The 288,358-nt window shown below is 36.2% G+C and overlaps 3 protein-coding genes, 1 long non-coding RNA gene and 1 other non-coding gene across 6 annotated transcripts; 3 read left to right on the forward strand and 2 right to left on the reverse strand.

Annotated features, from left to right (window-relative positions):
• The first annotated feature begins 58,742 nt into the window (after window positions 1-58,742).
• Window positions 58,743-78,574, forward strand: Tmem106b (transmembrane protein 106B). 2 transcript variants are annotated; one of them, XM_042695926.1, is made up of 8 exons: window positions 58,743-58,913; window positions 61,571-61,792; window positions 64,764-64,827; window positions 70,797-70,956; window positions 73,524-73,664; window positions 74,507-74,556; window positions 76,546-76,599; window positions 77,257-78,574. In XM_042695926.1, the coding sequence occupies exons 2-8, from the start codon at window positions 61,573-61,575 to the stop codon at window positions 77,393-77,395; spliced, it is 828 nt and encodes a 275-aa protein (XP_042551860.1). In that variant the 5' UTR covers window positions 58,743-58,913; window positions 61,571-61,572; the 3' UTR covers window positions 77,396-78,574. The 2 variants fall into 2 exon arrangements, with proteins under 2 accessions (XP_042551860.1, XP_042551861.1); XM_042695927.1 differs by lacking the exon at window positions 58,743-58,913 and adding an exon at window positions 59,468-59,556.
• Window positions 65,825-83,729, reverse strand: LOC122121782. The gene is made up of 4 exons (XR_006150039.1): window positions 83,423-83,729; window positions 81,517-81,522; window positions 73,380-73,383; window positions 65,825-65,835 (listed from the first exon to the last, which is right to left on the reverse strand). It is a non-coding gene; the product is annotated as an uncharacterized LOC122121782 (long non-coding RNA).
• Window positions 83,730-94,749: 11,020 nt separating this feature from the next.
• Window positions 94,750-171,383, reverse strand: Vwde (von Willebrand factor D and EGF domains). Its single transcript, XM_042695893.1, has 34 exons — window positions 171,252-171,383; window positions 170,561-170,759; window positions 167,696-167,880; window positions 166,581-166,806; window positions 163,735-163,800; window positions 160,566-160,813; window positions 159,946-160,035; window positions 158,040-158,184; window positions 154,276-154,493; window positions 153,716-153,789; window positions 152,019-152,289; window positions 149,448-149,647; window positions 148,349-149,313; window positions 147,320-147,450; window positions 144,865-145,020; window positions 144,634-144,738; window positions 142,084-142,198; window positions 140,397-140,647; window positions 139,026-139,245; window positions 138,789-138,926; window positions 135,769-136,323; window positions 134,755-134,850; window positions 134,576-134,671; window positions 132,749-132,844; window positions 131,593-131,688; window positions 129,893-129,988; window positions 125,095-125,190; window positions 124,905-125,000; window positions 123,622-123,717; window positions 120,925-121,028; window positions 108,180-108,264; window positions 105,344-105,397; window positions 104,482-104,648; window positions 94,750-94,893 (listed from the first exon to the last, which is right to left on the reverse strand). Exons 1-34 carry the CDS (start codon window positions 171,381-171,383, stop codon window positions 94,750-94,752), a joined length of 6,012 nt encoding a protein of 2,003 aa, XP_042551827.1.
• Window positions 171,384-202,361: 30,978 nt separating this feature from the next.
• On the forward strand, window positions 202,362-203,273 carry LOC122121883 (taste receptor type 2 member 1-like). The gene has a single exon (XM_042696097.1). The coding sequence runs from the start codon at window positions 202,362-202,364 to the stop codon at window positions 203,271-203,273; it is 912 nt and encodes a 303-aa protein (XP_042552031.1).
• A 65,843-nt stretch (window positions 203,274-269,116) lies between these two features.
• LOC122121906 lies at window positions 269,117-269,250 on the forward strand. Its single transcript, XR_006150058.1, has one exon. It is a non-coding gene; the product is annotated as a small nucleolar RNA SNORA48 (small nucleolar RNA).
• Window positions 269,251-288,358: the final 19,108 nt, after the last annotated feature.

Raw genomic sequence — 288,358 nt, forward strand, 5'->3', positions numbered from 1 at the left:
TATATTTATCTAATTTGGGGAGGAGAAGGGGAATAACAAAATGCTGAAACAAGGACATAGGATAACCCATGGCAACAATGAGATTCACAAGATACTAAGTTGGAAATGAACTTTACAACTTCGGTGTGGGGGCGGGAGGAGGAAGGGGAGAATGGGGGAGGTAGTGGAGGGAAGGGATAATAGGAGAAAAACAAAGGAGGGGGTAGCAATGCTCAAGAAATGTACTCATGTAACTGTAACCCTTCTGTACAGTATCTTTAAAATAAAATAATTTTTAAAAAGGATACATGATATCTATAGAGAAATCTCCCACCCTGAAACAAATGTGATGGTAATTTTCTTCTTGAAGAGAAAACAATGATCCATCACGCTCACATTGATACTTAATAAATTCTGGACCACAGAAAGAATTCCGTTTCATTGCAGTTTTGCGACTAGCTTTCTATAAAGCTTTGTTCACATTTCAGGCTTCCTGTATCCCTTGTTCTAAATAAAACTGCAAAAGTATGTCATTGAAGGTTAATACAAATTGTAAGCCCTTTTCTAAAAGAACATGTATCAAAATATTAGAAGCATGTGCAAAAAGAATTATGTCATTAAAGCACATCACTAAATTTTATGAAATATTAAAATGAAATACTTTCAATATTTGTTTGACTCAATACCATTTGAAATTTGTAGCTTGATTGCAATTAAATAATCTTGAGTCATTGCTGTATTGCAATGCTTTATATATCAGAAGTTCTAGTAAAAAAAAAAAAAAGCTTTGTATGGCTGTCATCAAGAGATTATAAAGTAACAGGTTTTTCAAAGAGGAGATAAATACTCAGTTACCCTGAGTATTCTATTATGTGTATCATACACTGTATTTTCCTATGTGGCATTACAGATTCAGCCTGTAAGTGCTATGAGAAAAAAATACTATGGCTTTATATAGGAGTGATCAAAGTTTTGCTACATGCAGTACTAAACATGTGGATTACACTGAACAGTAATTTTAACTATCTGGTTTTATTCTTCTGCAAGAAAGAAAAGGTTGATTCTACAATAAGTGTTCTTAATTTACAGTTAGCTGACTGAGTGCATGCAAATTGAAATAAAACTGCAGCCTTGGGACATTCTAAAACATGACACCAGAGGTTGCCAAGGTAACCCACCAGGAGGCTGTCTTGGCATCTTCTGGAATACAATGGAAAGAAAACATTATAATGAACAGATGGGGGCTGGGGATTTTCTGGGCAGGGTAATATAATCAAACCCTTACAAAACAACTACAGTTGCATGAAATTGCTTCCGAACAACAACAACAACAAAGAACAAAATATCTCTCACACTTCCACTTTATTTAAAGCAGGCGGGGATTTATGGTCCACGGAAGTAGAATTTTAAAAATAGTTGCAATAGATTAAAGCCTCTATAATGATATTTATCAAATTTCATCCTTCCCAAAAATATTTAACTAAGATGTACAACTTAAACTCAGGCTGTAGAAATGATGTGTAGAAATGATGTTCAATTTGTGCTTATTATTTTGGTAAGTCTTTAAAAGAATTTGTCTAAGAAAAAAAAATCTCAAGACATTAACATCCCAGAACAACAATGAAGGAAAAGAATAGAGGACGCTAAGGAATCATTTCAGCTTACTGCATAATTAATTTTGTGTTTATTCCTGACACTCCTCTTTTAGAATTACAAGTTATTTCTTTGATTTAGGAGTTGTTGCTTTATATTTCACATCACTGCTACTTCTGTTTAACACACACTAGAAGCTTTAGTTCCTTCTTTCTGAAGAGCTGATGTTCTTGAACACAAGGTTATTCTATAAATAGCCAGTCAATCTCCTTGGCCTCTCCTTCCTTTGTTTGGTTTTTATTCCCCCCCCCCCTTTCTCCTGTGTCCCTGAAAATGGAAAAAAGAACTTTCAGAGCTAATGAAGGACAGGTATTGAGATAGGCCATTTTGGTGATACATGCATGGGAAATTCCATAGGCCATGTGCCTGTCACAGACAAATTGTATTTCAAAATTCTCCTGTTAAATAAAAGTTCTACCAGGAAAATGAGAACTAAAAATATATTGTTTTTATTTCATCTGTTTATAAATTAATATTTTTTTATTTTGTGTAAAAATACAGATGAGTTATTTATAACATTCCCCCCGCTAGCAAGATAACTAGAATCTTCAATTATATATGTCTCAGAGGGCACTAAGCTGCTTAATTTAAAGCTTAAAATCAAAGGTGATTATTTTACATTGTATATTAATTCAAAATAACCTATATTATTTTGATGCAATTGAAATAAACTTACTGTTGTCTCCTTTTAAGGGGACTCCTTTTAAGACATTATTTTACTTTAAATGATTTAAGCATCTACACTCAGCCGTCTGCTTATATTAAAGTATCCCAGCTTCCCTGGGCCAGTGGGACTCGAAACCATGATCAGCAAAAGGAGTCACCAGCACTCAGTCAAACTGGCTGGAAGCTTTTTATTAGCCACATGGTGACTGTCTCCAGCTCCCAGAGCTTCAGAGAACATCCCCATTTGCTTTTCATGGGGGATTTTTACGGGAAGCGGTTACACGTAGGTGATATTTGCCAAAGCAAGCAAGCAAGGGTACAGAAGCAAAACAGAGCCTTGAGTTGCAAACAGCATAGGCAGAACATAATTTTGACTTGGTCAGCATGACCGATATTATCAATGCTATTGATACTACTGATACTTGATTACAAAAAGTCAAAATATATCCTTGGATCACAAAAGGCAAAACATAATCTTGGGTAGGAGTAGTCTATTTTACACAAATGATTTTTCTTATGAGCTCCTGACTAATACAGCAACTCATTACAGTCGGTGATCAGCCTCAAGGTTGTCAGTGGCCTTCAGCAAAGTTTGTGGTAAGCTGCAAAGCTGCCAGCTTGGTAAACTTGAGTGAGAAAAAGATGTGATTTTGCTTTTTTAGCAAGACTGGAAAAAGCTTAGGCTGACTATTTGCCATTTGACCTGGAATTTCTCTATAGAGAGGCTCTGCCTTTAATATTTGGCCCTATTTTATATAACCAAAATTTTTGTTCTGTTTCTGATTTCACACATTACAATATCACTATTTTCCTTAGAATACTTCAGTTTCTATTATCGTCTACAGACTAGTAGAGGCTCCTTACTGTAATACACAAAACTCCTCTCAACAAGGCCATACTAAAGCTACCAGAACAACCATGTTTATCGCGTTATTATTCGCCATAGTTAAGATATGGAACCAATCCATATGCCCCTCAGTAGATGAATGGATCAAGAAAATGTGATTATATATATATATATATATATATATATATATATATATATATATATATATATATATATGATGGAATTCTATGCCTCCATCAGAAAGACTGACACCACCCCATTTGTTAGGAAATAGAATGACTTGGAAAAAATTACAGTGAGTAAGCCAGGCCCAGAGAAACAAGATCCCATGTTTCCCTTATTTGCAATAGCTAGTATATGTCTAGGACAAGCAGAAGAGGTCAAAAGCTATGTATAACCTGATTTAAGAGAAATGAACCCCAAGATAGGGACACAAGAGGTTTTATCTTTGTTGCTGTTGTTTTTAATGTACTTATAATGTACTGTGTGATTTTTTTTTTGTTTCTTTTGTATGTTCTTCCCCCATGGTATAACCCTGTTTTCACTGCATTTGATTCCGGTGCCCTGTATCTTGTATATACATTTTTCTAACTTGGGGAGAGGAAGAGAAATAAAAAATGCTGAAATAAGGATACAGGTTGACCCATTGTAACAATGAAAAGAAATTTTACAACTTTGGGGAGTTGGGGAGGTGGGGAGGAAAGAGATCGTAGGGGAAAATCAAAGGAGGGGGTAACAATGCTTGACAGGAAATGGACTCATTACCTTGCACATGTAACTGTAACCCTCTGTAGAGTATCTTTATAATAATATATATAAACATCTAGATTTCTGCTACTGTATAACATTTTACAATCATCAGAATTCCTCATCCTCTCTGAAGATACAAGGTTACTTTTTATTCTCTTGGGAGGAAATGGAAATGACTTCCTTATCCACCTCACATGTCATATCAAATATTAAACAATGACTTCCACTAATGGAAGTCATTGCTTTTCATTGTATTTTCAATGTATTGTATTTTCATGGTATTTTGCATGTGTCTATTATAGCATGTATGGCATTTTGATATGTCTGAAAAATCTCCCTCATTTGCATTTAATACTTCATGAAGAGAGAGTTGTTTCTTATTTTTAGTCAGTGATATGTATGAGTTCCCAGCATACAATAGGGTAATCAAATTTAAATTTGTCTGCATGAACTACTTAGTCATGGACTATACAAGATCCAAGGGTGAGAAATCGTCTGAGGGGCAAGAACTCCATTCTTAGCCTGAGAGCCTTAGATCTTGACTCATAAGATTTGTCACTAGATCACACTAATCCAGTTATTCAGAATCAAGTCTACACTTGGACAAGTCATCTAACTTTTTTTTGTAGGTCATGGGGCCTGAACTCTGGGCTTGGGCTCTGTCCCTCAGCTCTTCAGCTCAAGACTACCACTCTACCACTTGAGCCACAATGTCACTTAAATTTTTTTCTGCTTATATGGTGCTGATGAATTGAACCAGGCCCTCATGCATGCAAGGCAAGCATTCTACCACTGAGCTACCTTCCCAGCCCCAAATCATCTAATTTCAAAGTAAGTATTCCCAGTGATATGACATCCAAGTTTATATATTGAGATATAAACTACTGAAGGGCATATATATATCTCCCACAAAAGATTTTCTAACATAACTGGATATGTTGCCTAAATATTAAAATACTTTCCATTAAATGTAGAGTACACTTCTTTTTTTTAAGGAAATATAGTGTGAGTCATGCTTATTAGGCACAAAATGTAATCAGCCTCCAATTTTGGTTTTTAAAAGTCATATCTCTACATTTTGGAAGAACAAGTTTTAAGGTCATAACTTCTTTGTCCTCACTACCAAGCATATTCTATCACCTCCGGGTGAAAAGAGCATCAATAATATGATCTCTTTGTAACATTAAACATGCCAGACAAAGAACACCAACAGTTTCTGCAGTGAGAATCTTAGCATTCTTTGTATTTGAGAAAATGGAGACAGGAAACTACAGAAGGAATGTCAGGAATAATAAGTTACAGCAGTGCTCTTTTCAGTGTATTGAAATCCACAGCTTGCAAATAAGTACTGGGCACCAATGAATTGAGTACATACCAAATTGTTAAATAACTAAGTAAACTAAATTTGTTTAGATGTTATAAAATTGGTACTGATATATTTCTGCTGATCTTGTCCTAAAATTACACTTTTGCTAATGCCACCCATGTATTCCTTAGGTGCAATTAGATGTAAAGGTAAGAATGAGCAGTGTGCACATGATGCTGAGGGGCCTTATGTCCAATCTCCTCTATCATAATAGTGATATAATGATTATAGTGATAGCTAGTCTCATAGCTTCACACATGGAGTATGGTTTCAAGCCCTGTGTAGTCATAATGTACAGAAAATTCTCTGTAGGATTGAGTTAATGGATATAGTGGGTGATGCTAACGCTATCTCACATTACAGTACCCTTTCCCCAATTGAGAACAAGCATCTCTCCAAATTGCACGTTCTTTATTAGGTCCTATCTTTCCTTGGCCCTTGTTATCAGTTTTACAGCACTGAATATACTTCTACTCCTGTCCTAGTCCCTATCACTGGCCAGAATTTTCTTCTGGTGGGTGACTTGCCTTAATCAGGATTTCATTGAATCTCACCTGTGTCATCTAATGATGCCAGGGAAGCATGGAACTCTTTCTTTTAGCTACAATTGCCTGGCGATGACTTTTCTCTTGAAGTCTTTCAGATAATATGCAGATCATTATTCACTGAAAGTTCCAACTCTGTACCTGTGCTCCTGTTACAGCCCATTAAGCCAGATCTTTCCTTCCTCCCTGTGTTCATCACTCTAAGCAGCAAGGCCCTTCAGCAAGGATGATGATTAAGCTTGCATGAGATTGGATGAATCAGAGCCTGATTAAGGCAAGAATCCACTGGGCAAGTAATGTCTTACCTGTTGACAAGAGTCTAACTGTTCAAACCCTTGTTGGAAGAGCAACAGTCCCATAATTTAAGCTCAAAATCAGAGAAGCATATCATGTACATATACAAAATGAAACAAAAACTCACTGTGCTGGAGGCTGAGATCGAGAGTAGAGAGGTTAGTCAGGTCAAAAAGCTCATGAGATCCTATTATAACCAATAAAAGGCTGAGCACAATGGCATAACACCTGCTAATGCAGCCACATGGCAAGTGTAAATAGGAAGATGGCAATCCAGGCTGTTCCCAGGAAAAACTAGGACCCTTCCTGAAACATAGCAAAAGTAAAAGGCTATGGCATTAACCAGCAATTGCAAGGGCTCTAGTTCAAAATTCCAGTACTGCCCCTCACCATACACACACAATTATTTTAAAAGGGACACAGGGAGATAAGAAAGACTAATAAGGAGGTAAATTTGGTCAAATTATACTATATAAATATGACAATAGAACCCCTTTGTAAGATTCATATTTTTCTATACCCCAAAACAAAAGTAAGATAGTTAAGAAACACTCCCTATGAGGAAAGAAACATCCTTTCTAAGTGAGAAAACCTCAAAAAGAAACCCTCAAAAGTTTTTTTAAAAAGGAAAAATTACCTAAATGATGGATTATTATCACCAATATTTTCAAAGCCTTTGATTACACCTTCCTCATTGACTTTTTAATGAGATTAGTCAAGTAAATTGTAATATTCTCAGACTGAGTTGGAAACAAGAACCGAAGATAAAAGTGGAATGACAGAAACGGAAGAGACAAGAAAAACGCCAAGACTAAAAGTAAATGTCTTTTCTAAGAACATTGCCCCAAATGCTTTAAAAATAGAGAAATAATAGATTGTATGGGTCTATAGGACCTCAGAATCTAAATGATGTGACATTTTTCTACTTTATGGATTTTAGGAAATCATGGGAGTTTAGCAGCCCTGAAAAACAGCAGATAAGGCAATTTTGTTTTCCTACCTTGCTCTTCTTCCATTGTCCTCTGAAGACTAATAATGCAAAGTGCTATAAACTCTGATTCTAGGGGCATAATACTGAATAATAAGTGTGTATATAAATTAAAGCTATGGAATATCCATTTGTGTTTATAAATTTTACTACAGTTTGACAATTATGACGGTAATTTGTTGAAGATAGGAAAAAGATCTTTAGCAAAGTTGCCTAAGTAGACTTGAAATTAAATCTATTAATAAAGCAAATACTGTTTTGCCAGGTGCTGGTGGCTTACCCTTATATCCTACCTACTCAGGAGGATGAGATCTGAGGTTTATGGTTCAAAGCCAGCCAGGACAAGAAAGTCTGTGAGACTCATATCTCCAGCTAACTACCAGAAATTCAGAAGAAGTGATGTGGCAGAAAGAGCTCAAGGACTGTGGCCATGCCCCTAGTTCAAGCCCCACAACTGATAAAATAAAAACAAAATAAAATTTGGTGTCATAACCAAATTACTTCTCCATTCTGTTAGATAGATATTTGTTTAGGGATTGGTAGTTCAGTAGTAGATCAGAATACATAGCATGACATTTGCCTACAATAAATAGGACCTGGGTTTAATCACCAGCATACACATGTGTGCATGTGTGCACATGCATGTGCATACACACATGTGCGCACACATACACATAGTAATGTTTCTGTAATGATCTAATATAGTCAAGGTAAATTAATTATCTTTAGTTCTTTTGTAGAAAGCAATGTGAAAATTGTTTCTAAACGTATTGTACAGAAAAGTATAGAGCTGTATATATTCAATAGTGTTCATCAACCAGAAACTGGAGTTACAGATATTATCACCTAAATGGAATATAGCTTTATAAAAATCTATGGGGAAAAACAAGTTGTTTAAGGATACAGGTGAACCTGTTGCAACAATGAGAAGTACAAGGTCATGTCGAAAATGAGCTTTACAATGTTGGTGCGGGGGGGTGGGGGGGGATAGGGGGGAGGTAGGGAAGGGATGTGAAGGGTAAACAAAGGAGGAGGCTGCAATGCTTGGTAAGAAATATACGCATTATCCTGCCCATGTAATTGTAACCCCTCTGTACAGTATGTTCACAAAAATATTAAATTAAAAAAAATCTAAAAATAATATATTATTATTAAATGTTGAACCTTATGAATAATTATCATTGTTGATGTTTGCTATGCACCATCTGGCATTTACTGCAGCAGGCATTCTCATTACGTTATTTCATTAATTTCTCACTAAGTCTTTCTTAACTTCTCACCAGAGGTAGATCCTGGAAGGAAGAATTAACAATTCCATCTGGCCTTTCCACTAGTTTTAGGGATATCTCAGGCCTCAATCCTTGAAGTACTTGGAACAGATTATTTCACACAATAGAGAATTAGGCCATCAGAAGGTAAGTGAGAATCCCAAGAAGGACTGTGTAATGGGCAAAAATCTAGCTTTTCGTCTAGAGCAAATATTGAAAAGCCTGTACTGAAAAGGAGTAAATTTTTTAAAGATTGGAGCTCTGAAGAATTATAAATCCCTGTGACGTCTGTGTTCCTTAATAAAGAAGGCTATAGGGATTGCAGAGCCAATCATTCCCCTAAGCCAGGCTGTCTAGCATCACCTTCTGATCCCATTCCTGAGCATAAAATAACAGGGCCATGGAAAGTGGGCCTCTTGATCATGCAGAATACGTGGCTTCTGCTGTGCTGTGTGTGTACTTCTTGATTTCCTTCTTATCTTTTCTTAAACCTAAACACACTGGGTGTTGGTCATAAAAGTTTGCTTCTAACCAGCCAGATGATCAAGCCAAGTCTTGGACCATTACTGTTGACTATCAGAGCAGGTTTGAGAGAATTAATTGCTATCTCTATTTCGCAGACCAAAATTTTTTTTTAAATGTAGATGGAGTAAACCGTGGTAAATGGTCAGCGAGTACTGGAATTGTCTGTCTGACATCAAAGAACAGGTTATCAACTCATATCAGGATTTTGTCCATCTGGTTTCCTACTGGCTTGTTTATTAATGATGACTCCATGAAACTCCATTTGTACAGTTGAAATATTATAATCAGTTTCTCAATAGAGGAAAGTCATTACTACATGGCAGGAGACAAATTTGATACCTAGAGAATCTCCCTCTTGTGTTTCTCTCTTTTTCTCCTTCAACCACTCAAACTATCACCAAAGTTCCATGTTTTCTCTAAATTTCTCCCTAATAACATAGAAAAAATAACATTTTAATGAATTTATATATGTATGCCTTTACAATCTGTTTTTCTGATCTCTTCCCAAACCTCAGCTTATTATGTTTCTTATTTAATGTCAGTATTATTCATTTTCTTGAGCATTCTTTGTGTGACTCCTCTGGTTTGTGTTAACAAGTACAGACAGCAATTACCCTAAGGGTGAGGACTATGCCTGCCAATGTCTTCTGTGTTCTCAGAGAGCACAGTGGCTCAAGATAATAAATATTGCAATAAGAAATCATGAATGCATATGTAAGATGCAGACTTTTTAAATAAATAAATAGGTATTTACTAAATTTAACTAAGATTGCCATTTTTATAGAACATCCAAATAAGAAAATGAAATTTATGAACCTAGATTTATATTAAATGGTGCATGAGGGAATTTTCATCTGAGTTGCAATTTTCTTTTAGCCTTTGGTGGAAAAAACTTTATTTCCTTTTGCTTTTACCTTTAAGGCAAGGATAAATTTTACTATAAAACCTATATAAACTTGATCATGAAAAGAAAAGGAGTTAATTTATCACTCAACCTAGCCTCAATAATTTGGCCCTATTTTGTTTTGTAAAGTTAGTTAGGAAAACCTCCATTTTCATTTCTGTAAACCCAATTTACTACTCAACTTTGTATTTTACTGTTTTAATATTTCAGAGTTCGAGTCTCTATATTCCAGAAGCATAATTTTTAGTAGATTTAACTCTAGAACACAAGCATATTGTCAGTTATGAGAGGATAAATTTTATGGAACATAAAAATAGAAAAAAACCTAAATGATATATGTAGTATATGATAAAATTTTTAACAAAATACTTGTAATATTTAAGAAAATATGCTCTTATTAACATATATATGTATATATATGCATATATATATATATACATATATATATACATATATATCCAGTAGTTTTACTATTTTGTTCCTATTTCATTGAGCCATTGATCTTTATGGTATTTGAGGGGACTTGCACATTTTTTAAACCTGGGACAAATTATTTTAAGTACAATTGTTTCATACAGTGTTAGGAGTTTTAATACTAATCTATACAGAGATGCTTTTGTGAACCACTTTTCACGGAAATTAAAGTGTAACTGAAAAGTGAAATTAGTAAACAATAGATTTGAACCCAATCTCTCTTATTTTATTTATGTCTTATCATATTTTATTTACAAGGCTTAATTCTAAAATTAAAATTATAAAAGTGATATATACATATGGTAAAATACATTAGTGGCGATTAAATATTCACACACATATAACATTTGTTTGTATTTCAGCATATTCTTCCATTTGCAGGCGATTACATATAGTAATATACCATGCAAAATATGTAATAGATATCTGACACTGACCTTTTTCCCTTTTTTATATAGGGTGGATAAATATATTAAAGTTACATGTGTATTTTTAGAACATTTTTTGCATTTTAAATTATATCATAAGCTTTTAAATATGTGAGTTAGTAAGCAGTTTTTTACATCATTCTTCTTTGATATCATTTTCAATAGTGAGAGAATAGTTCTTTGTTATGCTTTACAATGTAGTAATTTACAATGTTAGCAACACATAATTTAGAAGTATTTAGATAGTTTTACAAAATAAAATTGGCAAAATCAACTATTTTCACAATATTCCTGGCTGCCACTGTTTACTGCTACCTCCCCACGGAATTCTATACTCTACACACAACTGTAACTGCTCCTGCCAAAGTACTTTATAAGTTTTCTGATGCCATTAAGTGAAATATGTCATGTCCCTTTTCTTGCTGATCTGCAAGGAGTTAACACTATATACAACTCCCTTCTTTCCTTCCCTTATATAAGACTGCATTTACTTATTTCAAGTCAGTGATATCTCCCACTAATCTTTCAAATCCTAAAAGCCACTTCCCTAAAAGGTCTTGTTCATCCAGTTCCTAAAATAAAAGACTGTCTAGGTAATTTTTCCATTGCTTTATATCATGACATTCTACAATAGCATGTTTTATCCTAAGAAACAAAAAACATTATTAATTCAATAGATGAAAAAGACAAAGTACAAGAAATATGTCTATTTTATTTATTAATACAAATCTATCATATATCACAATGTCTGGTCCTTTAACCTGTGCTGAATAGTGAATGAAAATTTCCTTCCTTCCCCTCAGGGACCAAGACTTTTTGTTTGAAACTTTATCACTGAAGGGCATACAAGTAATGCTGTAAGCTTTATATAATTCACAAAAAGGTATTTGAAGGTGGTATCATGACAAAGAGAAAATATCTGTGCTTTATAGGAAAAGAAGCTATGCCTCTTTATACTCATAAAATCTTAGGGCTGAAACACATTACAACTCTTTGTTATTCATTGTAAGATTATTGATCAATAATTGTAGAAATCTCACCATGATGTATAGTTTTGAGAGTCTTCATTAAAAAGTAAAAATGATTCAAAAATGTAAAAATGATGCTAAGGAAATGTTATAAAACACAGTCACTCTTTGGTTGCACCTTTAAAAGTAAACGACTCTAGGATTCTTGAAAACTCAGTGATGTATCTCAGGTATAAAAAAAAAAAAAAAAAACAATTGCCATTAGAATTCCTATACTTCTTTACTACAACTTTCCTCCATTATTTATGAGTTTAAAATTTCCTGGAGTAAATATGTACTAGAGGTTCCTTGTCAGCAATTTTCAGCATTCATTCTAATTGTGTGTGTGTGTGTGTGTGTGTGTGTGTGTGTGTATTGTGGCATTCTTCATTTCAAATTATTGGGTTATTAAACGAATATATTTATGGGTGCATCTATAAATTCAAGTTTCAGTCTTACCTCTTGACATTTCATTCTTTATCCTATAGGATTGAAAAGGCCAAATTAATTTTACCAACACATTTTAAATTATGTATATATGTTTTCATATGTAAATATGATGAAAAGTTCATCATGAAAAAAGATGAAAAGTTCAAACTGTGCAATCTGTCATCTTATCCTGTCGATTTCTCTAATTTACATTGTCATTGCCATCAGTATAGACCACATAGCAAACCGAAACCAACCTCTTTTTGAAACTATCATCTGAGAGTATTACAAACTAGAAGTGGTTTTAGACTATGTTTATATAACCAAGTTTTTTTTTGAGTCAGTATTTTAAAGATTTAATTAACATTTACAGCCAGTTGAATTTAGGTGGAGATTATCCTTGAAAATATGGGTATGCATCATCAAATCACTTGTAGATCTTCATAGAAAAGTAAATTTTGGAGGGAGAAGTCTGCCACATCCCGCTTTTCTGAGTTTCTTTTTTTTAATTTTTTTTATTGTGAAAATACTGTACAGAGGGGTTACAATTACATGGGCAACATAATGAGTACATTTCTTATCAAGCATTGTAGCATCCTCCTTTGTTTCCCCTTCCCATCCCTTCCCATCCTCCCCTGCTCCCCCTACCCAATCCTCCCCACTTACACCCCCCCCACCCACCCCCCCCCACCCACCCCCCCCACCCCCCCCCACCCCTCCCCACCCCCCCACCCCCCCCCACCCCCCCCACCCCCCCCCACCCCTCCCCACCCCCCCACCCCCCCCACCCCCCCCCCCTCCCGCGCACCAAAGTTGTAAAGTTCATTTTTCGACATAACAACTTGTACATCTCATTGTTGCAATGGGTCCACCTGTATCCCCATTTAAATGATTTTTTCCCCTTCCCCTCCACAAATTATACCGATATCAAATACAGTGAAAGCAGGGGTTATACTGTGGGGGAGGGACATACAAAGCTTTGTATAACCAAGTTTTTAAAAATAAGTCTGTCACGTCTTTCTCAAAGATAATGGAATAATCATCAAATCACTAAAACTGTTGAGATAATTATAATAAACCAGATACTGATAACCTGCATCTTAAAAATAGTATTGTCATATATGTGTCTTTAAGAAGAATGCATTGTGATAGGGTTTCTCCAGTATTTCTTTTAGGAATATAGAATCATTTGCATCACCCACAAGATATTTCAGAGAGTCATATAACATGTAGATCAATAAGTGAGTGCAAGTAGCTCAATGATAGTGAGGCTCAGGGAGCAGTCATTTATGTTCAGTAAGCATCTGGCATATACTTGAAGAAGAACATGAGGATCTGTGGCGATTACTGAAGAATTACAAGTAATGCACTTGTCAAACTGTCTAGGGAGTTGAACCAAAGACATAGGATATAAACTGATCTTTTTTGTTTGTTTGTTTGTTTTTGGCAGTCTTGGGGCTTGAACTCTGGGCCTGGGCGCTCTCCCTCAGCTCTACACCTCAAGGCTAGTCTAGCTCTACCTCTTGAGCCACAGCACCACTTCTGGATTTCTGAGTGGTTTATTGGAGATAAGAGTCTCACAGACTTTTCTTGCCCGGGCTGGCTTTGAACCTCGATCTTCAGATCTCAGCCTCCTGAGTAGCTAGGATTACAGGCGTGAGCCACTGGCACCTGCCAAACTGATCATTTTTTAAAGGGCAAATGTGATTTCTATGGTAATAGTAAAAGTAGCTTCCATGGAGATTTATGTGGGGTAGTCACTCATTCAACACATATTTGTTGAGCATCTTCTTTTTTTTTTTTAAATATTTTTATTATGTTTAAGTGGTTGTACAAAGGAGTTGCCATTTGGTGAAGCAATTCATGAATACAGTGTATCTTGTTCAATGTGTTGAGCATCTTCTGACCATACAAACCTATCTAGGTACTCGGAATAATATGTACTAGTTAGGCTAAGTACTTCTATCTTACAAATGATTAAAATCAAGTTTTGTTGTTTATAGCAATCTATTTTGTAATAATTATTATGCAGCAATGAAAATCCAATATTTTATATAAATAATTTTTGTAAGACCATTTGGAGAGTTAGACAAGATGGTCAGTGGCTCTTCGTTCATGTCTGAACAGAGTCAAAGAGTTCAGAAGAAGAATGCAACAATAGAAAAGATAATACAAGTCAAATGTAAATTTTTCTTTTTGGTTTTAGTTTTATTTACATATTGTAACTTTTTTGCTAATATCTGATTCTAGGGCATTCTGGTATTCTTAAAGTTGTCTGTTAAATATGGTTGGATTTCAATTTTAGAAAATATACCCTTAAATACTTAAGTATAGTACCTAAAGATAAAAGAGAACTAGTAAATGAAGAATTGAATACAGAAGCTTAGATCAGAGTTGAGAACAAGATTCCTCCTAGGAGATGGCACTACCGGTATTGATGGGTAAAAGTAAAAAAATAAATGTTTTACTATATATAGGAGAGTTCTTGCCCATTACAAGGAAGAATTTCTCAGCCTCAATGTCAATTGGAGAGATAGAAGAGCTCTAATTACATATCTTATTGAATAATTTTGAATATTTGGAAGTTAGTTATTGAAAACCACTTGGCCTGTTTGCTATTCTGTTACGAAAAATAGTGATTTCAGGATTATGCCCCTAAGTCAGTGCATTGGTAAAACACTGAATCTCCAATTCTGAGAGCACCAAACATTATCGTAGATGCTAGAGAAATTGCAAAAAAAGGGGAAACACATTCCTCACCCAGCAAAGATTTAAACTGTAGTTGTAGCAAAGATGTGCATCCATGAAATCTAAGACAGAATAGGGTTAAGTTGAAAACAATAAAATGTGACAGAAGTTCACAGAAGAGATAAACTGAAATGGAATGCAACACCCTGGTAAAATTCCAAGACACTATGGACATAGAAGCACTGGAGTCTTTCCCTTGCTCCCATAACAAATATTCTTATGTTTAATATTGCTTTTTCTTCCTGAAAACATATCCACTTGCCCATAGAATGTACCTTTCAACACCAAACGCTGATTATTACCAATATCTGCATTAACAGTACATAACAATCTCCACCATACATAGAGTAAGTCCATTAGATATTTATGAATCTGCATCAATAGAAGGACAGGATGTTATATTAATATGATTGGAGCTAAGCATCATGTTAAGAGGGACAGAAAAATGACTGTATTTCATTTATAAGGAGACAGTGTTGACAAAGAAGTACATCTTAGGGTATCAATATCACTGCACCCTTCTTTAACTTCAGAAAAGAATAATAATATCCTAGAATGTCTTTTAGAGGTAGATAATTAAATAACCAGTCATTCACCATATCATACTTTGAAAGACCCAAACTATAATTATGATCTCCCTTGGTGCCTCTTCTGGTCTTCTCTAAATATTGAGTCACTTAATCCTTGATGAAGGATTGTTTGTTAGATTAATCTAGCTGGGAAGGAGTCACCATTGCACTGGGCTCAACTTTCTATCCTTGCCACCAGAATAGAGTTTTCAATCTGACCTGTACTAAAAATGCTCAGCAATCGTTTCAGGCTCCACTTAGTTGAACTATGCCCTTTCCAGAGCCTGCCTCAGTGGTGAAGTAGCTGATAGAAGCAAGGTGATATGAATTTTTCAATTTTACGGTTAATTACTAAATTATTACTGGAGTCTTTTGAAAATACTTTTGTTAGCATTAGTTGTAAAAAGGGGTGTCATTTTTACACGTTTTTATGAGCACACGGTGTACCTTCACACCCATTCCCTCCAAGATATTCCTTCATCCCTCCCTTTCCCAAATAAGCCTAATTTCCCAGCAAGCCTAATTTCACACATGCACACAGAATACTCTAATCACACTCACCCTTTCCACTAACCTTCTCACTGTCCTACCAGCCAAGAGCTGTTTCACATTCTTGCCATTTGTATTTTTTTAATGTGTGCTGTTTAAAGGGTTTTAACCATGGTATTTCACACATACATAAACAGTACTTTAATCAAATTGACCCCCGCCCTTACTGTCACTTTACCCATTCCCCTGCCTTCTATGATTTCACAGTTGCCACTGAGTTTCCTTTTGCCATTTCATATACTCATGCATGACTGCATTGTTCACCCTCTAAAATTCTCCCCTCTCCCAATCCCCTGAAAGAGTCCTATAGAGACAAAGGTATTTACAAACATGTTAAGTCTAGTAAATGAACTATTAGTGATAGACTTTTTTCTGCCATTCAGCAAAGCAGTTTATGAATACAATGTATTAGTGGCCTTAAAGTTTGTCAGGAAGTCATTACAAGTTTTGAAACATAATTATGCATGTATATATATATATATATATATATATGTGTATGAATGTTTTAGAACTATCATGATGAAATAGCTGGAAGAGGAAATGAAAGTCTTAAGTCTGTTACAATGAGATAACTGACAATGCCACTTGCCTGGTAACATTTGCAGTTTCATTTTACACATTTCTTCACTCCATCATCCTTTTGCAACCAGAGAGCCTTTCTCAACTTTTTCCATTACCTTTTCACATTCAATGGCTTACTTGGAGATGAGCAATAAATGTCTAACCCTTCGTCTTGGTACGTAAATTCCTACATAATATACTCATACTCATAGTTTTACTTTACTCCACATAATTCACTTGCACTTTGCCATACTTAACCATGTTTAATATTTAGCAATGGTAACAGTCTTTTCTACCTGTAAGTCTTTGCACAAACTGATTGCTCTTGCCTGGTCTAACCTGGCAACTCTTAAGTACAGGTAAAAGTTAAAAAGTGTAAATTGTAGCAGGTTACTATTGGATCATGCCTGTAAACCAAGCTACTCAGGAGGCTGAGATCTGAAGGAAAGTCCATGAGACTATATATCCAATTAACCATACCTCCCCCACAAAAAAGCCAGAGGTGGAGCTGTGGCCCAAATGGTAGAGCACTAGCCTGGGTATAATAATTGCTTTGAATCTTTTATTTGCATAGGCATTCATTTCTTTCAGACACCCCAACTGAGTATTAGTACATTTGCTTGGCCACAAATCTCAATCAAGTTCAAAACACTCAATTCTGCATTATAATGGACAATACAAATGATAGAAAAAAGCTCTCTTCGTGTTCATTCACCTAATATTTTAATTTCTGCATTCTTCACTAGACAGAACCATAGCACAGAGAGGTAAAAAGGAATAAGGATGGCAACAATTAATTTGTCATGTTTACCAACACAGATAAAATGTTTAGTTGGTGGATAACAGGAATTTTAATTCACCATAAAGTAATGATGTTTTAAACTTCAATACTTTCATCCTATCATTTAGAAAACAGCTTTAAATAGTCTCTATTTATTACCCCATATAATAAAGACCAACAAAAAAGATTAGAAAGATTTGGTACCATAACTAATTTACTGTAGCATGCATTTTTATTCACCTTTCTAATAGGTAGATTTTTATTCTATCTTTAAGTAGGTTTTCCATAAAAAGTTAATAAAGGTAATTTTAATGGCTATAATTTAAAACCTTAAGTTATTAATATACATGGAATACCAAACTGACTATTAGTGCCATATTATTCCTTTTATAGTAGTTTGTGATTTCATATGCTCTAACTCCAACTGTGCTTAATCACTACATTGCAAAAAAAATGAACACCATAATCATTTCAGTGAAAGAGACCCTAAAATTGAATATTAATGTAAAAATAATCTTTCTTGGCCATTTAAGAGTCAATTTCTTCTATTATCTTCCTTTGTGAACATGTCATAGCCATTGTCTTTCATTTTTATGTAGCTCTATCATCTTATTTTTATTTTTTATTTATTTATTTTGCCAGTCCTGGAGATTGAACTCTGGGTCTAGGTGCTATCCCTGAACTTTTGTGTTCAAGGCTTTTGCTCTACCATTTGAGCCACAGCTTCATTTCCAGCTTTTTTTTTTTTTTTGTAGTTTAGGAGAGATAAAGAGTCTCATGGAAAAGTCAGATAATGTGATGTTAGGAAAACGAACCCTCAAATATGTATTTTAATGTTTTTGTTTCTTTCCTGCATGTGTTTCTAACGCATTTATAAGATTATTTCTTTGTTGCTTTGTATGTCCCTCCCCCACAATGTAACCCCCGCTTTCACTATATTTGATGTCAGTATAACATGTGGAGGAGATGGGGACAAACAAGTCGTTTAAGGATTCAGGTGAACCTGTTGCAACAATGAGAAGTACAAAATGTCATGTCAAAACCAGCTTTACAATGTCGGTGTGGGGGGGGTATGATTGAGTGGGGGGGAGGGGGGAGGCTGGGAAGGGAGGTGAAGGGTAAACAAAGGAGGAGGCTGCAATGCTTGGTAAGAAATGTATGCATTATCCTGCCCATGTAATTGTAACCCCTCTGTACAGTATGTTCTTAAATAAAATAAAATTAAATTAAAAAAAAAAAAGAGTCTCATTGACTTTCCTTCTCCTTATGGCTTTGAATAGTGATCCTCAGATATTAGTCTCCTGAGTAGCTATGGGTACAGGTGTGAGATACCTGGTCCTGGCCCTAAATCATTTTAAAGCATTAGATATTGTCTATTTTTTTTATAAATCAAATGTGTTCAATAACATCACACATGAAATTGTCTTTAATATAGAGACAAATAGCATAAGGAATAGGATTTGCAGAGCATTTAGTCTCTGTCTACTTCTTTCTAGATCACTTGACTTTTATTACATTGATTTAGTTATTCTCTTTCTTGGTGTTATGTCATATATTTGTTTGATTTAGCTTCGTTGAAGTTCTCCATGCTCAGTAGTATCATCCTATATTTACTGTCCTCCCTATGTAACTCATATGCCCTTAGACAGTACCTCAAATACTCCCATATGTATCCTTCTCAGCTATTTTCCTACTCAGCCTTCCTCCCACTCAGATGTTCATGGTCAAAATGCCTTCCATTTCTGAGCTTGCTTCTAGGCTGTCCTTCAGGATAATTGCACAGTCTATTCTTCAGCAAGAACATTCAGCCAAAATAATACTATTCTGTCATGCCACTCAGTTTCTTTCGGTAAAGGAACTAACTTTATGAGAGCCTTATGGCAAAGAAGGCAGAACCAACCCAGATGCCCCTCAGTGGATGAATGGATCAAGAAAATGTCACACACACACACACACACACACACACACACACACACACACACACAGTGGAATTCTATACTTCCCCATTCATAAGGAAATGGAAAGTCTTGGAAAAAAATTGTATTAAGTGAAGTAGGCCAGACCCGAAGAAACATAGGCTGATTGGTTCCCTCATTTGTGATAACTAGACTATGTCTATAAATCTACAAGCTAATACAATGGATAGTAAAAGACAAATAATTACACTTGGACATGATTAATTAAACAGCACTCTAAGTATTTGCATAGTGAGAACAAAGGAGGATATTTGTAGCAGAGGATCACAATGTCTCAATAGCTAGGTGTATATGACCATATTAAATGATGCTTATCGCATGAACTCCAACAAAAGCAAGAAGTTTTTCAATTGTACTGTTTGCAGGTATTCCTTTTGTGTTTTTTTTCCCTTTGGTTTATTCTCTATTGCCACTGTTTTTGATTTCTGTTCCCTTTGTCTTGTATATAATAAGTTTATCTGACTTGGGGAAGGGAAGGAAGGAGAATCACAAAAACAATGGGACAAAGGGTGAACCAATTCAACAGTGATACTCAGTAGACATTGTGTTGGAAATGAACTTTACAACTTAGGAAGAGGGTTGGGAGGAGGGGAAATGGGAGAAAATGAGGGAGGGGTAACACTGTTCAAAAACAAATATACTCATTACTTATGTAAATATAAACTCTCTGTATATCACCTTTACAATACAATTTAAATTTAAACAAATAAAATAAAATTTATCCCTTCATAGTCAATACATTCAACAAATGTGTCTAAATCTCTTTTCTTGTTGTTGTTGGTTATAGGGCTTGAACTCTGGGCTTCAGAGCTATCCCTGTGCTCTTCAGCTCAATGCCAGCACTCTACCACTTGAGCCACAGTGCCCTTTCTGGTTTTCTGAGTGGTTCATTGGAGATAAGAGTCTCACGGACTTTCCTGCCGGGCTGGCTTTGAACTGTGATCCTCAGATCTCAGCCTCCTGAGTAGCTGATTACAGGCATGAGCCACCAGTGCCCCGCTAAATCTAAATTTTTAAGTGCACATATCTATCATTTATAATAATAATAATCTATAATAATATTTATTATATAATATAATATCTATAGTAATCATCTGTCATTTATAATAAAACCTAACTTCAATCTATATTTTACAAATTATTTAATGCTTAGACCACCAAAATAAAGGTAAATATTTTTATTAGCAAAAAGCAAATGAATAGGACTAAAATTAGTCTTCTACCTGTCATGTCTGTTGAAAACTTATAAAATATATATTAAGAACATGAATTAATTACTGGCTTTTTTTGGAGCACTTCAACACAATTTATGTAGAAATTCAGCACTTGCTGGTAATTTGTCATAATCACGGTATTAAAATCTTAAAGTTACCTTCTACTGTTCATCTTCTTTATTTTCTTGTCTTTTAATTCAAGTTATGTTTTTGATATTCACTTCCTTCTCCTACCCTGAAATTCAATCAACTTCTACAACATCTGTTCAGCCACAAGAACATCTCTACATCAGTCATTTCCTCTCCATGTGACTGACACAAACATACTTGAGTATCCAGTAACTCTTGAGTGGCAAGTGTAATAACTTCCAACTCATTTCTTCCTCCAATCTCATTTTTGGACTTCAGAGAGTTTCAAACTCCTTTGGAAATCTGATACTAGCTTGAGACCCTCTTTCTAGAACCCCCTAGCTCCAGTCTCACATGCTCAAGTTTAGTCATACAGTTTCTGGTGTTTAGAAAAAAATCAGAACAGGTCATATTCTGGAAATTGATTTGGAAATGTGCACACCTCCCCCATTTGCAGTCTACTCTTAATTCACTGCTACTTGAGCCCTCCAAATGTATTGATTAATCACATTTTTCTCCAGAAGACTGTGTTAGTCCCATTCTCTGTTTATTTTTTTTCTTTTTTTTTTTAATTTTATTTTATTTTATTTGAGAACATACTGTACAGAGGGGTTACAATTACATGGGCAGGATAATGCATACATTTCTTACCAAGCATTGCAGCCTCCTCCTTTGTTTACCCTTCACCTCCCTTCCCAGCCTCCCCCCTCCCTCCCCACCCAATCCTTCCTCTGTTTAAATGAATATGTTAACTCAAGACTTAACCTCTCTCTGTGGAACCTGTATTCTATAGTGCATTGCTGTTCACCTAACTTGCACTTCGTCCTTACCTGTGCAAATGCTCATATACCAATTAAAATATATTAATGCCTAGGTCTCAAGCCAATAGATTCCAAACTAATTGGTTTTAGGGTTCATCAGGGGAATCACAACGTGAAAGCTCTCCATATGTCTCTAATGTGTGGCCAAGTTTGAAAACCACTGATGCAGATCATTCTACCAGTGCCCTAATCACTCAACTATGCCTCTATTCTGTTTATCTTTTTCCTTAGCTCAGTGTCAAAATATAGCACATGAAAGTATTTTATAAGCAAAGAAGACACAGTTAACAGTTTTTAAAAGACACTCACTTTCAAGGAAAAAATTGTTTAATTTGACTTCATTAAGAGGAAAAAGTTTTGTTTCTTAACATATGCCAGAGTAGAAGTGTAACTATACCAGACATAGTATTCATAAACATAATGCATTTCATATTCCTGCAAGTTAATGATAAAATTAGAATGTGCAACATTGCATAGGCATTTCACGAAGGTTTTCAGTGGCCAACAAATACATAAAAGCCATGAATCACAAATAACACAGTAGGATACAGTAAGGAACTGTACAAATCCAGCAGATGAAATATATATGTATATTTGATTTGCTAGTAATTCTACCTTTAAAAATCACCCTAAAATATTTTAATGTGTTTGTATATATCTATGTATATACAATAGAATTTTGTGTATATTTTCATATACAAAGAAATGTTCATGCACATAGAAGACAAGTAAATTCAGGATTATCTAAACAATCAAAAAATGATAAACACTCTTTTTCTTTTTCTTTTCTTTTTTTTCTGGTCGTGGGGCTTGAACTCTGGGCCTGGGTGCTGTTCCTGTGCTCTTCAGGCGTTCTACCACTTGAGCCACAGTGCCACGGTTTTCTAGTGGTTTATTGGAGATAAGAGTGTCTCGGACTTTCCTGCCCTGGCTGGCTTTGAACCGTGATCCTCAGATCTCAGCCTCCTGAGTAGCTAGGTTTACAAGCATGAGCCACCGGCGCCCAGTTGATAAAGACTCTTAAATTATCTCATAACATAATTAACAAGTAAATCATCATGCATTTCTGCAAGGGCAATACTATGCAGCTATTTAAAAACACAAATTATTACTATGTCAAACAACCTCAGTAGATCTCCAAGAAAATGAGGTTGCAAGGCAATCAGTGAGAAGACCAAAGATTTATTTACCAGCTGGATTAGACCTAGGGTCACAGAAGTCAGCATAATAGTGAGTTTCAGATGAAAGAAAGACTGAGAGAGGTGTGTATAAAACATTCTGATGTTGCATGATGTCTTGACCTGAGTGAAGATTCATAAGCATAGTCACTTTGGAACATTTTCTTTGAGTTTTATAATTAATTAATTTGCTTAATTAAATGCATGTTATGAAACACTTCAATAAAATATCTAAAGAAAAGATATGTAATCTATATATCAAATGGATAGAACATTAGTATGTACTGCTAAATGTACACTGTACTTAAAAGTCACATCTGCTATATATGGGCTATGTACCAATGTGGTAGACATTGAGAACTACTTTTTTTATATTCACTAGTAGTATTTTATGTTATAAAGAGCTCATATTCCCACACCATCTTTGATAATGATGACACCAATACCACATTGATCCAGGCATATTTATCAATGATAACCAAGGAAATAAGTGCACAAATATGAATGCATTATTATTCAGAGGGAAAAAAATCTCCTCTCTTAAATTTACAATTTATTCACTGTTTATTCAAATAGCTTTAGGTTGCCAAGTCTCTCTGTCTCTCCCCTCTCTCTCTTCTTTCTTCTCTCTCTCTTCTCTCTCTCTTGTGTGAATGATAGACTTGGAGCTTAAAGGTCTAGGTACTACTCCTGAGCATTTTTTGCTCAAAGCTAGCACTCTTACCACTTGAACCAAAGTATATTTCCAGTTTTTGTGGTTAATTAGAGATAAGAGTCTCACAAGCTTTCCTGCCTGGGCTGACTTTAAACTACAATGTTTAGATCTTAGCCTCCTAAGTAGAATTACAGGCATGAGCTACCAGCATCCAACTCAGCTTTTTATTAAAAAAAAAAAAAGTAAATAAAATAAGAACCTTAATTGGTTAGAGAGCAAATATTGTGATTATTCTAAGCTAAAATGATTAATACTCAGTTCTATATAATGTTACCAAAACAGAATAAAGTTTATTGCTAATTAAAGTTTACTGTTACATATTTAAAGACTAGACTTTCAACCACCACAAAGCTGCATCTCTATCACTTTCAGGTAGATATTGTACTTGAAATTACGATTTTAAAGTAAAGATATATTTTTCTTATTTAAGGAATGTGTTTACTTTTGACTAGGACTTTTAGAATGTATTTTCTCCATTTTTGTAATAGATATTAGGAAAATAGAATATGTGATTGCTGATTTATTTACTGACATTTAGATTATCAATACCAATAAAAATCTGCAGAAAGCAATGATAATATAAAATTGTATTAAACTAACCTTTTTGTATTATTGACAAAGAAAATGGTTTATATTTTCTCCCATTCTATATATTTATATGCTGAAAAAAAACAAGTTTACATCAGCTCAATATTCAATCAAAGCTGCTTGACTCAGTGTGAATGTAATCAAGTAGCAATTTTAAGTAGTAATAAACCTTAATAAGTATTACTTTTAATGTGATAAAATCTTAATATTATAAAAATAAAATAATTTTTGGATAAAATAAGGACAGGATGAAAAGGGAAATGGAAATGTGTCATGACAGCGCAATTTAGTTTTGAAATAAATATAAAATATAAAAGGCACTCTGGAAAATCTGATTTGTTTTGGAGTTAATGTTATTCAAGGCATCAAAACACCTCTGTGACAACTTTTCAATGTTTGATTCTTCTCTAAGATAACCATTATTTAATAAAATAGATGATGCCTAGCTCTGGCTCAATTTTTATCATTTTCTCTTAAAATACTCCCAACTTTTTATTTGAATAAATGAAATGCAAATAGTTTCACAAATACTCTTTGTAAAAGGTCTGTTCAAGGTACTATTTACAGACCAATAATTTTGGAACCCTTGAATGTTTGTTTTTTAACGTCTTTATATTGCCAATAATTTGACTAACATTGTATGTGCTTTATTATCAGATTAACAAATTTTAATAGGTTAGGAAGGAGGAAGTAGACCCATATTTTCAATGTAACCAATAACATCTATCTCTACATAGTTCCATATATGAAACTCTTTAAATTATATTGCAACCCATCCCTCTGGAGTCTTGACCTGCAGTTTAAGAAATACTGGCATTGATATATGAAATACATAGATAATGCAAAAACCTCATTTTACCAAATAGTTTCACCTTCTGCCCCCATCAATCACATTACAAAATCTGTCAACAGGAAGTAAATGGCCTGGTTTACATTTCGACTCCACTCCCTTCACATGAGAAATCTATAGCAAGTGTTAATGGCCAGTATGAATGCACAAAGTAAACAGGAATAAATATAATGGAGATACTGGCTTAATTAACTGGCCTTTAAAAAGTAGTATTAAATAAACTATATTCACCAATTAACTAACATTAAACTCTATTGCAATGTTTTGAAAGATAAAACTAGAGGTACCTTCTGGATAATGGCTCTACTGTCTTAAAAAAATGTAATGTTATTCTCTCATCTCAGCAATTTAGAATATTTCATTTTCAAGGAGGCCAGAAGGGGAAAAACAGGAAAGAAATGAGGGTAACACTGTTCAAAAATACATTTACTAATTACCTGACTTATGTAGCTGCAACCCCTTTGCATACCACCTTTACAATAAAATTTAAACTTTAAAAAAGAGAAAAATTTCATATTTAGCATGTTTGAACATTTACCTCTTTTCCTACTGCAGCTCTTCAACAAATCCTTATCTCTGACTTACTCCTCAACTAGCATCTTGACAAAACATCATGGACAAGTAAAGCAAATAAACTTGAAATATTTATTTTATTTATTTTTTATTTTTTATTTTTTTGTCAATTGTGGGGCTTGAACTCTGGGCTTGGACACTATCCCTCAGCTCTTCAGCTCAAGGCTAGTGTACTACCGCTTGAGCCACAGCTCCACTTTTCTAGTGATTTATTGGAGATCAGAGTCTCACGGAAAGGCTGGCTTTGAACCATGATCCCCAGATCTCAGCCTCCTGCGTAGCTAGGATTACAGGCATGAGCCACTGGCGCCTGGCTAACTTGGAATATTTAATAATATGAGTTCATATAGGAATTTCTAAACTACTCGAATTGTCAAGTATTATTGAATATTTATTGTCTACCTATATATCAACAATGTTATATATTCTGATGATGGCCATTACTAACACAATAGTTACTTTCTTCATGGAGCTGACACTCAACAACTAACAAAGAAGGAAAATACTGTACCAGCATTTCCCAGTTATGGAAAAGATTTTGAGTAATATTTTTGGAAGACTGTTCTCATACTGGGGAATATCAAGGTGCTTACTTAACTGCATTAGGGAATACTCATCTGTATTAAAAGAAGTGACATTGATCACGATTATATTGTGCTCATAAACTGCTTTGTTAAATGGCATCTCCTTTGCATGGTTACTTAAAAACAATAATAAAAATAAATAAAAATAAAATAAAAATCTCTCTTGAAAGGGGATTAGAGAAATATTCAGACAAAGTAGAACTAAGAGAATTTATTGCCAAAAATCACCACAAGCAAAATTCTCTTGAATTTGTAAAACCATATTCAATGATGCAAAATTTCTAAAAGTGTCTGGTGACACTTTTAAAATACATCATGAGGAAATATTTAAGAAAAATATAAATGGGTTAGAATGAAGGGATATTTAATAAAGGTGAATTTAAGGTTTTTACCCTTTCCTGAAATGGCTAAAATAATGACAATAGAATGTGATTATGTATATGTGTACACATGTGTGCACAAACATATACAACATAGTATGGATACTGCTCTATAGATAGAGTGAAAACATGTAGATGTCACACAGCGTCTTAGAAAAGGGCACATGAAAAAGGCATACTCTCAAAAACAGTATAGAGAGCTGGGTGCTGTAGTCCCAGCTACTCAGGAGGCTGAGATCTGAAGATTGCAGTTTAAAGCCAGCCTGGACAGAACAGACCCTGAGAGACTAGCTCTAGAAGTAGAGCTGTGGTAGATCACTAGCCTTGAGCAAAAAGGCTCAAGGACAGCACCCAGGCCCTGAGTTTTAAGCCCCATGAAAAAAAATAAAATAAAATAAAAATAAAAAATCTGGAGCCAGGCACTGGTGGCTATAACTGTAATCCTAGCTACTCAGGAAAGTTGAGAGCTGAGGATCACAGTTTGAAGCCAGCCCAGGCAGGAAAGTCCACATAAGATTGTTATCTCTAATAAATGATTGAGAAAGAGCCAGTAGTGATACTGTGGCTTAAGTGCTAGAGTTTTAGCTTTGAGAAAAAGAATCTCAAGAAAAGAGCCCAGACCCTGAATTCAAGCCCCAGAACCAGCACACACACACACACACACACACACACACACACACACACACACACACACGAAATAGATCCAAATGGTACACTAAAATGGAAATAAACATATCACTATTTGTCAGTAAATGAAGCAGTGCTGTGAAGAATATTTGTGACATTTAACATAACATTAGTAAAAATCAAACAAAAAAATCTGATACATTCAGTTCTGCAGACTGCAGTGTATGTGGTATAAATAGATACTCTTGCCATTATTCATTGGTGAATGTTTAGGATACACTATATAATTCTTCAGTAATGCAATAATAGAAAATTAGTGGAGATTGCACACATACATTTTATTTACCAAAAGCAACTTAACCAAACCTCTTTCTCTGTCCTTTTGATACCACAATCTTCCCTATCACCATTAAGGTCATTGATGTCCATGGTTCCCATCAAGAAAACTGATTCAATAAATTAGAAACAGAAGCCACTAAGCTTACAAAGTTCAAATTATCATACCATTGACTCAGGCAGCATGAGCATGAGAATATCCTCAGGATCACCAAGCATGTATAACTAGAATATAATAGAAAAATGGGTAGAAAGCCATTCCAAGTATACTTGATTTATTTGATATGCCATTTTAGTACAAGTTGATATATGATACTCATAAATATATACCTTCATTGCAATGTTACAGCTGAGCTGTTTAGTAAATATTTACAGCTTACTATTTATAGCTTCTCTTTTGTAGATTATTGTATCTTTGATTTTTTTTTATTTTTCTGAACTTCAAAGGGTTGAATAAGTGGGTTACAATTTAATATGTCTATCTAAATGTCCAGTACTTCTTGATCAGACTCCCCTAGATTATTGTTATAATAATACTATTGACTTCTTTTGGGGTCCACAGTGTCTTATCTTGCAGATAAAATAAAAATAATTGTATTTCATCAATGAATAGCAATAGTATAGAGGTTTAATTCAAATTAAATACCAATATAATATACCTATATGAAGTTGAAAATATTAATTACTGAACTAAATTCTAAAATCAGCACAACTTTAAATGGTGATTGTGTGTGTGTGTGTGTGTGTGTGTGTGTGTGTGTGTGTGTGTGTGTGTGCTCATACTGAGGCTTGAACTCAGGACCCCATAATCTCAATTACTATATTTTAATCGTGACATGGCTAGCACCAGTTTACTAGTTAAGCCACGCCTTATTTTCCAGCTTTTTGTTGGTTAATGTTAATGTTGGAGATGAGTCTATCTTATGATTGATATTTTTATAAAAGAGGGAAATTTGAATGTAGAAACTGAAGTGAACTGAGAGAAGCTGATGTAAAGACACTCAGGGAAAATGTCATGTGAAGACAGAGGATTGGAATGAATTGTCTATAAGCCAAAAATTGTCTGAGGTGGGAGAAGAGAGCCTCATGAGCAGAAAACACGGGCAGTTCCTTCCTGTCACCTTTAGAGGGAAAGAGGCTTTGCTGAGAATGTCACTAGACTAGGACTTGAGATAATAATCTTCTGTTATGAATCTATCAGGGTGTGGTACCTAGCTACAGAGGCTCTGAGAAGTAAAACAGTATACTGAATTTTTATATAAGAGAGAGACGATAGGGAAAAAACAAAAACAAAAAAATACTGCTTCTAAAATCAAAACTATATGTAGTCTTTGCAATTTCTAGAGATGCACCCACTTTTTGATTGTTTAGCTGTGGCACAATCTTAATTCTTATTCATTCAAACTGAAATGGTTATATAGGGATGCCACAGCTCTCTAGAAATAATACTAAATCTGAAGGTGTGAAACTGCAGTCATGAAAAATATTTTCATCACTGTGTTTCATTGTGTTCTCATACACCCTAAAAAATGTATAAATTTTTATGCAGAAAAATCAAATTGAGGCTCTCTGTAGGAAAAGCTCATATAAATTCCAGAAGACTTTTAGTTTTTTTGCCAGTCCTAGGGCTTGAACTCAGGGCCTGGGCATGGTCCCTGAGCTTCTTTTTGCTCAAGAGTAGCATTCTACCATTTGAGCCACACCATCTCTTTCAGCTTTTCCTGTTTATGTGGATCTGAGGAATTGAACCCAGGGCTTCATGCATGCTAGGCAAGCACTCTACCACTAAGCCACATTCCCACTGCCCCAGAAGACTTTTTTAAACAAGAATAGTTTTGTCTTAACCTTTTCAAGAAGACAATTTTATCTGTGTTCTTGTATACTTTAAATTCTTAAAATATCTTACTTTCAATATTTTTCACTCTAAATATTGTCAAAGATAACAATATTCACAGTAAAAAATGAAATATGATTTTTAGAACTCAGGCTTAAAGTCTACAAGTTCCACATCAGATCCAACAGCTCCACACACCCCCTCCCTCCCATGAGCCAAATAAGGAGATATGGTGGAGGCAGGAATGAAGAATTATCCCATGACAGTCAAAAAAACAGCAGTTCAGTATAGGCATGAGGCACTGATGCCTGGTTTAATTGATTTTAAAGTCTTCAAATATCTTAATCCTTAGTGAAAACACAAGGTCTGTAAAAAGAGTTTATGATGGTTAAGTTGATAAGAACTGGGAATGTGGCTTAGTAGTATAGTGCTTGCCTAGAATGCATAAAGCCCTGGGTTCGATTCCTCAGTACCACATAAACAGAAAAAGCTGGAAGTGGAGCTGTTGCTCAAGTGAATAAATGAGATTAAGAAAAATTTTTAATGGAAAAAGTTGCATTTAATTTATTGAAAGTATTTGTTGGTAGAGTGCACAGGACCTGAGTTCAAGCCCCAGAACTGGCAAAAGAAAGAAAGAAAGAGGGAGAGAGAGAGAAGTTGATAAGATCTGGATAGAGGACAAGAAAAAAGACAAACTAACATTGGCAAAATTATAGGGACATAAATAATATCAGTCAATGAACAAAAGTGGAAAATAAGAATGCAGAGTTCAAAATAAACTGACCACAAATGGAGGCAGTATAAAGAATATGGTTAAGTGCATTTATTAGTGCTATCGTGTAGTCATTGTATGTTCTTTGGCATCCCACCAGTTAAGAAGAAACAGTTTGATCATCTATGTTATTAGTTTTCACAAGAATAAAGAAAGATGACCACTCTAAAACCCTTAACACAACATTGTTGTGATGTATACTGTATCTGTAAAGAGCTAGTAATTTACAGAGTGATTGCTATAGTAAGGCCACAAGAACTGAACTAATTAAGTGACTGAATTAATCCTAAAATTATTCTTTGCATCCCTTTGTCTATGAAATTTGTATATGTACATTGGTACATTGGATATTTGCATATGTACATTGGAACAAAAATCCACCATCTGCATATCTTTGACTGTATTTTCACCCAGATCTAAAGCTTTAAAAACAAAACTGCTATGTTCAGTCTCGCTATTTCTTCCAGAAAGAAATTCCATTACCTGTTCAGTTTGTCTACTTGGGCATTTACAGACTATGTTGTCTTCATCATCCTTACATCCTTGATTTTTTGTGTGTGTTCTTGGAAAGTCATCTCAGTCTAAAGGTGGCCAAGACCCGTGACATTATAGGAGAACCTGCCTTGCTAACTGTCTTGGACAAGAGTCTCATTCTCCTTACAAGTTTTAAAGAAAAAGTTTTCATTAAATCATAAAGCTGCAAAGAAAGAAGACTGTCAATACTGAGTAAGCTAGAAGCCAGACTGTGCCCCATCAAGCCTCCAGATGAAAACCCATCTGGCTGATGTTCTTTTTTGTTTATTTGTTTGTTTGCAGAGAACCAAGGTATGCAATGCCGAAAGTTCAGCTGTTCAGAAAACACAAGTTAATAAGTTAGTGCTGTTTTAAATCCTCAAGCTTATAGTTATTTGTTATGCAGCATAGAAGACACTAGGATCTGATCTTAGGATCTGATCTTAGAATCTAAGATCTTCTAACAGTTTATTGCATCAAAATAGGAGTGATATTCTTCATGCCATTCAATTACGAATCTCTTCTAGTGCTCCCTAAATTAAAATCTGTACCATTCAGGTAGAACATCTTAGAAAATATCAAATCTTAGAGGTCTGAAACATCTTGCCATGATGCATTCTTTTACCTCATTTCCTACGTCTTTTCTCTTTGTTCATTTTTCTTCTAGTCACACTGATCTCCTTGGCGTTTATTGCACAGGAAATGAAAATTCTGGACCATGATCTTATGATTTGGAGCTCTTTCTGTCTGAAATGACTATCTCTTAAGTATTTCATGATTTGCTTTATTTTTGTAACCAAATTTCCACTGACTTGGCCTGTCATGAATGACTTACTTAAGTAGAAGCTGTGTGACTCTTAACTCACTTACCTTAGAAAACTTGTTTTATATGATTTAGTCCTAATTAAAACTGTCACCATTAGCATTTATTTTTACCTACTTCTGTTTTGATACTCACTGGAATACAATCTATGTGATGCTAAGTAAGTTATCAGTTTTATTCTCATATTCCATAACAAAATAAGCATTTGATCAATTTGGCATAAAGATTCAACTTATACCACTGTATGATTTTTCTAGAAAAGACCATAGGTCACAGTACTTTTGGAAATTCAATAAAAGCATATGTATATGGACACTTTAAACTTTGGAAACTTAATGCTAACTTGTCATGAGCCTATTCGTCTTCCTCATTCTATTCTTTTCTGAGAAAAAACTTAAATGAATTTTTTATTATTAATTCTAATTATTATATAGCTGTACAAAGAGGTTACAATTCCCTAAGTCAGGTTATAAAAATAATGCTTCTTGGTCAATGCTAATCTTTCATATTAAACAATGAATATCCCAAACTGGAGTTCTTGAACTTCTCTGCTAGTCACATCGTAGCCATCATTTTGTTTACTCTCTGTTGCATATTTAATGAAATAAAAAAATAGTGTGGTCAAAAACTAAATAACTTATTCCTTAAGTATGCTGCAAGGAGTAGGCAAGTCAGGTCAGCAATGTTATTCAACAGAGGCCAGCGACTGTGTTCACACGGGATCTGCTTGGAGTGACTCGATCTATCATCCTGTCATTATTTGACAGTCACAGACAAGAAAAAATACCATGGAACTGCAGATGAATTCTCTTACTAACAATTCACAGCAACTTGCAGAATGTCGTGTTTGGCCCATTTTCCTCACACCATTCCGTACGTTATAATAAAACAAAGCTACTTTTAATGATGCTCACATTTTGTTCAGTATGACATTTTGCTAACAGAGGAGAATAATGAGTTAATGAATTGAATTATAATTCTCCCCTCTCTTCATGACTGAGTTGCAGGGGGAGTGAGTAGCTCAGATGATTGATAACAAAACCCACAACCTTTCACCTCCAAGTCACCAGTTTGAACACGAGCTAGTTGAGCAATGGGAGACATTTGTTTCCATCAGCAGCCAAGCAGAGGCTTGCATAAAATGATTGACTAGTTTCTATTTGCTTACTGGACCTGAAATGATAGCCATTTGCAATGAGAAATATATTGTGTGGTGAATAAAGTCTTCATTATTATTATCTTAATATTGTTTTTCCAAGACCTTAAAATTAAAGTGTGAGGTTGGATAGTATTCAAGTTCTGACTAAAATTTTATTATCTGAGACAAAGTGATATCATTATTTAGATGCTTAATAATCAATCTACAAAGATTAATCAACAAACCAAAGATGCATGTAGTAAATACGGTTTTGGCATAAATTTGACTTTATTTCTGAGAAGATGGGATGTCACATTTAGGAAATTTCAAATATATTTTATAACATTTTAAGTTAATTGAATAATTAGTAAATCTCAAAGTAAACTCACAAAAGAACACTCTTAAGATACTTCAAGATAAGGGAAAGCATATTTTCCTCTATTCAGTTGACCTGGGCTCTAGTAGATGAGTTATTCAGAAGTCACCTTAATTGGGACCCTTACATTTCCTAAAAGCTGTCAAAACGTACATAATGAAAACAAGAAATATCTTCATGAATAAGTGTTTTTTTTTTTTTAATTGCTGTTTTGCCTGGAGCAGGTGGCTCACGCCAGTAATGCTAGCTACTCAAAAGGCTGAGATCTGAGGGTCGAGGTTCAAAGCCAGCCTGAGCAGCAAAGTCCGTGAGACTCTTTTATCTCCAATAAACCACCAGAAACCCGGAAGTAGTGCTGGGCTCACAGTAGTAGAGTGCTACCCTGGAGCTGAAGAGCGCAGGGACAGTGCCCAAGCCCAGAGTTCAAGCCCCATGGCTGACAAAACAAAAGGCTGTTTATATAAGTCTCCTTTGTTCTCAATATGAGGAACGTCAATAATCACAAGACAGTTGAAGTCAGCATTAAGTCATGAAAACCTCAGGCGTCATGCAGCCCCACCCATGGCAGGTGTCTCTGTCACTGCCTACACAGGCCTTGGTTCTGATCTGTGTGAATCCTAACTTAGTAAAACAGGTTCTTACTATGGCCTTGATCCAGATGACAGGGGCCCTGGCAGGGACTCAGCCCCTACCTGCTGTTCCAAGGTAGCAGAAAAGGAGGACTTCTGGCCTACTGAAACTTCTGCAGGCTGTACAGCTTCCTGGCCTGAGGTGAAGACATTCTCTAACTCCTGCTAGATTGTAGGTATAAATTGTGTGTGTGTGTGTGTGTGGGGGGGGGTCTCTACTACCATTTCAGAAACCCATTTCACATAAGACGTCAGCGAATGCAATAGAAACTGTTCTGCCCAAATTTGAAAAGTACCCTGCGACGTGTGTCTACGGATGCCATGGAACTTGAAAGGCTTATTTCTGTATTGTGGTTTATCTCTTAGTTACATCCGATGAATTTTCACTCAAGCAGTGAACTTTACATATGAACTTATGGAATGGGTTTTTCGTCTCAACTAAAAATCATGTTTGATCATTTTTTTAATCAATTCTCAGAGGGAAAAATATTACTTTGATTGTAGAGTAAACATTAGTGGAGCTGGGGCTGAAACCATGGTTCTTGTTTATGGTAGGCAAGTGTTCTACCAGTAAGCTGTACACTCAGCTCTCTTAATATCGTTTAGGTCTATTAGAATCTGCAGACTTGTTTAAATTATAGCAAAATGATGAGGCCTGAACTTGATGTCTATGAAAACCACAGTATTGAAGCATTATTCCTATCTCTCTTGCATTTCCTGCTTTGCTTTGCTTCATTGAATGAAACAACAAAACCCTTTATTCTATTTTTACTTATTCATTCTATTTTATTTATTTATTTATTTACCATGCCGGAGATCAAGTCTAGAGCCTTGCTTGGCAAATTTTCTTCCACTGAGATCCACATACTCTCAGCTGTCCATTATGTTTTCAATAAAATTAATGCTGCATTTTAAAAAGGAAGGAAGGGGCTGCCAGCATAACTCAGTGGTGTGTTGCTTGCTTAGCATATGCAGGACCCTCAACTCAATCCCCAGTACTGAGGGGAAAAATAGTACAACTTAAAAAATGCATCACGTATACAAGGTATTATGAATGATTTATGGATGTTGTTATCTGTATTTCCCCAAAGCAGTAAATAAATATTGAATAGCTTTGCTCTCAAATATAGAAGTCAGGCACCAGTGGTTCAAGCCAGTAGTCCTAACTATTCAGGAGGCTGAGATCTGGAAGATTGCTTTTTATGGCTAGCCTGAGTCAGGAAAATAATCACTAGATTCCATTTCTAAAATCATCAAAATAATGATTGGTTTTATTTTCAAAACATACATTAAAAATTATCATGTATCTTTTCAAGACACATAATATGTGTGTAGTTAGAAATATAGTTGTTTCTCAAACTATTTTGTATATTTTTATTTCTGATCTACATCATAACTAACTTTTCATTACACTGTAACATGATTTAAATGTAAGTAGTAACTATTTTCATGTTATTATAGAAAACAAATTGCTAATATTTTAGGAGTAAAAATGTGCATTCTGTATTTACTATAAAGTCTTTAAAATATTAAAAATTAAAATTTAACTTTAAAATTTTCAACTTATTCTTCATGGCACAAGTTAATGTAATTATTACACCTCCTGTCCTATTGAAGTTAGATATCTATGTTTACTTGCTTTTTTAGTCAAATATAAATAGAAATGACTTATTTTTCTTCCTGTTGTTGCCATGATCACAGAAGTATGAATCAACCTTGTATAGTTCTTCTAATAGGATGCATGCATCATGAACAACATCTCCTTTTCCTTTCTCTAGTAGGCACTTGAGAATTAGATGCTATTCATTACCAGAGAATAATCTACCTGATCTGGTTACAGAAATTGTATAAACTCAAAAAATTGTCTCTGAGAGTGCAAAAGTATAGATAGTAGAATAAGAAAGGACAAGTCTAAGGCCAAATGTGGGAGAATCAGAGGAAGATCTTTGCAGGAAGAAAGCAGCTAAAGATGTTTGCTTTTGGTGTTAGCTTTCAGGCAACTGAGAAAAGAGACTTGGAAAATGGTTTCTCTCAGAAATTTAAGGGATTTTAAAATACTGTGTCACATGGCCCATGAAACCTGGAAGCATCCTGTCCTAAAGAGCAAAACCTAGAGACATGGGTGAGGGTGGAGGTGGAGGAGCAAATAGAGAAGATAAAGAACATTTTTGTACATGTGTGTGGAAATTGCAACAATGAAGCTTGTTGAGATTGGTTTGGGAGGGTGAGGCTATTATGTATGTACTATATATATATAGAGAGAGAGATCGATCTATCTATCTGTCTATCTATCTATCTATCTATCTATCTATCTATCTATCTATCTATCTATCTACCTACCTACCTACCTACCTACCTACCTATGGGAATGTCAAAATAAACCTTCTTGTGCAAGTAATTAGGTGCAAAAATGTACAATTAATGTTTTTCAAACATTAAATGTATAAGTCAAATTAAAGACAGAAAAAATAGTCATACTTTCTAATTTGTATCTCTAAATATCTTATATGTACAAAAATGTGAAAAGTATATTACTATGATTATAAAAGAAAGTAGGTAGCTGAGTGTTGGTGGCTCACACCTGCAATCCCAGCTATTCAGGAGACTGAGATCACAGTTCAAAGCCAGACCAGGCAGGAAAGTCAGTGAAACTCTTTTCTCCAATAAATTATGCAGAAAAGTCTAGAAGTAGAACTGTGGCTCAAGTAATAGAGTACCAGCCTTAACCTAAAAAAGCTCAAAGACAGAGCCCAGACCCTGAACTCAAACCCCAGGACTGACACAAAAGAGGAGCAGGAGGAGAGGGAGGAAGAGGAGGAATAGGAGGAGGAGGGAAAAAAAAGGTAGGAAGGAAGGAAGGAAAGAAGGAAGGAAGGAAGGAAGAAAGGAAGGAAGGAAGAAAGGAAGGAAGGAAAAGGAAAGTAGGTGTCTATTTTATAATAAAGAAAATTGTTTTTCACCTTAGCCACATGTTGAGTGTTCTATCTCACACAGTAAATGATGGCTTCAAGTTGATTAAGAAAACACTCAACTAGACCTATCTGGATTTTACTTGAATACTGAAACAATATCTCATCTCAGGATCTATAAAGCATACAAAAATGTCAGCTCAATAAGTAACTGTACATTGAATTTTTTTCTATTGAATGTGTGACTCAATGTAGAATATCAGCTCTCAGAGAAATACAAAATATTCAGGAAAGACTTGAAATGATTGTGAAAATCATTACTTGTGAGGATTTATACACTTACATTATTGTGAGAAATGAAAGATTCTTAATGAATCTATTTTATTGAGCGCTTTTGGATCAATGCAAAGAAACAATAAAAGAAGAAAATAGGTAATGGATATGTTTTACCTTATTTCTCCTCCCTCATTTCCTTTATCCCTTTGTTCCTTCCTTTTTCCTTCCCCCCTCCCTCTTTCCTTCCTTTCTTCTTTCCTCCTTTATTCTTCTGTTCTTTTTTTCTTTTTCTTTTTCTTTTTTTTTTTTTGGCCATGGGGCCTGAACTCAGCGCTTGGGCACTATCCCTCAGCTCTTCAGTTCAAGGCTAGCACTCTACCCCCAGAGCCACATCACCACTTCTGGCTTTTTCTGTTTGTGCAGTACTGAGGAATTGAACCCAGGGCCTCATGCATGCAAGGCAAGCACTCTACCACTGAGCCACCTTCTCAGCCTTCCTTTATTCTTTTTCTGTAAAAAGCAAGTGAACAGGGCTGGGAAGGTAGCTCAAGTGGTAGAGTGCTAGCCTTGAGCTGAAGAGCTGAGGGACAGTGCCCAGGCCCAGAGTTCAGGCCCCACCACCGGACCTAAAAAAACAAAAAACAAAAAACAAGTGACCAAAAAGTAATTCTGAGAAATTAAAATGGCTTCTCTTCTAAAGAGAGTAGTTTCAGTTTCTGCAACTGACATGAATCAATCTTAGACAAGCAGCAGGGGGATGGAAACAAGATTTACCAGCCAGCTTGTCCGTGACCGTGACCCCCAGGGCTTACCATTTTTGTGTTTTGGTTTTTTTTTACTTGTAGTTCTTTAATGTTTCTCACTAAATTGTCTATTGCCTTTAGAAGTAATTTCATGGCTTTTAGAGTGCTATAGCTTCATCTTTCTAACCTTCATGGTCCTGTGAAAGATTGGTCTCATTTCTTGTTAATTCTGATCCTTCTTTGAGGTTATTCTCTCACTCTCTGAGGGAATCATCAGGTATAGTTTTTATTAGTCTTGCACATCATGCCACCTCTAGAGAGTTTATACTGACTAATTCATCTTTCCTGACAATTTTCAAAATAATGGTTGCCTCAGCAGTGGTTTTTGTTTCTGTGAACTTATTTTATTTCATAGCAGAGAATTATAAAAATGTAATAGTCAAGGATTCCCTAATTCTAATATTATGCCTGATAGTTTTAAATCATTTTAGTTACAAACTTTTTAAAGAAGAATTTAACCCTGTATTTTTTTACCTAACATACTCATTTTTGCTTGTGGCAGAAAAGGATATAAGAAGACACAATTTACTAATATTTAAGCATAGTATCCAGTCCTAGATATGGATATGACCTTACTTAAGTCTTAAGTTCTTCAAGATCTATCTTGTCTTCTGTAAAATATATAAAATGACCTTTAAATTTGACCTTTAAGCTTTATGAGATCTTGTAGGAAACAATACCTCTTCAAAGTCAAATCTTCAAAGACCAACAAATTTACTGTAGCATATACTTTCAATTTATTAAAACACTCAGAAGGTAATGCAGAATTATCTCTAAGTTATTTTAAGCTATCTCTTGTGACATGTCTTTTTGCATATAAATACTTAAGAATTGTCTTATCTCAGAGATGTCAAAATCAAAAATGTTTGAGACAAGAACTGAGGACAAATCAAAGTAATAGTACTTTGTGCCTTTAAAGTGCAGTTTTCAGAACCTGAAATTCTTTTTACTTGACTTATACTTTAAAAAAATCAAATCCTGAAAATTAAATAAACAAAAGAGAAAGGACAGCTCCCTTACATAGAATGCCAAATATTAACTACAGAAGTAATTAGAATAGGAAGGCCCTACTAGAACCCAATACGAGCAATTGCTGCACAGAGGCCATCTGAATGAGTGTGTTACTATTAGTCATTTATACTTCATGGGGAAATTAGATACCTGTCTCAAAGGATCACCTTCATATGTACTAATGTTAAATAAGTGATCAAAATTTAATCTGGCCACTGACAATCATGGTGGTATGATTAACCTGTGACACAATGAAAGACACCTCAGCTGGGTAATATTCTTCTACAGTATCCATTGGAAACGATAATCACTAGAGATGTTCGAATTAATCCAAATTGAAATACACCTGACTAGTAATTGTTAAAATTTTCAAAGTCATCAAGAAAATGCCTAGAAACTGCCATAAACAATGAAATTAAATTTATGTGATGCCTAGACATAGTATGATATTTTGGATTGTACCCTGAATGAATTTCAAAATGAAAGAAATCAATAATATCCTGAAAAACACTTAGAGAAAAATCTAAGTGCATGTTAGTAGCTAGGTTTAATGGATTGGGGGCACTAGAAACTATTTGGTATATGGGTATATTGTTCCAAATATAGTGCTGTTGAACAAAAACTACAAATGTTCAATGTACATAGAGCTCTGTACTGTACTTCGGGTGCTTGGTTCATCTTTTTCTATAATCTTATCCAACTTCCAATAAAGTCATGTCAACTTTCAACAAATTTAATTTTTTTTCACTTTAAGTTGTAATTTATATTTACCAATTAATTTAACACACTTCCTTTACCTTGATTTTGGGAAATCATTTTTTTTGGGGGGAGGCATAGTTTCACAAAATTATGGGCAGGTAAAGAGCAAACCACACAATGATTTAAACACACATGGTGATAACGCTTTTCCACATCAACTGAGCCTGCATAATTCACATGCAGGAATTTAAACTATGTGTTTTTAAATTTTCTTCTGTTACATATTCATTATTTACCATCCTTCACAAATTCCTAAATAAATGGGCTTCACCATACCTTCAAATTTCATCAATTGGTGTACTCACTGGTGAATTTTGTCATATGTGACTTCTGTTTTATGTTACTAATTAGAGTTATAAAAGAGAACCCAGCTGGAGATAGATCTTGGACACATCCTAAATATGTGACAGTTTATAGAGATATCCTTCGATTTCCTCCCTAATTTACTAGAACCATTCACACATGGTTTCTATAAAGTAACCGCAATATACCTTAGACATTTCTGGACATTTTACTGCTTGTGAAAATGTAAGAATCTATTCTATAGCTGAAGTGCATGGACACCAGATGACAACTGCATAATATTATAAAATTGTGGAGGGTTCAGGTTAATATTTAATAAGCAACAGGTATATCAGAGACCACAGTGTCATTGTGTTGAAAACAACACTCCATATCCAGGTCCTGATGAAAGTGAAATAATCTGTTCAATTATTATACAGAACTAAGTAAAACCCTGTTTTTCCTGTTCCCACACCTCTTGCTCTAGTATTTTTTGTATAGGAAGACTTATAACAATATGGATCCTAGAATATAAGCATGATTTCTTTTATTACTACATATACTGATGTATTTATGTTGATACTTTAAAATACCTGTGGATGATTACTCCCTTTTAAATATTACAAGTGAGCATTTTTAGTTTTATGGAGGTACAATTAATAAGGTTGCTCAAACATAAAATGTGAAGATTTGATATATTGAATAATGATTAACATAATCAAGCTAATTTGCACATGATTGCCTCATATAGTTACTTTTTTTTTTTTTTTGGTGAGACTGCTTAAAATCTCCCCTAACAAATTCATTGTGTCGAAGTTTATACTAGATCATTAGAACATACCCTTATTATAACTAATACTTCAAATTCCGACCAAAATCCCTCCACTTCCCTTACTCACCAGTGCTTGGAAAAAGCCTTTATAGTTTTTTCCTTGAGCCCTGAATAAAAAACAGGAAAATAATAGCTCTGCAAAAGAGAGTAAGTTATAAAGATTGCAACATTATTTCTAATTATAGTGATTTTTTATTTGAACTATAAGGAACTGAAAAACAATATATGGATGAAAAGTTATATAATAATCTGTTCTTATATAATAACTCTTGTGCCTGATGCCAAAAATTTTGTGAAATTAAAAAAATAAGTTTTAGGAAAAACACATTTATGTTCCATTATAATTGCATCTATTAGCAAAATAATTTTCTATAACTGCAGAATCTGTCTATTTCCTCTTATAGTTCTTTCTTACAGCAAAAGAGTAGCTATTAATTCTACTAAACCACATCCTGATTTGCATTAATTTTTTACTGAAATTGAATTATACAAAAACAAAGGATCCTGTATGCTCCAGACAGAAAACCCAAGTGTGAATTGTGCAATGACACTTAAATAAATAAAAGAAGCCTCTGTTTACTAAGGCAATCTATCACTTTTTAAGAAGTTTAGCTCCAAAGTCCTTACTCAAAAGCCTAAGGTTGTCTGACTGAACTGACCCAAGCATGAGCTGCTTTGCCTGATAAATCACATGCTTGTTGAAGAATAATGTTGAAATGCAGCCAGAAACCTCAGTCCCAGACTAATCTGATTTCTATGATTACTCAGCTTCTGTCAAACTCCATCAGTCAGTCCTTCCACACTTCAATCTCCCTGAGAATGCATGCATTCAGGATTCCTTTACAACAGGTGTCTAGTGTGATATCTGGCTTGTTTCAGTATGTAGTAAATAGCTTACAAAATACATTTGTACAGTGAGCTTTTTCAACTGTTATAACAGTGTCCTATAAATCCTATGGGTACTTCCTTCACTATCCAATTCTACCAAAACTAAGTCTGCATGCTATGTTATTGGAACTGAAGCTCTTAGCAGCTTACACAAATCAAATCACAATCTCTTGTTCCTTCACCCAACCAAAAAAAAAATTCTAGAAAAGATATGTAAACTCTGTTGGCAAGAGGAGGATAGAACAGATGAAAGGGGTGACAGAAAACAGCATAAATCAGAGATGCAAAAAAATGGCAGAGTAGGGATGACCCCATCCATATATTCTTGACAATCCTGTTAAAACACATGGTTCTCCAAGCACCTTATTTTGAAGCACAAAACCAAAAACTATGTGCCTGCAATAAAACAAAGTATAAATAAACAGCCTATGAGAGTCTTCTCTTGCTAGCATGGTATAGAGATCTCAGTCAATGGAATATACTAGAAGAATCAGAAACAGACCAAATGCAAATCATATTTAGCATAAAAGACAGAAACTACTTCAAATTAGGGAAAAAGTTCTTAATGGTGTTCAAATGACCAAATAACCATTAAAACAACAAAATACAATTAAGAATTTAAAACAACAAAACAAATTCCTGGGCTGGGAAGGTGGCTTAGTGGTAGAGCTCTTGCCTTGCATGCATGAGGCCCTGTGTTCGATTCCTCAGCACCACATAAGCAAAAAGAAAAAAAGCTGGAAGTGGCGCTGTGGCTCAAGTGGTAGAGCGCTCGCCTTGAGCTGAAGAGCTGAGGGACAGCGCCCAGGCCCAGAGTTCAGGCCCCACGACTGGACCCCCCCCCCAAAAAAAGAAAGAAATGGAATGAGTTTTGCAAATATAAATCCCAGGAACTCTTTTAAAATGTTGGCTATAAAAAATTCTAATATCTTTATTAGAGAAAGAAACCACATAAACAGACCAAAAGGAAATATATATATATATATATATATATATATATATATATATATATAAAATTGTCACACAAAAAGTATTGTCCATATACAATGAGTTTCTAAAAATATATAATAAAACAACTAAAAAGCAGACACTTTAACAAAGCATTGAGCAGTCAGGATTGTATTCTCTGCAGGAATGCAGAGATTATTAGTTTGGTTTACACGAATCAATGATTGGAGATTGTATAGTTCCAACCATGCCTACCCACACATAGTAGAACTCAATAGCTTAGCCCAACCAGCTGAAAATCTCAGAACAAGGACCACCTAAGCAACCGTATTGCAGAGCTAGAAACTCCCTGAAGAGTAGACGCACGAGTAAATGAGCCTTGAAAAGCTGAGATCGGAGTGCAATATGCACGTGCAACATCGGGAGCAACAGATGCATTTGCTCAGGAAGGATGGTGTTTGCTAGCTTCCTCTTTTTCATTTTTATTCTTCCTCAGTCTCAGCCCACAGGATGGCACTGCCTACACTCATGGCAGATCCTTTCTGTTCAGTTGCTGACCCAAGCTGTCAACTGGAAACACCCTCATAGGCACACCAGGTGTGTGATTTACTAATCTAGGCATTTCTCAATCCAATCAAATTATAGAAGTGATGCATCACAAAGCTAACCATGGTGCTGTGAAGCTGAGAGAGGAGGATTATGAATTTGAGGACACAGTGAAACTCTGCCTGCCTGCTCCCTCTGGGGGGAAAATAAAAGTTAACCATCACAGGGACATAAAGGATATTGAGGCACTCTTCTACACTGCTATAATTGGGCTATTGTATTTATTGCTATTGTATATTGTATTTATTGCTAAATATAATCACCTCAAAATGTCAAAGTTTACACACTAATAAGCATTTATATTTTTTCCAATACTTTGTGTCAATAATTTGGAAACAGATCAGATTGGGCAATTCTAGTTTATTGGCACTTGTGAAGTATCCAGGATGGTAGCCAGGGATATAGTGATAGGCTTTCTTAAATTTGAATGGTTTGATTTTTTTTGAATGTCCACAAGTGATGATAAATTGGTGCTAGATATGGGTAGGAATCTTCAGTTCCTCTCCTTGTAAACCTCTCCCAGGGCTGCATAGGAATTCTCATAAGGCAGGCCCTAAGCCAGAGATCCAAAGCAACCAACATGGAAGCTGACATGTATTTTATGCTCGTCTTCTATACTGTAATGTATAAGAGTGGTCTAAAGGGGGTAGATGTTTCGAAGGAAAGAATTGTTGGGGTTCACTTAAAGCTGGCTAACATAGGAGATAATTTGGCAAATATTGAATCAAACTGAAAATTCCATGTAAATGCTAAAACAGAAGTTCCTTTATTGTTTTGATACATTCTCATATGTATAAAGGAATATTTTCTAAATGAGATAATTACCCATTTAGCCCACAGGGATCTGATTGAATGAATTAAATATGATCCTATAATGTGGTATGTGTGTATTTTTTATAAACAAAATGGATCCTTCTGCTATAGTAGAATTGATAAAGAAGTAAAAAAATAATAATACAGCCTTTGGGACAAGAAACTGGTAACCAGGGTGATGAGAGTAGAGATGAAAAGAATGCTTTTTACCGAATACTCTACTGTGCTATTTGTATTTTATAACTCTGTGCATTAGTCAATTGACTTAGGTAAAAGAAACAATATGTCAATTTAATCTTTGCAAAACCTCTTCTTATTTCCCAAATAAATCTGAATTGGGCTCTATCACTCAACCCTCTATGGCATTTTTGTTTTGTCTTTTTGAGATGTATTAATCAGTTTAAAATTATCATTCATATCAAAGTGATTTTATTTTCATAATTTGTGCTCAAATTCATCTCTGAGATTTGAACTCCTAGAATGTGCTAACTTCCAGGGTCATTTTGTATCCCCAAATATACTTAGCACAACATTAGGCATATTGGAAATGCTCAGTGAATATGCTTATGTCAGGGTTTCTCAGTCTCAGCTAATACTTTGGTTCAGATATTTGTCGTAGGTAGCTGCCCTGTGCTTTGATGGCTATTCAGCAGTTCCAACCTCAACAGTAGCACAGCTTAAGTCATAGTAAACAAGTATAGCTCCTGAAGTTGAGCAATGGATCAGAGGGAATGGTCATCTCCGCTCAACCCAGTTGAGAACCATTGGTTTAAAGTTTATGTCATATTCAATATAAAATAACAACTATAAAATTTAAATGCAGGTTTTGTTCAGCAATAGTATACACTTTATAAGACAATATAGTAATTTGCTATGTACTATTGGTGAAAGTGAGTGAAGATCTTGGATATTCATTATGTTGTTTAACTAAACAATATATTATTATTGCTGTTGTTTAAACAATATTATTAAGTAAACTATTATTTCTGTACCATTTTCATTTTTCTTCATTGTTCCTTTCTTAATCTAGATATAAATTCACAAAGGAAGATGGAAAATTCAGATTTTTTCCTTGGGTAAAATTATGATTTGCAGCATGATAAATGAAAGACAGTATGTGAGATACATCATTTTCTTCTAGCTGACTTTAATGATAGTAAAAATTGATTATTGGAACACTAAGGATATAATTTTGGAGTAAATATTCCATCCTTGGATGCAGATCGGTTCATCAGATAGGGATTAGACTACATAAAGATTAATTATACTAGCCAAGAGTTAGTTCTGGATGATTTCTTTTAATTGATAACCAATGGTTTACAAACCAGAAATTATCATCTGTGAAATTGGATAAAGAGCTTTACAGTAAGAGCAAATGGACAGAGCAGCACTAAGGAGAGCTAAGATAGATCGTTGCCATCTCACAGATAGCAGTGTAAGGAGAAAGGACCTTAATAATACATGGATGAAGGAATCAACAAATCTATCCCTGACTTTTAAGATTGTCATTTTAATCATTAAAAATTTTCACAATATTAACGGCATTTCTCATCTCTCTTATGTAAACCATTCCCCTTGTTCATTCTATTAAATGAAGAATGAGAGAAAGAAGAAAGGAAGGAGAGGAGGGAAACAGGAAGAGAAGGGAAGGTGGAACCATAGATAGAAGGAAGGACATTTTTCTGTGAAACAACAAAATTGACATAATCCTCAGTTTGTAAGGCAGTTTGCAAAAGAGGTAAAAAAATGTTTGCAAAAAAAAAAATCAACATATTTTGGCCATCAGGGAAATACAAATCAGAATGACAATGACATTTCACCTCACCTCAAGACAGAATGACTATCATCCAGAAAACAAAAGACATGCAAAAGGAGCCCTTACACACTATCAGTGGGAGTGCAAATAAATTAGTCCAGATACTGTGGAACTCAGTATGGCATTCTTCCCTATACTGATAAAGAACTATGAGTAGATAAAACTACTGAATAATCCAACCATACTAGTCCTAGGTGTGAATACAAAGGAAGCCAAGTCAGCATATAATAGGACCCTATGTTTATAGTGGCACTATTCAAGTTGTTAAGTTATGGAATCAGCCAAATTCCCTATCAATGGGTGAATGGCTCAAGAAAATGAGGTATCTATACACAATTATCCCAAGCCATAAGAAAGGCCAAGATCCTGTCAGTTTCAGGTAAGTGATAGAATTGAAGATTATCATGTCAATTGAAATAAACTCTGAAAGACAAATATGACATGTTTTCTGATATTGACAGAGAGCAGCAAAAAAAAAAAGGAAGCAGAAATGTCAGAGGGACTATTTGTCAAAAGGAAGGAGCAAAAGAAATAGCAATTGGATAGGGAGGAATATAATCAAAGCACACATATGTATGAAAATGTTTTGTACAAATAAAATATGCTTATAAAATTTTTGAAATATTTTCCCCATCCATCTAACTGGAGTATAAGACAGGAAGAAAGACATAGCTTTCAATATGACTCCCATTTATTTATCCCATAGCTCTATTACATTCCATTTAGTTTAAAATCAAAAAGAAGGAAGTGATGAAGCACTGGAGATCAATTTAATTATTATTTATACTAACACAGAACATAATTTCAAGCTTACTGTGAAAATATTATTACATGTAATTTATTATTCTACATTTCTTATTTATTTTAAAGGCTGTTAATCCTTCAGCCAGATTGTTTGGAAAGCTAGAAGATACTATCCAATCAGTGCACCAAGATAGGCTACTTGCACAATAAGTATGAATTTACATGAAATTCACAATTCTGTAGTCTGGTGACTGGTCATTCATCAACAGGGTGAACAAGGAAGACTAATCAAGAAGAAATGATTTCATGTGCTTTCATGAAGAAATATTGCACCACATTTATAAGACAAATGTTATTCACAGTAAATAAGAGTATCTATAACATGGTTAACTTCAGATGAATTGCTCATGGAATCTTGATGAAGCTAAATATAATGTTTGTATTGACGAAACTATAGCAAAGATTTGCCCAGTAATTCCAATTCATCTTTTATCCAATGGAAAAAAAATCGACATGTATTATTTAGTGGTTCTTCAAAGGCATGATCTTCACATCATAAACACTTATCCAGTCCTATTGTCATTTCTCTTACGTTAATTGGAGCCAACTGAAAGAAACTGCAGAAATTTCAATTACATATGGTTCATCCTAATTGTATGGTCCGGAATACTAAGGAGCAAAAATAAGAGAAAAAGAAACAATAGCTATTAAGAATGCTAACTTCGTAAGGACAGACAAGCCTCTGTAATTGTGCTATGTACAAATTATTTTTTAAACAATTCAGAAAATGCACCCAAAATTATTAACATCCAAATTACTCTTTACCACATAACTAAAAGTAATCACAGGAGTGACTACCTTATCACCTATTCATGTAATTATCAGAACCCAGTCATAGGTTGTGTGATGACATTCCAGAGCTTTACCAAAAGCATGACTCCACATGAAGTTATGACCTTCACAGAAACCCAGTGAATATATCTTGCCTTAATTTCTCCCTTGGACTGAAAAGGCCCTCCAATTTCTCTGCTTTATTCTAAATAAATATGTCAAAATGAGTCTCTTCCAAAGGAAAAAATAAAGAATTGTTTTATCCCCACTCATTCTAGCCAAATTTGTTTTTCCATTTCAACTAACAATACTAAGTGTATACTTTTTTTAGGGTAGAAAACTTACAGGAATCTATGATTTAGTTTCCACTGAATTTACTTAATCCAATGGTGAGTCTGCATAGCTCTGCCTTCAATATTCCCCATCTACCCACTTATCATGAGTACTGATCACTGTCTTAGTCATGAAACCCTTCTTACATGCTTCCCAAATCTGGTACTTCTGACCCCAAAAAACATGAACAAGAGCATGGCACAAGTGGCTCATGCCTATAATCCAAGATAATCAGGATGTTGTCACTTGGAAGACAATAGTTCAAAGCCAGCACAGGCAGAAAGTTCCACACTGTTGCTAGATTAATTTCACAATGTGTCCAGTCCTGCTGAGCACATTTATCACAGTTTTTAGCCTTAGCATCTGGCCTTGGGCACATGTTTGCTAGGATGATATTAAGGCCCTCTGCATGGGAAATATACAGTCTCTCAGATATAATGCTTGTCCTAGCTTTCCTGGCTTGATTTTGCCATTGAAGTTCATTCCTGTTGAGCTTACTACTTAGACATGCTCATTACCTTCCTATTAATGTTTTGTGTGATTTACTATTTAATCATTTTTCCCCCAGCTATTATCCTCATTATTAAGAATTAAGGTTCTACATGGAAGTACATTTCTTTTCCTCACTTGCTTGTAGGTTTACTTGAATTGTGATATGAGCTAGCTTATTGCCATTGAGATGTATTGGTGAGTTCATTTAATTCTTGGCAGCATGATACTGAGTCTCAAATTCAAAAGTAAACAAGACACAGGGAACATCTGACAGCATAGTACAAGCCAAGTTAACCAATCAAAGACACAATCTACTGTTGGAATGTACTTACTGATGACTAATGGAAAATTACTCAACCTTACCTCTAACCTTGACATTCTAGGCATATCTTTCACAAGAGGTCTTTTTCCTTACATTCTTGGCACCGGAAATATGCCTGAATTAATTATACATGGATAATGGCTGTGACTAAGGCCTGAAAAATTATTTTGTGTCAATCCAATGAGGATTTTATGTTTACCTGTGAGCCATTGCAGTCATAAGTGGAATAAAAAGTGCCATATAAACTTTCCTGTGCAATCAACTCGGAACACAATTATGCGTAACAGTGTGTTTCCACATCCCCTTTTCACTAAGAAGTTGCAATAAGGTTTATCTTTGTGTATATAAATAGGTTATCTTCCTTTTGGCCAATTCCCTATGATTCCCAAGAAACATGAAATTTACCACATGGGTTTTTTTTTTTGTATTGACTTGCTCCAAATAACATCTGTGATATTAACCATAAACTAATTTATGTTGCAAGGTAGTCAACTAATTCTGAATATATTTAAGTGTTTTGAGCCTTACCATTGGTGGCTACAATATCTAAAAATGGGTGGTTTAAAACAAAGGAGGGAGTAACAATTCTCTGTAGGAAATGGACTCATTACATTGCTTATGTAACTGTAACCCCTTTGTAGAGTATCTTTACAATAAAAATATATATTAAAAAAAATAGTCAAATAGCATCTACCACCACCACCACCACCCCAAAAAAACAAATAGAATTTGGCTCATTCCAATTTTTATTTATTTTTTTTTGCCAGTCCTAGGACTTGAACTCAGGGCATGGACACTGTCCCTGAGCTTCTTTTGCTCAAGGCTAGGGCTCTACCACTTGAGTCACAGTGCCACTTGTGGCTTTTTCTGTGTATGTGGTACTAAGGAATCGAATCCAGGGCTTCATGCATGCAAGGCAAGCCCTCTACCACTAAGCCACATTCCTAGTCTTATTCCAAAATTTTATTGATTTCTTTTCATTGTGCTAAAGAAGTTTAGATATATACAAATAAAACTTTAAACAAATACTAGTAGGGATGTGGCCAAAAGAGAAAGCTACCATGCTGTTGGTAAGAATGTAACTTGTTCAACAACTCTGGAAAGCAGTATGGAGGTTCCTCAAAAGACTAAACATAGAGCTTCCCTATGACCCAGCAATTCCACTCCTGGGCATTTATTTAATTGACCACAAACAAGGCAACAGTAAAGCCATCAGCACAACCATAATTATTGCAGTATTTTTTACCATAGCCAAGATATGGAATCAACCCAGATGTACTCATTATTTGACCTTTGTAACTGTAACCCCTCTGTGCATCACCTTTACAATAAAAAAAAAAAGAACTTGAGACACAGCATCACTTCCGGCTTTTTCTGAGTAGTTTTTATTGGAGATAAGAGTCTCATGGACTTTCCTATTACCCAAGTTGGCCTCAGCCACCTGAATAGCTAGGATTACAAGTGTAAGCTAAAAGCATCTGACCAAAACAAAACAAAACAAAAAACTTTAAAGAATAGTTCTATAGAATCTATTTCTGTTATTATATTCAAACACTTGATTTAAATTAGGAATTAACATTGTATCTATTTAACATTTTATTTTATTTTTAATAAGTTTTTATTGTGAAAATACTGTACAGAGGGATTACAGTTACAAGGAAATGAGTACATTTCTTATCAAGCATTGTTGCCTCCTCCTTTGTTTTTCCCCTACATCCCTTCCCTCTCACCTCCACAATTGAACTTCCCTCTCCCACCTGCCCTGACCCTGCCCCCCCAACCCCCTCTCACCCCCACCGCCTAAATTGTAAAGTTCGATTTTCAACATAGTGTCTTGTACATCTCATTGTTACAATGGGTCAAACTGTATACCTAATTAAACATTCTGGTTTTTTTTTTTTTCCCTTCCCCTCCCCAAATTATACTGACATCAAATACAGTGAAAACAAGAGTTATACTGTGGGGGAGGAACATACAAAGCAACAAAAAAATATCACATGGTACCTTATAAATATGTTACAAACAATAGTAAGAAAGAAAAAACTACTTGTGTCCCTATCTAGGAGTTCATTTTGCTTAACTTCACAATATATGCCACTTAAGGAATGATCAGAAATTCTAATATACAAAAATATCCTAATTTTACCCACAAATGAGAGTATTTTCAGTTTTGACATTTTTTAGTACAAAAATAAGTCAAATATAGATAGTATAAGGAAACAAATAAATTTTTGTAAAAAATATTTTAGAATAGAGCATACTAGATGTCTTAGAATCATATAAGATTCCCCTGCAGAGGGCCTTAATATCATCCTAGCAAACATGTGCCCAAGGCCAGATCCTAGGGCTAAAAACTATAATAAACGTGCTCAGCAGGACTGGATGCATTGTGGACTTAATCTAGCAACTGTGTGGAATATATTTGTTCTCCCTTATATCTGACTGCATCTTCTAACTCATGTCTTAGATTAGGGAACAAATGGCAGGTGCAAATATCATCTGATATTGGCTCTTTAAAATTGCTGTTAACTTTATTTCATATTTGATAGGCAGCAATTTGCATTTTCTGTTTCAAAATTCTATATATCACATATACCTATTTCTTGTCTTCTTAGTCTTTATGTCCCAGTTGTTCCTAAAAATATGTCAAAAAAACAACAACAGTAGTTAGGTTAATTAGTAACTAGAAGATTCCAGATAGCACTTATTTTCATGGCACTTACTATAAGTACTAAATTTGAAAGCTTTTTCAAAAATATTTATGATTAGGGCAGGCCAGATGTTCAAGAGAAAATGCATCTATTTAAATATGAAGTGCCAAATCTCACTTAATATCTCGCTCTTTATTTATAAAGTTACTTTTCATAACTACTTTCTTTCAACTTTATAGTATGCAATGTTAACATTTATTTTAAAATGAACATATCACCAGATGTAGTGGCACATGTGCAATCCTAGCAATTGGAAGGCTGAAACAGAAGGATTGTAAGTGTAAGTCCTAGAAAGCATAATATGACCTTCTCTCACAACAAAAACCAAAATGATACCTTCCCCAACATATCATTCCTCTGATTCATAGAAAAGCACTATGGATAAAAAATATAATGAATGATAAAGATAGGCCCAGAAGGTGACTTTACAGTTCACCTAGGTGAAGAGGTGATAAATAATAGGACAAAAAAGATTAGAAAACAAGCCAGGCACCCAAGGCTCATGCCTGTAATCCTCCCTACTCAAGAGGCTGAGATATGCAGATCATGGTAGTTCTTTTTTATTGTTGAGTGGTATTCTGTTAATGAATACACAAATGTAAACCACATTGACTATTCAGTTGATAAATATTTGGTGATTTTCCCCCTTTAAAGTTAAGGCCCAATCAACGTAAGACTACTAAATATATATAATCCTTTTGTAGTCATATGGTGTTTTTCTATTTTTTAATTTTATTGATTCATGTTTATAAATATTTATGGGATATGATAATGCTATCATTTGTGATGGGAACATACAAATCTATTCTTTCAGCTATTTTGAAATACAGTATTTCTGTTAATTATAATTGCCATGGGGTGCAATCGTGGAACTTGTTCCTGTAAACCAACAACATTGTACCAAGAGGCTGTGATCTGAGGATCATGATCCCAAGCCAGCTGGGCAGAAAAGTCCCCATGAGATGCTTATCTTCAAAAAACTAGAAGTGGAACTGTGGCTCAAAGTGGTAAAGCACTAGCCTAGAGCAAAAAAGCTCAGAGACAGCATCCAGTCCCTGAGTTGAAGTCTCATGACAAAAAAAAAAAATTAAAAAACAAGACAAAAATATAGGATGACACAGGCCAGATGAAAGTGAACTTTATGAACTTTACAGAAATACAGAGGCCAAATCTAAATATTAATGGGGATTAGAGGATATAAACACCAAATAAGCCCAGAAATAGTGAATTTGAGTTACAAATCTGTGTAATTCCTTATAGTTTGAGGATAAAGGGTGCAAAGAATTAAGCTTCAGAATTGAAGAACAAATCAGGATAATACCTCTACTTTTTATAAGAATATAATTTTAATGTTTACTGAATCATAGTTTTTATGGATTTCTTTTTTGTTTGTTTGTTTTTGGGGTTTGTTTTTTTTGGGGGGGGGGTCCGGTCGTGGGGCCTGAACTCTGTGCCTGGGCACTGTCCCTCAGCTCTTCAGCTCTAGGCTAGCGCTCTACCACTTGAGCCACAGTGCCACTTCTGGCTTTTTTCTTTTTGCTTATGTGGTGCTGCGGAATCGAACCCAGGGCTTCAGGCATGCAAGGCAAGCGCTCTACCACTGAGCCAACTTCCCAGCCCTGAATCATAGTTTTTATATAATAGATTGAAGACCTTTAGTTTAAGCAGTGATACACAACCTCATAACTATCATCTCAAACAAGGCAAATATTTACTGAATTCTGGAAAGATCCAATTTGCCCCATTTATTGCTAATTTCTTCTTCTAACTGATGTAGCCAGTATCTAATTTTTATAACTATTTGTTTATTTTGTCTTTTCTTAGAATCCAGGTAAGTGGAATCACACTGTGTATTTTCTTGGCATTTAGAAACTTTTACACAACAGAATGTTCTCAGTTGCTTTTGTCAGTAATTTTTTTTTTTTTCTGAACGGTATTCTGTTAATGAATACACAAATATAAACCACATTGTTTATTCAGTTGATGAATATTTGGTGATTTTCCCTCCTCTAAACTTAAGGCCCAATCAGTGTAATTCTACTTAGTGTTATATAATCCTTTTGTAGTCATATGGTGTTTTCCTATTTTTTAATTTTTTATTGATTCATAACAATTATATGGAATTTATGGAATGTGATGCAATGTTATCATTTGTAATGAGAATCTACTCTTCCGGCTGTTCTGAAATACAACGTACTTTTGTTAATTATAATTGCCATGGGTACAATAGTAGAACTTGTTCCTGCAATCCAACACCATTGTACCCTTAACTAACCTCTCCACATTGTTCCTTTCACTCTTACTTCCCAGTAGATTAATCACCACTTTACTCTCAGTCTACTGTTTTAAATTTCTCGTGTGAGTGGCCATGAAATATCTGCCTTTCTGGGCCTCACTTACATCACTTCATCCATGTTGTAGCAAGTGGCAGGATTTTATTTGACACCATTTTTCTGTTAATATTGTGAATTACTTACTAATCCAAACAAGTGAAATTTTCATGTTTAATTTTCTAACTTTTCTAATTGCTCATGTGTGTGAGTATATATGTACACACACATGCATGAATGTGCTGCTAAAATATCAAGCGAGAGCTTGGAGCATCCTAAGCAAGCCCACTACCACTAATGCATGGTTGTGGTACTCCCATTTATTTTTCATAATTCTTAGTAAGGCCTGGAGGTGGGAAAGAGCCAAAGAAATGCTCAAGAGGACAATGGCACCCTAACCTAAGTTTCACAAAACAAACAAAAACTCCACAAAAGCCTATTTTCTAAAATACTCTCTCTAATCATTCATGTTTTCTATTTTTCTACAGTTCCAGCAAGATATGGGAGGGAGAAGGAATAGGGGAATATTTACCAGATTGAATTTAATGTCTACTTGACAATTCAAAATCCAGGCCATTTCTATGATTTTTCACGTTAATTGTTCTTTGATGTGACCATGGACCACATTTTGTTGCTCCTGACTAAATCTTGTATATTGATGGGGAAAGATGAGGCGGCAACACTGGAAGAGGTAACATTGATCAAGACGCATTGTAATTGTAACTTGACTTGTGAAACTGAACCCCCCTCTATACAATTCCTTAATAAAAAGTAATATTAATAAATCTTATAATTCTTTTAAAAAATTCTGCTGTAACTGGGGCTTGAAATTCTGGTCCCACGATTTCCAGTGGCTTTTGTTCACAGTTGGTGCTCTATTTGAGCTGCATCTCTACTCCTAGCATTTTGTTGGTTAATCTGAGATGAGAGTCTTACAGATTTGTCTGTCTAGGCTGGCACCAAACTGAGATTCTCAGATCCCAGCCTTCTGAATAGATAGGATTATAGGTATGAGTCACCAGTGCCTAGCTAGTCTTATAGTTCTTAATGCTATTGTATACTAGGTACAGTATATAATATGTATCTTTAAAAGTATCTTCTCACTTCTATTAGGCTTCTTGTCTTGAAGGCCTAATCAATCAAATCTTTAGTTTTGCCAAGTCTTAATTTTGTTAAAACTTTAATTAGATTCAGTTCACCATTTCCTTCAAATAGGCTTGGATTTTCAGCACTGACAAAACTCTGGAGATCACTTTTTTACTTTAAAAGTCAAGCTTCCAGCATGCCCATAGGGTTATCGTTATTTTCCAGACCTGCCTCAGGAGAATTTTCTCCACCTATTGCCCTGTTTTCAGCCCTTAGAGAGTTGCCACAGTACCTCAGAAGAGTCTGGGCTCTGTAAAGTGATTAATCTCAGTCATGCTGCTCTACCCTCTATATTCAACTACTACAATTGAGCATTTCCTGAAAACCTCCATAAAGAGCTAAATGGTGGCTGCAGACTCACCCTGTGACTGGAGCTCCATGAGACTATAACCTGTCATTCCAGCCCACACATCGCCAATAAATCTTTGGCTAGTCTTTCTTTCATTATGGTCCACTCCTCCTTGTCAATTGTTTTATATGAAATAAAAGCAGCCATAATTCTCTCCACTCTCAGAAAGTTTGCATTGCTTGTTGGATTTAAGTTTATTTACTTGTGTCCTTACCTTTCTAAATCTAAAACAAACTTCTCTAGTTTGTGTTGTTCATGAGTAGAGTGAGTCTCTTGTAACTTAAATTAATAGGACTTTGGATTTCTGGACCTTGTTTTCCTCTTTTCTACAATGGTGATGATCACATAGACAATAAAAAGACTTGAAATACTTCTTTTTCTTTCCTCTAAACATTTTACTTTATGATTGGCATTTGTATCCATGTAGTGAAAAGCAACTTTTATCTCCTTATGGCTGCCATTTATTCCTATTGCCTAATATTTTCACTGTACCTTTTCTATGTTTAGATATGTTTACATATCTAAACAATGCTAACAAATGGTTAGCATTGTAGTACAGTTGCCCACTTCATTCAAGATAGCAACATGCCTTGCAGGGCTGTAGCCTAGGAGAAATAGACAACACAACATAACCCAAGTACAGTATGTTATACCTCCTAGGTTTGTATAACTACAATGTATAACTACATGTATAACTACATGTTCATACAATGACAAAACCAACCAACAATGGTTTCCAGAACTAATCCATCAGGAACAATGGGGCTGTAACCAGGTAGGTCACTTCCTAGGTCAGTAATCTCATCAAAGATTGTTCTACTTACCTGATTTAAATGCATTTATGATTTGAATACAGAATTTCCCCAATAGTTTATGTGTTGAGTCTTGGTCTCCAGTTGCTGTCCCTTTTTGGGAGGCAGCAGAGACTTGGGTATGTTGGATGTAGATGGAGAAAATAAGTCATTAGAGACTATCCTTTTAGGTTATATCTGGTTTCTTGCTCCTTCCCCCATTATCTTTCTTAATTCTAACTACCACAAGGGAGCAGCTCTGGCCCACCATAGCCTTCCAACCATGTAGCTTGGGCCTCATCTCAAACCCAAAAGTGACCACAGACAGAACATGAGAAAAAATAAATCTTTCCTCATTGAAGTTGTTTCTGATTTTTCAGATACTTGGTTGCATTGACAAAAGATCAATTGAGTGCATATTTTTTAGGATATTAATAAAGAGGATATAAGATGATAACCTGAAAGACTCTTGTAATGTCCTAGAAGGAGTACTTTAAAAAAGATTAAATCATCAATTTGAATATAGTGAGCTTTCTCCATTCCTTATATATTACTGGCTATTACTAATATAGATATTGCCAAAGTCCGTAATCCTTCCCATTGATCGTACCTCACTTGTTTGTCTGGGAATGAAGTGCATACAAATAATGAAACGTCTACTATGCACTTCTCTTCATACGAATCACTGATTCTTCTTGAGCTGTGACTTTTTCTGCAAGTTCCACTCGAAATTCCTATTTGTAACTCTTTCAGAAAATATTAAATGACAATCAAATCTCACTGGTTCTGGTTTCTAGTTGTTTCTCTTAATTAGTTTTCAGCCTGATTTTATTTTTTATTGTGTCCTCACTCACAAACAGACAAACATTCATAGTTAAATATACTAATTTGTTTCACAACATGGGCTTTGCACTTGGTGCTCCATTGCCTGCCCTTGCCTTCTGGGATTATCCAGCTCCTAAAGTATCTGTTCCTCAAAAAAGTACTTTTTAATCACTAATTCTGAACCATGCCATTTCTCCATAACCATTTACCTTAGCATCTTTTACTTAGCTCTCTTCCTCATTTGACTTTTCTATGTTGATAAATTCAATTTTTTCAAACTTTAACAAGTTTTTCAGGTATGGTGAAACATTCTTGTAATCCCAGTGCTTGGAAGGGTTTAGAAAGGGTTCAAAGCTAGAGTAGAATATACAGTCAGATCCTGTCACAAAAGCAAAACCAGAAAATAAAAATTAAGAAACTTTGCTTTTTGTAAGATTCATGTTTTCAGTGGATCTTCATCATTTGCTTAATCCTAGTTATTTTAAGACTCTTCTATACATACTTTTGACATTCACTTTCTTGTTATATTAAATTGACTTGTCAATCTACCTGACTTCTCACCTCTCTCAATTTTATTAATATAAAAGAGGAAATAAAATAGTAAAAATGTTAGGAATATCTTTTGTATTTATATATTGGAATTACAACCTCATTATTGTTTGGGGTTCTAGTTAGTTTCACTTACCTCTTTCATTTTTTCTTTTTCCTGGTACTCAGGCTTAAACTCTGGGCCTAGGTGCTATCCCTGAGCTTCTTTTGCTCAAGCCTAGAGTGCCACCAGTTGACCCACAGCACCACTTCCAGCTTTTTTTAAGTAATTTACTGGAGTTGAGTCTGGCTTTGAACTGCGATCCTCAGACTCAACCTCCTGAGTAGTTAGGATTATGGGCATGAGCCACCAGCACTTGGCCAGTTTTTCTTAAGTGGCTGCTAGAAAAATTAAAATTATATCTCTGGATTGTATTTGTTGATAAGTTATATTTTTGTTGGGTGGCTCTGGAGATTCATTGGAAGATAATGTTAAAAACGAATATCTTGAGCCGGAAGGTGGCTCAGTGGTAGAGTGATTGCCTTGTATGCATGAGGCCCTGGGTTCGATTCCTCAGTATCACATAAGCAGAAAAAGCTGGAAGAGGTGCTGTGGCTCAAATGGTAGAGTGCTAAACTTAGCTGAAGAGCTCAGGGACAGTGCCCAGGCCCAGAGTTCAGGCCCCATGACTGGCAAAAAAAAAAATCTTCAAAAAAGAATTATCTGTGAGCATGTTTTCTCCAAAGTGCTTTAAGAAATTACTCTTGCTACTTTTGTTATGCTCTTCCATAAAATTCTATAGTAATTATATTCCCTTTATAGTCTTCATTATAAAATTCTAAGAATTAATCACTGATAGATATCTAGTTTCAAGCTTGATTAGATTTTATATTTTCTTTCCATTTAAAGATAATACATAATATATAATTTTGTATTCTAAATGCGAACAACCACTACATTGTATTATAGTAGCTTATATCTTATATGCACATAATGATTTTGACTGCTAAATTATTTATTAATACTTCCTATGTAATAAAACAACTCCTTTTTTAAAAATCAGTTTTAAAATAACTCATTGCCTGGAAAGATTATAGCTTAGTAGCCCAGTAATACCAAGGATAGGTCTTAGGGAGAATGATAGAATCAGTTCAAGAATTGTCCCTCTTCCTTCACCATTCCAATTTATTGCAACCTACCTACTTATTTTTAAATTTCAAAATACAGAAAATAGAGGCTTAGTAAGAGTTTGGCAAAGTACTATATTAATTCAGTGTCACTATTGTCAGCTAGTTTCTTTGAACGGACACATTGTTCAGTGAATCTTTTTAGAGTCCTCATTGGATGTAGAATACATTCCAAACGATGGAATTGCTGGGCCAAAGAATGTCAACATTTATTCTTATTTTCAAAATGAGATCGCCTAGGCCAAAATTCAAGACCAAGAGCAGAAGTTCTGCCAGGAGCCGGGTGTGATCCTGAACTTTTCCTGACTTACCCAGCGGGGTTAAAGTGGCTGGAAGGACTCCTGACAGCCGCAGAGAAGACCAATAAAATAACATAGGAAGAAAACAAGAAAAGCGCAGGCCTGTGCGCCTGAGTGTCCGCGGGGCGGAAAGGCGTCTGCAAAGGCGCATCGTGCCCGGTGCGGCCTCGAATGAGCACAGCCAGCACTCTCCCCGGTGAGAGGGCCCGGGAGCCACACAGCCAGAAGCGCATGTATTTCTCCAGTGACTAAACAAACACCTGATGGGGGGTGGGGTGGGAAGGGGAGTCCATTCTTAAGCCTGCAAAGGTACTGGACGCCAAAGTGTAGGGACCTGAACTCGAGGCCTTCCCGTCCTCACCCAGACTGCGCTCCAAGGCTCAGCGCCGACGGAGGAGAGGCGCGCGTGCGCGGTGCACATTCCCTGGGAATTTCCTCCCTCCCTTCGCCCCCCCCCACCTCCGGCGAGGCTCTACGCATGCGCAGCACAGCTAGCCGCAGCGCCCCGGCTCAGGTGACTCCGTCGTCGCGCTGCCCCTCCCCCGTCCTGCTCTGCCGCTGACGCGCGCTCCGAACCCCCACAGCTGGGACTGCGCCCCAAACCTGGGACTGCGGACGGCGTGACCCCGCGTCCGGGCCTGCCCGCGCCGGAGCAGCCCCGGGACTGCGCAGCGAGCCAGCTCCCCACGTGCCGGTGAGCGATCCCGGGCGCGCATTCCCGAGGCCCCCTGCCCGCGGGGGCTGCGCGGCGGCGGCCCTGGGCCCCAGCCGGGCCTGGCGGGCCGGGCGGAGCTGGCGGCGGAGGCGAGGCCGGCGGCGAGCGGGGCTCCCGTGCCTGGGAGCCGAGCCGGGCCGCGACGGGGGTGTCTGGGCACCTCACCCCACCCCCACCCCCCACCTGCCTCCTGCCGCGGCTCCCGCCGGGCCCGCGCTCAGCCCGGGTCGGTGCCAGGCCCTGGCTCCCCACCAGGAGCGGCCAAGTGTCCCTGGAGCGTACTGTGCTTCATAGATACATACGTTAACATTAGCTCTGTGTGTGTGTGTGTAAATAATCTGGCATGGTGGCCTCGATCCTAATTCTAAGGAAGCCGTGGAGCTGGGTTGTGTGTGTAAATCTGCATTGCCAGGCCTCGTTTGCCTTCATTCCCAAACCCTGTCCGAGTTGAACACGGGAAGATTGCGACCCATTTAAATGGACGGAATTTTGTTACCCTCCCTCCCCCTCCCGACAGGGTCCCGGGAAGGTGTGGCCTTTTCGTTAAATGACTGTACTGATGTAAACATTCAGCAGCACCGGTTGGAACAGAAAGGAGAGGCTAGCGCTCCTTGGGAAACCAGTTAAGTTCTCCACAAATAAAAGTCTTTAAATGTGTCAGTGTTCCTAGGAAAATCTAGCAAGACACGCAGAGATTCACAGTGTCTGGTTGCTGTGGATTAAACTAAAAACAAGGCCTGGGCCGACCCACACTGGGCTTTGCTTCTGAGTCTTTTCTCCTTCCTAGACTTTTGCCAGGATGCACCTTCCACTCCTGCTGTGTCCTCCTAGATCCCTAGGAAGTGTTCTTCAAGCCTTTCTTCTAAAGCCCACCAAGCCAGCCAGCCCTTCCTCCTGAACTACAAGGTCACTGTAGGATACTGATAATTAACATTCAACCCCTGAACCACCTGTGGCTGACGAATGTTGGTTTGACTCAGCTTTAATGCCACTGAGCCACATTAAGATCCTGCAATTTTAGAAAGCACAACTCATTTCTGTTTTTTAACTTAATATGGACAATGTGTAACATAAGTTATTTTTTAAATGGGAAAAGAATGGAACATTATTCTACTTTCTGCAGTTTTCCCTTTGCTACTTGTGTCTTATTTTTAATCTTGTTATTCATACTGTGTTTGAGTAACTCTTAACAAGTGCAAAGCCTGCTGATTTTAAAAAGAGAATGTTTTCTTACAAATTGATATGCGCTCGAGTTTTGGATGAATGAGATTACCTTGTTTTTAAGATTTCCTTTCCTTGATTTGTTTTGAGAAAATATCAGCACATTGGATTTTAAGTTCTTTTCAGCCTTGAACTAATATGATCTTAATTGCAGGGGTTATTTTTGTATTGGTACTGGCATTAATTATTTTTCCTTCCTTGGTTTTCACATTTATATTTCAGTTCCCTTAAGTAACTCTGATACTATTATCCTAAAAGTTTCTGGTTAATGTTCTAAATTTTGCTACCTTCCCTTAAGTAATTTTGGTACTATTATCCTAAAAAACTGAGGTTAGTGTTCTAAATTTTGCTGTTATTGGAAAATAATACTTAATATTTTGAAGTATTACCTGCAAACCCATGGAACAAAGAAAATGATTCGGAGTTTCTAAAAGTTTTTTTTTTCTTTCCCAATGAGATTTGATGCAAATGTTTAAATACTTGAAAGAACAATAAGAATGGGAGTGAATTTAAAATGACTAAAGTGGATTTTAAATGATTAAAAAGTAATACTTAAGAAAATTATGTGGTAAGGGGCTGGTAGAGCACTTGCCTTGCATGCATGAGGCCCTGGGTTCAATTCCTCAGCACCACATAAGCAAAAAGAAAAAGGCCGGAAGTGCTGCTGTGGCTCAAGTGGTAGAGATCCAGCCTTGAGCTGAAGAGCTGAGGGACAGCGCCCAGGCCCAGAGTTCAGGCCCCACTACCGGACCCCCCCCCCCAAAGAAAAAGAAAATTACGTGGTGATATACATAACATTTAGAAATCTTTGCAAAGCAGCTTTCCCCTTTATTACCAAGGAGTTTCAAGATAGAATATGTCTATGTTTAATAATAAGAAAATGAAATGTGTGTTTCAGAGAACCTTAGAAGGAGCAGACTTTGGTTAGAGGTTAGCACTTGAAAGCTTATTATGATAATGATGATGATAGGGTTTTGAACTCTGGGCCTGGTGCTGTCCCTGATCTGCTTTTTCTCATGGCAAGTGCTCCACTACTTGAGCCCCAACACCACTTCTAGCGTTTTTGAATAGTTTATTGAGGATGAGAGTCTCATGGAGTTTCCTACTGTGGCTGGCTTAGACTGCAAACAATGATCCTCAGATCTCAGCCTCCTATATAGATAGCAAGGATTACAGGCTTGAGCCACCAGTGCTGGCAAAGCTCATTCTTATCACAAGTCCCAAAGGTTATCATTTTGTAATGTTAGAGCATTTATGAAACCTAGTAAAAGGCCCCCTTGTTTCAGAAAACATTTTGATTCTAATCCCCAAAGTCGTTTGAACACTCTTGAGCTTGTTCTGAATTAGTTATATCCCACAGAATTTGAGAATACTTTTTTCTGCTGGTTTACTGTAAGAGTTCTCTTTTTCATTAGACATGGGAAAGTCTTTTTCTCACTTGCCTTTGCATTCAAATAAAGAAGATGGTTATGACGGAGTCGTATCAAATGAAAATATGAAGAGTGGATTAGTTAATAATGAAGTCCATAATGAAGATGGAAGAAATGGAGATGTCTCTCAGTTTCCCTATGTGGAATTCACAGGAAGAGACAGTGTCACTTGTCCCACTTGTCAAGGAACAGGAAGAATTCCTAGGGGTAAGTGTTATGATTCCATTCATTTGCTCAAATAATATAAAACCTGCGGCTTATAGCAGCTCTATTTTTAATAGAGCTCTACTTTTTAGTAGCTCTACTTTTATGTTACAAACTTCCTGTCAATTATCTTCAGTCAAAAAGAATGAAATAAATAGTAGTTTAGGTTCCTAAAGTAGTAATGAAAATGATTTCACTTTATTTAGTGTACATATTTTTTTCTTTCCTATATATTATAGCTATTATACACCAAAGTTTAACTGATCTAGCACTTGTAACTCAATATGTAAATTATTACAAGTTGTTTATGTCCTAGTGGGTTACTTCTAAAAGGAACTCTGTGGTACTTGAAGATAACCCAAGTAGGACCAAAAGTTTAATTTGTGGTCAATCACAGGGGAAGTCAAAAGGAAATAATTGCTATGTGTTGTTTGTAAAAGTAGTAAGTCAAAATAGGGAAGATACCTTGGACTGGTCTCATTTTCTCCTTGGTAAATGTTGATGTAAGACCCTAACGGAAGAATGAACAAAGATGAGCTAGATCAGAGGCTCAGAGAAAGCCTTGAATTAGACATGGGAAGTTTACATTTGCATTGGCTGTGGAATATGGTGGTTTTAACTTTTTAGGGAAAATAGCTGTTGAAAACAAAAGAATTACTGTTCTCCAAGAAATTATTGGGGCGTGGTTACCATTTTTGGCAGTCTAGTTATGTTTTTGAAGTATGAACAATAGGCTTTCTTTTGCAGCTTGGATAAAAACCATAGAGAGTAGGTAACCTAAGAATGACTCCATAATTTGTTTGTTTCTTAGCAATTTGGGATAACGAAATAGCAGTTTGTTAAAATAGAGAAAAGAGGAGTTTGTGTGTGTGTGTGTGTGTGTGTGTGTGTGTGTGTGTGTGTGTGTATATATAATGTCAGGAGCAAGATTCGGAGCTCAACTTTAGGTACGTGTATTTTGAATTGTCTGTTTGATGTTGAGGTAGATGATTTCAGTCTGTAGTTATTATAGAGATCAGGAATTTCAAGTGCTATACTTAGCCTGAATGAAGACATCCTCACTGTATAGGTGACCTCCCAAACTAGATGAGAACAAAATGAGACCACTAAGCTTGTTAGTTTGTATAGAAAAGAAGAGATCTTTGCACTGGAAACTGGAACACTACAGCATTTCAAGGTCAGTGGCATGAGAATTTGCAGCTTGAGTGGGGGAAAGAAATTCCTATGCCTGTGATGTCCTACAAGATAAGTGAACAGAGTGTCCTGATGAGCAGTCAGCACACAGGAGCAGTCAGCTATTAATGCTACTGGGAGGGCTGAGAACTGATCATCTGATTTAATGATACGGAACTAGAGATCTCAAAAAGAACAGCCTGGGTAGATTGCAAAATCATGTGTTGAAAATGCTATGATCAAACACATTATTTTGATTTATTAATGTGTGCTAATAAAAAAGGACAAGCATGTAACCATATATAATAGGGGGACAAGAGCATTTAGGAAAACTTGTTTGGAGAAAAATAGTTTTTTGTGTTTTTGGTTTTTTTGAGGTGTTTGGCTTTATGGAAAGAGGAGAAAGCAGGTGATTGGAGGGGGTTGGGAGGTCAGGAAAGGGATTTTTTTTTTTTTTTTTTTTTTGGTCAGTTGTGGGGCTTGAACTTAGGGCCTAGGCGCTGTCCCTGAGCTCTTTTTGCTCAAGGCTAGTGCTTTACCACTTTGAGCCCCATTGCTACTTCAGTTTTTGTTTTTGTTTTTTCTGGTGGTTAATTGAGATATGAGTCTCACAGACTTTTCTGCCCAGGATGGCTTTGAACTAAGATCCTCAGATCTCAATCTCCTGAGTAGCTCAGGTTACAGGTGTGAGCTACCAGCACCTGGCAGGATTTGTTTTAAAATGGTGTGAATAATAAGATGTACTGATGAAAGTAGTCTGTGGGGGGAAATTAGTATGCAAGTGATGGGACAAGTATTGGAACAGTGTTTTTAAGTAGGAAGATGAGGATGAAATCTAGTATATAAAAGAGTGCTGTTTTTTTTTTTTTTTTTGGGTCCAGTCATGGGGCCTGAACTCTGGGCCTGGGCACTGTCCCTCAGCTCTTCAGCTCAAGGCTAGCGCTCTACCACTTGAGCCACAGCGCCACTTCTGGCTTTTTTCTTTTTGCTTATGTGGTGCTGAGGAATTGAACCCAGGGCCTCTGGCATGCAAGGCATGCGCTCTACCACTGAGCCACCTTCCCAGCCCCTGCTGTTCTTATCTAGGTAATGAGTGCATTTCTTATCAAGCATTGTTGCCTCCTCCTTTGTTTTCTTTTTATTCCATTCCATGTTCTGTAATTTAACTGAGGAGGACATGTAAGAATTCTTTTCTTGTCAATATGATGGTAGGAGTTTGTAGACTTCACTTCTCCCCTCTCCTCGCCTCACCTTCTTTCCCCATCATGAATCAGGAATGAAGATTAAGGAGAATGTCCAAGATGAATAGTTGAAAAAGAGTTGATATTTTGAATTGTCTTTCTGGAGAGTTGTATTGAAAGTATGAACTAGGAATATACAGTATGATTGTTGATGTCATTGTGAGTCACTTAAAATTAGTAATCTCAGAAGGACCAATGAACTTTGGTATTCAGGGAGGGGTAGTGTAAGACCTCCTGTGGTAATGGAAGTTTCTGGAAAGAGAGGCAACTCTGTATATTCTGTTGTCAACCAAATCAAAGTCTTGATGGAAAACAGTTAGTGAAGGCATGGTACATTTAGATCTTCTAAAGCTAAGAAATCTTTAGATATCTTTCAGTGGATCAAAGAGTACTACAGCCATTATTCTGAACACTGTTTTCACTAGCTACACATCTATATGGAAAGAGAAGGAATGAGATGAGAACCAAAAGATACCTTGTTCCTCCCAAACCAGATTCTGATTAACTATTCTTAATTCATTGTGTTAATGAATATCTAACCCTGCTTCTTTCACTTTTAGGACAAGAAAACCAGCTGGTGGCATTGATTCCGTATAGTGATCAAAGATTAAGGCCAAGAAGAACGTAAGTGATTATAAAAAGATGGCAGTGTTTTTGTATCATTTTCCTTTTAAATGTATGCATAAATACTTAGGTAATTAAGAAAATTAAAGGGAAAAATGTATCAAAATTTTCAATTATGGCATTAAATGCTTTGTTTCATTAAGCAAAAAAGACTCCTAGCCAGGTGCTGGTGGCTCACACCTGTAATCCCAGCTACTCAGGAGGTTGAGATCTGAGGATCACAGTTCAAAGTTGGCTAGGGCAAGAAAGTCTATAAGACTCTTCAGTTAACTACACTAGATTCAGAGTGGAGCTGTGGCTCAAGTGTTACAGTGGTAGCCTTAAGTGAGAAAGCTCAAGGACACAGCTCAGGCCCTGAGTTCAAGCCGCAGGACTGGCAAGTACACACATACACACACAAACACACACATGTGCACACAAACATGCACACACACTTGTGGACACATGGCACATACACTGTTAGAGTGAGATTTCCTTTTTAAAGTTTAACTTTAAGTATACTTCTTTATCATCAGTGCACAGTGAGATTTGGAAGCAGCATAATATCTATATCTTCTGAATTTATTAACACAGATTTAAAATAGTAGTAGGAAACAAACATGCATACATGTCATTTTCATCAAAAAATAGATGATAAACTATTGTCACCAGCCCCAGAATAAAAATGAGTATTAAACTGTAATGATTGTAGGGACCCACACATGGCTCAACAGGCCACATGGAAATTGTGATAAAAGCAAAAGGGATTTTCCAGTGGTTTAAGAGCCCTGAGGCACAAAGCAAATGCTCTGCCCCAGTGTTCTGAGACAGTCTCAGAACTAGAGAGGTCGGTGCTCATAAAAGCCATCCTTTTTAATGGAGCCTTTAAACTGAAATCCTGATCCATCTTCACAACCCAAAATAGAATTTTCTTTTTTATATTTGCAAGTATAGGAGTTTGAACTCAGGGCTTCCTCACACTTGTTTGCTTAGTTGAATCAGACTTCCAGCTAACTTTTTGCTGATTATCTTGGAGGTGGAGTCTCATGGACTTTTCTGCCTGTGCTGACCTCAAACAGCAATCCTTCAGGTCTTAGTCTCCTAACAACTAGGATTATAGGTGTAATCTACCTGTTCTGCCTCAAATCTTTTTTGAATATACAAAAACTCTATATTTAACATGAACAACAGAAATAAGTTATACTCTAGCATCATGATTTATGTTTTAATTTGAAAAACGTCCAATGCTGAAAGGTGATAAAAGCATATGAAAAGCTGATGAAAACTTATCTTGAAATATAGTAAATGCACAAAATATACTTAACATGAGATATAATCAAGGAATTCCAAACCTGCAGAACCATGATAAAATGTCATAAGTCAAAAGTTGGAAAGTTCAGAAATGAGATAACTATAAACAGTGGAAGAATGTGAAAATAGAGTCTACAGGCTCCTTAAAAGAAGTAAGAAAACACTGTTTAGTCATAAAACAGGAAGAAGGCAAGTGCAAATAAATAGCCAAGAAAGCACAAGAAGGGAGATAGAGAATTAAGACAAATGATTAAAAAAGATTTGAGAAAAAAGACAAGGAAAGTTCAACAAATATGTAAATGGAGCCCCTGAACAAGAAAATCAGTGATCTAAACTAGAACTAATAGTAACCATTTAAATGGACAACACAACCATGATGTAAATGAAGACACAGCTTTGTATTTTAAAAATAAACACCAACCATCCTGAAAACATTCCAGTGAAATTGATGAACTTTGAAAATTACAAAATAAATCTTGCTGGGAATATAGTTCAAAGGCTGTAGGATTTGCAAGTCCCAGACTCTGGGCTCATTCAGTACACGTATCATTTTTAAGAAAGTCTTTGAGCTGAGTACTGGTGGTTCGTGTAATCCTAATTACCCAGGAGGCTGAGACCTCAGGGTCACAGTTCAAAAGTAGGAAGAAAGTTCATGAGACTTACCTCCAATCAACCACTAGGAAAATGGAGGTAGAACTATGGCTCAAAGTGGTAGAATGCTAGCCTTGAGCAGTAGGGCTCAGGGACAGCACCCAGGCCCTGAGTTCAAGCCCCACGACTGACAAAAACAAAAAACAAGTCTTTCAACATTGAGGCAAAAGGATTGTATACTTGATAAGAGAGGGGTAGAAAATCAGGTTGACATGCTTGACTACTGGCCACAGTACAATAATTCATAAAATCACATATTTAGTAATCATAGAGATAAAACAAGGATATTATAAAGTGTCAAACTGACCATTATATTAAAATGAATGAAGAGATAACGAGAGAAAGTTTAGGACTAAAATCTTTATAGCCTCAGTGTGGGAAAACTTTTCAACCATGATTTAGAATCCAAGACTTATGAAAAAATAAATATGTCATAATTCAGATACAATTTTACAGGTTGAAAACAAAAAGTTAATTGATATTGAAATACAAATGGCAAACAAATAATATCTACAAATCAATCAAATGCAGGGGTCCAATACTCTTTCTATACAAAGCTTCAATAATTTTTGGGTAGGAGTTGGGGGTAAGCCAGCTATCAAAGGAAAACAGAATAGAAACTATGACCACCTCGTTCCCAAAATGACCTTTAAATTTATAAAAATGTTTTCATCTTGCTCATAAAAAATGCAAATTAAAGTTACATGGAGATTAACAAAAATCCAAAATCTTATATAAACAAACCCACACCTTGCTTGCCAGTGACCAGAGGTTTGGTATTATCCTGCAAAATTGCATATGTGTTCACTCCAGGGCTCAGAAATTCTACTTAAGAAAATTATTGTCAGTATAGTTGTCAAGTATAATAAATGGTATTTACACAATGTATTCATTTTTCCAGTATTTATAACAGTAAACAGAAACAATAGCCGGTGATAGAAGATTCTACTGTACACAGTACTCAGATAGAATGAGAAAGAACTATATTTTCCCACAATGTGATACTTAGAACATTTATTTATATGAAACATATGTACACAATAGAATACTAATCTAAAAATTATAAAATTGGTTTTTCTCAGAGTTTGAGAAGGAACTTCAAAATGAAGGAACAGCTAAGTAACATCTTTGATCTTATTTTTTTCCACAAAAGATTACATCAATACAGTAACACCTAAAATTGAAATGAGAGGAAATGAATTATCCTAACTGTATATCAAGTTGGTCAGTAAATACAGATTAAATAATCGACTTGAAAGCCTATTTGGATTGTCTAATAAGATCTCTAAGTGGCCAAGAGAATGACAACAAATTTTAACCTGCTCTAAACAGTTTCACTGTTAGAAGTATTGCCAGTGTAATTTTGAAATTGTTGTGAAAAAATAAAATATGTAATTATGTATGTGCCATTAGAGAACAAGATTGTCAGCATAAAAGCAAAGAGATACCATATCAAATAAACTGGATTTTCTAGTTCTGACAAAAGGTGGTACAACAAATTCTGTAAAAAGATAAACTTTGTAGCCAGCAAAAAGACAGTAGAGGTCAGGTGTTAGAAGCAAGGCTGAACCAGATGATGTAGAGGATTTTTAGGAAAGTGAAGCTATACTATATGGTTCTCATGGACACATGACATGATGCATTTTTCAAAATCCACTGAATGCAGATGATTATAATACTTTTCCATTTTGTGAGGGATTTGGTGGTAAAGGAGAGGCTGAATGATCCTGTGCTTTCCACTAATTTTGCTGTGACTCTTAGTAGGGCTCTAAATAATAAAGGCAATTAAAATATTTTTTTAATTTTAAAATAAGGGAAGAAATAATGGAATAACAAAGACTTGATTTACTTTCCCTCCCAGAGTAACTAGAACATGCACAAATACATGGACCAGTATATTCAATGGATGTCAGGCAGGACAGGCTAGTCATCTTTGAAAAGGGGGAAAACAAATGAGATTGTACCAGCTTATTATCCAAGTTCCGGACTGCATCACAAGGAAAGGAATCTGTGGAGTTTAGGAGTCTTTCCTAAGTGAGGAACTGGGCCTGGGGGGTCAAGTAGCAGAGGCCAAGAACTGCAGGGAGAGCTGTTAACCTGCAGCTCAGTAAGATGCAAGTACTGAGATCAGGGAAGACTAACCAGCAGGAACAGAAGGAATAATCTGCAGAGCTCACATAAGGCCTTTAAGAATTTGTGAATTTGTAAAAAGATGGCATTATTTTAGGATTATTTCTGGGTCTTTATAAGTTGGAGAGAGTTGTGTTAATATAATCCAGAAATTATAGTACTAAATATTTTCTCTACAAAATTTAGTTATACTACTTAATCCTTAAAACCTGTAAATTTTAAAGTGAAAGGAGGGAATAAGTTACTATAGATAGTGGAGGTAGGAAACATCACACAGAGGTCTATCTTGTAATTCACACATACCACAGACCATTGTAACTTTATCAGTACTACAAAACTCTGAGGGTTTGACTGTTGCCACTGTGATCGTAAGAACATTTATCACTGGTGAAATTCTAATAAATATCAAGATATTTTATCAGTAAATTAGCCATTTTTTCCTATATGGAATGAAATACTACATGGACTGTCATTTTATTGTCCCACTAGACTTAATAATATTTTCTATAACTGTAAACTCAGCATCAAGCTCACTCAGAACACAGTGGATACATACATATAGTCACTGGAGCAAATTTAGAGGACCTAAGCACTAAATCATGGAGGACTCACTTGCCAGTACATCATTTAAATATAAAAATATAAGAAAGTACAGATATTTTGTCATGTTAATTTTTAAATGTTTTTATAACAAACATTTAGGTGTCTGGGTATATTGTAGTTAACTATAAACCTATGTTTAAACTACTTCTTAGAAACCCAGTAGTTAATTACCCTGAAAATTTTAGAATATGTCTTTAAGAAGCTTTTCAGTAACTGTTAGAAGGTTACAAAATTTTCTGGGAGAAGATGGTGGAAGAAAGGAAAAAATGAATACTCTTGTCTAAATTATAATTCCTTATAATTTAGTGAGTGGTATATAATGAAGTGAGTGGTAAGTAAGTCTTTAAAAGAGAAGAGCTGGAAGTGGTGCTGTGGCTCAAGCGGTAGAGTGCTCGCCTCGAGCTGAAGAGCACAAGGACAGTGCCCAAGCCCAGAGTTCAAGCCCCACCACCGACCAAAAAAAAAAAAAAAACTAAAAGAGAAGAGTTTTTAACTAGAAAGCTATAAACTGGAGTGATCGGGAAATTTGAAAGTCTAATTTTGAGAGTAACTTTGGGACATTTTCCTATATGCAGTTGGAAAGAAGCTTGCAAGGAATAGAAGAGTACATTTTAGGGGCATTATAAAGATAGCATAAAGCTGTGTCAGTTATTTTTCTTGTCTTATACCAGTGTAATATTATCTGTTTTCTTGATAGAAGCTATAACATCTTCCAAATCAAGTTGATCAGTGTAAATGATTTTTATTTTCCTGTGGTTCTGGGAATGGAACCCAGTTATGTGCTAATAAGCAAGTACTCTACTACTTAGTTACGTTCACAGCCCTATAATAATTTTTTAAAATAAATACACAAGTTTTTGGAGGTAAAAAAAAAAACCTAGAAAGACCTGATCATAACCAGTGAGATTGATGAGGTATCTTTTATGTCATTATTATTTGAAGAGCTTTATAGGAGGTTTCATTGCTGGAACTCAGGTCCTCACTCACACTCCACTTTTTTATTCATTATTGCTATTCTACCAACTTGAGCCAGACCCCACTCCCCACATGTGGTTTGGATAAGCAGTCATATTTTTTAAGGATCATAGCTGGTGAAACTCATGCTCCTGTGAATTCAGAAGGAAGCCTTGAATTTTGTGTTTCTGAGCATGCTTCTACTTTGAAGAGTGGATTGGGGGCCAGTTCTGTAAATGTTCTAAGCCTAGAAATTCATATTGAAAATGTCTTCTCTGAATATTGGTTATGTAATTTTTAATATACATATTTAACTAATTATACTCTGTTTTCCTTTTCAGAAAGTTGTATGTGATGGCATCGGTGTTTGTCTGTCTGCTCCTTTCTGGACTGGCTGTTTTTTTCCTTTTCCCTCGTTCTATCGATGTGAAATATATTGGAGTAAAGTCAGCATATGTTAGTTATGATGTGGAAAAGCGAATAATATATTTGAATATCACAGTAAGTACAGCTTTACAACTTTACATTGAAAAAGTTTTACATCATTACTGTTCTGTTGAGCAGCATTTGATTCCTATTGAGAGGATGCCCTTCAAATGTGCCCTGACTAGTTGCCTTCCCTGCTACGTTGACCCTACCATCCCTGTTCTGCTGACAGTAGCCAAGGTCACAAACCAGCAGTTCTGTGTATACAGAATCATTTAAAATTTGATGTCTTTAAGGGGACAAAATATGCTAAACAATTTCTAACAAAAGAGTATTACAAGGCTGGGAAGGTGGCTCAGTGGTAGAGTGCTTGCCTTGCATGCATAAGGCCTTGGGTTCAATTCCTCACCACCACATAAGCAGAAAAAGCCAGAAGTGGTGCTGTGGCTCAAATGGTAGAGCACTTAAAGAGCTGAAGAGCTGAGAGACAGCACCCAGGCACAGAGTTCAGGTCCCACGACCTACTAAAAGAAAAAAAAAAAGTGCTACAGTCAATTTACTTTTCAATATTCAAGTCTCAAAGCTCTTAGCAAGGAGTTAACAGTTGATTCAGTAGATGTCATAAAGGTAACACTTTTGCTTCTTTGAATTTTGTGAAGTCTAGTTCTGCCATCTTTACCAGATCTTTTCTTTATCGTGTTTAAAGATGAAGTACAAATGACAGTTTGTTTTCTTGGTTGTAAATTGGTACATATGAAAGTGCCTTCTGTGTTTCTTGGGAAGGATTGTGCCCTCAGCTCTTCAGCTCAAGGCTATCGCTCTACCACTTGAGCCATAGCACTACTTCCAGCTTTTTCTGCTTATGTGGTACTGAGTAATCGAACTCATGGCCTCATGCATGCAAGGCAAGCACTCTATCTACCACTAAGCCATCTTCCCAGCCCCTTCCATCTGCTTTTTGCATGTTAAAATTTGCTTAACAATATGGTTTGTTGGGCTGGGAAGGTGGTTCAGTGGTAAAGCACTTGCCTTGCATGCCTGAGGCCCTGGGTTCGATTCCTCAGCACCACATAAGCAAAAAGCCGGAAGTGGCGCTGTGGCTCAGTGGTAGAGCACTGGCCTTGAGCTGAAGAGCTGAGGGACAGCGCCCAGGCCCAGAGTTCAGGCCCCACGACCGGACCAAAAAAAAAAAAAAATGTATATATATGGTTTGTTAATCTCATCTTTAGGAAAAAGGGACGGACTCTGTGTGTGTGTGTGTGTGTGTGTGTGTGTGTGTGTGTGTGTGTGTGTGTGTGTGTGTGTGTGTGTGTGTGTGTGTGTGTGTGTGTGCACGCCCGCACGTGCGTGCGCGTGCATACATGCTCACATTTCAGATGAAATAATACTGTTATCCCAAATTAGATCATTTTATGATATTTCACATGACTGCTTTATAACTCATGGTTTTTTTAATAGGTGGTCTTATTTTATTATTGGAAATTTAGTTAGAAAACATTGTTATGTTTAAATTTGTTTTTATTTAAGGCTATTTCTTTAACATACCTCATGGCCTTTTTTGTGGTGGTTATTTCTGAGATAGGGTCTGCCTTCTTTGCCCAGTAAATTTTCTGAAAGTAAAATTGCCAATTCACGATCATAGATAGTTTAAGGCCTTGGTAATAGAGCATATTATATATATGCAACTGATTATCATGGTTCTTTTTTAAATTTTAAGTTAAATAGATTCTCCTTGCTCCCAGTGACAAAAATTTGTCCTTTATTACTAAATTTCTATTCAGACTATCTTAGTTTATTTTTTATAAGTTTAATCTGTTTTGTTTTGGGGGATTTTTGAGAGGTCCTGCTGTTTGAATTCAGTCAGGGCCTTGCACATGCTAGACAGATACTCTACCTCTGAGCCATACCTCATGGCCTTTTTTGTGGTGGGATTTCTGAGATCGGGTCTGCCTTCTTTGCCCAGGTTTGCAGTTGAACCACAATCTGTCTATTTTAAGCTCTCTGCTGTATCTGGTATGACAGGTACATGCCACCAAACCCAGCTTCTTTCCACAGAGAAGCGACTTTTGGACTTTTTTTCCGAGTTGACCTAGATCTGCCATCCTATTAATTTTAGACTCACACCAAGCTATGATGACAAATGTATATACCACCACACCCAGGTATGAGTTAAGAAGGGATCTCAGTGAACTTTTCTGCCTTGGCTGGCCTCAAACTGCATTCCATCCATTCTCAGACTTTTAAGTAGCTACGATTATAAGCTTGAGCCACTGATGCTTGGTCTTTGTTTTTATAAATATAATATTAGCCGGGCGCTAGTGGCTCACGCCTGTAATTCTAGCTACTCAGGAGGCTGAGATCTGAGGATCAAGGGTCAAAGCCAGTCCAGGCAGGAAAGTCCGTGAAACTCTTTATCTCCAATAAACCATGAGAAAACCGGAAATGGCGCTGTAGCTCAAGTAGTAGAGTGCTAGCTTTGAGCTGAAGAGCTGAAGGACAGCACTCAGGCCCAGAGTTCAAGCCTCCTACCTACAAAAAAAAAAAATATATATATATATATATATATATATGTATATATATATATATAGGTATAAATATGTTAGTTTCAGATAATCTGTATTTTTTCTGCCTTTCTTTTTCAGAATACTCTAAATATAACAAACAATAATTACTATTCAGTTGAAGTTGAAAATATCACTGCACAAGTTCAGTTTTCAAAAACAGTTATTGGAAAGGCACGCTTAAACAACATTACCAATATTGGCCCTCTAGATATGAAACAGGTAAGTCTCTGTCCTGAGATAGGTTGTCATTCAGCCATGTGTGTTATCTCTCTTGAAAGAGGAGGGATGCTTTCTCAAACACTTGATTTTCAAATATGTCCCATACATGTATAAGATTAAATTTTAATGGGGCTGGGAAGGTGGCTCAGTGATATAGTGCTCTCCTAGCATGCATGAAGCCCAGGGTTCTATTCCTTAGTACCACATAAACAGAAAAAGCCAGAAGTGGTGCTGTGGCTCAAGTGGTAGAGCACCCGCCTTGAACACAGAGAGGCTCAGGGACAGTGCCCTGGCCCTGAGTTCAAGCCCCAGGCCTGGCAAATAAACAAAAATATTAAATTTCAGAATCAATCTCCTAAAAGAAGAGATTTCTAGCCAGGCGCCGGTGGCTCACGCCTGTAATCCTAGCTACTCAGGAGGCTGAGATCTGAGTATCTCGGTTCAAAGCCAGCCCAGTCAGGAAAGTCCATGAGACTCTTATCTCTAATAAAAACCACTAGAAAACCAGAAGTGACACTATGGCTCAAGCAGTAGAGTGCTCACCTTGAGCTGAAGAGTGCAGGGACAGCGCCCAAGACCAGAGTTCAAGCCCCATGACCGACCAAAAACAAAAAAGAGATTTCTAGTTCTTTATATGACAGATAATTACGATATTTGGTATTTTGGTCTTATTTGCCATTGATTTTTTTTAGTAGCATTGATTAGCTGTACAAGGAAGGATTTCATTATAGAAATTGTATTACAATTCTATTCTAATCAGTGGCCAACCATTCTCTCTCCTCCCTCCCCTGCCTAATACAATTTTAAGATATTTCATTGTTTCTTTTTCTTTTGCCTTTCAGATTGATTATACAGTACCTACAGTGATAGCAGAGGAAATGAGTTATATGTAGTAAGTGTGGATTTTTGCTGATTTTATTATCTAATAACAAAGTATAAGGAATATTTTCCCTTTCTTAATTTTCATAATTTCAATTAAAAAAAATAACCACATTGTCATATTTTTCCTTCTGGCTGCCAGTCATCTGTTTTTCTCTTTATGCCACTATCTTAACATAGATAACCTTTATGTACAGTAGACATCTGATATCTGTGGGTCTCTGGGTCCTACGAGACCACTATTGAGAAAACCCACAGATGCTCAAGATACAGAATTCAGCGATGACCTCCAGATGCTTGATATATTTTCCCCATAATACTTCTACTAAAGACACAATACTTTTCAATTAATAAAACATTTAACTTTAACATTTAAATTAAGTATCATAAAGTTGTTCTTGCTTTTTGGACATCGTTACTCTATGGGAGGTAGATAAGGACAGTAGAGCACACAATGTTTTAAACGCAACTGATAGTAATATGAGACCAAGCGACTGCTTCGCCACATCATCTAAGCTGTGTGGTACACCTATGAGAATTTGAATTTTTAGTTTGAAATTTCTTTTTGATATTTATTTATGACCATATTTGGTCAAAACCATGTGTAGTAAAATATTAATAAGTCAGGCTTATTATATATAATATCTATAGACAAATTTACTTTATATAAATATATCCCTCTTTATTATTATTTGTTATACTAAGAAGCATATCTTAAAATATTCTTGTTCTTTTAATGTAAGAAGATAAAAGTACACTATAAAATATACACATATATTGTGTATATATATATACATATATCCTACATATATAGTATGTACTATGCTTATACATATATACTATATAGTGTATGTATATACTATGTATGTATAACTTATATGTATGTAATACATATTTTATATATACATATAGAATATGCAGTATAATATGTATAGTATATACCTATATAGATAGGTATACATATACTATATAAATAGTATATAACATGCTATATATCATTTATTATTACTATACTATATACATACTAGTATATAGATATATACATATACTAGTGTATATATGTATATATGTGTTTATGTGTATATATAGTATATATTCATATACTATAATATATACATACTTCATATAGCATACACTATTTCATATACAAGAATATTTCATATAGAATATCATAGTATTTATATGGTATATCATATATACTATGATATAGTATATAATATGCCTTGAGCATAAAGGCAAAAGGCCTTGAGTTCATTCGTGCTCCAGCACCAACACACACACACAATGGTGATGAAATGTGTAACATTTTTTGTATTGCCATTTGCACTCAGGGCCTTGTGTTTGCTAACAGGCCTTTACCACTTGAGACACACTTCCAGCCCTTTTTTGCTCAAGGTTACTGTTTTAGATTGGGTCTTATGGTTTTTCCCAGGGCAGGCCTGTACCACCATCCTTCTACCTAAGGCCTCTTGCATTCCTATGTCCACAGTCTCATGCCACCATGTCTGGCTTATTTTTGAGCTATGTCGACTCTTGTTAACTATTTACCCTGATAAAACACTCCTGTGTCTATATTCCAAGTAGTTGGGATTGCAAGCCACGATGCCCAACTAAATGTGTAAGTATTATATAGTGTATATTAAAACAACTCTACAACTCTGCAACTCCAGTGGTATGAATGCATATATCTTTATGGAAGTCATGAAAAATCTGTTATTATTTGAAGTCTACCAAATGCTTGAACAGTGAATATGATATATATATACACATATGTTGTGTGTACTATATCTGTGTGTGTGTGTGTGTGTGTGTGTGTCTTGCCAGTCATATGCTTGCACTCCTAGATGTCTGGGGTAGGATTACTTGAGCCTACAAGCAATGTATGGAAATCGCTAAAAAAAAAAGAAAAAGCGTACAAATAGTCTCTATTACCCTTAATATAGAAGAGTTTTAATTTTATAATTAATTACATGTATTTATTCACTTTTTAATATTTTAACAGTGACTTCTGCACATTGATATCCATCAAAGTGCATAACATAGTACTCATGATGCAGTAAGTATGAATTTTTTTGAAAATACATTTCTTTTTAAAGATTTATATTTGCACAGTTGTCTTGTGGCCTACACAGCATCTTTACAAATGATATCTTAAGCCTTACTGGTATTCCCTTTATGATTAGAGTAGGTATTTGGAAAACAGTTGCTCAGATAGTAAAGGATCATCTGCTGGATGCTGAGGAGCTCAGAAAATGCAGAAGCTGGAGAAAGTCTAACTCCTAGTTTCATTCTTTACTGTTGTTGTAAATCCTAAAAGAAATGAAGCCGGGGGTCGGGAAGAGGTATTTAAGCCAATAAAACCTGGTTGGTTAAAGCTTGAGTCTTTTAACCAGAGCATTTGACTATCATTTTACCTATGAGGAGGGAGCTGTATAATTATTTTTAAGCATGCAATGAACTACTCCACTTTTAAACTAAAGGTGACTATTTTTATGTTTATTGTGCTTCATAATTTGGGTTTATTCCACCAGAATTTTTGTGTCTAGTAGAAAAATACTTTCTAAAAGACTTGTATCCATAATATCATGAATACCAAATAATTGATCATTAATCATAATGAATAATTCTATTTCATAAAAAATATAATGACTTGTGTTGTATTAACTAGGATTAAGTTGGACTTACAACAGATAATCTATAATCTCTTTTTTAGAGTTACCGTGACCACAGCGTACTTTGGCCATTCTGAGCAGATATCCCAGGAGAGGTACCAGTATGTGGACTGTGGAAGGAACACGACCTACCAGCTGGGGCAGTCTGAGTATCTGAATGTCCTTCAGCCTGAACAGTGATAGCGGAAAGAGGTGCAGTGAAATAAGATGGTACTTTCTGACCTCTCTAGGAGGAGGTACTTCCTAATAGCCGTCTTAAATTGAAAAACCTAAAGTTTACGCCTCTTTTAAGAGTTCAGCTAAGAGAAAGTGGACTTGGAGCTCTCCAGTCTGTGTTGTACCATGATATTTTACTTGAACATAAATTACTGATTGGCTTGTACCCTCTGACCCTAAAAGAGAAAAAACATATTTTCCCTGTAACATAATAACTTTAAAAGTCATAAAGAGAATCCCTAACTCTAAGCCAGGTAATTTTGGTGACAAAAATAATTTGAGAAACTTAATTTCTAGATGTTTTTTATAGAAAATTACCAAGAACCTATTATTCGTGGAGGACTTTGTTTTTTTTGTAAAGATAACCTTTTCTTCTCATTTTATATATGGCATTGTTTTACAGGGTAACATTTCAACCACATAACACTTTAGCTTTTAGCTAAACATTTTTAGTTTTAATTTGTTGAAATTCTATTCATTTGCATGTCTTTCACTTATTTCAATCTGGTGACTGCATCACTTACCAACCAGAATGATCTTTGTAAAATATTTTACCTAAAACTTTCAAAACTTCTATGTTTCACATGTTTTTTCATGTTACATAGCTTTGTGAGTTGTTGTCTGACAAAGCCCTTTAATGTACAATATTGTAAATAAACTGCATGCCTTTATACAGCTTTGATAAATGTCCAATAAAGTGATAAACATTCAAAATTTAAAGTAAGTTGTTCAGAAAAATAAAATAGGAAAATGAAATTCAGAAGTCTAAAAAGTATGAAAAGATTCTAATTATATGTTGGATCTGGCATAAAGTAGATTTGAAATAAAACATTTTGATGCTTCACTTTTTTATGTTGCTTTTCATACTAAGAAATGGTACATATACTGTTTATTCAGATAGAATAGGTGCCTAGTCATCATTTTTGTGAGAGTCTTAGAAGATAGGATTATATTTTTATTGAAACTATTCAAGAAATCCTGTCATCAAATGATGAAACCTAAATTGTGGTTTTTAAAATGTAATCACTTTGTATATTATATGACAGGATCCCTCTGGCTGTAACATTTGTAAGGTTTTCTACTTTTGTTTTTAATTTTACTTAAAATTGTTTTCGGCCATAAATTTTGACTTACTCACTTGATTGTTTTATGTTTTCAATATCATTGTCTACCATGCCTTTTTCCTTTCTCACTTACCAAGTTCTAAGGCTCTTTTAAACACTAAGTATAGGAGCTATGATAACAAAAACAAAACAAACACCAACCAACAAATAGGTCAAGTTAGCACATCACTTTCCCTTTTGGTTCTCTAGTAGCAAGAGTCAGGTTTTTCTTCCCATCCCAAGTGCCTAACTCAGTTCTAGAAATTGCCTATAGCAGTCTGATTCTTGCAACAATGAACATAAACTTTGTTATTCTGCCTTTAAATGCATGTCTTCCCTTAGCTTTCATATCGATTGCTCCATGGATTCCAGAATGAGCAGTTTAAATAAATGGAATATTTTGTTTTTGTTTAACTTTTGTTTTTGGTTTTGTTTAGCCTTTCCTGCATCCACTGACAAGTTCACTCTCCTCACTATTAAACTCAGATCACTCTTTCAATTCACTAAGACCTTCCGCTCAAACACAAACTTTATTTTGATTTTTCTCCTACCATCTTTTCTGGCCACTCCTAATTTCTTTGAAAACATACACTTCTCCAATGTATTGATTTTACTAACATTTTTCTGCCTTCCTTTTTTATTCCTCTCCTCTCCTTTCCTCTCTTCTCCTCTCCTCTCCTTTTCTTTCTTTCCATGCATTCTTCCTTTAATATTTCCTTCTGTACTTTCTTCCTTCTATATTTCCTTCCTTCCATTTTTTACTTAGAATTGAACTGAAGCCTTGTGCATGCTAAGCAAGCACTCTACCACTTGTGCCAGTGCTTTTTTTGTTGATGTTCCATTTCTGAGGTAAAGCTTTACTAACTTTGCCTGGATGGTTTTGAACTCATAAGCCTTCTTCCTTCCCTTTCCGATAGGCACTTGTCACCACATAGCCTTTTCAAGTCAATTAAATTTCATTTTTCCTCTTTCTCTTATTTTGACATGATTTTTGTCTATGAATGAACTAGACCTTTTTGCATCAAAATTTCTACTTCTATTACTTTGAAAATCATGGTATAATGTTGAATTTTGAAATTTGGCACATATATAGGTTCATATTTATCTAGTGAACTAGATTATTTCAGTGACTCTCTGCCGTGTGGCAACAAAAAAAAATGTTAGAGAAATCCGTGTTTTTGTTTTTGTGCCAGTACTGGGACTTGAACTCTGAGCCTAGGTACTGTCCCTGAGCACCTTTTGCTCAAGGCTAGTGCTCTATCATTTGAGACACAGTGCCACTTCCAGCTGTTTCTAAGTAGTTTATTGGAGATAAGAGTCTTATGGAAGACTTTCCTGCCCAGGTTGGCTTTGAACCACAATCCTGAGATCTTAGCTTCCTGAGTAGCTAAGGTTATAGGTGTCAATCACAGCAGCTGGCAGACAAATCTTTCTATAATTGATTTTTTTTGTCACCATATCTTTATGCTACAATTATATCTAAGTCAACATTCCTTTCTTCATAGATATCCTTTAGATATACATTATCTGATAATAAGTTCTCATTTTCTTGCTCTGTATATTTTAACCCTGGTAGATTATACACCATAAATTAAACAAATTTGTCTGATGCTCTGTGACTCATACATCCTCTTGGAATACAGGCATCATATCTCTTGCAGAGGCAGGAAATGGAGGCATATTTGCACTTAGTCACTTAGTTTTTTATCTCTTCTTTTTATTCTTTAAATTGAAAACTCAGTTTCATTTAGTTTTAGTGAAATTTGAATCGCAATAATATTAAAGCAAGTAAAAGGACAATAGAAGAGATCTCAAGATTGTCTGGGACTACTTTCAGAGAAGTAAAAATATCAGAAAAAGTCTGGATCAAAACAGGCTAGAAATAGATAGACTGGAGAAATGTATTTTGGAGACACAAAAGTATAGCCATTAAAAAAAATCTGGAAAGAATATTGAAGGTTTTAATTTTTCTTAGATGCCAGTATAGCTTCTTATATGGAAATAGGATAAGTCAATATATTTTTATAATTACTCGCACATGTTACGCAGGGACATGGCAAAGATAAACTTTTCCTAATGCTTTCAAGAATAACTTTCCTTTAAGTTATACCTTAAAAGCCTCATAATTTTGATTAAATGGAAAACATTTTTTTCATGGTAGAGTGTGTCTAACACATTGGCTGTTGTAAGAGTTCTTGAGACCTTCTCTCATGACTTCTCAAAGGAGGATGAAAGGATCCTCTTCTAGAAGTGGAAGGGAAGATATAGAGACATTGAAGACTTGCTTTAAGAGTGCATATTTTGTAAATAGTTTAGCCGAGAACAGACATTGTTTCTCTGTCTCCCACATCTGTGGGAAATCATTGAAAATAGTCATTGGAAAGCCTTGCTAATATGATAAATATTAGAGGAAGAATTCACATAATAGTGATGATCCAAATGATGTAGATAGCATAAGATTATGCTGTTGGAAATATTTTAAATGAGAATGAACATTTGAGGAATATTTTTAAGTATAATCTACAGCTATATATTTTTGTTAAGATTTAGAGCTTTTTAAGAATGATTCCCCAAGTTCTATCTCCAGTACTACAAAAAAAAAGGAAAAGAAAAAAGATTTAGTGCTTCTTGATCATTTGAATAATGTGTTATCAGAGCTAGTATTTATAAACACTACAGATGATTACATTTGAGATTTGGAATTCAGGATGAAAATATTAGCTATTAGGTACTAGATAAATGTAATTGTTAATCATTTTTACTGTGTAAATGTTTAAATGAATTTTATTTATGTGCAGTTTTTAGTACCCTTTTTGTTTGCTTATGCTTATGAGGTAATTATTATCTCTAAAGGTTAACAAGAAAACATAACTCACTTCCAATCTCCCGGTTGGTAGTTTGTAAATGATACAGCACAGTATAGAAATGGAGGAGGCTGATGTCAAAACACAGTGAAGTGGCATGAATTAGGAGACTGACAACTTTAGTCTAATGAATCCTTTGTGGTTCTGCGCCCTATTACTGAAGGTTAGTTCTGGATGTTGAAATTTTAATTTTTTTTCACTACTTAGAGAAAACAGTTCTTCATGGAATGATTCTTTCTTATGAAAATAATTTCATCTAAACCCAGAACATGAATCTAAATAAGCGACTACTTAGAAAGGAACAGCAAAGTGAGAAGGGAAAAAGAGTAATAGAGAGTCAGTAATTTTGGAAAGGATGCATACAGTTGAAATTTGTGTTTGTTTCTATGAAAACTGAGCAAGGAAACCTGTTGAAATTGTTTTGAGAATGGGGAAGGAAAAGTAATAGAAGGGGTAAGGGTGAGATTGATTGCAACATATTGTAATCATGTATGGAAATATCTCAGTGAAATTTCCCTCTATGTAACTAGTGTGAACTGATAAAAAAATAGCAGACAAACAAATAAATGATTATTTCAGCTAGATACTTTTTAAATGAAAGACATTTTTACATTTTAAGATGCATAGCAGAGTTTGCTAGGCAGTGTAATCTCCCAGTCCTATGACTGGTTTATTTGCTGTGTAACAAGTAAAGATTTTTAGTTCACAGTATCTAGAAGCAGCAGCTACTGCCTCAAACTCATCCCAAGAATAATTAGTTTTATTTCTCTAATTTTTATGTGAAGTTCTTAAATGATATGCATACCTTAAATGATTTTATTTTAAGGAAAAAATATATTTGAGATAGGGAAGTAAAAAAGACCATGGAGCATTATTTCTTTAATTTTTTACATTAAAACAAAATATATTCGTGTTGTTCTTGTATCAAAAACTTTTATAACCCCTATCTATTTCTATTGAAATACAAATTTTCACTTGTCAGTGTATTTCTTATTAGAACTAGCATTTGAATATCACTGCTTATTTAGGAAACAGATTCCCATGAGAGAGCAAGGAAAGGGGTGATATTGTCCAAAAAAAAAAAAAAAGTACTCATTACCTGACTTATATAACTGTAACCGCTTTGTACATCACCTTTATAATAACAATAAAAAATAAATTCAAAAAAAATTAAAAGAAAATAAATTTCCCAGTGAAGTTTTGAGATTTATCCTTGGAGAAAAGCAAAATGGATATAAAATCAAATGATTATTATAAAGATAAAGTGAAATTTTAATTTAATTTTTTTATTTTTTTTGTCAATCATGGGGCCTGAATTTAGCCTGGCACTGTCTCTCAGCTCTTTAGCTCAAGGCTAGCACTCTACCACTTGAGCCACAGAGCCACTTCTGGCTTTTTCTGCTTATGTAGTACTGAGGAATAGAACTCAGGGCCTTATGCATGCAAGCCAAGCACTCTGAGACACCTTCCCAGCCCGAATTTTAATTTTTAAACTAATGTGATTATATTTGTAGTTTATATGTGTGTTTAACATCAATTCTGAAGTTAAGAGTATGTACAGTATGGTCTATTTTTTACTCTTAAAAGTATTGCATACATTAACAAATATATGATAAGTTTTTCATTCATAGTTTAAGTAAGGAAATTGTTGCCTCTGTTTAATTACATTAATTAAAATGTACTAAGAGAAATATTTTCAGGATATTTTGCATACTAAAAAAAGAGTATATTACTACCATGGAGATTATTACAGTTCAAATTGTTCTACTTCCCCAGAATTTTAGAAGTTACAAGCCTAGGAGACACAATATGCTGTAGTGGGTACACTTAAGTGCTTAGACATACGTGTTTTAGTTACATTGGCTGAGGTGGAGCAAATAGCAAGTTTCAAAAGATGCCAAATTTCATTATGTAATGGTTGACCTTAATCATAAAATAACAGCAAGCCATGTCTGTGTATTTGAGTATCTTCTTTTAGAACTAAACTTAAAATAAGATTTTGGAAAGACATTTGGCATGCTCACTGGTCAGATATTTGAATGACGATATTACTATATTCTAAACCTCAACTCTAATTATGGAGTACATATGTAAAAATACATTTGACACTCTTTATACACTGATCACTATCATGGCACATTTGTTAAATATACTAACTCAGCATTTCTGTAATTATAACAATTGATTGCTGTTTATGTGATAGTAGTAAATGGACCTAAATACTCCAAAATGTTATTTTTTTAATTCAGTTATAACTGTTACTCTTATAATTGTCTATGACCAAATAAAATTTGTAAAAATTTTAGCATGAAAAATAAAATTTGTGTCAGTCACATATTTTTGTTGTTTTTGAAATTCCTTTTTATATGTCAGTGTAGATATAGATTTCCCTTTAGCTTAGCAATTAAGCCCTTATAGTCTAGTTGAACCCCACTTCAGCCTCAAATATGATTTATCCTTCATCCATTGTGATTTCCAGTCATTGGCTCTAACAATTGTACCTAAGTAGTGTCTCTTGACATGTCATTCCTGACATCTCTGTTGCTACTGCACTCTCACAAGAAAAGCCTAGGTCTACACTTGTAATCTCACATTACCTGGACACAATGTAACTTTACAATCTCATTTTGTTTTGTTTTGTTTTTTCTCACTGTCCCTCACTTGTTTATCAGCCATAACTCCTGCAGATATATCATTATATATGAAAACATGCCTCTCCCCTAACTTAGATAGTTAATTTCTCTGCTTGGCAATTGTTAGAAATTCATTCTCACATTTGGAATAAATCTAGTGAAGCTATTACAGATATGTGGCAACATCTGTAAAGTTCAAAGTAAGGTTCAGGTCAGATTCTTTTACCATTGAATGTTTATCAAAATGCAAACCCCCAGCCCCTTTCCAGCTTTTTTCTTTTTGCTTATGTGGTGCTGAGGAATTGAAGCCAGGGCCTCAGGCATGCATTCTACCACTGAGCCACCTTCCCAGCCCTGCAGTGAGCATTTTTATTTAGTTTATTTAGAGCCATAGACAAAATACTGTCAGCAAGCTGACACTCCCTATTGTTTTACAAACTACCTATTTACAGTTTAGAACAGATTATCTAATAGGATTCCAATTGAGCTGCAAAGATATTTAGCCAGGCCTGTTGTCTGTGTCCAGAATTGATTGGAACTCAGGCTAGTGCAAATAGTAGACATATTCATCTGTATTTATTTTGCAAAGCAAAATTACTAAAAAGTTAAAATATGAAGACAACCTAGTAACCATGTCTGCTTTTAGAAGATGAGATCAACACAACCCTGGCCTTTTGTAGTTCAAATCCAGTTATTTCACATACCAATTATTATTTAAGGGGCTACTGAGCTAGATAAGAACAACAGTACTGTGCTATACCTCCACCACTTTTTTTTTTTTGGGGGGGGGGGCATCCAGTTGTGGGCCTGAACTCTGGGCCTGGGCGCTGTCCCTCTCAGCTCTTCAGCTCAAGGCTAGCGCTCTACCACTTGAGCCACAGAACCACTTCTGGCTTTTTTTTTGCTTATTTGGTGCTGAGGAATCAAACCTAAGGCCTCATGCATGCAAGGCAAGTGCTCTACCACCTTCCCAGCCCAACCTCCACCACTTTTTATACTTTAGTTTGAGATAAGGTCTTACTAAGTTGTTTATCTGGTCCTTAAACTAATGATCCTCCTGCCTCAGGACCCTGAGTAGCGGAGATTTCCTGTGTGCTTTTTGTGCCTGACTCAATGAAAGTATCTCATAATTTACATTTGAAACTATAAATAAAGAATGCAAATTAAATATGATCTTGCCTCATGCATAAGGAATGACTTGCAAAAAATTATATTAAGTGAAGCAAGCCAGAGAAACACAAGCTGCATGGTTTCCCTCATTTGTAACAACTAGAATATGTCTAGGATATTCTTAACAGAGGATCAGAATAGCTCAATAGCTATGTACATATGACTAAACAAAATGATGCTGATTAAAATGAACTACAAGAAATGGAAACAAGAGGGTTTTTTTTTTCCTTTTTTGTATATTGTTTACAAGTTATTTCTTTTTTCCTTCTTTCTTTTTTTTGTTCCTTTGGTTTATTCCCTGTTGTCACTGTTTTTCATTTCTGTACCCTTTATCTTGTATATAAGTTTATCTGATTTGGGGAAGGGAAGAGGAGTCACAGAAATGGTGGACAAAGGGTGTACCAAGGCAACAGTGATACCAGGCACTAAGTTGGAAATGAATGTTATAACTTGGGGGTGAGTTGTGCATGTGGGGGGTCTGAGGGAGGGGAAACGGGTGAAAATGAGATGCAGGACAAGATAACACTGCTCGAAAAGAAATAGACTCATGACCTTACCTGTGTAACTGTAACCCCTCTGTACATCACCTTTACAATAAAATTTAAAAGCAAATGAATAAATACAATCTTATGAGAGTTTTTAAGGTTTAATTCCTAGACTACCATGTAGTGTTTCCTCCCACATTCCACCAGGTCTTCCATCCAGAGCACTGTCCACAAAGCTGAGAACGTCATGGTTAATATAGATGCAAGAACTTCACTTCCTGTGCTGACGTGGCAAACCACTGTCAGCAGCACCATGGGCAGCACTCCAAGCTTTCCTGAGAAGAGCGTACAAAGGCTCTGGATGGTTTTCCCTTGTAGTTTGCTATCCTAAAATTCAAATACTGTGATAAAGCAGACAGTCATTGAGGAAAGACATGAACAATAAATCCGCCAAGCTTATTTTCTTAAAAACTGAAAAATCAGCTGGGCACATTGGCTCATGCCTGTCATGTTAACTGCTCAGGAGATTGAGATCTGAGGATTGCAGCTCGAAGGCAGCCCCGACTGGGAAATGGGCTAAAACTTTTATCTCCAATTAACTACCAATAGGAAAGTACATAAAACAACCACCAATATTCTGGACGTATAACTGTCGCTCAAGTGGTAGAGTACTAGCCTTGAGCAAAAGAAAATAGGCTGGGAAGGTGGCTCAGTGGTAGAGCGCTTGCCTTGCATGCCTGAGGCCCTGGGTTCGATTCCTCAGCACCACATTAGCAAAAGAAAAAAGCTGGAAGTGGAGCTGTGGCTCAAGTGGTAGAGCACTAGCCTTGAGCTGAAGAGCTGAGAGACAGCTCCCAGGCCCAGAGTTCAGGCCCCATGACCGGACCACCCCCCCCCCCCCAAAAAAAAAAAGAAAATCTCAGAAAGCACTCAGGCCTGGGGAGGAGGGGAAAACAATTGAAAAAAAAAATCACAAAGAAATATAAGTGCTTTCAGTATTTCTTACATTTAAAACTTGTCTCATTCTGACATTAGGGGGGAATATCTGTCCATTCACATGCTTGATTTTCCCTTGCTATTGTCATTACTCTCTGGTACTTGCTAATCATGACTACACCTTCTTTTGCTGCTTCTGGGAACACTCATTTCTACAGTATCACAGCATGTTAGGAAACATATATATATATATATATATATATATATATATATATAATTACTTTTAATTTGCAGAGAAATACAGTTATTAAAATAAAATTTTGTATAGAAAATAAGTCCTGTGATAATGGTAACAAGTATATGATATTTTGAAAACTTAAGAGATTACAGATAAAGCCCTGAGCCAGAACACCAAAGATCTGGTACTAGCTCTACCATAGTAGGGAGCTGGCTCGTTGCAAAGTATGTAACTTTTCAGCATCAGTTTCCTTGTTTCATGAATGTGTTTTGGATATATATACACACATACACACATATATGTTTACACACACACACACACAGTGCTGGGGATCAAACCTAGGACCTTGCACATCCTATTCAAACTTTCTACCACTGAGCTCTATGCTAGCCCCAGGGTGTATTTTTCAATAAGTAATAGCCAATCCAGCAATAGTTTACATTTTGCCCAAGTGTTCCGCCTGTTTTCTTTAGCTCTGGAAGGAGACAAGATTGCTTTTCAACTCAAAGTTCCCTGAGAGCACTATTTGAAGCCCGGTAACTCACAAGGGACAATGCTAGGAAAAAACGAGTTAATTTTATTAACCTTAAATTGTGGTTCTCAGATACAGAATATTAAAGAGCCAACACTTTCTGCAAGATCCATTCTGGACTCCAGGGTAATCTTGATCTGTGTGAATAATAATAAACTATAATGATAATAGCCCAGGATACCTCACAGGGATACTAAGCTTTAATGACTCAATATTCATGGAACCCTTTGAGCACCTCAGAAGTTACATAAGCATAAATGAGTAAGTAGGGACATAATATAACATTGTTATTTCTGTGTTAAATCTCTCTTGATGATTTCTCATAATGTAGGCACTGTGTGAGGCTAATATATGAACAAAGATATGAAACAAAGAAAATGTGAAATAATATATAGTAGTGCTTTCAAATGAAATTATTGTACTCTCATATTAATGAAAGAGATTGAGGTCATTAATTGCCCTCTCTAAGTCATTTCTAGGTTGCAAAGAAGGAAAATGAGAATCTGGATTAAGCTTTTAAGATTAAATTAATGTCTACAAGGAGTTTGCAAAAACATTTGCTTCTTGGATTGTTTTTCTTATGGAGAAGACAGCTATGTTGTTCTTCACAAGCCTGCTTGTTTCACATAGAGAGCCCAGTTTCCAGCCCCATGGGGCTTATTCTTTCAGCCATTCTGCTTTATTTAAGGGTATCTACATCTGCAAATAAAAGAGGTGGTTAAGAAGCTATAAACAGAGTCCATGGATGTTGTCCCTGGGATGCCACGGTGGCTGTTGGCAGACACTGGAGGCTGGGCCAGTGCAAAAAGATACAGCAGAAGAGTAGTGAATGATGGAGTGAGGAGGCTGACCATCATCAAGTCTAGTTGTAGAACTCTGAAAAATCATAAATAAGAAACTGGCCTGACAAGAAACATGCTTCCAAGATGTTTAAAAGTGAACCAAAGTAGTGAGGTCTAGCATTACCCAGTAGGCAAAGAATTCCAAGAATAGACTGAAAGGGGTCCAGAGAAATCACAAAGTAATGAAGAAATGATTTCCCTCCCTATACATGCTGCTTTGCCCCATAATGCTTTTGGCAGATAGGTGAAATTCACTTGGAATTCATGCTATTCCTATGACAATTGTTTTATCAATAGTTTGATTTTGTGTGGGGGGAGGGGTGTGGGGGTGTGGGAGTGTGGGGGGGTGTGTATGTACTCACATTAGAACTCAGGGTCTCATGTTCTTGCTTAGCTTTTTTCTCAACCCTGGCACTCTACCACTTGACTGGAGATAAATCTCTTGCATTTGTCTTCCTAGGCGGGCTTTAAACCAAAAACTGCAGTTCTCAGATCCCAGCCCCCTGAGTAGCTGATGTGACTTACTGGTACCTGATGACGTATTTATTCTTAATTTGTTTTTTAATATACATAAACACTATATTGTTTAACACATTGTTGGCTTATTTATTCTTCTATATTCTGATAGGCTAAACTTGATTATGTAACAGGCACTCATACTTCTTGGATACAAAGTTAGGTAGATGAGCCAGAAGAAATTACTGACTCAACTAAATATTTTAATAATACTTTCACATAGCCATGCAAAAAAGGAGAGAGGTGGAGGGATATTATGCATACTGTGAACTTTTTCTTAAACTCATCCTTTAAGAAACATATATTAAAGTAGCTCTCTTTTTCCCATTGTAAGCAGAGTACTAATCTATATATAAAATGGGAAAATGATTAAATTCCTAATAAGAAGTCTGCATAGATTAGTGCCTATTATGCAGAAACTCATAAAACAGTACATTAAAAATTATCGTGGAACTTTATTTTAGGCAATAGAAGAACTTTAGAAGTAACCATTTCAAAATGTTTTATATATATAGAAGTTAAATCTCAGAGCTTTCTTATAGGTTAGTACTAGATTCCTAATTGAAGAAGTTTGGGGTCATAGTATCTAAGAAGCAGCTAAACCATTAAGCTATCAATAAGACAAAATTCCCTCAAAGCTTCCTTAACATTATCTATGCCTCTCTAACCAAAAAAGAAAAAGAAAGAAAAAAAAAGAACAAAAGTGGCTATGTTTCCATTAAGCTAGTGTAAACATTTCTCTGACCCACATTTCTGGATTTCTTGTTACCTAATAATTGCTAACTGCCCTCAAAAATGGTTCCTCAAGGACTAACTTGAGCTAGATAGGGTTTATTTTGTTTTACTTTTGCTCACTGTCTCTTCTGCTATGTGAGGATACAGAATTAAAGTGGTATTGGCATTTTGGAAGCTTGCAGGAAACATGGCACTGACTATTGACTAAACTTGGACTTTGGAACATTTTCCACTTCTCCATTTCTAGTTAATAAATGAAGTTACATCCCTTATAAATTAGCCAGTCATAAATATTTTGTTATATCAGCACCGACTTAGACAATAATATTATATAGTTAAAATTTTGTTGAAATAGCGCAATTCCCACATTTGACCTATAGCTTAGGACTTTTTGGTCCATAAAAAACAAATGGACAAAAAACATAAAAGAAAACTTTTTTGCCAGGCACTATTGATTCACAACTGTAACCCTAGCTACTCAGGAGGTTAATATCTGGTGATTTTGGTTTGAAGCCAGCATAGACAGAAAAGACTTATCTCCAGATGGCTACCAAAAATCCAGAAATAGAGCTGTGACTCAAATGGTATAGCTCTAGCCTTGAGCACAAAAGCTCAGTGACAGTGTCCAAACTCTGAGTTCAAGCCCCAGAGCTGGCCCAATTTTTTTTTTAAGTTTGACAGGTAATATCTTAACTAATTTACTGTTTATTCCAAATAACAAAATATAAATTCCTTTATAGTTACATTTATATTTAAAAGGTCTTAAAACAATAAACTTGTTTACCAAGATAAATCACTGCATATTTATTATTTCTAAGCCACAAAAATTAACAGGCTATTGGCTACAAAATTTCTTTTCATTTCATATACTCATATAATGGTATAAAAACTCACCACGTGAGAAATGCTGATTCTATTTTTAATTAGGTATCAAACCATGTTTAAGTCATAAAAAAAATGCCTTTAAATGTCATTAAAGAGCAATGAATTTTCTTTGCTTCATATGCGTTTGATAAGCTAATTAAAAGACTAAAAATAAAAACACAACAAATGACAAAATGCAGACACCATGGAAAGGTGGTAAAAGCGCTTCTCAAAGGTGACTGTAGCAAATTGGCCAGAATGTGTTCTGCCTGCAAAGAGCTTCAGTCACAGGATTTGAGTTTATAAGAGGAGAGTATGTTTAAAGAAATTAAATGTAGTAGCAACGTACTGGTCTTCAAGACTTTTCTAGTATGTTAGAGTAGAGAAGAGAAATCTTAGCTGTTCAAGAGGCTGAGATCTGAGGATCACAGTTTGAAGCCTTCCGGGAAAGGAAAGTGCCACTTACCACCAGAAAACCAGAAGTGGTGCTATGGCTCAAAGTGATAGAATGCTAGCCTTGAGCTGAAAAAGCTCAAGGACAGTCCCCAGGCCCTGGAGATCATGCCCCACAACTGACCAAAAAAAAAAAAAAAAAAGATTAGCTATGGCAAAGAGTTTAGAAAAATAACTGTTTACCATGCTAAGAGCAAGTTTAGAAAAAGTGTGAAGAGACGAAGTATCACCCCTTGGCAGACAGCAGAATACCTATCCTTACTTGTGGGGGATGGGGACAAGGAAGGACAGGAGTGGTAATAACCAGATCTAGGAAGAAAAAACTGAATATGGAAAGCTTCCTGACAAAAACCCACCACAAACAAGACATAATATAACTTGGAAAAATAGGAGTGAATGCTTCTTCTCTCTCTCTAATCTCCTCTTACTTATTTTTTTTAACATCCTTGTTCTTTTGTAGCTTCCCTGTCTTCATTGTGTTGTCAGGCAGGCTTTTGTTTATCATCTTATTCTGCCATCTGCATGCTAGATAGGCCACAATTCCCTGCCAGCCTTTCTTCTAACCCTGTATCAATAATACATGCATATAATTCAGCACTCAATATAGGGAGGCAGGAGGATCTTGAGTGTGAGATCTTGAGTGTGAGATTGTCTTTAAAAAAATATCCTCTCTCTGGGCGTCAGTGGCTCATGCCTGTAATCCAAGCCATTCAGTAGGCTAAGATTCTAGGATGGCCATTCAAAGCCAGCCCTGGGCAGAAAAGTCTATGAGACTCCTATCTCCAGTTAAATCACAGAAAAAGCCTGGAATGATGCTATGGTAGAGAGTTAGCCTTGAGCAAAAGGAGCTTAGGGAAGAGCCCAGGCCCAGAGTTCATGCCCCCAAGCAGGCAAAAAAACAAATGAAATAACAAACAAACAACAAAACCCACCTCTCAAAAAAGCAAATTCATTAAATATATTAAAATAAAATATAGCATAGTGATTGAATGAAGGTTTAACCGAGGCATGATTTAGGTCATCAGACTTATCTGTTGAGTCCCACACTTTTTAAATAAATCTGAAAGATTTAATCAGAAATATGAAAATTACTTTAGATAACAGTCGGTCTTCTTAATGATTGTATATTAAACCAATGGACTGAAATGCTTCTGCATGAGAACCGGCTTACCGTCATGATTTCCCAAGCCCTCTGGGGTTCAGTTTGAGTTCTGTGAAATGGAATGAAAGGAGATGGGAAGAGAACTTCTTGTATGATTTTAATAATCTTTGAAATTAGAAATAGATATTCTCTGACAAATAGCTTAACCTCAATTTTCAGTTGAAGTCATATTGCCGTGTAGGATTTCAAACAAAATAAGATATTACAGGAAAAAGAGATTTTTGTATATGCAATATTATCCCATTATCCTTACGCAGTACCCATAACTTGTTTCTAATTTAAAAACTTACATTCCAGAACGATAATGGATACTGAAAAATAATGAGGATAAAAATTAAGTTTCTTAAGATTTCTATTGCATTTAAGAACTTTCCCCCCCTAAACTGTCTTAAAAGTCTTTAAGTCTATCCAGCATCAAATGCTAAGATTTTTTGTCAACCAACATAACTGGTTGTTCATAGTTTATTATTAGAAAAAAAATCAGAAAAAAAGTTTGTACCTATTAATAGGTAGCAGCTAGTCATGAACAATGGGGAAATGGAAAGAGAACTTAAAATGGGAAAAGGATCACAAACTCTCTAAGAGATGATAGTAAGTAAACTTTCCAACCAGCCTAGAAAGCCCACTAAGGCCAGGAAATATCACAAGATGTTTTTTCTTTGAGTATTCTACCCACCTGAGGAGTAATGAAAGGCTTCATTCCAGCCTAAGGAGGGTTAGTCCGCAGTTCCTGCAACAATCAATTGTACCTTACCCACTTAGGTCAGTAAACCATGCCCTAAAGGTTAAATGTAATAGAGTACAACCTCCCCTACACCGGACAGTAGTTCTGTCCGGAGGGCTGGTGCTACAGAGGAACTTACGCCAAGACTTTCATACTTCAGCAAGGCAAGAAGCATTACCATTCTCAACCTAGAGATGATCTGCTTTTTGTCTATTGAAAGTATGTTCCTTTCTGGTAAACTTTTCTCTCACATTTACTGTGCTTTATATCTTGTCTGAAGTTTCTCACCTAGGTTAACTTTCCAGTAGTTTAACATGATGAATTGAAGAGGTCATTAATTTTTATTATAGTATTTGTATCATTATATTGCAAAGTTACATAGATACCATTCTATTATTATTAATGCTTGTGGTTTCAGATATTCAAATAAATGATAAATGAAATGATTTATGCTAAAAATATGTCTATCCATCTGAATATATTTCTGCCAACACTACTGTTAGTGTCCTTCACAAATTCTATTCTTGTTTCCTTTTTACTAGCTTTTTTCGATCAAGGCTGGCAATATGTCACTTGAGCCACACCTCCACTTCCTTTTTTTAAAAAAAAATTATTGTAAAGATACTTTACAGAGGGGTTACAGTTACATGAGCAAGGTAATGAATCCATTTCCTACTGGAACATTGTTATACCCTCCTTTATTTTTCCCCTATCATCCTTTTCCTCCCCACCTTCCCAACTCCTCTCTCCCCTCTTCCACCACCCTACCTTGCCCTGCCCTGCCCACAAATTTGTAAAATTCATTTTCAACATCCTGTCTTGTACATCTCATCATTACAATGGGTCATCCTGTATCCTTATTTCAGCATGTTGGTATTTCCCTTCCCCTCCCCAAATTAGAAAAATATATATACAAGATGCAGGACACTGGAATCAAATACAGTGACAACAGGGGTTGTACCATGGGGGAAGAACATACAAAGAAACAAAAATAAATCACACAAAAAAATCACATAGTACATTATAAGTACATTAAAAAGAACAGCAAAAAAGACAAAACTTCTTGGGTCCCTATCTTGGGGTTCATTTCGCTTAGAATCAGATTAAATGGTCATATGTACATAGCTTTTGGCCTTACTAATTTGTAAAAGCTCAGTTTTGTTTGTGCAACACTATTCCAGAGGCTTTTCTTTTTTTATTCTTTCAGTTTACAAAGTTCTCTCCTGAGTGATTAAGGCTGAACTTTTCTTGAAATACTTTTGCTTTCCTCTATTTTTCTTCCTGCTCTCAGCATGAATATTCGGCTAGAAATAACCAACTCTCTTATGTTTGTGAGTCACTATCAAAAAACAAATCGTTTAAATAGGGATGCAGGTAAACCCATTGCAACAATGAGATGTACAAGTCATTATGTCGAAAAACGAACTTTACAACTTTGGTGGAAGGGGCGAGGTTGGAAGGGGAAACAAAGGAGGAGGCAACAATGTTTGATAAGAAATGTACTCATTACCTTGTAATTGTAACCCCTCTGTATGGTATTTTCACAATAAAAAAAGAAAGAAAGAAAAAAGAGACTGGCCACCAAATGCTTAGCTGTCCCAGTTGAAAGAGGAACCAAAGAAGAGTCATATCCACTCTCTTAACCCACGGAAATTTTATGTAGGAAAATATATCCCTATTTATATTTACTATGCTACATGGGTATTTTGTTATTATCAGCTGAGTATAATTTTAACATTACTACTTTAAACATATATGTATATCTTATGTAATATCTAACATTATATATATATTAGATAAAGGTAAAAAACTAATTAAGTGTAAATTATCAAGTAGGCTGTCTCTATGGACAATTGGAACTCAGTCTTGCTAGGAAATTAGACTGAGTTGTCCTACTTTTGATGCAGAACCACAGCAAATAGGTGTTAATTCCAGGTTCTTTCGTTTTCCGTTTACGTAAGGGTGGATTCTACCTATGAAGGGAAAACTTGGGTATAAAAACAAACAAAAATCAAACCAAGCTTACTGGCATACCTGTAGTCTCAGTTACTCTGGAGGCAGTCACTCTCCTTTGTATGGAACAGTAGCTTTTAGATTGGGTTTTGCCTGAGTGGATTCACTTTCTGAAACAACATTTCGTCCATTTTGAGTGTGAATGCTGAGGCAAAATGATTCCACATCCTGTTGGTAAGATAGGATAAACAGCTGAGGACACAAAAAATTATATTGCTTTTAACACATACTAAAATGACTAAACTCAGAAGTTAAAACCAGAAAGTACCATGATCTGAAAAAGCAAACAAATTCCCCTCATGTGCCTCTTTTTTAATGTTAAGTCATAAGATCAGGAGGTATTGTAAAGCTGCTTCCTTCTTTAAAATGGTAAAAATCTGGCAACTCTTCATGAATGGGTAGAGACAAAAAGAATAAAAGGCACACTGGGGAAGGGTGGGAAGTACCATGGTTGCTTAGGTTTTAGATAGGTCTCATTTAGCTTACTCACCCAAAACTATTGTCTAAAGATTAGAAGTTTCTAGATGACATGCTCATGTGTACATATTCTCTCAGCTCAGAAAGTATTAAGAGTTACACATACAATCTCCATCTTGATAGTTTAACTTCTATTTCCTTCATGAGGAGCAACACGTTTTTCTATGCCATTTCTCTCTACTCTAACCTTGTGCTAAAATAAATCGTTGCTGAAACTGTCTACCTTATGAGACTTTTTTGTCAGGCATCCTAAAATGTTTTTCATAAGTGGATCTCAAGGACCTGTGGATTTTTGTTTCATAGACCTTAAAAAGAGAAGGAAGCTTTTTAATCATTTTCCAGTGACTTTTGTATCCAATCCAGACTGACACGTCACTTCTTAGGTAAATAAGAGTATCACCTAATCACACTAAATCAGGAAAACATAGACTTGTTAGTGTAACAAGCACTTTAAAGAAAAAGAAACAGGCCTAAGAACCTATTAAACACATCAGACACAGAACAGTACAACCCCTCATCTAGAGGGATGTTTAACATTTTACATTTACATTATACCAAAAAGTTTCAATTCAGCAAATCAGTTAATAAGTACAATGCATCTTGATTAATTTCACCTCTTTCATTATTCTCTGCCATCTTTCCCAGCCCCATCCATACCCTCAAGTTAACTGGCTCCATCTTCACAGCAGTATATCAAATATAATGACTGTATTTGGCACTGGTAGTGGTGTTTGACGTCAGTACTGAAGCTGTCTGGCTCAGCTCACTTGACTTTGTGATTCATAGCTGGAGCTCTCCTACTTGAGTCATACCTCCAGACTGCTTTTCTATAGCCTGCTTTTTGCTGGTAATTAGAGTCTTTAAGGACTTTGCTGGCCACGCTGGCATTGAACCTTCTGCAATCCTCCATCACTTACTTTCAGATGTTAAGGATAGGGAGACATAAAGGGGTCATCTATATTTGTGCTCTCCATTGACATATTAAGAAGATGTAAGATATTCATGAAAGGGTAGAGAGACAGAAAATTAAAAGGTGGGTTTGACAAAGAGAAATCCTAAAACGTACTTACTGTCCCTGTGTTTTGAGTAGGTGTAGATAAGATTTCAATATTTTAAAATAATATATTGCACCCATCTTAGTCATCATGGAAAATTAGCTTCAGTCAATAGGGGAGCTAGCCAACTTTAGCCCAGACTCAGAAATTATAAAAACCCTAGGAAAGAACAGATCTCATGAGTAATTTCTCTCATTTCCTATGTGAGAAACAGAATTTCTCTCTCTCTCTCCTTCTCTGCCCCCCTCCTCTCCTCTCCCTCTGTCTTTCCAACTTCTCCTTTCTTTATCCTGTTAAACAAAAATAAATATTGCTAAAAACTTCCAGCTTAAGAATCTTCTGTTTTGTGAGACCTCTTAATGCTTTTTAGGTATGGCTCTCAAGTTCCTGGGTTTGTGCATGAAAACTGGAAAGCTTAAAGGAGCCCTGCACCCTTCAACTATGACAATTAAGAGACAATACTAAAATGTCCTCTCTTCACTTCTTTTCAGTCAGAACATTTACCTTAGAAAACTTGTAAGTGTAAATATTGCGTCTATCTTTTTGGAGTATATATGAATTTTTCCAGGCATTTGTCCACTTTAAGATTGAGGCATGTCTTTCTGTAGATCTTAGGGGATATGTCTTTGAAATATAATTGAGTTTGTTCCTTGTAGTGCATCAAGCTCCCAGTTCTTGGAGTCAATAGAAATGTAACAGTAGTGTACTCCTAGCTCAAGATGTGAACTACTTCATTACAAAGATGAAAGAGGTTTGACTTTTCTCTGAATATTGCCAATAAGCATATATAGGCACTCAAGGAACTTACCAGTTAAAGAGAGGATGAGCTATTGATGACATATGATGCTGTTAAAACATCTTTGGAAGACACAAAATAGCTTTTCCTTTGCAAATAGAGCTCAACTTTTTGTTTGTTTTGTTTTGCTGTCTCACTACATAGCCCAGGATGACCGGGAATTCTTGGTTCTCCTGCCTCAATTCATAAGTACTTACTGACTAGGATTACATGAATCTATCACTATGCTTAGCTATAAGATCATCTTTCTTTTTTCTTTCTTCTTTTCTTTCTTTCTTTCTTTCTTCTTTTCTTCCTTTCTTTCTTTCTTTCTTCCTTTCTTCCTTGTCAGTTGTGGGGCTTGAACTCAGGGCCTGGGCACTATCCCTAAGCCTCTTTGTGCTCAAGGCTAGTGCTCTTACCACTTGAGCCACTTTGGATTTTGAGTGGTTAATTGGAGAAAAGAGACTCCCAGGAACTTTTCTGACTGAGCTGGCCTCAAACCATGATCCTCAGATCTCAGCCTTCTGAATAGTTAGTATTACAGGTGTGCATTACTGGCACTGGCTTATAAGATCATCTTGAAAGTCTGTGAATATTTCCTTTGCAATTTCTACTTCCGGGTAACTTAAAAATGAAAAATTCAGTTATCTCTTATTGACAATGAACACATTATACAGAACAACTGCTGGAATTTAAACTATGTCCCATAAGGAATTTTCAAGTCACAATGAGAACATGATTCTTATGTAAAGTTAAATAATTTGGTCTTAGAATTTCCTTATGGCAAAAAATATGATACTCTAGTCAATTCTGTCAATGATGTCTTGACAGTTAACCCTCATTAAGCAACGGAGAATGCTACCTTTTATGGTAGTCTTTGGATCAGTAAAAGCTAATAGTGGAATCACTATTAAAGCTAGTTTTTAAATGAATATTAATAATTTTATAGGAAAGTATTAAAATTGCATGAAGAAGATGATCCCCTTGCATTACTAAAATCTAGATATTAAATTTTATTGTTTTAAATATCTTGCATCACTCTATGGTTTAAATAGAACTAAAGAACCTTTCTTGAATACGTCAAACATTTCTCATGTTGCTAGTGGTGTATGATGGTTACATGACAAGAAGGATAGATAAAATATAAGGTTTGGGGAAGGTAGCTATTTATGGTGCTTGAAGGATCAGAAGACTTAGCTGAAGGAAATATACTTGAGCTAGGACTGAAAGGGTAAATAGGAATTGGTCTGTGGTATTTCAAGCACTTCAGATAATTCAGTCTAGGAGAATTGTGGTGGACTTCCCAGGGGCGAAACAGGGTGGTGGATAATTCTGGTGATGAAAGACAGCCTAGAGATATGAGGATATAATCCTGGAGAAGACAGATTATGATAGGGTGGTTATACTACTGCAGAATCATGTTTTTCTTGTTTGTGTTATGCTCCCTGGGGGAGCCATGACAGCTGTCTGAATGTCAGCCTCCCATTGATTTCTAGGACTTACTGGAAAGTGTTTCTCTGTGTTTGGATATTAAACCCTAGAGGGAATGACATCTATAAATTCTTGACTTTGATCTCACTAATATTTCTACCATAGCTGATGTAAGAAATGCTTTTCTAAGGTTTTCTGAATTATAGGCCATTAATGGATAATCCCTGGTTTCTCTTTTACTCAGTTCATGATTTTAACATTATTTTTCCACAGAGGAAATGGTAGATTTATAAGCAATTATGTATTCTGTAATTATTGAATTATTTACCAAGAGGAAATAATTTACACTCGTATTGCCATAAAGGGGAGCTGCAACTAATGATAAGATGTAGTTAAGTTATTTGAGGTAAAAAAAAATTGTCCTGCAGAGGGTATAAAAAAGTAAAAGAGGAATCTCAGCCACTTTCAGAAGAGAAAAGATAAAAGAGGGTATTTTCTCCCCTTTTATAAGCAAAGAAAAGGATGGAAAGAATAGAGAGAGCAAAAGTAAAGAGAGGCAATGAGTTAATGGCAAGGCAAATTTTATATAGGGTAAAGGATGAACTATAGACCATATATGAGATTACTGTCTTAAGAAATAACATACACACTTAATCAAAGTTATTTTTCATTTTTTATTGTAAAGTTGATGTTCAAAAGGATTACAATTATGTAAACTAGGTAGTGAGTACATTTCTTTTTGAACAGTGTCACTTCTCTCATTTTCTTTCATTTTTTCTACTCCTGACCCCTGCCTCCACAACTTGTATGGTCATTAACTTAACCATTTCTGTGCTTCCCCTTACCCTCCCTAAATCACATAAACTTACATATAAGACAAAGGTACAGAAATAGAAAAAACAATGACAACTGGGAGAAAACAAAATAAAACACAAAACGTAAAAAAAAAAAAAAAAAAAAAAACCCTCTTGTTTCCATTTCTTGGCATTCATTTCAATAAGTATCATTTTATATGATCACATACACATCACTATTGAGCTCTGGTGATCCTCTCCTAAGAATATCTTCCTTTGGTCTCATTGTGTGAATGTTTATAGTCCTGTTTATCATGTCCAAGTGCAATTTTGTTTGTCTTTCCATTTCCTTAAAAATGGAACAATGTTATTCTTTCTGATGGAAACATAGAATTCCACTGTGTATATATACTATATTGTTTTGGTCTGTTCATCCATTGAGAGGCATCTGGGTTAATTCCATAACTTGGTTATGGAAAACAATTCTGCAATGAACATGATTGTGCTGGTGGTTTTAGTGTGGCCTAGTGTGGGTGGCTTTAGTGTGGGCTAAATGCCGATGTGTGGGATTGCTGAGTCACAGGGAAACTCTATGTTTAGTCTTTTGAGGAACCTCCACTGCTTTACAGAGTATTTGAACAGGTTCCCACCAGCAGTGTAGTAGCATTGCCTTTTGGCCATATCCCTACCAGCACCTGTAATTGTTAGTTTTCTTGATAATGGCCATTCTATCTGGGGTAAGATGAAATCTCAGTGTTGTTTTGATTTGTATTTCTTTTATGGCCAGAGATGTTGCACGTTTCTTCATGTGTCTATTGGTCATTCTTACTTCTTCTTCTGAGAAGTCTCTTTTTAAGTCTTTAGCCCATTTATTAATTGGGTTGTTGTTTGAGGGTTTATTTTTTTTTTTAGCTATAAGTATATTTTAGATCTGAGGCCCTTTTAATTGAAGTTATTGCTTACTAAATGCAATGTAATCAGTCACCAAAATTTATGCCCTTTGCAAATATTTTATGATTGGTGTATTTGTAGAAAGAGAGATGAAGTAATGTAAAGCTCAGGTTATTGTCATGTGCACATGAAGGAATGACAAAGAAAACCTTGTAACAAGAATTTGCACCAGGTAACTATTATTGGTTTGAATTCAGCTTGTGTAAATCCAATGGGATTTAGTGACACTAATTGGCCTAACAGCCATACAGCATTATATCACAGTTTGAAAATATTGCAAGGGTGATTACCATGCAAAAAAGATGCTACTTGCATGTAAAATTTAACTGATCTATGAAGGAAAATATTCAAAGCATAATAAAGGAAAAAAGTCAACAGAAGTTTTGTTCGTATTAGGAAGTATAGATTCAAACACAAAACTCTAAGTTTCCAAAAGTTTGATGAGGGTTTTGAAACCTACTCCTGCAGATGGGGCTGATACATACAGAACTCTTTCTGTGAAGTAGAAATTTATCTAGTAAATCAAGAGAACATCTGGGCAGACCCAGATGAAACAGAATGCCACAATCAGCTTATAATACAAGCCAATTCAAATGGAAAGAGGCAATTCTCAAAAAAGAAAACCCATTTTGAGAATAAAGAAACATACTCAAAACCTACAATTTATTCTTAATGATTCTTCATTTTTCATTTGCTTTGTAGCAGACTTTCACTCAGGGGCATGGATTGACAGACTATTTGTTAGTTCTTTAATTTTAGCTATGACTTTGGGGTTGTAATACTCAAACAGCACAATAAATCAGCAGGAACAAAGAACCTTTACAACTACAACATAGAATAGGAAAGAAAAGTAAGCTGAAAAATTCCCCATACAAGTATTCTTCATAATTGACAAAAAATATTTAGTTTGCCAAGTTCAGTAACGTTTGATTGTTGTTGTTTCGTTTTGTTTTGATTTGTTTTGCTGGTCCTGGGGCTTGAACTCAAGACCTGGGGTGCTGTCTTGGAGCTTTCTAATCAAGATTCCTGCTCTACCACTTGAATCACAGCTCCACTTCTGGCTTTTTTGGTAGTTAATTGGAGATAAGTGTCTCACAGGCTTTTCTGATCAGGCTGGCTTCGAACAGCAATGCTCAGGTCTCAGCCTTCCAAGTAGCTAGGATTTATAGGCCATGGACAGCCAGAGATTATGTTATTTATTTAGTTTTATTTATTTTTTAGAGAGAGACATTTGTTTATAATCTTCCCTGTTTTTCAAAAGTACTATTTCATACTTTCTGGATGAAGTGATACTCTAGACAACTTATGTACAATTAGAACAAATTGGGATTTGGTTTTGGAAATATTCATAGTTGCTATGCCCTCTGTATTAAAGAACAACATATCACTTTATTGATTTGGCATAAACCATTTAAATACCACATTGTGGCAATAGCCAATAATAATTTGAATTGGGGCTTCTTACAAAGTCTATAATTTTTGAGACACACTCAAGTCTATCAACCCCAAAACATGAATGTCAGTACTTGGTAGCCTCTTGGATTGCTGCTTTCCAATGTCAAAAGGAAAAAATTTACTTTTCAAGTTCTTAGCTGAGCACTGGTGATGCACTCTGATTCAGAGGATCAAAGATCAAACCCAGGGTAGGCAGAAAAATCTACAAAATTCTATCTCAAAAATAACTCTCAGTAACCATAACCCCTCTGTACAGTATCTTTACAATAAAAAATATTTAAAAATGACTCTCAAAGAGTTGAGTTGTAGACATGGTATAAGTAGTAGGGTACTCGTTAAGCAAGTAAGCCAAGCAAGCAAGATCCAGAGTCAAATCTGGATACCTGTAAAATAAATAAATAAACTTAATTGGTTTGTATTCAGAATTCTAGAATTGGGCAGCCCTTATCATCAAGTCAAGTCCAAAAAAACACTGAGAATGCAATGTGCTCAAATCACATTTTTGGAGAGAAATCAGAAGTTACAGTCAGACAGTGTAACTGCATACAGGTAGCATTTTGCTTTGAGCTAGCAGTCTAGGATTGACTGAAGCTCAGCTACTGTGATGAAAACTCAGCTATTTGCACTATAAGAGGTTGTATTTTGTTACCTAAAACTTAGTACACATGCAATCTGAGTCTTAAAACTTTATTTAATACCTCACATAAATGTTTTATAACTTGACCATTGATCTATGATTTTTGTATGCTGAAATAATGTAAATACTTTTTTGTAGTTAATAAGAAACCTGTAATTTCAACAACTAGAAGTGTGTGTCTGTGTCTGTGTGTATAATTTATATTATTTATAAAGTAATACATATAAAATAAATAAATAAATAATTGTCACAAAACATTTATTACTCTTTTGGGGGGTTCTTTATTTAAAAGCACAGTTAGATCTGAAAGAAGGTTCAAAGATTGGGGACTGGCTAAAGGGATTTGTGTTGCACAAATCACGTCTGGAGATTTCTTTTTTTTTTTTTTCTTTTTTTCTTGGGTCCGGTCGTGGGGCCTGAACTCTGGGCCTGGGTGCTGTCCCTCAGCTCTTCAGCTCAAAGCTAGCGCTCTACCACTTGAGCCACAGCGCCACTTCTGGCTTTTTTCTTTTTACTTATGTGGTGCTGAGGAATAGAACCCAGAGCCTCATGCATGCAAGGCAAGCGCTCTACCACTGAGCCACCTTCCCAGCACGTCCGGAGATTTCTTATCTCAGTGATTGCTGGCATTTATAGGAAGACATTAGTTTACATTAACTTTCTGTATCATGGACTTAATGTTACAGCTCAGCTAATCAATCTCAGTTCCTACATCCCACATAAGAATTCAAGCTAGACATGAATGTATTAAAAGTGAGATGAGAGTTCATAATGAAAGAAATACAGCAGAGAAAAGAGATTATGTGGCATGTTGCCCTCCGAAGATGCCATCTTCTCTGGTATAAATATTATCCTTAGGTTAAATACAGAGAAATAAAGGCAGGGAGTGAGAAGATAGGCATAATTAAAATTATCTCAAGTCACAGGCAGGTTCAGAGTTGACTTCAGGTAGTTTGATAGTTCATTGGTCAGGTAAGGCCTTCGTACAAAAATAGTCATTGATGTGTGTCAGGTAGTCCAGTGGTTCAAGATGGCTGCAAAGTGACTACTGGAGAAAATAGCTCAGGAGAATTAAGTCCCTTCCCAGGACTAGACAATGAGACAGAGTCAATATTCCAAATGTGGGAAAGGTTTCCTGTACTACATTTGACCTGTAGGGCATAGCTTACTGGCAAGTTAAACATCTGTTTTACAACTATTTTTTGACCTACCTTATGCTAGAATGAAGCCTATCATTCCTTAAGTGGATATATTAAAAAACTCATCTTGTGACAGTTTATGACTTTGGTGGTCACTTAAATTAGTCACCTGTAAATTACACTTTTACTCATTGATCCTGTGATCTTATCCTCAATTTTATGTTTCTTTTGGTTTTCCCATTACTCATGGCCTATGGCTACTACCTATCACCCACAGACCAAACCAAAATGGCTGCCATTCTGAAGTTTCACACCACCAAGGTCAAACCAAGATTTTTATCTGACCTTCCAATAAATCAACTTAGAGAGGAAGGAAGAAAGAAGGGAGGGAAAGAAAGAAGAAATCCTTCATGGGCCAGTATTAGTAGGCATAACTGATCCACTGTTTCTTCTTTTTGCTTTCTTCATCCCTTTCTGTCTACAAAGTCAGCCTCCTCTGCTGAGTCCATCAAAACTACTATTTCTGTCATTACAAAAAAAAAGCCAAATAAGACCTTTAAACTCCATTTGCTATAATTTGATCTTTTGAAGGGACCTTAGAGAAACAAACAATAATATGTTTTGCTTAATCAGATGGTCATTGGTCAGGCATGAGGTGTCAGTTAAGCTTTCCTGCTACTAACTGAAAGTAGAAATGCTGAGGAAAAAAAAACAGCTCTGAAACCATGTGCACTTGCCCAAATGATTTACTAAAACTACAAATAATCCAGGTCTAATCCTTGCCCACTCTCACAATATAAGTGGTCAGGGAAAGGTTGTGGAATGTGGAAGGGATAAAGACATTTTGCAATAATATCGCAGTTTCCTCATAATCTGTAATTAGTATATTGGTTATTGTTTAAACCTTTTTGTAGCTGTAACCAAAATACCTGACAGAACTAACTCAAAGGAGGAAAGGTTTATTTTAGCTTGTGGTTTCAGATGGTTAAGTCTACAGTTGCGTTATCTCATGGCCTTGAACAATGAAGAAGGATGAAGCAGAGGAGCTTCTTCAACTGTTTACCTTATGGTAGACAGGAAGCAGAGAAAGTGAGGAAAAATCTGGGGACCAGGTACAACCTTCAAAAGCACTCCCTCCCTTTTCTCCTTTCAGCCAAGTGTCATCTCCTAAAGTTTCCACCATCTCCAAGACAATGATACCAGCTGGAGAAGAAGTGTTCAAAACAAGAGCTAGTGGGGACATTTCATATTCAAACGCTAAGAATTAGTTTCTTCAGTTTTTCTTAGTTCTGTTTTTCTTTTTGGTATTTACAAGACAATTCAGATGCTTTTCAGCCTTGTGGATACTCTTATTAATAGTACTTGCACATGAATAAATTATAAAACTATATAGAGAAGAACCAGTGCATCTTTATGATCATCATTCATATTTTATTTTAGCAAGGAGAAAAATTCTAGCTCTTATGTGACTGTATTATTTTCTTTTCTGAAAGCTTTTGATCACATTTTGCTAGTCTCTAACCATGTTTGATGTTTCCTTTTGATAATCAGTTTCCCCATCATTATTCAACAATACCCATTCTGTTACCAGATGTGCTATATCTAAAGAGAATTGCTCTGCCTTTCATTAAAAGTGGGAAAGGATTTTTGTCTTTATCTTTAACACTTTTGAAGCAATATCACATTAAATATCAGGTGATGATAGGCATAATAGTATTCAAGGGAACCAAAATTGATTTCTGAGTTCTTATTTATTTGGAAATTGGTTATGATTCTACAGAATTCACCTCAATCTCTGGGGTAAAATACCTTTGTGTGGTATGTTAAAGAATAAATCCAGCTTCACAAGTAAAATGTGAACTCTCAAATGCAAAAGGTACATTCATATGAAAAGGACTGGGTAACTAGGGACTTGGCACCATTACCTCCCGTCTCCTGAATTGGGGTCTTCTGCTGCTGATTTATGTTATCTTGGGCCCCTGAAGGAGTACAAGCAAAGCTGGCATTCTTTAAAGATCACTCTGCAGGACCCAGAACCAAGCACCAAGTAGGCAGTGTGTTCAAATGCCTAATACCAGTCTAGGTGGCTTAAACATCTGAATATGCCTTCCTACAAGATAGTAAGTGATTTAGGAAACAGATCCAAAGGAATTACCCAGTAGGGCAGAAAGACAGGACTCAGGAAATAAAAATAGATAAATGAGTTGACATAAAGACTATAATGGGAAAATGTTTTATATTGCTAATTTAATTTCTAAACTCTTCCCAAAGGAATAAATACAAATAAAATCAGTGGTGACAATATTGAAATAAAGGATAATAAAAATAATTATTATCCAATAATAATAGTACATAGTTTGCATATAAAAATACATAGTTGGCACTCATTATGTGCCCATTTTTTTTAATATTTGATATTCCTTAATTTAATTTTGTAAACAATCTGATGTCTGATTAGTAGGTATGACATGGATCCATAGACACAAAGAACACAATAACTATTGCACACTATAAATGAGAAATAGACATCAAACATCTTGAGTTAAACTATAAAACACCAAATAAAAATAAAACAAAAAAGGGGCTGGGAAGGTGGCTCAGTGGTAGAGTGCTTGCCTTGTATGCATGAGGCCCTAGGTTCCATTCCTCAGCACCACATAAGCAAAAGGAAAAATAAAGCCGGAAGTGGCGCTGTGGCTCAAGTGGTAGAGCGCTACCCTTGAGTTGAAGAGCTGAGGAACAACGCCCAGGCCCAGAGTTCAAGCCCCATGATCAGACCCCCCAAAAAAACAAACAAAAAATAGCCACAATAAAAGACTGAAATTGCAATTAGATTGAAAACAGAATTTTTTTGAATAGACAATGGAATAATGGTGTGGATATGCAGAAAAAAAATACAAATTAAAATTAGATGGTCAGAATAAATATTTCCAAGTATGATGGAACTATATTCCTAATTCAGATGAAACCAGAATGGTTAACATCTATAGTTTCACTACAGGGACCTCAGAAAGAATGTTCTTGGGAGGAAGGAAAGTGATTCCCCAAAGAAATCTGTGGAGCAAGAAGAAAGATTGATAAATTGGTAAATGTAACCAAATATGGTCAGAATAAAGTAATGTTGTATCGCAAAAAAAACGGAGAAGCCATGCTGGAGGGTCTGTGGACAGAAGGGAACCTTACTTTATTGTTGGTGGGAGTGTAAACTTGTTCAACCACTTTGGAAAGCAGTATGGAGGTTCCTGAAAAGACTTCACATAGAGCTGCCCTATGACCCAGCAATCCCACTTTGGGCCATTTACCCAAATGTTTACAAACAAGACCACACTAAAGCTACTAGCACAACTATGTTTATTGCAGCATTATTTACCATAGCTAAAATATGGAACCAACACAGATGCCCCTCAGTAGATGAATGGATCAAGAAATTGTGGTATATATACACAATGGAATTCTATGCCTCCATCAGAAAGAATGACACTGCCCCATTTGTTAGGAAATGGAAAAACTTGGAAAAAATTATATTAAGTGAAGTAAGCCAGGCCCAAAGAAACATAGGTCCCATGGTTTCCCTTATTTGCAATATCTAGTATATGTATGAGTCAAGCGGAAAAGGTCAGATAATGTGATGTTAGGAAAATGAACCCTTAGATATGTATTTTAATGTTTTTTTTATTTCATGCATTTGTTTCTAATGCATTTATAAGATTATCTCTTTGTTGCTTTGTATGTCCCTCCCCCACAGTATAACCCCTGCTTTCACTATATTTGATGTCAGTATAACTTGTGGAGGAGATGGGGAAAAACAAGGCGTTTAAGGATACAGGTGGACCTGTTGCAACAATGAGAAGTACAAGTTGTCATGTCCATAACGGGGGGGGGGGGGGGGGGGGGGGGGGGGGGGGGGAGGAAGGAGAAGGATTGGGATTGGGGGGGAGGGGGGAGGCTGGGAAGGGATGTGAAGGGTAAACAAAGGAGGAGGCTGCAATGCTTGATAAGAAATGTACACATTATCCTGCCCATGTAATTGTAACCCCTCTGTACAGTATGTTCACAAAAAAAATAAAATTAAATTAAAAAAAAAATAGAGAAGCCACATTTTGAGAGGGTGAATCAGGAGTTTTTACTGGAAAGCTGGCAACTGTAGTAGACTCATATCACAAAGACCTGCAGCCCCTTGAATACACTTAAGACTGTTAGAAAACTGATCTATGCAAAAGATATCCACATATGGCCATATAAGATGATGCTAAGTGAAACAAACCCCACGATATGGACACAAGGCAGTTCTTCTTCCTTGTTGTTTTTAATGTACTATGAGATTGTTTGTTTCCTTTGTATGCTCTTCCCCTTATGGTATATCTCCTGTTGTCACTGTACATGATATTGGTACCCTGTATCTTGTATACACATTTGTCCAATTTGGGGAGGAATAACAAAATGCTGAAACAAGGACACAGGATGACCCATTGTAACAATGTACCCACAAGTCAGTATATTGTAAATAAACTTTACAAGTCAGTATATTGTAAATGAACTTTACAACTTCGGGGTAGGGAGGAGAAGGAGGGAGGTAGAGGAGGAAAGGGATAGTGTGAGAACAAAGGAGGGAGTAACAATTCCTGACAAGAAATGTACTCATTACCTTACTCATGTAACTGTAACCCCTCTGTAAAGCATCTTTACAATAAAATTATTTTTTAAAAAAAGAAAACTGAGCTATGAGAGTGAGAGAGGAAAGAAAGAGCAGAAAAATAATACCAACACACCAGATCAGCTCCATGGAGAGCTGAAGTTGGACTCCATGGTGACCAGAGGAGCGCCAGGAGACATGAGCGATGGAGCCCTGCATACAGTCAGAGTCAGGGGGGAAGGGTCACAGGAATGTGGAGAGTCTCACAAGTTCATGGCACAAGTCCAGTACCAAGTCCCCACTCCTGCCTCTAGGAATTCAGTGGAACAAAATGGTACCAGTGAGACTCAATTCCCTATCATCCATCACATGGCCAAGATACCTCTGGTTAGACCCAGTATCCTTATTTCAGTAATAGTAGTAGCTTTTAATTTAGAGTTAAAAGAGGCTAGAATAATAGAATGTAATTTAGAATTGACAGCTCAAACTCTACAAGGGATCTTATATATTTTAGCTGAGAATAACAAGTGATATATTTTACCAAATAGTAGACTATCAAAGGTAATAATCAAAAGATTAAACTGATATATAAACTGGTATATATTACTATATAGCCAATCAAAAGGAAAACATGAAGAATAAAATAAATAAACCATTTCCATGGATCCTAAAGAAATCAAGAAGGGAAAATAAAATAGTAAAAGTGAGAAAGTAATGCTAAACACAATGGAAGAAATAAGTCACAGTATACTTATAACCACAGTGCTTTTAGTTATTTCCACGGGAAAGAATGCTTAGGGCTGGGCTGGGAAGGTGGCTCAGTGGTAGAGCGCTTGCCTTGCATGCCTGAGGCCCTGGGTTCGATTGCTCAGCACCACATAAGCAGAAAGAAAAAAGCTGGCAGTGGTGCTGTGGCTCAAGTGGTAGAGAGCTAGCCTTGAGCTGAAGAGCTGAGGCACAGCGCCCAGGCCCAGAGTTCAGGCCCCACGACCGGACCCCCCCCCCCAAAAAAAAAAAAAGAATGTGTAGGACATAATATCCCAACCTATGACTTTTGGCATGTTGGGTAATTTGACCAGAAGGAGATTGGAAGGATCCCCGAAGTAAGGATATTTTGATCTCTACTTGTCTTTCTATAGTTACTTTCAAATATAAATATCTACTACTTCTGTTCATTCCTGTCTGGAAGAAGTGAATCACTAAGTCCAGTCTACTGTCAAGGGAAAGAGGCCACATAAAAGTATTAAAAATAGAAGGTAAGGATCATTGAGAATATGCTTTGAGGTTGCCCACACAGGTAATAATCACAAAACAGAAAGTTTGGGTTGCAGAGAAGCAAAATTACATGAAATTAACAGGAGTTTTATTCACATTTCTTATATCGCCAGGAATGTTGAGGATTTCTATATGTATTGTTTTTCCTTTTTACCATTTGTATTTCTTTTGAGAATTGTCTGTGTACCTCGTCTGTCCATTTATTAATTGGGTTGTTGATTCTTTGGGAGTTTAGTTTTGAGGCTCCTTGTATGTACCAGTTATTTGTCCCTTATCAGATGTACCATGAATTTTCCCCCATTCTTTAGGTTGTGTCTTCTTCTAGCTAATCACTAATAGTCACTAATATGCTCTGCTGAAGCTTTTTAGCTTGACAGTCCCTTTTGTCAATCCCTTCTCTTATTTGCTGAGCTATTCAGAAGTTTTTGCCTATGCCTATATGTTCCAGGGAATGCCCTTTCTCTCCTCACCCACCTTTTGTATTGTTTCACTTATCACCTGTCTGTCCAGGTATGTGCATCCTCACTCTTCTTCACCCAAGTCCCTGGTGTGCAGTTACACTTGCTTTCACGCACAAGTCTGGATCAAGTGGGAGGCACAGTTGTTCACTACCATAGAGGTTTTTGCCCTAGGCAAAGGGATACAGACAATTTGTTCCTGTTATTCCCTTGGCCTCACCTGGCCCTTCTGCCTTGGTGAGGTTGTTTTGTTCACCTGGTGGCACACATGGGTAGCTCTTGCCAGAAACAGATCAACTCCAACCTTTTAGTTTTTGCCAGGCAGTTTCAGACCATGGAAGAAGGCAACATTTTCTTTTTTTTTAATAAGTTTTTTATTGTGAGAATATTGTACACAGGAGGGGTTACAGTTACATGAGCAAGGTAATGAGTACATTTCTTATCAAGCATTGTTGTCTCTTCCTTTGCTTTTCCCCTACCATCCCTTCCCTCCCATCTCTACAAATATACTCCTCCCTCCCAGCGCCCCACCTAAATTGTAAATGCCTCCATCAGAAAGAATAACATTACCCCATTTGTTAGAAAATGGAAAGACTTGGAAAAAATTATATTAAGTGAAGTAAGCCAGGCCCAAAGAAACATGGGTCCCATAGTTTCCTTTATTTGCAATAACTAGTATATGTCTGAGACAGGCAGAAAAGGTCAGATAAGATGATGTTAGGTGAAATGAATCCCAAGATAAGGACACGTGTTTTTTTTCTTGCTTGCTATTATTTCTAACATATTTATAAGGTGATTTTTGTTGTTGTTGCTTTGTATGTCCCTCCCCCACAGTATAACCCCTGTTTTCACTGTATTTGATGTTGATATAATTTGGGAAGGGGAAGGAAAACGACAAATTGTTTAAACAGGGATACAGGTTGACCCATTGCAACAATGAGATGTACACAACGCTATGTCGAAAAACATTTTCTATAATGTTGCTCACCTCTGAAGTTCTAGCTACTCAGGAGGCTAAGATCTGAGGGTTAAGGTTCTTTCTAAGCAAGTCCAGGCAGAAAAGTTCACAAGGCTGTTAAATCCAATAAGCCAAAAGAATTGCTGGAAGTGTGGCTCAAGTGATAGAATGCTAGTCAGGAGAATCAGCCAAATAAGAAAACTCAGCACACAAGGCCTTGAGTTCAAGCACCAATTAAGCTGCGTACTAAGGCTATGAGTTCAAACAGAGTTTTGATTTGTCACCTGGCACCACTCTTTTTCTTAGCTTCTCAATCATCCTCTGGAAAGAAAGCATTCTCGAGTAACATCATTAAAATAGTTGTGATAAAGCACAGTTAGTATTATGCATTATAAAGCTGATGCATCACAGAGATATGATACAGTATGGAACTACAGCTATAATATTTGACTTCAATAAAGACAAACCTTGATTTTGTTTTCATTTGTTAATTCAATCAATGGTCAGTATATCTTTAGATATTCTTAATAGAGCGTCATTTTCATCAGTCAGCATGCATTGAACTAATAAACTGACATGTTGAATTGAAGTCCTTTCATACAACTACTTAGAGACAACACTAAGAAAACATTATATCAATTTCAACTCAAATAAGAGCTTTGTGGAACTTAAACTATTTTATTTCTACTTAAAACTCTGACACTTTAAATTTTCTTTTCTGACAGCCTTATAAGTATAATAAAGAATTCACATTATAAAATAATGGATAGCAATCATTTTAATTAATCTCAGTGTGGCCCTTCAAAAGAACACAGGGCCTAATTAGCTGCAATCTCCTAGGCATATTTTTAGAAGGAGTGCTTTGTGGGACCTTATACACTGGTTATCAGCTTTGTTTTAAGCATGCTTGTCATACTGTTCCCTGAGGGTGGGCAGCAGCCTACCAACTTCCTCCAGGTCATCTGGGTGGTGCTCAGTAAAAAGGAGTGAGTGGTCAAGCCTGTAATCTGCCGGCCCTCTCAGGTTCTAAATGTGGTGTGCATTTTAGTGGGACCTAAATATTTGTTCACATGGAAAATAATAACTGTTTAAAATAAGTAAAAGTAGGACTTTGCCATTTACTGCTTAACTGCTTAGAAGATTTGTTCATCCAAGTTGTGCTGATGGGTATTGTTCTTGAATCTTAGAATGCTTAGAATCATTCTTTTCTAATACACATTTAAGAAAGGAAGCTTTGGAAATATACTGTGTGCCCCAGGATTTTATCATTAGCTATAAACTTCCTTTTGTCTTTTCTGGTCCTTTGCTCTTCTTGATTCCATCACATAGCTCTAGGAAAATCCCATTGTTGCTCAACAAGATGACTTACAACCCTCAAAATGAGTGATTTAGAGTTTACACTCTGGTGCTATGAATTTCCATTTCCTATAGTTACTTTTGCTTTGATTTGGAGAAGAAAAAGTGCCTGAAGCAAATGAGCAATTTTTCTCTCTGAAAGATTTCTTATCAAGTTCTGGATCTGCCTTGAGGTTGTTTTTTCCCCCATTTGGATAAAATCAGCCACCCTCAAGTCTTCTAGGTAGACCACTCACTACTGGAAATGAAATGGTTAGACTTGAGATACTGTTTAATTTGGTTCATCTGCAATGGTGCAGTAGGGCTATGTTATTTTGCCATTTTATTAATTCTGCAATATGGGAGATAGGTTTCAGATCAAATCCAATGAAAAATTTGATTATTAACACCAGAATGGATTCTACAATATATTCTGCCCAGTCCTACAGCACACAAATATGTCAATCAGAAGAGAGAGTGCATAGTAGTGAAGATGTGCCCAAGGGCAGTCAGGTAAAGGGTGAAGTAGCTCTCACTAACTTTTACTATTTAACCCTATTAGCAGAGGATGTAAGGTCAAAGTCTTCCATAGAAATGATTGGTTCTTCAAACTAAGGACACAACTTTGGGTCATGGAAAAGGCAGAACCTAAACATTTCCTTTGATTAATCAAAGCCTTGGACCAAGACATTAGGCAATGGTAATCAAAATAATCAGTTTATACCATGAAACTTATTTTTTTATTAATAAGGTTTTTTTATTGTGAAAATACCATACAGAGGGGTTACAATTACATGAGCAAGGTAATGAGTACATTTCTTATAAAGCATTGTTGCCTCCTCCTTTGTTTCCCCTTTGTTTCTCCTCCTTTGTTGCCCTCCCATCATTCCCCCCACCCCAAAAACCATACTAAAGCTACTAGCACAACTATGTTTATTGCAGCATTATTTACCATAGCTAAAATATGGAACCAACCCAGATGCCCCTCAGTAGATGAATGGATCAAGAAAATGTGGTATATATACACAATGGAATTCTATGCCTCCATCAGAAAGAATGACATTGCCCCATTTGTTAGGAAATGGAAAGACTTGGAAAAAATTATATTAAGTGAAATAAGCCAGGCCTAAAGAAACATAGGTCCCATGGTTTCCCTTATTTGCAATTAACTAGTATATGTCTAAGACAAGCAGAAACAGTCAGATAAGTTGATGTTAAGCGAAATGAACCCCAAGATAAGGACTCAAATGTTTTTTTTCTTGCTTGCTATTGTTTCTAACATATTTATAAGATGATTTCTTTGTTGTTTTGTATGTCCCTCCCCCACGGTATAACCACTGTTTTCGCTGTATTTGATGTTGGTATAGTTTGTGGAGGGGAAGGAAAAAAAACAAATTGTTTAAATAGGGATACAGGTGGACCCACTGCAACAATGAGATGTGCAAGATATTATGTCAAAAAATGAAACTTTTTTACTTATGACTTTGTAAGCAAAATCTAGTTTCTACATATAAGAGAAAGCATGGATCTTTTGTCTCTCTGGACCTGACTTACTTAACATGACTTTTTCAAGTCTTTCCATTTATTTACAAATGGTACAATGTTATTCTTTTTAATGGATGAGTAAAATTTCACTGTGTATAAATACCATATTTTCTTGATTCATTTGTCCATGTAATGGCATTTGTTTCCATATCTTAGCTATAGTGAATATGTGCTGCAATGACCATGGTTGTACAGGTGGCTTTACTGTACCCTGGCTGGTAATCTTTTGGGTAAATGCCCCAAAGTGGAATTTCTGGATCATAGAGTAGTTCTATGTTAAGGTATTTGAGGAATCTCCATACTGCTTTCCAGGGTGGTTGAACAAATTTACATTCCTACCAACAGTGTGTTAGGATTCCCTTATCTTCATCAGCATCTGTTACTGTTCATTTTCTTCATAGTGATCATTTTAACTAAGGTGATATGGAATCACAATGCTGTTTTGGTTTGCATTTCCATTATGGCCAGAACTGTTGAGCATTTCATGTATCTATCAGACACTTTTACCTCTTATTCTGAGAAGACTCTCTTTACTTAACAGCCCAGTCAGTTATTAATTGGGCTGTTGGGTTTTCTGAGGGTTTAAGTTTGTTGTATATTCTGGATATTAGCCCATTATCTGATGGATAGCTGGCAAAAATCTTCTCTTATTCTATAGGTTGTTTTTGTTTTTGTTTTTTTTTACTTGTTGCCTATGTCCTTTGTCATGCAGAAACTTTTTAGTTTGATGCACTCCCACATTAGGTGGTATGCAAGTGTATACAAATGTATTAATTGAAAAAGAGTAGATTCAAGGAGGTCTCAAATAGTGTAATTATTGGAAAGCCAAAACCAAACATCAAGAAGCAAGTGCTCAAAGCTGAAGTAGTAGATTCAAGGGGAAAGAGATAGGCAAATGAAGAGGGAGAAATGCAGACAAGAATCCAATGTATACTCTACAAAACTAAGAAGCAAGAGTATGGAAATATATCACTGATTATTTGGGGAGGAAGACTGAAAGCTGATATCAGAATCTATTCTCTATATTTTTTCAATGTTTACCATCTATCTATTGAATTGAGAAATAAGGCTGGAGGTATAGCTCAGTGTTAGAGCATTATTCTAGTCTCTGGATTTGATCCCAGCAAATATGCAAAATATATTGGGATAATTCTCACTGTGATGTATAGTCCATAAGTATTACTATTTCTTAACCTGTCATTGTCTCAAGTCAAAGACTCAATTTATTGCCATATGCAGATAGCTGTGTAAACTCTACTCATTTTAAACAAAATTAATGGCACCAAGAAGAAGCACATTCAATTCTTTCCTGTCAGAGTGACTGCATTCACAAATATTTCTTAATGATATAAAATGTATAAACATGAGTTTGGTTTTGGAGGCATGGCTCAGTTGATAGAGCACTAGACAATGTGCAAAAGTGTCAGGTTTGAGCCCCAGTTAAGGACTTAAAAAATCATATACTCAAATACCTGAAAGAACTGACCACTTTTACTTTCTCCACTTTCTAGGTTTAATAATATAACAAGCAATGTTTTCCATTTAACCTAATACCCCTCAGAAAATTTTTAGTAAATCACAAAATTGTCACATGAAAGTAATGTCCCTTACTGTGACAATGAGAATTGTTTACTGCATGGAGGCAATGGCTAAAATTATTAGGTAATCACTGGATGTACCAGACTCACAGGAAAGACAACTGTCAGGCTAATGAATTTACTTATTGAAAAGTGTCATGTTTGCATTACATATTTAATATACTCATTTTGCATTTAGTGGTATGTTATCTTGGAAATGGGGATCTAGCACCATCTGCAGGCAAGGTCTTTACCAGCCAGTAGAAATAATTTTATAAAAGTTAAAATAGAGCATGCAAATTATTTCTGGACTCACAGAGATAGCTGTTGTTGCCACACAAAAAAGGAAAGAATAATGGGGGAGGGGGAGGGGGGGAGGAGGGGGAGGAGGGGGAGGAGGAGGAGGCGGCGGAGGCGGAGGCGGAGGCGGCGGCCACCAAAGGGCAATATAGTTTCCCCTCCTTTAAAAAAAAATATTCTCCCAAAACATTTTCAGTGCTCATTTAACAAGTACATCAGGGTAATTCTGAACTACATAAGAAGACATTGTTCCTAAAAAGCATTATAGTTTGTGATATCATATACTTAAATCTACTATAATCTTGCAGGCAGAATCTATTCTGAGCAACCAGAAAGGCCCAGCAACCTTAATCCAAAATACTTTAAAAGGCCTATGGACAGAAGAAAAAAAGTATTCTTAGAATGAAATATTTTAGAGTAATATTAATATGGTCATCTTTATGTTAACCCAGTTATATGCTTGCTGCTTTTATTCTCTGCAGTCTAGTTCTTCTTCTTATTTTCTTTTTTCTTTGTTTTTTTTCTGTCTATTTTGTGGCTTGAACTCAGGGCCTGGGCACTGTCCCTGAGCTTTTTTTGCCCAATACTACCTCTCTACCATTTTGAGCCACAGTGCTATTTCCAGTTTTGTGGTGGTTAATTTTAGATAATAATCTTACAGCGTTTCCTGCCCAAGCTGACTGTACCATAGTTCTCAGATCTCAGCCTCCTGAATATCTAGGATTACAATGTGTGAGCCATTGGTGTCCAGTTTCAGTCTAGTTCTTAATAAATGTGAATTAGAGTTGACTTAAAATTTCTATTCACTTGGGTCTGGGAAGGTGGCTCAGTGTAGAGCGCTTGCCTTACATGCCTGAGGCCCTGGGTTTGATTCCTCAGTAACACATAAGCAAAAAGTAAAAAGCCGGACGTGGTGCTGTGGCTCAAATGGTAGAGCACTAGCCTTGAGCTGAAGAGCTGAAGGACAGCACCCAGGCCCAGAGTTCAGGCCCCACGACCGGACCCCCCCCCCCCCAAAAAAAAATTTCTGTTCACTTATTTTAAGTTGTTTCACTTTACACACTGCTTAGTGCTTGTTAAAAGTAAATTCTTTAATTTTATCACAAAACATGCCAATAAATTATAGTAATGGTAAAATCTGAAAATCAGATATATGTGTACCTGTCAGCATTTCATAAGGTGGTCTACTCATTTAAGCATTAATAATTATAATGATTATTACTAATGATAAGATCCATATGTTGGCAAGTGTTAGGTGATACTCATTTGTGGAAACTGATTATAATAATCTCATTTTAAATTTAAAATTACACAGTAATCTTATGAAATAAATATTATGTATCCCGTGTGTGTGTGTGTGTGTGTGTGTGTGTGTGTGTGTGTGTGTGTGTAAGATGCTAAACTCAGGGCCTCATGCTCTTAGGTTTTTTTTGTTGTTGTTGTTATAACTGGCTATTTTACCATTTTAGCCACACTTCCAGATCACCATTGTTATGTTAATGACAAATGGAATCTTCTGGACTTCCTTATGGGCTAGCTTCAAACCTCAATCCACCAGGTGTCAGCCTCCTGAATATCTAGGATTTACAAGCGTGATTCAGAGCCACAGAGCTATTCATTTTTATGTTACAAATGAATGCATTCAAGCGTACAGGTAGGTGGAGCTCAGTGGACAAGTCACATACATGAGAGGGGGCTGGGTTAAAACCCAGGTGTACCTGAGTTGAGCATCCCGTGGGGTGTGCCCTAGTGCTCGCCTCTCTGCTATTTCTGCTCTGTGCTCTTACTGACACTTCCAAGTACACAGGCATACTTCATAGCTAAAAAAATTAATAATAAACCCAGGATACTCATTCAGGAACACTTGCTGAAATATGTTCCTTTAAAAATAATTCTTCCAATAAATTAATCAATGGAAACCTCTTATTTGCTATCAAAACTATAGAGTATAAAGATATATGGAAAGAGATACTTAAAGGAGATGCTTTGACAAAATATCAGGTGGTCTTCAGCCATTAAAAATCAGTAAAATTTACTTTTTTAATAGCTTTTGGAAAAAAGTACAAATCCTTGTGTTTAGTCAGACATGCTTTCAAATATAGTCACTGCAATGTGGTAGGATGATAGTGAAATTTCTTACTGGGGAATAAATATCTTCTGTCAAAAGTTCTGTGATGTCCATTTGACTCATGTCATAATCAGTATATTTAGTTAACTTTCCATTAATTAGCCTAATTTAATTTCTTCCTTCTAATGAACCATTGCATAACTGACCTACTTGCAATGAAGGAGTTATTACTTTTTATTCTCACACTGTGTCCCCCACCCCCACCCCCTGCTACTACCTTCAAAATGCTAGTGATCACATTCAGGGCCAGGTAAAGTGTTAGTTTTTTGCTTTGTTGTGTGTTTTTGGTGATTTAGGCTGGATATCTCAGTATCACCTCTTCAACCTTCAGCAGCTACTTTCCCAACCTCTCTGTCTCCATTCTCAACTCAGGCCTTCCAACAGCTCACGAGCCTCTAATTCTACATTCTCATTCTGCATTGAACACTGCATATCTTGGAGACATCTAGTGGCTTATATTATGATGACTGAACCCAGGTGATACAGTCGCAGGACTGAGAAAATATTCCATTTATTAAATATTACACATGGCTGGAATATAAGATACATATCTCAATATGTAAACAGCAGCACACACTTCAAACTAGGATACCCGGATTTTTTTCTTTTTCTTTTTTTTTTTTTTTTGGTTTCCTCCAACAAGGACAATATCGATCCATACATTTTTTAGTTTCTTTGTTCTTTACAAGATCTGTAAAATGATCCTTAAATAAACATCAGGAGTTATCTTTCATTTTTGTTTGAACAAAATTTGAGTTCTTATGATACAGGTTTGTAATTCATAACACTTGATGCTCACTCAATGATGTTTTATCTGTAATAAGATAAGGGAAATCAAGTATCAATAAAGAACAAGAAACTCATTTTCTCCGTCCCTCTTTCTGACCATACACATAAAGCTTTTTTGCTTCTTTCAGCCACTATGTTCAGGATTGCTTTCATATAATACGGATCTAATTAGGATCATATTTAAAGGTCAAAGAAACCAGGACCACATGGAGCTTGCATGAAATGTAATACCACATTGCAAAGCATTAGTTCAAGAAACATTCCTGCCCAATAACACCAGTTGTTTTCAAACCCTTTTTTACAAAGAGTCTAGACAATCCCACCTTACCATTTTCTAGTCTCATTCCCTAAAACTTCCCTTCTCTACCTCTCTCTACTCGTCTGTTTAATGCAATACATAGTAACAAACGCTCATCTAGTATTTCCTTTGAACCAGGCATTGTTCTAAGTACTCTTTATTTATTCAGTGGTGCCTCATTCTGCAGATAGGGAAACTAAGGCTCAACAACAAGTAGCAAGGTCAATGGTATGGGCACCTTGCAGCTAGCTTCAGGCTGTCATGCTTCTCAAAGCTTTTTATCACCTACCCTCTTGATCAGTTTCCTTTTGCTTTGTGTCTTTTGATACTGGCCCGTTAATTCTCTATGTAATTGCAATTCTAGCCAGCTAATTAGTATCCTGTTTCTTTTTTTGTTATTGTTTATCTACTAGCTCCAGGTGCTGGAAGAAAAGCCATAGGCTGATTAGTCAGACTGAATTCTCTTTTGGAAAGCTAAAAGAGACAGGGGAGCATGCAGGGAGGGTGTTATGAATACTCATGAAGTAGGTTTTTTTTTATTTTTTTTATTTTTCCTGCTAAGAAGAAAAAAATTACACTGCATTTAAGGCCAAAAATGTTAAGAGCAAACAGAAATAATATCAATTAGCGAAAGAAGAATGACAAATGGAGAATGGAAGGTATAAATTTCAGAGGGCAGATTATAGTACAGCAGGCCATGCTTCCCTCTCACTAGATTTTCTTTCCCTTTTCCTTCCCCATAATCTACTCCTGTCCCTTGTATGGTTCCAGGGGCAGCCTCAGAAGTGACTAATGTGGATGGAGATGATCTGCTATTGATCACAAGAGGAAGGATTCAGCTGGTAAATAAATATAGAAGAGAAAGAATATAAACTAGACATTGGTAGCTCACTTCTGTAATCCTAGGTACTCAGGAGGCTGAGATTTCAAGATCGTGGTCTGAAGCCAGCCTAGGCAGGAAAGTCCATGAGACACTTAATCTCCAATAAACCACCAGAATTCCAAAACCAGAAATGGCACCGTGACTCAAAGTGGTAGAGTGCTAGCTAGCCTTGAGCAGAAAAAACTCAAGGACAGCTCCCAAGCCCTGAGTTAAATCCCCATGACCAACACCACCACCACCATCACCACCATCAACAACAACAACAAAAAGTCTATAAGACTTCATCTCCAATTAACAAGCAAAAATGCTGGAATCGGGGCATGGCTTAAGTGGCAGAGCACCAGATCTGAGCAAGAAAGTATAAGAGTGTGAGGCACTGAGTTAAAGCCCTAGTAATGACATAAAACAAAGAACAACAAAGACAAAAATAGAATATAGAGAAACCTAGTTTTATACTGTCAAAGTGTTGTTAAAAAGCTTTTAAGGAGGCTGGGAAGGTGGCTCACTGGTAGAGTGTTTATCTTGCATGCATGAGGCACTGGGTTCAATTCCTCAACAACACATAAGCAGAAAAAGCCAGAAGTGGCGCTGTGGCTCAAGTGGTAGAGTGCTATCATAGAGCTGAGGGACAGTGCCCAGGCCCAGAGTTCAGGCCCATGACCAACAAAAATAAAATTAAAAAAAAATCTTTTAAGGGCAATGGGGCTTCAGATGTCACAGAAAGCTCAAAGAAAATTAAGTGAAATTTATTTAGACTGCCAGAGAAAATAATGAGAATAAACAAATCAAACTGCAGTGGAATATTACACACTGGTAAAGTATGGCCTTCCCCCAAATCAATTAAGTAATGACTCACTAATGAGAATACTTTTAGTTAGTTATAGTTCTAGGGATCAAATAGCCCTTCTACCAAAAGAGCCCAAGCCCCAGCCTCTGTTTAGCATTTGGCAGAAGCATGAAGTAGTGGTCTTTCATGCGCACACCATATATTATTTGCTACTTTAGCTCTGTATTATACTTGGTAGTTGCATTTACATATTGAAATTGCTTAAGTGCACATTAAATTTTTGTGTAATAAGTTTGGGGTTGGGTGTCAACATTGGTCTCACGTATGTGAGGACCTGCCTTTAGTCCCCAGCAAGGAAAATAAAAAAGATAAGTCTAAGATAACATCAGAAAGGTATTATTGTTAACAATTAGGCACATTTTGAATCATTGTGTATTTTCTATTTTGGAATTAAAACATTAACAGCAGTTAGTAACTGATTAGAAGATATATGCAGATGTCAGGGCCTATTATTTATTTTCTACTTAAGATTTAAAGTACCTGTATTTTCTTTTCACATTTGACCCCAGAATATCCAGAGCGGCAAGAGCACACATTGGGAAATGCACATCGGCCTCCATAAAGACACTTTAGATTACAAATTGCTGTAATGTGAAAGTTTAATGATGATCATTTTTTAAAAAACTGAATGCATAGGACTTATTCCAATGGCCTAAAGCTAGTTTGTAACTGGAACACAAGGGTAGCTCTTAGAAGCTTTTGTATTACTCAATTATAGATGCATCAAAACATCACATAGTATTCTGTGAATAGGTACAATTTCTATCTTAAAAATATTTGAATTTAAAAATAAATGATCAGTGACCAAAAGAGAAAAAAGTTATTGTGAACGACATTAAATTTTCTAGCAGTTGCAACACAGTTGAGAAGAAGCAAGTGGGAATAATTTATTAATAACCACATATTAGTGGATCCAATCTATGCATTCTCATTGTTCAGAACACACACACACACACACACACACACACACACACACACACACAGACATACACACACACACCTGCACACCTATCACATAAAACAAAACACCTAAAACTCAAACAACAATTTTACAGTTACATAAACGTGATTAGAGGTAACCAAAATTTCTTTGGTGGTACTTTAAAGTATTTGAAATATATCATTCTTTGAGAAGAATTTAAGTCCATAACAGAAGAGAGTGTTCATAACTTTTCTTTCAACCATGTAGCAAAACTTTTAGAGATGCCAGGCAAGTGTTGTAATGCCTACCTACAATGCTATCACTTAGGAGACGGAGGCAAGAGAATCTCCAGTTCTGAGTGGTTTAAATTGACCTTTTAGGATGATGGTAAACATTTTTAGGTAACATTGAGGTTTTTTCATCCAAATGATACAAAGTCAATGTCTTCTGTTTAGAGGTGGCACACTTCTATATAAGGTGCAACACCAAAGGGTTATATTTTCAGCAAGGCTGCTACATATAGCTGGGCAGGACTGTAATAGCTAGGGTAGCTTCATCCACATCACAGACATCATAATTTGAATAATATTATAACAAGATTCCAGCAGATGGCAATAACACATCTGTTTAGATGATGATACCAATTATATTCGGATGGTTTAGCAGAACGCAGTAAGCATTCTGAGGAAGGGAGCTTTCTCTCTCCCTTTCCCCTCTCTCTCTGTCTCTGTCTATTTACATCTATCTATCTACCTGTTGTCTGTCTGTGTGTCTGTCTGTCTGTCTCTCTCTCTCTCTCTTCCTGGGGCTTGACCTCAACCAAAGCACTGTCCCTGAGGTTTTCTTTGCTCAGGGTTTTCATTCTACAACTTGAGCCACAGTTCCATTTCCAGCTTTTCAATGTTTAATTGGAGATAAGAGTCTCATGGACTTTCCAGCCCAGGTAGGCTTTGAACCATAGTACTCAGATCTCAGCCTTCTAAGATGTGAGGACTACAGGTGTGAGCCATTGGAACCTGGCTTTTCATGGAGAGATTTTTTTCTTTACTTGTATAAAGGTACTACAGAGCACAGAAGTACAGTGTCAATCTTTAGGCTGTGCTCAGAGATCATTGTATAGTTCTCAGTAAGTGGCTCATGCTGCCCTCAAACTCAAAATCATCATACCTCAGACTCCCAAAGGCTGAGATTACATGTGTATATTACCTGGCCCAGCTTCTTTTAGCATCTTCGAATTTTTATGACCCACATAGATCTCTCTCTGTCTAGAATGAATAGTCTAAGTTGAGGCCAATAGTACTTGAATTCTAGTATTTTATAACTTTTAACTTGCAATCAGAATCATCCATTTTTGAGTACACATTTTTATGTAAAAGCTGACAGTTACTTTTATATTTTCAAAGGTAAGAAATATACAAATTGTAATAGCAATTCTAACAATAGTATCAAGTGTCATGAAAATTTTATGCACATTTTTGACGTTTCAAAAGAGATTGAAAAAATACTTCTAGTGCAAAGACACAATCATGTTGCAGCTGTTGATTTCAATTTATTGTTCACTTACCACCAGTGTGAAATTATGTAATGCGTTATTATTCAGTGGTAATTTTGAAGATTTATAATATTCCCCACTAGGTTCCTCTTTCTTAACTTTTCAACATATTATTTCAAGTTTTTTTATATTTCAATATTCCATGTTTTTTTTCTCTATACACTGAGCTTTATCTGTATAAAAAACTTACATCTAAGTCTAAATGAAAATATATAAAACACAAAAGAAAAGTAATGGAAATTAACTTTGGTTGGTGGTATTTGGAGTAAATTTTTTCATTATTTTCTAAGCTATCTAATGATAAATATGTATATTGTAACATGAACTACTTAAACTTCTGCATATTGAAATACTTCGCTTCCTTTAAGGAAATGTTACTGGGAATCTAGTTATCATTATTTGAATCTATAAAAAACTTTAATACATTATAAAATATGTTTGCATTTTATTGTTTTATTTATTTGGCACAGTGAAGGAGACTTCTATTCTTAGCCAAGAAAAATGTAAGAGCTAGTCACAAATTAACTCCTCAGTTTCTCATGTTAAATAAATACAAAAGTGGCTAAGATTTAATTTTATTTCTGACAATATTTTCTGACAAGATTAGCATACCTGAACTTTTTCCACTATCTTGTTAAACCATAATAATTACAACAGGTTCAGCTTCAGAATATAGTAGAAAACAACCCCGCAGGCCACTTACGTATTTGACACTGCCCCCCTTCCCATGCCGAAGGGCAGTGGCACACCCCAGGAGCAATGCAGTCACCTCCATTTTTACATTTCTGAAAGCAGGTTGCTGCAAATACAAATGCAAACACATCAGAGTTTTAAATGACTAGTCAAACCACTAAAGAGAAGAATGACACATAGTTACAAGTCAAGGATGAAAAGATTTTTTTCCCCCCTTTACATTTTAGCAAGAACATCATCCATCTTTTACATATTCTGGAAAACAATGGGATTTTAGTGGATATACAGTGCTCCAAGTGAGTCATGATTCAACTTTTCTCCAATTGTTAAGCTGTTTACATTCCTTCTCATTTTTTTTCCACTTTGGTCAGTATGGTATGATAGCTGATAATTTAATATAATAATTTTCTATCATGAAACACTGGAATGAAGAGAGCCACAATCATCTCAGAAACTAACCAGAATCAAAGGCAATGGGACTGATTGAAGCAGAATCTAAGAATCATTGATATATTCCAACTTTCCTCTCTCCTCTCCTTCTGATTAGGAGACCAGAATTTAAAGATTTGTTAATTATTCTGCAAACATAATTGAAAATGTGTATTCTTCTTTTCTTTCTTTCTCTCTTTTCCCTCCCTCCTTTCCTCCCTCCCTCCTTCTCTTCCTTCCTTCCTTCTTCCCTCCCTCCCTCTCTCTCTTTCTCTTTCTCTCTTACTCTTTCTTTCTCTTTCTCTCTCTCTCTTTCTTTCTTTCTTTTCTTTCTTTCTCTCTCTCTCTTTCTTTCTTTCTTTCTCTCCTTCTCTCTTTCTGCCTGCCTGCCTGCCTACCTGCCTTTCCTTCTTTTTTTCTGTCTGTCTGTACTGTAATGGGACTAGAACTCGCGGCTTCCTGCTTTCCCATGGCTTTTTAGCTTGAGCATAGCTGGAGCCATGCCTCTGCTTCCCAACATTCCCCCCTCCCCTCTGGTTAATGAAAGCCAAGAGGCTCACAGACTGTTCTGCCAGGGCTGTTTATGAACTTATGAACTGTTTATCAGCTTCCTGAGTAGCTTGAATTACAGACCTGCGCCCAGTGCCCAGCTTGTCAGGTTTCCTTTTTCTTTTCTTTGTTGTTGTTTTGTTTATTTGTTTTTGTTTTTACTGTTTGGGAAAATGGGGTAAGAGGATTTTGCCTTTTACTCTATTTCAAAACGATATAGTCTAAAGCAGGAATAAATAAGCAATGAAAACAGGCAAAAGAAACAAGGAACGAGGTAGATTTTAGCATTGTAAGAGTATTCTTGAATCTTCTTACGTCTGCTGCATCGTTTCCCACTCCAACCAGAAGGGCACGAGCAAATGTTTGGTCCCACACATCTGCCTCCATTCATACACATAGGGTCACAGATACCTTAAGGTAAAAGGGTGAAACGTCAGCCCTAAAGCAGCGGTCGTTTTCAGTTTGCTTTTCTTATACTTTGTGAGTATGTTCTGCGCTAGCTTACTTTTCTGGCATCTCTTTCCAGTGTATCCTTTACGACAGACGCACACGTTGTCTCTCAGGCAGAGGCCACCGTTCTTGCAGGGAGGGTGACAGATGGCTGGAAGGACACAAGGCCCCAGGGCGGGAGCAGTACATATTCAGTTACTACATATTGCTTATTGCATTTTACACTTGTTATCTATGGAGCCATAAGTCAGAAGAATACGTTATTAAAATAAAAGATTATGGCTGCAAGTCATTAAACTGCCCCTTGTAAATAAAAAAATGAAATGCTGAAAGCCATAAGCCATGAGTAGTTTAACACTATTCAAAATGCATGGCTAAGTATTTGTAACAAATAGAGTCTTCTTTGGTATTATACAACATATATTATGATCCTTAATTTAGGTTTTTCCATACTGCTGAGATGAAGTAGAGAATAATCCGGACAAAACCAAGATGAAAAAGCAAAGTAATTTGTTTGTTCTTAAGGAAATTAGAACAACTTCAACGATTTTTCACATGGCATAACAAAAGTGTAAGAAAACACTTTAAAAGATCTTTTAAATAACTAGTAAGGTTATGAGGCAGAGTTTTACATGAATGGCTCCTGCAAACTTCAGAGTAATACTCTTAATAACAGTGAATCATTTGCTGGGAATATTCCCTCCATATTTCAAATACACTTTGTATTTTCTGTGTACATATTTATCATTCTGCGTGTGTGTGTGTGTGTGTGTGTGTGTGTGTTGGTAGAGGAGCTTGAACTCAGAGCCTTGGCCTATTACTTGGCCATTTTGCGCAAGGCTTGAACTCTACTACTTGAGTCACAGATCCATTTCCAGCTTCATGCTGGCTAATTGAGACAAGAGTCTGATGGACTTTTCTGCCTAGGCTGGTCTTGAAACAAGCATGAGCTACCACTGTCCTAGTTGTTTACAATTTTTAAAAATGCTTATATTATTTATATAGGAAAAAATTCATAATTGTCATTTTTAATGAGAGATGACTTATTGCTTCTTCTGGTTTTTAGTCTTTTTAAAAGTTTTTTTTTTTTTTTTAAATTTTCTTCCCTTTCCAAGACAGCATCTTTCTAATATGCCTTGAAGTCCAAATTCTTATCTTTCAGCATCTGGAGTTTAAAGTAAGAGTTAGGATTACTGGCATGGGCCACTAACGGACAGCTAAAAGTCAGTGCTTTTTCATATGTTGCTTTTGTTGTTGCTTTTGTTTTATTTTATTTCTTTATTACATGTTGACAAACCTTTCAAAACTTTTTGATAGAATAATACTTAAATATATTTTAGTTTCTATTTCAAGTTGACAGATTTTGGTAATGGAGCTATGCTAGACTGTCAGTTTGAGTTGGGTCTCTCTGTAATAGTTGTATTCTTTATTTTCAAGCCTTGTAAGGAAAACACTGATTTCAAATGGATTTATAAATGAAAATGAAGCACTTCGAGTACAAACACTACAATTGGATCCTTTTAGTGAGTAGTTTCTACTATTTTAGGCTAAAACTTTTCTGATTAATGAGCCTACTTTATCTGACATTTTTTGGTACTTATAAAAACATTTATCCAATAAACTTTTTAAGCATCAAAACAAAAACTGTTGCAATAATTTGAGTTTAGTTTTTAAATGGAGCTATTTTGCATTACTGGTTTTTGTGGCCAATTACTTCCTTTATTCTTTCTTACTCATCCTCTTTGCCATGTGACTTTGCCTTTAGTCTCCCCTAAGACCAGAGGGGGCTTATGTTCTTGTCCAGTTAGTACAGTGCTTTGCTGTGTGACAGAACTGATCAATGGCCAGTGAGCAAACACGATGCAAACAGAAGTTTCAAAATGTGTGGTAAACTTATTCTTGGCTTCGCTCTCTTTCTTCTATTTAATTGACCAGGTCAATTTTAGTCTGTGGAGTGTCTCCTAGTCAGGTTAAAAAGTCTAGAGTCCATTCCAGCCAAACTGTAGGACCTATGCATGGGGAAAAATGAATGATTATGCCAGACTACTGAAATATTGGGGTTTGTTACACAGAAAATGCTCCTATGATTATAAACAGAGGTATACCTCATATTTTATTACTGAAATGTGCTTATATTTTCCGCTCTTTTTCCTTTATACAACTTAAAATTAACTTACAGTTATTTCTGTTCATTAGGCAAAACAAGTATTCCTTCTACCTCAAAAACAACATAGGGGATATCTATAATTAGAAATCTCAAAAACAACATCAGGGATATCTATAATTGGAAATCTAAAATTAAAAAAGCAAAACTCACATTATTTAAAGTAATTTGCCATATAATCAGTATTCTTGAAAACATAAGTACAAAGATAAATACATTTACTCAAAACACCCTTATAATTAAAACAATGTATAAATGAAATAAAATAAAATGAAATAAATTTTGGATTTATCCATCTACTCATAATACACAGCAGGAAAGGAGGTTTAGGAGAAAAACTGACCCTCTACAAACCTCAGATGGCCCTCCTAACAAACCCCATGTAATTCAGTTAATTGGGGATTTAAGGAGAAGGAGGGGCCCCAAGTTATGAATAACTATTGAGAAAATCAGGAAAATTCTATAAAAACACATGAAGTGAAAATAGTTCTTGAACCAAATGCTGTGTTACACAGATGATTGCTTGAAATCCATATAAAACTGGAGAATAAAGAGTATTACATTTGTTACATTGCTAGATAATTTTTTTTTTGGGTCCGGTCGTGGGGCCTGAACTCTGGGCCTGGGCACTGTCTCTCAGCTCTTCAGCTCAAGGCTAGCACTCTACCACTTGAGCCATAGCGCCACTTCTGGCTTTTTTTCTTTTTGCTTATGTGGTGCTGAGGAATCGAACCCAGGGCCTCAGGCATGCAAGGCAAACGCTCTACCACTGAACCACCTTCCCAGCCCCACATTGCTAGATAATTTTTAACTACATTTTGTTTTCCTCCCAACTTTGTGTGTGTGTGTGTGTGTGTGTGTGAGAGAGAGAGAGAGAGAGAGAGAGCGAGAGAGAGAGAAAGAGAGTGTGTATGTGGCACAGATGTTCAACAAGGAACACTTTTTAAAAGATGTCTTACACCTACTGTAATTATCATGGCACAATCAAGCTTTAAAATTCCTTAGTTTCTCTACTCAAAACTATACCTAATATGGGTCTAGAAATGTTAAACTTAAGGGCTTTTTTTTCTATTTTTACAGGCGGATAACACTCTGTATTAAATATGTAAGGTCTTATTTACATGGGTTTGATTACAGAAACTACTGAAGAATTCTTTAAATTAGAAAAGCAAAAAACAAAAAACTAGCCTGGTGCTGGTAGCTCACCTGTAATCCTAGCTACTCAGTATGCTGAGATCTGAGGATCGCAATTCAAAGACAGCCTGGGCAGAAAAGCCTGTGAGACTCTTATCTCCAGTAAACCACTAGAAAACCAGAAGTGGTGCTGTGGCTCAAGTGGTAGAGCTCTAGCCTTGAGCTGAAGAGCTGAGGGACAGCTCACAAACCCAGAGTTCAAACCCGATGGCCGACAAAAGAAACACACACACACACACACACACACACACACACATCACAAAACTGTACCTATAATCTTTAGCATGGATTTAGTCAAAACCCATCATTTTCTAAGGTTTGTCGTAATTTAATATTTTTACTTCTTTGCATTTCTCAAACTAGTTCCTCAGAGGAAATGTGAGCTAGTAGAACTCATTCCCTAACCTCAATATCCTGTGTCTGGACGATGTTTTCTTTTTCTTAGCTTCAGTTTTATCCTAATCAACTTCCAAGCAACAAAAACCTAGTTATACGTTCAAGTACATCACAGACAGGAAAAGTACAAATCTTAACATTTAAATTATGAAGATGTTCTAATAAGTTCTTTACTAAAAATACATTCTATCCATAGTGTAATACATTCTATTCATAGTGTAACTCAAAAACAGACGATATTGAAAATACATTTTAAATAAGTCATTGACATCAATTCCCACATATATATTCACTTTTTTTTTTTTTTTGGTCAGTCGTGGGGCTTGAACTCTGAGCCTGGGCACTGTCTCTGTGCTTTTCACCTCAAGGAGAGTGCTTTACCACTTGAGCCACAGTGCCACTTCCTATTTTCTAGTGGTTTATTGGAGATAAGAGTCTCACCGCCCTTCCTGCCCACGCTGGCTTTGAACAGTGATTCTCAGCCCTCAGCCTCCTGAGTAGCTAGGATTACAGGCCTGAGCCACCGGTGCCCGGCATATATTCTCTTTTGAGACATTTCTATTCTAATAAAAACCTGTAGCAGCATGTGGGGAGAGGCATTAAATGATGGGCCATAATGGGCCAAGAAGGAGAAAATCATGCACTTTTTTTAATCTCCCATCACTTTTCATAGTGATGTGCATATATGCCTCTTCATAAGTGTTTAATGAACCTAAAGTCATGAGATATCTGGATATAACAAGTTATGGTAGGGTTTAACATAAATCAAAGTTTATCTTTTTTTAGAGAAGGCAGCAAGGAAGATACTGTTTCATTATCAACTCAAGATAATGTTGACTATTTCTTTCACACCTTTGTTCCACAAAACAGCAAAGACAAGTGCCAAGACTACAACATATATTGAAGAAATACAACCATTTTGCATAACAACTCTAATGCATTTGCACAAACTTGGCCATGGGTAGATAGCCACTCATGAACCATTATAAGGAACAGAGGAAAACAGTAAGATTTTCCCCTCTAGAAGTTGTCTGGTATGAATGTAAACCTGTTGATACCTAAATAATCTTCTTTTTCTTAATAAAGAAAGAATAATTACCATTCTGACACTGTGCTCCGAAGAATCCATTTGGGCAGAGGCAAGTGTTTGGCTTGTAACAGGAACCACCATTGAGGCAAATGGGCTCACACAGAGCTAATGAACAGCAGAAGGAAGACAACCACAAAAGCCTTACTATTTTAAAAATGAAAGCTGTATAAAAGTACAAAATGGAACGAAATAAAATACTTAAATTTTTACTGTAAGTAAGCCCCATAATCCACTATTGATTAGACTTTAGTAAACAGAGAGGAATAAAATAACTTCATAATTGCTTGGAAAGAATGTTCATTAAGTACACAAATATTATTCAGCTACAAATGTAGAGTATGTGGTTAGCCTTCAAAATGCCCCTTGAGAACTGGGGGTGGGGGTGGAGGGAAGGAGTGTAAGAGAAGGTAGTTTCACTTCAGCCTCTCTAACAGGACAAGGATGGCATGCAATCTGTTCAATTCCATATGGCTCTGTGGACCCTTTGTTTCTTTCCCAACAAAAGGAGACCTACACTCAGGCCCTAACATGGTCAGAAACATCCTTTGGTCTCCCCTTTTTACCTTCATTTTGCTTTGAAAGATATTCTCCAAACTATTCTTCAACCCATCTACCAATGCCCATGTCAAATACTATTTTCCTCCAAACTCAACTCGCCAGGGTTGATTTATGACTTTTGCTTCAGAACAACTATGCTTTCATTATATTCCTTATAAGTTCTTGTCTCAGTCTTTTTTATAAATATCTCTACCTCCTTTACTTATGATACACCTTTTCCACTAAAAGCAAAAGTCAATTTGATGTTTTGTGTCCTTTAGTTCACATAAACTTGCCAAGCTATATCTTAAATTTTCATTGTGTTCAGTTAGGATAAACACAAATACTCATATGCATTGTTGCTATAGAAACCTGTCTGAGGAAGTGGTGCTGTAGCTCAAGTGGTAGAGTGCTCGCCTTGAGCTGAAGAGCTGAGGGACAGCGCCCAGGCCCAGAGTTCAAGCCCCACGACCGACAAAAGAAAAAAAAAAAAGAAACCTGTCTGATGTTTTGATAAATGAATGGAATAACATGATGTGTGTGAGTCAGAATAACTTAGAGAAAAAAAAAGTTTTTGGTTGTGGGGCTTGAACTCTGGGCCTGGGCACTGTCCCTGAGCTCTTCAGCTTGAGGCTAGCACTCTACCACTTGAGTCATAGTGCCACTTCTATTTTTCTAGTGGTTAATTGGAGATAAGAGTCTCATGGACTTTCCTGCTTTGGCTGGTTTCGAACCAGGATCCTTAGATCTCAGGCTCCTGAGTAGCTAGGATTATAGTCATAAGACACTGGCAGCTGGCTTGAGAAATTTTAATGAGATAGAAAATCTGTGTTGTGATTAAACACAAATAAAATCTTAAACCTAGAAAATAAAACATTGAATAGATGTTCTATGTTCATGCCAAGTAAGTGGAGGAGGGGAACAAAAAAAATCTAATATTGATGAGATAAAGTAATGATACAATAATGTTGTAAGATGCCATCTACATTCCAATAAAAAATAAGAAGGAAAAGAGAGCATTTAAAAAAATATGTCTGACAGATCAATCTCATTACTGTCGCGCTAGATCTGTGTGTGTGTGTGTGTGTGTATGTTAGGTGTAAGCCTTCAAGACATTGTAATATTTTATATTTCTTTTAATTCATGTGTCATTGAACATAATTGTGATTTACCTGTATTGCAGGTGGGTCCATACCAGCCTGGCTTGCACTGGCAAACATCTGGTTCAAGACATTCACCTGCATTTTCACAGTGCCTGTTACAAACCTCTGAAGTCATGGAATAAAAGAAGAAAAAGACAAATAAGAGAAACACAGATTGTTGGCCATTGCATAACTAGCTCATAACTGCCACACATATCTGCTAATCAATAGATGGGACATAATATAAAGTTTGGCCTTCAATGCTCTCTAAGACCATTGAGCCTAATGATAAGAATTGGCTAGTTGAGTAAACAGACATAATAAATGAGACTTGAAAAAGTGGGAAAAGGGAGGGGAGGAATAGGAATAAGACTATGTTGGAGTGGATGAATTTGTTCGAACTAAGTTGAGAACATGTCTAAAATAGCACATTAATACCCCGGCATATCATAAATGCTAACTCAAAAACAAAAACACTGAAAAAAATTAAAAACAATAAAGACAAAAGGAAAATTCATATGCAAATTAACATATTTGACTTCCTTCTATTTCAAAGAAGGATCAAAGGTAGGATTCAGAGAATTACTTCAGAGACTAAAAAAAAAATTTTTTTCTGTCAGTTGTGGAGCTTGAACTCTGTCCCTGAGCTCTTCAGCTCAAGGCCGGCACTCTATCACTTGAACCACAGAGCCACTTCCTCAAAATGATGGTTTTTGTTGTTTATTTAGTTACTGGGTTTGAAGTTGAGGCCTTGCTTTTGCTAGATAGATCCTGTACCACTAGAACAATACCCCCAATCTTTTTCTCCTTTAATTTCTTTTCAAATGTAATCTTACATTTATGGTCAGGCTGGCTTGGACTCTAATCCCCTCATTTACACTTGCTGTGTATCTGGAAGGTGCTCACTAACCCATCCAGGTTATATTGATTGAGTTGAGGTCCCACAAACCCAAGCTAGCCTCAAACCTTAATCTTCCTAATCTTAGTTTCCCAAGTAGCTAAGATTACAGTTTGAGCTTCTATGCCCAGAAAAAATAAGTCTTTGCCTTCAGATTGGTCATCTACAGTTGTTCCCAATGCTATTCAGCATCAGAAATCATGAGTGGGTGTTTTTAGTTAGGGTGTGGGTTTATTTCATCAAAGAAACAAGTTCATTATATCATGACCACACAGGATCTTTGCTTACTTGTTTCACACCTGGGTCCCACAAAACCGTAAGCACAAGTGCAGAGGTTGCCAGACAAGCATGTACCACCATGTTGACAAGGAGGGTTGCAATGTTCTGTGGATACAGATTGCATTAGTAAATCAGGTCTTTGTCATGATAATTAAAATTGATATCACAAACACAAGAAAGCTTTATAAGAGCAGTTAATAGTGGCCTCAGTGCTCTTCCCATGCAGTTCCCTTCTGCAGTACAGACTACGTGGATATCTTTCTCTGAAACATTCACCAGCATTCATGACATGTTTTGGTTTATAAAAGAAACCTAATGAATGCAATACAGACAGGAATATAAGAGGTTTATGAAAAACTCTTCTAAAAATTGGGTAGAAACATATAATTTTATACTTGTCCTGAAAAGTGAATCTTAGGGTGCATTATAAATATATTCTCATACCTTATTAGTGTTGTAAGCTTTTGTTAGTTTACCCTATATTTATATTCCCTTGTTAATTTATACTTTGCCATGTCACTAAAGCATATAACAAATCCTTATTTGTAACTGCCTGTGCCATCTACTACAAAATATTCTTAATTTTAAAATATTTTATATTAAATTTATTTTTACTATCTTTAAACAATTGTGACCAGAATTCTCAAATCAACATGTCATTCCATGAATATAATGTATCTGGATCAATGTCACCCCTTCCAGCATTCTCTGCATCTACCCCAACCTCAGCCATCCCCCCACCTCCATTTTCATACAAGTACATTGGATCTCATGACTATATTTACCCCCTTCCCCTTGAGCTCCTCATCCACACAGGATATTCATTTTGTCAAAATGTCCAAAAATTGTTCAAATAAGTTACATCATGGAGATTCTCCCCTAAATAGAGTATATGCTTTTAAAGAAACTTTTTCAAAACAATGATAAATATATTTCTTTAAAGTATCATCTACCATCTGCACTTAACATTTTAGCTTAAATAGTGCAACTAATAAGATTATAGATGTCTTTTTTATTTATTGTTTAAAAACTTTTTGTTTGTCTTTTTATGTGGTACCAAAGAATTGAACTCTGGGCCTCAAGCATGCTAGGCAAACATTCTACTACTAAGCCACTTTGTTAGCCCAATGTACTTATACAATTGCTGTTTAAATTTCTCTTTGAACTCACTATTTTGCACTATGGGAAATGAACTATACAACTTTGGGGGTTGCGAGGGGAAAAGTGGGAGAAAATTAGGGAGGACATGATGCTGTTCAAGAAGAAATGTATTCATTACCTGACTATGTACCTGCAACTGCTCTGTACATCATTTTACAATAATTTATTAAGAATACTTTCTCATTGCTATCTTATATCTTTTAATTACTTTACATGTAATGTTTCTTTTGAGTTATCTTTGGTAAGTCAATTAATAATCATTTTTGCCAATAACATAGCTAAATCCCAAAAATCATTTTGGAAGATAATTTTACCAAAGATAAGCTATTCATTTTTTTCTTAGATCTCTGATTGTTGACATTCCGTATTCTTTAAACTTCAATGAATTATTTTAATATATATTTGGGAAAAAACTATAGAATCATGCACTAACATTAGTAAAATATATCAATACATGCCAAGCAAAGTGAATTATCTCTCACAACTATTTTAAAGAAAGTAAGGGGAGTAAGAGGGTGACATTGGTCAAGATGCAGTGTATTCGTGAACTGCTTTGCCAAATGTCAACTTCTTTGTACGTTACTTAATGATAATAAAATACAAATAAGTAAAATAATTTTTAAAAAGTAACACCTAGTTTTAGCTCCATTATTGATTTTTAGTTAGATTTATCACCTTCAGTGCAGGTAGCTCCGCCATATCCTGGAGGACATTCACAAATGTGAGGCTTTACACATTTTCCATGGTTTTTGCAAGCAGGGTGACATATCGCTGTATAAAATAGAGCCAAGGGTTTAGAGGTCTCAATTACCAATGCTCTATTTATTATGCAAACTAGGCAATGCTGTACCTACCGGTTTGGCAGTTAGAACCAACGTAGCCTGCTTTACACCTGCACGTGTTGGGGGCCACACATTCTCTGTCTTTCCCACAAGGGTGTCTACAAATAGCTGCATGAATCAAGCAAAAAATTGCTGTGTAGATGGTTTAATATACATATACTCCTCATGTTTAGTTATGATACAATTCAACTTTTCTCAAATGCTATTATTTTGATACTGTATTAGAACAGAAACTACAGCAATCTATGATTTCATTTTTGTTTATACTTCTTTTATTATTAAAATGATTGAAGAAATGGCTAGCAGAGTAAGAAATAAGTATTGTACATAGAAATTACCCCTCAGGGCAGTACCTAAGGTTGGCAGTGGTGGTCAATCATACATGGCAGATTACAATTTTTAAAAGGCAATGAAGGGGTGGGGGAAGATGGGAAGGGATAGGAAGGGGAAACAAAGGAGGAGGCAACAATGCTTGATAAGAAATGTACTCATATGGGCTGGGAAGGTGGCTCAGTGGTAGAGCGCTTGCCTTGCATGCATGAGATACTGGGTTCAATTCCTCAGCACCATGTAAGCAAAAAGAAAAAAGCCAGAAGTGGCACTGTAGCTCAAGTGGTAGAGCGCTAGCCTTGAGCTGAAGAGCTGAGGGACAGTGCCCAGGCCCAGAGTTCAGGCCCCTTGACCGGACCTCAAAAAAAAAAATGTACTCATTATCTTGCCCATGTAATTGTAACTCCTCTATACCGTATTTTCACAATAAAAAAAAGGCAATGACGTTTCAGAACTTAGAAGAATAGTATTTGAAACTTCATTGTATGCGTTGTCAGTTTTATGACATAATTGATACCAAAGTTTTCTACTAGAATATACCTATTACGTATACTTAAAAGTAACTCAGGAGAAACCCCTTTCTATCAAAAATACCATAAATATTGGATGAAATAAATAGAAAGTAGTAAATAGAAAACCTATCTTCTTAGTTATGGGAACTTCCTAGTTCACATTTATGAAGAATTTTCACACTACCTTTGCAAGTGATGCCATCTCCATAGTACCCCAGAGGGCAGCGTCCACATTTGAAATGGCCATCTCTGGTTGGTACACAAGAAACTCCAAGAAAACAGGATGACTTAGTGCAAGTTGATGTTTTGGTTGATCCAGACTTTCCTGACAAAACTGTCACTGCTTTAGTCACTGGTAATGCAGATGCAAACTGGCTGTATGTTTGGAGGGACGTGTTAATCTGAGAATGATGTCTTCCCATCTCTCTTTGGATCACGCTCTGGAAAATGTCCTTTTCATCACCAAAGGAGCTGTTTGAATTAATGCTTGAAAGACTAGTGTTATTTGCAGGAACTTGTAGCTCATCCAGATTTGCACTGAGAACCTTGTCCACATATTCATAACCCGACATCTGATGAGAAATAGCTTTCTTCAAATTACCCATGAGAGCCATAGTTGAGTTTAATGGCAATTGGGAGATGCTCTCTGTGCTCAAAAGGTTTTGAGTAGTAGTGGGACTGTGGGCAAAGCTTGTAGCAGTTACTGAATACTCCTTTTGAGGTGATTGAAAATCCAAACCTAAACAACCAAAAGGAAATAGAAATGTCATCCAGTTTCATTTATTAATGTTGAACTCTAGCGCAATATTATTGAGTTATTCATTTTTTATTTAGGTTCTTCAATAAGCATAGCATCATAGTCGGAACCATAAAGTTGTGATACTGCAAAGCTATTGGGTGACCCAAGATAGCAGAGAAGTTTAGCTACTATAGAAGTTAAAAAATAAACTGGGTGCTGGTGGCTCACACCTGTAATCCTAGCTACTCAGGAGGCTGAGATCTGAGGATCACAGTTCAAAGCCAGCCCAGGTAGGAAAGTCTATTAGGCTCTTATCTCCAATTAACCACCAGAAAACCCAGAAGTGGCGCTGTGGCTCAAGTGGTAGAGTGCTAGCCTTGAGCTGAAGAGTTCAGGGACAGTACCCAGGCCCAGAGTTCAAGCGTCATGACCGACAAACAAAAAAGTTTTAAAAAATAATAATAAGCTCCCAGGAAATAATTTTAATTGATTCTATCTTTTGTTCATTATACAATATGAACATACTTTTCTAGACTATAAAACAGAAGAATTAATAGATAAGGAAAGAAAAAAAACATTTCTAGTTGCATGTAGCTATAGTGGTTTTCTAAAAACAAAACTACCTAAGGAATAAATATATTCGAGTTATAGAAAACACATACCAATTATGACTTGTCATTAAAGTTGATATAACACCATTACTTACTAGAGCGATATCCGTTTGTTGGCTCAACATAGCTTTCTCTCTGTTTGGAGATTTCACTATCCTTTTCCTTAATTAAGCTTTTGTCAGACCTTGTGACAACCATAGTTTGTGTAGTAATTTCATTTAAAAGATGTGTTTCAACTGTAAATTTGTACGCAGAAATCAGATCAGAGCTCAGCTATCATAAAACCAAAGAACAGTGCACAGAAGCATAAAATATTCATGTCACTTGGATTGCAACCTTCTCAAAATAAGGAATCAGTTGACATACTGTCTTTTAGGCAAACCTTCTGCTACAGAATCAGTCCTATGCATTGAATTAATATATTTAAAACTTAATCTTAATCCACCTAAAACGTAAAACATAATCCACACTCTGGAAAATGTCCTATACATTACCACGGGAGCTTTTTGCATGAATGCTTAAAAGACTACTGTTATTTGCAGGAACTTGTAGCTTATCCAGACTCAGATTTGCACTGAGAACCTTGTCCACATATTCATAACCTGAAGAAACAGCTTTCTCCAAATTTCCCATGAGATTCATAATTGAGTTTAATGGCAAGTGGGAGATTCTCTCTTTGCCCAAGAGGATTTTAGTAGTAGTGGGACTGTGGGTAGAGCATGTACCAGTTACTGAATGCTCCTTTAGGGTGATTGAAAATTCAAACCTAAACAGCCAAAAGGGATAAAGTTACATGAGTAAGAGGAGAGAGGCCATGATATAAAGGACTTTTATCCTACAATGCAAAAGAGGAACTAGAAAAGCACACACAGAGGAAAGACGGAAGAAGATAGCTCTCTGAAATCCAAGAAGCTCTCCCTGAAACCAATTAAACCAGCACCTTCATCTTGAGCTTCTACCTAGAATTGTGAGGGGGAAAAATACAGTTGAGTGAGCAGCATTCAGTGTCTGGTTGTCTGTCACGGTAGCTCATGCTGACTAACAGAACTGTCCTTAGTACCACTCACACACCTCCAGTCAATTCTGCCCTCAGAATTAAGTCTTTCCATGCTGCTGACATCCCTTTCTCCTTACTGGTAGGGAATAACCTTGAGAATAAGAATCTCAATGAGAATGAACATTGTTATGACCTTTCTTACCTTTAGACTGGTGTCATTCTTTATTCATAAATGATCCATTCTTCTGTATTAGTTAAAAATAATTTTCTCAAATGCAAACCTTACCAAACTTCTCCTTTCAAAACTTTACATGATTCCCCTATGTCTGTCTGCTGACTGTCTCCAGCTTCAACTCTCTTAGGAGCTCTCCTTGATTCGTTTTCCTAGTGAATTATTTACAAGGTCCCAGGCATCCTGTGGTGCTCCAGGCCCCTGTGCCTTTTCCCGTGCTGCTCCATCTTTCCAGAATGCTTTTTCTCTTCGTTACCCTGCAGATCCTATAGTTCTAGCATAGACTAGATATTTCCTTTTTCAAGTGTCTTCTTATCCTTCCAGGAAGCCATGATGCCCTATATACCATTCCTTCTATTCATGCTGTACTTCTATTCAAAAACAAAGAATCCCTTACTGCGATTTGTGATCACTAGTCATATTCCTTGATACTCCATTCTTGCCTATTCAATCAGAGTACATGTCTCCTACATTTCTGTATCCTCTTCATTTATTTCAGTTTACAAGATGATGCATATGCACCAAGGTAACACAGGAGTGAATGAGAGAATGGAGTCAACTCACTCAAATAAATTAAATGCATCAGAAATCATCCCATAGCAGAAAAGAAAATAGGAACTCTTACTGTGACATGTTTTCCCATCACTATAAAATCCTTTTGGACATGAGCTACAATAATAGGAGCCAAAGGTATTGAAGCATTCTGCTCCTGGAAAGCAAGGCCCAGATTTACACTCATCAACATCTTCTTCACAGTTTTTTCCTATAGGAAATGAATCAAGAATTCATATAGTTTCTTCATTGCTGTTCCATTTCAAATTGATTCATATTCTGACTTAGTTCATGATGAACCAAAAGTTACCTTTGAACTCAGGTGGACACTCACAAGAATAACTGTCAAAACCTCTATGACATCTGCCAAGGCCACAAGGGTTTGATTGGCACTCACTGACATCCTCTTCACAACGACCACCCTGGAAGCCAGGCAAGCAGACACACAAGTATGCGCCACTCCCTGGAGGAAAGCTCCTGTCGGACTCACACAATCCACCATTCAAGCAGTCGCAAGATTTTACAGCCACCTACAAAAGAAAAAATAAATATTTGAAATAAAATTAACTTCAGTCAATGCCCTAATAGGCATGTATATTTTTTGTGTATGATCCAATCAGGTATTTTTTGCAATATATATTACATATAAGATATTAAAATAATTTAATAAGGCAGCTTATGCCCAGGGTCAAGAGCACAACCAAAACATACATACTGATGACAATATTTCAAGAAATTTTCCACGATGATCAAGTTCATCCTTTCTTCCTTTCTTTTGTTCATGTGTTCTTCTTTCTTTTCTTTCTTTCCTCTTTTTCTTCTTTCCTTCCTTTCTTCTTTCTTTCCTGCCTTCTTGTCTTCTTATCTTCATTCCTCCCATCTTTCCTTCTTTCTTGTACCAGGGATTGAACTCAAGAGCTCGTTTGCTACACAAGCGATCTTCTGCTTGAGTCTTGACTCCACCCACAAATTCTCTTTATACCCTTATTATTTTTGAGATATATTCTCTCTATGCATCTAAGCTGGTGTCACATTATGTAGCCTGAGAAGATATTTGATTTGTGCTCTTCTGGCCTCAGTCTCCTTAGTTTGGGGATTATGGGTACATACCACCACACCCAGTAAGAAAGATGATCAATTGTTATAAAGTAAATTAAATAATTAGAGGGGAAATCACCCACCAGGGAACCAATTAATTACTCTGATTATTCTCAAATCTAGAGAGAAAATGATGACTTTAATTCCTACATTATCATGGTATGGAATACATATCCTTTCTAATGTCAAGAAAACACTATATCCCAAGCCCCAAGACAATTATGGCTTATAAACAGTGTACAAATTTTTAAAGTTTATGATAGTCACATTGATGAGTGAGCAAAAGTAACTAGAATATGAAAGTCTTTAATCTGAAGAAAAGGGTATAATTATTGTTCTCATTTTACTAAGAGGCCATTAGTGGAGGTGGAAATGAATGAGTTCTGCTTCCTTATCATAGTTAAGTACAGAATAAAATGGTGGAGATTGTTCACTTAGATCCAGGCTCTGGGCCTCACTGTCTCTAAGGTTTCAAGGAACTATCAAGCATACAATGGTAAAGAACTTTATTGCTGTTTGAAATTAAGACAATATGTTTCCTTAGCAGAGGACCCAGTGATAATAATGTAATTACAAGTATGACCTGAATTTTGACATTTGCCTCAGCACCACAGTCATCCTGAAGGCGTATGGAGAATGGTGGGGGAATCTGTGCCTCTGCTTTCCATGTAAGAAGTCCTGCAGAAGAAATACTTGCTCCTTCAGGACCAGAATCCAATGTAAAATGGATCTCAGAACCTTCTAGATCCAGGGCCATGATCTGGTACTCAAAATTTTCTCCATAAAAGGTCTGTATTTTGTCTTGCAAGGATTGAATCATAGGAGGTTGGTTTCCTGTAACAGAGAGAGCATTTAATTTTGTGCCTGTGTAAAAAAGAAAAAAAAAAAAAAAACATGATTCAGAGTCCAGTAGAGAGGCTGTTGAAGCTAAACTCTGATTAAAAAGCTCTATTAGCTCCTTTCAGTCTTTTAAGCAGAGCAACTTGAGTTCCATTCTAAGAAAATGTAAAAGTAACTGTCACGTGCAAACCACAAGTTTGGCTATGGAAGCATCAAAACACTTTAGATACAGCATGAAATGCCTAAGTACATTGCTACTGCCGTGATGGATAGACTTCCCATACTGATGCACTTCCTTTTTGCTTCCTCCTCTGTGTTCACAATCTCTCTGCTGATGAGCACTTGTGTGTTCTCTCTCACACATTCTCTTCATGAACGTTCTCCTTCCACTCCTTCACTGTCTAGGCTATATTTCTTTTTTCTTTTTTATTTTTTTGTCGCTCATGGGTCTTGAACTCTGGGCCTGGGTGTTGTCCCTCAGCTCTTCAGCTCAAGGCTAGTGCTCTACCACTTGAGCCACAGCACCACTTCCAGTTTTCTGTTGGTTAATTGGAGATAAAAGTCTCACAGACTTTTTTGCCCAAGCTGGCTTTGAACTGTGATCCTCAGATCTCAGCCTCCTGAGTAGCTAGGATTACAGGTGTGAGCCACCAACGCCTGGCTTAGACTATCTTTCTTATTTGACTCCCTCAGTTTTCATCACTGAACCTGCTTTCCCAATTAATGAGAGCCATTAATTATATAACTCCCTTGCTCCTTCAGAGCCTTCCCTGTGGCCAGCCACACACACTAATAAAGTGACTGTATCTGGGGGCTCCCCTTACGCTTACAAAATAATTTAACACCGTTTTTATGTAGGCAGAATTAAGTGACTCTACTAAGCAGCACTGTGTTTGCTACATCAATGAAGCACTAAGGCCACGGCTCTGCCCCCATTCTGCCAAGGGTATGTTTTAATAAGCAGCATGGTTTGTTTTCAAAATTTCCTCATCCTCAAAACATTATGGATCTTCATAAATTGGTCATAACACAGCCATTTTAAAAAAGGCACCCACTTATAACTAACGGTGGGGGTGAAGTTCTGAGAAATGGATTTTTAGATAATTTTGTTATTTTGTCACTATCATAAAGTTCAGTTCCCAAAGTCAGGCAGCTATGATGTCACTAGGTGATATAATTTTATGGGCTCTCCATCGTATCTGTGACCTGTCATTGACCCAAATGTTAATACCCAATGCATGACAGTTTACAAAATAAACTCATATTTCTGACAGCAAATTAAAATACAGTGTTAGGAAAAATGCTAATTAGATAAAGTGTTCATCTATCTAAAACACATTTCTGTGACTTCTGGTCCAAATACACTCTAAAACTGATCCATATATATGAGTTAATACATGAAATATATGCATTAATAAACAATAACTTACTTTCTAAATAGGACCAAGTAAATTTTGAGGTTTGTGGTTTACAAATCAAACATGACATAGTTGGATTTTTGTCGCCTTCAGCGTAGCAGAGCCCATCTATAACACAAACAGTTTCCTAGTGGAAAAATTTTTAAAAAGGAAAATAACAATAAAGACAAGTTATAGCTAGTACATAAAAATTGTGGATAGATTATAGCAACATATAGAAGGATGATTCCAATAAAGTGTAGTATAGCTCTGATTTGATTACAATTTTTTTATCTTGTAATTATAAGTGTGTGCTAGAAGATAAATTATTTCCTGTAATAGGTATAAATGCCTATGGAATTGATCTACCTGGAAGAATACATGGGAACTGTAAAAAAAATATAGTGAATAGCTTATAAATAACATGAGAGGAAAAACTTCTTTTCACTGATAAACTTATGCTGAAAGTATTTTACTAAATAACAAATTGTCATTTTCTTTTGTGTGTCCTAAAAATTCACATTAATTTGTAGTTATGTTACAAAAAATATTACAAAAAATAGTTGAAGGAGATTATGGCATTCAGAAAAAGAACATTCAATGTAGCAGACTTTCTTAGTTTGAGAAAACCAAATTTTATTCTGAAAATCCAAATTTGACTATAAACACTGTTATTTTACAAAATCTCCTTAGATATTACTTAGAATACTAAATAAGAACTAGAATAAAAATAGCCCAAGAAAATGCAGGGCACAGACATCAAATACAGTGAAAACAGGGGTTGTACCATGGGGGAGGAACATACAAAGAAACAAAAATAGCACAATCTTGTATAACAATATTTAGAAAGTACTTATTGATATGTCAATGAGATAAGCAGTAAAAATAAAATCAGCTTCTCAAGAACCAGAACTTCATTGTGTGTGTGTGTGTGTGTGTGTGTGTGTGAGAGAGAGAGAGAGAGAGAGAGAGAGAGTATATGTGTGTGTGTGTGTGTGTGTATATGTGTGTGTAAAACTTGTATGCTCATCAATTTTGAGATTGAATAATACTGGGTCTCTGGTATCTGTTAAGTAATCAATTCATTTATTTAATAAAAGCCCAGTAAACTAGATAGACATAAAGATGAGAGTATAGTGGGAAGATCTTAGTTTACATAGCCCGAAGAATCTAGCTGTCAAAAAAAATAATAATAATCTAGAGCTGGGAAGGTGGCTCAGTGGTAGAGCGCTTGCTTTGCATGCATGAGGCCCTGGGTTCGATTCCTCAGCACCACATAAGCAGAAAAAAAAAGCCGGAAATGGTGCTGTGGCTCAAGTGGTAGAGTGCGAGCCTTGAGCAGAAGAGCTGAGGGACAGCGTCCAGGCCCAGAGTTCAAGCCCCACGACAGGACTCCCCTCCCAAAAAAAAAAAATTTGCCAGGCACCGGTGGCTCACGCCTGTAATCCTAGCTACTCAGGAGGCTGAGATCTGAGGATTGTGGTTCAAAGCCAGCCTGGGCAGGAAAGTCTGTGAGACTCCTATCTCCAATAAACCACTAGAAAACTGGAAGTGACGCTGTAGCTCAAGTGGTGGAGCACTCACCTTGAGCTGAAGAGCTGAGGGACAGCGCCCAGGCCCAGAGTTCAAGCCCCACGACCGACAAAAAAAAAAAAAAAACGCTCGGGGATGGAGATGGGAGGAAAGGAGAAGAATAAGGAAAGGTGAGACACTCATTAAGATGCATCTTACTTAGAAACTAACATGTTGATTGGTAACCCCTTTGGATAACTACTTAAAGATAAAAAAAAAGCCCAGCACTGGTGGCTCATGACTGTTGTAATCCTAACTACTCAGGAGGCTGAAATCTGAGGATCTCGGTTCAAAGCAGGAAAGTTTATTTCTAATAAACCACCAGAAAACCAGAAGTGTCACTGTGGCTCAAATGGTAGTGTGCTAGCCTTGAGCTGAAGAGCTGAGTTCAAGCCCCAGGACTGACAAAAAAAAGAGAGAGATAAAAACAAAATGGAAGGGATAATATAAAAACAAATAAAACACTTCTCTGTAAAAGTTCTAACCTTATACAAGCTCTAGTCAACTGATTACCTTTTGCCATAAAAGTAACTAACAACAGAGACATCTGATATGAAAAAAATTGCTACTAAAAAACAATCCGTATAGTATGAACCTCATCTTTTAATTTTTTAGAAATAAACAATCTGTATGCATGACCCATATAATCTAAGAAAATTTGGCCCTTTCTTATCATTAAAAAAAAGAAAAGGAAGGAAAGAAGGAAGGAAGGAAGGAAGGAATGAAGGAAGGAAGGAAGGAAGGAAAGAAGGAAGGAAGGAAGGAAAGAAGGAAGGAAGGAAGGAAGGAAGGAAGGAAAGAACCGGCCAATCAAAATAGTGATGCTTACCTCTTATCTGTCATTTCAGTATAGAAAAAGGAACAATTACAATTAACCTTTTATAAATGTGAGGAAGGCATTTCTCTATGTCTTTCTAATATAAAGGTGGAAAAACTACAACAGATATAGCATTAGCATAGGGAGTAAGACTTCCAGTGAGAAAATGTGCAAGTAGGTGAAAACATACATACCTTGATAGTACATGAGTCATTTTCATAGGGACCACAAATTTGACAAGTTCCATTGTATATGACCAATACTTTGGGATTACTATATTTGTAACCATCATTAGACACCTGCAAGATGCAGTTCTATAGTAAGATGATTTGTTCTGAATGTAGCATCATAAACTCAGGAATTTTCATGACTATGTACTATGTTTATAAATAAAAATATATCTTTTATTGTTGTTACCACTTTACCTTTAACTGCCACTTCACAACTGAGCTCTCACCCATCAGATCCATGGAATTAGCCTGCTGGACCTCAGTTGGTAAGTGACAATCAACAGTTCTGCTGCTCTGAAAGATCGTCTGAACAGAGATGGATTCTCCCAGCACCCATTTATGGCCATTATACTGAAGGCATTAAATGAGAAAGAAATTAATTTCTGTTAAACCAGAAAAATATTCAGATAGTGACTTACATATGGTCAAATACAAACGTTAAGGTATATGTCTACCACAATAGAATATACAATGAAGAAACAAAAACCTATGGAGAGTGAACTGCACTCAAAATAATGAAAACATAGACATTGTAAGTGAATATAAACTGCCCCTAATAAGTGTGTGTTTACTTCAGTGTTCAACTTGAAGAAATGATCAATATTTGCATATATGATGAATCACTGTGCAATGATTTTTGGAGCAAAAGAACACACACCTGACTACATAGATAACGCCTAATGGATGGATTTTCTCATCTAAAACTTTCTCGTTTTCTCTTGTAGAACTTCACGCCTTCTTCATCTACTTGAAATTGCCTTTGTCCCTCTTCGTTATGGGTAGTACTAAGTTCTTAGGATGTCATACAATCCACCTCCCTGACTATCCCTCTCTTGTTCAGGGGAAGGACTAACAAAGTTAGTGCTTTCACTCCTTGGAATAATTCAACTTTATACTAAACAGAATGTTGGACCAGTTTGTCTCTGGTGGCTTGAGATTCCAGATAGAACTGTGGAACTACTCTTGACCATGTAAAGTATATGTAGAAAACAAGTGTATAGAAAAATGAAAAATGAAGCCCAGAAAGAATAGAACTGATAAAAATTTGCAAGTAAATTTTTGTCACAGTGTCCAAATGTCAACACGTTCAAGTTATTTTTCCCTCTGGGAATTTGTCTATATTCTTCTCCTCAATTCTATAAGAAATGTACAATCTTCATTAAAGGGGCCTTTTTGCTTGAACTATTTTATACACCATTTAAAAGTAAAATTCTAACTAGTTACTCCTATTTATGAACTCAGTGGCATGTAATGCATAAGCTACACTTTAGATATTGTTTTACAGTGTTGTAAAAATACCATAGGGCCTAAACTGGAAAAGTCAGAATAATTTTGTTCTGACAACTAGTAATTATATGGAAAGAAAGTATATTCTGTTGCAAATGTTAGGTTTTCACGTAAAATTGTTTTGGTTGTAGAGTATTTTCCCCCATTTATCACTGGTCATGCAGTATGCTGATGGCTCAATACTGCAGGACAGCAGAAAAAAAAAAAACAAAAACAAAAACAAAGATAGCCAAGCACATTCTAGTGTGTGGCTTGTAGAAACCACCATGTTGAAAATTGGAGATTGAAAAATAAGCCATAATATAAATTTCTTTATTTGATTGCAGATCTGACAGTGGTTTTTCTCTAGCAGAGGATGGAATGTCTTGGTGTAGTCATTGTACTTCAGGAATGCAAGGTCCCCTTGGTTTGTGATGTGGAAACTGATTTTAGTTTTCGTACCCTCTAATGTTGGTCTACCCCAAATGAACAGGATTATATGTCCTGACTACTCATAAATATCCTGTGAGTTTCTAGTACATGCTTTGGATACTCTTATGTAAAGAAACAGAACGTGGAAAACCACACAATATGCCACTTTATCATTGCTATCACTGAGATTGAAATAATGTGTAATGAAAACAAAGCCACTAAGGCTTAACCTCGTCTTGAAGGGCTATGCAGAAAGGGTTTGAAATTTATCTTTTGGAAGCATAGAGGAAACTGCCATCTGGATAGTAAAATCAGACAGAGATTTCTTGATATCCTTTTAGTTTGTTATTTTGACTGTAACTAGTAAGTCTGTATTTCAATAGCAATGATGTAAAATATCTCAATAGAATTTGTAAATAAGGCAGCTTTTTGTTGGCAGTACTGGAATTTGAATTTACATCCTCACTTGTGAGGCAAGTGCGCTACCACTTCAACCACAGCCCTCAGCCTCCTCTGGGGAGGCTGGCTTATCTTTCTGGTAAAGTCTGGCTCAGTTCTGGCTTCAGGCTGGAGTCTTCTACTTAGACCTCTCATAGAGCTGGGATTATAAATTTGCATCCCAGTGCTTGGTTTTTATACCACCAGGCCTAGCTTGTTTGTTGGAATGGATTTTTGCTAACCTTTTGCCCAGGCTAGCCTGAAATCATAATTTCCTTTTTCTCTACCTCCTGCATAGCTGGAATAGCAGGTTTGAGCCACCACATCCAATTAAAAAGATAAATCTTAAACTTAAGGAACAAAGGAATTTCTCTGTAGACTTTGTGGACTTAATGTCTTCTGGGGGGTTTTCTGCTAACTAATTGACAAAACTAAACCGAGATAAAATGAGTCTGAATTATTCTTAAACTCAATTGTTTCAAATGTTTTGTCATAAAGTCCATAATAATCATACTTGCAGCTTGGTAACTTCACACTTAATAGAAGTCTTGAAGTCTTCACCAAAAACTCTGACCATCACACAGTTATATCTCTGAACATCACAGAATCCAGCATTCTCAAGTTCAGTTATTTCAGGGGTCTTATCTTTGAACAAAATAGAAGAAATAACACAAAAAGTCAGAACAATTAGTTTCAAGGCCCGAATTAAAAGCATACATAAGATAATATTTCAAAGCTTACTCAAAATATTTTATAGGAATTAACCCATTACACATTAATTGTAATCTGGTATTAACAGAAATGCTAACATCTACCATCAAACCAATAAAAAGGATGGTATAGATACTATCAGTATCTAAATATGCATTTTGTTAAGGTTTTTAAAATATTTATCATTAATTAAGGAGAGGTACTAATAACTACCTTAACAAAATACATTTTGGCTTGCATATGAGTTTACATTATATATGCAGACTAAGGGAAAAAATGTATATTTGTAAGAAAATATTTCAGTAGGGTACTGTATTTTGTAGTAAAATAGTTTAGCTAGTAGTATTAAACTAGTTAATTGCTAGCATGTATTTAATATTGAATTAACCCATTATACATCTGGTATTTTAAAACTAATAATAATCTCATTATAGATATAGTAGTTAGTATTACTACCTAACAATTGCTGCTTTTGCCTATTATTGCATTTATTAGGCAAGTGCTCTACCATTTGTGTCATACCCCCAGCCAAAAGCCTGGCATTTCCAAAGAACAGCACAGAGACCACAGGGTCTGGAGAGAACAATAGGGTGACAGAGGAAGGGCTTGGGCCTGGAAAGACATGGCACTCGAGATCCTAATGTGCTTACAGGCAGTTGTAAGAATTTCACCTATTACAGTGAATCAGGAGAAATCATTACTGTAATAATGAATGCAATATGGATCTTGCCTTATGTAATCTTTATAAGCTCTAACATACTAAAGATAAAACAGAGCGAATCACTCGCATAACTGAATGTCACAATCTCACAGTTGGAAGGTATTTACTCACCATACAATTTACTGCAATCGTAGGAACTAAAGCCAGGAAAACACATACATCCCCATTCCATACACTGCCCATTGCCACTGCATAAGCCTGGGCATTTTAATACCAGGAGAACGTCTTCAAGTTCTTCCTTGTTCCATTTTCTCTCTTCTGAAACTCTCTTTTCACATTCATTTTCCAGAAGTGCCAGACTGGCTTCTGTCCAGCTAGCATCATCTTTTAGAAGAACATCCTTAACGCACATGTCAATGGCCTGATCTAGTCTCTTGCCAAGAAAAGCAAGACAGAGCCTTCCTATGCTGGAGTTGGCTAGCGTCTGCTGACAGAGAGCCAAGGTGCTGGATTTGGTAAGACCAGAAGGTGTGGGCCACGAGGGGACAAATTCTTGATGGGCATCTTCGACATGATCCTCGGGGAAAAAGTAAGTAAACTTTTCCAGGTTCATTTGATTGTGACTTTGAAAAGCCAGCGAAAGCAGAAATTCATTAACGTCTTGTCGTTTCCATCGGTGTAGCTGATTCCACTTCAAGTCTTGGCTGTAACTCTCTTGGTTCTTTCTCTCCTTGTCCAAATATTCTGGTGCATCTTGTTTTCCATTCCCAGGATGTTGTAAATTCAAGTCCAGTTTGGTTAGGTTTGCAAGCATTGTTTCTTGCAACAAGAAATCCAACTTATTTTCATCTCCAGATGTGTGCTTATTTATTCCTCTGTCAAGAGCTTCTAGGTTCAAGTCCTCAGAGGTCTTAATGTATTCTGAAGTGACATCTAGTTCTGGTATCAAAGAGGAGAACAGAACATGTCTGATATCTTCACAAACAGAAGCAATTTCTGACTGAGAAACACTGTAAGCATGATTAGGAAATGAGTGCTCAGATGCAGATCCCAGTGAACAGCTACAATAAGAGAGTCTTGTAGGATATGTGAGAGAAGTTGGCAAAGTGTCAAACATGCTCTCTCCAGGTACAATCCTTCCAGAAGAAAAACAGAAAAGAAGGATTTGAACAAAAACGTTTTCCAAGCAATGACGTGCAGAAAGGAAGAATATTGAATCAGCACTCATTTAACTTCCATCTTAATGTAATTGCAATGGTTCATTTCTTACCTCCATTCCTTAATAAAATCATTAAAATTTTCATCCAATTTGATTCCATTTTTATCATGGAAATCATTTTCAGGATTTCCATCGAAGGTACCACAGAGTCCCAAAGTCTTCCTGTAATCAGAACTAGGGGCTCTGATGGTGAGACTGACACCCCATTCACTAAGGTCAGCACGGACGAATGCTCCAGAAGAAAACCAAATCTGAAACACAGAAGTAAGCATTGAGGAAATCAAAGATGTCAATTAACATGCAATATGGACTAAAAATAGGACCTAGGGAACAAATTCACTTATTCCTATCATAAACAGAACAAAATATTAGTTTGTTTCAAAAGAATATTTTTTTTCATTTTCCTCATTTGAAATTTGGTTACCATATTAATCTTTTATCTTTTTAATTTTTGGAGATACAGTGCATTCAACTCCCTTTTTAATTTTTTAAACTAAAAGATAGTATTTTATAAAACCAGGATAGTTACAGATCAGTCATTTTCTGATAGTAGTTATTTAATAAGTGACTAGACTGCCAAGTAATTAATTCATACCAATACACGTAACTCTAGAGAACATGTTCCTGTGGCTAACCGGCATTCTCTTGTTGCTAGTAGGTAAATAGAATCAGAAGCCAATTATAAGCAGAGGCTTCTTGGGGAATTGGCAATTAGTGTGGGAAGAGTTTGCTGCGTGACTGTGGTAACCTGTATCACCTGACTAGGTGCCACTTGTCTGGGTCTGTGGAATTCACCTGGCCCAGACCAGATGCGGAGGAAAAATAATCACTTCAAATCAAAAGTCACAAAAGATATACTACCTATATTTGCTTTTCTGATTACTGTGCTGTTACTAATTTGCTTTTAATGAAAATAATACTTCTTTATTTTTAAAATGGTATGTTTTACCAATAATTAAATGCAGAGAAATGTTACATTCATCTTCAGAGTAACTAATGTGAAGATCTCAGTGTAAATTCTTCAACAGTTTCTTTGTCAATATATACACATGTGCTTTATTATTTTCGCAACTATAATATTGTTTACTCTTTGGTCATTATATTTAGAGTGTTAGTTATTAATCACTGATTACTTGTAATTGTTCCTGTTACAAGAGAGATAGAAGGATTATTATTGGGGTTATATACATACTTAATTATTTCACTATAATAGTTTTCCAAAAATAAAATGCTTGGCAAAATGAAATACATATCTAGGGTAGGAGCATATAAAATATGTATGTCCTCTAGAAAGACTAGTTTCACTATCTCTAATTTTGCCAGTGCTTTATGAGAGATGTTTGCTCTATGTTATTTAATTACAAAAAAGTAATAAATTTATATTTTTGTTGACTGTACAGTTAGACAGTGTTTTCCAGTACTGTTTCTTTTTTTAATTACATATATATATATGTTGCTCGCTCTATCTATCTGTTTGTCTGTCTGTCTATCTATCTATCTATCTATCATCTTCTCTAACAGAATCTCACTCCAGGCTGGTCTTAAGAGATGTGTATTAACTGTGCTCTACATGTAATAAGTATGCCCCAAATTATTGATTTGCATTTTGTTTTTTTTATGATTGAATTCAGATATGTTATTGTTCCCTTAAATAAGGCTCATAAAACATCATGTTACCATATTTTATTTACATTTAAATTATATACCTTGAAATCATTCTTTTGAAAATTGAGGAGAAATAAATATGACCTTAAGGTTTAGTTAGCTGATAGATATGAAATATTATCTTAAAATATTAATGAATATATAAGTTTGGATCTATTTGAATTTATTTTTACTTTTTTTTATTAGTATGCATTCTGTTGACTTCTACTAACACTTTTTAGGAGGCTTATTGGTTGCTATTTACAAATACAACAGATCTGAAAAAACAAACAAGAGTAGATACAGTTAAGATTGTTTTAAGGTTAATCTTCCTAAATACTACAAGTAAAAAACATTTCCCCCAGTTATTCTGAAAGCATTCATAGAGTATTCTTAGAACATTCTAAAGAATTTTTCTTATAGTTGAGTAAAACCAGGAAGGAACTTTTGAAAAACAAGTATGAAAATAAATGGTCATATTTATGATACTGTTTTTTCTAAACTTCTAAGTAATATCCAGCAATGTTGAGATCATAGAAAAGAAGTCAGATCATGAGTCACAAATGTCGAACCTGACACTTCCCTTTTGACATTGTGCAATTCTACTTACCCATGAGCCTATTACTGACATTTGAAATGGCTAAGTATTCCTGAATATTCATTTTTAATTATGTCTTTCATCTTTATCATATTTTTTAGATTCTATCAAAATTACTTTTTGTGAATAATCCAAAGAGTTATCATATTGAAATGTCAAATGAGGCAGCAATTGAAATGTCAATTTAACAGTTTTAGCTACATTGTATTTAGTTCTGTGTAGTAGATGAAAAGATTTTTACTCCAAGATCATAGTTAATATAAATGCCATTTTTCCTGAACAAATTAATATAAAAATACTAGCTCCTAATTTAATAGAGATGAATGAATAGGAATTCATTCAGAAGGAAAATGGTTTCAATATTAAAGAATCATACATACTGTGACTTTTCTTCCTAAGTAAGATTCAGTTATCTTGATATTGCTGGATGCATCATGGCTCTTTACAAATAAGTATGGTTGTGATTCATGTAACTTTCCATTGCACATATCCAAAGTAACTACATCACCTTCTTCTTTGGCAACAAACCCACAGTTACATGACACAGGATAGTGAAGACTTCCACAGTCCCACTGGCGCACATGGATTTCAAAATCACGTGCTGTACTTTTATAAAGCACAAATGTTCCAGTCTTGAAGTTATCATATACCCTATCATTAACAAAAATTGCATCAAGAGTCAGTATAAATATCACAATAATATGTCATAAACAGAAAGTATACACTCAATACAGTTATACGCATTCAATATATTTCAATGTTAACATGAAAAATCTAGATTTCCAATAGCTTTATGTGTCATGAACATCTATTTGCATGCACGAATCAAACACCTCAATTTTCCCATTACTCATTTTCCCTTCCACCAGGGAGGCTGCTTGGAGGTGGAGGACAGGCTTGCTAACTGTGAATGCATGGTTGTCTTCCTCTTCTTCTTCAAATACTTGTCCAAATACTACCCTCACTTAATGGCTTTGTGGAACCAGTCTGTTTTGATATAAATTACAAGCCATATTTCCAGCCTCTCCTTCCCACCCTTTTCTAGTTTTCTTCATGGTGTGTATTTACCACAAACACTTCGTATATTATAATGATTAATTGTGTTCATCTCTTTCCTCATCCTTTCCAAGATCAACTTCATGGGGGCAGGGAGAATTTATCTGTTCTGTACAGTGCTATGCTAGGACTATGGCTTATAATCTAATGGCCATATAATTGACTTGTTGAGTTAAATTGGTTTAAATTTATCACCACTATGCATTCTTGAACCCTTTTTTCACCAAAACTTCTGAGTTTTAAATTATAACCATAAAAGATTTTTGTATAAGAGATGATTTATGATAACTTCTCAATACTTGCTTGAATCTGTAGAGTGCCTTATTTTATTTCTTGGGATTTTCCATCTATTCACTCATACAGAATAATATTTTTATTGATCACATGCCAATTAAAAGAAAGTACTTTGCATCATAAGATAATATAACTCAACAATGAGGTATCAGTTTTTTCCATCAGTTTTTTCTTGGTATGATGAACTTCCCAGAGCAGCAAAATTGAGTTTAAATCTTTCTAGGCAGACATTAATAGCAGGATAGCTTAGATTACTTTGTGGTCATTTTGTCTATTTTTACTTAAATTTCAGAGGCAAAAATGAGGCATTTGTTTATAACTAATTAAGAATAATGTTTCTAAGCTATATCTAGTGTGTTAATTCATGTATTTTGTATAAACCGCACAGATGATTTCTTATAAGAAATCAACAGGTAAATATTTAGGTGCAAATAATTTAATCATTACTAAAGTAAATGACCAAGCAAATTTTATAATAATCTTCCTTTCTACAACTTCAAGTTCACAATCTGTCCATTTTTTTTTACTAAGCATTAGTTTTAAGATGAAAAATCTATACAAATAGACTAGCATCTTAAAATCAGTCAACAAGGGCCATATTTGCCTTCCTTTTAAATTTTTTGTGACTGAGACTAAGAAATGATAAAACAGTAGGATGTTTAAAAAATGCTATCAAAACCCAAACAAACAAAAACTATTAAAAGAAAAAAAACTTTCAAGAATCTACCTGCCATCAAAGGTAATTATATGGGGGTCAGTAAATGAATAGCAGTAAGCAGTTGGAATATCCTTGACTTTTATCTGAAAAATAAACATATTGTTAATGAATATTACCACCGGTTTAATGACAACAAATTGCTTCATAATTGCACTGAATTTTCAATGAACTTGTGCTTTATACTAAAGTTATTGAAAATCAAATCATTTAAAGACTAACATCATTTAGCAAATAATTTTAAACAAAAAAATTATAAGAATCAGTGATAAAATACAAATGTCTTTTTTTTCTTGTCAGTCATGGGGCTTGAACTCTGGATCTGGGCGTGTCCCTCAGCTCTTCGGCTCTAGGCTAGAGCTCTAGCTCTTGAGCCACAGAGCCACTTCTGTTGTTCTGGTGGTTTATTGCAGATAAAGTCTCACAGACTTTCCTGTCCAGGCTGGCTTTGAACTTTGATCCTCAGATCTCAGCCTCCTGAGTAGCTAGGATTACAGGCAGGAGCCACTGGTGCCGGGCTTACACATGTTTTTTAATATTTAAGTTATAAAGATCATTTTGCAATTTTCCACCTGAATGCCATCTGGAATGTAGCTGCTCCACAAGAAGTTCTCCTTGACTACAGGCTGTACTTCAATGTTTGTAATTCTATCTCCATCTCGGGAAAAGTCTGTGACAGCCATATAGTGTACAATAGCATGGCTACAGGTTCCATTGGTACAGGATGAAGTCTGGAGCAGGTCCACATGACAGGAAGACAATGCCAAATTTAAGCCTAGTTGTTCATTACCTATTTTAATGGGAAATAAAATTAAAAGCTCTTCCAAGAATATCCCCTAACCAACCAAAGAACATGGTCACTTGATTAACATGAAACATTAAATTGGAAATCTTAAATTACCTTAATACTTAAATTACCTTAATACTTAAAATTATTGCTTCAATCTTGGTCTAAATTTTAAAATAAGCTAATGCACAATACATACATATTAATAATTTATTTTATGTGTTTATGTAAGTATGTTTATCTTTGCTTAGAGAAATACTGGAAGAATAATTCAAAAACAGATCGTTTTAATAATTATTTTGATTTTGAGCCAAGTAGATATTGAAAACATAAAATACACGACTATAAAAGTGTATGCTAAATTGGTAAGTAAACACAAAACAAAATAACTATTTCAAGTGACTTTTAAACACTTGTTATTTCAAAGGATAATCTAATGTGAAATTTAATAGCTTCATTGTTAGTAATGACATTAAAATAAACATTATAATTAGGAACCAAATATGTTAATGCTCTTGAGAGAAACAAACACAGATTTTAAGAAAATCCTGCCATACCCAAATATTACTTTTTAAAATTTTATTCCAAATAGTGTGCACTATTGATATAGGAACTTGCATACATGAGAATAATAGTTTATGCATGTTCACAATGCAATTTGAACAAATTTGCTTCTCTATCATATTACCATTTCCACAATAATAGTCTCAATAAATCTTCAATATATAAATATATACACATCTAAATAAAATTCTAAAGCAGTAAATAACTCAAAGTAAGAAGGAAATGGAAACAGTAATATGAACAATGCATACTGAAGTTTCACACATATATCATGTTAAATTGAAAATACTGTATAATAAGATGGAATAACCAAATAGAAGTTATCCTTGTTCCTATTTAAAAAAAATTTTTTGTCAGTTGTGGGGCCTGAACTCTGGGCCTGGGCGCTGTCCTTCAGCTCTTCAGCTTAAGGTTAGCACCCTACTTCTTGAGCCACAAAGCCACTTCCAGTTTTTCTGCTTATGTGGTGCTAAGGAATTGAACCCAGGGCATCATGCATCATGCATGTGAGGCAAGCACTCTACTACTGAGCCACCTTCCCAGCCTTGTTTCTATTTAAAAAAAAAAAAGTATCCTAGCATCAAGATTCAATCTTTTTTTGTTGTTGTTGTTGTTATTTTTACTAGTAATACGACTTGAACTTAGGGCCTCACACTTGCTTGATAGTAAACTTTTTTTTCTGTCCAGTGCTTCGGTCTTGGACCAAAATATTTATATAATATGGTTTAGGATATATATTATGTTTCATCCATTATTCAATGATAGCAATGGATTTAATTATATGGGAATCATCAGTTTAAAAATACAAAAATTGAAACAATGAAGATGATCCCATGCAATAGTAAATTATCTTATTTCACTTCCCAAATGTCCCAGTAAATTCTGAATCTTGAGATACTCTCTGACCTATGGAACAAAGAATAAAGGTAATTTGGATGCATAAATTTGATCCAAGTATACTATATGCATGTGTATAAATATCACAAAGAAACCCCTTTTTACAAATAATTTATGTCAACAAATTTTTAAGTAATTTAAAAAAGAAAAGAGAATTTGCTAAGAGAAGAAAACAAGGGCAGACATCTGTAAAACTAAACAGAAAGAACATTCTCCCCAAAAGCGGCCCATAAGGGAACAGATTTCCACTTTCAACCAGCAATTGCAATGTCCTTCTGAGAATTAAGACGAAGAAAAAGTTAAAAGTTTTCTTCTCCACACACAGAATTTTTTTTTATATAACAAATTACAATGATCACATGTTAAGTACCAGACTGAAATTCCTGGAAAAATTTTTTGCTTTATAGACTTTTTTAAGGAGTGTACACTTTTTCACATAGATAAAAACAACAGAAATCCAATAATTCCCAAAGGTGAATTTGGACTATTTCTGGCTTAGTTACAGTCTATGACATTATTTCCTGAATTTGTGGTATGTGGGTCGAGTACTGTATTCTTTCTTTGTGAAAAATCATTGTCTCACAGCAGTCTACATAGAAATTCTCAAGGATACTGGCTTATTCTCTAGCAAAGGAGAGACTTATTAGAAGAACATTGAAGGAAGAAAATGTAAGAAATAGGAGCAATTTTTCTCTAGATAAAGAGAAATTCATGTTTAACCAATGAACAAGCAGTACAACAAACTATATACTAGACTTGATATTATCTTTAAATTGAACTATCTTTATATTATTTTGTTTTTTTCTTTTATATTATTATTAAAATGCTTGCTTTATTGACAAAATGGGAAGTATACAAATATATTTTAAAGTATGCTTATAACTGAAGAAAATCTTTGCCTGATAGAATTTTGAAAAATATCAAAACATCTTCTTTCTGTTCCCAACAACTATAGCAGTATTTGCCTGATAGGTGTTCAGAGGTAATTTCCAGTAGAATTGTGGCAGAATCCAACAGAGAGAGAGAGAAAGAGAGAGGGGGGGAGGGAAAGACGGAGGGAGGAAGTATATTTTCATAGTTTTCAATGCTTCTGAAGTGTGAGTTCTCTCAATGGGTATTCTGAAAACTGAAATGTATATTCTGTAATTCTGGATAACTGTCAAGTAACCTCCCAGATTTCTTCTATTTCTTGATCTATCCTTTCCCTGGGGTATATCGTTTGGATTTTATGTATTTTTTTCATTTTTCTGCTTTAATAGAATATAATATGGACATCAAAATGCAGAAACTTGTGTTAGGGTAGCGTGTGTTTAGTATATTAACTAAAAATGTTATTTTCTGTGATTAAGATGTATTATGTGAATGGAATTGTAATCCTTCTTCTAGGATCCATTTTCATCTACTTTGTTGTTTTGATCACAGTTAATTAATGAGGACAAGACCTCAACCAATTAATTAGTTAAAAAATAACCAACCCAACCACTGCTATACTTGGTTTTTCCTCATATTCTAATGGATGATTTCTGGCTCTCTTGATGAGGTTTGCTTTGACAGTGATGTATATGTGGCCATTCATCATAACACCTATAAGATTAGGAATTTGAAAAGAAGAATTTTAAGACAAAAGACCCCCACAAAAGCTTACATTAGGGAGAGAAGTATGAAGAATGCACTGAGATCCATGTTGCACAAGCTTGAACTTTTAGCATAACTTATCACACCTCCCTCTTTGTGAATGCTGTGGAAAATCTTAAAAAGTAAACTGCCCTTCTGATCTGAAAACAAAGCAGAGAGAAGAATAAGTAGGAAGAGTGAGGAGAAAGGGATGAGAAATAATTGGGAGAAGAGGCAGAAAGCCAGGTGAAAGATGATAATGAAGATGTCACTAGTTTCTAAATATCTACTTTGAACCCAGGAAGAATAAATACAAGTTGCTTCAGTAAATCACCAATTTCATTCCACATTATTAATATATTGACTTATAATTTAATGTACATATGCAGCCTAACTTTTTACGTGAGTGCACTCTAGTGACTTAAGTTACTATATGAAATATAATAATAAAGTCAAATGTATTTTGTATATTACCTTGATCAACAGTTTTCAACTTTAATGAAACTTTGCATTCTTGATCAAACTCACTAAATTCAGAACAAACAATTGGAATCGTGCTCTCTATTCTCAGCCAATGTTCCTTCCCATCTTCAGATATAGTGCTCAATTCAGGTTGTAACTGGTAGAAGAGAACATAGATCAGTTATGTTCAGAGATATTGTTTTTAGTAACAGATTGAACTTAAAGTTTCACACTTGCTTGACTGGTGCTCTACCACTTGAACCATGCCTCCAGTCAGGCATTTTCTGGTTTTTGCTTGGGAGATGGAGTTTCAAGAACTGAAACTAACTTCAGCTTTCAGTTTCAGCTTGAACTGATTTTAATTTGTGATCATCCAGATCTTAGCCTCCTGAGTAGCTAGGATTAAAGATGTGAGGCACCAGTGACCATTTTAGAACTTATTTCTAAAACATAATTTCAAAAGTACATATCTTCAACTGCTCACTTTTGCCAAATAAACTGGTAATAACTTATGTACTGGAATTTTTAACTAAACCAAACCGACTAAAATTTTTTAAAAAACTGAAGAATACATGGAATGTATTCTGAGTGTATTCTCATTGTAGACTCAACTTGCTTCTCCAATGTCAGGCATTGTGATCAAACCTTAACAATTCTGGACTGTGGAAGGCACTGGGGAATGAAAAAGAAGGTTCCTGTTTTCTTCCTTGTGTTTGCGAATGTTTTCTGCCATACAAATGGAACTTGTTCCCACTCTCTTAATTAGAAGTTGAGGAATGTTTCAATACCTCAATCAAATTGTTATCACCTGAACCTTCTCAACCCTCATTTTATTTCTGAGACTCTCCTTTCCATAGTGAGTCATACCACTGCATCTTTGGACTTGCTGTACTCCAGTTCACAGGTTAATCCTTTCTGGAAGCTGGGAATTTTTTTTGCAACTTCAACCCAGCCAGCTTCTCAAAACAGATGTTTCTTAGTATTCCTCCTCTTAGCCTAATTAGAAACAGGCCTTGGGAGTGGACCACTGGCCCTGGACATTGTCTGTGCTAACCAACACAGCACTATATTCCCAGGGTTTGAGCTTTGCTTTCCCTTCAACTCTAGGTGAGTTTTTCTGACAATGTAGTTCATTCTTCCTCTTTTCCTGGTCCCTACTGCTTAAACCTGGACTTTATCTAAAAGCAAGTTTTATCCTGTTGCTCAGACCTCTCACAATCTATTGATACCTAAATTATTGCCGTTTTTAGTTACTTCATTGTACTCTATTAAATCTCAAAGCTCTAGGTTAATACTATGGTAGTCATGACACAGTCACTAAATATCAATACATTAACTTTTACGGATACCACAGAATGGACTATAGGATTAAAGTCTTTGTTTTATTTTAACTTTTGTTAAAAAAGAATATAACTCTTTTACAAATTTTTGTTTTGAATTAAATTTGGTCTTTCACCTGGCTAACAGTGTGCTGTAATGTGTTCTTCCCCGATGCTGGACAGATGGCAATGGGCCACAGCACCATTGTCACATGGGTGAGCAGTCACTACTCCGCAGTGTGTGCTGTGTTGTTATATTACGTGGTGCATTACATACAGTTAGGTCTAACAATGTTCCCAGCCTATGATGCACTTATAGCAGACAACCCTGCTGTAAATCGGGATCCCTGGCATGAGGCAACATCAGCCTACTCACGGTGTGTGTGTGTAGGGGTGGGGGAGGAGAAAAGAGGGGAGAATCCTCAAATTTTGTTGTGCATAAGAATTATTGGGATATTCTTTAAAGTTCATACTTTTCTGAGAGTTAACTTCTTGTAATAAGCTCCAGCAATACACCATGGATAGATCACACTTTGGAAAACATAACTTACAGAAGAACCATCTTTCTCACCCATCCACACTGCTAGCTAGCTACATACCTTAATGCCTGCAAAAAATCCTTGGCTTTCAATGGACAAACTTAGTATATCTGGTTTCTCCAAGAAAAAGACTGAAGCACTGCAGAAAATCTATAAATACAATTTCCATTTAGTAATAAACTTATGGGGAAAATACTTGTAAATTGTTATTTAAGAAATTCCTAATTCTGTTTTTGGTAGATGATGCATAAGAGTTTGAAGAACTATATAGTTTAAACATTCACTTATGATTTGAGAAAAATTGCATCATTATAAAATATTGCCTATTAAAGTCTTAACATAAATGAAGATGTAGTACGGCTTTTAGTCTGATACATATTTGAAAATAGGTAAAATGATATCATCTTTGAAAATAGTAAAACTTTGTTTTCCATAATCAACATCTGAAAGTGACATATAAAAAGATTCATCAATACTGATCAGAATATAACTAAGATATCCATGAATAAGAAATAAAGTTCTTCTAGTTATTACTAGAATTAGCATAGGTAAAGAGGAATACCTTAATACTTTATATTTGGGGAACAAAATTCTACTTTTAGGATATAATTTAAAAAGAAGTCAAATTTGGAAAATCAATACATTTATGAAAAACAAAAGAAATCCATTTTTTCACATACCCTATCCCCAAGTACGATATTTATGCCATCAAGTTCTAAAAGAGAGAAGGCTTGAATTGTGGTCTCCTGTTTCAGCTCCTCTTTGATTTCTTGAGAAGAAAGTCTAGACCAGGCTATGAGAAATCCCACTGAGGTGTTTGTTGGTGGAATATCAAAAGCACATCTACAGAACAGCCTGGATTCAATCAACTCCACCACAACCTCTGGCCTTCCTGGAGGAGGTGGTGGTGAGGAGACTGACAGCCGATCTGGTGGGAGGAAGTGTACAATGCAGAGGTTGAGCATCTTCAAAAGTGGCTCTTGGGAAAAGCATGTGGAGACTGAAACCCTGGGGTTTGTTTAAGTGGAAATGAAATCAATTCAGAAAAATTGTTATTTTCTGGTAGGCAAAAAGTACCACATTTATGTTGGACCTATAATCACATCAATATTAATTAATCACACAGCCGTATAGCTCATCAAGCTTATATCAAAACAGGTTGAATGTCCTTGAAAAGCAACATTGTTTATGTTCTTTTAGGTAATTTCTTTTCTAAAAGACAGAACAAACAAAATTCAGGTTTTAGACGTTATAACTCATTATTATAAAGAAAGATAATAGAATGTAAAATAAAATGACTATTTTATTCTCATAATTTACTCTTTTAGCTTGTAATGATTAAATCAGGTTGGAAACGCTGCTTATTGCAAAAGTAATTACATGGTCAGTGAAACAGATTCTATTCAAGAATAATCTTATCCTTTTCATTATTTTATGCTAAATAAATGAAGTTTTCTTTAAGTAGGGACTCATATGAAGAATTTACTTTAAAAAAATCTGGTACTTATGAAATTAGATCTGGGGAGCTGAACAAATTTCTGAAAGTTTCCTTGTTTTAGAAACTGGAGAATCTCTAAGCAATAATTTTTTTTTTTCCGTAGAGAACTTTATTTACTTTTATATGGACCACTTAAATTAGAAGGCTGAAAGGTAAAAATATATTTTACAATCAAAGAAAATCTGGACATAGGCTGCTTCCACGTAATCAGAAACACAAAGTTCTGAGAATCATCCCCACAGAGCGTCTAAGCAATAATTTTTAAAAATATGTTTTAAAGTATTCCAAAATATACTAATACTCTTCTATCGCATACATTATAATTTTATGACTAATCACAAACTAATCTTTCTACTCTGTCATATAAATTTTGAAATATTCTCAGATCTTTCTTAAAAGCTTTTCATGTGGGAAAATGTATTTGCAGAAATTTAAAAGTATCATTTTGTTAGGCCTCATATTCAAAAGTCCCAATGACAAACTGTTTTGAAATTGTTCTATTTATCATAATTAACAAAATTAACATAATTTTGTTTGTGTTTTGAGACAGGGTCCTCACTATATAATCCAGACTGGCCTTGAACTTGCCATTTTCCCATTTCAGCCTCCCATGTGCTGGCATTACAGGTGTGCACCAATATAGTTGGCAACATATATTTTGCTAAATATTTTAAGAAAACAAATGAGTATAGCACATTTAGTATTTTTAAAAGCAGTTCATTCCTCAAATTGTGTACTGTTTTGTACAGGATGTTTTTCAATTAAGTCCATGGATATGTTGATTAGCAAAAGTAGTTGACATTTATTACTTATTCAAAGAAGCAAAGTCATTTTTTTATATACTACAGACACATTGTGAAGCAAATACCTATACATGTGTGGAATTGCTAGATAAGTCTACTTTATGATATTGCTACTATTATTGGTGGATGTTACTGCATTCTTTTTAGGAACTTAAATCACATTTCAAACACAGGAAGATTTCCTTGAAACAATAATAGAAAAGATGGTTAGAAAAATCCATTTAAAATTGGAATAGAGTATAGAAAAGCACCCCAGAGTGAATTATTTTGAAGATTATTGTAATAGTATTTTTTAAAGGCAAGGTAACTGATATCTGATTATCATGTGATTTATCTTATCTCATTATGACTTAATTCACCTTTTAAAACTCTGTTGAAAATCATATTAATTATACATCAACCTTACCACATTTATTTAAGAACATGACTACAGGTCAAATATAACTAACCTTTGGCTTTAACATGTTCTTTTCAACAGTCCTGAGGTTTGAACTCTGGGTCTTGTTTTGCTAGGATGGTACTCCTCCACTGGGCCATGCCTCCATGGCTCCAAAATGATTTTTTTTTTCTTGAGATATCTCATTATATAGCTCAGGTAGGCCTCAAAGCCTTGATTCTCTTTCTCAGTCTTCTGGATACTGGGATTACAGGCATGCACCATCATGCCCAGCCAAATTGATATTGTAATAAATAAGTTTAATTCCTGCCTATGCTGTAGGTAGATGTCACACATTTTATCACCCGGACAATCAATTTAGGATAGTGTGTTTCAGAGAACATTCTTAGCAAGTGAGTTTCTAACATTTGAAATAACAACAACATTAAATAAAGTTAGCAAATGGAAAAGGCAAATTGCAACAGGAAGAAAAATTTCTACCATTACTAACATCTCTGGCATTTACCTCTCAAAACTTGTTTGGGATAAATGCAATCTTCTTAGAAAACAAAACGGAGGTATATTGATACTCTGTTTTCATAGATACAAGTATCTTACCACAAATATCTTGTTACTGTCAAAGACTATATTTGCATGTTTTAGTGGTGTTTGGAGAATACTTTGTCATTACTTGCTCAGCAGAAATATTGAATTAATCATCGGCTATTGAATAATCACAGCTCTTTTTAGGTAGAGTAGTGCTACATAGATACAGACATATTCCATCCATAAGCCACCAATTACAGTTTGATTTTTCAGTCTCTTTTTTTCTCCCTCACAGAGTTAGAAGAAAAATGCTACACACTTTGAACAGTTTTCTAAAACATATTTATAATAATATAATTGTAGGTATGAATACATGTGGATTTTTTTTAAGTTGAGCTAAATTATCAGATTTCTTCTTGTATGATTCTACCAATATTCACATGCTTCCTTGACTATCTGTACTGTGCCAAACCCAGGAATATACCATAAATATACAATAAAGGTTTTATTTTATTTTTGATGCCTGCAGACTGTCATAAACGAGTCACAACAAAATGAATCAACCACATAAGTTTATAAATCACTAGTTTATAAATATGTTTAAATAAACAGAATGTTATACTTACCAATGCAATTACCTCCAATTTCTATTTCTTCAGGGCCACATGTATACATTTTTGCACCAGAAATAGCTGCAAAAAGTAAGATTTGTATAGTTATTCAACAGGAAAGAAAGAAAGAAAGAAAGAAAGAAAGAAAGAAAGAAAGAAAGAAAGAAAGAAAGAAAGAAAGAAAGAAAGAAAGAAAGAAAGAAAGAAAGAAAAAAAGAAAGAAAGAAAGAAAGGAAAGAAGGAAGGAAGGAAGAAAGAACAGAGGGAGGGAGGGAGGAAAGGAGGGAAAGGGGAAAGAAGGAAGGAAAAAGAAAGATAATAGATAGATAGATAGATAGATAGATAGATAGATAGATAGATAGACAAGCACAGTATCACAGTTCCTTAGAAAAATGAGTTTAATTTAGAATGTTATCGTATTAGTTTTCTCTCTATGGGTTTTTCTAATATTCTTCTTTTTTATTAATAAGTTTTTTAATTGTGAAAATACCATACAGAGGGGTTACAATTACATGAGCAAGGTAGTGAGTACATTTCTTATCAAGCATTGTTGCCTCCTCCTTTGTTTCCCCTTACCATCCCTGCCCTCCCATCTCCCCCTCCCCCACTAAAGTTGTAAAGTTCGTTTTTCAACATAACGTCTTGTACATCTCATTGTTGCAATGGGTCCACCTGTGTCCCTAGTTAAACTATTTGTTTTTTCCCTTCCCCTCCACAAACTATACCAACATCAAGTACAGTGAAAACATGGGTAATACTGTGGAGAAGGGACATACAAAGCAACAAAGAAATCATCTTATAAATATGTTAGAAACAATAGCAAGAAAGAAAAACCATTTGAGTCCTTATCTTGGGGTTCATTTCACCTAAAATCAACTTATCTGACCATTTCTGCTTGTTTCAGACATATATTAGTTATTGCAAATAAGGGAAACCATGGGACCTATGTTTCTTTGGGCCTGGCTTACTTCACTTCACTTAATATAATTTTTTCCAAGTCTTTCCATTTCCTAACAAATGGGGCAATGTCATTCTTTCTGATGGAGGCATAGAATTCTATTGTGTATATATACCACATTTTCTTGGTCCATTCAGTCTAATATTTTTTCTTTAATGGAAAAATTCCATTGGGACTGATAAGGAATCCCATTTTGAAATGGTGATAGTTTTCATATCTTGTTTCCGAAATTTGGATCTGCATTATTAAATCATGGAGCACACTGACACACAATACGCTATCAAGGATGTAGGGCATCAGGAATGGCCATTCACTGTTGATAGAAATGTAAAATGACAGATTTACTTTGCAAGACAATTTGACAGTTCCATATAAAATCAAACAGTGTCAGGTTCCTCAAAATTCTAAACATAGAAGTACCCACAATCCATCAATTCCACTCCTGGCCATTTGCCAAAAAGGTTACACACCAGGATACAGTAAAACCACCAATGCAACCATGCTCCTTATCATAGCCAAGGTATGAAATCAGCCCAGATGTCCCTCAATGGACAAGGGGTCAAGCAAATGTGGTATATGTACACAATGGAATTTAACTCATCTATTAGAAAGAATATAATATCATTTGTAAAGAAATGAAAAGACCTGGAAAAAATTACGTTGTGATTTAAGTTACACCTAGAGAGACAAGGGTTGTATGTTTTTCCTTATATGTAGGAGCTAGAGGTAGCTTATAAAATTATGAGTAAATACGTTGGGTGTTTATGCAAATGTATACAAATGTATTAACTGAAATATGATAGATTCAAGGGAGAACTTAAATAGTGTAGTTCCTTAGAAAGGACGGCAAAGTCAAAAGTCAACAAAATAAATACCAGGTAATTGAAACAGGTGGAAGGAGATTAAAGGGCGAGGAATATGTGAATGAAGAAGAGGGGAAGAATACAGTCAAGAATTCAATGTATCCTTCAAAATTAAGGAAAGTGAGGGAAAACATGGATTGGGAGGAATGGATAAGAATGTTGAAAGTGGTAACATTTATCATGATGTATTGTATTTCATAAACTGCTTTGTTCAATGTCAACTCCTTCATTCAACTACTTAAAGATATAATAAAAATAATAAAAACATACTCTTAATCATAAAACAAAAAAGTGTCCTTTTTATAATTATTAAAAGGAGATAATTAAGTTCCATCTTCTAGGCAAAACAGAAGCTACAAATATTATTTGAAATTCTTTGAGGAAGCTTTGTCTCCTTTGTTCTATTTACTTTTATAATTGTCTACTTGTATATTAAGGTATCATAGGCATTTATACTACTTTTTAAGGCTATATCAGTTTTATTTTCATTCATTGTATAAGGCCATCCATAAGTTCCATAAGGGCAAACATCTCACTTATCTATTTATCCTGTTCATTACAGTGACCTAAAGCCCTAAAGTAGTTCCTGACACTGGATAAACACTCAATGAACATTGAAGAATAAGAGATGAAATAAAGTAAAATCCACATTTTCCTAACTTTTACTCATTATTCTTTGGGCCTTAATTACTGAGGGAAAGGGCAAGAAGAAGCCAGAGAAATTTTAACATAATGATTGCGTGCCATGAGAGAATTGTGCTTTGGTAGTTTTACATTAGCATTTATGACTTAGAGCACTTTAAGATCTAGGCAAAGAAGCTTGGACACGCCTGGCCAATTTAAACCAGACGTTAATATCGATTTAGCAATGAGAGTTGCATGAACACAAAGAAACCTACCTGGAATTTACAGTAATATCCCTGCACACCAATATATACACACATACACACACGCACACACACACATACACACATGCATGCACGCATGCATGCACTACATGATCAGCAGCTCAATAGTATGATTGATAGATATTTCCTTACCTTCTGCACAATAACCCATACAACCCTGAGTTGGTTGTAGAAAATATACAAAAAATTCCCCACAGTTTCTTACAGTCACAGGTATTTGAAAGAGGCAGCAGTCCTTTGTAAACAAAAACTGCCATGTGGCGCAAGCAGTCAGTTGCTTGATTTCCCCAGGAAGAGGCAGTGTTTCTGAATCTCCTAGAGACAGCCAGATAGGAGCCTGAGTTCCACAATGGTTCACCTTTTACATCAAAAGAAATAAAAGTTAAAAATCTAATTTATTCTCATGCAGGGAAATCAACTTAGTGCTTTCTTCTAAACAAGCTTGAAAACAGTAAATTACCAGTCACCTAAAAATATCTAGTAGCTTGTATATATACTATACAGGAAATATTTGTGTGTGTGTGTGTGTGTGCACGTGTAAGCACGTGTGTGTGTGCATGCACACACAGGTCCTGAGGCTTGAACTCAGGGCGTAGGCACTTAAGCTTATTTTGCTCATGGCTAGCATTTTGCCACTTGAGCCACAGCTCTATTTCGGCTTTTTGGCAATTAATTAAAGGTAAGAGTGTCATGGACTTTTCTACCCAGACTGGCTTCAAACTGGGATCCTCACTTCTCAGCGTCCTCCTGAGTAACTGTAGACTACAGGCATGAGCTACTGGCTCCCAGTTTGTATGGAAATATTTTAAGGAATACTAAATTTAAAATTATATCCTACATAATAAATATAATCATATTCAATGTAGAATGAAGAAGAGAAAGTAAAGTGATGAAGAGGTAAGATTGATTGGAAGGTATTTATAATTATGTGTAGAAAGTGTAACAATCCCCCTCTTTATAAATAATGTAAGTAATAAAAAATAAAAATAAGGAAATCTCATATCCACTCATGTGTTTGTATTGTGTGTACACAATAAAATCTATATATAATAAATGCATGTGTATATGTGATATTGAGGTGAATAAATATAAAGCATATAACAAATACATATATCTGATACACCATTCTATAAAATGATAATATTTTAGCACAAAAATAAAGAGGTTGAGAGAAGATTCAATCATCATATGAAAAAGCAAAAAGACAAAGCACGTGTAGTATAGTTCTTAGTGAGTTGCAGTAGTACCTCCACACATTTGGTTGGCATCTCAGCAGGTCTGTCATAGATAAGAAATCGGTACCACCCAGGGACAAGGGAGTGGTCACAAATCAGATCTTGAGTATCTGACTGCTGTAGATACTTGGAGTCAAAGTGGACACTTCTGTATGGACTTTGAAGAAACTGGTGGCCCCCTGAAGAGCATTCCTGAGCTAGACAGAAAGAGATGCATCCATATGTAAACTGTTTCCATCACTGGTTTACTTCAGTTCTCAAACTGGATTCCCAGCACAAAATCAAACAAACAAATGCCATTAAAACAACAATAAATATCTTCCAAACACGATTAAGGTCTCGTGAAAAGTCAAGAATGCTAACACTTTCCATAAACACAATAAATGCAACAGAACTCATTCAAATGTAGTTTTTAAATACTTCACCTTTAAGTCAATTATTTTCATTCTGTGTAAACAAAACAAGGGAGCAGAGTTAGGATCTGTTTATTTTGATTAATAAGGATTCTTCTTGAGTTAAATCTTCAGTATTTGAACATCAATACCCACTTTCCTTGACCCAGTTTCTAGTTTTTTTCTGCCAAAGTCACATCAAAGTCTCATTTATAGCAGATCTGGAGTTCAAGCTGTTTTCATGTCAATCTAGTTTTTTGTAATTTGTGAAGTCTGTGCATATTAAAGTCTCCTGCATTCTACAGTGCAAGAAAGCATAGGGCATGTTTTTTTCAATCCATCGCCTCTCTTTTTTCCTCTCTCCTTCCATTCCTTCCTTCCCATTTTCCTTTCTTCCTCCTTCCTTCCACATATTGGAAGTCCCATTTTACTATGAAACTATGAAAGGAGCAGGATAGAGAGGCACAGGTTTTAGTAAGAAACAAGAAAAGACCAAAGAATGTTGCTGTGCTCCTTTTAGGGAACATGTTTTCTGAGTGGTACTATCTGGTAAAAACTTTTTCTGTGAAACACACAGAGGGAAAATATAAAGGTCCTCTTTCCGTGATGAGGAGGGGCAGACAGGCAACAAAACAGTTGTCCTAGAAAGGCAACTCTTGTGACAACTTTACTACCAGGTTACCCAAATAATAAACACCTCCTCCATTACTAGGGTACTTAAAGATGTTTGTTCCAATCTATGATCTGGAAGATGTGGCACAGTTAACTAAGAATTAAGATGAAGGTTTGGTTCAGTTGAGGTTCTATAGCTTAGTTCCTCAAGAACTAACCCATAACTGCAATCCCTTCTTCCTAGTCTATTTCCTCCATATAAGCCTCAATATAAAATTTTCCTCCAAAGTACATATTAAATATGAATTAAAATTCACATCTCAGATTTTCCTGGCTTCTTCCTAATATGATTTAAGGCAACTAAGCTGTGTAAAATGCAATCAGCACATCTTAGATGTTAAATACTTTAAACGTATGTAACACATTGTGTATAATAGATATCCAGAGATAGAATATGCAAATGTCTCCCAGTTTTGTTTGTAACCTGAATTAGATTGTTTCTAATTTAATAGCCAAGAGTAACAATTTAGAATTGGCCGACAAACTAATTTTATGTTAGAACACCAATTGAATAAAATATAAAAACACCCAAACAGCATAGAATAGGAGGAAATGATTGCAAATTGAATATTTCATAAGAGAAATGAATCTAAAATTTTCAAGTAATTCATGAAATTCAACCAAAGGGCCATAAAATGGGAACAAACTGAGTAGATATCTTGTCAAAGAACATACACAAATGTCCAATATGGAACATATACAAATGTCCAATATGCAACACACACAAAAATCAGGAAAATGCAGATCAAACCAGAGTGAAATGTAACACTTAATAATCATTAGCATGGCTAGAATCAAAACACCAAGTAATGGCAAGGTCTGACAGAAGTATACATAAATTGGAACCTTCCTATACTGTTGGGATATAAAACTACAGCTGCTTTGGAAATCAGTCTGGCTGTTCTTCAAATCGAAGAGGTTTTCTTTCCATAAAGACCATCCTTGGACTGGGAAGTTGGCTCAGTGGTAGAGCGCTTGCCTTGCATGCATGAGGCCCTGGCTTTGATTCCTCAGCACCACATAAGCAAAAAAAAAAAAAAAACAACCAAAAAAACCAAAACAAAAACTTACTGTTTAAAACCATCCTTTACAGTGGGAAAACGGATTCTAACAATATGGAAATAATCACACACAAACTGCACTTCTGGATGTACCGTAGGAACACAGTATTCACTAGTAAATGATTTCTGGGGTGGGGTAAGATTGGAAACCAGGCAATTGGGAACGAAATTCTTCGGATGTTTTAAGACCCACCTGTCTCTGCTATGCATGGCTTAATCGAGGATAGATCCTTAGAGTAAATTAAAAGATCAGATTGACAGGAAACAAATAAAAACAGGATTCACAGGCTTAGAGAAGAGGAAGCAACGGCCTGTGCGTAAAATCAACCCGGGCGCACCGGGCTGTAAGTGGCCACTTGGGGCACGGAGGAAAGCGCTGGGGCACCACCTCAGCAGCGGCCATGGAGATGCAGAGCTCGTCCCTCATCGCCCAGGGCTCACTCCCCGCCCCCTTGGTCTAGGCTTTTTTCCCGCGCCGGCCAGGCCACCTATCTGGCTGACCTTTTCCCAGGGCCAGGAGCACCAATACCATCGCCACCACCCAGGCTCCTCGTGGCATCTTTGGGGCTGCGGGTGGGGGGGCCACAGGAGTCTCAGCTCGAGCGGCCGGTGTCAGGAGGACAGGCCACAGCCGGCTCTCAACCCTCTGTGCAGACTTTTCCTGGGTGGGTGACTTCGTTCTCTGGCCAGGCCAGCTCGGTCGCAGGATAGCAACTGGAGCTTTCAAGCCCCGGCTCCTCGCCCCTCCCCACCCCCGCGCCCCCAGACTCCTCCTCTGATCTGAGGGTCCGCCCGGCTGAAAGCCACGCCCAACCTGTCCGGAGAGACCCCAGGAATGAATGTGGCACTGTAGTCAGCCTGCAGAAGAGCCTTGCCGTGGATGAAGCTTTGGCGTGTTGCCTCTTGCTTTCCTAAGGAATTTTGGTAATCGTAGAGAACTCTCAAATGAATCTGCAATGAAACGAAGCCTTGAAGATTGTTGAAACGGGCAGAACCCCTGATTATAGCTTTTAGGATCTTTCTTTCTTGCCCTCCTTCCCTCCTTCCTTCCTTCTTTCCTTTCCTTCTTCCTTCCTTTTTCTCCCACTTTCTTCCTCTCTCTCTCCTCTCTCTCTGTTTCTCTCTTTTTCCATTTTTTTTTCTTCTTGAGAGGCATGCTCCATAGTCCAGAGTGGCTTTGAACTAAAACTACTCTTGTCTCCATACTGGCTGGAACTACAGGTGAGCATCACCACCTCCTTATTGTGCAAGGATGGAGACTTACTGGAACAAGTGAACATGCTTCCTAGCAAATACTGTTATGGTTTTAGTACAAAGTAATGAGCAAAAAGGGATCCAGAATAATGATTAATGCTGTAACAGAAGCCCCCCCGCTTCCCCAGACCCCAACAGCTTTTCAATAGTGGAGAAGACTGAATTCTCATGCTGTCCTTGTCTCCTCACCATGTACCTGACGGTGAATCTAGAGCTCCCAGCTTTCCAAAGGTGACCCAAGACTCCCCAGCCACATGACCCCAATAGCTGCCCTGAAGGGGGTTTCCGACTCACCACTTTATTTTCAGAGGTATAATCCATCCTGCAAAGTGACTCCTTTTCTCAACTGCTTTCCATGATTTTGTCTAGAGATGAAATACTGCTCTCCAAGGTTTACCCTGGCACCGTGAGTCCCTAGTCACCACTTGGCATTTTGCCTTCATAGAGCATTACCTGAAAGAAAAGGAGGTGCTGACCAGTGGAGGGTAGACTGGGTGGTCAGAACACAATAATAGCTACAGAACTGGAGGAAGGTGAGAGCAGACATAGCAGTGAGGGGCCCAAATGCAGAGAAAGTTACTTTAAAATTGTTCATTCTTATTTAAATTTGAAAGGGAAGTTACCATTTTCTCAACTGTCTCACAAAGCTAAAGTATTAATTCATTTATAAAATAATTTCCTCTTGCTGTTAAAACATTTTAAAAATCCTTTTTATATTCCCAAAAGATACTCAATCATCTAGGATTTTATATATATATATATGTATATGACATTTTGATGGGTGTGGTTAGGTGATTGCATTTTAAAGCCTAATTATGGAAGAATAAGTTAAGATGGACAGGGTGAAAACCCAGAGGTGTTTTTTTAATTTTTTATTATGAAAATACTGTACAGAGGGGTTACAATTACATGGGCAAGGTAATGAGTACATTTCTTATCAAGCATTGTAGCCTCCTCCTTTGTTTCCCCTTCCCATCCCTTCTCATCCTCCCCCCCACCCCGCCCTCCGACAAAATTGTAAAGTTCGTTTTTTCAACATAACATCTTGTACATCTCATTGTTGCAGTGGGTCCACCTGTATCCCTATTTAAACGGTTTGTTTTTGCCCTTCCCCTCCACATATTATACCAACATCAAATACAGTGAAAGCAAAGGTTATACCGTGGGGGAAGACAGATAAATGAACATCTGTTTTACTATCTTATTTTTAAATCACCAGGAATAAAATAATGATTGTGATCAGGATCAAATCATAATAAGCCTTTTGCAACTTCATTAGCAGTATCTGTAAAAAATGTAGGAAACTTTGACCCTTCTATGGAGGCCAACATCAATCCTCCATTAGTAAGATTGAAGTTGGAGACTGGCCTTGGCAAAACAATTAACAAGAGTCCCCATCTCAACAAACAAGCTAAGGCTGGTATATGTAGGAGGATCATTCTATGAGAGTGGCCTTGGCAAAAAGTACAAGACCCTACCTGAAAAATAAAGGTAAGACTCAATAAATATAACTGAGAAAATATTAGATAACTGAGGGGCTAGGTACTAGTGGCTCGTGTTGTAATCCTGGCTACACAGAAGACTGAGATCTGGAGGATCACCTTCAAACTGCAGAACACTATCTCCAAAACAATGAGCAAAAACCTGGGCTGGAAGCATGGCTGATCTGGTAAAACACTAGCTGAATAAATAAGTCTAACAGTTATGCATCTAGAGTTCAAACACTAGAATCAGCATAAAAGAATAAAAGTGAAAGATAAAAAAAGAATAGCTGAGTAAAAAGTGAGACCAACAGCTAATCCGTGTAGCTTGGATAGAAAGCCAAGCATGTCAGGAGAAAATTTTAAATGGTAGATTCTTAAGAAAAAGAAATAAAAGTCAAACCTGGTAGGGTTCATGTTTTATATGTTTTTATTGTAACAATACTGTACAGAGGGGTTACAGTTACACGAGTAAGGTAATGAGTACATTTCCTATTGAGCATTGTTACCGTAGGGTTCATTTTTTACAAATGAATGTGATGGTTTTTACATTCAAAGCATCAAATTCAAATGACAGACAGATGCATAGTCAATGGTTAAGCACATAACCTGGGCTCTGATTCTAGATCTGCTACCAATTTTCTGGCTGTATAAAGCACACTCTCTTCTTCTTAACTTCCTTTTCCTCTACAATGGAAATGGTAATAACACTCTAGAGTTGAGAAGCAGAAGTTTGTTCTTGCCAGTATGTGGGTACAAGGTGGGTGGGGAAACAATTAGAATAGCATCTGGTGCAGAGTAGCTATTATGAGCAAACATAATAGTTTGCTATTATTAAAACAATGGATAAAACCTATGTAATTATACCTTTCCTTGTATCTCATTATATAATACTATGCCATTTCTCAGCATCACTCTATTATAGTGTTTTACATAATTTGGACCAAACAGTGAAAACCATATCAGATAAGACAAATTCCATGTATATTTTTACTAGATGAGAGGACTCGTATTCTGTCCCTTGCTATCTTGGAGCATGTTGGCCCCACTGAGACAACATATTCTCTTGCTCAGAAATGAAAACTTTGTAGGTTTGCTTATATGTTTTATTTGAGTTCAACACAAACACACTCTAAGCTAAGTCATATGTAATTATAGATGTAGACAAACAAAGAAAGCTAGTTAGTGGAGAGAAACAAGACTAAGAGGTTCCCTCAAAGAAAAGGTGTGTTGAGAACACAAGAGTAAGTCAAAGAGTAACTCATACTTTTGCATAGAGATAAAAGAAGAGAGAGATTCATAGTCAGAGAAAGAGATGGAGATAAGAGATAAGATCAAGGAGAGTAGACATAGTCAGAGAGATAAACTAATACCTGATGCCTGGACACTGTAGGGCTCCAAAGTCTTTGTTTCATAAAGTATCCCCCATACACTGCCTATAATCCAGCTTAAGTTAGTTTGAATTTGTCTCTTTATTCTTTACCAATAAAATAATATTTTCCAAAATTAGGGCAAACTCTCAACAGGGTAAATGATTAAATATTTTACTGAGCATATGCATATTGCTTAGGGAAGGGATAGAAGAATACAATCATGATTTATGTTTTAAAGATGCATAAATTTTTAAAAGGGAAGAGAGACAAGTAAATTGCCACATAGACCAATCTGGTAAAAAAAAAAAAAATAGGGCAAATATAGTATGGCATTTGCAGAGTAAAAAGAATCAGCAGATAAGTTCAGTATTTATCAGAAAAAGGTAAATCAATGGCAGAAGATTGGAGTGTTACAGTTTTCTTTCCAAGCTGTTTGACAGCTACCTATAAGTGATTATTGTGTTCACTTGTAGAGATTATAACTTAAAATAGGTACAGAGAGAGAAAAGAGAAAAAAGTCATTGGGTATTAAGCCCAGCAATTATTTTTCTTAAGAAACTGTTTTAAACTCTCATTCAGAGAACACTTCCTGAATACAAAACACTTTCTTCTATTTGCATTATTTAAAATTTAATGAGAAAAAGCTGGATGAATAGGGCAACAACCAGCTTTATACCATAATTTAACCATATATTAATGAAGAAAATCAGGTAAAAAGAGAATGTTCTGTCATACTGATCCAGAATTATTTTAAAGAAAAAGGATTAACATGAATCATTACTTGGTTGTCCTTAGAAACTCCTTTTAACTTGCCTCCTGTTCTGAAGATTTCCATTGTTGAAAATGTCACTGTTCAGTATCTTCCTCATAAACCAGGAAGATGATGCATTAATTCTTGCTGTTCACAGAAATAAGAAAAAAGCCCATGTCCTGACTCTAAACTTGCAAGTCTTATACTCTCATAGAAAAAAAGCAGGTATTTGCATTAAATATCATGTGGCAGTTATATGTATGTACTATATAGTACATACTATATAGTCCAAACATGGAAATGTGAATTTTATTCATCAGGAAAAAAGTAGTGTAGTCCTTAATACATTATTCTTTCATCCATACAGGAAAAATGAAAGAGTTGTACTAAATGACTGCTATAGATTTCTAGTACAAAATTTGATCATTAGTAATAAAATAATACTACAAGAAATAAATTTGCTCCAACTTCATATTTTCCCAATGTTGATTTTTAAAAAAGATTAGAGTATTAATGTTTCTTTGGATGGGGTTGAAAAAGTATGTATTTTCCTTTCCAACAGGTATCCATAAACAAATGTGACTGTTTGCATCTAAAGTGTACATTATAAAATTCCTTTGAAGTTAAAATACCTGTCTGGTAAGTGTCATGGCTGTATGTGAATGTTATTTGGACTCTTCAAGAAGCCTTAAATAAAATGTTGTAACAGGTGAAAAAGCTATGCATTTTTGTTTATATGATTTATGTATTCACCTGCTTCCAAATTACAAAGCATTTAAAGTTCAAAATTATAACTTGTAGCATAATGAATAGTTTACAATGGGAAGTGGATAGATTTACATAACAATCTAACAGATGCCAGCAAATTTAGTTTTTTTCTGCTGTTCTAAACACCCTCCTTACTTCAAGTTTAAATGCCCTAGGTATTATAGAATACACAGACTTTTAAAAACTTTATTGAAATGAAGTATGCATTTTAATATAATTAGTACACTATGTTTAGCACACTATTTTAGCATGTTTACAGCCCTATATAGACATCAACACAATCTAACTTTAGGACATTTTCATCATGCTACCAAAATCTTAGGTTGATAGGTAACCACTCCCTTTCATCTTCCATTCCTACTAAACTAATTAATCTGCCTCTCGGTAAAATGTTTTGGTAAAAAGTCAGATATTAAATAGTTTCAGCATTGTAGACAGTATAAAACTACTTAATATAAATTATGGATAATATGCAAATATTGTATATGGTTGTGTTAAAATAAAATTTTATTTTCTAAAGCAGCTAGAAATCAGTTTGGCCTTTGAGTTATTGTTTACGGATCATGAATATCTTATCATCTACTTGCCTTCCCTCTGATGGCATTTCTTCCTTAATTTTCACAGATATGATCTTATTGTTGAAGTTTAGTTGAAACCTACTTTAAAACCACATTTGCTGGTCTACATAATAAAACAGTAAAAAATGTGCCTATATTTGAATAAACGTTATGTCTGAGCTGTACAAGTTATCTGCCACTAGTGATTATTTTGTGTGTACTGAATACTATGAAACCTTAAAATAAGTTGTATGTCTCAAAGGTTTTGCTAGCTCTATATAAGGCAGCTTGGAAAATATAGCTCCAGAGAAGGATAAATACATACAGGAGCACAAAAAGAGAGTTGGAGATATAAATCTAAATGACTAAATGCAATGCAGGGAGTGGTAGGACTAGGACATGTAGAAAACATTGACCATATGAAGGGAGGAGATGGTCTTACTAGATAATAGTTTCATTGATAGACTCAGCCAAGTTTGCCAAATACTTTCTATTCTTTCAAAATTGTCTTCCATTTCCTCCTACTTCATAAAAGCTATATTGTCTTTATTCCATTAATTCTTATATTTTTTTTATTTTTTTATTGTCAAGGTGATGTACAGAGGAGTTTCAGTTAAATAAGTAATCAGTACATTTCTTGTCAACCTTGTTTCACCTTCCCTCAATTTTCTCCTACTTTCCCTCCCCCCAACTCCCACCCAAGTTGATCAGATCATTTCCAGCATATTGTCTTGTGAATATCACTGCTGCATTGGTTCCCCCTTGTCATTTGTTTCACCATTTTGTTATTTCCCCTTCCCTTCCCTACTTCCAATAAATGTCTATATAATACCAAGGCACCAAAATCAAATGCAGTAACAACAGAGGATATACCATAGGGAGAAGAACATAAAAAAGAAACAAAAAAATCACATAGTACATTAAAAACAGCAACAACAAAGAAAAACCTCTTGTGTCCATGTCTTGGAGTTTATTTCACTAAATAGATCTTGGAGGGGATGTGGTCACAAGAGAATGCTACTGCACTGTTGGTAGGAGTGTAGATTTGTTCAGCAACTCTGGAAAGCAGTATGGAGGTTCCTGAAAAGACTCCACATAGAGCTCCCCTAGGACCCAGCAATCGCACTTCTGGGTATTTACCCAAATGACCACAAACAAGGCCATAATAAAGCTACCAGCACAGCATGTTTATCACAGCATTATTCACTATAGCTAAGATATGGAACCAAACCAGATGCCCCTCAGTTGATGAATGGATCCAAAAAATATGACACACACACACACACTCACACACACACACACACACACACACACACACACACACACACACACACTGGAATTCTTTGCTTCCATCAGAAAGAATGGCACCACCCTATTTGTAAGGAAATGGAAAGACTTGGAAAAAAATCATATTAAGTGAAGTAAGCCAGACCTCCAAGAAACATAGGCCCATGATTTCCCTTATTTGCAATAATTAGTATAGGATAACCCTAGCAGATGAGCAGAATAGCTCAAAGGCCATGTATATATCACCATATATTTTTTATTTAACATTTGTGAAAATCGCTAGTTTTAAGCCATAAAATGGTTCTAAGCAAACCAACAAAAAAAGAAATGAAGGAAATGCTGCTCAGGCAATAGAAACAAATGGGGCAACTGATCATTAGCAATTCCTACTCAAAAAGCAAGTTTCTGGGCTAGATATGGTGACTTATGCCTGTAATCTCAACTACAAGAAAGGTAGAGATGGGCGGATTGCTATTTGAAGCCAATCCAGGCAAAAAGTGACATACCTCATCTAAAAAATTACTAAGAGACAAAAATCTCTGGAGACATAGCTCACATGGTAAAATGCTTGCCGATTAAGTTCTAGAGCCTAAGTGCAAATCCCAGTACCATCACTCCCAAGTCCTTATTTTATTGATAAATGATAGAAGATTAGAAATTGTTAAGGGATAGATATTGAGTAATGCCAGTGAATTTTCTGCCTTAGTGAAAAAATGCAGTCATTAACACACTGTATGATTTGGGAAGATAATCAGTCTGATCATGCAGCTGCTAAGAACATAGACTTCCTGTGTAATTTGTCATATCCCAGTGCTTTTTAGATCTAACTTCCACATATCAGGGAGAACATGCTTCTTTTGTGTTTTATTTTTTCTTACCTCATTTAACATGATTTGTTCTAGTTCCATCCATTTCCCTGCAAATGCCATTATTTTATTCTTTCTAATGGTTGTGTAAAATTCCATTGTATATATATGACACATTACACAGGATTCTAGACTCTCACCTACAGTAAGACCAATAGAGGATAGTCTTAGGAGAGAATCACAAAGGTGCAATACCCAAGCACCTCTTCATATGTATGTAAACTAATATACATACTGAAACGAACTCCAAAGATATGGAAACAAAGGACTTTTAATTTGTTTTTTTTTTTCTGATGACTGTATTCCTTACCATATATAGTGTATTCACGTGAATACCTGTGGGAGAATCAAGGGAGGGCACAGAATCTGAGGAAAAGGGGTGAAAAAGTGCAGCAGTGGAGTGCACTGGACATTGATGAGAGTAAACTCTGCACAGAGGGAGGGAGGAGTGTGACAGAATGAGGGAACAGATGACACTGTATGAAAGGAAATGTGCTTATTCCCTGATGCGTGTGACCCTAACCCCACTGGATATCACTAAAATAACAACAAAGCAAATTTCTTAAAAAGAATATAGAAACGGAAGGGTAACAATGCTCCATAGGAAATGTACTCATTACCTTACTCATGTAACTGTAACCCCTCTGTACAGAATCTTTGCAATAAAATATATATTGAAATTTTAATTAATCAATAAACTTGTTAAAATGAAAAAAAAGTTGATGGATTCTGAAGACCAAAAATAAGAGAACATAGACTTCCTGGTTAGATATACATGTTTTAGAAATAATAGCCCTGGATTGTATCAGAGTGATGTAAAGGGAATAAAGAGCTACATCAGAGGGCTGTGCTGAGGATTGAGTGGAGTAATAACTTAGCACTCCTGTTCTTGGCATTCTAGGATCACTTGACAAATGGAGCTATTATTAGCTTTTAGCTTGTAATTGAACTTTTCTTAAGAGATAGGGAGTATGTATAAATAAAAGTAGATACATTGAGCATGACTATCCATACATGTATAATATATACATGCATATATATTGTTTGTCTACACAAAAAGTTTGCCTAAAAATAACATGTCAGACTTTTTTAATGAAAGTATTAGTTTGAAATCAAGGATAACTGACAAAGAGGTCAAGTGGAAGTTTTGAAGGAGGTATGAGATGAGTGTAGCGCTCCACAAATCAAACACTGACCATCCATCTCAATGTAACTACTCAACGAAGTCTCTTTCCAGATTAGCAGTGAAACATCTTAAGTTAAATCTATTTTCCCCTTTTAATGTTGTAAAGCCCAATCTGAAAGAGGAATGGGCTATATCTTAAAATAAGCATATATATATATTTATATATATATATATTTATATATATATAAATATATATATTTATCATTTGCTTCAAAGAGAGTCCAAAAAATTGCTATGTTGGGAGCACACAAAACTTGTAAATTTTCACATTAGACAATGATTTTAATGACAGACTGCCAGTAACGGAAGTTTTTGAAAAGACCTTTCTTTTCCTTTAACTCTATTTATTTAAAGACTCATACTCTTCAGGGAACTGTTTCCTGTCATGTTTTAGATCTGCAAGTTATTTTCAATGATTGGCAGTTTCAACTCTAGGCAGCAATAGAAAAGGCATAAACCACTAGCATACTATAATAAAAAGGTTTTGTAGATGATAAAGGACAGTATACAAATTAAAGAAAGGCTTTAGGAAAACTTAAATCACTATGTTCAAGTTTCATTTCTTAAAACTAAGTATATTACTTACTACATTTGCACAGAATATAAGCAAGGAATTTTCTGGAAGTAATTAGCAGAAAAAAAATTCTTATTAAATGGTTGTTTTAAATGTAGTTTTCAAAGTGATCATCTTTTCTTAACTAATCTAGTGATAATGTTAAAACATGATAGGTTAAGTACCAAATTAAAAGCACAACTGAACAGTTGCTTCTCCTAATTGAATGAACAGTTCATAAGAAATTGAGAATAAATATTTATGCAGGGAAGAAATGATTTTTGGAAAATATAGCTAAAAGAGATGATGCATGTGTTAGTTAAAAGCAGTAGAAAATTGTATCCATTGCAATGTGTCCAGGAAAGAGCACTATGATGTTAAAAGGAGAGACAGTTTAATAAAAGAATTGAATACTCACAAAATCATTGTAATTGTTGAGCAAAGACCTTAGTGTCTGGGTCTCATGAGTCCCAAAGCCAGGCAGACCCAGCTGCATCAGCCTCTGCTCTTGTCAGGAATGTGAGGAAGCTGTTGGTGCCCTTGAGTCCACCTGCCCCCACTCCTATCTCCACGGCTATAGTGTTGTTATAGAAAATGGGTGGTAGAGCTAAGATGTTTACTCCAGGATACAAAAAAATAATACTATGTACAGAGCTTTCGACTTTTTCTGTTTGTCCCAGACATACACTAGTTATTGCAACTAAGGGAAACCATCGGACCTATGTTTCTTGTGGCCTGGTTTACTTTACTTAATATAATTTTTTCCAAGTCTTTCCATTTCCTAACAAATGGGGCGATATCATTCTTTCTGATGGAGGCATAGAATTCATATATATACCAAATTTTCTTGATCCATTCATCTACTGAGGGGCATCTGGGTTGGTTACGTCCCTTAGCTATGCTAAATGAGATGTACAATATACTATGTTGAAAAATGAACTTTACAATTTAAGCGGAGAGTGGGGGGAGTGTAGTTGTGGAGGTGGGAGGGAAGGGATGGTAGGGGAAAAACAAAGGAGGAGGTAACAATGCTTGATAAGAAATGTACTCATTACCTTACTCATGTAACTGTAACCCCTCTGTACAGTATTTTTACATTAAAAAAAACTTACTTAAAAATAGTAATAAATAAAACCTGAAGACTGGGCATTGGGATGGACAATTGCTACCAAAATCCTACTTTATATTGTTTTTGTGTATTTAATGGTGAGGGTAATATTCATAATTGGAAAGCGACATAGAGTAATAGATAATGGGAGGAAATTATGTGGTTTGCCCAGGTATTATACTAAAGGAAATCATCCAGAGGAGATTGGAATGAAAGCTGAATGTCAACTGACAACACCCAAAACAAAATAGTCAGCTGATCCAACAAACAAAATATTAACCACAGTTGCACCCACCCTTGTTTCTCCAACTTGCCCATCTTCTTACTAATTCCGTGGCTCCTGAACTCCCATACTGTAGTGAATCCCATTTAAATGCCAATGTATCAATTCTTCCCTGAGCCTACCTGTCCTATCCCCACTATGGTCACACTGTGTAAAAGGATAGCATTTTGTGTCATAGTTCTCAGGTAAAGTACTCAGTAGTCCAAGTTTGAGAAGTTATTGTCATAACTCTTCAAAATTTTCAATATCTTTTATCTGATTGTCCCTCTAAAAATGGCAGGTTCACCAATGTGATTATTATAGATGCTAAATATACTTAAAAATACACACACACACACACGCACACACACACACATACACACACACACCAAGACACCTGTGTTCATCACTGACCTCTGCCTTTCTACACAGAATTGACCACTGTCAATTCTATCCATGGTTCCAGACCATCTCTGGATTATTCATATGAATTGTGCCTGACCTCTCTCATAAATTTATTCATGTTCATACCTTTATTTCAGTAAGTGTCAACACATTATTTCAACACATTTCTTCTTGATGGGTTGACACTGAGTCATAAAGTCCTTTGTGCACTTGTACTAATTTTTTTATTATTTAAAAAGTATTTGGGCAGGGGGAGAATGCGAAGGGATGGGAAGGGGAAACAAAGGGGGAGGCTAAAATGCTTGATAAGAAATGTTCTCATTATCTTGCCCATGGAATTGTAACCCCTCTGAACAGTATGTTCACAATAAAAAAATAAAATAAAAAAAGTACTTTTCCAGATTTCTTTAGGTTATTATTTCCTTGCTTTTATAACCTTTTACTTTTAACCTACTTATCTAGTGAGTATATAAATAAGTCTCTTGTAGACAACACACAATTATGTAAACTTTTAAATTCACTTTTCTAAGATCTTGTTTTTCATTAGAATGTTTCCTTTATATTTAAATAATTGCAAATAGAGAGGCTTATTTTCTTAACTTTATTATTCATTTCTTACATTTTTTAATTCTCTAATTACTGTCTGCTTTTATGTTTAATTGATTTTTGTAGTGTACTATATTGTCTCTTATTTTTCGTATACCTTGTTTTACTGAGTTATTATACACCAGTTGTCATCCATTCTGTTCTAGAATAGACTTGCTTTTCTGTTTCTTTGCATGTTTTCTAAAGTTTTGTGGAAAACTGGACGTTTTAAAAATTACATGTGTTCATTATAGAAATCAGGTTGTTTTTATTCCTCATAGAGTGGTCTGATTTGCAATTTTCTGAAGAGGTAACAGTATTTGTCTAGTAAATGTTTTATAATTTTTTGCCATGTATATTATTGGTCGTTTTGTTTAAAATAACATTTGTTCATTTTGATTAAAATTATCCAGTGCTTTAAAAAAATCTTCTCAAAAACCCAGAGAAAAGAAAAGGAGGAAAAAATAGGGGAAGGGAGGGGAGATGACAGGAGGCAAGAGAAGGAGAGAAGCGGACAGGAGAGGAGAGGAGAAAGGCAATGGCAGGAGGGAAGGAGGGAAATGGTAAAGAGATCCAAACTAAAATGAAAAAAATAGATAAAGAGAAAATTCTGTTGGTTTTTGTAGGCTGGTCTGTAATGGAGCAATTCTCTCATGTCTTGTCAGGCATTTACAGCTCACCCTATTCTTCATTTCTTGTTTATAATGATTTTCAGCTGTAAGTCAAATCTACTAATTTTCTAAAGTCTTTTCTGAGCATGCTTTTGTCTAGGGAATGTTTGTGCCTTTCTAAATTTCCCATCATATATTGCCATTTTTCTTTCTTTTTTTTTTTAAATTTAATTTAATTTTATTTGTGAACATACTGTACAGAGGAGTTACAGTTACTTGGGCAGGATAATGCGTACATTTCTTACCAAGCATTGCAGCCTCCTCCTTTGTTTACCCTTCACATCCCTTCCCAGCCTCCCCCCTCTCCCCCTAATCCCAATCCTTCTCCTTCCCCCCCTTCCCCCTCTTTCTCTCCCCCTTCCCCCCCCCCCCCCCCCCCCCGCACTAACGTTGTAAAGCTCGTTTTGGACATGACAACTTGTACTTCTCATTGTTGCAACAGGTCCACCTGTATCCTTAAACAACTGGTTTTTCCCCATCTCCTCCACAAGTTATACTGACATCAAATATAGTGAAAGCAGGGGTTATACTGTGGGGGAGGGACATACAAAGCAACAAAGAGATAATCTTATAAATGTGTTAGAAACACATGCATGAAAGAAAAAAACATTAAAATACACATCTAAGGGTTCATTTTCCTGACATCACATTATCTGACCTTTTCCGCTTGACTCGTACATATACTAGATATTGCAAATAAGGGAAACCATGGGACCTACGTTTCTTTGGGCCTGGCTTACTTCACTTAATATAATTTTTTCCAAGTTTTTCCATTTCCTAACAAATGGGGCAATGTCATTCTTTCTGATGGAGGCATAGAATTCCATTGTGTATATATACCACATTTTCTTGATCCATTCATCTACTGAGGGGCATCTGGGTTGGTTCCATATCTTAGCTATGGTAAATAATGCTGCAATAAACATAGTTGTGCTAGTAGCTTTAGTGTGGTCTTGTTTGTAAACATTAGGGTAAATGCCCAAAAGTGGGATTGCTGGGTCATAGGAGAGCTCTATGTGAAGTCTTTTGAGGAACCTCCATACTGCTTTCCAAAGTGGTTGAACAAGTTTACATTCCCACCAACAATGAAGTAAGGTTCCTTTCTGTCCACATCCCCTCCAGCATCTGTTGTTGTTAGAGTTCTTGATTTTTGCCGTTCTAACTGGAGTGAGGTGATATCTCAATGTTGTTTTGATTTGCATTTCTTTTATGGCTAGGGATGTTGAACATTTCTTCATGTGTCTATTGGCCATCCTTCTTTCTTCTTCAGAGAAGTTTCTCTTTAAGTCTTTCGCCCACTTATTTATTGGGCAGTTGTTTCTTTGAGGATTTGTTGTTGGGGGGGTTAATTTTTTGAGTTCCAAGTATATTTTAGATATGAGACCCTTGTCCGTTGTATGGCTAGTAAAGATCTTCTCCCAATCCGTGGGCTTTCTATTGATCTTGCTAGCTATGTCATTTGCCCTGCAGAAGCTCTGCAACTTTATGCAATCCCATTTGTCCAACCTTTCTTTGATTTGTTGTGTTTCCAGGTCTCTATTCAGAAAATTTCGGCCTGAGCCAAGGAGACCTAGGGTTTCTCCTATTCCATCCTGTAATGTTTTCAGAGTGTCTGCTTTGAGTTCAAGGTCTTTGATCCATTTGGAGTTGATTCTGGTGCAGGGTGATATATAAGGATCTAGCTTAAGTTTTCTACATGTAGTTAACCAATTTTGCCAGCACCATTTACTGAAGAGGTTGTCTTTCTTCCATTCTATTGTTTTAGCTCCCTTATCAAAGATTAGATGGCTATAGGTCTGTAGGTTCATTTCTGGGTTTTCAATTCTATTCCATTGGTCCTGAGGTCTGTTCTTATGCCAATACCAAGCTGTTGTGATTACTATGGCTTTATAGTAGAGTTTGAAGTTTGGTATTGATATTCCTCCAGCAGTGTTCTTTCCATTCAGGAGCGTTCATATATTGGCATTTTTCAATAACCTAACTTTCCCAAGAAACTTTCCTTGTAGATTTTTCTCCAATTCTTTCAGAGTATATATTATTTGCATCAACTGAAATCTCTTGTTTCAGATGACTTCAAGTTGTTTTGTTCATAATATTTTGCTTATAATTTAAGAAATATCCTCTAAGCCAGTTTTTGTAAAGGTGATAAACAGAGAGGTTACAGTTACATAAGTAAGGTAAACTTGTTACCCCTTCCCTCATTTTTCTCCCTTTCCCTACCTCCCACTGTGTCCTCCAAGTTGTACAGATCATTCCAACATACTGTCTTGTGTATATTGCTGTTGCATTGGTTCCCTCCTCGTCCTTTGTCTCACCATTCTGTTGTTCCTCTTCCCTTCCCTAATTCAAATAAATGTATATACAATACCAGGGTGCCCAAATCGAATACGGTGACAGCAGGGGATATACCATAGAGGGACTTTTTTTTGGCTTTAGGAGAGCTCTGATTTTATAAAATAAAGCAAATAACTTTCACATTTCCCCTTGGATATTCCAAGGTATGTTAAAATATAAACACAATTGTAACAATCATAGTTGAAAAAAAAAGGATCAGAGTCTCTCACTTCAAAGGCCTCAATCTTCGAGATCTCCCTCCACCCAGGGCGGGCTAGAGGGAGAAAGGACAAATAAAAATATTACAGAGCTTCTGAGCTATTTCCAAGTTGCCTTTACCTTGAATCAACATTTGCTTGGTTATCAAGAAACCAAAAGCCACCTGTATTTACAGACATAAATGGAGTTCAGTGATGCCTGTAAAAGAAACACCACTCCATTTTTCCCTAGTGTCTCCTGAATTTTTCTTCTCTTTAACTTGTCCTGAAAATGGATTCCTGTTTAGACACTTTAAAATGGTCATTTAGGATTGTCAATTTTGTTATATCTTCTCTTCACTCTCAAGTTTAATCTATTATTCCATCAGTGAATTCACACACACGTGCACGTGTGCACACACACACACACACACACACACACACACACACACACAGAGTACTGTCCTGAGCTTCGAGTTAATATAAGAAAAAGCACATCTAACATATCTAAGACTTAAAATGCATAACCTACAATCTACATATTTGACCATTGTCTAGGCTGTGTCTTTCTCTGCATCATGCATTAAATACTCTTTTCATTTTACTTTTGCCTACTATGAAAATGAACTCTTGTCTTAATACCATTGGTATTGGTATTGACTTCATATTTATTTCACCTCTTTAGCTCACTCACTTTTTTATAAGCCACTCCTATGTGATTACTCTCTTTCTATTCTTTGATTATTGAAAGAAAATACTAATAAATATTGTTGATCTGTTGAACCCCAGAGTAAACTGTAATATTCCATTCTTATCCATAGGTGGCAGCAAGCTCCTAAAATTAGGGGGAAGCAGTCTGTACAGTAAATCACATATTTTAAACAACACATCTGAATTTCTGTGTTGATCTTTATGTGATTAGAATCCACATGAACTTTCATTTTCCAGAGACATTAAGCAAGGAGAAGGGAACACAGTCAACAACCTTGGTAGCTCCTCAGTGAATGTTTGTCTGTCTTAATGAATCAGTACATGCAGTAACTCCTATAGTACACAATTGTCTTGTCCCTTCCAGCTTTTCATTTTAGTACAAACTCAGTGACCATTATACCTACAGAAAAGTGATATGATAGGGTTTCAGTCAACATTTTTTTCAGGGCCTTATGTTTTTCTTTATATTTTTTATTGTTATTATAAAGGTAATGTGTCAGGTGAAGAATACATTTCTTTTCTTGACGTTCATTTTGCCTAACATCAATTTATTTCTTTCTTGCTATTGTTTCTAACATATTATAAGGTGATTTATTTGTTGCTTTGTATATCCCTCCCCCATGGTATAACAACTATTTTCACTGTATTTGATGTTGGTATAATTTGGGGAGAGGAAGGGAAAAAACAAATTGTTTAAGTAGGGATACGGGTGGACCCATTGCAACAATGAGACGTACAAGATGCTATGTCGAAAAACGAACTTTATAACTTTCGTGGGGGAGGGGAAGGGAGGGGAGGGATGGTAAGGATAAACCAAGGAGGAAGCAACAATGCTTGATACGAAATATACTCATTACCTTGCTCATGTAATTGTAACCCCTCTGTACAATATTTTCACATTAAAAAAACAATTTAAAAATACATTTCTTTTTAGATAATGTCACTCCTGCCAACATTTAAAGCAAAATGAAGCTCAAATCTTTGTTTGCCCCAATCAGGCTACAAAGTGATTGGAGATTTTAAAAGTTGAGCTTGTTTTAATGATTATTCTAAACAAATTAATTTGAGATAAACACAAGTTTTCTCAGAATCCATTTTTCTACACCAATATATGTCTATGTAGATAGTCCTTGCAAGTAGTAGGACTTATTAAATGAAATAGCATGGTGCCACATTATAAGGACAATGGTTATTTTTCTACTTTCCAAATGACAATATACGGTACCCACATTTTATCTGCGTTTACTGATTTATCAGTGCTTACTGAAAATCCCCATTGCTGCAAAATTCTTGCTATGTATTTTAAAAGTAACTCTTTCTATGACTGAAATAATTTACTACAAAAGACCAAGGAAACCTCATATTTAGCTCCCCTACATGTATTGCTTAGTCATGTCATATTATTTGTCCTGAAGAACACTGTAGTAGAGCTGAGCACTGGTGACTCATGCCTCTAATCCTAAAAGAATAAAAAATACAACCATACTATTGAATATACACTGTGTGGAAAATAAACTATGTAAGTTATGGATGAGAATGGGAGAAGAAAATGAGGAAAGCAAACGAATGTTTGATATTGTCCAGAAAAAGAAATATATTCATTACTTGGCTTATCAAATGATAACCCCTCTGTACAATCCCCTTTAATAATAATAGTAATGATAAAATTAGATTTTAAAAAACACTGTAATTAATTTCCAATAAATATCTCTGATGTGTTGATGTTAAGAAAGTATTAGTGATATAAAAGCAACAAAATTTAGCACGAGGAATTTATTCTTTTTTTTTTTCCTTTTTATTGCGCAGGTAGCCAGTAATTGCTACTTGGTATAAACCATTAGCAGTATTCACATACTCATAGAAAACATACACATTACACAAATATTCTCACTTATCCATATTTGTGTGAATTTGGTGATTTTGACTTTTATAAAAGTGAGGCTAGGTCATATTTATATAAAATATTTTTCCTTGAAAATACAGCTTGTTCATATCTCTGAGGTTCAAATATATAGACCTAACTCATTTTATCAGCTACATCATACTGTGCATTATTGTCATATCATCATCCACTAAACATTTCCTATTCGATAAACAAGATAATTTCAAAAGATTAAGACCCAATAATCCCCTAAGACCCAATAATCCCACTTTTGGACATTTACCTAAACGATCACAAATAAGGCCATACTAAAGCTACCAGCACAACTATGTTTATTGCAGCATTATTCACCATAGCTAAGATATGGAACCAACCCAGATGCCCCTCAGTAGATGAATGGATCAAGAAAATGTCATATAGATATGTATATGTATACACACACACACAATAGAATTCTATGCCTCTATCAGACAGAATGACACTGCTCCATTTGTTAAGAAATGGAAAGACTTGGAAGACATTACATTAAGTGAAGTAAGCCAGGCCCAAAGAAACATAGGTGCCATGGTTTCCCTTATCTGCAATAACTAGTATATGGTTAGGACAAGCAGAAAAGGTAAAAAATTATGTACATATGACCATATGAGATGATGTTAAGTGTAATGAACCTCAAGATAGGGACACAAGAGGTTTTATCTTCATGGCTTTTGTTTTTAATGTACTTACAATGTACTGTGTGAATTTTTTGGTTTCTTTTGTATGTTCTTCCCCATGGTATAATCCCTATTTTCACTGTATTTGATTCTGGAACCCTGCATCTTGTATATACATTTTTCTAATTTGGGGACAGGAAGGGAAATAACAAAATGCTGAAATAAGGATACAGGTTGACCCATGGTAATAGTGTGGATTTTTTTTTTTTGGGGGGGGGGTGGGTGTCTGTTGTAGGGCTTGAACTCTGGGCCTGGGCACTGTCCCTCAGCTCTTCAGCTCAAGGTGAGCGCTCTACCACTTGAGCCACAGTGCCACTTCTGGTTTTCTAGTGGTTTATTGGAGATAAGAATCTCACGGACTTTCCTGCCCAGGCTGGCTTTGAACCGTGATCCTCAGATCTCAGCCTCCTGAGTAGCTAGGATTACAGGTGTGAGCCACCAGTGCCCAGCTGACCCATTGTAACAATGAGATGTATAGACACTATGTTGAAATCGAACTTTACAACTTTGGGGGTGGGGAGGGAGAAGTTGGGGAGGTGGGGAAGGAAGGGATGGTAGGGGAAAAGCAAAGGAAGGGGTAGCAATGCTTGATAGGAAATGTAATTACCTTAGTCATGTAACTGTAATCCCTCTGTAAAAATATCTTTACAATAAAAAATATATACTAAAAAAACTTTTCACATTTTTTCCCTAGAAAAGGTGCCATATAAATCTTTCTAATGCTTTATATGATCTTGTTAGCTTTATGGACTTAGTAGTCAAACAAGGAAATTCCAGGTCCAAAGGTACTTTTTCATTCTAATATCCCTGAGGAATATCTCAGAAACATATATAATAATTAACATTCCCATTGAGAATACATAAAATTCTCTTTCTTCATGACAGCACCAAATAAGATCCTTCTTATGAACTTTGCAAATCTGATGGATGAATCAGCCTTCACTCTCTTTAAATTTCCTCTCAACACGGCTTCCAGTCACACAAAAACAGCTTGATATATGGAGTCTGGCCCAGTTTTCTGGCATTTCTTTGCAATATTGGATTTCTGACCTGAAGTATTTCTGTCATATTTTACTTGGCATTCTCCTACCCACGCTGAAGTGTCAGCTGAGACGTCTTGCTCTCATGAGTTTTCTTGACCTCTCAAGAACAGTTTCCATAGCAACCGTTCTTAACATTCTCACAGTTATTAAGCTTTTTCCCCAATGTAGTAAATTCTCCCATTCCTTCTCTTTCCAACCTACCAAACTTGGCTATCTGGGAGATAAATACTTCCTTGTTTAAACTAATTCAGATAAATTTCACAAAGTAATGGGTGTCATTAAGATATTATCATTCATGCACACAATGTACCTTGATCAATATTCACTCCCTCTGCTATCTTCTATTATTCCCTCTTGGCCCTCTTCACATTCTCCTTCCACATCACAAACAGTCCTCTTTTAATATCATCATTATTATTATTATGTAATTGTACAAAGAAGTTTCAATTTCATCAGTCAGGTTATGAGTACAATGGAACTTGATCAATGTCACATGCCCATCATTCTCCCTCATTATTCCTCCTCCTAAACCTATCTTCAAGTTTCATAGTTCAATTGAATGTAATGTCCATTGAATTTAATGATTGTATTTGCTCACCCTTCCTCCCTCCATTCCTGTGCACCTCATTAATGCTCTCCTCCCTCCCCCAAACACATTTCTGCTTCCTGGTGTTTATTTTTGTAGAATAGTTTGCTAGATGTTCAGAAAAATTACACTATTGGACACTTTCCCTATATACCATTCTTTAGTCAGTTTGTATGTATATCCAAACTACACCTGTATTGCTGTCATGTGTTCTAGATCTAACTTCTGTGTCCTTTGTTTCTTTTGTCTAGATTCCTTTGTCATGACAAAAAAATCGGGATATTGTCTTTGTAATACTGGATTATTTCACTCAACGTGATGATCTCCGGTTCCATCCATTTTTCTACAAGCCACACATAATTTCATTATTCTCATGCTGATTATTTCTGAGTTATCTTTTTTTTTAATCCCTAGGTTGGCTAACTACCTAAGAATGATACAAAAATTCTGGTTCCCTGTATTCAATGTCCATTTATAAATAAATAATGTGATGAGGCTTTTGGAGAAAAAAAATCCAGGTTTATTATTTTTTCCAGGCAAAATGAGAACTGCTTAAGCTATTATCTTAGAAGACTGTGAAATTTCTGTGTGTGTGTATGTGTGTGTGTGTGAGAGAGAGAGTGTGAGAGAGAGAGAGAGAGAGAAAGAGAGAGAGAGAGATTAAAAGAGAATGAGTAATATACCTTTTAAGGCATGACTATGTGCTAGATAGGAGCCTTCAGTCTGCTTAAATTTTTATGTGTTGGTGCTGGTCTCCAGAGCGGTACTTTTTGTTCTCTCTCTATTTTTTTTTAATTTTGCCAGTCCTGGGGATTGAACTCTGGGCCTGAGCTTCTTTTGCTCAAGACTAATGCTCTACCTCTTGAGCCACAGTGCCCCTTCAGGCTTTTTTCTGATTGGAAATAAGAGACTCATAGACTTTTCTGCCTAGGCTGACTTCAAATCACAATCCTCAGATCTCAGCCTCTTGAGTAGCTAGGATTACAGGGATGAGACACCAGCACCTGGCTTCAATTTTTTTTTTTTTTTACCCTGTGATCAGTAAGATAGTGATGACCTTTGGTGCCCTTTGTCTCCTTTATCTGAGCCTCTCCTCTGGTATTATATTGAGTGTAGCATAAGAGGGAGTCATGGAGAAAAACATGCTAAAGGAAAAATGATCAACATAATGTAATATTTATTCATAATTAAGAGACTTAAAAGTGCAAGCTAATAAATTAGTAGAAAATGTAAGAAAAACTCCAACGAATGCATAAACTGAGGTGTGTGTAAATAAACATGCAAATTAACGAACTTTTTACTGGAGAAAACATGACAAAGTGGTATTGGACTCATTCCAACGGTTAATGCAAACATTGTTTTAAAAATTCTTTAGTTGTTATTGTTATTACTGCTGGGGTTTGAATTTAAGGACTTGTACTGGCTAGACAGTTGTTCTACTACTTGGGCCATGTCTCCAACCCCTTTTTAATTTATTGTTTTTCAAGTAGTGTCTTATGTTTTCACCTAGCTGGCCTTAGCTTCTGTTCTCTTACTTAAGGCCTCCCTCATAGCTGAAATCAGAGGCACATACCACCATGCCGTCACTGATACCTAAAACGGAGTGCCATTAAGTTATTGTTGCTAAAAATACGAGACATAGAGGTGAACAGAGGACAGAGATGCAAGTTGTATGTCACTACTCAAGGCATCTTCACTTTGAGATTTCTGTTTTGTTCTGCTAACAGTCATAACTTGAAATTTGTCCCTCATTCAAGGCTGGTAATTGTCCATGGACACAGACAGGACACTGTGGATAAGAGTTGCTCTATGGGTAGATCTCTTTCAATGCCAATGATTATTTCATTGTGTCAATGAATTGAGCTATTAAATTCAGAGGCAGACTATAGTCCTTTGTCTGTATCCTTGAGAGAAAAAATAACAATAATTACCTTACCATGGTGATGTTGCTTTATGTTTATATATTTTTGACTTTTCATTTCCATAGATAATTGGGGCCATTTACTGGCACTAGTAAATATTCAGATAATGTACGTAAATATAGATTAGTAAAAAGACCCATCATCTCACTTATTTACATAAAGCAAAACCCAGCATTTACCTACAGTTTGATGAATCAATGCATAAGCAGACACATCAGGAATTTCAACCTCTACCCAGGTAAACATACACCCTGTGTGTAGCAAAATGAAGATTAGATATGTGAGCTAAAACGTAATACGCTATTTATCTTTGTAAATATAATACTTAATTTATCTTGAGACTTAAAACTAACAATTTTATTGCATTATAGTTGTGGATTAGTTTACAGTCTACTTACTACCAATAAAATTAATAATTTGATAGTTATGTAAGAAGAACAATGAAATGACTATAAAACATGTATATATTAATGACAGCTTGCCATTGAAAGAGAGTATTATACAGGTCTCTAGGCACTCACACAGTGTGATACCAAAGGAAGATATTCTTAGGAGAGGATTACATAGGCACAATACCTGAATGCATCTGATCATATGAAATAATATTTATCAAAATAAACTCCAGAAAATGGGAACAAGAAGTCTGTTTCCCTTCGCTGCTGTTTTTGTATTCTTTTCCTTTTGTTTGTTTGTGTTTGTTAGTTCAGCTGTCTTTAGGAGGGAAGGGGAAGGGCATAGAAATGATGAGACAAAGAGTGGACAAATGCAGCAGTGATACTCACTAGACATTATGTTGAAAATGAACTATATGCCTTGTTGGTGGGGACGAGAGAGAAAAACAAGGAGAGAGGGAAGGGAAAGCTGACGTTGTTCAAAAAGAAATGTACTCTGTCTGACTTATATAACTGTAACCCTACAATATGCCACCTTCACAATAACAATAAATAAAAATTAATAATGAAAAAGTACTACAAAGTTGCATGAAAAGGAGAGTATAAAGGCATACAATATATATTGTGACTTGTTTAAGTGACAACAATATATTCTTAAACCAGATCAATAGTTACACTAACTAAGCCTACCTGATAAAATGAGAAAAAATATACATAATAAAATCATATAAAAGTGAGCATTAGTTGGAATGAAAAAAATCACAAAATGACAAAATATTTCAAATTTTGAAAATATCATATACCATTAATACCAAACAAATACCTTAATAGATTGATAACACATTTGTTAAGTCAGCAAACTAAATAGAATTCCAGTTTAGCTTTATCATCTATTGAACTTCTTGATAGACCCAGAAAATAAACTAACCTCATAAACCCACATTGCATAAGATGAAACTATCTGCTTTTATCAACCAAATAATGAACATGATTGCATCTCATCTACATGATTTCCTGTGGAAAAGCTGACATCAGAAGGAAATTATACTTTTAATTCCTTTTTGAAGCAAAGACTTTATATTTATAAATAACCAAAAGAACATTGTATAACCACATCTTTTTCTCTTTAAAAACACTAAGTTCTTCAGTAATAAAATTCTTTTGAGATTACAGTTAACCTTGAAAATAAGAAAATCAAAAGAGTCTGGCTCAAGGAATCTTGGATTGATCCTCCATTGATTCTGGTTTAAATTTTCACAAAATTTCATTATTAGTACTTTTTAAAAAGATAAATTCCATAGATAAGGAATTAGGTGTTTTTTTGTTGTTATCTTGTGAAAGAGTCTGGCTATGAAGCCATGATCCTCCTTCCACTTTCCAAGAATTAGGCTTACAGGTGAATAAAAATCTATTTATATGCCCAAAGTGCAAGTCAAGAAATTATATAATGAGGGCTGGGAAGGTGGCTCAATGGTAGAGCGCTTGCCTTGCATGCATGAGGCCCTGGGTTCGATTCCTCAGCACCACATAAGCAGAAAAAGCTGGAAGTGGTGCTTGGCTCCAGTGGTAGAGCACTAGCCTTGAGCTGAAGAGCTGAGGGACAGTGCCCAGGCCCAGAGTTCAGGCCCCATGACTGGCAAAAAAAAAAAAGAAATTATCTTATGAAACATGAAAATAACTATAGGAAAATAATAGAACTGCTTAGGGATTTAACAGTAACAATGGTGATTCAAGATCAGACTAGTTTGGATAATAAATTTATCCTTCATAAAATATGCATGTACTTATTATACAAAAGAACTAGCAAAAAAAAAGTTTATTTGTTCTTGTTGCTGTTGTTTTGTTTTTGTTTTTGGTCAGTCATGGAGCTTGAATTCTGGGCCTGAGTTTTGTCTCTCAGCTCTAAAGCTCAAGGCTAGTGTTCTACCACGTGAACCACAGTGCCACTTCCGGTTTCTCTGGTGGTTTATTGGAGGTAGGTCTTTCACCGCCTTTCTTGCACAAGCTGGCTTTGAACTGATCCTCAGATCTTCCTGAGTAGCTAGGATTACAAGTGTGAGCTACTAGCACCAGGCAAAAACTAATTTCATTGGGAGAAAGAAAAAAATGTCTGTTTTATCATGCTAAACAATATGTGATTTCAATATTGTTAAATTGAACATTTTGATATATGAGAGACATGATTAAAACTACTTAAAGTAGTAAGACATTTCATAATCTGTCTACAATTCATACATAGACCCCCCAACTTAAGTGGGTAGAAGACATACAAATGGTCTAATTAAGTTCCCAAGCTAAGATAGTTCAAAAGACCAGACAGAAAGGACTTATTAGTAAAGCCATAAAAAGAGGAAAAGTAAATTTAAAACAAACATGAGGGGCTGGGAAGGTAGCTCAGTGGTAGAGTCTGCCTTGCATGCTTGAGGCCCGGGGCTCCATTCCTCAGCACCACATAAGCAGAAAAAGCCAGAAGTGGCACTGTGGTTCAAGTGGTAGTGCGCTAGCTGGTCTTGAGCTGAAGGGCTGAGGGACAGCACCCAGCCCAGAGTTCAGGCCCCACGACCGACAAAAAAAAAACACAAAAAACATGAGTTTAGTCATGTATAAAAGACATTAATCTGTCTCCAGTCATACAGATATAGATGATGCTACTGTCCCCTCCCATTCTCATTGGCTCATTCTGATGAACCCTCAGCATTCTTTTCTGAAAAGGACATTAGTCCTTTGAAGGAGAACCACTTACACAGAAAAGCTCTTCCTTTGGACCTTGGGTCTCAGTTTTGCAGTTCAACAGGAAGCATTCTTTCACCCACAATAAAAGGCACCCAGTACAAAGTTGTGTTTGTTGTGTTTTGTTTACTGAAGCTTGTTTATTAGAATACATTATATCCAAAGCATAACAATAATAGTTGTTCAGAACAAATAAAGTTGCATACATTAAATGTCTATCACTTTTATATATCAATAATACCTTAGTGAAACAATTTATAAAGGAACAATTTTATTCTTAAGAGATTGACAGAAAAAATACTGAATTGTTTGTCTTCCTTTTCAGGGTTAATATAAAAGAAGTTGTAGGGCTGGGAAGGTGGCTCAGTGGTAGAGCACTTCCTTGCATGCCTGAGGCCCTGGGTTTGATTCCTCAGCACCACATAAGCAAAAACGAAAAAAGCCAGAAAGTGGTGCTGTGGCTCAAGTGATAGAGCGCTAGCCTTGAGCTGAAGAGCTGAGGGACAGCACCCAGGCCCAGAGTTCAGGCCCCACGACCAGACCAAAAAAAAAAAAAAGTTGTAGTTTGTTTACTCTTCATAATGGATAAACAGGCTTAGAAACACATTTCCCAATATAATGTACTATTGATAGTAATCCAAAATATAATGGTTGTATGCATATTTTTGTCCAGTTATAATGTGGTCACCATGGTATTTTAAATAGCAATTTCAATTGATAAAAGTGCTGGGCACCCATGGCTCATCCCTGTAATCTTAACTACTCAGGAGGCTGAGATCAGAGGATCAAGCTTCAAAGCCTGCCCAGGCAGGAAAGTTGTTGAGCCTCTTATCTCTAACCACCAAAAAACTAGAAGTGGAGTTGTGGTTCAGGTGGTAAAACACTAACCTTGAGCAAAGCACCTCAGAGACAGTGCCCAGACCCTGACTTCAAGCTCAGGACTGGCACTAAAATATTGATAAAACTATAACACAAACATATGCCTCTCACAGATTTGGCTTTTACTTTTGGAGATGAATTCATGTAAAAATAAATATATATATTTTTGAGTTATATATATTTTGAGTTATATATTTGAGTTATATATTTTGAGTTATATATTTTGAGTTATATATATATATTGAGTTACTTTTTAAAAATATTCTTAAATATTAAATATTCTTAAACTGGAGACATTAAGGTCACCTTATACTTTTGGTCATTGTGAATTGGCTTCTAGCTATAAATGTTTCATTCTAAAATTATTTTTGAAAGCATTCCAGTAGATTTTTCTTTCTATTTTAAGCCCAGAGTACCTGTAGAAATAAAAACAAAAGCAAAATCTTATGCTAGAATATGTTAAGTGAATAATATGGAAGGGATATGGAAAAATAGATTTAAAAATAACTTCTGAAGAAGGAACTAACCATAATGAAAATATTAGATATCATTTGTTTATTGAAACTTATTACAATAATTTGTTTTGCAAATTGGGCTAAGTAATAGCAGCCTTTTTTGACTTAAAAACAACTATTCTTAGGTGGGTTGTGATTCTGAACTGTTCTTTTATGTTGCAGAATATGAAATGGCTCAATTAAAGATGAAATATAGCTTATTTTATTTGAAAATTATGCATTTGTTATAATGATGATCAAAACATCTGTGCTTCTGTGGCGGATTTTCTGGCTAAATTTAGGTAAGTTATCAAACTTCTCAAGGCGGTTGCCTATATAAACAATACTCCTTTCTTCTACAAGTATCAGAAAATTTAAAGAATACATTGTTTGTACTCATTATGAATATAAATGAATAGAAATTAAATTATTTAAACTTTACCTCATATTCTTAATATATTATTATAAGTATCAATTTGGGGGACATACTTATTTTCTTATACATATATTATATTACTATCAATTACTTTTCTTGATTGTATTCATACAAACATGGATTATTACATTTCTGGAGTAAGCCAGTATCTCTTTTAGATTTGGTGGTATAATACAATACATGTTGTATTTTTGTTAGTATAACTTTGCAAACAGTAAACTCTGGGCCACGAAATCTTATTCTTTCCTTCTTCTAGTCAAGTTATAGGTCATATAAACACAGCTCAAGATTTTGGACTGAAATGTTGAATAAAATCAAAAGTGTAGGTTGTCATATATTTTTACCCTATGCACTTGTTTTAGAAGGAAATCTAATCTTGGAATACTAAAAAGACATATGCATGTTCTCTCAGTATCTATTTCTATAAATCTTGCACAGGTTACATAACGTTTAGGATTTTGTCACTGTTCTCTATATAGTGGGGAGCATAATGGTGGAATGTGACTGCTTTAGCGTTGGTATTGGAAAGGACCTAGAAGTCCCATGTGACTTTTCTTGAGCTTCATTTCCACAGACTATTCCACTGATGCTCTGTAATGATTTCTCATTATTGTATATTTCCTGTTTGCTACTATAGTCCCATAGCATCTGTGTGCACTCAGGTTTGCTAACAATCCCAATGCCAATATTCTACAGTTCCACACTTCATATTCTCCTAAATAAATTTATTAAATTAACGTTCTCTTTTTTATATAGGGAAGAAAAGATTGAGTCATTAGCCTGTAACTCTCAGTTGGTTTCAAGTGTTTTCCTAACAGTTTCAATGAAACAACGTATTACAATCCAAATGTACTGTGATATTTTCATCAATGATATGACCTCTGGAATGGATCAGACCATCTGTAATTAAATCCTTATGTATTCCATCCTAAGTTCCAGCCCATATACTACCCTCCTCAAATGAGGGAACTAGTTTTGTAGTAGGAATTAAATAAGAGTACATGTATAAAACAATGGCCAGCATTTTTGTTGTTGTTGCTGCTGTTCGTGGGGCTTGAATTCAGTGCTTCCGTACTATCCCTGAGAGCTTCTTTTGCTCAAGTCTAGTGTTCTACCACTTGAGCCACAACAGCACTTCCAGCTTTTTCTGAGTAGATTACTGGAGATAAGAGTCTTACAAGGTTTTCTTCCCTGGCTGGCTTCAAACTGAGATCTTCAAATCTCAACCTCCTGAGCAGCTAGGATTACAGGCGTGAGCCACCATTGCCAAGCAATTGGCATGTATTTAAATAACACACATACTCTTTATAAACAGTTAAGACAAATTGATAAATAATTGTCAAATCCAAATATGATTATAAAATTTTATTACTTTTTATGTAATTTTAATCTTATAACAACTTTTGTCCTATAAAATATCCTATAAATAAAAGGGATGGAAATGATTATTTGAGCTTGTCTTATGAGCTTGATGATCAAGCTGGTTGGATTCTCCTTCACCTACCTAGTACTTGACATTGTTTTAGAAACTTAAGGACTATACAGGTGGACCCGTTGCAACAATGAGAAGTACAAGTTGTTATGTCGAAAACAAACTTTACAACTTTGGTGGGGGGGGGGGGGGAGGATTGGGTGGGGAGGCCGGGGGTGGATTGGAAGGGATGGGAAGGGGAAACAAAGTAGGAGGCTACAATGCTTGATAAGAAATGTACTCATTATCTTGCCCATGTAGTTGTAACCCCTCTGTACAGTATTTTCACAATAAAAAATAAATAAAAATTAAAAAAAAAAAGAAACTTAAGGACTAAATTTAAAAATTTGGCTCCGGGATCAAAATCTATAGAAATAACCTACTATAATTTTGAAATAAACCCAAAATAAAAGAAAAAACTTCACTGGATGTAAAAAATTATGAAAACATATTACAAAGACTTCAAAACATTGTTTTTCCAATAATTATAGAGTCTGATCTGAACAAGAAAACAGTGAACCAATTGCTGACAGTGTGTGACTAGAGCAAGTATCTTTTTTAAACCATAAAGACTCTCTGTCGTTTCCCACAACTACATAACATCAAGACAGTACAAGGGAAACTTAGAGTCAACATTTACTGAAGCCTAAAAAGAAATGTATTTTGACAGAATTGCACTAATCTAATGGATTAAACTGGCCCCTTAAAAGACTCAGCTAAAAAGCCAATTTAAGGACTCAGACCTAAAAGCCAATTCTTTTTTTGTTTGTTGGTTTCTTTGTTTGTTCGTTTTTTTATTGTGAAAATACCGTAGAGAGGGGTTACAATTACATAGGCAAGGTTATGAGTACATTTCTTTTCAAGCATTGTTGCCTCCTCCTTTGTTTCTCCTTACCATCCCTTCCCAACTCCCCCCACCCCAGCCAAAGTTGTAAAGTTCGTTTTTCAACGTGACATCTTGTACATCTCATTGTTGCAGTGGGTCCACCTATATCCCTATTTAAACAATTTGTTTGTTCCCTTTCCTTCCCCTCCACAAGTTATACCAACATCAAATACAGTGAAAACAGGGATTATAAAGCCAATTCTTTTTGCTAAACTTTAATAGTGAAGCCAGGGCAAAGGGAAAAGTTGCCAGCAAAAATATTTTCAACTAATAGAATGAAAGTAGCCTTAATCTTCTTTAAGTGATCTGTAAAGCATCTAGACCAATAAATGTATTTTTATTCAAAGTTCAGATATTTGTAACAGTTATAACCAATAAGAAGCATTCCTGTGCCCAGAGAGCACAGGAAATGGAGGGTCTATTTAAAGTGCATTCTAATTTTCCAACTCACGTATTACCATAATCTTAGAATCTGAATACTCTGCTGCCACATTACTCAAAAGAAAATATAAATAAACAAAGACAAAAAGGAAATTTTCTTGGGAACAAGTCAATTTTAGGAACTAAGTAGGCATTTAGAAGATTGTATATTGATTGAAAGAATATAAGTCAACTGAAAGGAACTTAATGAATTGTAACTATTAAGCGCCTCCTACTACAAACCATTTTTCTTCAAAAAAAACATCATTTTAGTAAAGCACTCAAACATTGCTTAAGTTGAAGATTGTCTCTTTCCATTTGGTCACTACTTTTTCCAAAACCCTAAAAAAAAACACTGAATTAATAACATTAAGTCTCTATCTCAATTATCAGGGAACTTTTTCTATATCTTAGAAAGAGCTCTTCATTAAAGTTCTATTTCCAAAATAGGAATGTACTCAGTAGATCAAATGCAAATCAGTATCCATGTAACAGGAAAATCACAAATGCAAACTAAAATGAAATTATAGCTTAAAGTCAATTATACTCTTAGTTCTTGCAAAACTCAAGCTTTCTCTTTAATTAAAGGGCATATTTATTTAGAGAAGCAAATGAGAACCAGAGCCCAGGATTTCAGAATGAAATAAGCACTGACTAAATTCAAATCTTGGAACAGAATGATTCAATCAATAGTCAACACTGCCAGCAAAACCTGTGTGAAAGTGGTCAATTTAAGGTAGTAAAGTAGTACTGGATTTTAAAATGCATAAATACTTACTAGGGATTATATTCTAGTTTACAGATTGTCTTTTTAATCTAAGAAATAAAATTCAAAACCATTTCTTAAGATTATATCCATAGTACATATGTATCCTGAGAGATGTTATAGAAACACAATTAATTAATTTTAATTTTTGCATATTTATCATCTTTATGTCCGTTTATAAGTATACATTTTATAGATATGAGAAATGAAATCTTGGACAACTAATTGACACTAATATGGATAAAAATTAATATAAATATTTAATTGTTACAATCTAGCATTTCTTTACAGACAAAAGCTCCATAGCCATAAATCAGAGGCAAAATGGAAACCAGGCCCATTATGTGCATCACCAAACCAGAATTTTGGAAGAGATAGAGATGCTATCAGTCTTGCTACATTTTAGATAACTGCAGTGCGTAGAAGATGGAGAAGGGGAATGATGGCAAAGATGCACTGATAACTTTGACATCAGCTTTCATCAGATAGTAGCTTACATATTATGGAAGACCCTGGGCATTGCTAAGAACTGTAATCAGTATAGATGCTTATTCGTGACTCTAACAACTTAACATTTTAGTTTCTGTATGAAATCATTGTGTATTGCCTTGTTATAGCCAATCAGAAGACAAGGACATTTAATACCATGAATAACAGCTAACATTTATTGAGTGTTCAGTATAACCAGACACTAATCATTGTAACATAATTTATCATATAGTAATAATGTATTATATTTTATATATATTTAAATAAAGTTCAAATATAATCATGTGAACAGCTCTGTTTTTGTTTTGTTTTGTTTGTTGTTTTTTGTTTTTTTTAATAAAGGAGGAAGTTCTTTTGAACATGGTAATCATGCCCTCTACAGGTGACTAAAAGTTTCATTACCACCCCTTCTTGTGAAATAGTGCTTCAAGAGCAGAGGGTGATGTGGATTGATCTCTGCAAGACTTTTATGGCTCCAGTTTGCTAATCCTAAGGTCATCCTTCCACCAGCAAGATAATCGAAAACTCCTAGAATTGAGCTCTAAGTCTGGTAAAGAAATTATTTTTGGTTAAAATAGGGTACACAGAGGGGGAATTTTATTAAAGTGTCTCAGGAGTACTATAAGGTAAGGGTGGGCTGGGAAAGAGTCCATCTTCTAGAGAGAGTGGTATCTGAGATGGGATATTTGTATCAATAACAAGAAATAAGCACCCATCTTAAGGATGCTGCGTTTGGCTTTAGGAGAGAGCTGAAAGACCCAAAACAAAATGGCAGTTACCTGAATGAAACAGTTGTACAGTCTGATTTATTTTGCAGAGCAAAGTCAGAGTCTGAATGGAATGACTCATCTATAGAGGCTGTTCTGAAGATTTAACCAGAAGAACACCTAACCATTAGTCAAATGTTTGTATTTGCATTCCCACAGTTTCACACGAAAATGGCAGATTCAAACAACAGTCTTGTTGTTTTATTTTTCCTTATGAGAAAAGTGATTTTAAAACTTTACCTATGATCCAGGAGTTGGCAGAAGATCAGATTTCACAGCACTATTTAAGACCATCCACAAGGAAACACTTAGAGTCATCATAGAAAACATGGCCTTTCCTTTGTCAACTATTCTCCATATGATCCTCATGTCAACAGAATTCTTCCTAGGGATTACAGTAAATGGATATCTTATCATCATGAACTGTACTGACTTGTTTAAAAGCAGAAAGCTCAAACCATTGGAAATCCTTTTACTCTGCATAGGGATATCTAGATTTGGCCTGCAGCTGATGCTGATGGTACAAATATTTTACTCTGTGTTCTTTCCACTTGCTTATGATGAAACTATCTTTAATGAAAACATGATGTTCTTTTGGATGTTGTTCAGCACTATCAGTCTCTGGTTTGCTGCTTGGCTTGCTCTATTTTACTGCTTCAAAATTTCTGGTTTCACTCACTCTTCTTTCCTTTGGCTGAAATTCAGAATTTCCAAGTTCATACTTTGGTTACTTTGGGGCAGCTTGCTAGCCTCTTTGGGTACTGCAGCAACAAGTACGATGGTAGAGTTACCGAAAACTGAGTATAATGATGTTTTCAGAAACACCACACTACAAAGGACTACAGCCAACACAGAGAAAAATAATGACTTACTTTTCGTAAACTTGATGCTATTTCTTCCTCTCTCCGTATTTGTGGTGTGTACCTTTATGCTGTCCATCTCGCTTTACAGACACACCCATCAGATGCAAAGTGGACCTCATGGATTTTCAAATGTCAAGACTGAAGCCCATATAAAGGCCCTAGGAACAATAATAACATTCTTTTGCTTCTTTATGTCTTACTTTGTGGCCTTCATGGCAAATATGACATTTAGAATTCCCTACAGAAGTAACCAATTCTTTCTGATAAAGGAAATAATGGCAGCCTTTCCTGCTGGTCATTCATTGATACTCATCATGAGTAATCCTAAGCTCCGAGAACCACTCAGGAGAATTCTCTGTTTCAAAAAGAATCAATAAAGAAGAGGACCACCATGGAGTATTTGTTTCCTTGATAAAGATCTAATGGACTGAGTTTTGTTTGTGTGCTCAGTACTCCTTTTCTGCCAATTTTCTGCCCACACTTTACTCCAAGACATATGAGACATTAATTCTGAATTTAGGTCAATAGAGTATCTCTCTTTCCAGAGCTTGTGTGTGAAAAACACTGTGATGTCAGCCCATCTTAGTAATTTCTACTTGTTCTGCAGTTGCAAATTGTATTTTACAAATAAAACAAAAGTTCTAAGACTTTCTTTGATTAATGTTTTTACTGTTTACTGTCTGTTTTCCCAGTTCATTGGAAATCTTTAGGTTGAGATTGGGAAAGCATCTTGGTTTATTTTAAGTCTTGAAACAATAGAATTATTTGGTTGTTTAAGAGCTGTGAGTAGAATCAAGCAGATTCATTAGTAAAATAGAAATCAGATGTTGAAAGTATATACTGTAGTGATGTTTTGACTGTCCTGGTAAGGTGTTAGTTTGGTTGACTTCGGGTGGGTAGAAAATAATGTGTAAATGGAACTGCTATGCAAATGCACACATAAACAGGACAGAGTCCCAAATTTGGGAACAAATTTTCTTGCCATTTTGCCTAGGTTCTTAGGGAAGATTGCTGGTGGTGGCATTGTACTGGTATCCCCTGTAGCACAGTACTATGTGTTAGGGATACTTTACTTGGTAAGTAAACTTAGAACAAGGAAAGCTCTTTTTTCCAATTATCATTCATGTTCGGTCAAGACAATATATTTTCACCAGTGTGACTTGAACATAGGTGACTGAAGGAAGAGTAAATCTGTGAGTCCTTCACAATTGAGATTTAAGCATCAGTAACACTGAAGCTAGGCTCAGGTATCGTGAGGTTGAGTTTTGAGTTTTAAGTGTGTCTTGACTTGTACCCAAAGTGCATTTTAACCAAATTCACATTACCATTTGTGAGAGTAATCATTCTTCCTTAGAGTAGTCATCATTTAAAAGTGAAATGAACCCCAAGATAGGGACATGAAGTTTTTTCTTTATCACTATTGTTTTTAATGTACTATGTGTTTTTTTCTTTTGCTTTTTAGTATGTTCTTCCCCTGTGGTATAGCCCCTGTTATCACTATATTTGATTCTGGTGCCCTCCATCCTGTATATACATTTTTCTAATTTGGGGAAGGGAAGAGAAATAACAAAATGCTGAAACAAGGACACAGGTTGATCCATTGTAACAATGATGCGTACAAAACACTATGCTGAAAATGAACTTTTACTACTTCGGGGGGGGGGAGGAGAGAAGTTGGGGAGGTGAGGAGGGAAGGGATAGTAGGGAAAATCAAAGGAATGGGTAACAATGCTTGCTAGGAAATGTACTCATTACCTTACTCATGTAACTGTAAACCCTCCTTACAATATCTGTACAATAAAAATATTTTAAAAATCTACTATATAATTTGTTGCATTTCTCCTAAAATGATCCTGAGAACTTAATTTGGATACCCTGGATATTGAAATAATCAGAAGTGGTTTTTTTTTTCCTCTCTCTTTCTTCTCCTGATCGTACAGGAGTCTTCCAAACTCATCTTCCCACTGCATCTCTTAGTCTTTTCCTTAAAAAAAAAAAAAAGAGAATGGAAACATCACACATGTCCTTCAACTTATTTTCCCAACTGATCAGTCAATCATTCAAACTGAGGTGAAGAACCACCATCCCGAGTCAATCACATTTGAGCTTAGATGACTTCTTAGCTGGTTTGCTGTGTATGCTGGTCCTGGTGGTAAAGTTGTGCTTAGACTTGTTCTGCATGAAGAGGAAGTGATAAGAAGAAGAAAGTTCATCTAGGCAGCCCACCACAGTGTGTCCAACAGAGGACCATGGCCCCAGGGACTGTTCTAGGAATGTTAGGAGGATTTATTCTTGTTTTCCTACCAATACTTTTGGGTTGTAAGTTGTTACCTAATAAAATCCATTGTATAGCCCACATTGTGTTCACAAATGGGTTACAATGCCACTGCACAACTTTAGATATAAATGTTGATGTGTCCGTTTTTCAGTACCCTCAGTCAGAGTTCCTTGTCTCTGAAGAGATTTGCATGATGTACCATCTCATCTCCTTTGACTAGATCTTTACTTTACTTATCTGTATTTCATATTATTTTATGGAGCTGATATTTTCTAAATAAATCATGGGTATTAAACTTCATTGATATTAAACTTTCCTGTGGTGTGTGTTTTTGGCAGTTTGAGCATTTCTTTCCTGTAACACAGAAGACAAATGAAGTAGAAGGTATAGTGATGAGCTACATGATGGTTTCAGTTCATATTACTTCTTCTCCCAATAACAAATTGTCTCAGTCTGATATTCTTTTCTTGGGCATAATTTAGGGTTTATTGTACTTCCTTCTTATTTATGGAATATTTTAAGTTATAGTTACATGTTACCTGGATAAATTTTTACAATGAATCTTAAGTTAATTCACTGATATATGCTATTAAGTAGTATTTGAAAATGTGCACATTCCTTAATGCAAAGAAATATAAAAGTCAGTGTGTTGATATTTTCATTTATCACACCTGGCTACATTCTTAACTTTTCAAAACAGCTTGGATATGCCCTAGGTTTCTCTTGAGGTTAAAGTTTAGTATACATTCAGAACCATCTCCAAAGGAACCAGTATTTGATTACAAGCATTTCAAATCACTTAGCTGGAAAACAAAGTTCCTATGTCAGAAAATGTTGAGCAATTCTTCATGAGAGCACTAAAAGAGAATTCCAAGCAGTTGTTCTTCAAACACCTTTCTTTCTCTGTTAATTTTCCAAAGGATCAGTGTTGCTTTTAGTTGTTCTAAGAAATCTAAGGACAACTCTACAGTTCAGAGACTCCTTTTCCTACCTATAAAAGAAACCATCATGATAGCCATGTGCCCTTCAGCAATTGTCGTATGAAGTACTCTTAATAGTACTTTAATTGTCCTAGACCATTACTATTGAAATCTAAAGTCATATCGTATAATACAATGAACTAAACACAAACAGGCACTTGAATATATGCTTTGGATATAGATCCATATATGCACCTCCATGAAAGAAAACTATCCTGAAGAGAGATTTTTTTTTTCAAAAATAGTGAGAAATCTGGTCAGTTCAATTTCAATCTCATTTCTATTAGAAAGAAAAACTGTAAAGTTGAACAGCAGGAAAATATTCAGGAAAATTTATTTTTGCTTTTCAGTTTAAAACTGGGACAAAATTACAAGTAATGCACCGCCACCTAGTGGCAAGCTTTCACTCCATTACGTGAGAAATTGTTGGAAACAGTCTGAAAGACTTCAGTCACAGAATTCACTATATATATCAAAGAACTGAGAAATACCAGGGAAGGGGTGAGTCAAAGGGGGGGTGAAGATATTGGAGTGGTGACACAGATAAAAATGAATTGTACACAGAAAATGTTTTTATTGCAAAAAGTCAACATAAAAACTAAAATTAAGTAGGGAAGGAGTGGGTTGGGAGGGGTAGGTGGGAATGTTGAAAGGGGTGAAATTGATCAAGATGCACTGTATTCATAAACTGCTTTCATGACAAGCAACTCCTTTGGACAACTACTTTAAGATAATAAGAAATCAGTCACAAGATAACTTTGACAAGGAAATTTTATCTTCCATTGGAAATATATAGGGAGACTTTCCAATGGAAAAATATAGGGAGAGAGAAATTAACACCCAGATCACAGGAATCATTTATGCTAAATGTGACTAAATTACTAACATAACACTTTAAAAAACAAAACTAATAAAATAAAAAAGCAAGAAGAAAACTACGTATGACACGTGAGATACAGGGGGTTCTCTATACAGTTCTACTTTTATATGTGCTCCAAACCTTTAGAACATAAAGGACTTTTCCAATGTTGCCAAGATTTGTGTGCTTATAAAGTATAGGAGTGATTGTTTAAGAAGATGTTTGGAGTTTGTTAGACATGGTTTTCAGAAAGAAAAGTATCTGTAAATGTCAGAACTTAGCAAACATAGCTATTCCTATTGTTGTTGAATTATGTAAATTTTACCTACTGTAAGGTTGAAAACGGTTAAATCACTCTGTAAAGTAACAGCAATTTAAACCTAAACGTTCTCATACAATTCAACCTAAACATTCTCAGCCACTGCACGTTTCCATGGTTTGACTAGAAACTAGTCATAGAAGGTGAATCTTAACATTGGTATTCTTCAAAGGAGTAAAATGCAATAATAACTTCAAAAGACAAAACAAGGTGTTATACATAATAGAAACACAGTTATTACCTCTAAAAAATACGACACAGTAACAAGTTTCGATGGGTAGGAAAGGCTGACATATATGTATCAAAAACAGGCAAAGCCATCAGTGGCAGCAATGTGACTGATGACCAGCATCCATCCTCAGATGCCTAGTCCAATGGAGGTCTAGATGAATACTACTGTCTGTAAACACAGCCCATTAACATTACAGTGAACTCACTACAGTAATCCCTGTTTGTCTTGTTCCCCAATGAAGCAGTACTCAGAAGTGAAACATTTAGGAAGTGGTTGGCTTACGAGGAGCCCAATCTCATCAATTGATGGGTGAGTAACTTGATCGGCTATTGGGAAGAGGTAGAAACTAGAAAGCGGGATCTATTTGCCTGGAACTATTTCCTCCTCGTTGTCCTCTTCTGCCCTCTGCCTTCCCTCCTCCTCTTCATCCTTCCTCTCTCGCTCTGTCCCCACCCCATTTCCCTCCCCCCCACTGCTCTCCTTTTTCTCTTTTCTCCCTTCCCCTTTCTAGCTCCTTCTCCCTCTCCGTCCCCTATTCCTTCCTCTTCCTGGCTGCCATGATCTGAGAAGACACCCACAGCCTGGCCAGGTCTAAAGCAATAGAGCCAGGTGACCACAAACCGAAACTTCTGGAACCATGAGCCAAAAAACCCCTTTCCTCCTCTAAGTAGTTTTTCCCTGGTGTTTTGTCACAGCAATGGCGAGCTAACTCATTGCCCTAGTTTAAATCCTCTTGGCATCCACTTCTTTTGTGCTGTACTTCCTGGTGAGACAATTCACACTCTCAGTAATTGACATCAACCTCGATATCTTTTCATTGTAGCAGATTACAGCACCCTCACTGTGAACCGCTCTCCTTACATGCTTTCTCTGCTCATGTAGACAGATTTCTGAGCTCTGCAGGAGAGGGTTGCTTTTACAATTTTGGTCAAGGCTGACACTTCAGTGCTCCTTGAGAATTTTAAAATACGCTTCTAGACAAATGTGGCAAAACTGCCATGGAAAAAAGGCATGTTTGTACCTGGAATAACTTATGTCCATCTAGAATCAGGACCTTGATTTTCATCTGCCCCCCTAGGGAGCTGCCTAGACTGATATCACTCAACCAGGTTCAGAAGCATCCACAATGAAAGCCAAAATATACAAGTGTATTAATTTTACATGAAAAATACTCATCATCTCACAATACACACTAGGTTATTTGACATGTTAGGTTAAGTATGCTAAATAATTTATCTTCATAACTTATGTTAAATAATTTTATGAATACCATTTAACATGTTGAATAGCATCAAATAAGATGTGCAACATCAGTCCTGTAGCCTAATAATGACAAGGACAATACAAATCTCAAATGTGAAGTGTGCTTTCCTCTGGAAGTTTTACAAGGATCTCACTAACCTTCAAACTCCACCCAGTTTTAACTGAGCATTTTAAAAAATAAAATTTAAGCATTTGGTAACAGTAAAAGCCTTCCTCTTCCCACTTCCCAGAGAAGAACTATGCCTTTTGTGTTTACTGCAATTAAGTCAACATAATTTGGCTTCATGTTCAATATTTTTCCTCATAAAAAAAAAATCATGTACCACAATTTGTCCTTATCATTTTAATGTATAAAAATTATTGAGTTTTAGCAGATTTATGATCTTGTGAAATCATCACCACTACCTTATCTAAAATGTGTTTATCACCCCAAAACAAAAGTTTGTGCCATTTACAGCTAATCCCAATTCCTCACCCATCCCTCATGCTTCTTAATTTTGTAGGATATACTGGATTTTTTTACTGCATTCTCCCCTTCTACTTCTTGTCATTCATACAGTCCCCTTTCCTTGACCTCAATCCACCCCTATTTGGGGTTGGACTGAGGTTTGAACTCAGAGATTCACACTTGTTAGGGACAGATATTCTATTACTTGAGTCATGCGTTCAGCTCCTCTTTTAGGTTATTTTTTTAAGGTAGTATCTTTTGCTGTATCTTTGGTTTAGCTTGGATTACAACATTTTTTACTTGTGCTACCTGCATATTTGGGATCACAGGACTGAATCTCCAGCCATAACTTATTTTTTGAGATGGGGATCTTGCTATTTCCTTACCTTCCCCTACCCCAGGATTGCCTCAAACGGGAATCCTCCTGATCTTTGCCTGCCAAGAAGCGTGGGTTGCCTGTGAGCCACAATGCCGAGGATCGTTTTAATTCATGATTGCCATTTTATTCATTATTGGCTATTTTTAATCTCCTTGTAATCTGTTAGTAGAGCAGTTATGATCTTTTGAAGGTGTCATATGACTTTTTGTAATTTGTGTGTTCCTATATTGCATTTTGTATATCAGATGGAATGGAAATCTCTACTGATGTTAGAGAAAAGTAGTGGTTTCTTTGTAATTGTCTTTCAATTGAAGTTGTGTCTTCCGTTGTGAGTTGTTACACAATTCTGGGAAATGTGTTTATTTGTATCTGGGTATCATGTGATAATCTTATAGCTGTTTTGGCTGTGATTTGTGAGTTTGGGCAGACTCCAACATCGTACCTATTCTAGTGGAGTGGCTTCTCCTTCTGTGGGAGTTGCAAGGTTTTCAGACATCACTGATATTGACTCTGTCACCTGTAAGATTTCTGGCACTACCATACCAGTTGTTGTAAGGAGCCTGCAGTATTTGTGCAGACAGTGGTGCCTGGCCATCTCCATGGGGAGATGTTGGGACAGGAATCAGAGAAATGGCACTGTGGTATCACACACCATCTTGTCAGAAGTCTGAAACCAGACAAGATGTGAGCACCACCAATGACAGTAACTATATAGGTGTGGTGGCAGCAGTAATTACATTCCATTCTATTGTGTCCTCTTAGAAACAGACTCAGGAGAAACCCTCCTCCCACCAATGTTCTCCTGGATTTCTTTCATTCTTCTATTCTGTTTCCTTCTAGGGCTTCTTTCGCACAGTCTGATTCTTTATTATTACTATTTTCCATAACTTTATGCACTGCTTATGTGAAATCTCTGTACACAATTAGATTATTTTATGACTTCAAATGCCACAGAGAGAGAGAGAGAGAGAAAGACAGAGGGTAGGGGAGAATTACAAAATATATGCTTTTCTCAGTCCAGATCTGTTTTCTAGAATACAATAAATTGCCTGACCAATTGCAAATGTTGGTCTAAGATAAATTCAGCATATTCAATACAGAATGAACCACCTTTCCATCACCAAACATTTTCCTCCTTCTGTAGTTCCTGACTTACACTGTCTTCCCAATTATCCAAGTCAGAAACCTGTGGCTAAACTTTGATGACATCCTCACTTTAACTATGACTTCCAAATTAGTCATCAGGAACTTCTACCTTGACTTTATAAATTGTTTCTCAAATCGATCATTTCTTACCCTCCCTGATCATCTGTGTCCTACTGAAGGCCACCATTTTCTTTTTGTCCAAATGATTACTACAGACTTCCAACATGTCTCCCATACTCCAGATTTGTCTCTATCAAGCCCTCATTCCACAAGTAATTGGGACACTCTACAAAATTGTAAACCCAGGTACTTCCTAGTCAAAAGTTACGAATAGCTCCCAAATCCTGCTTTATAGGTCTAGACAATGTACTTTATCCCCTGCAGTCTGATTCTTCTTTGCACCTCTTCTGTTTGGAAAGCATGTCCCTCCACATCGATGTCTTTTCTTCATGTACCAAGGCTTTACAAAGAGAATTTCTAAATATTTTAGTTTGAGCTCTTCGAGTAAATCTAGCCTAATACTTGTTGGGCAGCAGCCTGGCTTTGAGTCAGGTATGCTGAGTAGAAGCTGAGTATTGCTTCTTGATAACTGTGAGGTCTTAGGAAGGAATCATAAACTCTCTCTACTTTGTTCTCTTTCTCTTAAAAATAAGGGCATTATGCATTGATTTCATGACCGGTGTGGAATTAAATAGCAACAGTCTAAGGTGCATTTCATGTGTCTCCTGGCTCTTTACCTAGAGCTGGATGGACACCACTTTGAGGCAGAGGTTGTGTTATTCATCTCTGAATCCTCAGCATCCAGTGGTATTTGGTCGGGAGGAGGACTTTGGAGTAAGTTAATGAAGAAATAGTAGCTATTAATGATCCTCTTATACATACAAGCATCCCCTACCACTTTTTTTACTTACTAAAAATTGGGATTAAAACCTGTAACTCATCCAGATTTTGAAGGTCTGTTCTCTCATTTGTGAATTAATCTCTACTCATCAGAGATGGATTAGATTCTCTACGAAGAAACGCAATTTAATTTGCAAAGAACAGAGATTCCAGTAGACCAAAGAATGACTTTAGGCTCTCTTGCTTTAATTGTTTCTGCTGAGAAATCTGAGGTTATTCTAATCAAATTGAAGAAAGGTTGGACAAATGGGATTGCATGAAATTGCAGAGCTTCTGCTTGGCAAAGGACATAGCTAGCAAGATCAATAGAAAGCCCACGGGTTGGGAGAAGATCTTCACTAGCCATACAACAGACAACGGTCTCATATCTAAAATATGCCTGGAACTCAAAAAATTAAACCACCCAACAACAAATCCTCAAAGAAACAACTGCCCAATAAATAAGTGGGCTAAAGACTTACAGAGAAACTCCTCTGAAGAGGAAAGAAGGATGGCCAATAGACACATGAAGAAATGATCAACCTCCCTAGCCATAAAAGAAAGGCAAATCAAAACAACATTGAGATACCACCTCACCCCAGTTAGAATGGCTATAATCAAGAACTCTAATAACAAAAGATACTGGAGGGGATGTGGACAGAAGGGAACCCTACTGCATTGTTGGTAGGAGTGTAAACTTGTTCAACCACTTTGTAAAGAGGTTCCTCAAAAGACTCCACATAGAGCTCCCCTATGACCCAGCAATCCCACTTTTGGACATTTATCCAAATGATCACAAACAAGACCATACTGAAGCTACCAGCATGACTATGTTTATTGCAGCATTATTTACCATAGCTAAGCTATGGAACCAACCCGTATGCCCCTCAGTAGATGAATGGATCAAGAAAATGTGGTATATATACACAGTGGAATTCTATGCCTTCATCAGAAAGAATGACATTGCCCCATTTGCTAGGAAATGGAAAGACTTGGAAAAAATTATATTAAGTGAAGTAAGCCAGGCCCAAAAAAACATAGGTCCCATGGTTTCCCTTATTTGCAATAACTAGTATATGTCTGAGTCAAGCAGAAAAGGTCAGATAAGTTGATGTTAGGTGAAATGAACTCCAAGATAAAGATTCAAATGTTTTTTTTTTGTTTTTTGTTTTTGTTTTTTTGGCTGTTGTGGGGCTTGAACTCTGGGCCTGCGCGCTTGTCCCTCAGCTCTTCAGCTCAAGGCAAGTGCTCTACCACTTGAGCTACAGCACCACTTACGGTTTTCTAGTGGTTTATTGGAGATAGGAGTCTCACGGTCTCTCCTGCCCGGGCTGGCTTTGAACCGCGATCCTCAGATCTCAGCCTCCTGAGTAGCTAGGATTACAGGCGTGAGCCACCGGCGCCCAGCTCAAATGTTTTTTATTTCTTGCTATTGTTTCTAACATATTTATAAGGTAATTTTTTTGTTGCTTTGTATGTCCCTCCCCCATGATATAACCCCTGTTTTCATCATATTTGACACTGATATAATTTGTGGAGGGGAAGGGAAAAAATTGTTTAAATAGGGATACAGGTGGACCCATTACAACAGTGAGATGTACAAGATGTTATGTTGAAAAACGAACTTTACAACTTTGGCACGGGGAGAGGAGTGGGGGGAGATGGGAAGGGATGGGAAGGGGAAACAAAGGAGGAGGCAACAGTGCTTCATAAGAAATGTACTCATTACCTTGCTCATGTAATTGTAGCCCCTCTGTACGGTATTTTCACAATTAAAAAATTAAAGAAAATAATGACTTCATTCTTGCGCAGGAAATCTGTGGCAGAGCCTATTGCTCATGGTGTAACATGTTGAAGATGCAGCTGATAGTGTTAGGGCACAGCTTAAGCTTGAGGTTGCTGCCAGATGCTGGTGGCTCACACCTGTAATCCTAGCTGTTCAGGAGGATAAGAGCTGAGGATTGCAGTTTGAAGCCAGCCAAGGCAGGAAATTCGGAGAGACTCTTATCTCTGATAAACTACTCAGAAAAAGCTGGAAGTGGAGCTGTGTAGAACACTCATGTTGAGGAAACAGAAGCTCTGAGACAGTGTGCTAGCCCTGAGTTCAAGCCCCGGGCCTAGCACACACACACACACACACACACACACACACACACACACACACACATACACACACATCAAATTAAAAAAACAAAAGATGAGGCTGCTGTCTAGGACAGCTCAGTCATCAGAACAGAAGGGGGGATTTGAAGATAAAGGAGGTGTCTAGATTGTGCAGGACTATTCTTTCTCCAAGTTTTGTTATTTTAGAAACAACTCAATGAGTTAAGGCAGAGAAAGGGCATTTTGCCCTTAGGGGTGAAAAAAATTGTTTACAATCTGAGTTTAGTGCAGGATCAGATGTATAATTTATCAGGCCTGGTGCAAAACAAAACTACAGGCCCCTTACTTATAAATTATTAATCATTTCAAGACGGCAAGAGAAGAGCATCATCTAAGCACAGGGCCCTAGGCTGCTGCCCAGGTTGCCCATCGTGAAACTGCTCTGAGTGAGAGATGGTAACCGACTACAAAGTCTGTGCTCTTGGCACAGTTTTCTGCAGTTTCAACTCAGCTCATGATTCTGGAAGTTTAGAAAAGACATCCAGTCATCAGGTTCCTCACCTGCTAAAGTAACACTGAGTTAGTTCCCTGCAGTTCATATCATTTTGGTGGCTGAGTTCTTGTTGCAGTTTTATCTTTTTGCCTAAGACCCTGAAAGTCCTTTCCTTATGGTTTCTTTTGTCCTCTTTTTCTCATTCTTTCCGTTACAAATTTGAATGCATTTAGATTTTTTTAATGACTTAATGTTTTCCTTGCATACTTCCTTCTTTGTCTTTGCTATCACCTAAACAGGCAATTCATCTTTAACTTAGCTACTTTATTTTAAAAGAAATCTATCCTTCCATGGACACTTTCTCTTTCTTTGGATTCCCTCTAATTTGTATTTGTTCTTCCACAAATGGAGGGCTTAAAATGGGGATGGGGCTTCAAGAGCCAGAATTTGCAACAGAGTTTGCCAGAACTGATCTTAGGAGGTCCAGGTAAGCACTGGCTGGCTTGCAAACCGGTAACTGTGGCCCAAATCACATTGGTGCACTTTTCTAATAGGTGACCCCTCTTGCACAATATTCTTGGCATTTATTCTATCCAACATAAGGGTTTTTTTTTTTATTTTCATATGTGCAGTACTAGTTACCTAAGTTTTTGTTTGTCCATTTGTGTGTTCACTTCCAATTATTTTAGCAGTTATCTTTAGTTGAATCTTATTTTGTTGTTTATTGTTTTGTTTTTTAAGTTTTTTATTGTGAGAATACTGTACAGAAGAGGGTTACAATTACATGGGCAAAGTAATGAGTACATTTCTCATCAAGCATTGTTGCCTCCTCCTTCGTTTTTCCTCTACCATCCCTCCTACCTCCACAACTACTCCTCCCCACTAAAGTTGTACAGTTTGTTTTTATTGTTATTGTAAAGTTGATATACAGAGGGGTTACAGTTACATGAATCAGATGATGAGTTCACTTCTTTTATTAATCACATCTCCCCTCCTTCTCACTCTCTCCCTGTTTTTCCCTCCCATCCCCACTCACAAGATGTGCAGTTCATTCTACACATAGTGTCTAGTGAGTATTTAGTTGGTTCTTGATTGGTGATTCCCCCTCTTGGCAATCTGCGTCCACATTAGCTTATTTGGGGGCTTAATTTTTATCCTAGCCACGTAAATGTCATACGAAAGATTTATGTAGCTGAGGATTCTGCCTTTGCTTGCAAGGCTTTATAATGTGTATACATGGTAGCTTCCATAGCTTATGAATGTTTAAAAATTAAAATATAAGCCAAGTGTTGGTGACTCACTTCTGTAATACTAGCTTTTCAGGAGGCTGAGATCTGAGGATTATGGTTCAAAACTAGTCCAGAAAAATCTGTGAGATTCCTATCTCCAATTAAACACACAAAAACCAGAAGTGGAGATGTGGTTAGAAATGATAGAGTAGTAGAATCCAGCCCCTGAGTTCAAGCCCCATGACTCACAGAAAGAAAGAAAGAGAGAAAGACAGAAAGAACAAAAGAAAGAAAGAAAGAAATGAAGAAAGAAAGAAGGAAAGAAAAAAAGGAGAGAAACTCATTTTTCTTATCTATGTAACTATAGCCCCCATTCATCACCTTTATTATAAATTACAAAAAATGAAAGAGCTACAACCTCATCCCAAGCCCAGAAACATGGAATCAGCTGGCCATAGACTGAAATCTCTGAAGCCATGAGCCAAAATAAATCTTTTTCTGCTTTAAAAAAAAAAATGAAAGAGTTTAAAATGTACTTTTTTCCTTACATATGTAACTGTAACCCCTCATTCATTACCTTTGCAATAAATTACAATAAATTAGCCCATAATAATGATTTATTTCTTGATGGATACTAACATATATTTTATTGTGTGATTTTGGCTTCCTGACTTTCTCTTTTTCTTCCTCTCTTGTTTCCTCTGTTGTCTTGGACAGATTCTCAGTCCATATTTTAAAATCAGTGTTTTTTTCAGATTATTGCCTGTGATGGGTTAGTCAAATTAAAATGACAAAGCATTCAATAATCCAAACCTAAGAGTAAGCATAGAATTGTTGCATATTCTCCTGAAATGAGACCTGTTTCATAGACCTGAATAAGGAGAAAAGACACAATTCTCCACTTAAATGACTTCTGTAGGCAGATGCGGATGCAAATTTATGGGGCTGAATACACACAGGAGTTTAAAATTGTGCCTAACACCACCCACTTGTGCTCAGAACTTGGTGTTGTTAACACTAAATAGAAATGGGGTGTAGCTGAGGAGGTAGGAAGGAAGGGATGGTAGGGGGAAAACAAAGGAGGAGGCAACAATGATTGATAAGAAATGTACTCATTACCTGGCTCGTGTGATTGTAACCCCTCTGTACAGTGTTTTCACAATAAAAAAACTTATTTTTTAAAAAATAGGGGAAAGTCCTAACAAGGATAGATAGATCTCTGCAGTTTACACTAACGTCTATCTCTCTGGAAATATTGCTGAAGTCTGGGAACAAAATGTAAAAAATTTCAGAGGTGATTTTACAGTTCATTCTCTTGAAAGGAAGTTTATAAATTTATTTAATGTAACTAATGGCTAACAACTAGTGTGTTCTGAATTCTAACATGGATTTACAATAAAGACTAGAGTTCTGCCACTAGGTGGTAGGATTTTGCCATGATTACAAGTCTTACCATGTTGGGAGGAGGGAAAGTAATTTAACTGAGGAGAGTTGAGTCCATTTTTCTAAAGATTTGGAACTCTTCCCTGAAAATATCAAACTTTTGTTAATACATTACTGTGCACTTGCATACATCCTGTATGGGTTTACTTGTACATTTATAAAGGTATTCTAACTTCCACATTTGCGAGAAAACATTTTGTCTTCTGGGCCTGATTTCACTTAACATTTTCCAGGTCCTTCCTTTTTTTTGAAAATGATATAATATCATTCCTTCTAATGAGGAGTAAAATTCTACTGTGTACATTTACCACCTTTTCTTGACCCATTTGTCTACTGAAAAACATCTTGGCTGTCTATATGCCTTTGCTATGGGAAATTGTGCAGCATGAACAGTTATGCAAGTAGCTTTCTGTATTCTGATTTGTAGTCTTTTGAATAAATGCCCAGAAGTTGTGCTGTTGGATCATAAGGTAGTTCTATGAAGAATCTGCAAATTGCTTTCCAGCATAATGGTTCATTTACTATAGTTGATAGGTGAGGGTATAGGTCAAGAAGAGATAAAGAAAGGAAGAGAGGAAGAGGGGAGATGCAGACATAATATTTTATGCATATCCTATGAAGTTAAAAAACTAAGGGAAAGGGCTAATTTAGGAAGAATAAGGGAGAATAATGAAAGGGTGAGATTGATCAAGATGCAATGTACTTATTAATTGATTTGTTGAATGGTAGCTCCTTTATAAAAGTACTTAAAGCTCTATTATTTATCATTAAAAATAATGTTGAACTAAGAAAGTAGCTCTTTTATACCATCTGTCAGTTGAATAGGTTTTTTTCTTGGTGCAAACATAGAGAATTACTCCTTAATACTACCCTTAAAGTAGATCCCAAGTAAATAAAAAATTCAATCTTCAAAAACAAGCTCTAGACATAAAAAAACTATTAGAGATTTAGTATTTTATACATGTTGAATTTTATTTTATAGATTGTAGTTCATGTTGCATACATCTCATATACATGCTTTATTTTGTAAATTTTGTGATATACAAATGTATATATACACATAAATTTTGTGATATACAAATATATACATATTTTGCATATGTATATATACTTTACTCTTTACTTGGTAAAGAGTTATGGCAAACCTCTGCAACTGTCTATAACCCCTATATTTGTCAGAAGTATTTTTTATATATTTATATTTGTACACCCTGTTTTCTCATGGGGTTGAGGATTGAACTCAGGCATGTTCAAGAAATGTTCTACCACTGAATTCCATTCTCATTCATACACTTATAATTCACAAAGAAAATTCAGAGAGTTAAAGCAAGGAAAACTTGAAGACATTCTGTATAATAAAACAGTTTTTTTTAATTGAATTTCTAGTTTCCATCCAAGGGAATCCTTCATTTTAATCGCCCATCTCTCTTTTCTAGTCTATTTAAATGTTGTTGAGTTGACAGCAATAATTATTTGGCATGTTTCAAAACCAAAATTTGAATCCATTACATCTAATTCTAATCAGGAAATAAGATTAAATAATATTCATCATTTCAGTAAGAGACTTTTTACTTGATCAGTAAATTAAACAGCTTCCATTTCCATTGTTTCTGGGAACAAAAGCTTGATTTCTTTGCTAAACACCTTTAATGTTTCTTCTCCAGTAAAGGAATGTAACTGATCTTTTCTTCATCCCCTGTGAGACTCTCTAGCCGCTTCCCCCTACATCTTTTCAGAACCATAAAGACCTCTGTTGAAATCAAGATTCAACCCTACCCTCAATAGATTTGGGTCAGGTTCTATGATTAATAATTAATTCCAAGCCTTAGATAAAGGTTGACCATTGTTTCTCTCTCGGAGTCCCTTTATGGCTGGAACTCCCAGTATAATTTGCTATCTAGAGCCAAAGCCCAGGCCTTTTAACCTTTCTCATATCTGGATCTTTCTTCCAGTGCAAGGCTTGTCTTCCTTTCAGAAAAATTCACAATTCAGACTAGTTTTGTATTGGAATAGGGTTTAGGTTTTAACCCTCACACAACCCTTCCATGTTTTCCTGCATGAAGAACTATCTGACTCATGGGGTCCATTTCCTATTGTTGGATGTTCAGGCACTCTTCTGTTGTTGTCAACACACTCTCTGATTGGAGATTTGTTCAACAGTTATAATCTATGACCCATTTTGTGCCAGGTACTATGCAGAATGGGGAGAACATATTGGCTCACTAGACACTATGTTGAAAATTTACTACACAATTTGTGCAGGGGAGGGGGTCAAGAGGGAAAAACTGGGGGGAAACAAGGGAGGAGGTCACAGTGTTCCAAAAGAAATGTACTCATTGCCTGGCTCACCCCTCTGTACATCATCTTTACAACAATAAAGTTTTTGAAAAGGTAAATGTTGCCTTATCCTTAATATTGTGTGTGTGTGTGTGTGTGTGTGTGTGTGTGTGTGTTAGACATGCGTGAGCTGGTAATGATATTTCAGTAAGGAAAATTTGGATGAGAATAAGTACAGAAAACCATGAGAAGCAAAATAATGGATACCTAGTCTGTATTAGGAAATCAGAGCAAGTGTATTACATACTGATTTTGTATATCAAATTGTCCCAAAACAATGGAATAATGCCACCAGGTAATTGAATATATACAGAATTTGAAAAAAAAAAAAAAAAGGAATTTTGGAAGGGCATGACGGGAGTTATCTTCATTCATATGTCTGAGACTATAAACTGAAGCACCTACAAATGGCCTCTCCATGTGACCACTTTCCTCACAACATGGAAACCTCAGAATTATTAGATATCATACCTAGGCAGTTCAGGACATCAAAGAACATGTGAGATAAGAGGTACGGTGAGCATCTTTGAAAATCAGTAACTTAAATTTACAAGACTATCTTATAAGACTAATTTATAAGACTATACAGTCTTAAATTTTAGGCGTAAGTGATGTGTAAGAATTATCTAGGCAAAATTGAGTGAATAGTGACCCAGGCAGAGGAATAGGACGGGTATGAGGCTGGAGTCAAGAGATAAAGTGCTGTAAATTTGATGAACTGGATGTAACTCTGAATAGGTGCGACATCACTATGAGGAGAAAGTGGGGATCGATGAGGCTAGAAAGGAAGGTGGGAGGGCAGGTCACTCATGGAGGGCACTGGGAATTAGTATAATACTTTAAAGGAGATATGTACAAGGTAAGATCTTTCCTTCATGAGTGTTCACTTGGTTATGTTGTGGAGACTGGATTGAGGGAGGGAAAACTGTGAGACAGGAATGCCAGCAGGCAGGAGCCTCTTGAGAATGATAAACTTCTGGAGAAATAAGGCCACAGAAAATCTAGAGAAAGAATCCACTGGGTTTGATTGAATGAAGATATGATGAAGAGAAAAAAAAGTTGAAGACGTTTCTAGTTTTATGGCATGAGCCCCTAGGTAGATGAGAATATTATTCATTGAGATGGGAGAATATTCTAAAGAGGTAGGCTTGTGGAAAGTTAATAAGTTCTTGACCATTGATATTGAATATAGTCTGAGATTAAAAGAAAATGTTTAGTGGGCAGTTGAATATATATATATATATACATATACATATATATATATATGTATATGTATATATATATATATAGCCAAAATTTCTAGTCTTCATTCTTGGAATTAATAGCTGGAAGTGTTTACTTGACATCAGATTCATATAGAAAAAAATATAGTCTTTGACCAATTAGCACCAACTCAGCCAAGAATACTTGGTTGCCTTTCACTGTGATAAATTTCCTCTTCTTACTTTCTAATATCATAGTGTTAATTGTTTTTGTCCATAGTCTCAAGATCAACAGTAAATCAATCAATGTTATTAATCACTAGGCATTAGGTATAGGAAGAAAACAAAACTATAAACACCCACAAAGGGATTAAGATATAGTCCCTGACCTCAAATGGCTAATTTCCTCTTTAGACTATCAAGAGTCAAACTGCCCCCCAAGTGTCAGTTCTGTGTAGATTCCAGGAAAAAAAGGGGTATGATATTATGGGATAGTGCCTAAGACAGCCCTCACTTGTGATATCTAATAATTGCGAGTTCAAAGGGGTGAGGGGAGATCACCATGTGGTTTGATGATTTGCTCAAAGGCCAATGTTATACTCACAGTGATTATTTGTTCTAGTAAAAAGATCCCTATGAAAGTCAACCAAAGGAAGAGACTCATGGATCGGATGCTAGGGGAACACCAACTATGGAGATCAACAGTGTTGAGTCCTGCTGGCTATGGAGTGTGACAAAGCACGTGAGCTACTGCCCACCAGGAACACAAGCTCACTGAAACCTCGGTGTCCAGAGGACTTTTTGGGGTTTGTCCCTGTGCACACAGCACACTGTGTGCTAACCTTTACCCTCCAGTCCCTCTGGAGGTTGAATTGATACCTGGTGACCCGCAGCATCTATTGTCAGGCAGTCACACTGATAGCCTATCTGATGTGACCCAGAGTCTCCCAGGTAAACAGACACTCTCGTGAGGTAAGACATTCATTACCAGGATCTAAAGCTCATCTCCAAAAGCCAGGGACAAAGGCCAGATCTGTCTTTCGGTACAGTGAATTATTTAGTAGGTAGCGTTTTAAGGGTTGGGCTCATGAAGGAGTTGTACACAACAACTTGGTGGTAAGTGTGGTGGTGCAGAGAATCAGGGTGCTATTTTGAGAAATAAAGAAATGCACCTGGATTGGACAACAGGGACAGGAAGAAAAAAGGATGCTAATGGCTTCAAATTTGATTTTGAGATGACCTAATATCCAAAAGCACTGAGTGGCCACAGAATGACAATGTTGGCAGAGGTGACAAAGTCTGGGGAAAGCAGCTGGTGACAGGCCTTGAAGAAAATAGTGAAGTTTCCAGAACACTGACTTTCCTGTCTGGAAAGGCTAAGTTAGGAGCTCCCCCCACCCCTTCCCCCACTTCCAGGCAATTTGGGGCCTGCCATTCCTCTACTTTGTGGGAAATTTTTATTTACCACATCAATGAGGATTATTTTTTTAATCAACAAAACCAATAGTATTATTGAGATTTAGGCCACGTAAGATGTTTGTTTGCTTGTTTGTTTTGTTTCGTTTTCTGGTCTTAGTTTCTCATCTGTTCCATTTTGGTAGTAGCTTTCAATCTTGATCTGGGTCCATGATATGCCGACCTCACACGGGCTTCACTATTTGTATTTTCCCCTAACTGTAGCCTCAATTGCCTTTAACTTTTCTTTCTAAAGATGTGTTAGGGATTAACAGAGCTCGGATGCCTCCCCTGGGTGTACTTATGTACTATGGGTTTCTTCCTACTAGGTGAAATTTCCCAAGACCCTGGGCCCGCTCCTTTATGCATAGCCATTGCTTTCTCCTGGTGCCTTCCCGATGAAGGCAGAAAAATGCAAAGCAAGAGCCAAAGTCAGAGACATAAACAGCACACCGACAACCCCAAGTGGAGTTGATTCTGGTGCAGGATGATATATAAGGCTCTAGCTTTAGTTTTCTACAGGTGTTTAACCAATTTTGCCAGCAACATGTACTGAAGAGTCTGTCTTTCCTCCATTCTATTTTTTTTTTAGCTCCCTAATTGAAAATTAGGTGGCTAGAGGTGTGGGTTCATTTCTGGTCTTCAGTTCTATTGCATTGGTCCTTAGGTCTGTTCTTATGCCAGTACCAAGCTGTTTTGATTACTTATAATGTACTATGTGATTTTTTTTTGTTTCTTTTGTGTGTTCTTCTCCCATGGTTTAACCCCTGTTTTCATTGTATTTGATTCTGGTGCCTGTATCTTGTATTTACATTTTTCTAATTTGGGGAGGAGAAGGGAAATAACAAAATGCTAAAACAATGCTACAGATCGACCCATTGTAACAATGAGATGTACAAGACACTATGTTGAATACAAACTTCACAATTTCAGGGAGGTGGGGAGGAATGAGTTGGGAAGTTGGGGAAGAAGGGATGGTTGGGGAAAACAAAGGAGGGGGTATCAATGCTGGATAGGAAATGTACTCATTACCTTACTCATATAACTGTAATCCCTCTGTACAGTCTCTTTACAATAAAAAATTATATATTAAAAAAAACCAAGTGGATGTTCCTGGGACAAAGAAAACAAACACATGCATGTCAGTCAACTCAGGGAGATAACATGGAGACTGAAGCTTGAGACAATAAAACCATGCCCTCCTTTCTTTGTTGGGGCCTGGAGAAAAAATTATATTATATTTTGAAAGATGGCAAATCCATCCATTGTTCAGTGCCTCTCTTTGCTGCCTAAACTAAGTATACCAGGAGAGTAGAAAAGAGATGCTTTCCCCCTATATATCCCATTTCTCAGAACTCCTCATTGCTTGGATAAGCCTTAAGTGGAAGGGAGAAACCCATAGAGGAGGGATCCCAGAAAATCAACTGGAGCCATTTGATGGATGGTAAGGAACTTCCTGGTTAATTTTAGTGTTCCACTTAACACATTCCCTTCTATACTAGTCAGTCTGTCTCATTTTCTCTCTAGGCACCTGGCCACTCTTAACGTCCATTGCCATCTTCCAAGAGACTTCCCCCTTTTATTTTACAACTTTTGACCTACGGAATGGTCATTTTTCATCTTTTTTGACTTGGCTCTTTCAAGTGAGTGGTTCAGTCTCCCTGTTGTGGCACAAGCCTGTGTGATCTTACAGCTTTTTGTGTGAAGAATCCCCAAGCCAGGGACTGTGTGATTATAAGGAATACAAAGCTCACTTTAGCCCCTGCAGTTCTTTTCTTCCTATTTTGGGGATTTCTCTATTGGCATGGAATTGAGGCAATGCCCAAAAACAACCATAGCATATAGAGAATACAGAGACTACAGGCTGCTGACCCCCAGCCTGGACAGCACAGCCGGCCACTCACTCATTGTTGAAATCAATAGGGCTAATCAAAGTACAAAGCAACCAGTAACACTGGAGGATACTTTAAACCACAGATGCTGCCACAAGGGTATAAATGAGCTTAAGTATAATGTGTAATTACAAGGCCGCTGATGCCAACCCCAACAGGCTTAAAGAAAGAACAGTTTCCTAGAACAAAGTTGCCGGGGGACATAGTATATTCATAAACTGCTTTGATAAATGGCAACTCTGTTGTACAGCCACTTAAAGCAATGCAATAAATTAGGGGGACAAGAACTGAGAAGGTGTTGTGGTAGATCTGGCTGGAGGTATGGCTTCAGTGCTGTTGCCACAACGTTGCCCCTGTCTATGTTTGTCTTTTAATTCCATTGTTTCTTCCTATTTTCAGGTAGGCTCTCTAGAGGTGGTTAGGCTACAGTTACTGAAAATCCTACAGAAACATCATTACAGTTTAGTAACCCCAAAGAGAAAAGGCACTTTTCTGGCCTCGTGTCAACGTATATGTCAACACAAAGCACAATCCTGACTGGTCCACCAAAGTTCATGTATTTATTGCTAGTCCAATCACAGTTTCCAGGTGGAAAAGCGAATATGGCCAATATTTATGGCCAATTATGGCCAAGTAAACATGGCCAATAAAATGTTACTCTGTTGTGTGTGGCAGGACCTGAGGTGGGATGAAATGGTGGGGACTGCCCTTGATTCTGTCCTGAGACTAAATGAAACAGATAAGGAACTGCTGCTCCTCAAAGGAAACAGAGAAGTGTTGGCAGGCAAACTACTTTTTGGTTGACATTGAGATATTGCCACAAAGTTGGGCAACAAAGCATTGATTCAATCCTTGTCTAGGAGAATGAAATGTAAATGAAATTTGGGGAAAACTTGATTCAAGGTAGTTTGAGTGGTAGAAGAAGGAAAGAACGGCTTGTGTAAGGGTCTCCTGTGGGCTGTCAGATGAATGCTGCGATTCTCTTCCTCAGTCTCCATCTGAGGGGGTCCCATAGACACAGGTGCAGAAGAGAGAAGAGAAGGAGAAGAGGAAAGGCCCAAGCTACAGCCCTGACAGCTCTCTCCCCCAGACACCCATCTCTCTGTGCAGACCTCCCTCTCATGCACATGAATTTTCTCATGCATGGCATATATCCATATATATCCATATATCCATATATATTCATATATATATCCATATATCCAGAGCTCCTCATACAGGGAGGACAGGTTGGATTAAGGTGATTCACTCTGTTTTTTTTCAAGGCTTATTTCTGTCAGATGTAGGTGGGTGAGGGTTAGTACCTTGACGGTATTTAAGTGTGAGTGGGAACCTGCCTCCTGTTTTCATTCAGTCTTTGAAAGTAGATGTGTGTTTTGAGGAGAGAAGTTGGGATGAGAGGAGTCTTACAGAAAAGAAATGGGTGGGGCACAATGGGAGGTTATTCCAGGCAGAGCAACTAGAAAGCAAGAAAGACGCGTGACTGGATATATATAAACCAACCCAAAAGGTCAAGGAGGAAAGAGACCTTGGGAATGAGGGATGAGAAGAATCGGAATGCCAGGAGTGATTTAGTGACGCAGTAATATGGAAAGGAGGATTTGAGGAGTAGTGTGATGTTGGCAAATCAGCCATGCAGATAAATAATTTCAGCCATCATGGTAGAGACTGTCTTTCACAATTCATGGGGTTTGCAGAGTAAAAACTGAGAAGGAAGGATTGCAGCTAATGCCCACTGCCATGCTTTCTTCGCTAATTTGAGATGATAGCCCCCTTTATGATAGTGAACTCATTTTTACTGAATGCTAACCACATTACCAGCATCATCCCACTTAATCTTCATAGCAAAGCCACAAACAGGTGCTAGCCAGGCAGCTCTATCTTACAGATGGAAAAACAGGCTTGGAGAGACCGCAAGCTGTCCATGGTCAAAGAGCTGGGTTTTGAACAAAGGCAGCTGGATTCTAGTGTGGGGATCCAAATCCTTTCTACCTTTTCAAATTTCTTCCTTGGCCCAGTGTATTAGCTTTCCAGGGCTACTGTAATAAACTAGAAACTAGGTGACTTAGAATGAGTAACATTGTTGGTTCATGGCTAGAAAGGGCAAGTGTTTAAAGCTGAGGTGTCAACAGACCAGGTTCTATTCCACGGTGCTAGGGAAGGATTTCTTCTAGGCCTTACTCCTAGGTGCTGGTAATTCCTCAACATATAGCAGAAACTTCGACCTACACAGAGTATTTCTCAGTGTGTATGTCTGTTTCTTCACATGATGATGGCCTTTTCATAAAGATATTATTTGTATTGGATGCAGAAACCCTTTAACTCTAATATGGCTTCATCTTAGTTCATTACCTTGGTGATGACTCTATTTCCAAGTAAAAACACATTTAGATGCATTGAGGACATAGAAATGGGGGTCGGGGAGTAGAAATTCAATTCCAAACACTCAGAAACCACAGACAAGGTCCAGTGCTGGCACTGCTCTAGGCTCATGCCCCCCTCTGTGAGAGCCCCTGGCATGGACCACTTTTGCTGCAAGGCAGGCCTACAATGGCTCTGCTACTGGTTCTGGGTCTCAGCTGCGGCTGCACACTGAAGTGACAGCCTTGGCCTGACAGATTAGACTAGTTGCCAGGGGGCAGGTGCTCTGCCCCCTGCTGCCATGGCCAGCTGCATCTTTGTCATCAGCATGACTGGGTGATGAACCTCCTGCCATCCTTTGCTCATTATTTTTGTGTTCTGCAAAATAGGCTCACATCTTCCATCGACGCATTTCTCTTTCTACAATAACCACATCGTTGTTTCATAGATGCTTTTGGAAAATTCATTTGTCTCCCTTGCAAAGGCGCCATGATTCATCTCCACCTCTCTCTGCCAAAACCTCAGATAGGCAAACATAGACTGCTTAGTATACTTGTTTGTAGACAGACCCACTATCTTTAGAAGTGAAGTTGTCAGAATATTTTCTTCCTAAGACTGACTTCAAAAGTTGGGACCTTCTTCTTGGGCTGATTTCTATGCAGTCCAATATTTGAAAGGAACTGTGATTTGAATGATTCTATTAATTCCCCTTAAAAGCAAGCCTCATTGGTATCCCTCCTCTTTCTCATTTGGAAGTCTGCAGAGAACACACACACAGAGTCACATTCCCCTTTACCATGTAATGTTCCAATCAGCAGCCAGCATAATGAAATCCAATTAATGTGTTAGGCTGTTGTGATTCTAAAAATATTTCACATCCCTGAAGGGGCTGAGGAAATTGGAGGAATCAAGGTATTATAGCTAACCCATAATTTGCAGAAAGGTTTTTCAATCATTTTGGAGGTGGTAGATTTGTTCTTGAGAAAACAAAAATAGATCAGATCTCCAAAATGAGGCTGTCAGTGAGCTCATTCAGATGATCCTTTATTCAGATGCCAGGCCTTACATGCAAGTCTAATGATCCTTTGGTTCAAATATATATATATGAATTCTTAAGGTCAGTTAATTAACACATTTTTCTTCTGTTGAAATAATTAGATGAATAGAGCTCTTGCCTTCTTTTTGGCTTTCCTGGCAGTGGCTCAGGGCTGAATAGCGGTAGTAAACATATTGCCACACAGATGCTAACCAGAGGAATAATTTTCAGGTTTCCATTTGATTTTTGAAGTGTCATCTTGCAACTGAAGGCAGCCTTTGCTTGGGGAAAGGAAGAGGTCAGAAGGGAAATAGAAGTGAGTGGGTGGGGGAAGAGAGAGAAAGACAGAGACAGAGACAGAGACAGAGAGACAGAGAGAAAGGAACAAACAATAGCCCTCACACAGGGCTGCCTCAAAGCTCTACATTGTTAATATTCATTCGTCAGTCTACCTAATTTCAAGTTTCACATTTTTACAATTTTATGCATCCTTCATGAAGTCTCCATGTCACTGCACAAAGGTTACTCAAAGTGAAAAATTATATTTGTGGTCATCAATATTCCAAGGTCATCTCCTTTCTGTCCCCAGTGTAGTCACAAATTTTAAGTGGTCAGAAATTCGAATTTGGCACATTTAAAGGAATCGGTCTGTAATTTGTGTCCTGATTTTCTAAGTCAGTGGTTCCCAAACTACTTTTGTACCAGTGCCCCCAGGGAAGCTGTGCCTAGCCTAGGATTCAAGCAGAGTCCTAGCCTTCCCCTCAATTCAAACCCTCATCTCCTAGGATGGGGTCCAGAAATCTGTATTTTTTAAGTCTTCTGTGGTCGCTCTAATGCTCAATCAGGATGTGGAAACTACTGGTCTTGGCAATGAAGGTGGACATGTAAACATTAGTTGCCGCTTTCATTCATTTTATTCCATTATACTTTCATTGTGTGCCTCAGGTCCTGAAGTTGGCCAGGGAGTGCGGGCGGAAGCAATGTAGCATTAGTGGCTTGGTCAGTGGGTATGGTGGACATTGCTTGAGCAGTGTTTTGCAGCAATTGTCTGCTATGAGTAGTCTGGGAAGTCAAAGAGGCATCATTGTCCTGTAGATAAGATAGAAGAGGAAAAAGCCATTGGGACCAGCTACTAGGCTGACAGAGCTCTTTCCTCATCTGAGAAATGGCTTCAGTAAGAACAATCCATGTGGTTCTGGAGCAGAACCAATGTGTCCTTGGTAAATTTAAAACTGTATATTCAGGAAAGGGAAGTGAGGGTGACACTGACTTTAGCAAAGCTCTGGCAGAGCGAAGGAAGCAGAATAGAAGTCTAGAAAAGAAGAGACAGAGTGCTGCATTGTCCTTAAGTGTAGGGTAGGTACTTAGTGGTGTTATACCTGGCCCACAGCGTGCACTCATAAATTATGTTTCTTTGATGATGATTGCATGCCTGAGGTTTTCTTTGGTTTTCCTGTGGTTTCTCTCCCATCTTTTACTCTTGAGTGCTATTTTTAGTAATCTTAAGAATATTTTGTCTTAAAAATATTGTAGATGTATGACTGGGAATGTGGCTTAGGGGTAGAGTGCTTGCCTAGCATACATGAAGCCCTGGGCTCAATTCCTCAGTACCACATATTCAGAAAAAGCTGGAAGTGGCGCTGTAGCTCAAGCAGTAGCGCACTAGCCTTGAGCAAAAGAAGCTCAGGGACAGTGCTCAGGCCCCAAGTTCAAGCCCCAAGGACTGCCAAGCTCAAGGACTAGCAAAAAAATATTGTGGATGTAGAAGAGGTCCCCTTTTGTGGAGATTGACCCCAGCTCCATACATCCCAGGAATAGCCCTGCTTAGACAGGTCTGTGCATCAAGAAAGGTGGGGTAGTGCTGGTCTATAGTATCTATCTTAAAGACTTGGGGACTTCAGGCCTATTTGCTTGATGATTTGTTTGAATTCACCAGGAAAAAAATTGTAGAAGGAATCATAAAGGTGGTATGTGTGACAGAGAATAAGGATTAGAACTCATGATCAAAAGGAGAATGCAGATGAAACTCTTTTAGCTAGCAGTGTGAGCCAGTTAGGTATTGGCTCACTTTTGATATTAGCCATAGATCTATTGGATTTTAAGTACTGTACATAATTTATCTTATTTATTTTTACAATTGCAAAAACAAGATCCTAAAAGGGATCCACAATTCAGAAACACAAACAGCTTTAAAAAATTTGCTTTTCAAAACTAATTTGCACGTAGAACTGACTTGACAAAAAAAAAACTCTAAGCAGGTTTACTACATGAATTTATGTGAGATTATTTGTAGTTTTGATTCATTCTACTTAATATGAATATTCATATGTTTTCATACAGAAATATTAATGGATTTGAGGGTAAAAGACTTGCCTTAGATCTTGGTATGTTGTTGCTTATTGTATAACGTGCTATTGTTACAAGGATACAATAATTATATAATCTAGAAATATGAAGACTGAAAACACATCTGACCCATGAGAACTGTAGAAAGAGGGTTTTCATTTTTTTCTGCTTTGTAGAAGAACTGCAGGATTATAATGATATGAAATTTGCCTAGATTCACAGAACCACTGAGTGGGAACCCATGGCTCTACCCCAGGCCTACTTGAGATACTCTGCTAATAATTGCTATTTCTTTTCTTGGTGTTGAATACTTCCCCATCTTATTATTCTCCTGGCTCAGGTGGTAGGAGGAGCATATGTGGGGGGGAAGGTGAGGGAAGGAGGTTGTGTGCAGTGGACTTAAAACTTCCTGCTTCAAAACCTATCCTCAATTAGTCCTTCATCTTATATACACTTTATGTGTGTCTCAAAAGATGAGTCTTACCATACTATGTGTTTCAAACCTTCTATTGCCAAATCCAAGTTCCTTTAAATGAGACATAAAGCCCTCTCTGCAGTAGCTCCTGCTGACTGCAGTAGTGTTGTAGCTCAGTAGAGTGCTAATTTACCATGCAAAAGGGCTTGGTTTAATCCCAAACTGGAGGGTGAAATAAAGAGAATGAAAGGAAAGGGAGTCAGTATATTGTATACATATATTTAAATAATACATTGAGTGCCCTATGAATATATTCAATTTTATGCATCACTTTTTAAGAATGACATGTGGAGATTGGGTCATAGTTACAAATCTTATTCCTCCATATCCCAATCCATGTATCTTGGACAAGTCACTTACATCTCTGTGTTTTTAGCCATACTATAAGTCCTTGGTTTCCTGGGGAATAAGGACTAAATCAGTACACCGTGAGAGAGTGGAAACAAGTACACAATAGGTACTCAAATAATGTTTGTTCTTGTTATAACTTCTCTCATTGTAACTTCCCCAACTGTAACTCAAAGTTATCTGAGTTGCCCAGATTCCTTCTTCTGTTCACTATGCTGTAATGATATCTCCTGAACAGGGAAGACTGTCAATGGGTTTTCTGCCTACCAAACATGGAATTGTTGAAGCTTTACTTAACTTGCCATCTTCTTCCCTGCCCACCGACCTACGTGATGCTAAATTTGTTTCTCTGTCACAGCCACTTATAGTATTCTTATTGGCTTATTGATATATCTTTATTCTTGAATTGGTATCCCCTTGAGAGCAAGTCATATATGTGTTTGTAGCCCCAGTCCCAAGCAAAATCTGACAGAATCCACAAAAACCAATATGTGGGTAAATACTACAGGAAGAACTTGTTCAGCCTGGGGTGGAATTTCTACTATGCATACTATTTATAAGCTACTGAATCTTGAATTCACTCTTACTAATTTGAGCCTGAAACTTGAATTTAATAAATAGCTCACAGGATTTCCAAGAAGCTAGAGAATAGGTTTGGGGGTGTTTCACAGATAGGAACAAGATGCCAATTGCATTGGAAAGCTCCTCTGCCGGACATTCTTGTACCAGGTTGGGCCATGGCAGCGATGTGCCTTGCTGACCCCGAGCATAGAGCACTTCCTCTGGACCACTGCCACCATGGTCTTCGAAAACTGAACCTCTCTCCTGCCACTTCACCCATTCTCACCAGCTTGATATTATGTAGCCCTTGAGTGTTACCTTCTAATTGTGTTGCCATCTTCCAAACTGAACTCTGCCAAGGGGAAATGTGACTGGGAGATCCTAGGTCAAAAGCCTATAAATGGACCACAGGAAAGAATGGCAATGGCAAAGCATCGATTCTAAAAGTGCATGGATTCCTAGGTAGGGAGTGCTTCCATTCAAAAAGAGGCTTCAGAGGTGCTGAGCAGACATCATATGTGGCACCAGGAATGAACATTGACCTCTGTAGCAGTGCTGTGGGTAATGGGGTGGTGATTGAACAAGGTTGTTCTGCTTGGGTAGCAGGAGGTTTCCAGGAAAGCAGAAGAATGATGGAAGATTTGAGCTTGAAACTCTGGGCCACTGATTTTGTCTCCTCCACCTGCCCTATCTAGAATGATGTTTGGAGAAATGAAGAATAACCTTAAGGCATCATGATTGTTTCCATCTTGAAAATGTTGACTGTGAGCCTTCATTGGTAACAGAGAAAAGGAGAGACATCTGAGTCAGTGCTACTCCACCTACATTCTATAATGTGCTGTGCACTATAGTATCTGCTAGCTACACCTTGTAATTAAGCACGTGACTCGGCTGCCCATAGTACTGAGGAACTGACTTTTTAAAATCATATTTGATAAATTTAAATGTAAACAGTCACATGTGTTCAAGACACAATTTATTGGCTAGTTCAGGCCTAGCTATTTCATCCTGTTTTGGAAGATAAAATTTGAAAATATATTTTAAAATACATTATGTTTCACGATTTTGTTGTTCCCCTTCTCTTCCCTAATTCAGTGAAATGTATATACAATACACAGGGAACCAAAATCAAATACAGTGACAAGAGGAAAAACATATGGGACAAAAAGAAAAAAAAATGAAAGAAAAAAGAAATATCTTCACATAGTATATTAAAAACAACACCAACAAAGAAAAACCTCTTGTTTTCATATCTTGGAGTTCATGTCACTTAGTATCCTCTTATATAATCATATGTACACAGCTATTGAGCTATTGTGATCCTCTTCTAGGACTATCCTAGACATATACAAATTATTAGATGAGGGAAACCATGGAGCCTATGTTTCCTTGGGTCTGGCTTACTTCACAAAGGGCAAACCAATGCAACAGCTATACTCACAAGACAACATGTGGGAAATGAACTTTACAATTTAGGGGGAGGTGTTGAGAGGAAAAAAAGAAGTGAGGGCATAACACTGATAAGAAATGCACTCACTATGAAACCTTATGTATGAAACCTTATGTATGAAACCCTTCTGTACATCACCTTGACAATAAAATTAAATTTAAAAAAAAGAAAAAATATGGAAGAGGATGTGACTATGAATTGGTTACAGGCAAATAATGCCCTACTTACTGATAGAAATGTTTTGTGACATTTTAATTTAGTAACAAGACAGTCATGAGAGATTGGGTGAATTATCAACAGTGATTCCTCACTTTTAAGATTTGTTAAATTAAGGATAAATCCATGGTTTATGATTACACACAAACACTTTAGACAGCCTGTATTTGTCAAGGAAAAAAAAAAGGGGGTTCTTGAATCACATCTTGGAGTCACCATTGCAGATTTAGGGGCACAGACTCAGGGTCCTGGGGGCTTGTGATTGTAATGGTCTGGATGAGAATGCAAACTAACATTTCTGTCAAATTCTCAGATAATATTCATACTGTTGCTTTGAGGAATGACACTTTTAGAGCCAGCCTAAGAAATATTCTGTTCAACAAAATTAAGTCAAAAAATAATTTTAAGTGGTTTCACATTGTTTGTGCAAATGGAACTATGTGAAGTCTGTCTCTACTGGCCTTTCTTAGTTTCTTCCTGAAGTGGACCCAAACTCTTGTTTTCTTTGTATCCTGACTTCCACACAGGTATACATGTTTGTATCTGTATTTCTATGCATATGTGCTTTCATACATAAATATTATATCTACTTTTATTTTATTCTTTTGCAGCATAACATCTAGCAGCTTCTCATTTTGTCCTCTTCATTTTGGAGTGTCTTGAGTTATTGCCCCTTCCAAAACAGTGCATGAGAATTCTTTTCCACTCAACTACAGTATATATGTAAAGATCACTAGGTCCCTGAGAATAAGCTATTGAGCCTTTGCTGATTTCATTCACATTAAGGGCAAGATCCAAACTGCAACCTGAACTTCATGAGAGCATCATTGAAAGGCAAAACTTCCTACCTGCCATTTTCTCTCCCCTCTTCAGTTATGCTGCTTTAACCAATGCCAGTCTCTCCTCCACACACAGGGCACACAGAGTGCCAGAACTCCTGATGCTTGAAGCATGGCTTATCATGAGTCTTGCTCTGATTGCTCCTGGGAAAGCTATGTGGACAGATGGAGGCAATTTTTAGTTTTTCACTGATCAGCAGTTTGTTATATAGTGTAATATGTAGTGCAGTTATGCTATGTAATCTTCTTAAAAATTTTATTATAAAGGTGATTTACAGGGGCTTACAGTTACATGATTAAGGTAATGAGTGCATTCTATTTGAACAGTATTACCCCTACATCATTTTCTCCCCCCCCCAACTTCCCTTCCCCCTCAAGTTGCAAAGTTCATTTCCAACACAGTGTCTAGTGAGTATCACTGTTGCATTGGTTCACACTTTGTCCTACCTTTTCTGTGTCCTCTTCCCTTCCCCAAATCAGATAAACTTACATAAAGACAAAGGGTACAGAAATCAAACACAGCGATGACAGAATAAAAAAAAGGGGAAAGGAAAGAAAGAAAACCAAAATAACTGAAAACAGTACACTAAAAAACCTCTGGTCTCCATTTCTTGAAGTTCATTTTGATAATCATCACTTTAGAAGTTCATATGCACATAGCTATTGAACTGTTGTGATACTTGGCTAAGAATATCCTAGACATATTCTAGTTATTATAAATGAAGGAAACTATGGAGCCTATGTTTATTTGGATCTGCCTCAAAGTCACTTAAAGTCCACTTACTTCACTTAAAATCACTCCAAATCTTTCCATTTCCTTACATATGGGGCAATGTTATTCTTTCTGATGGAAGCATAGAATTCCATTGTGTACATATACCACATTTTCTTGATCTAGTCATCTACTGAGGGCCATCTGGGTTGATTCCATATATTAGTTATGGTAAATAACACTACAATGAACATAGTTGTGCTGGTAGCTTTAGTGTAGTCTTGCATTTACCCAAATGACCACCAACAAGGCTATGTTATATAATCTTAAAAGATGAACACATGCACAGAATGAAAGTTTTGTCAGTGAAGTAGGGTGTACCTTCCAAATGTACCAACATAGAACAAGAACAGACATTCAAAGGGAAAGCTTGCCTGTGGATATCTATTCTTCATTGTAGCATAGTCCTAAAAATAATAATATAGAGATTAAATGGTTTAGAAAGTGATTTGATCAAATTCTACCCCAGTTTAATCTCAGATCATTCCTTGCATTAAATGGATCTGAGTTTCACTTGAGACATCTTAAAATGATTTTTAAAAATTGTGTATTAAAAAGGTAAAAATAACCTTTTCTTATCTGTATGCTTAAAAGTAAGACAGATTCTTAATCTCTAAGAGGGAGAAAGAGAGGTTTTGGGGTGTTCAGCCAAAGGACCAGTCAGAGTTAGGTTTCTCAATGGTCCCTAGAATGCCATCACCCACGTACCAAATATGTCAGATTTAGCTTTTAATTTTCTTTCTGGGGCAATGGTGTTGAAGCCTGGATGCACAATAGAATCACCTGTTCAGTAAGTAAGCCGAGGGTAGATATGAAGACAACTCACCTTCAAAGTAAGTAGCAGTCACTTGAAAACGGGAAGGGGTGGTTGCATAGGAGAAAACTCCTCAGTTTTCCTTCATATCTAAACTCAATGAATAGTCACTACAGGTGATTATAGGTCTGGTCTCTTATGATTTCTTTGGAAGAATTTGTTACTGCTTTCCATTTCACCTAAATTTTCTTTCATTTTTCCTGGTTTCATTTTTAATTTTTTTGAATCTTTAAGTAATTGAGCGGAGTTGCAGTTTGTGAATACAGTGCATCTTGATGGATGTCATCTCTCTCAACCTTCTCACCCAGCCATCCTACCCCACACCTTCCTTCACTTTTCTTAATATTTAGGTTATATATTGAAGTTTTGCCACTTTACAAAGCAATTTATGTATAGAATGCATCTTGATTGATAGCATCCTTTCAGTGTCTTTGCCCCTTTTTAACCCATCCTTCTCTTATTTTTCTCAATTCTGTCATCTTTCTCTTTACTTGAATTTTTTCCCCAAATTGTATTGGTTGCCTAGCAAATATTTGTCATAATCCTTTGTATCCTCCTAAAAACAGTCATAATCATTAATGATGATTGTTAATTAGCAATTCCTTTTACACTTAATAAGCTTTGTAAGAATTATGGATTGATTTCAGAATTATATGATCTGCTCAGAGAAGCAGTCATGTTCTATGGACCATGATTTATCGTATATTGCCATTTATTTTATTTCAATTTTAGTACATGATCTGCTCAATAATATATTCCAAGTACATGCAGATATGGACATCTACTTGTATTATTGTCTTTCCAGAAATGAAATACCAAGGAAAAATATAATCATATCCTCCTATTATGTATATTAGTATAAATACTTTCTCTACTTGAATATTCAAAATCTATAATTTCTCATCCTACCCCCTCAAAAAGTGATGAGAGATTAAATTACCTGTTCTTAATGCCAACAAACAACTTGGAATTTTATCCATTTTTCTCACTACCATAAAGCTAATTTGAATAATCTATTCTTTGCTTAGCAATAACTCTTTCATTCTAAATTCACCATTTGTGCAAACAGATAATATCACCTGTGTACTCATTAAATTTAATATGACTGTTATAATGTTTTCACTTTGCCTTTCTACCCTGATCCATTTTCTCCATCAAAAGGCTTCTCAGTCCTTTCTCAGGCTCAGATCCATGTCTGATGGTCAGCTGCGTAGACTGAGTGATAAAAACCCACACTTACCAATTCCCAGGAAAGCAAGTACTAAGGGGCAGAATTTGGACATACTAACTCTTCTATTTCATATTTGGTTTCTTTGTGAACCACTGATTGAATTCTATACAGTTTATGGCTCATAGCATTTATATATCTATAGTTTTCTTTTTGTAAAGAACATGGCTGGCTATATTTCCTTGTTATTGTTGTTGTTGTTGTCTTTCCTTCAACATTTGTTTCCCAAGAATTTCAAAATTTCCTTCCATAGTTTGTCACAGAAAAAAAACAATTGCCTTAAGGCAGTTCTTGCTCTTCAGAGCACAGTGCATGTGAAGTAAAGGTAGATTTTTTTTTTGGTTGCCTACTTGAATTACAATAACAAGTTCATTCCTGTTTTCATCGGGAACCTGTGTTCTGGTCCATAGAAAGACCTTCCTGACAGGAGCTGACCGCCACATCCAGCTTTAGAAGTTGAAACTTGATTCAAAAAGAGTCACTATAAAGCAAACTTGGGAGTCAGACATAAGTAAGGTAATCTCTATGTCTGACTGACTGGAACATTTATAGTTAACTCTGGGGCCAAACACACTGCAAGACAATCACAAACCCCCGGTCATGCCATGATCACCACCTGTTTGTGTTCATGCATCTTTCCTTGCTGGAGTTTGGCTTTCAATCTGGACCTGCTCCATGCTTTTGTTATCCTTGTCCTTCTTTGGTCATCAATCCATTGGAATTGGTGAACTGTCAACCCAGAGAAACTGAACTGTGTGGAAGTTTCTCTTCATTTCTGCCTTCTGGTAGAGCTCACTGTCCATGTATCAGCTCCCTTTGGAATCTCAAGTTAATCTAAAGCAATCTCTGTCTTTCTGATCTGGAAACTCACTATTTTGTGTGCATGGAATTTGCACTGAATTGAACCAAGTTGAAGTTCCTGCCATTTTCCCCATTTCCCCCTCCCTCCAAAGGCTCCCATTTGAGTTGTGTATCAAACATCAGAGTCAGGCTGTCATTGCGCAGGTTGTCCACTGAAAAATTCTTGACACAATGTCTACAACGCACTTGATTTTGCTTGTGTGAGTGCTGCTGGCTAAGTGTACTCTTAAGTCACCTGAGGTTTTGACAGAAGCTTTTGGTTTGAGATTAAGCAGAAGCGTTGGTAAACTGTTTGAGAAGTCTTAAGTGGACTTGTAGCCTGAAATACTAAGCTGATAGTCAAACTCAATTGAAATGAACTTTTTTTTTTTTTGGCAGCAAATCATACTCTTTGTTTTATCTTTTCTTTTTTTCTACTCTCTCAAAAATGCACTGGCAACATGCATACATAGAAATCTTTATCAAGGGTACACCCAGTTTCCTTTAGTCCTGCAGGTAAAGTAAACTGTTGTCTTAAACCTACGAATGTATATTATAGAAAGACACCTGAATGAATTGCCAAATTCTCTGAAGCCTCACTCTATACTGTCTCTCAGAATTATGTTACAGAATTAGGTATTCATTCAAATATGGTAGTGACTCTTTGAGAACTGAAATCTCTGGTGCAGGATCCAAGTCGATGCTTGTCATATAGCAGTTTTTAAATTTTATAGGACTGGGTCCTGGGGAAACTATTCGAATCTTTATTATGGCTTCAGGGAAATTACTTAATTTGTTGTTGGGTGGGTGTTGTAACAAGAAAGCAACACGTTAACTTCTTTTGATACTAGAGAAGAGCTTATAGAATTCTATTTTAGGTTTATAGTTTATTAAAGAGACTTAACACTAGCGTTTTTAGACAAGATTTTATTTTTATAAAGCTTTTTTTTTCTAATTTTACTAGCTTTCCCCATAAGAGTATTTGCATTCCTAGACATGTTCTCCTGTAATGTCTTGATATTATTCTCATTTAGATTGACTGATTAGCCTGCCTCAAATTCAGGAGTGTTTTCTAATATTTTCCTAAAGGGATGCTCCTTAAAAAAAAATAAGTGTAGTGGAAGATAGAAGGTACACAGCATTTTAAGGTAGTCTAGTATGCATACCATTCAGCTTTTGTTTTAAGATCAATCAATACTTGTTATAAATATTATTTGATGAAGCTTGGGAAACTCTACTGCCTACTTCCCTAGTTTTGTTTTTTTGTAAAGAACAAAAAAATTTTACATTTTAATTAAATTTCATCAAAATAATTACAACAAAATAATGAAACCAGAATAACAATTACAAATACAGCATTGTTATATGCTACTTTGGAAACAACTTGAGTTGAGAAGCCTACATATAAAACATATAGAACATATAATTATAAATACAGGGGAAAATAGAAATGGAACCCACTTTTAAAGAGGGGGCAAAGTAATAGTTGTGAGGTAGAAGGAGAAGATGAGATGAAGGTATTATCTTTCCTCTTACAAACTGGAGTAGATAGCTAAAGATTTGTACATTCATTGTGTAGTTTGCTACTTTGCCAAAATTGTTTACCAGATCTAAGTGCTAAGAGTTTGGTTTTTTTTTTTTTTGTCTATCTTGTGAAATCTCTTGGGTCTTGTAAGACCATAACTTGTCTCTTTCATAATTTTAGAGTAAATGTTTTCATTTTTCCCTATAGAATACAATGTTTATCAAATAGTAGCTTTTATTATGTTGAAAGTTTTTTCTAGTTTTATTTCCTTTGGGACGTTTATTTTGAGAGGATGTCAAATTTTATCAAAGGCCTTTTCTGCACCTACTGAGATGATTGTGTGACTTTTGCCCTTGAGTCAGTGTATATGTTGTTCTACATGTATTGATTTGTCTATATTAAATCATTCTAAGTAGCTAGGGGTAGAGACATAAGCCATTGTTCCAAAATTTTTATGAATAAATGTCATCTGAGAAACCACTTTTGATTTAACAGCAGAAGTTTCTCTAAAGCCACAATTTCTATCCCAGAGGAGGCCAAATAGCTATAAAAATATTAATACCTGCATTATACCTCTAAAATTTCTGATTTAATTGGTTTATAAATTAGTAATAAAACATGAGCACTTTAAAAAACACTCCAGATAACTAACATGTGAGCAACATTCAGCACTGTTGTTCATGATTATTGTCCATATTTATTGTTTTATTGACAGGTAAGAGAAACACTAGTAGAAATACCTTACAAAAATGGCTTCATTTCTCTAGAATAAAAGGCTTTCAAATAAATATAACTAGATATACTCCTGTCTAAATGTGTGTAGGATTTTGGACAAGCTAGTCATTTTACACATTCGTTTTTAATTAAATTATAGCAGTGCCTTGCTTATCCAGGCATCAAGGAAGTGAGGTGTTATGTATCATAGTAGGTAGCTGGGAGCGGTGGCACATGCCTGTAAACTCAACCACCTAGGAGGCAGAGGCTGTAGGAATGTGAATTTGAAGTTGCAAAAATAATGGAAGTTTATCTCAAAAAGGAAAAATAAAGACCTCTGGATTTTATTTAGTAGTACAGCACTTACCTAGCAAGCATAAGGCCCTGGGATTAGTCCTCAGTACCCCAACACAATAGGTGAACAATAAGTGTTTATGTTTGTCTTTGTATCTATTAACATAATAATACATGAACATAAAAATGATCTTGAGTTTTCAAAAAAGACTTTTAGACACAGCCTACCTTGTACTGGAAATATAGGAAACTTTCTGTGAGACTTACAATAAAAGATGAAAACTAAAGGCTTAGTTCCTAAATAGAAAATGTTATCTAAAAAATTGACTTAAAGTTTCTCCTATTCTTTTCCTGTAATGTTTTCAGGGTGTCTACTACCTGGACGTCTTTGATCCATTTGGAATTGATTCTGGTTCAGGATGATATATAAGGATCTAACTTTAGTTTTCTACAGATGTTTAACCAGTTTTGCCAGCACCATTTACTGAAGAGGCTGTCTTTCTTCCACCCTAATTTTTGGCTCCGTTATCAAAGATTAGGTGGCCATAGGTCTGCAGATTCATTTCTGGATCTTCAGTTCTATTCCATTGATCCACAGATCTGTTCTTGTGACAAGCTGTTTTGATTACTATAGCTTTGTAATAGAGTTTGAAATTTGGTATTGATATTCCTCCAGCACTGTTCTTTTTGCTGAGGGATTATTTTTGCTATTTGGGGTCTTTTACTGTTTCTTATGAATTTTTGGATTTCTTCTTCTATTTCATTAAAGAATGAGGTTGGGATATTGATGGGTATTGCATTGAATTTGTAGATACCCTTTCACAGTATTGCCATTTTCACGATGTTAATCCTCCCAATCCAGGAGTGTGGGAGATTTTTCTACTTCCTTAGGGCTCCTTGGCACAGGCTGAAATTTTCTTAATAAAGACCCAGAGAAACAACAGATCAAAGAAAAGTTGGACAAATGGGATTGCATTAAACTGAAGAGCTTCTTCATGGCAAAGGACATAGCTAGTAAGATCAATAGAAAGCCCACAGATTGGGAGAAGATCTTCACTAACCACATAATAGACAAAGGCTCATATCTAAAATACACTTGAAACTCAAAAATTAAATCTCCCCAAAACAAATGCTCATAGAAATAACCACCCCATTAATAAGCGGGCTAAAGACTTATAGAGAGACTTCTCTGAAGAGGAAATAAGAATGTGCGATAGACACACAAAGAAATGCTCACCTTCTCTAATCATAAAAGAAATGCAGATCAAAACAACATTGAGATTCTACCTCATCCACTTAGAATGGCTATAATCAAAAAGTCTAATAACAACAAATGCTGGAGGGAATGTGGCCAAAAGGGAACCCAACTACATTATTGGTAGAGTGTAAACTTGGAAAGCATTATGGAGGTTTCTCAAAAGACTACACATAGGGCTCCCCTATGACCCAGCAAGCCCACTTCTGGGCATTTACCCAAATGACCACAAGCAAGGCCACACTAAAGCTACCAGCACAACTATGTTTATAGCAGCATTATTTACCATACAACTTCTCTATCATGGCCCTGGTTTCCATGGATACTTCCCAGTATGGGCTTCAGTCATCAAGAAGGCCATAGAACTTACGTATCCCTGGACTCAGCTTTCCCGGTGTGCCTTCATACTGTGTGAGGATCATTTGAAGGTGCATTTGATCTCTTGGCTCTCCTCTCCTTTGCTTCTCATCAGTGTCTCCTCTTTGTTTCTGTGAAAGGTCTCTCTTTTCTTCTCCCGTTTCCTATGCTCTAATGGTTTTCCCCATTGTTTTCTTATTTCTCATTATTCTGGTGTTATCAACTATCACCTGATACCATCTACAAATGCAGATTTCAGACTTCAAATCCTGATCATACTTTTTACTTGTGCAGCTGCCTGTGACATGTTTTGAACTGGAGGCTTTCCAAGCCCCTATAAATGGGCACCTTTTTCATTCCTCCCTCCTAAATCTGTCTTTCCATCTGTTAGCCCAGAGAAAGTTACCAGTTCTTGCCAGTCAAGCAATCAAGAAAACCTGGGCATCATCCCTATCTCTCACTGTGCCCAGCTAGTATTGCTAATAATACAAGTAACAGCTATTTCTGTTAGTCTTACTATGCCAAACTTATTAATAACATAGAGCTAGTGTCTCCAGACTCCTGTTCCTAGTCTCTCAAGCTACCAATTCATCCTCAGCTCCTGATTATTATATTGTAGATTTCCTCTTCAGTGAATAATGGAGTTATCTTGTCCTTTCTGCCTACTCTTTTGCCTTAAGATAGTCTTCTAAAAGGTCCCTCTCTTCAGTTTTGCCCTTTATGCTGCAACCAGAATCCAAACACCTCTTTAAGACTGACCATAATTACATAAGCCTTTTGTATTCATCTTTCTCTCTCACATTACTCTATGTAACCTCATAGCTAATGTCTTCTGTAATATCTTTCCCATCTTCTCTTTCCTCATGGAACCCAATGAGATACATTTTTTTCATTCATTTTTAAGTAACTGAAACAGTAGCTAATCAGGTGTTTTTTCATTGCTCCCTCTCAATGTATTTAGTATTCACAAAGGATTCATTTCAGTTTTTTTCTCAGCATGGATAGAGACAAGGGCTGTGGGCAAGGGAATACAGTGAGTAATTGTCTTGTAATCTCTATGGGCATAGGGACCAAGGTACATTGGAAGAAGCACTCAGTTGGGAGTGGGCCACACAAAGCTTTGGAGGAGCTGATGCAATGTACAAATTAGCTGATTTTTCAAAGCACAACAGGATGCTACACAATAGTAACCTTCCTGTGGTACTGTGGTAATTACTTAACACAGGTAGAGGTCCTAAGACTGCCCTCAACTTCATTAAATCATCAAATTGGTCTTTGACTTCCAAAAGACTATGATCACCAGTCTACATGGTCAAATACTAGATGATTTTCTCTTTTACTGAATTAACAGTACATATACCTTAATCTTTAATTTATACAATTGAGTTATTTGTGTGCTTCTTGTTATTATATAATGAGTGATACTATAAATAATTATACTTTGTAATTTTCTGTAATTACGAAGACAGCCTTTGCAACTATTGAATTTCCTGATTCAGGGAATAAATAAAGAGATATAATAAATAAAGAGATAATTTTAAAAGTTCTTCTGGCATGGTGCTTGTGGCTCATGCCTAAAATCCTAGCTACTCAGGAGGCTGAGAACTGAGGATCATGGTTCAAAGCCAGTCAGGCAGGAAAAGCCAGGAGACTCTTATCTCCAATTAATCACCAGAAAACCAGAAGTGTCACTGTAGCTCAAGTGGTAAAGCACTTGCCTTGAGCCGAAGAGCTGAGGGACAGCACCCAGGCCCAGAGGTCAAGCCCAACAACCAGCCAGAAAAAAAAAAAGTTATTCTAAACTATATAGGATGTTCACTAAAGGCTTGAAGTTACTCTAAGAAACAAGCAGACACCTCACTTTTTAACATACTTTTTTGATTTGGTAATAGTTCTGATCTGCAGGAAGGGTTTGTATTTACATTACAAATGTATTTGATATGAATACTCTTGTAAAAAGAAGTAGACAGCTTATTTCAATGAAGTCTCTTAGTCTAATGAACAATGTTCAGATCTTTGAAAAATCATGTTTATGATATTTGAATGGCAGTAAACATGTTAATAAAATGATTATTTATTTGAAAACTCATGAACATTTTCTTTCATTCCCTATGTATTTACTCCTGACATTTTCTAAGAAATACAACCTATGTTAGTTAACAATGTGAGTATTTAGTCACATACTGTGAGTCCTGGGATTGCTCTTCCTGCAATTAGCATAAATTCATTTTAGTTAATCAATTATTACATTTGTTGTTCCTCTCACCAATATCAATATTGCAATTGGTAGGAATTCTGTTGTTCGACCATTATGACATAGTTCCTCAAGCTTGGGAGTTATTGAAATCAATTGTTTTATTTGGCTTCTGATCATTTCAAATGAAATCATGCTTGAATAAACTGGGAGTTTTTTTGTTTTTTTAAATATTTTTTATTGTGAAAATACCGTATAGAGGAGTTACAATTATATGGGCAAGATAATGAGTACATTTCTTATCAAGCATTGTTGCCTCCTCCTTTGTTTCCCCTTCCCATCCCTTCCCATCTACCGCTCTTCCCCCCACTGCCCAGCCAGAGACAAACAGGACCATACTAAAGCTACCAGCACAACTATGTTTATTGCAGCAGTACTTACCATAGCTAAGATATGGAAACAACCCAGATGTCCCTCAGTAGAGGAATGAATCAAGAAAATGTGGTATATCAACACAATGGAATTCTATGCCTCTATCAGAAAGAATGACATTGATCCATTTGTTTGGAAATGGAAAGACTTGGAACAAATTATACTAAGTGAAGTAAGCCAGGCCCAAAGAAACATAGGTCCCATGGTTTCCCTTATTTGCAATAACTAGTATATGTCTGAGTCAAGCAGAACAGGTCAGATAAGTTGATGTTAGGTGAAATGAACCCCAAGATAAACTGAAGTTTTAAGTTTCCTTATTATATTCTTTGAATGCTAGAAAAACAGCATAATTATATAACTGAAAATAATAAAATATGGTATATGAATATGAATGCCTTGATGATGTGAGCAAGATTACAAATTCCCTGATGATTTTATATCAAGGCTGTGTCAGTGTTATCTTCCCTGACTCCTAGAGAGTGCTCTGGAAATATTTTCTATGGTAGATGAATAAACTATTCAGTTGACCTACTTTTCATAAAGAGGAAAAGTAATTCAGAGAAACATGTTATAGGTCTGTTCTTGATGTTCAAACTATGTAGTCAAAAAATGAATATTTAAAGGGCTGGGAAGGTAGCTAAGTGGTAGAGTGTTGCCTTGCATGCATGAGGTCCTGGGTTCAATTCCTCAGCACCACATAAGCAAAAAAAAGCCAGAAATGGTACTGTGGCTCAAGTGGTAGAGTACTAGCCTTGAGCTGAAGAGCTGAGGGACAGCGGCCAGGCCCAGAGTTCAGGCCCAGAGTTCAGACCCCACGACTGGCAAAAAAAAGAATATTTAAAATAAGTTGTTACATGTAATTAGTTGCTTTCTGACTCATGTGTGTTTTCTGACCCAATTATACATGATAAGCAAATACCATAATGAGCGTTTACCTATTTACATATAGATAAATAAACACCAGAGTAACAAATCCTAGTGAACCTTCTGGATTTCATCCAAAAAGTCTTTTGAAAGACAGAAACAATATATTTCAAGTTTATTGGGAAGAAAAATAAAGGGAAATACTTTGAATTTTTACTTATTAGGAAGATAAATTTAAAATACCTTTTCTTCTTATCTATTAGTTATGTAACTTGGAATATAGAAAATTTTATAAAGTTCATGTTTTCTTGCAGAAATAATAAATGTTGGAAGAATTTACAGTTCATCCTATTTCTCAACGTTAATAGAGTTTACATTCCAATGACCTATTTTCCTTGCTTCTTTATATTTCCTTGATAAAAATGTACTTGGAAAATATGCTTGAGTCTGTGTGCCAGGAGCTAGCACTTGCAATCTCAGCTACTCAGGAGGCTGAGATCCATTGGACCACAACTTGAAGCCAGAAAGACAGAAAAGCCTGACAGATTGCATCTGAGTGACACATAAGACATTGAGTTCAAGCACATATAAAAGAAAAGAAAGGAAAGAAGGAAGGGAGGGCAGATGGGAGGTCGGATATATACTAGACATTTAATAAAGGTTAGGTGCACAAGTGAAAAAGTGATGAAGAAAAATTACTTGTAACCTCTTTTTATACTTCAATGTACTAGTTTATTAATTAAGAAAGTATTTAGTAAGTACATACTCTGTGCTGAGTATTGTCTTGGGACTGTGGCTAAGGCTCAACATTGTGGAGACAAAGTTCCTGCCACTAACTGAACCACCCTGAATGGAATGCTGAATTGATGACAGATATACTTCCAGTGCATCACACATTGTGAATCATTTCACTGCCACACATCATCCACACCGTTGGTGCTAGTTTTTAACCATTCTAATGTTACAGATGAGGAATTTGAGGCTCAGAAAGACACTTGTCTGTCATCACACAGTTAAAAATTATTGGTAGGTTCACAGTCACAGGCACATCTCTATAAGTTTATGACTATGGAAGAAAGTGAATTAAAAATCTAGTGTGAAGATAGAATGCCCAACGTTCAATTATTTCATTAGTGGTTAACAAGTGAGTGTCCTCTGTCAATCAATGACCTTGAGTAATGGAATGACTTCATAGATGTTGGGTAGATTGACTCTTACAGATAACCTCTTCAGGCTGTTTTCTCTCTGTAGATCATAATGCACATCTAATAATAATTTTCACCATTGTCATTATATTTTGTAAAACACAAAGTATGGTAATATATTTTCTCCAGGGTTTTCTATCATAGTTTAATTTTAAGGAATTAGAAAAGAGGATACCCAAATAAAGAGTAAATTGAAGGTGCTGGTGCTGCCTCGGACATTCTTGAGTGATAATCATGACATAATGAGCTCTCAGATGCTCCTTTTTGTTCTAAGTTCAGTTTTGACTCTTTTGAGGCAGGGTGTCATTTTGTAGCCCAGGTTGGCCGTCAGTTCTCTATATTTTTTCATGTAGTTTCATACTGTCAAGTCTCAAAGTTTTTCATTCATTTAAGTGGATTTATTTATTTATTTATGCTAGTCCTGGGCCTGGGTGCTGGCCCTAAGTTGCCTTTACTCAAGGCTAGCATTCTACCACTTGAGCTATGGCACTCTATATAGCTTTTTTTCTGTTTGGAGATAAGAAGTCTCATGGAGAAAGAGATAGAGTCTCACAGACTTTCTTGCCGGGCTGGCTTTAAACCATGATCCTCAGATCTCAACTTTCTGAGTAGCTAGGATTATAGGTATCAGCCACCATTGCCTAGCTTGAGTGGATTTTTACATATGGTAGTAATCTAGTTTTCTTTTGTCTACCGTTTTCCCAGTGTCATAATTGAAAAGGCTACTTACTCAATGTATTGTTCATTTCCTTTGTCAAAAAGTTATGTTCGTAGGAGTTACATTAGATGTGCTTACTATAATACAAAAGAAACTGCTTGTCTATGTTTAGTGTTACAATCTGAATCTTAGATCAACTATTCATATATTCTACAAGTTTATGCCAGTGCACAGGTGTAATGAGACATTAGTGCTAGAACCAATACAATGAAAAAGGGCAGAGTTGGATTATTTAATCAATGTCTCTAGCCAGTCTGAGCAGGCTAGGAGAAAAGGGAATTGAACTGACTTTTAGAACAGTAGACTGAAGTCTCAAAGAGTTTAGAAACATGTGAAACAGAATAAAGAAAGGTGTGGAAGGGTGTAAATTACCTTAGCAAGATTTTGAGCCCAAGTCACTAGGATGAAAGAAGTAATCATATCCTTAGATAGGTTTTACCAGCTTCAGGTCTTCAGCACATTCCCTAGAGGATGAATGGCTACAAAAGCAAGCTGTCTGATTCATTTCTGTCCCCACTCCTGAGCTGAAGCACGTCTTGGCCTCTTTTGCATTGTGTAAGCAGCTGGGACTGAGCTGGCAAACAGAGGCAGGAAGCTCAAAACAACTTTCTTGAGCCCAGACCCAAGTCTATCTTTCTATTACAGTCTGGAATAGAATTCAAAGTCCTTAACATTTTACATTATTTAGCTTTCAATAGATTTTCAAACAGATGACCTTTAATGTATCAGTCCTTTTTCTTGCTTTTTCCATGATTGGGCATATTTATGAGGACAACTGAAACTTTAAATCTCCTACTTTCATTGCCAGTAAAAGCAGCAGAAATGACAGCAATAAGGAAATCTTGGCTTCTGTTACTGAATCAATGACCAATCCTTTTTATATCCAAGGAAGTTCATGTGACAATAAGCAATGGTCTGTAGCACCATTATCACTAAAGGCCAGCCAGCAATTTTGTTATAAAATCTTCTGAGGCAGGTTGTAATTTGCCTGTTTTAATTAAACCTCACCAGCCCAGATTGCTGGGAGAAAGTTCTGGGAATTTTCCACTGAACTGTCACTCTCAAACAATTCTCTCCTATGGATTTGATGTCAAGAATCATTACAATATTTAATGCCAGCTAATTGGCATAACAATGATCGTGAGTGTCAGCTTGAGTGGCTGGGACGTGAAATCAAAGTTGCTATGCATATTTGCCTCTTGACTGTCAAGTCAATCTTACATCTTTGCCTTTCCAACACTGCTCCCTCTTGGGGCCAGTTGAATAACATCAGTATTTAAGTATAAGTGTTGACAGGAAACTGAGTTTTATTCCATTTGGTTTTTCCTCTTTTTTAAAAATGCTAGATGAAGATAATGAGAATAATTGTACTAGCAAGTTTACCAGCAGAAACTGAGTCCCTCTAAACCAAATGTCTAAAGGAATACTTGCTTGCTTTATCCGTCCTTGGACTTGGAGATTCAGCTAAAATGGTAATGCATACAATTTCGTGAATGTTGTCCCTGTTCTGGGTACTAGGCTAAAACTCCATCATTCCTTTAGCAAACTTAGAATCTATGGTTTAGAGAAGACAGTAGCACATTCTCATAGTCAAGGAAACTTGTCAAAGTCCCTCAGCCAGAAAAGAGTAGCAGCCCTGGTCTGCTCAACTCTGAAGCTAATGTTCTAACCATGACTGTCATGAAACCTCTTTCTACAGACTACTTACTCCTCTCTCAACCAAGATATATTCCTCTTCAAGAGTTAAGTTGGGGAAATGTTCTTTCGAATTGGGCTTTACGGATTTTATTTATGTATTTGATATAAAAATGCTATGTATGGGGCTGGGAAGGTGGCTCAGTGATAGAGTGCTTGCCTTGCATGAATGAGGCCCTGGGTTCGATTCCTCAGCACCACATAAGCAAAAAGAAAAAAGCCGGAAGTGGTGCTGTGGCTCAAGTGGTAGAGAGCTAGCCTTGAGCTGAAGAGCTGAGGGACAGCGCCCAGGCCCAGAGTTCAGGCCCCAAGACCAGACCCACCCCCCCCCAAAAAAAATGCTATGTATTTGTAAGGTCCAATGGCCAGCAGACTCCACCCTCCTCACAGCAAAGTCTCCACCCAGTACCTGCGTTACCTAGGCAACTGGCACACCTGGAAGAGGTCACATCTGCATCTGCTGAGGTCACATCTGAATTTGATGTGGCCACACCTTTCTCCACCCATACCCTAGATAAGGCCTAGCCCAGGCCCAGACACTTTCTCTCTGCTCTTGTCTAGCTCTTCTCAAGCTCTTTTCTCTCTCTTTCCTCTCTCTCTTTCCCAGCTCTCTCTCTTTCCTAGGCCTTTCCCAGCTGCGTGGAGTGCCAACCTTGCCTGGTCCCAGCAGGTCTACTGAATAAACCTACTCCTTACCTGAATACCACGTGCATGGTGCTGTTCTTACTCGCCTACCTCTTTTTAAAAACTTAACAGAATTGAGTACCAGTGATGTTTGATGTTTGATGCATTTATGGAGTACCAGGTGATGTTTGATGTAGTTCATTTATGTGCTATATACTTTTCAAATCTCCTCATATCTTTCTCCTCAAACATATAATTTCTTTATTATGAAACATCCTGAATTGTTTCTTCTACCTCTTTGGAAACTGAATGTTTTTGTTGTCTATAGTCACCATGTTATGCAACTTGTCCCTCTCTTACTGTGACCAGATACTAGTGAGGAGCTTTTTCCCATTGTTTCTGATCTCCTATTCACCTCTCAATTTAGGTAAGATTGTTGTTGTTGTTGTTGTTGTTGTTGTAGTTTTGGGGATAGAACTCAGGGCCTTACATTTGCAAAGCAAGTGCTCTTCCACTTGAGCCATTGAGTCACATGCTCAGTCCTTTGTTTTTAGTTTAGTTTAGTTTTGTTTTGTTTTTTCAAATAGGGTCTTGTGCCAACTTTGCCTTGGCCAGTCTCAAACTGTGACTTCTCCTCTCTCCATCTTACAAGTAGCTGAGATTAGACGGGTGTATCATCATGCCCAGTCCAAGAGATTAAGATGCTGCTTTTCTTTAAAAGGGGAAAAAATGTTTCCCCTGGAATGACATTAAAAAAGAAGATAATTATGAAACACTCAATTCACCTTCTTCTAGCTTAAAAATAGTCATACAATTTAATACAAATTTATAAAGTTAATATTTATTATTTCTATTTCACTTTTACTAGGTAGGAGAACAAGAGAAGTGAAGGACAAAGGAAGTGAAGGGCCTTCAGAGCTGAAGGAAACGATTTATGTTTTTTTTTTAAAGGAAGGAATAGAAACAAGACCTAGAAGTGGTGGGAGGTAGTCCTTAAAAGAATCTTACAGTCATTGCCTAATGCCTCTGGGATCTTTCTCTCGTGTCTCTTTCAACCAAGGTCTAGATTTCTCAAACTAGATTTCTCTCATCCATTAACTTTAAACTTTTTGCCTCAGAACAGAAATAATTCTTTCCTCGTATGAAAAACACCTTTTCTTGGTCATAAGCTCTTTTTATCATTGAATGAGTGGTTGGTTGTTTGTATAGTCAAAGTCTGAAGGCTCATTAAGTGTTCCTACAGGCACAGAATAGCAAAAATACAGGACACTTTTCTTTACATAAGAAAAATGTCTGAATAATTGGAAATTAATCATGAATGATGGTAAATTCTCAGCCCTGAGACAATCATTTAAAATGATTTTTGAATCAATTGTTCATAGCACCCTACAGATAGGTCAATGACCATAGTGAATATTTTCTCTATTATTAATTTTTCTTTTGTAAACTGAAATCATATTTTTGTTCTCTTCAGTCCATTCATGACACGGCTGCCCTCCTTCAAAGCCCATACCTGTACATGTCAATAATTACTTTCTCATTAACAAATCAAGTGTTTCTTGCACCCTCATACTTTCTTACTTTATTTTTGCAATAAATTGAATCCATTGCCTTGTGCATGCTAGGCAAGTATTCAATCATTGATCCATAACTTTAGATCTTCTTTTTCATTTTTAAAAATATATTGTATTGTTATTGTAGAGGTAATATACAGAGGGGTTACGGTTACATAAGTAAGGTAATCAGTACATTTCTTGTCAAACAGTGTTACCCCTTCCCTCATTTTCTCCCACTTTCCCTCCCCTCCTCTGTTCCCCCTTTCCTCCAAGATGGTCTTACTAACTTTGTCCAAGCTAGCCTCAAATTTGTGATCTTCCTGCCTCTGACTATCAAGTATGTAAGATTGTAAATATTCACCAATATGCCTCGTCTCCCCAGACTTCTTTTCTATTAAGTGTGTGTGTATATGTGTGTGTTATAATCTCTTTCATCTCTTTTTCTTACCCACAAATGGTTTCTCTTTAGAATTAAAGCTCAAATCTTCATTCAAGTTCAGAGACGCTTCTTCTCAAACTTGAGAGCTTAATTAGAAACATTTTCTTTCTCTTTTTCTTTTTGGGTTTTAGAGACTGAGTCTCCCTATCTAGTTCAGGTCGGCTTTGAACTCACAATCCTTTACCTTTGTTTCCCAATATGAATACCTCACCAAGAATGGGATGAAGAGGTGAAATTTGTCATTTTGATGGAAGTCAAGGTTCTCTTTGATGTATTATACATGTAGGTCATAAAGTTTATTTTTTTAAACCTAGACTGTATCTCCCAATGATGATGGCTTCTCTCTAAAATAATACAGGCTTCATTGTATGTACTTTATAAGGGTAATTCTTTTATATTTTGTACACATGTGCAGAAGGAAACTTATCTTTAATTATTGAATCATTACTCTTTTCATTTTCCTAAGTTCAATCACGTAAACCCTTTGGGATTTTTTTCTTCTTTGTTTTTTCTTTTTTCTTTTTTTTAATGTTTTTTGATTGTAAAAATACTGTACAGAGGGATTACAGTTACTTGAGCAAGGTAATGAGTACATTTCTTATCCAGTATTGTTGCCTCCTCCTTTGTTTTTCCCCTACCATCCCTTCCCTCCCACGTCCACAACTACACTCCCCCCCACCTCCTCCCCTCGCCCTGGGTCTAAATTGTTTTTCAATATCGCATCTTGTACATCTCATTGTTACAATGGGTCAACCTGTATCCCTATTTAAACATTTTGTTTTTTCCCTTCCCCTCCCCCAAATTATACTGATATCAAATACAGTGAAAACAGGGGTTATACTGTGGGGGAGGAACATACAAAACAACAAAAAAAAATCACATGATACCTTATAAATACATTAAATACAATAGCAAGAAAGAAAAAAAAAAAAACATTTGTATCTCTATCTTGGAGTTCATTTTGCTTAACATCATCTTATCTGGTCAAGTGTACATAGCTTTTGACCTTTTCTGCTTGTCCCAGACATATACTAGTTATTGCAAATAAGGGAAACCATAGGACCTATGTTTCTTTGGGCCTGGCTTACTTCACTTAATGCAATTTTTTCCAAGTCTTTCCATTTCTTAACAAATGGGTCAATGTCATTCTGCCCTTCAGTAGATGAATGGATCAAGAAAATGTGGTATGTATACAACGGAATTCTATGCCTCCATCAGAAAGAATGACATCACCCCATTTGTTAAGAAATGGAAAGACTTGGAAAAACCCTTTGTTTTTATGGGTATAAAATGGCAAAAAAAAACACTAACTTGAGTTCTAACTTTTCAGTCTACTTTCTTTTACCTTTGAGGAGAGACTAACAAACTCCCTAGATTTTACCACAGAAATCTTTCTCTTGGACCCTCAATATCCTTTCTAAAAAGATCCCAAATGATCAGCTATTATTTTTTAGTTTTATTTTTGTGTATACAACTGAGGAATTAAATATGAAATGAGTAATCAAAAGTTTATTTGAAAAACAGTTCATCTTGGCTCTTTTCTCTAAATTTACAAAAGCTTACAATTAAAATTTCTCCATATGTTTTGTTTATCAAAACAATAAAGGCATTAAGTTTATGTCTACAGAAAGAAGATGACACTAATCAACTGGTTTGTTAGATTGTTATTCTCAATTGATTCAAGTATGTTAACAAAAGGTATTTTAAATATCTTTTAAAATCTTTTAAGTACTTCCTCGTGATTAATTTCTGAGACATAATCCAACCTTTTGTAAGAATTTTTCAATGGAAATGAAAGCTTCAAAATGACTCTTAATTCATTTGAAGATTCCTTTTTTGTTTTATTTTTTAAATTATATTTTATTTTGTTGTCAAGGCGCTGTACAGAGGGGTTACAGTTACATGAATAAGGTAATGGTACATTTCTTGTTGAACATTGTTACCCACTCCTCATTTTCTCCCACTATCCCTACCCCTCATTTCACCCTACTCCCGAAGTTGTAAAGTTCATTTCCAACATAGTGACTTGTGAGTATCTTGAGCCCGGATGAGGGACCTGGAGCCAATTTTATAATGAGGCTCTCAGTCACTCAACTTTACAGCTGTATAACTTGATGCTCTTTTATTCTTAAGAGTATGATTTAAACTTAGAGTTGGTACTGTAAATCCAAATTTACATTCATTATGCACAATTATTTTCCAGTGGAACAGTGGACGTCTGCATTTTAATATTCATATGTAAAGAACGAGACCACTTAGTGAACTATAATTTCTATGTAACTGTGAATAGCAAGTTATTATTTCAACTATTGGCTGAAAGTCAGACTAACTTTCCAGTGCTAATGTAAGGAGCTGTATTCTGTGGCAAGATGTCAGTCAGGACTTAGGAAATAAATGTCTCCCTTAAATCAAGCAATGTAAGAGAGTTTAATGAAAGGAACATTTAGAAAGATATAGACTGGAAAGGCAAGGTCAAAGAAACTAGCAAGGAATAATGAAACACTGAAGAGCTAGCAACAGTAGGGAACCATTATCTTCATACATCTTAAGCTATGAGGCAAGGATACAGAGAAACAGAGAAAGTCAGAGACTGCATGAGTATCATCCTACCAGGGTTCTTTGGTAGAAGGAAAGTATCAAATGATGGCCTAAGAAACAGACATGCTAGTCTCATTTTTGTCTTCCTTTTCTGTAATTTCCTACTAATAATGCCTCCCATTCCTGAAAACAGCTGCAAATCAGAAAACAACAGAGCCCACTGGGCAATGTATACATTCAGTATCTGGGTGAAGAGTAGGGAACAGAAAGTGTAAATGATGATATGTTACTCTGGAGAAGTAAGTAAAATGAAGTAGCAATATTCCCCCCTAACAGTAGGGACACAGTCTGAGAAATTCCTCATGAGACAGGATTACTTTGTGAATCTCATTCTGTTTACTTATATAAGCTAGTGGCTACGACATCTCCAGGCTATAAAGTCTTATTGCCACCACCACCACCACCACCACCCCTCCCCCACCATGTATGCAGCTTGTTATTGCCTGAAGTGTCATTTTGTGGCACATGGCTGTATATCCAGCTTACAGACTAGACCCAATCCCTGTTGCCTACCTCGATTCACTTAAGGTTAATTACTTTTATTGTTCCAGATATTGGCATCATATCTGCCCTAGAATGTAGCTAACAAATTACTTTCTTATTGATAAGTCAAATATTTCACCTTCATAGTTACCTTTCTACTATATATGTTGTATCACTTTTGCCACCTCTTCTTTTTTAATCTATTTATTTTATTGTGAGAATACCGTACAGGGGAGTTACAATTACATGGGCAAGATAATGAGTACATTTCTTATCAAGCATTGTTGCCTCCTCTTTGTTTCCCCTTACCATCCCTTCCCATACTCCCCCCCCAACCCCGGCTCCCCTCACCAGACCCCCTCCATCAAAGTTGTAAAGTTCGTTTTTCGACATAACGACTTGTATATCTCATTATTGCAATGGGTACACCTATATCCCTAGTTAGACGATTTGTTTTAGCCCTTCCTCTCCACAAATTATACCAACATCAAATACAGTGAAAGCAGGGGTTATACTGTGGGGGAGGAACATACAAAGCAACATAGAAATCATCTTATAAATATGTTAGATACAATTGCATGAAAGAAAAAAAAACAAATTTGAATACTTATCTTGGGGTTAATTCCCCTAACATCAACTTATCTGACCTTTTCTGCTTGACTCAGACATATACTAGTTATTGCAAATAAGGGAAACCATGGGACCTAAGTTTCTTTGGGCTTGGCTTACTTCACTTAATATAATTTTTTCCAAGTCTTTCCATTTCTTAACAAATGAGGCAATGTCATTCTTTCTAATGGAGGCATAGAATTCCATTGTGTATCTATACCATATTTTCTTGATCCATTCATCGACTGAGGGGCATCTGGGTTGTTTCCATATTTTAGCTATGGTAAATAATGCTGCAGTGTAACATAATTGTGCTGGTAGCTTTAGTATGGTCTTGTTTGTGAACATTTGGGTAAATGCCCAAAAGTGAGATTGGTGGGTCATAGGGGAGCTCTATGTGGAGTCTTTTGAGGAACCTCCATACTGCTTTCCAAACTGGTTGAACAAGTTTACACTCCCACCAACAATGTGGTAAGATTCCCTTCTGTCCACATCTCCTCCAGCATCTGTTGTTATTAGAGTTCTTAATTATAGCCATTCTAACTGGGGTGAGGTGGTATCTCAATGTTGTTTTGATTTGCATTTTTTTTATGCTACCTCTTTTTCTAACTCCCAAGCACTTATTTCTAGAAATACAGCTCAACTATTCAATCTAGTCCAGAAAAGCTTTTTCTGGAACTAGAAAGCTTGCTAAACGTGGAGCAGGCTCTCACTGGGTAGAATGATTGAATGAGATTCTATCTGATACTGACTCCCAAAAGACTTGGTATACCTGTTGCCTTGAGTGAGCTGCAAGACTGGTGATGTTGATACCACAACAACATCTATGTAGTTATTTTTTTATCAGCTATGCTGATCTCTCCTGAAAGCTGTCAGGCATTGGGCTTTTCCGTGTTATATGAGAAAGGAGATAAACTTAATATCTTTCTGAATTCACATAGAAACTGCTTCATTAAGGAGTGGTAAGATGCCTGAAGACCTTGAAGTCTTCAAAGCACTCTTTATAGCAGTATCCAACTTCTTATCTTTGTCTTGAGGTGAACCAGAGCCCTGTGGATAATGGCTCTGGCTCTGCACACTTTGTGAAAGTGAGATTCCCTTTGAGGAGGCAAATGTACATAGATATAAACCCACAGACCGATGCCCCTCTTCACCCTCCGAAGCTGACTTCTTTACTCTAGGAGTGGATGGCCTGTTCTCTCTCTTCAGAACAGTCTCTTCCTTATATTTTCTGTATCTTGCTACTTATGATATTGTTTGTTTATGACAGTAAATAGTAGTAAGTCATAGACAAATAAGTAGTAGACACCATAGAATGAGGCTATTATTTCTTGGCCAGTGACTGGTATCTCATAGCATTCCATCATCTGCTGAATTAATGCATGAAAGAGGGGGAAATAATGAGAATAGGCCTTATTCACAAATGCTTGTCCCTGTTGGTTCTGCCTAGGATGGATAAGAAAACTCCAAAGTGTCTGAAAATTTCGAGAATGCCAGTTCAGCTCCTGAGTAAGCAATGGAACTGCAGTAGACAATGTGTTATGTGGTGAGAACCTGAGTTTCTAGACAGCTGTGAGGAAGGCACTTGCTACCTGTGCTACTCTGCTTAGATGCCTCTCAGAATCCCTTTGAGAAACTTGTCTCAATGATCAAAGCCAGATCTTGTGAGTCAGAGCCTCTGGAGTTGGTGCTGAGATATCTTTTATTACATTCTCTCCATCCCCTGGCTGATAGTTCCGCTGCATGCTTGGGCAGGAAAAGGTTTATTCATGTCTTGTGAGATCCTGTGGCTCCTTAGGGATTTATGATCTTGCCTCTAGAGATGAATCATCAACACCCTTAAGTTTGCAAATGATATTTGTAAATATCCATAGTTTTCTGTTTTTAAAATTTTTATGACTTGCAAGCATTTTTCCCCTTGGGGAGATGTTTAATTTTCTTTTGCTGTTTTGTATTGCAAGGTCTTATTCACTTGATTAATTTTTAATCGGAAAATCATGCTGAGCTATTTCCAGATTGTGAGTGGAGGCAGATCTGTCCTGCTTTCCTAGGGGAATTTTCATTAATACACTGTCCCTGTGGCCCCAGTGGATTATCTGTTTTTGCATGCTCCAATTATATTTATTCTGTGGAGAGGGAGGTAGGAAGATGATATGCACACAGCTGAACAATGATGAGTTGTTGGCAGTGGAGAGAGTTGAAATCCTTTGCCTTCCAGCAGGTACAAACCTTCTCCTGTGTTCCCACTGAAAACCTACCACAGAGCTGCCCCGTTGTCTTTGTGTCCACTTGTTTTTATTGGAAAATGGCCTGCTTCAAATGCAAGCATTTAATTTCATCAGACACCTCTGCTGAAACTTCCTGACACACCCACCCCAGTCTTGAAAATGCTTTGCTCATTTTAGTTAAATAAGTCTGCTGATTTTCTGCTTAGGTTTGTTATTAAAAGCAAGTGGGAGGGGGCCAAGATGGCGACGGGACAGTAGGGAAACACCACAGCTCTCACCAACCAGAGAGGAGGTCGAGTTCCAACACTCAGTTTCCCCAAGAGACTGACCACAGCAAAAAGCGGAACACCCAGAGAAAAACAGGAAGTGAGAAAAGAAAAGGGAAAAAAATCCAGAACAGAAAAGGGCGAAGTCCCAACACCCCCTGCTGGCAGCGCAGCTCCCGCCAAACCACAGCCCGAGGGCCTGGGGCTGCGGGAGACCCCAGAGCCACACTGGGTTGTCTGTGGGCGGAAAGGCAGCACAGAAGACACCCGAGGTGCTGGTGCCAGACCTGGGGACCTGCAGCGCTCAGAAACAGCCATCTGCCACAGCCCCTCTGGACAGCTCCCAACCAGTTCCAGGGTAAGTGAGTACTGCACAGGAGACAGACAGCCTCCCCTGTCCCCCAATGGAGACCAGTGCTGGCGGCAATCCCCAGAGCTTGACCCGGACCCCTCTCCTACCACTTGGACCGCAGGTCCCAGTAAAACTGGGAAGTGTGCAAGGGCCTCACCGGCCTGTGGAGCACACTCAACCCTCCAGGCTTGACCAAGAACACTCCTGGGAGGGAGCGTGAATGCTCAAGCCAGGAACCACGCTCAGTCAGCTTTTTGTTTTATTCATTTTATTGATAATTTTCATAGTCACTACCTCATTAATTTCAGCACTTATTTTCATTATCTTGCTCAGTCTAGTAACTCTAGGTTCCGGGTTTTTTTTTTCATGCTTTTCTAGCAGTTTTAGTTGCAACATGAGATTATTTACTTGGTCCATCTCTATTTTCTTGATGTGTGCACTGAGAACAGTAAATTTGCCACTCAGGACTGCTTCTGCCATGTCCCACAGGTTTCTTTATGCTGTTTATTTATTTTCATTGAATTATAGGAACTTTTCAATTTCTTCTTTAATTTCTTCTGTTACCCAGGTGTTCCTCAATAGTGTGCTGTTCAATTTCCATGTGTTTGTGTAATTTCTATGGTATGCTTTGTTATTGAGAACTAGTTTGATTGCACTGTGGTCAGATAGAATACAGGGGATTATGTCAATCCTCTTGTATTTGCTTAAATTCCTTGTATGAACTATGATATGGTCTATTTTGGAGAATGTTCTGCCAACGGTCTCTTGCAGCCCAGGGCTGGGCCAGGTTATGGTTTGGTGTAGAGCCGCAATAAAATTGATGTACCTTTGGCAAGATTAATTAAAAAGGAAGAGAGGGAACCCAAATCAATAAGATCAGGGATGCCAGGGAAAAAATTACAAAAAATACCCAAGACATCTAAACAAGTATAAAGAATTATTTCTAGAATCTAGACTCACTAAGGGAGGAAAACCTAGCAGAAATGGATGAATTTTTAGAGAAATAGAAATTGTCCAAACTGAACCAAGAAGAAATAAATCAATTAAATACTAGCTTACAATGAGATAGTGGAAGCAATCAGAAGTCTTTCAACAAGGAAAAGCCAAGAACAAGATGGATTCACTACAGAATTCTCTAAGACCTTTAAAGAGGAACTAATACCCATATTCCACAAACTCTTCTGAGAAACAGGAACAGAGGGAGCTATACCAAATTCATTCTATGAAGCAAATATCACGGTCATTCCCAAACCAGGCAAAGACCCAACAGAAAAGAGAACTACAGACCAATCTCCTTAATGAACACAGATGCGAAGCTCCTCAATGGAATTTTAGCCAACAAAATTCAGAAACATATAAAAAATACATTATGATTGGGTAGGCTTCATTCCAGAGATGCAGGGATGGTTTAACATACATAAGTCAATAAATGTAATCCATAACATCAACAGATCCAAGGTCAAGAACCACATGATTATCTCCATTGATGCAAAAAAGGTTTTTGATAAATACAACATTCATTCATGCTTAAAAGCTCGGGAGAAAATAGGAATAGAAGCAACATTCCTTAAAACAAAAGCCATATACAACAGACCAATAGCCAATATTATACTTAATGGGAGAAAACTACAAGCAATTCTCCTAAAATCAAGAACAAGCAAGGATGCCCACTGTCTCCACTCCTCTTCAATATAGTTCTGGAATCCTCAGCCAGAGCAATAAGGCAAGAAAAAGGTATTAAAGGGATCTGCATAGGGAAAGAAGTTAAACTATCCCTTTTTGCAGATGACATGATATTATACCTCAATGATCCCCAAAACACCACCCTCAAACTCCTAGAAATTATAAACCACTTTGGCAAAGTACCAGGATTCAAAATTAACACACAAAAATCAGTTGCCTTTCTGTACACCAACAATGTTCAAGCAGAAAGGGTAATCAAGGAAACAACCCCATTCACAATAACCTCAAAAAAAAAATTTAGCGGTGGCTCACACCTGTAATCCTAGCTACTCAGAAAGCTGAGATCTGAAGATCACGGTTCAAAGCCAGCCGAGGCAGGAAAGTCCATGAAACTCTTATCTCCAATAAAAACCACCAGAAGGGGCTGGGAAGGTGGCTCAGTGGTAGAATGCTTGCTTTGCATGCATGAGGCCCTGGGTTCAATTCCTCAGCACCACATAAACAAAAAGAAAAAGGCCGGAAGTGGTGCTGTGGCTCAAGTGGTAGAGCGCTAGCCTTGAGCTGAAGAGCTGAGAGACAGTGCCCAAGCCCAGAGTTCAGGCCCCATGACCGACAAAAAAAAATAGGAATTAACCTAACCAAATATGTAAAGGAACTATTTAATGGAAACTATAAAAACTTAAAGAAAAAATCATAGAGGACACCAGGAAATTGAAAGACCTTCCATGTTCTTGGATAGGCAGACTTAACATAGTGAAAATGGCCATACCGTCACAATTGATAGAAAAATTCAATGCAATTCCCATTAAAATCTCAATTATTGTTCATTACTGAAATAGAGAAAACCATCCAAAAATTCATATGGAACAACAAAAGACCTAGAATAGGGGAAACAATTCTAGGCAAAAAAGACAACACAGGAGGGATCATGATGCCAGACCTCAAACTCTACTATAGAGCCATAATAACAAAGACAGCCTGGTACTGGCACAAAAACAGACCCAAAGACCAATGGAATAGAAGATCCAGAAATAAAATCACATGCCTACAGTCAGCTGATATTTGACAAAGGAGCCAAAGTCATACAGTGGAAGAAGCATAGCCTCTTCAACTACTGGTGGTGGAAAAACTGGGTGGCCACATGCAGAAAACTAAAAGTGGACCCCAGCCTGTCACCATGAACCAACATCAACTCTGAATGGATTAAAGACCTTAACATCAAACCTGAATCTCTGAAACTACTGCAGGACACAGTAGGAGAGACATTTGAACTTATAGGAGCGGGCAGGAACTTCCTAGAGTCCCAGGGTCACAACAAATTGGAGAAAGACTCGACAAATGGGACTACCTTAAAATAAAAAGTTTCTGCACAGCTAAAGACATAGAAACCAAACTAGAAAGACAACTAACTAACTGGGAAAAATTATTTACCAGCAATATATCAGACAAGGGCCTAATATCCAGTATATACAGGGAACTCAAGAAACTAATCCCTCCCAAACCTAACAAACCAATTACTAAATGGGCAAGGGAACTAAAGAGAGACTTCTCAGAAGAAGAGATAAAAATGGCAAAGAAACACATGAGGAAATGTTCACCATCCTTGGCTGTAAAGGAAATGCAAATAAAAACAAGCTTGAGATAGCACCTAGCCCAGTCAGAATGGCCCATGTCCTAAATTTAGCCAATGACAAATGCTGGAGGGGATGTGGAGAAAGAGGAACTCTATTGCACTGCTGGTGGGAATGTACACTAATACAAGTACTTTGGAAAGCAGTCTGGAGGTTCCTAAAAAACCTAAATATAGATCTCCCCTACAACCCAGCCATACAACTCCTAGGCATCTATCCTGAGCAACAGGAACCAGGATACAAGGACACATGCACCTCCATGTTCATTGCAGCAATGTTTACAATAGCCAAGATATGGAAACAACCCAGATGCCCCACTACAGATGAATGTATCCAAAATTTGTGGTACCTATATACAATGGAAGATTATACAGTCATTAGAAAGGACAAAATAATGGCATTCACAGGGAAATAGATGGAACTAGAAAAAATCATTTTGAGTGAGGTAAGCCAAGAACAGAGACAAGTGACACATGGTCTCCCTGATATGTGGATGTTAAATCCAAAATTTAAGGAGATACAACAAAGTAAGACTTGAGAAACAAAGACCTCCACTCACCTTGGCATGTCATGACCCCATGCTGCTGACAGCATATATGGTATATATGCTCACATCTGAGGGAAACTAGGAGGAGGACACAGAAACATACAACATACATAGCTGCACTGGACATTGAAGAAAATGAACTAAGCAACTCAAGGTCAGCGATGGGAGGGAGGGAATGAGAGGGACAGAGGGAACAGCCAATACTAAGCAAAAGGAAAGAAATGTAAATATCACCTGATGTGGAAGAAATAGCTGTTTTGTCAAAGCTCATAGAATTCACAAACTATAGACCATGATAATGACAATTTGCCTCATGAAGGTTAGAATGTGTTTGTGACTTTAACTAAGTATCACTGTCTCACAATACTGTGAAATTTGTGTAATGTATGTAATCACTTAATCACAATAAAAAAATTATTAAATAAAAAAAGCAAGTGAATCCATTCCCTGTGACAGATCATCATAACTCAAGTGATCTTCAGAATTGTCAAGAGATCTCTCCTGATTCACAACAGGTATCACCATTACTTCTCCTTATGATTCAAGAGTTCTGAATCTGTGCCTACATGGAAATATTAGACACAAAAGAAACTGGGTCACAATAGGGTTTCTAAATATTAGTGCACCCTTTGGAAAGCAGTATGGAGGTTCCTCAAAAGACTTCACATAGAGCCCCCCTATGACCCAGCAATCCCACTTTTGGGCATTTACCCAAATGTTTACAAACAAGACCACACTAAAGCTACCAGCACGACTATGTTTATTGCAGCATTATTTACCATAGCTAAGATATGGAACCAACCCAGATGCCCCTCAGTAGATGAATGGATCAAGAAAATGTGGTATATATATACACTGGAATTCTATGCCTCCATCAGAAAGAATGACATTGCCTCATTTGTTAGGAAATGGAAAGACTTGGAAAAAATTGTATTAAGTGAAGTAAGCCCGGCCCAAAGAAACCTAGGTCCCATGGTTTCCCTTACTTGCAATATCTAGTATATGTCTGAGTCAAGCAGAAAAGGTCAGATAAGGTGATGTTAGGGAAATGAACCCTAAGATATGTATTCAAATGTTTGTTTTCTTTCATGTGATTGTTTCTAACACATTTATAAGATTATTTCTTTGTTGCTTTGTATGTCCCTCCCCCACATTATAACCCCTGCTTACACTGTATTTGATGTTGGTATAATTTGTGGAGGGGAAGGGGAAAAACAAGTCGTTTAAATAGGGATACAGATGGACTCATTGCAACAATGAGATGTACAAGTCGTTATGTCGAAAACGAACTTTACAACTTTGGTGCGGGGTGGGGGCGGGGGGGGGGGAGGATTGGGGGGCGGGGGGGGGGGGGGGGGAAGATGGGAAGGGATGGGAAGGGGAAACAAAGGAGGAGGCTGCAATGCTTGATAAGAAATGTACTCATTATCTTGCCCATGTAATTGTAACCCCTCTGTACAGTATTTTCACAATTAAAAAAATAAAATAAATATTAGTGTATCATTATCTCTCACCTCTTGGTGTGTCATTATCTATCTCACTTAGCAGCTGATAGTTCTATGGGTCAGAAGTCCACCTGGCTAGTCGCAGTCTTACAGGTAGAAATCAAGATGTTGGTCTTAGGGCTTCAGTCACATTGTTGGGAGAATTCCTCACTTGTGCCACTGAGGTCATTGTTTCCTGACTGGCTGTTGAGCAAGAATCTCAGATCTCAGAGAATGTTCCTTGTACTTGCATGTGGCCCATCTCCAACCTCAAAGCCAGCCACCAACTACTGAATTCTTTACTGAAGTAGCAGTTATCTCTGACTTGGTACCCTCCACTAGCCAGAGGAAATGCTGTGAATAAAGTGCTCATCTGACAGAATTAGGTCCACCTAAATTTCTCTGTATCTTAAAATCAGCTAATTCAGAACTATTGATCTTCAAAGCCCACTTTACATCAGCATGGAGGTAGTATTGAATTAAATAAGCACAGAAATGGTGGGACAAAGGGTGAACCAATTCAGCAGTGATACTCACTAGACCCTATGTTGGAAATGAAGTTGGGGTAGGGGGGGAAGGGAAAAATTGGGAGTAAATGAGAGGAAGAGTGACACTGTTCAAAAAGAAATGTACTCATTACCTGATTTATCAGACTGAATCTCTCTGTATATCATCTTCACAATAAAAAATGTTTAACGAATAAATAATCAGGGAACAGGAATCTTGGTTATCTAGTTTGGAATTCAACCTCATCTATAAGAGAATTGTTATACTTTGCATCTATGTGTGTGTGTGTGTATGTGTGTGTATATATATATATACATATATATATATATAAAGTTTAATTAGTGGATAATATGGCTTCTATCTTTGAGAAATACTGTATTTGTGGTAATATATTATTTATGCACTATACATAGACCAGAATTCAGAGTACAAGAATCTTATGAACGTTTACTGAATTTTTTCATTTATTCAATAATTGAACAAATACATATCAAGTACCATTCAGTGCTTGATCTCTTTCTAGAAATTATGGGATGTGACAAGGCTCCTGCTTTAATAGAGGTAACAGTCTAATACAGAGACACTCATTTTTATTTTATTTACATGATATGTTATTACATGATATGTACAGTGTAGAATGGCTAAATTAAGCTAACTAGCATATGTAGTATCTCACATAACAGTTTTTGTCATATTCACCTGAAACCTACTCTGCTGGAAATTTCAGGTATACAATACATTGTTATTAACTACAGTTAATCTATCTAGAGTTAATTGATACTGTAAGGGATCTCTAATTTACTCTTCCATCTAATTGTATTTCCATATTATTTTTCTTGTTGTCACTTGTTATTTTTTAAAAGCAGGGTCTTAAAAATCTTCCTGCTAGAATTGGTTTATTAGTATGTAAGTAAATACTTTGGAGGGTATGCAAGTGTATATAAATGTATGGTAGATTTAGGGGAAAACTCAAAAGTATAATTCCTTAGAAAGGCATAATCTTGGTTCAACAAAATAAACATCAGGAAATGGGTACTTGAAAGATATATATATATATATATATATATACATGTATGTATAAATATATATATATATTTATATATATATATATATATATATATATATATCAAAATCTTATGCAGCTTACTTGAAAGTTCCTTACTTGAAACTCTGTGGAGAACTTGAACAGGTAGACATAAAACCTTATTTATATCCTAAAAGATGATTTAGACTCTCAAGTAAAGTATGGAACACTGAGGACATGGGATGTAGAGGCCAAGTAGGGGCTCCTATGGTAATCTGCATGGGAGATGTGAATGACTATGATAGGGTATCAGTGGAGGTGACAGGGAATCATTGGTTACATGCAGGTATTGAAGGCAGGACTTGACTTATCTGATTAAATTGGGTGAAAGCTTTGACCTAGGGAGGGAAAGGAAAGAATATAGAATGGTTTCTAGGCTGCACGTTGGCCTGAGCAACAGAGGGGTTACGTTACATACATCAGGTAATGAGTACATTTCTTGTTTTGCAATGTCACCCCTTCCCTCGCTCTCTTTCAGTTACCCCTCACACACAAGTCATGTAGTTCATTTTCAACATAGTGTTTGAGTACCACTGCTACATTTGTCCCTCCATTTCTGTGCCCTACACCTCAAAGCAGAACTAAATGAATAAACAAGACAAAAAGAATAGGAAACAAAACAGCAGCAAAGAAAGAAATGTCATGTTTCCATTTGCTGGAAGGAATGTTCTTTTCTGAGAGAGAGGATGGATGTGTATTTTGCCATTATCCCCACCCCACCCCCAAATAAAGGAAGGAAGGAAAGAAGGAAGGAAGAAGGAAGGAAGGAAGGAAGGAAGACAGGGAGGGAAGGAGGAAGGGGAGGGAAGGAAGGAGGGGAGAAAGGAGGGAGGGAGGGAAGGAGGAAAACGCTATTCAGTAAAGAGAAAGATAAGGAAGAAGCAGGATGTGAGGTACCTGGGGCTTTCTTTGATGTCTGTGGTGCTGTGGTCCAAGAAAGTATGTTACCATCTTTGCATCTTTCTCTTTTCTTAAGAAGTGGCAAGATTAAAGACTTAATAGTACCTATGTACAATAACCTCCCCTAAGAGTTTGGAGTTCCTGGGGTTTCAGTGTTACACAAGTATAAACAGTTCCCCAAAAGGTCAGGCAGCTTATCTCTCCAAGAGTGATTTATGTGAGGCTGGCTGGTTGTTTATCTCCTCAGGACTCTACTGCCAGGAATAGAAAGAAAATCCTGAGACATCTTTATTAGGCAGTGGAAGAAGTTATTCAAAGCTCTTGTCTAGGTTATTAATTAACCACTTAACTCAGTTCTATAATAAAATATAAGAAATTCTTTCCTCTCATCAGAATACTTTAAGACGACAAAATATCATAAATAAACAATATGGGTAATATAGGTTACTGAAAATAGCACTTGGCTTCTCATCCACGTCCAGTCTCCAGAAAAGTAATTCAAGGCTTTAAGCATCCATTAATCTGGCTGTTATATAACCAACCTTGTCATTCACTAGAGTACAGAGAACTGTCACCAGTTAATATTTGAGTGCTAAACAGATGAGTTCCCTGACTTTCTCAGGAGAGTAGATAGTCTTTAGATTGGTACAATAATAGGAATCTGAGTGAAGATAGCCAGTGATGTTAAATTTATTACACAGTGATGTTAAATGTATTTTTTATTTATTCTCCTTTTTGCATATTTAGCACTTAAAGACTGTCAGGTATTTCTAAAACCCAAAGCCTGTGAGACTCTTGACCACTGGGAATTTAAGGCATCGAAGGGGTAGACTGGGTTTTTCAAAGTTGGGCCAGCACTAGAAAGAAGAATCTGAGGTCTTATGAGGTGAAGCAATTGAAATTTATTTCCAGTGACTAATTCCCATATCCCTGATCTCCAGTAGTCTCCTCCCCAACATACTCAAGCCTTTCTGCTTCCTGTATCTCTTATTGCACAAGTAAGGGTTGTGGTTAATTAACTCATGGTTGAATTAGACTGGTGATAATTTAAAATGCTCTCCTCCTTGAGGGGGGCGGGAGGAGTTGCAGGATGCAGAAGAATTTGCCTATTTAAATGCAGATTCTCAAATTAAGTTAAAGAGAAAAAAGTGAATCGTGCCAAACAGATAATTTTAGCCATGTAGAATTTCAGTCACCTGGTCTGTGGCTGGCAGGCATGTGTTTGCAGATGGAAAATTCTCTTTTTCTTTTTCAGCATAACAAATCAAAGATCATCTGCCTTATCATTGTAGAGATTGGTTCCAATGTAGCTCCCATTGTTCCTTCAAGCCCAAGAGTAAATTAGGCAAAAAAAAATCCATTCTACACTTCTAGGGCTGCTTCACTTAAAATGGAAAAGCAATTTTTACGCATTAATTACTATTTACTATTAATTATATTAACTATTAATTACATATTTGTCTAAATGGGAAAAAAGCCAAAAGCTTTCCTTGCTCCTCTGTCATTTCCTCCTTCTTACTGATGCATGATTAAAAGACAGCTAGATAAATTAAAGCAACTAGCTGGCTGTATGTCAATGACTGATTCCAGCTCTGACTTTCTCACAGTGGTTCTTGAACTTGAGTATGCTGAAGGGCTAGATAAAACACTGATGGATAATCTCCAGCCAGGAATTTCTGAGTTAATAGATCTGAAGTGGGGAACTCAGCATTTACATTTCTAATAAGTTTTCAGGTGATACTTCAGTGACTGACTGATGTGAGGACTACATTTTCAAACTTACAGACTTGCCCCTGACCTTCTCTGACTTATTTTACTCTCATCTTGTAAACAGGCTTTAAAATTAGATTTGCACCTTAATGCAGCCAACAACAATCACAGAGCACTAGTGTTTGGAATATAGAAACTTTTATGGAGAAGATAGAAAACAAGCCTAGATCCATCTTCCCCCAACATAGAGCTTATGACTATCCCTAGATTAAAGAAGCAGGATGGTCTGTAGCTTAGGGAAAGATGAATGAAGATGAGAAAAAGTGCTCAGTGGTCTGCATATGCATAATCAAATGCCATGGTTAATCATAGCATGTGTGTTGAGAAAACAATGATATTAGAGTGATCTGTGGGTGGACTTTGGGGCCTTCACCAACTGAGGAAATTGGTGGCTTTAATCAGTTCAAGCTAGACAACACTACTTCTATGTTTCTAAAACCAAACTAATTTTTACTATGGTATCTTTACTTAATGGTGTTACTTAATGGTTTAAGCAAAGCTAACAGGAGTCCATTGCTTAGCTAGGTGACCTCTAAACTTGACATTAAACCAGAAGCTAAGATCAGGAAAAACTGAGGATTTATTCAGGTTTCACCTTGTTTCACTCTAGCCCACCTCACTTGAGGCTCTATAGGTGGGAAACATATGCTTACCTGTTATTTAGTTTAAAAAATAGGACCTTAAGCTCTATGTTAGTATCATCTAGTAGGCTGCTTAAAAATCTAATATCTGTGACACATGAGAGATATTTTTCAGGATCTATTTCGAACTTTGAAATATCTTTGGCAAACATTGCTTATTTCCCCTAAGAATTAGCCTCACTCTATATGGATTTCATCATACTTAATTTCTGCACAGCTGTTTATCACTGGAATTATGTTGTATTGTAACAGCTCTTTTAATCTTGACAGATGAAAACTCTTCAAGGAAGAAATAACTGTACATTTCTATAAACTTGGTTGCTGCTATAATATCATATGTGTAATAAGTTCAGGATAAACAAGCAAAATGATGGATTTTTTTAAAGTTATTATGAAACAGACATTGATGCACCAATCAGGGAGTGAAGAATCTAATTCTATTATCAATGGTGTATAGTTTCTTTATAGAATAAGTGATTTCTGGTGGCTCATGCCTGTAATCCTCGCTACTCAAGAGGCAGAGATCTAAGGGTCACAGTTCAGGAAAGGGTCACACACAGAAAAGGGTCACAGACAGAAAAGCCTATCAGACTCTTATCTCTAGTTAAGTAAAAGCCAGAAGTAGAGATGTGGCTCAAATAGTAGAGAACCATTCTTGAATGGAAAAGGAAAAGTAAGATTGAGAAGCCCTAATTTCAAGTCCTAGTACTAGAACAATACTAGGGGGGTTTTGTGTGCAAGTCCTGGGGCTTGGACTCAGGGCCTGGATGCTGTCTCTGAGCTTTATTGCTCAAAGCTAGCACTTGCTCTACCACTTAAGTCACAACTCCATTTCTGACCTTTTGGTTGTGAATTGGAAATAGAAGTCTCACAGGGACTTTCTTGTCCAGGATAGCTTCAAACCAAGATCCTCAGATCTCAGCCTATGTAACTGCTAGGATTACAGGTGTGAGCTACTGGTACCTGGGCCAACCTTATTCTCTTTTAAGCCATGAAAAATTTAGGTAGGTAAGATGAATTTATTGACTCATTAAAATCTGACATAATAAAACTAATATGTTTATTGTAGAAAACCTAGAAAGGTCAGAAAAAGAGAAAAGCTTATGTCACACTTAGGTCTATCTTAATAACATATATAGTAAGTAGAATATTGTTCATACATAACTATAATAATATATATTTATATGCATAGTTATATATGTGTGCATATGTATATATAGTTTATATGCAGTATATAATATAAGATATATATATACATATAACATTGTATATCTATTTGGTATATAAGAGTAAGAAGCTGGACTCCTAAACTGTATGTCTAGGATTTAAAATTCCCATTTCATATCCCTGTTCTGGGCAGAGTGGTATCAACTTCATGGTGTTCATTTTATATCAACCAGGAACAAAACAATCCTCTGTTTATTCTAGAATGCTTTTGATCTATGCCTATGCCTAGTTCATGCCTTGGACACATCTGAAAACAACCAAACAAACTCTTGTATCAAAGATGGAAGCATTGCAGTAGTGGATCCCTTTCTTTACAAATTCCACATTCATATTTATGGAGTGGTTCACCTGTGTTTACCTGCGTATCATTTTCAGAGACATTCTGACTTACTTTTTAAAAAAATCTTTAAGCTGAAATAGCTGAACCAATAGATGCTTCAGGGTTTTTTGTCTTCAAAACTTAATTCATTTCCCAAGACTTTGGACACTGTACGAGTAATATTCTTGCCTCATTTCTGTAGATATATTTTTAAAATCTTCCTTGAAAAAGTTTTGTAGACTGTATACATAATATGGCATAAGGCCATTGTCTTTTTCTTAGTGTGGACTTTTAAAAACTTGTGTATTCAAGTTTTTTTCCACGGCAAATTGCCTATTTATTTTTAGATCTTCTCTGATATTATTCTGACATGTCCCTAACAAGATTGTCCTCTAAATTTTTAAATTTATTGATATAAATTTTGGATAGCATTCTTTTATGATTTGATAAGTACTATTTGTATCTTTGGTTGTGTTTTAATTTCTATTTCTCAGGCCCTCTCCCTGTCTTTCTTGTCCATCAGAATTAGCCAAGATTTCTGTATTTTATTGGGTTTTTCAAAGAACTTTCTCATAATGAATATGGTTTGGGAGTGTGAGTAGTTGTATTAATTTATTTATGGTTTTATGTTTTAATTTTTTTGTTTTGCATTGCTTTTTATTGTCAGTGGAAAGGTTAGCATATTTAGTCTTGTTTCCTAAAAAATTCACTTTACATTTCTGATGAATAATGGTTTGCCAAATACCTTGCACTCTGATTCTATCAGTAATTACATATGTTGTTTTTCCTTTAATCCTAGACTTACTTAGAAACACAATTTTCAAAATTATTGTAAAAGTGATGTACAGAAGGGTTACAGTTACATAAATCAGGTAATGAGTATGTTTCTTTTTTTCCCACAATGTCACCTGCACCCTTGGGCAGATTTAATGTTTCAAAGTCCTCACATCTATTTTTCAATTGAGGGATTTAGTTGTTTTCTTTAAATATCACAAATAAGTCTTGAGATGCCATTTAGCATCTCATTTCTATAGTAGAGCATCTCCCAGATGTTACTCATCTGCCTGCCAAACAACTATCCTGGCTTTTGAAATAAAAAATAGTTGAGTTGATACAAGCTTAGAAATTTATTTTTTTCCTTCCTTGGCTTGAGAAATTGTATAGCTTATATGCTATATACATGTATATACCTTAATATGTTCATTTTGTGCATATATATTTTAAATATTGATTGATTGTTATTATCCTGTAGATATATTTTTTCACCTAAGCAATTTTGGATTTTGAGAAACCCATTTTCCTTACAATAACAAAATTGTTGTCATATCTAGACCTCATTTTGTAGCAGAAGACCACCAATTATTGTTTCATAGTTTACTACAGCTCCATGACCTACACACACACTAAATTACTTCCTACTTCCCCAGTGTGTGTCATCCTCATTTTTTCCTTTCCCAAAGGATTGAGTTTTGCATTGATTGAATTCATCTGCTTCCTTCTAGACTAACCAGATCCTCAGCCTGCACACAATCTTGAAACCCAGAAGCAATTTGCCTAGATTATAGTTTGGCAGTGGGTGGGAAATGGTGTTTTTTGAATACTGAGCCCAAACCCCACTCCAAGCCAACATCCTCACCTCAAACATTTGTGTTTTTACCAGTCTTATGAATGAAAATTGGCATTTTATGTCAATTTATTTTTTCTAATTACTAATAAGTTTTTGTGTCTTTCAAAATAGACATTCAAACTCTCTTCAAAATTTCTAGTTCGTATCCTTGCCCATTTTTCTATCAAGTTGTTTCCTAATTTTCTTAATAATTTATAGTTGTTCTCTTTCTTCATATGTGAAGCTCTCTGAACATATATATATATATATATGTATATGTATATATATATATGTCCTCTATACCAGACTAATTATACATCATATACATGTATATATACTATAATGTATGTATACAGGACACTAGGCAAACCCTTGGTGTTGAGTATGATAATTTTCAGTTGGTGAGTTATCTTCATTTTGTGGTATTTTGGGTTGTCTAAAATATTTTAACATTAAATAGTTGATTTGGGGCTTTTGTTTTTTTAGGTGAGAAATAAAGTTTGCTGAGGATATTTGGTCTTCCTCACTCCTTCCACTTCCTAAGAAAATGTTGAAAGAGGGAAAATTGATGATTCACTTCCCTGACGATGATAATAAATAATAGGTAATGTGAAATAGACAAAAAAAAAGCAGACTGTCTTAACATGTTTATATAGAGCTTTAAAAAGCTGCTTAAATGTCAATTTGTGCTAAATGACAGGCTTTAAAAAAAGACAGCAAAATTAACTGTCAAGGTTATAAATACTAAGAAAAAAAACAAACCTTAGGTCACATAAATGTCTGCCAGGACTGGGTAATTTTCACTTTAACCACTTTTTAGGTGACAGGAATAACCTGTAAACATCAAAACCTTATTATTTACTGGGCAGAGCAGCTGAGTCATCTTGATATTTAAAGGAAACAGTTCAGGTGCATTATGGATCACCCTTATGCTGTGAAATAAACGGGGAAAACGGGGAAAGGGAACTGTTGAAAACAATGGGTCTACAGCCTTGCCATTCACATTTCATCTACTTAGAAAGGGATGTCTCTGGCCACAATGGCAACTGCTTGCACTAGCAAGCTCATGAATCACAAGGTGACTATGTGTAGTACATACAATAAAGATGGCGTCTTTCCTTTCTTCTTTCCTTCCTTCCTTCCTTCCTTCCTTCCTTCCTTCCTTCCTTCCTTCCTTCCTTCCTTCCTTTCTTCCTTTCTTTCTTTCTTTCTTTCTTTCTTTCTTGTCATGGGGTCTGAACTGTCATGGGGCCTGGGCACTGTCCCTCAGCTCTTCAGCTCAAGGCTAGCGCTCTACCACTTGAGACACAACGCCACTTACGGCTTTTTTTTTCTGCTTATGTGGTGCTAAGGTTTCAAACCCAGGGCCTCATGCATGCAAGGCAAGCACTCTACCACTGAGCCACCTTCCCAGCCCTATCTTTCATTTCAAAAACAAAAGTGAACATTCTCCCATACAATAATTCCCTGACTGTGCTGCTCACGCCCCACATCTCACCTCAAGTTCCTGTGTGCAGATTCAACTTTTGATGGAAGCCTGCATATGTTTCTGACTAACTCATTCTAAAAGTTGCTTATGATATTTTAAATAAAGTAGTTGCTTTGGGCTATTGCTGACATTCATTATTTTTATTTCAACCCATGCCATTGAAAAAGGACTCATGGGAATCAATGTCTAAAACAATGATTTAAGTCATTTGTTTCTCTGGTTTTTTAAACACAACCTGCAAGCTTGTTCTAGTTTTACACTTCTTCAGGGCACGCTAAGCCCATTGAATCTGAACTGACTTCTGCCACAGGGACAGTCTTTTTGTAGCTCCATCCTTGGGGTAACCAGCAGACAACACACAGCAAGGGTCTGTCAACTATTTTCTGTCTTGTCTCTAAATGCTGATCTACAATCAATTCACTTTGACTCTGATCTCAGTTCCATCTACTAACTTCTAGTCTTTTCTCCCACAGTTGACATCCTTGACTGTGACTTCAACCCTAGGCAGTGACATGAAGCCTCAGTTGTTCTCTAGGTCATTCTAGAATGTTTGCTCAACCATGTCATAGAACCCAAGTGTCCCTTAAGCTTGTGTCTGATATTGATAGGCAGAGAGTTTAAATCACTATAAAGATACTCTTGCCTAATAAAAATGTGCTATTACTTTAAAACATTGATTTATTAGCACAAATGATGATAAGGTGGCTGCTTTTATTGTTCTTTATCTCCCTCAGCTCCTAAAAACTACAAGCCCCCTTTCTCTAGGCAGGCCTACTCTGGGGAGTTTTCAAATAGGTTTCACTTCTCCCTCAGTATGAGGAAAGCCAAGAATTCCCCTTTATCAAGCCCAAGCTACCTTTCTAGAAGGGGAGAGAATACTATTTTCCTCTGAGCAGGAACAGCCCTAGGTAGATTGAGAAGTAGATACCCTTAAGCTAAGCCCCTGAATGATACAGAATTGTGTGAGACTCTTGTCATGACTAGTGTTACAGGTTCTAGACGTTCAGTTCATAAACGAACAACTGACCTTCAGAAGTTACCTAAGTTTCCATTTAATATTTATCAACTTCTCCAAGGGCTTTACACACAATTCTTATATTTGTCCTCCCATCCACTGTATGATAGAAAGACTATATTATCACCACTGCCCCCATTTTACACTAAGACATAGAAGTCCAGAGAGAATAAGTGCTTACCCAGGACCCAGAGAACATAATGGCAGAGGCGGCTCAGAAGCCCTTCCCGCAGAATGACAGGATCCATATTCCTATTCCTGGGACTCAGACCAAAAACCATTCCTTTTTTTTCTAGCTAAATCTGGCCCCATGACAGATGGCTTCCTTTCTTAAGCAGTAATTCTTTCTTAAGGGCCCACCTAGACACCCCCAGTTCCTTTTGTTTTTTGGTCCATTGGATGAGTTCCTGAGCTCTATATATCTAGATTTAACTTGCTCCAAATTCATCGTTCCTTAGAGTCTTCTTGTCCTCACTGTAAATCAGAGGACAAACATAATTGCCAAGAACTCCATATCTGTCTGTAATCTGGCCTGTGCTACTCAAAGAAATCATGATTCTGAACCTAATATTCCTTCAGGTGTATGCTACTAACTTGATTATTTCTACTTGCAGTCCAGGTTTAAGAAAAGTAGACCTTTGAGTACATCTTGGTAAGTTGTCCCCTATTTGGAATAATTTCTTAGAATATATATATATATATATCTCGTATATCTAAAGGATATTTCATTGTGATATTTTCATATGCATACTATAATCCTTGATCAAATTTGTCCTATCTCTCCACCAATAACCCCTTCTTCAAACAGCTTTAACAGAATTTATCCTTCTATTTTCATACATGAATATAAAGTACTTTGACCATATTTGCCTCCTTTACACTCTACATTTTCCCCACAACCCACTAACTGGTACCCATGCTCCAATGGAATTTTTTTTTGCATTCATGTCATTCACTTTACCTAGTGCATATTAATTGTATACTAAGATGTTTCACTGTTGTGAATATATACATCTGTATATATTATACAATATATATAATATATATCTGTATATATTATACAGATGTATATATTACACTCTTATACAGATAATATATAATATAATACATGCATATATTACATATAATATATAATACAATATAATATGTGATATGATATAACATATAATATATAATATAATATATACAGATGTATATATTAGACTCTTATTGCTCTCACTTTCCATGTCCCCCTTACCTCTCTATTATTAAGCAGCTTTCTAACATTTTTACAGAGGCACTAAAACCATGTTGAAGAAGAGCTAGCCTCTTCAAAAAATGAAAACTGACAAGCCACAAGTAAAAGACTGCAATTAGATCCCTATTTATCCCAAATACTGACATCAATCCGAAGTGGATCAAATATCTGAAAGACCAGAAATTTTATTTACTATTATAGGAAAACATAGGGAAAGAAATATAATATAGACATGGAGAGTAACTTCCTGAAAGAACACTAATAGCTCAATAAATCAAAAGGATTGTTTTTATTTGTGATTACAAAAACTAAAATATTTCTTCAGAGCAAAGAAAATAATCCTAAGACTGAAAAGGCAGCCTGCATCAAGGGAGATAATCTTTGTCAGCTACACATCTGTCAAAAGATTACTATCAAGAATATACAGGGAGATCAAAAAACCTGAATTCTCAATGAATCAATTAATAATGGGTGAATGAAGTGACCAGATACTTCTTGAAAAAAGTACAAGTGGCCAATAAACATATGAAGAAATGTTCAACATTGCTGACCAAAGGGAAAAATCCAACAGACACTGTTTAATTCTCACTACAATCAGAATGGCCATCATCAAAAACACAATCAACCATATAGGCTGGCAAAAGTATGGGGATTTGGTGTGAATTCAAATTATGGAAACTATTATGGAAAATAGAGATTCCTCAGAAAACTAAAAATAAGCTATTAAACAATCCAATAATACCTCTCTTGACCATATATTTAAAGGAATGTAAGTTGAGCTAAAGCACTTGCATTCCTTTGTATATTGTAGCACTATTCACAATAGCAAAGCTAGATGCACTACAACCCAGATATTCTACACTTGATGAATAGATCAAGAAAATGTTACATATATATAATCATATATATGTATATATATACCTATACATATATATCTATATGTGAGTAGAAAATTCTGTAATATAGACATAGGCCCTAACTTCCTGAATAGAATATGAGTAGCTTAGAATATATAAATGTGTGTGATATAAATATAAAATAGAGAATCATTCAGCCATAAAGAAGAATAAAATTATGACATTGCAAGAAAATAGAGCATGGATGAATTTGGACATTATTATGTAAAGTGAAGTAGGCCAGGTTCAGGACAAAGGCTGCATATAGGCTCATAGGCAGAATCTATTCCTAAAAGATACATACACACCTGTATATGCAGATGTATATGTATGTATATCTGTATACTTATGCACATACATACATGCACTTACATATACATGTGTATAAATATACAGACATACATATATGTAGAACAACATTATTATAACTATGGCATTCATGTAAGGGACAGATTAGAGAGTAAGAGAATATTACAAAGTGAGGAATGTCAAAATAGAATGAGTCTGTGGATGAAGATGGGCATAAGGAAAGCCTTGTCATTTAGCTGAGCTCAGTTATTTTATTTTAGACTTTGTTCTTTTAATGGAACTCAGAATTCTGTTCATAACTGGCAATGCTAAAGAAAATTGGTGCAGGACCATTCTCTCCTAGATGAGTTTTCTTATATTCTAGCTCCTGTCTTTAGATTTCCTGTCTTCAAATTCTTAGCTTCCAGTCTGTGGTTACCCTTTTGTCTGCTAAAGCCCTTCAAGAATCTCCTGGCTCATCTTTTTAGCTTTTTTTTCCCCCCAGATCTGAGGACCGAACTCAGGACTTTATACTTGCCAGGCAAGTGCTCATCTACTGAGCTAAATCCCCAACTCCATGGCTCATCTTTCTCTATGTGAATTTCTATAGCAAACCTTTTCCCAAACAGAAGACCAATTTAGTTCTCATTTGCTCTTTTCCTTCTATACATCTTCAGAGTAACATGGAAATGTTAAATTCAATATGTCTTTTGTCAATGTATCTTTCCTAAAATTTTTTCAGCCTGTTTTTTTCACAGATTGGAGAGTTTTCTCAGACATATGAAATACAAAATTGCAGTTTGTTCCAGATATAACTTTTTAAAGCACACAAGAAAATATAATGGGTTTTTTTTTAATATAAAAGTGTTTTTCTGTTTCTTCTCAAGTCCCCCCTAATCTGAAAACTGAACCAATTTTCTACTTACAGCAGATTTTAGGGAAACTTAAATCCATTTAATTCTAAATTGAAGATTTTTATCTTGATACGTCTTATACTTTAATTCAATTTAGGCGCATTTCTTGTTCATCTTTTATATTTTTAAATCACTATCAAAGTGTTTAAGTCACTATCAAAACCATTATCAAAATGTATGAAAAAATACATCAGGCCTCTCTTCATTTTAGGAAATGACAAATGAGCAATGACACTTGTATAGTGGTATGGAAAATGGATGTCTTATGGAGAAATCTGCCAGGATTATAAAAGTGTTATATTTTCCAGGGGAGAGGATCCTATTACTGAAAATGAGGAAGACTCAACTTGCTCCTGGGAAGTCTGCCTTTTTGCTTCTAAACATAAATTAAACAATAGCAAGTTCAATAAAAAATTTAATAACATTTCCTATAGCTTGAGGGACACAGATCTGTGATTACAAGGTATAGGTATCTGCAAATTCTAGACCATTAAAGAAGAGAAGAAAATACATTACTGTATTTGAGGATAGTGTTTCTAGTTTGGCAGAAAGCCATACTGAATTGCTATTTTTTTGTTTGTTCTTAAATGGAAAACATAAGCACGTACCAAATCATCATATTAATAAGTTTTACTAAGTGCCTGCTAAATGCAGGAACATTCAGTATAAATGTGGAGTATTTAATCCAATGATTGTGGTCTTTATAAGAAGAAGAATCCCAGAAACCGAGAGAAAATGGGTCTATGATAATGGAGGCAGTTTGGAATGATGCAAGGAAACACCAAAGATTGCTAATAAACATCAGGGGCTAGACAAAGCAAGTAGAGATTACAGAGTACCAGATTACAGAGAGAGAATATCCTTATTTTCAGATATCTAGCATGTAGCAATATTTTATGGCATTTTTTATGGCAGCTTAGAAAATCAATATAATATCAGTAAATTTTCTAGATATACTTAAAAGTTAGGTAATAGTCTACCATTTTGGAGGCTACAGAATGGAGAAACAATTATAATTGTTTAGCTGGTAAAGGAACAATTACAATCAGTATTTAACGGTCACTTGAGATCAAATTTAGGCATCAAAATCAGTCTGGCTGACATATTATAATTTATACATTTGTTTGAAGTGAAGATTGATTTTACCTTCTTGTAGATTATTTCTCCAAAGAATCAGTAAAGGCCAAATCCTCAGAAATATCCAACTGCATAATAATCTAAGTTGCAAATCTTTGAAACAGCTTCAGGGAAAATTGTTTTTCAAAGTGATACTCATCTATGAGTGGGTATGTCTGTATGAACAATTGTAAAGAAATATTCTTAATTTTCTACTTGGAACAGGAAATCCTCAGGAGGAGGAAGAACTTTTCAAAATCATCAAGAAGGGCCACATGGAATAGACATAAATTTTGATTCTGGTACCTGTGTTGATCATCATGAAACTCACAGAAAATATTGCCTAATTGTATACCAGTTAATATTACTAGTTTGCAACTGAATATGCTTTACCTTTGACAAGAGATACCTCCATTTTGTTTTTCTGGAAAGAAAACCTTTTAGTAATGGTCTGTTTGAAAACAGGAGGGGTAGGGATGAGAGAAGTCAATAAAAAAGCAACAATATAAATAATTCAATTGATTTTTAGAGGGTAAAATATTTGTTTACTAGTTCCAGAAATTTCTATGAATGTGTACCAGGTAAGACTCCATGTGAGCCTCAGTGTTTGGGGAAGATACAATCCTTTTCCTCAGGGAGAGCAGCTACTTGAAGAATCAAAAAATAAAATAAAAGTTAAATAATCACATGGATCAATCACATCATGATTTTCAACAGTATTAGAACAGGAGGTGTGAAAGTTGAGTTGGTGCCTGGGAAGGTCCAGAACTTCTCAGTGACCTCACAAAATTATTAATGGTCATGTTGATCTGCATGAACAGAATATTGAGTCAAGGAGAGGAGATTCATACAGTAAGGGGTAGTGCTACTCCCATATGGAGAGTGGAAATGATTTAGGGCAGTGAGGTATTGCTCCAAGGGGGGTGTCCGGTTACAGATCTAAGCAATAAGATGCCCATAGTTTACTCCTGAGTTTGGATCAGTAGGCTGGGTAGAAGGTAATGAATGTGAAAGGAGTGTTATGTAGATGTAATAAGGGCTTGCAGATGTCATAATCCAAACAAACAGGAGGTATCCAAGGATGGTAGAGATGTGGCAGCCCACAAAACCAAGAGGGACTAAAGCATGTAAAAGCTTGCTCTCCTATGAATATCTCTAGATACAGGAATTCTGGTTTTAAAATCATCTCCATTTGTACTATCTTTAATCTTGCTGAGATATTTTGTTGTTTCAGAGCTACGTGGCCATGAAGATTCATTACATTTTCTTAGGTTTCTTCTTCCTTGTCCTGCTATCTATCTCAGGTAAGGGTTTAAGAATAGTAAGGAAAGTGGCTGGGAAGGTGGCTCAGTGGCAGAGCGCTTGCCTTGCATTCATGAGACCCTGGGTTTGATTCCTCGGCACCACATAAGCAGAAAGGGCCAGAATTGGCACTGTGGCTCAAGTGGTAGAGTGCTAGCCTTGAGCTGAAGAGCTGAGGGACAGCGCCCAGCCCCAGAGTTCAGGCCCCACAACCGACCCCCCACTAAAAAAAAAGAATAGTAAGGGAAGTACTGAAGCAAATGAGACTTTATCAAATGACATAATCATCTGTTGGCAGTTTTTCTTGATAGATGCTCAGTGAACATTTTTTAATAAATTCGTTGGATGGATGACATTAATTCTTTATAAATGTCTCCTTCAGAATAGAATTTGGAGAATTATAAGATTTTCTTGCTATTTGATAGAAAATTTCTAATCTTAGCTATGGAGTAAAAGAGAATTTAGAGGTTTGTTTGTACCTTCATTTTATAGTGATTTGGGGATCTTTGTTCCAAATTCTCTAATTCCCAGAATATTATGCAATTTTATTCCTTTTTGTTTGTCTATAGAGTTTTTTTTTCAGTTTCTACTGTAGTTTCATTTTGAACCTTAAATGTTAGTTCACATAAAAGGCCATTGGCATTTGAAAAGAAAGTCCCTAGCCAAGTGTCTATGGCTCACACCTGTAATATTAGTTACTCAGGTGGCTGAGAGCTGAGAATACTGATTCAAAGCCATCCTGGAAGAACAGTCTATGAGATTCTTTAACTTCAACTAGCCAGCAAAAAGCCAGAGTGGAGGTGTGGCTCAAGTGGTAGAGTACCAGCATTGAGCAAAGAAGATTGAGAGAGTTCCCTGTCCCTGATTTCAAGCCCCCCACACACACATGCACACACAGAGTCCATGATATTTAGAAAATACACAAATAATGTTGGCTCTTTATATTCATTATTACTATTTATACTGCTGTTTTGGTTTAGCCCCTCAGTAATCTCTCTTTTCACTTGGGGAGATCCTAATGCAGTATGAGCCTACAAAAACGGTATGGAATTATGGGAACTTAAAAGTTCAGATGCTTGTGATAAGGGATTGGTGGGGTAAGAAAGAAAAGAATGGAACAAAGAGACATATCAGAAAAATGAAAATAGGAATGTTATGAAAGAAAAGAAGAGTCAATGGAGGCATATAAAGGCCTGAGTCTGAAAAGGGATCTGGAAAGTGGTAGTGATAAGGTATGAGTTCAAGGAAAGAGAAATCGTTTGGGGATGTCTTCAGAAGTGATTGCTTGGAAGTGACTGTAAGGCACCCAAATAATCCAGGAGAGATAATAGGAGCCTAGAAGAAAGTTGTGGCTAAAGGTAAACATCCTGAGAGCTTCCAAAGAATAAGTGAAGTTATGCAAATACATTAGTACTTCAAGGCCTTTCTCTGTCTCTTGGGTCTCTATGATCTGGGTATGGTCAAAATAGGCTCTTGTGTTCATGGAGGACAACAGCAATGCAGAAAACATCCACTCCTCTTTTCTTCTTCCTCCATCGCCTCACCTTCTTCTTCCTCTTCTTCTTGTCCCTCCTCCTCCACCACTCTCTCCTTCCTACCATTCACTCTTTATATTTTTTTTCTTATTCTTGATGACATAATGAAGCTTACAAACTGCATGGAATGGGGAAATTTTTGATAAAATAATTGCTAAGAAGAATCAGGCAGAAGAAAATCTGCTTAAAAAACAGCAATTTGGAATGGTGGTATTATAATCAGAAATGATCTCTGCATGAGGTAGCTTAAAGTAGAGGATAGAAGGTGTCCATGTCATGAATTGTAACTAAGAGAGACTTTTTTTGGGGGGGGGGTCCAGTCGTGGGGCCTGAACTTGGGCTTGGGCGCTGTCCCTCAGCTCTTCAGCTCAAGGCTAGCACTCTACCACTTGAGCCACAGCACCACTTCTGGCTTTTTTCTTTTTGCTTATATGGTGCTGAGGAATCGAACCCAGGGCCTCATGCATGCAAGGCAAACGCTCTACCACTGAGCCATCTTCCTAGCCCTTAAGAGTGACTTTTATAGGTCATATCCTCAGCAAAATCTACTGAGCTTTTATGTGCTTTCCCTTTTCTAGAATGTCAGGGCATCCAGATAATGTAATCCTCAGTACGGAATTTCCCTCAAGTACAGCATTGATTTTCTTGAGGCTTATCTAATTATGCATAGATTGTGGTTGACTAAATCCAAAAGAAAGGTTAATCCATTTTCTATACCAAGTCAGGAGTGCCCATGGTATCTTCCCAAACCTAGAATCTTATTCCGTGTTAACTGTTTATGGAACTATGGGTCCTAATCAACATTTTACCACCAAGCATTATTTTTAAAAACCCACTAGAAATTGATGAACATATCCCAAATATTTTCCTGTTTGTGATTCATTTATGTGCTTATTTGTAGGGACTGAAGATACTCATGTGGTCATTAGTTTCCTGGAGTGTAAAAATCAAACCATGTGTAACTCTCAAAATGAAACCGGACATTGCTCTGATATTCAAGAGGTCAGAATGTGTGTGGTGCGCCTTAGGAAAATTCCAGTGCCACGGAGATTTGAGGAAATAGACAAATAAGGCAAGATGGCCAACTTCTTTGTCCTATTAAAAAGAGGAAGTCTGCTTTTCTCCCCATCTTTTTCTTTCTCTAGTGACATACACTTATTTATTGACAACTGTTTACTTATAGACAAATTTATTCATAGACAAATGTTTATAAAGGAACATTTGATGTTGAGGATAAATTACCATGAAAACCACCATATCTTCTTTAATCCCAACAGGTCAAAATATACCTATTTGTGAAACCAGAATGAAGAGTTGTGTTGTTTAGGTTGTCAGAGAAAGTTTTGGAGAGAAGTAGGAGTGGTTAAGATCAGAAGAGGCAACTACAAACTATGGCTTCGATGAGGCAGCTGTAAAGACAAATGGGAATAGATGCCATTTTTACCATGGATAGTCAACCGTCTCTTGATGTTTCCTAGGAGATTTTGTTAATGACTTGGTTAGCTCTATAAGTTTTGGTTTGGGTTAAAATTTTGCTTATTACATATTAGTCCTCATATCACAACCTGTGTTTTTCATGACTTGACACTACACCAACCAGATCTGGTAAAGGAGGGTTCTTTGAGGCTGGGTTTCCTTTCAATTCCTCAAGTGTCTGCAAATGCCTGTCCTAACTGCAGTCATGTACCTTGCCCACTATAGCTCTCCAATGGACTGTATCAGCTTCTCTCCAAAACTGTTGATAGACGTTTTGGAAAACCACAAGGTTGGACAATTGAAAGAGACCTACTGACATAAAGATCTGTGAATTTTTAAACAGAAAGCTTCTCACTAGTAGAATTTCCAACTAACTCAAGTGAAAGCTTTCCAAAAGTTCCTTCTCTCCTTCCTCTGCCCCCTTTATGGTGATTTAGGAAGGATCCAGGATGAAGATCTAACACTCTAGTGTTCTCCACCCAATCCAGTTTGCTTCCAGCTCCCAGGCCATGACAGCAGAGTCAATTGCCATTGTGTTTCTGAGGATTGAACCCAGAGCCTCACACTGGGTAGGTAAGGGCTCCAGCATTTTCTTGCAATCTTGAATATCACAGAAGCTAGTGTGAGTTCCTTTAGTACAGTTTCATTGACAGAGGAGGAACTCAGAGGGCATGGCATTTAGACATGTGCAGAAAGTTTAATTGATCATGATATTTCAAAACCCAGTTTCTTAGATTGTAGGAAGGAAACAACCGAGAAAAAATTCTTTCATGGCAATCTCGGAAACACATGCTCATCAGCCTGTCTTGAAACCTAAGTAAGAAAAGAAGTCTCAGCATCATCTCGCCCAAGGAAGCACCAAATGTGTTGATTGGTAAACACATGTTTGGTTTGTTTTGGCTCCAAATGATTTTCATTCATTCACACACATTTCATTCATTCAATGAGAAATAACACTTTAGATTATTGTATTTGCTTCCTCTTGAGGGTACTGACAAGGCAGAAGTACATCAGGTGCTTGGATCTGCACTGTGGGAGCTGATTCTGAGTGTCTTCTCTGAGGACAACACCACTCCCTCCAACATCTTAGTGATACCCTCTCCCCACAACGCTGAACCACCCACTTCCAGATCCACAGCAGAAAGAAGCATTTTTATACACATTCAATGCAATTGGTATTCAAAAGCTCACTGGAACAAATCATAATTTAAAACAAGTTAGCCACAGGCATTATGAAGATTCTTGCAGTCTTTGAGCCATCAAACCAGTTAAGACAATTCTAGCACATCCTCTTCTAAACTATTAAAAATATGAGTAATTATTAACTGGATGCGTTGAACTTCCCTACCTATATTAAGCACCATAAATTCCATTGATTTCCTTCTGTAGGAAAAAAATAACAAATTCATCTAGATTTATGACAGCCATATTTGACAGATACTAAAGCTGTTCTGAAACTAGAAATTTTAATTATTAGTGAAGTTCAATATATTATACAAATAACTTTTAACACTATTACACCAACTACGTTAATGACAACAATACTTGAATGCAGATCTAAATAAAAATGCTAAATATCATACAAGAGGAGAAGAGTTTGCCAGCTAATTTCTTTGCATAATATTATCAAACTCTCTTGGGCACTGTCTACCATTGGTTGAACATTAACAGTTCAGATTTAGAATCTTTACAATGTAATTGCTGATTCCTCATAATAAAAATGACTATTTTTTCAAATCATTGTTACCTTTCAAGATTATCAAAAGGCTAACCTTTTGTCCAAAGATCCAACCATTTTTAGACCTTGATTATAAATTTACTATGGATTTTTATAAATATATCTAAATCAGCTGATATTTCTAGCTTCAATTACAAGTTACAAGATGGGAAATAACAATGTGCAGATAATATCGGTTCAAATGTAAGCACTGTTCCATTCTTTAACTTAATGTACACTTCAATAATACTGTTTATATCAGACTACTACTTAGAGAGAGTAAGACTTTTATGAGACAAAAAAGTAACCTTCTTATGAAACCCCATCCCAACTCCCCCCAGCATTTAGTGCTATGTTTCTGTGAAATATAATATATACACAATGTGTGAATATGCTTATTAATTGGTCTTCCTGATATATATATATATATGTATATATATATATGCTTTCTATTGCATGAGATAGTGATCTGGCTTTCTTACATAGTCTCAAACAAAGATTATTATAAGCAGATAAACATACATAATCATACAAACTTCCCAACTACACATAAATTGTAGTGTATTGACAATTCTTGAATTTTATGGAATGGATATTACATCATCCCCATTCTGCATATAAAGTCCAGAAAGTATTAATAACTTGCCCATATTATTAAGCTTATAAGTAGTTAACTCAGATATCAACTCAAAATAATGACTCCCATTTAATCATCATAAAGTACTAAAAGAAATCCCAAAGTTTTAGCTTGAATTAGTTTAAGAATCATGTTAATCATGAAAATTAAGGAATTGGCAAAACAATTGAACATAGATCTTTCCTGTGAAATAGAAAAGAGGAAAAGGAAGTGGTTAATTTAACTTTAGATATATCAAAAGGATGTGATGTCAGGATACATAAACATGGACCATTGAACATATGAGTTAGGGAAGAAAATCACACTATGTGAATGTGTATTAGAGAATTTTTAACACAGAATAGGTCAGGTAATAAACGAGAGAGTACTGATTTCTCCAAACTATTTAATGCACAGAAAAAAACAAGATATATGGCTGAACTTTATGGTGTAGTTAAGATTGAGGAATGGCTAGCTAAGACAGAGGAAAGGAAGAGAAGCTAAAAATCAGAGAAATACAATCATAAAATGTGAGTAGCCAAGAGGAGGGATATAATTCCAGCTATGATGAGGATAAAATGAAAAGAATGGAGTAGGAGGATGAGTAGGAAAAAATAGATTTGGGGAGAAGGTGGTTATTCTTGCTACATTATAGTATTGAGCTAGAGAAATTATTTTCAACAGTTATTTGGGAAAGCAGAAATGTTAGCTAAATTACAAAGTATTGGAGACATTTATTAAAATCTATGAGAAAAGAAAATACATCACAAAACAATACTGTCAAATAAAAAGAAACCCAGACTTGATTTTGCAAACTCTCTGACACTCTGGATAAGAAAAGACACTAGTTAAAATCAATGTGGTCAAAAGAAAAAGCTGAGAATGTGACTGCAATGTTTTGTTTAAAACTCAAGAAGATCAAAGGTCCTACAAGGATCTTTTCAAAATATATTTCTAGTCTTCCTTCTTTTCTTCTTTTCTTCCTTCTTCCCTTCCTTTCTTCCTTCCTTCCTTCCTTCCTTTTTTCTTTCTTTCTCTCTTTCTCCTCTCTCTCTCAAGTTTTTCTAACCTATTTTCTGCCTGTTTTCATTTTGCATTCTTTTCTATCCTTTTCTATCCAATCTTGAAGTGTTTCCAGTAATAAAAAATTCTCAAAAACTTGTGGGTCTCCTATGCATTCCAACCGGGTTGAATGAGGTAGACAAAATCCATACTTGCAGCTGTTTTCCAACTGTCTTTGGCTCCTGTTGAAATGGCTGGAGAACAACAACTTAAGCTTCTCAAACTCCTGTGGTTTGACTGGAAAGGTTCTCATATCTAGTGTACCTTTGAATAGTGGATATGTTGAAATCGAGAATTGTCTGTTTGATTTCACAGATCCGCATGTGGATAGGATTTACTTTTAGTGCATTGTGATTAATGGATCATACCCAGGAGGCTCTTCTGTACCTGGATATGATGCAGATATAAGAACTGCTGCTACCACGGAATGAGACTCCTAGGAATTTCAGGAGGGGAAATTCTATTTTACATGCAGAAGAAATTTGACTTGTTGGTACTACAGTGAACTATAGCTAAGGGTCTCTAAAATGACCTCAATAATCCCTGTTTCACAGTATAATTACTTCGTCTTGACTACATGCAGAATCTGTGACTTGATTAAAACCAATAGACTATAGACAAGGTGATTAGTGACTTTTGTTAATTAGAATCTCTTGTTAGTACACTCACATTAAACAAGTATGCCTCCATGAATATTGTGGCCACAAGAAAAAAGAAACAACTACTTTTTAAAAAATCATTGTAAAGGTGAGGTACACAGGAGTTACAGTTACACAGGTCAAGCTCATTTCTTTGAAGTGTCACCCTTCCCCCATTTTCTCCCCATTTTTGCCTCCCCAATCCTCACCCCTCGAAGTTAACCAACTACTTTCAACCTCATTATAAGTGAAGAAATGGATCAGCTCTCTCTCAAGTGCAAGATAAGAACCGGTAAGCATTGTACATTGGCACTAGGCAATAGATATATAACACTGGAAGAAAAAGCTGTGGTAATCTTCATATTCTTCCCTTAGTTGAGTAAATAGTTTCAACTCTATGCATGGCTAAATATTTACATTTCAGGGGAAAATAATTCTATTTTACTTAATCAAGCTGTTTTCAAAGTATTACTCATTTCTATTACATTACTTTTCTGTTGCTTCCGAAAAGGATTTTTAATGTTTTTGGAAGTAAGGAATTATTAACTTCAGCTTTCCACTCAGAATAATGTTTGGCTTTGATTTATTTTGTCCATTTGTTTTGTTGTGATAAAAATCTCACCATATAATCCAGGCTACCCTTGAACCTGTGAGCCCCTTCCTCATCTCCTAAGTGCTAAGATTACAGGCATGTAACAACTCTGACTCAAAATTTATCTTTTATTTTCTTCTCTTTTTTCTCTAACTGTTTTATAGCTAGTGGTCTTCCCCTCCAATACAAGCTGTGTCCAAAACCAATTCTCTCAGAATAGTCTGACACTATAGGGCTCTTCTTTTCTTTTTCTTTTTTCTTTTCCTTGTCCTGGGGCATGAGCTCTGGTATGGGCGCTGTCCCTGAGCTCTTTTTGCTCAAGGCTAGCATTCTGCCACTTGAGCCACAGCACCACTTCCAGCGTTTTCTGTAATTAAATGGAAATAAGACTCATAGACTTTGCTGCCTTGGCTGGCTTCAAACAGCAATTCTCAGATCTCAGCCTCCTGAGCAGCTAGGATTAGAGGCTTGAGCTATGGGCACCCAGTTCACTATAGTTTTTTTACTACCATCAAGTGCTCTTAAACCACCCCTGTGGCTCATTTTCATTTTGAAATGTTTCCTCATTTGATGTACCCATGGGAATTTTAAGTGTGTCATATGGTATCTTTCTGGTGAATTACTACCATATCTAATATGGCATTCAAGTGACAATCAAAATGTTATATCTTATAATACAGTTTCTCCTGGGAAATAAAAAGTAATAAGACTTTATGGAAAAATATACTTATGGCATTCTTTATATAGATTTAGGACAGATGAGAGAAGCAATAAACAATCTCGACAAAGCTATTTCTTTGGACAATCTGAACTCAGGTTTTCTTAAATTTGAATGTTAAAATACATGAAAAACAATGGTGCACGCTCTAGGATTTTTCGTTTTATTATCAATGGTGGTATTTGTCATAATTATTTCTATATTTTCTTATGTATGTCTGTGCCAGTGTATACCTTTTTGAGTTATTTTTGTTAGTGGAAATTGTGCATCTTGGGATATAAAAATGAAAGCAGACTTAAATTAAAAGTTTTACTATCATCCACTTTAACCTATAACTAATTCACCTCTTCATTTCATCACTAAAAGATATATACCTGAAGAAATAACTCCACTTTCTCTAACATAGATTGTTAAAGTGTGGTGCGAACATGATTAACAATTTGTCTCCCAATGGCATATGTAGTTTTGTGAAAAGCAGAGCTAACTATAATGAATGGTGGTTGTAATTCCAAAGCTAGAGAAACCTGAAAATTATCTGTTGCAGTCCTCTGATTTTTCAGATGAGTAACCTGAGAGCTGAGAACTAAGTGACCAGTGTTATATTTAAGCTCAAATTAAATGAATGGCTGTTCTACATGGCTGATGATTAATAAAAACCCTATTAGTTAATAGAACTCACAGGTCAAAAACCTAGACTTCCCTATTCTAAATGGGGCTTTTCCAACCATGTATAATGTAAGAGCTCTTATGCAGATTTCATGCAAAGAATCTAGAAGAGCCATTTGTAAGTTGACCTATGGCCTCAGGCTAAGCCCTTCTCA

This window comes from Dipodomys spectabilis, unplaced genomic scaffold (genome assembly GCF_019054845.1).
Source record: "Dipodomys spectabilis isolate Male_0828 unplaced genomic scaffold, ASM1905484v1 ptg000197l, whole genome shotgun sequence".
NCBI classification, from domain to species: domain Eukaryota; kingdom Metazoa; phylum Chordata; class Mammalia; order Rodentia; family Heteromyidae; genus Dipodomys; species Dipodomys spectabilis.

Excerpts from the sequence above, each read along its gene's own strand:
- Vwde (XM_042695893.1), bottom strand. The coding sequence starts at position 171,383 with ATGGATTATACCTCTGAAAATAAAGTGGTGAGTCGGAAACCCCCTTCA. Across the intron at positions 153,790-154,275 it reads ACATTCCAGATGGCATTCAG|ATAAAAGTCAAGGATATTCC; the intron begins GTGGAAAATTGC and ends TTTATTTTTCAG. Across the intron at positions 147,451-148,348 it reads CGATTGCAGTAAATTGTATG|ATAAGACCCCTGAAATAACT; the intron begins GTGAGTAAATAC and ends TTTTGTTCAAAG.
- LOC122121883 (XM_042696097.1), top strand. The coding sequence starts at position 202,362 with ATGGCCTTTCCTTTGTCAACTATTCTCCATATGATCCTCATGTCAACA.
- Tmem106b (XM_042695926.1), top strand. The coding sequence starts at position 61,573 with ATGGGAAAGTCTTTTTCTCACTTGCCTTTGCATTCAAATAAAGAAGAT. Across the intron at positions 61,793-64,763 it reads AACAGGAAGAATTCCTAGGG|GACAAGAAAACCAGCTGGTG; the intron begins GTAAGTGTTATG and ends TTTCACTTTTAG. Across the intron at positions 70,957-73,523 it reads TAATATATTTGAATATCACA|AATACTCTAAATATAACAAA; the intron begins GTAAGTACAGCT and ends TTTCTTTTTCAG.